The sequence below is a fragment of the Stegostoma tigrinum genome, chromosome 24 (genome assembly GCF_030684315.1).
Source record: "Stegostoma tigrinum isolate sSteTig4 chromosome 24, sSteTig4.hap1, whole genome shotgun sequence".
Classification (NCBI taxonomy): domain Eukaryota; kingdom Metazoa; phylum Chordata; class Chondrichthyes; order Orectolobiformes; family Stegostomatidae; genus Stegostoma; species Stegostoma tigrinum.
Genome location: NC_081377.1, coordinates 20,705,751 through 20,968,755, shown reverse-complemented (window position 1 = coordinate 20,968,755; position 263,005 = coordinate 20,705,751). Strand labels below are relative to the sequence as shown.

The following is a 263,005-nucleotide window of genomic DNA, read 5'->3' as shown; positions in this document are numbered from 1 at the left end:
GCCTTCTGTTTAGGCATATCAAGTTTGTGAAGCAATTTGATGATGTTTGTCTTCCTTTCTACAACAGCATTCTCACGAACTCAAGATGGGCAAGGAAAAGACACACATCAATATTGTTGTCATTGGACATGTCGATTCTGGCAAATCAACAACCACTGGCCATCTCATTTATAAATGTGGTGGAATTGATAAAAGAACCATTGAGAAATTTGAAAAGGAAGCTGCTGAGGTTTGTGAAATGCATTTTCTCTGTCATTTGACTTTAATGGTTGCTTTTGTTTTATGGATATAAAGGGGGAATTGTTAGTAATCCTGTTAATGAATCAAGTTTGTTCAGTGTTGAAAAGTTTTTAATTAGTATTCCTGGGCTTATTTTTTGCTGTACACTAATTTTTTTTATTCCTTTAGATGGGCAAAGGATCTTTCAAATATGCCTGGGTCTTGGACAAGCTGAAGGCTGAACGTGAACGTGGTATTACCATTGACATTGCTCTCTGGAAGTTTGAAACATCCAAGTACTACATTACCATCATTGATGCCCCAGGACATAGGGACTTTATCAAGAATATGATTACTGGAACATCACAGGTATGCAATCTGTAAGGTAGCAGGTATTTGGTATCTTTGCTTTTTATATGTCTAGGAACATCCTGGTTTGTGTTAACAGCATCTATGCATTCATAAGATGACTATTTCCCAACCTAGTTTTCATTCCTGAGCTATATCTTTAATACAAGTAATATTGCTTAAGAATATATAGCACATCTTGGGGCAAATTGGTACCTTAATGCAGTGTAATTGATACACACTTGCAAATACTTAATCCTAGCACTGCTCCACAACTGGTTCATTTTCAGGTTAGCAAACTGTCATCATCTGAATTGATGTCCAACAAAGCCTGTTTTCAGATTGCAGTTTTGAAGAGATTGACCCCTTTAATTATCAACGGATCTGCTTTCTCCTAGGCTGACTGTGCTGTGTTGATTGTTGCTGCTGGTGTGGGTGAGTTTGAAGCTGGCATATCAAAGAATGGACAAACAAGAGAGCATGCTCTGCTTGCCTACACACTGGGTGTGAAGCAACTCATTATTGGTATCAACAAGATGGACTCCACGGAACCACCATACAGCGAGGATAGATACAAGGAAATCGTAAAAGAAGTCAGCACGTATATCAAGAAGATCGGCTACAATCCAGACAGTGTTCCTTTTGTTCCCATCTCTGGTTGGCATGGTGACAACATGTTGGAAGTCAGTGGGAAAGTAAGCATCTAGTAATTGAGCACAATGCCTCAAATCTGTATTACGTACCCATTGTGTATCACTTGAGTACTTAACATGTAATTACTCTTGTTTCTTGGGTTGGAATAAGTGAATTTAATTTGGATGTCAGTGCAAACGTGCTATATGCTAATTTTTTTTCCTCCTTTTCAAAGATGTCCTGGTTCAAGGGTTGGAAAATTGAGAAGAATAAGGAAACTAAAACAGGCAGTACCCTTCTGGAGGCCCTAGACTGCATTCAGCCTCCAGAACGCCCTACAGCTAAACCCCTCCGTCTCCCCTTGCAGGATGTCTACAAGATTGGTGGTATGTTCTACTGTATTAATGTTTTCTGTGGAAACTGTATCTCGAGCTTGAATTTAAGTACTCATACTGCACTTAAAATTCTTTATAATAGTTTTTTCTCTTTGGTATTTGTGATAGGTATTGGCACAGTACCAGTTGGTCGTGTTGAGACAGGTATTCTTAAACCTGGTATGGTGGTGCAGTTTGCTCCTGCTAACATTATCACTGAAGTGAAATCTGTGGAAATGCATCATGAAGCTCTTTCAGAAGCTGGTCCTGGTGACAATGTTGGTTTCAACATTAAGAACGTTGCTGTGAAGGATATTCGCCGTGGTAACGTTGCTGGTGACAGCAAAAGTGATCCTCCACTGGAAGCAGCTTCCTTTGTTGCACAGGTGGGAAAATATTAGTTTCCCAATTAATTTCAGTACTAATTTTCCTACCCTGCAGCTGACCAGTTATCCTGAGACTTGAGCTTGAATGTCATATGGCTTGAAAGAGGTCATTCCTAATGTATTAATTTTATCGGTGATATTAGGCTGTTTGAAATTGGCCTGTTTTGATCATTGTTCATGATTGGCCTCATCCTGGTTTTTTTAGTGTTTATGCAATAGGCAGCTGTTCCTTTGGTACGTTTTTTGTTTGTCATATTCCTTTAAAACTTTGGGATCTCTTCAGTGTTAGAACCCAAAATAGTTCAACGAGACACTCTGGCTATATACAGGTAGATGCCTGGAATTTGGGGTCTAAATCCAGACAGCCCTAGTTGCCTACTCTTGTAAATTTTATTTGTCAAGTTACTAATCCATGTTCTTGGGTTTTTAAAGGTTATTATCCTGAACCACCCTGGACAAATCAATGCTGGTTATGCCCCAGTACTTGATTGTCATACTGCCCACGTTGCCTGCAAGTTTAGTGAGCTGAGGGAGAAAATTGATCGTCGTTCTGGCAAAAAGTTGGAAGATGGCCCTAAATTTGTGAAGTCTGGAGATGCAGCCATTGTAGATATGACTCCAAGCAAGCCCATGTGTGTGGAAAGCTTCTCTGCATATCCACCTCTTGGTATGTTTGCACTTCTGACAAATGATTTGTTCTCAAATTGCACATATTCACTTCTTGTAGATTGGACTGATGTGATTTTTTTTTTGGTCCAGGTCGTTTTGCTGTCCGTGACATGAGACAGACTGTGGCTGTTGGTGTGATCAAGAGTGTTACTAAGAAAGAGTCGGCTATGAGAACTACCAAGGCTGCAACTAAATGTTTAAAGAAGTGAATATCACTATCAGTCACTCTAGTTCAGCAGGCCCTGTCAAGACTGACGCCACCAAAATGTTTGTTCGTTACCAGCCAAATATGTGTGTTGATGAGAGACTGGATATTGATTAAGATGCATCGCAAAAAATTCAGAAGGAAAGGAGGAATGAAGGAATCAGTGTCATTACAAATGCCCTTTTCCTTTTCATTTGAGTGATTATAACTATTATGGTTGTGTAACAATTAAAACTAATGAACATCTAGAATGTGTTGAATGACTTCTTCCCAAAAGTGATGAGTGCATTAATCTCCAGTACAGCAGTCCAGTCTTAATAAGGACATTCAGTTTAAAAGATTTTGTTAATCTTGATTTCTGTTCATGAAACAGTACACTTGAAGGAAACAAGAATTCTAATAGGCCTTCTATAAGGTACCACATCACAGGTTTCTACACAAATTCAATAGAGGTAACATGAACACGTTCACTAACAAAGTCTTTAAAATCAGTGAAGTGTGATCATAAGATTACATTGCCAAATTGGGAATTGTCTTTGGAAGCTACAAATTTGAAGGGTTGCATCCCTTTTGATAAATGGCAAAGAAGTTGCTGTACCTGTTTGACATGCAGATGAATATTGGAACTCAGCAATTTTTATTGCTGATAGCCCCATTGTTGTCAGTGCCTGTAACCGATAGTACCATTTCTGCCAAAAAACATTTGGCTGTTTCGCATTTGGCTGCGTAGGATCAAGCTGTGCTGCAAACTTGAGTTAAGCAGTTTGCTGTGCTCTAGGTTGATTTTGGTTTAAGTGACCTATCACTTCAATGGTTTTAATAGCTTGATAGGTGAAGTTGACCATAGTAGTCATTTTGGGGCCCAGGAATGCCAATTGTTTAAAAGTTCAGGGACAGCACACTATTTGGCTCAAGATTGGACAGGTGCTTTTTGTAGAATCAAGGACATGGGTAGCTGGTAGGAAAGTTGGGTCTGGACCACAACTGGAATATTTATGATCTCATTGGAATAGTGAAGATTTAAAGGATTATTATTTTTAAGTGTAAGACTAAAAATATTGCATTACTGTATACACTCCCTCAGCCAGTTGACACTTAGAAAAGTTTTTGCCAATTTGATCAATTAAAATTCCTATGTACTTCTAGCATAGTTGGTTAGATTTTAGTTAGTAGTGGCATTGCTGTGAAGAATGCACCATTAAATGCTGGTCAGAAATATTGAAAAACGCCTTGTGTTGGAACCATTGAAGACATTTGACTGATGGGCCAATTGGGATTCTTTGGTGGCAGCAAGTACCCATTTCTAATCGATCTGTTCAGACATGTTATTACACATTTCTGGAGCAGGTGGAACTTGAACCCACATCTCTGGCAGCATCATTTATTCAGACATAGTTCAATTGGAACAATTTTAGTCATGTAGTGGTGACAGGACTATGTTGTCATAGTAGTGCTGCTTGGTCTATTGTTTCATGGATAGAGTAGCAACATCAAATGAGGGGGAGGAGCTGGCATAGTGATAATATTGCTGGGCTATGAATCCAGAGACCCAGGTAACATTCTAGGGACCTGAGTTAAGGTCCTACCATGGTACATAGTGGAATATGGATTTAACTTTCTAAGTGGGCAGCATGGTGGCTCAGTGGTTAGCACTGCAGCCTCGCAGTGCCAGGGACCTGGGTTCGATTCCACTTTCAGGTGACTGGAGTTTGCACATTCTCTGTGTCTGTGTGGGTTTCCTCCCACAGTCCAAAGATGAGCAGACTCGGTGGATCAGCCATGCTAAATTGCCCATAGTGTTCAGGTGTCTGTGGGTTATAGGGGAATGGGTCTGGGTGGGATGCTTCAAGGGGCAGTGTGGACTTGTTGGGCCAAAGGGCCTGTTTCCACACTGTAGGGAATCTAATGAATTCTGTCAATACTGAATACATATAACCTTCACAAAAACAAAGGACTTCCTTTTTCTTTATGTCTTGATGATTCCATCCTATGTTCATATTTGAAATGACACTTGTCAAATACGTATCTCCTCAAGTGTCCTTGAGAGATTGGTAGGGGGTGATTTGCAAACTTGCATTTATTGATATTAGCCATTTGATAACCATGTAACCTGATGCTGAAACAAAGTGTATCATACACATCTCTGGATAATGGCTACCCTGGACAGATTTTCATTGCCATGTATCACTCAACATGTAAAAGTGCTTGGCCTGCTGTGTTCATCCAGCTCTACACTTACATGTATAAGGCTGTTTGGCTGTCACAAATGCTAATTAACAGACAACCTAACTACCACCACTTAACATTTAGTTGCATTACCATTGATAAGTCCTGTACTATCAACATACCGGGGGTTAATATTTACCAGAAACTGAACTGAGATACCCACACTTAGTGCAGTATCTATTCCATTTAATGTGCTCAGGAGCAAATTTTGCACACAAATGCTGTAATTGCAATGGCTACAAAAGCAGGTTGGAGGCTGCAGTAAGTCACTTCCTGTCTCCAAAACATGTCCACTATCTATTAGGCACAAGTCAGGAGTGATGATGATGACGACTAACATGATCCAGGACAAAATAGCCTTGAATAACACTACATTCACTCCTGACACCATGCAGGAGCAGCAGTGTGTACTGTCTACGTGATGCATTGCAGAAATTTACAAAAGATCAAATCCATGACCACGTTTATCTAGGTCAAGAGCAGCAGATACATTGGAGCATCACCACCTGGAAGTTACACCTTCAAGCAGCTCAGCATGCTGACTTTGAAATATATTGCTGCATCTTCACTGCCAATGGGTCAAAATCCTGAAACTACTTTTCCGAACAGCATTGTTGGTCAATCTACAGCAAGAGGACAGCAGCAGTTCAAGATGGCAGCTCACCACTACCCTCTCAAGGCCTATAAGGGACAGGCAATAAACGCTGGCCAGGGAGTAATCCCCACATGTCAAGTCAATTTACAAAAAAAAACTTCAAAGAATGCAAAGAAAGCATCTTCCCCTTGTTAAATTTTTTAAAAATGTTCATTGATTCTGATTGATTTCATTGATTAGATTAGATTTGGTTCCCTACAGTGTCCAACAAGTCCACACCACCCCTTGAAGCATCCCACCCAGACCCATCCCCCCCATAACCCACACCCCGATGAACACTACAGGCAACTTAGCATGGCCAATCCACCTAGCCTGCACATCTTTGGACTGTGGGAGGAAACTGGAGCACCTGGAGGAAACTCATGCAGACACAGGGAGAATGTGCAAACTCCACACAGACAGTCACCTGAGGCTGGAATTGAACACAGGTCCCTGGTGCTCTGAATCTGCAGTGCTAACCACTGAGCCAGCATGCATGGATTGCAGTATACAATGTAATTCTTTCCATTTTAAATATCCTTTGCAGTGTTGGATTTTAGGGGATGTCTCTGAAAATTATAGCAGTGATCTTTGACAATCGCTGTCAATGTGAGGTCAAAGCTATTTTAAGGTTTGGATCCCATTATAGTATCGTTCACAAACTGAGACCACTTAAGGGATGCCCATTGTTAGGAATGGGAAATCAGTCAGTCCCTGAGAACTGCTTGCAGGGCCAAGCTTCACTAGGGCAGTAGAAGAGAAATTTTAGGCAGGAAGATAAGCATCAAGCTTGTTGACAATGTATGTGCATTCTTGACAGAGATCCAGTTCCATCGTTACCATCCTAGATCAAAAGTCTTGGGCTGTGTTTTCTTGAGTGGCCACCAAAGTATATATACTTTTGGATGTGGATTTCAAAATAAAGGCAGAGGGATGTGGGTCAGATCAGTACAGTCTCCAATGAAGCACTGTTGTGTTTTCCCATGTGGTATTTAACTCTGGGGTCCATTGGAGTTGATTAACTCATTTCCAGTTTTTCTTCTTAGTGCTGTATATATAGGATCTAATTCGATGTTTATTGATGACCTTCTTGGTGGAGAACCAGGCCTCTAGAAATTCCCGTGATTGTCTCTATTAGTCCTGCCCAAGGATCTTGACGTTGTCCCAATTGAACTGGTGGTTCTCCTTATCCATGCAAATGGATGTGAGTGAATGTTAGTTTTGCCTGTTTGTTCCTACTTGGTGTTCGTGTATTCTTGTAGCCAGTTTCATTCCTCTCTGTCCAAATGTCACATTTGTTGCAGTCCTTGCATGGAATCTTGCATATCACATTGGATCCTGTTGCAGGATTGGAGGGTAGGTGTGCTGGGGTGGGTGATAATGGCATTGTGCCAAGGTTAGCTTTGAAAGGATGAATACATTGTGGAGTGGTACTTTCCCTAACCTCATGCTCGATGGCTTGCAAAGGCAATATTCTGCAAATGATGGATATTAAGAGGCTTGGGCAAGAGAATGAGTATGCACCATATCTGCAAGGAGAAAATAGTTACCATGAATACTGCATGACATGGGAACAGATGCAGAAGATGTCCACATCTTAAGAAACCTGGCAAGGTGAAATTAACCCAAAGAACTATTGACTGTAACTGTAACCCAGCCACTGAACAATATGGCCATTTGGTGAGAAAGTTGTAAGAATTGCATGAGATTGGCAGTGAGAAGTTTCCAACTGTTGTGAGCAAAATGTCCCATTTTCTAACCAAGTGTTCAATAGCAAGGTGAGATTCGCTCTAATAAGCAGCAAAGCTTATTCACATTCATTTGCATGCCTTAACATCTTATTATAACACCATTTCACTTCATTGATATCAGAGATAATGGGAACTGCAGATGCTGGAGAATCGAGATAACAAAGTGCTAGGCCCGAAACGTCAGCTTTTGTGCTCCTAACATGTTGCTTGGCCTGTTGTGTTCATCCAGCTCCGCACTTTGTTATCTCACCTCATTGAATGCAGTTTGTCATTCTCCCACTAGATGGTGACAATTGCCAACATGAAAATGGTGACACCAGGTCACCATTTGTTCTTTGGGACCTCCATCTTTCCTACCATTTCTCATCAGTCACTAAAATCTCAGGATGCTCTCCGTGGATGAAGATCACATTGCACACCCTATCAGCAGAACATCCAGATCCCTGTTGGCAAAGCGAGATGCCAATTATCCACTGTCTAACATATCCCTGGCAAATGAAACAAACCATCTAGAGCAGCTGCAGACTACCAGCATTTGAGTGGGTGCACGATTGGACTTTAAAATTGACTAAGGATCAAGGAATCTCAGGCTGTCCCAACAGTGCAGTATTTTGGCTCATGGTGAATGAGAGAGTATGATGAGTGGGCCAACATTGTGGGTATGGCAAGTTTGGGATGATACTGTAAGAAACTGCCCTGTGCTCACAGACAGAAATCCTCCATGAAACTTGCCAAATTTGACACTTAGCCAATTTAAGATTCCACCCTTACTTTGCTTTTTGAGTCCTCAGAGGGATATTTTACGTAATTTGTACAGATATAAAAATACTAGATATGCTATTTGTCCTGTATGTTTTCCTGTCCTAAAGCGACAGCACTCTTAGGAGTGACTTAAGCTCAATCCCCATCCTTTCAAGGATTCAGATCTGAAGGTGACAGAAGAATTAAGGTGGACAAATGCTTTTTCCAATTTCCCAATTTATTGAACATGTAGAAAAAGCAATCTAAAACACTTCTTTGTAGCCACCTGTGATTTAATTGACTCAATGGAACGCGCACCTAAAAATTAAAAATTTCTTTTGAAAATGCTAGAAGAGTAAAAGGCAAATCAAAGTCCTGCATTTATACTTTCAGAGAAGTTCCATCAGGAAACACTGGTACGTCAGAGTTGGAACATATTGGTTAAGCTAGCAACATTATCTGACATCTTATTCATCATATCCATCATTGCACTCTTTTTGTCAGATCCACAGATGGTTTTTCTGTGATGTATGTAATGATACTCCAGGGATTTCAGCGCAGCTATCAGACGTGTGTTGTTATTTTTACAAATGTGAATAGTTTCCAGAAAATCCTTTCCTATTCCTCTTTTCCAAATTTTCCCTTTTCCAAGTTAGCAATTTCTGGTGGTTTTTTTTTGTCCAATCTTTTAATTAATATTTCTTTATGATTATGGAAAGAAGGAGTGATAGGTTGAGCAAAAATGAAATATAGAAAGAATTTTATAAATCATTTAAAACAACCCTCATCATATTTTTCAGAAATGCTTAAAAGCATTTCACAATCAATGGAATATAATTGCCATTTTGCAAATAAATCCAGCTAAATAATAAGTTGACTACCTTTTCTTCTTAATTTGAAGATCTTCCATTGTTTCCCTGATCTTTTTTCCCATTTCCGAACTGCCACTGAAGTACGCTTCCATAGGTACTGAAACAGTGCTCATGTTGGGAAAACGCTAGCATAAATGATAGTATTATTGAATTAGCAGTCCTGTCTATTTGTTTGGGACACAGGTTCAAATCCCATCATACCTGTTCATGAAATTTAAATTTGATAAATACTTCTGGAACTGAAAAGCTGGTCTCTATTATAATGACTATGAAGTTATTGTGAATTGTTGTTAAAAACACACCTGCTTTACTAATGTCCTTTTGGGAAGCATATTTGCAGTCCTTAACCAGTTACCTGTGACTTCAGACCCACAGTAACGTGGTTTACAATCAATCTTGTGGCAGCTTAACAAAAGACAATTTTATACTGTGATGTAATTCTTTGTTTCACATCATACATTTCTCAGACATTTTCCAGGCTTGTTTAATAATGTGCTGTACAAAGTGTAGCTAAAGTAATATGGTTTTATGCACCCTCAGTAATACCCTCAGATTCAAGTTGACAATCTGATATAGTCATACTTGGGAATGTCAGAAAAAAATCAGTGTTTAGTACCTTCACTTCAGCAAAAAATATAATAAAGTAGGCTGTAGTGGTTCAAGAGGCGGGGAGACTAGGACCCGTGGGCACAGCCTTAAAATTAGAGGGGGTAAATTTAACACTGAAATGAGATGACATTTCTTCAGCCAAAGAGTGGTGGGCTTGTGGAATTCATTGCCACAGAGTGCAGTGGAGGCCGGGACGTTGGATGCCTTCAAGGCAGAGATTGACAAATTCTTGATCTCAGGTGGAATCAAGGGCTACGGGGAGAGTGCAGGGAAGTGGAGTTGAAATGCCCATCAGCCATGATTTAAATGGCAGACTGGACTTGATGGGCCGAATGGCCTTACTTCCACTCCTATGTCTTACGGTCTTATGGTCTAAGAGTTACTCGCAGGAGGAAGCAGACATAACAGAGACTAAACTCAGATGTATGTATTGCTGGGGAGGTATTAAAGTTATTAAGATATTAAATAGAACTAGATGGAAGTCAATGCATTGCCTTTTCAGTGATACTTACTGCTCAAATATATAATTAAAATAAAGAATAATTTGTGATACCAATGGTGACTGGTACGGCCCACTGTCTTTACAGGTATAACAACAGCATTTCTACTTTAATATTGTATTGCCTGTCTAAACACCATAATGAGGAAAAGCCAAACAAGCAGCACACTTTTTTCCTAAGTGGTACGGAATTCAGAGAGAAAGAAATGGAATTCTAGCATGGAATTGAAATTTTACCTCATATGGAGGCTGTGCAGTTTTAGTTGTCCACTGGAGCTTGCAGACAGGATCTAGCAGAAGGACTGTTCAAGTGTCAATTGCATTTCCATCTACACCCAATTTAAGTGCTTTAGGGGTGAACAAAAGTCCCTCAAGAGCAGCTGGTATAATTTTCTCACTTGCAGCACCAGCCTCTACAGCCACTTCCTATGCTCTGCGAGCTCAACCAACTGAATAGGAGGAGGGGACAACAAGGTGTAGAGCTGGACAAACACAGCAGGTCAAGCAGCATCAGAGGAGCAGGAAAGCTAACGTTTCGGATCTAGACACTTCTTCAGAAATGGGGTTGCGGGAGGGGATTCTGAAATAAATAGGGAGAAAGCGGGAGGCAGATTAAAGATGGATAAAGGAGAAGATAGTTGGAGAGGAGACAGACAGGTCAAGGAGGTGGGGTTGGAGCCAGTAAAGGTGATTATAAATGGCGATTTAGGGAGGGATAGGTTGGTCCAGGGAGGATGGACAGGTCAAGGAGGCAGAATGAGGCTAAGATGGTAGGAGATGGGGGTGGGGCTTGAGGTGGGGGGAGTGAATAGTTGAGTGGACAGGTTAGGGAGGCGGGTACGATCTGGGCTGTTTTTGGGATGCAGTCGGGGAGGGGAGATTTTGAAGCTTGTGAAGTCCACATTGATACCATTGGGCTGCAGGGTTCCCAAGCGAAATGAGTTGCTGTTCCTGCAACCTTCAGGTGGCATTGCTGTGGCACTGCAGGAGGCCCAGGATATAGACAAGTCGTCCAAGGAGTAGGAGGGCAAGTTGAAATGATTCGCGACTGGGAGGTTCAATTGTTTGGTGCGAACTGAGCGTAGATGTTCTGCAAAGTGGTCCCCAAGCCTCCGCTGGGTTTCCCCGATGTAGAGGAGGCCACCTGGAACAGTGGATACAGTATACCACATTAGCAGATGTGCAGGTGAACATCTGTTTGATGTGGAAGGTCTTCTTAGGGCCTGGGATGGGGGTGAGGTGTAGGGGCAGGTGTTGCAGGGCAAAGTGCCAGGGATGGTGGGGCGTGTGGAGAGGACAAGGGAGTCACGGAAAGAATGGTCCTTCCGGAAAGCAGATATGGGTGGGGAGGGAAAAATGTCTTCGGTGGTGGGGTTGGACTGCAGATGCCGAAAGTGTCGGAGGATGATGTGTTGGATCCAGAGGTTGGTGGGGTGGTACGTGAGGATGAGGGGGATTCTGTTTTGGTTATTATTGCGGGGAGGGGTTTGAGGGATGAGTTGCTGGAAATGTGAGAGACACAGTCGAGGGCGTTTTTGACCACTGTGGAGGGGAAATTGCGGTCCTTGAAAGACGAGGATGTCTGGGATGTCCGGGTGTAGGATGTCTCATCACGGCAGCAGATACAGCGGAGGCAAAGGAATTGGGAATAGGGGTCGCCTTTTTGCAGGAAGGTGGGTGAAAGGTGGTGTATTCTAGGTGTACTCCTACTATCTCTGAAAAGGAGGAGGGTTACTTAGGCTTGACCAACTCACTGTACTGTTAGCATAAATGTACAATTTCAATTCATACAGGTAACGGGGCTGATTTTCTTATCCTTTACACTTTACATTTTAAAAAATCACAATTGCTTTTCTTCTTGACTTTATAATTACACCGATAAAATAGATTTACCTTTTGTCAAATTATAATTATAAAGTCAAATAAAAACACAGAAAATGAAAAAAAAGCAGCTACCCCATTTGTAAATCTCTCGAGCTTGAAAGATGGTAAAAGTTGCAGGCAGGAGCTTCCTGATATAACTGGTTTCTCAAAATCATTGCCCACAGGTAGCTGGCTGGTCTTTTGAAGAATATCATGTTATTATATCAGTATCCCAAGTTTCTCCTTGTTCTAGTGGTTACTTAGTCTTTTGTATTCTGTAATTTAAACTGGAAATTGAGCAAATGGTCACAACACAAAAAGCAAAATTTAAGAAAATACAAGTACACATTGATGATAAAACTGTCTAATTACCCATTTATTAAAATTGTGTCCTTGTGAAGTTGTAAACTCAATTTCCTACATCAATATTGCTTTGCTTTAGTCAACAGCAGCAGGACTTAAAATAGTCTCTACATATACCTTTTGCTTTCTCCTGCCTTCTCTAAAAGGAATCAACAATTTTATACATGCCAATAGACCTTCAATATTTAGCCTAAGTGACAATTCTTCACACGTAAACATAGTTATTGTTAGCAGATGATTTATCTCCATTTGTGGTGAATATTGTGAGGCTGGGGGTGGGGTGAAGGGAGAAATAGCTTATAATCTAAAAGCATTTGCTTTCAATATTCTTCTACCTGTCTGTTCCCAAAGATTTGATTTGATTTGATTATTTTCAATACTCATGTATAATTAGCGGTCACTTGAGTAAGGTAACAGTAACTCTGCTTATTCAACTCTATAGCCTGTTCCCACTTTTCCCCCGGTATCGTTTGATCCTATTAGACCCAAGGGTCACATCCAACTCCTTCTTGGGAGTGTTTTAATCTTGACTGCTTTCTGTGGTAGAAAATTTTGCAGGCTCATCACTATCTAGGTGAAGAAATTTCTCCTTATCTCAGTCCTATAAGTGGTTTATGCCATATCCTTAGACTGTGAACCTGGATGCCTCCAGTCTAATTTTATAAAATTTTATACTTTTCTATAAGATCTCTCCTCATTCTTTTGAACTCCAGCAAAAATAATCTTACGCGATTCAACCTCTCTTCATACGTCAGTACTATCATCCCAGGAATCAGTCTGGCAAATCGTTATTGCACTGCTGGATGTGAGTTTGCTCGCTGAGCTGGAAGGTTCATTTTCAGATGTTTCGTCACCTTTTTTTTTATTTGAAAAAATATACTTTATTCATAGAATGTACAAAAAATAAAACATATTTATACACCTACCCAGTCATGCAAGCCGCTCCGGGTTACCCAGGGGGTACATACACCAACTAAAGGAAAAAACAAAACAAAGAAAACAAAAACAAAGCAAAGAAAATACCCCGGCAGTCGTCTCCCCGCACAGTCCCTGTTGGCCCCCTGACCAGTTGGGGAAGGCACCAGCTGGGCCCAGTTACCAGATAGGGCCCTTGTTTCTATTCTGGACGAGGGGTTTTATATGGTGGTCTTTCCCCACCGCGCCTTGGCGGCAGCTGCCCCAACTTTTAGCGTGTCCCTCAGCACGTAGTCCTGGACCTTGGAGTGCAACAGTCTGCAACACTCGGGCGGGGTCAGTTCTTTCAGCTGGCAGGCCAGCAAGTTGCGGGCAGACCAAAGAGCATCTTTCACCACATTGATGGTCCTCCAGGAGCAGTTGATGTTGGTCTCGGTGTGCGTCCCGGGAAACAGCCCATAGAGCACTGAGTCCCGTGTGACGGATCTGCTCGGGGCGAACCTCGACAAATACCACTGCATCCCTCTCCAGACCTCCTGCGCACAGGCACATTCCAGAGAGAGGTGATCAACAGTCTCGTTCCCCCCCCCGCAGCCGCCTCAAGGGCAGCGTGCGGTGGTGCAGAGATTCCGGGCGTGCATAAAGGATCTCACTGGCAGAGCCCCTCTCACCGCCAGCCAAGCAATGTCCTTGTGCTTGTTTGAAAGTTCTGGCGATGAGGCATTCTGCCAAACGACTTTGGCAGTGTGCGTGGGGAACCACACGATGGGCTCCACCCTCTCCTTTTCCCGAAGGGGCTCGAGGATACTACGTGCTGACCACTGCCTGGACGGCCTTGTGGTCAAAGGTGTTTCCTTTCGAAAATTTCTCCACGAGGGACAGGTGGTACGGGACGGTCCAACTACTCGGAGCATTGTGCGGCAACGAGGCCAGGCCCATCCTTCGCAACACCGGGGACAGGTAGAACCTCAGTAAGTAGTGACGCTTGGTGTTTGCGTACTGAGGATCTACGCACAGCTTGATGCAGCCGCACACAAAGGTAGCCATCAGGGCAAGGGTGGCGTTCGGTACGCCCTTTTCCCCTTTTTCCAGGTCTTTATACATGGTGTCCCTGCGGACCTGGTCCATCCTCGATGCCTAAATGAAGTGGAAGATGGCCCGGGTGACCGCAGCGGCGCAGGTCCAGGGAATAGGCCAGGCCTGCGCCACATACAACAGTAGCGAAAGCTCCTCGCACCTGACAACCAGGTTCTTACCCATGATGGAGAGGGACTGGAGCGTCCACCTGCCCAGTCTCTGCTTCAGTGTGGTGATACGCTCCTCCCAAGGCTTAGTGCATGGCCCAGCTCCACCGAACCAAACATCCAGCACCTTGAGGTGTCTGTCCTGACGGTGAAGGGGTTGAAGGAGCGGTCGTCCCAGTTCCCGAAGAACATGACCTCACTCTTAACCCTATTGACTGGCACCTGAACCAGTTAAAACTGGCTGCAGATGTCCAACAACCTACTCACCGACCAACGATCGGTGCAGAAGACGGCGACATTGTCCATGTACAGGGAGGTCTTGACCTGAAGGCCTCCGCTGCCTGGGATAGTCACGTCCTTCAGGCTCACGTCCTTCCTGATGGATGCGGCAAAGGGCTCCACACAGCACACAAACAAGGCAGGAGAGAGCGGGCAGCCCTGCCTGACTCCAGATCTGAGGAAAAACTGTCCGATTCCCACACGTTGATCGAGGCTGCGCTAACGGTGTTGGTGTAGAGCAGCCGGATCCAATTGCGGATGGCCTCCCCGAACCCCAATTTGGAGAGGACGTCCCTTATGTAAGCATGAGAGACTTTGCCAAAGGTATTCTCCTGGTCCAGGCTGACAAGGCAGGTGTCCACCCGCCTGTCCTGCACGTAGGTGATCGTATCCCTGATGAGCACGAGGCTCTCAGCGATCTTCCTGCCTGACACAGCACAGGTTTGGTCAGGGTGAATCACCGACTCCAGGACCGACTCCGGTTGGCTATGACTTTGGCCAGGATTTTGTAGCCCACGTTCAATAGTGAAATGGGACGCCAATTCTTAATTTCTTCCCTCTCCCCCTTCCTCTTGTGGATGAGGGTGATGATGCCCTTCCTCATGGACTTGCACATTTCCCCTGCCCGAAGCATACTATCGTACACCTCCAGCAGGTCCTGGCTGACCAGGTCGCACAGAGCGGAATATAGCTCGACCGGTAAGCCGTCGATCCCGGGAGTCTTATTCCTCTCCAAGGACTTGAGGGCTCTGGTCAGCTCGTCCAGGGATATCGGCCGGTCCAGCACTCCCTCGTGCCGTCACCTCCGCGATAGACGACAGGAATGAGTCGGGGGCCGTGCTGTCCGTGGTCTTCATGTCGTACAGTCCGGCATAGAAGGATCTGCTGATCCTCAAAATGTCAGGCCGAGACGACGTCACCGAGCCATCGTCCTCCTTCAGCTGGCTAAGCACAGAGCTGTCTTCGTGCACCTTCTGAAAGAAGAAACGCGAGCACGTCTCGTCCTGCTCCACGGAGCGGACCCTGGACCGGAAGATTATCCTGGAGGCCTCCGTGGCGAAGAGCGAGGCTTGCTGGCTCCTCACCTCGTGGAGGTCCTCTGTGACATTGACCCCAATAGACTGCAGAAGGAGCAGGGTCTGTATATTTTTCTGGAGTCGCAACAGCTTTCCCCGCCTCTTCTCTCGCCTTCCAAACACCCTTAAGGACAAAGAACCACTTGATGTTCTCCTTCACCATCTCCCACCAGTCGCCCGGAGGCTCAAAGAGGGGTTTCACGGTTCTCCAACTGGCGTATTCCCTCTTAAGCTCCTCGATGTTGTCTAGGGTCAACAGAGTCGTGTTGAGCTTCCACGTCCCCTTGCCGGCCTGCTGGTTGTCCAGTAAATGACAGTCGGCCAGCAGGAGGCAGTGGTCAGAGAAGAACACCGGCTCAACGCCGGTGGACCTGACCGAGAACACCCGTGACATAAACAGGAAGCCTATCCTTGAGCGGATAGACCTGTCTGGCCGCGACCAGGTGTATCTCCGCTGCGCTCCGTCTACAGGGATGCTGAAGACGTTGAGCAGCTTGGCGTCCTTCACTGTGCCCATCAGGAATCTGGACGTGACGTCCAGTTGACTCCCCCCACCCGCTGTCCCAACGCCGGATCTTCCATCTGCATCGATGATGCAGTTGAAGTCTCCGCCTAGGATGACTGGCCTGGACGTAGCCAGCAGGGGTGGAAACCGCTGCAGGACGGCCAACCGCTCACTCCGTACCGCTGGGGCGTACACGTTGATCAGCCTCAGGGGAGCGTTCCTGTAGGTGACATCAGCCACTAGGAGGCACCCCCCCCCACCACCTCCAGACCTTGAGAGATGGTGAAGTCGCGCCCTCGCAGCAGAATAGCCAGGCCCGAGGAGCGACAGTCGTTACCCTCCGACCAGATTGAAGGCCCACAGGTCCAGGCGCCCGACCATTTCCCATACCTGCCGAGGTGCGGTGTCCCGCACTCCTGCAGAAACAGGAGGTCTGCCTTGACGGTGGTCAGGTAGGCCAACGTGGACACACATCTTGCGGTGGACTTGACACTGCGCACATTAATGCTCACAACCGTACCCCCATTTTGGGCAGTGCCCGCTGTACCCTCCCCGAGTCCAAGGTCCAGCCTCTCCATCTGTCCCTTCCTGCCCATTGCCCGGGTGAACTGCTGGACGCTCTCCGGCTCAGGAAACCATCCATGCTGCCTTCCGGGTGGCATCCCCCCATCGGGGGTACAGAGGCAGGAGAGTCCGGCTCTGGGTCAGGCTGGGAACACGCTGTTTCCTGCTTCCCGCCTGAAGGTTCCAGGGTCCCTCTGGGCCCCACGGCGCATGGCTGGGTGTCGGAGGGAGCCTCAGGACGCCTCCCGTCACCTGGAATCGGGGTGCTGCTTTCCTTCTCCCTTGAGATCTTTAGCTTCTGCTTTGGGTGGGCCTCCTCCGAATCCCCCTCGTCAGAGGAGCTCTTATAGCCCCCCTGTAGCTGCCTCTTCCCACCTGATGGTTGCGGTGCTGGGGCCCGCTGGCGCACCTTCCTCCTCGCCTTCCGGACCATCGTCCACTCCCCTGGGTCACCTGTCACCTCCTCCATTGACTCCGGGTTGTCGGGGTGGGGGGGGGGGGGGGGGGGGGGAGCGGAGCCTGCAGAGCTGATTTGCTGGCCTCGGGTCTCCGTCAAAGCAACAAAGAAACCTACAGCACAGGAACAGGCCCTTCGGCCCTCCAAGACTGCGCCGATCAAGATCCTCTGTCTAACCTGTCATCTATTTTCTAACCGTCTGTGTCCATTTGCTCCCTGCCCATCCATGTACCTGTCCAAATATATCTTAAAAGATGCTAACGTGTCTGCATCTACCACCTCTGCTGGCAACGCGTTCCAGGCACCCACCACCCTCTGTGTAAAGAATTTTCCACGTATAGCTCCCTTAAACTTTCCTCCTCTCACTTTGAACTCATGACCCCTAGTAATTGAGTCCCCCAATCTGGGAAAAAGCTTCTTGCTATCCACCCTATCTACACCCCTCATGATTTTGTAGACCTCAATCAGGTCCCCCCTCAATCTTCGTCTTTCTAATGAAAATAATCCTAATCTATTCAACCTCTCCTCATAGCTAGCACCCTCCATACCAGGCAACATCCTGGTGAACCTCCTCTGCACCATCTCCAAAGCATCCACATCCTTTTGGTAATGTGGCGACCAGAACTGAAACAGTACTCCAAATGTGGCCGAACCAAAGTCCTATACAACTGCAACATGACCTGCCAACTCTTATACTCAATACCCGGCCCAATGAAGGAAAGCATGCCATATGCCTTCTTGACCACCCTAAAGACCTGCGTTGTCACCTTCAGGGAACAATGGACCTGAACACCCAGATCTCTCTGTTCATCAATTTTCCCTGGGACTTTTCCATTTACTGTATAGTTCGCCCTTGAATTTGATCTTCCAAAATGCATCACCTCGCATTTGCCTGGATTGAACTCCATCTGCCATTTATCTACCCAACTCTCCAGTCTATCTATATTCTGCTGTAATCTCTGACAGTCCCCTTCACTATCAGCTACTCCACCAATCTTAGTGTCATCAGCAAACTTGCTGATCAGACCACCTGTACCTTCCTCCAGATCATTTACATATATCACAAACAACAGTGGTCCCAGCACAGATCCCTGTGGAACACCACTGGTTACAGGTCTCCAATTTGAGAAACTCCCTTCTACTACTACCCTCTGTCTCCTGTTGCCCAGCCAGTTTTTTATCCATCTAGCTAGCACACCCTGGACCCCATGTGACTTCACTTTCTCCATTAGCCTGCCATGGGGAACCTTATCAAATGCCTTACTGAAGTCCATGTATATGACATCTACAGCCTTTCCCTCATCAATCAACTTTGTCACGTCCCCAAAGAATTCTATTAAGTTGGTAAGACATGACCTTCCCTGTACAAAACCATGTTGCCTATCACTGATAAGACCATTTTCTTCCAAATGGAAATAGATCCTATCCCTCGGTATCTTCTCCAGTAGCTTCCCTACCACTGACGTCAGGCTCACGGGTCGATAATTACCTGGATTATCCTTGCTGCCCTTTTTAAACATGGGGACAACATTAGCAAGTCTCCAGTCGTCTGGGCCCTCACCCGTGGCTAAGGACACTGCAAAGATATCTGTTAGGGCCCCGGCTATTTCCTCTCTCGCTTCCATCAGTAACCTGGGACAGATCCCATCTGGACCTGGGGACTTGTCCACCTTAATGTCTTTTAGGATACCTAACACTTCCTCCTGCCTTATGTCAACTTGACCTAGACTAAGCAAACATCTATCCCTAACCTCAACATCCGTCATGTCCCTCTCCTTGGTGAATACCGATGCAAAGTACTCATTAAAAATGTCACCCATTTTCTCTGACTCAGCGTATAACTTTCCTTCTTTGTCCTTAAGTGGGCCAATCCTTTCTCTAGTTACCCTCTTGCTCTTTATATATGAATAAAAGGCTTTGGGATTTTCCTTAACCATGTTTGCTAGCAATATCTCATGTCTTCTCTTAGCCCTCTTAATCCCCTTTTTCAGATGCACTCTACATTCCCGATATTCTTGCAAAGCTTCGTTTGCCTTCAGTCGCCTAGACCTCATGTATGCTTCCTTTTTTCTCTTGGCTCATCTCACAATTTCACCTGTCATCCATGGCTCCCTAATCTTGCCTTTTCTATCCCTCATTTTCACAGGAACATGTCTCTCCTGCATGCTAATCAACCTCTCCTTAAAACCCTCCCACATATCAAATGTGGATTTACCTTCAAACAGTTTCTCCCAATCTACATTCCTCAGATCCTGCCGAATCTTGGTGTAGTCGGCCTTCCCCCAGTTTAGTACTCTTCCTTTAGGACCACTCCTATCCTTGTCCATGAGTATTGTAAAACTCACGGAATTGTGGTCGCTAATTCCAAAGTAGTCCCCTACTGTAATATCACCCACCTGGCCGGGTTCATTCCCCAGCACCAGGTCCAGTATGGCCCCTTCCCGAGTTGGATTACATACATACAGCCCTAGAAAACCCTCCTGGACACACCTTACAAATTCTGTCCTCACCCCTAACACTGAGTGAATCCCAGTCAATGTTGGGAAAATTAAAATCTCCCATCACCACCACCCTGTTTCTCCTACACTTTTCCATTATCTGTCCTGCGGGGCTGGGCCCTCCTGCACGACCTGGCCCTCTTGCACATTAGGGGGGTCCTTGCAGGGGCCTGGTGCCTTCCTCTCCTCCGGGTGGGCTTGCCCCGCATTGCCCCTGCCGGTGACCTGGGCGTAGGTGGTCCCCCGCTGCGGGCATGCCCTATAGAGGTGGCCCGCTTCCCCGCAAAGGTTGCAGCTTTTTTCTTGTGGGCAATCCTTTGCAACGTGCCCCTCCTCCCTGCAGTTCCTGCAGATGGTGGCTTTGCAGTCGGCCACCACGTGTCCTGACCTACCACAGGCATGGCAGACTTTAGGTTGCCCTCCATAGGTCAGATAGCCCTTGCTCCCACCGATTGTGAAGCTGGACAGTGGGTGTACGATGTTCGAGTCCGCGGCCATCCTCAGCGTCACCTTGACCTGCCTCTTACTAGTCCAGATCCCGAAGGGGTCCATGATGTCAGTTAGGTCCCCTTCCACCTTCACATACCTTCCGAGGAAGGTCAAGACATCAACTGCTGGCACATGCGGGTTGTACATGTGCACAGTCACCATACGGCTCCTCTGCGCTGGCATCACAAACAGTGGGACAGCGGTCAATACAGAGAGGGGGCCCTCACTTCCTTTCTCCTTGAATACCTCCAGGAAGCGCTCGCAAAGCTTGGCACTCCTGAAGGTTACATCATAAAAACCTCCTCCAGGGAAATCCTGCAGACAGTAAATGTCTGCAGCAGTGAACCCACAACAGTCCAACAGGACCCTTTTCACGAAGAAGGTGAGGTCCACAGGTGCACCTTTATTCACCTTCTTTACAGAAACGCGGATGGTGTTCTGGACCCCCTGACCTGGGGCACGAGCACTCGGCGCAGCCATCGTTGCAGGTTGGCTGCTCCCCTGAACCAGCGTTAGGCCGAAGCCAGCATTAACATCCACCAGTTGCAAAGGTGCACAGCCAACCCGACATCTTCCTTCCACCCCCAACACAGTCACGCTCTCCTCTGCTCAGTCCACAAAAGAGTGTGTCTTTATATTGTTCCAGATGTAAGCTGGTTCACTGAGCTGGAAGGTTTGTTCCCAGACAATCCGTCACCATTCTAGGTAACATCATCAGTGAGCCTCCGGTGAAGCGCTGGTGTTATGTCCCGCTTTCTGTTTATCTGTTTAGGATTCCTTGAGTTGGTGATGTCATTTCCTGCATTGGTGATGTCATTTCCTGTTTTTTTCTCAGGGGATGGTAGATTGGCTCCACATCAATGTGTTTGTTGATGGAGTTCCGGTTGGAATGCCATGCTTCTAGGAATTCTCGTGCGTGCCTCTGTTTGGCTTGTCCTAGGATGGATGTGTTGTCCCAATCAAAGTGGTGTCCTTCCTCATCTGTATGTAAGGATACTAGCGATAGTGGGTCATGTTGTTTTGTGGCTAGTTGATGTTCATGTATCCTGGTGGCTAGCTTTCTGCCTGTTTGTCCAATGTACTGCTAATGAACAGCTAATGAACTTAAAAGACCCTATACAGACAAAAAGCAAAATGAACATCATCTACAAAATACCTTGCAAGAACTGTGACAAACACTACATTGGATAAACAGGCAGAAAGCTGGCCACCAGGATACATGAACATCAACTAGCCACAAAAAGACATGACCCACTATCACTAGTATCCTTACATATAGATTAGGAAGGACACCACTTTAATTCGGACAACACGTCCATCCTAGGACAAGCCAAACAGAGGCACGCACAAGAATTCCTAGAAGCATGGCATTCCAACCGGAACTCCATCAACAAACACATTGATGTGGAGCCAATCTACCATCCCCTGAGAAAAAGAACAGGAAATGACATCACCAACCCAAGGAATCCTAAACAGATAAACAGAAAGCGGGACATAACACCAGCGCTTCACCGGAGGCTCACTGATGATGTTACCTAGAATAGTGATGGATTGTCTGGGAACAAACCTTCCAGCTCAGTGAACCAGCTTACATCCGGAACAATATAAAGACACACTCTTTTGTGGACTGAGCAGAGGAAAGCGTGACTGTGTTGGAGTTAGAAGGAAGATGTCGGGTTGGCTGTGCACCCTTGCAACTGGTGGATGTTAATGCTGGCTTCGGCCTAACACTGGTTCAGGGGAGCAGCCAACCTGCAACGATGGCTGCGCCGAGTGCTTGTGCCCCAGGTCAGGGGGTCTGGAACACCATCCGCGTTTCTGTGAAGGTGGATGAAGGTGCACCTGTGGACTGCACCTTCTTCGTGAAAAGGGTCCTATTGGACTGTTGTGTGTTCACTGCTGCAGACATTTACTGCCTGCAGGATTTCCCTGGAGGAGGTTTTTACGACGTAACCTTCAGGAGTGCCAAGCTTTGCGAGCGCTTCCTGGAGGTTTTCAAGGAGAAAGGAGGTGAGGGTCCCCTCTTTGTACTGACCGTTGTCCCGCTGTTTGTGATGCCGGAACAGAGGAGCCGTATGGTGACTGTACATATGTACAACCCGCATGTGCCAGCAGTTGATGTCCTGACCTTCCTTGGAAGGTACGTGAAGGTGGAAGGGGACCTAACCAACATCATGGACCCCTTCGGGATCTGGGCCAGTAAGAGGCAGGTCAGGGTGACGCTGAGGACGGGCGTGGACAGAAACAGCATACACCCACTGTCCAGCTTCGCAATCGGTGGGAGCAAGGGCTACCTGACCTATGGAGGGCAACCTAAAGTCTGCCATGCCTGTGGGAGGTCAGGACACGTGGTGGCCGACTGCAAAGCCACCATCTGCAGGAACTGCAGGGAGGAGGGACATGTTGCAAAGGATTGCCCACAAGAAAAAAGCTGCAACCTTTGTGGGAAGCACATCGCTGAGGCCAAATGCCAACTCTCCAACACCACCTCCTACCGCCCCCTCAATCATGACCCCACCCCCGAGCACCAAACCATCATCTCCAACACCATTCATGACCTCATCACCTCAGGAGACCTCCCACCCACAGCCTCCAACCTCATTGTTCCCCAACCCCGCATGGCCCGTTTCTATCTCCTTCCCAAAATCCACAAACCTGCCTGCCCTGGTCGACCCATTGTCTCAGCCTGTTCCTGTCCCACCAAACTCACCTCCACCTATCTGGATTCCATTTTCTCTCCTTTGGTCCAGGAACTCCCTACCTACGTCCGTGACACCACCCACGCCCTCCACCTCCTCCAGGACTTCCAATTCCCTGGCCCCCAACACCTCATTTTCACCATAGACGTCCAGTCCCTATACACCTGTATTCCGCATGCAGATGGCCTCAAGGCCCTCCACTTCTTCCTGTCCCGCAGGCCCGACCAGTCCCCCTCCACCGACACCCTCAACCGCCTAGCCGAACTCGTCCTCACCCTCAACAACTTCTCTTTCGATTCCTCCCACTTCCTACAATCAAGGGGGGTGGCCATGGGCACCTGCATGGGCCCCAGCTATGCCTGCCTCTTTGTAGGTTACGTGGAACAGTCCCTCTTCTGCACCTACACAGGCCCCAAACCCCGCCTCTTCCTCCGTTACATTGATGACTGTATCGGCGCCGCCTCTTGCTCCCCAGAGGAGCTCGAACAGTTCATCCACTTCACCAACACCTTCCACCCCAATCTTCAGTTCACCTGGGCCATCTCCAGCACATCCCTCACCTTCCTGGACCTCTCAGTCTCCATCTCAGGCAACCAGCTTGTAACTGATGTCCATTTCAAGCCCACCACCTCCCACAGCTACCTAGAATACACCTCCTCCCACCCACCCTCCCGCAAAAATTCCATCCCCTATTCACAATTCCTCCACCTCCGCCGCATCTGCTCCCATGATGAGGCATTCCACTCCCACACATCCCAAATGTCCAAGTTCTTCAAGAACCGCAACTAACCCCCCACGGTGGTCGAGAACGCCCTTGACGGCGTCTCCCGCAACACATCCCTCATACCCCGCCCCCGCCACAACCGCCCAAAGAGGATCCCCCTCGTTCTCACACACCACCCCACCAACCTCCGGATACAACACATCATCCTCCGACACTTCCGCCATCTACAATCCGACCCCACCACCCAAGACATTTTTCCATCCCCACCCTTGTCTGCTTTCCGGAGAGACCACCCTCTCCATGACTCCCTTGTTCGCTCCACACTGCCCTCCAACCCCACCACGCCCGGCACCTTCCCCTGCAACCGCAGGAAATGCTACACTTGCCCCCACACCTCCTCCCTCACCCCTTTCCCAGGCCCCAAGATGACTGTCCATATTAAGCAGATGTTCACCTGCACATCTGCCAATGTGGTATACTGCATCCATTGTACCCGGTGTGGCTTCCTCTACATTGGGGAAACCAAGCGGAGGCCTGGGTACTGCTTTGCAGAACACCTCCACTCGGTTCGCAATAAACAACTGCACCTCACAGTCGCAAACCATTTCCATTCCCTCTCCCATTCTTTAGATGACATGTCCATCATGGGCCTCCTGCAGTGCAACAATGATGCCACCCGAAGGTTGCAGGAACAGCAACTCATATTCCGCTTGGGAACCCTGCAGCCCAATGGTATCAATGTGGACTTCACCAGCTTCAAAATCTCCCCTTCCCCCACCGCATCCCAAAACCAGCCCAGTTCGTCCCCTCCCACCACTGCACCACACAACCAGCCCAGCTCTTCCCCTCCACCCGCTGCATCCCAAAGCCAGTCCAACCTGTCTCTGCTTCCCTAACCTGTTCTTTCTCTCACCCACCCCTTCCTCCCACCCCAAGCCGCACCTCCATCTCCTATCTACTAACTTCATCCCACGTCCTTGACCTGTCCATCTTCCTTGGGCTGACCTATCCCCTCCCTACCTCCCCACCTATACTCTCCTCTCCACCTATCTTCTTTTCTCTCCATCTTCGGTCCGCCTCCCCCTCTCTCCCTATTTATTCCAGAACCCTCACCCCATCCCCATCTCTGATGAAGGGTCTAGGCCTGAAACGTCAGCTTTTGTGCTCCTGAGATGCTGCTGGGCCTGCTGTGTTCATCCAGCCTCACATTTTATTATCTTGGATTCTCCAGCATCTGCAGTTCCCATTATCACCTCTATAGGGCATGCCCATGGCGGGGGACCACCTACGCCCAGGTTGCCGGCAGGGGCAATGTGGGGCAAGCCCCCCCGGAGGAGAGGAAGGCACCAGACCCCTGCAAGGACACCCCTAATGTGCAGGAGGGCCAGGTTGTGCAGGGGGGCCCAGCCCCGCAGGACGGACCTGAGGCCAACAAAGCCCCCTGCAGTCTCTGCTCCCCCCCGACAACCCGGAGTCGATGGAGGAGGCGACAGGTGACTCAGGGGAGTGGACGACGGTGTGGAAAGCGAGGAGCAAGGCGCGCCGGCGGGCCCCGGCACCTCAACCATCAGGTGGGAAGAGACAGCTACAGGGGGGCTATAAGAGCTCCTCTGACGAGGGGGATTTGGAGGAGGCCCACCCAAAGCAGAAGCTAAAGATCTCAAGGGAGAAGTAATTCAGCACCCCAATTCCAGGTGATGGGAGGCGTCCTGAGGCTCCCTCCGACACCCAGCCACGCGCCGCTGGAACCTTCAGGCGGGAAGCAGGAAACAGCGTGTCCCCAGCCTGACCCAGAGCCGGACTCTCCTGCCTCCGTACCCCCGACGGGGGGATGCCACCCGGAAGGCAGCACGGACGGTTTCCTGAGCCCGGAGAGCGTCCAGCAGTTCGCCGGGGCAATGGGCATGAAGGGACAGATGGAGGGGCTGGACCTTGGACTCGGGGAGGGTACTGCGGTCACTGCCCAAAATGGGGGTGCGAGTTGCGAGCATTAATGTGCGCAGCGTCAAGTCCACCGCAAGATGTGTATCCACGTTGGCCTACCTGACCACCGTCAGGGCAGACCTCCTGCTTCTGCAGGAGTGCGGGATACCGCACCTCAGCTGATACAGGAAATGGTCGGGCGCCTGGGCCTGTGGGCCTTCGATCTGGTTGGGGGGTAACGACTGTCACTCCTCAGGCCTGGCTATTCTGCTGCGGGGGCGTGACTTCACCATCTCTCAAGTTCAGGAGGTGGTGGGGGGGGCGCCTCCTAGTGGCTGACATCACCCACAGGAACGCTCCCCTGAGGCTGATCAACTTGTACGCCCCAGTGGTACGGAGTGAGCGGTTGGCCGTCCTGCAGCAGCTTCCACCCCTGCTGGCTACGTCCAGGCCGGTCATCCTAGGCGGAGACTTCAACTGCATCATTGATGCAGATGGAAGATCCGGCGTGGGGACAGCGGGTGGGGGGAGTTAACTGGACGTCACGTCCAGATTCCTGATTGGCACGGTGAAGGACGCCAAGCTGCTCGACGTCTTCAGCACCCCTGCAGACGGAGCGCAGTGGACATACACCTGGTCGCGGCCAGACGTTCAAGGTCAGACTTCCTGTTTGTGTCACGGGTGTTCTCGGTCAGGTCCACCGGCGTTGAGCCGGTGTTCTTCTCTGACCACTGCCTCCTGCTGGCCGACTGTCACTTACTGGACGACCAGCAGGCCGGCAAGGGGACATGGAAGCTCAACACGACACACGACTCTGTTGACCCCAGAGAACGTCGAGGAGCTTAAGAGGGAGTATGCTGGTTAGAGAACTGTGAAACCCCTCTTTGAGTCTCCGGGCGACTGGTGGGAGACGGTGAAGGAGAACATCAAGAGGTTCTTTGTCCTCAAGGGTGTTCAGAAGGCAAGAGTGAGGCGGGGAAAGCTGTTGTGACTCCAGAAAAGGATGCAGAACCTGCTCCTTCTGCAGTCTATTGGGGTCGATGTCACGGAGGACCTCCGCGAGGTGAGGGGCCAGCAAGCCTCGCTCTTCACCGCGGAGGCCTCCAGGATAATCTTCCGGTCCAGGGTCCACTCCGTGGAGCAGGACGAGACGTGCTCGCAGTTCTTCTTTCAGAAGGTGCACAAAGAGAGCTCTGTGCTTAGCCAGCTGAAGGAGGACGATGGCTTGGTGACGTCGTCTCGGCCTGATATTTTAAGGATCAGCAGATCCTTCTATGCCGGACTGTACGACGCGAAGCCCACGGACAGCACGGCCTCCGAGTCGTTCCTGTTGTCTATCACGGAGGTCTTAGACGATGGCACGGGGGAGTGCTGGACCGGCCAATATCCCTGAACGAGCTGACCAGAGCCCTCAAGTCCTTGGAGAGGAATAAGACTCCCGGGAGCGATGGCTTACCGGTCGAGCTGTATTCTGTTCTGTGGGACCTGGTCGGCCAGGACCTGCTGGAGGTGTACGATAGTGTGCTTCGGGCAGGGGAAATGTGCAAGTCCATGAGGAAGGGCATCATCACCCTCATCCACAAGAGGAAGGGGGAGAGGGAAGAAATTAAGAATTGGCGTCCCATTTCACTATTGAACATGGACTACAAAATCTTGGCCAAGGTCACAGCCAACCGGAGTCGGTGATTCACCCTGACCAAACCTGTGCTGTGCTGGGCAGGAAGATCGTTGAGAGCCTCGCACTCATCAGGGATACGATCGCCTACTTGCAGGACAGGAGGGTGGACACCTGCCTCATCAGCCTGGACCAGGAGAAGGCCTTCAACAGGGTCTCTCATGCTTACATGAGGGACGTCCTCTCAAAATTGGGGTTCGGGGAGGGCATCCGCAATTGGATCTGTCTGCTTTACACCAACATCGTTAGCGCAGTCTCAATCAATGGGTGGGAATTGGACAGTTTTCCCGTCAGATCTGGAGTCAGGCAGGGCTGCCCGCTCTCTCCTGCCTTGTTCGTGTGCTGTGTGGAGCCCTTCGCCTCCTCCATCAGGAAGGACGTGAGCCTGAAGGGCGTGACTATCCCAGGCAGCGGAGGCCTTCAGGTCAAGACCTCCCTGTACATGGACGATGTCACCGTCTTCTGCACCGATCGTCGGTCGGTGAGTGGGCTGTTGGATATCTGCAGCCAGTTTGAACTGGCCTCGGATGCCAAAGTCAATAGGGTTAAGAGCGAGGTCATGTTCTTCGGGAACTGGGACGACCGCTCCTTCAACCCCTTCACTGTCAGGACAGACACCTGAAAGTGCTGGGTGTTTGGTTCGGTGGAGCTGGGCCATGCACTAAGACTTGGGAGGAGCGTATCACCAAACTGAAGCAGAAGCTGGGCAGGTGGACGCTCCGGCCCCTCTCCATCGCGGGTAAGAACCTGGTTGTCAGGTGCGAGGTGCTTTCGGTACTGTTGTATGTGGCGCAGGCCTTCCCTACACCCTGGACCTGCGCCACTGTGGTCACCCGGGCCATCTTTCACTTCATTTGGGGGTTGAGGATGGACCCGGTCCGTGGGGACACCATGTACAAAGACCTGCAAAATGGGGGAAAGGACGTACTGAACGCCACCCTCGCCCTGATGGCGACCTTTGTGTGCGGCTGCATCAAGCAGTGCGTCGATCCTCAGTACGCAAACACCAAGTGTCACTACTTACTGAGGTTCTACCTGTCCCCGGTGTTGCGAAGGATGGGCCTGGCCTCGTTGCCGCACAATGCTCCGAGTAGTTGGACCGTCCCGTACCACCTGTCGCTCGTGGAGAATTTTTGAAGGGAAACACCTTTGACCACAAGGCCGTCAGGCAGTGGTCAGCACGTAGTATCCTCGAGACCCTTCGGGAAAAGGAGAGGGTGGATCCCGTCGTGTGGTTCCCCACGCAGACTGCCAATGTCGTTTGGCAGAATGCCTCATCGCCAGAACTTTCAAACAAGCACAAGGACATTGCTTGGCTGGCGTGAGAGGGGCTCTGCCAGTGAGATCCTTTATGCACGCCCGGAATCTCTGTGCCACCGTACGCTGCCCTCGAAGCGGCTGCGGGGGGGACGAGACTGTCGATCACCTCCTTCTGGAGTGTGCCTATGCGCAGGAGGTCTGGAGGGGGATGCAGTGGTATTTGTCGAGGTTCGTCCCAAGCAGATCCGTGACACGGGACTCCGTGCTCTACGGGCTGTTTCCCGGGACGCACACCGAGACCAACATCAACTGTGCCTGGAGGACCATCAATGAGGTGCAAGACGCTCTTTGGTCTGCCCGCAACCTGCTGGTCTGACAGCTGAACGAACTGACCCCGACCGAGTGTTGCAGACTGGTGCACTCCAAGGTCCAGGACTACATGCTGAGGGACGCCCTAAAGCTTGGGGCAGCCGCCGCCAAGGGACGGTGGGGAAAGACCACCGTATGAAACCCCTTGTCCAGAATAGAAAAAAAGGGCCTTATCCGGTAACTGGGCCCAGCTGGTGCCTTCCCCAACTGGTCAGGGGGCCAACTGGGACTGTGCGGGGAGACGACTGCTGGGGTATTTTCTTTGCTTTGTTTTTTTTTCTTCTTTGTTTTGTTTTTTTCCTTTAGTTGGCCTACGTACACCCTGGGTAACCCAGAGCGGCTTGCATGACTGGGTAGGTGTATAAATATGTTTTATTTTTTGTACTTCTTATGAATAAAGTATATTTTTTCAAATTTAAAAAAAGGTGACGAAACGTCTGAAAACGAACCTTCCAGCTCAGCGAGCAAACTCACATCCTGAACCTCAACCTGAGCTACAAATCTTCTCAAAACTCATTATTGCACTGCCTCTATATCAATAACATCTGTCCTTAGGTAAGGAAAACAAAACTGCACACGATATTCTCGGTGAGGTCTCACCAAGGTCTATATAATGGCAAAAAGACATCCCTATTACTGTACTCAAATCTTTTTACTATGAAGGCCAAGTCAGTTTGCCTTCTTGGCAGCCTGCTGCACCTGTCTGCTTACTTTAAGTGACTGGTGTACAAGGACATCCATGTCTTGTTGCACACGCCCTTTTCTCAATTTATGGAGATTCAAATAACAATCTGCCTTCTGTTTTTGCTCCCAAAGTGGATAACATCACACTTACCCACATTATAGTGCATCTGCCTTACATTTTCCCATTCATTCAGACTATCTAAATCACACTGAAGCATCTCTGCATCCTTCTCACAGCTCACCCTCCCACTCAGTTTTGTATCATTTGCAGATTTGGAGATATTACATCTAGCTCTCTCATTCAAATCATTAATATATGTTGTGAATAGTTGGGGTCTAAGCACTGATCCCTGTGGTACCCCATAAGTCACAGAGTGACAATAGGAAAAATGACATGTTTATTCCTACTCTTTGCTTCCTGTCTGCCAACCAGTCTTCTATCTATTTCAATATATTAGCCCCAATTCCAACTGCTTTAATTTTACATAGCAACCTCCTACACAGGATTTTATTAAAAGCTTTCTGAAAGTCCAAATTAACCACATCAATTGGCTTCCCCCTCATTATCTTTACTAGTTACCTCACTGAAGAATTCCAGTAAATTTGTCAAGCATAATTTTCTTTTCATAAATCCGTGCTATGTTTGATCTTGCCACTTTTTCCCAAGTGTTTAAGTATTTCATAATGGACTCTAACATTGGCATGTTATTTGTGTCCTCCCTGGTGAATATTGAAGCAACATTCCTACTTTGCCAGTCCACCATTTCTTTGTTCTCCATTATAAATTACCCTGTTTTTGATTGTAAGGGATCTACAGTTATGTTCACCAACCTTTTTCTCCTATAGAAAATTTCACAATCAGTTTTTATGTTCCTCACAAGCTTACCATTCTACTCTATTTTCTCATGCTTCGCACCATTGTACCTTACCCTATTTAGATTCAGGACCCTAGTCTAAGAATATGTTACTCTCCATCTTGATGAGGAATTCCCCAAAGGGCCTCACAGCAAGAATGCCAATTATTCCTTTCTCATTATTCAATACCCAATCTAGGATAGCCTGTTCTCTCATTGGTTTGTCAATATATTGAATAAGAAAACGATCACATTCACAGTATTGTTACTCACTTGATTTGCCCAATCTATGTGCAGATTAAAATCACTCATAATTACAGTCATTCGCTCATTACCTGCTTCGCTGATTTTCTGTTTAATGTCATTCCCAAGTGTGAGAGTCTATATACAATTCCCACTAATGTATTTTGCCTCTTGATGTTTCTCAGCTCTGCACATGCAGATTTCCCATTGTTGGAGCTATGCTTCCTGAATATTACATTAAATTCCTATTTAACCAGCAATACAATCCATTATCTTTTTCTTTAGGTCTAGATATTCAGTTTCCATCCCAGGTCACCCTGCAGAAATAGAACATAGAACATTACAGACCAGTACAGGCCCTTCGACCCTCGATGTTGTGCCGACCTGTCATACCGAACTCAAGCCCATCTAACCTACACTATTCCATGTACGTCCATATGCTTGTCCAATGACGACTCAAATGTACCTAAAGTTGGCGAATTTACTACCGTTGCAGGCAAAGCGTTCCATTCCCTTACTACTCTCTGAGTAAAGAAACTACCTCTGACATCTGTCCTATATCTTTCACCCCTCAATTTAAAGCTATGCCCCCTCGTGTTCGCCGTAACCATCCTAGGAAAAAGGCGCTTCCTATCTACCCTATCTAACCCTCTGATTATTTTATATGTTTCAATTAAGTCACCTCTCAACCTCCTTCTCTCTAACGAAAACAGCCTCAAGTCCCTCAGCCTTTCCTCGTAAGACCTTCCCTCCATACCAGGCAACATCCTAGTAAATCTCCTCTGCACCCTTTCCAAAGCTTCCACATCCTTCTCATAATGCAGTGACCAGAACTGTACACAATACTCCAAGTGCGGCCGCACCAGAGTTTTGTACAGCTTCACCATAACCTCTTGGTTCCGGAACTGGATCCCTCTATTAATAATAGCTAAAACACTGTATGCCTTCTTAACAGCCCTGTCAACCTGGGTGGCAACTTTCAAGGATCTGTGTACATGGACACCGAGATCTCTCTGCTCATCTGTACTGCTAAGAATCTTACCATTAGCCCTGTACTTTGCCTTCCGGTTACTCCTACCAAAGTGCATCACCTCACACTTGTCTGCATTAAACTCCATTTGCCACCTCTCAGCCCAGCTCTGCAGTTTATCTATGTCTCTCTGCAACCTACAGCATCCTTCGTCACTATCCACAACTCCACCGACCTTAGTGTCGTCTGCAAATTTACTAACCCATCCTTCTACGCCCTCATCCAGGTCATTTATAAAAATGACAAAAGGCAGTGGACCCAACACCAACCCATGCGGTACACCACTAGTAACTGGTGTCCAGGATGAACATTTCCCATCAATTACCACCCTCTGTCTTCTTTCAGCAAACCAATTTCTGATCCAAGCTGCTATATCTCCCACAATCCCATTCCTTCGCATTTTGTACAATAGCCTATTGTGGGGAACGTTATCGAACGCCTTGCTGAAATCCATATAAACCACATCAACCGGTTTACTCTCATCTACCTGTTTGGTCACCTTCTCAAAGAAATCAATAAGGTTTGTGAGGCACGACCTTCCCTTCACAAAACCATGCTGACTATCCCTAATCAATTTATTCTTTTCTAGATGATTATAAATCCTATCCCTTATAACCTTTTCCAACACTTTACCAACAACTGAGGTAAGGTTCACTGGTCTCTAATTACCAGTGTTGTCTCTACTCCCCTTCTTGAACAGGGGAACCACATTTGCTATCCTCCAGTCATCTGGCACTATTCCTGTAGGCAATGACGAGTTAAAGATCAATGCCAAAGGCTCGGCAATCTCCTCCCTGGCTTCCCAGAGGATCTGAGGATAAATCCCATCCGGCCCAGGGGACTTATCTATCTTCACCTTCTGAAGGATTTCTAATACCTCTTCCGTGTGAACCTCAATCCCACCTAGTCTAGTAGCCTGTATCTCAGTATTCTCCTCAACAACATTGTCGTTTTCTAGAGTGAATACTGTTGAAAAATATTCATTTAGCGCTTCCCTGATCTCATCTGACTCCACACACAACTTACCACTACTATCCTTGATTGGGCCTAATTTTACTTGCGTCATTCTTTTATTCCTTAAATACCTATAGAAAGCCTTAGGGTTTACCCTGATCCTATCCGCCAACAACTTCTCATGTCTCCTCCTGGCTCTTCTGAGCTCTCTCTTTAGGTCTTTCCTGGCTACTTCGTAGCCCTCAAGTGCCCTAACCGTGCCTTCACATCTCATCCTAACATAAGCCTTCTTCTTCCTCTTGACCAGAGATTCCACCTCCTTCGTAAACCACGGTTCCCGCACTCTACAGCTTCCTCCCTGCCTGACAGGTACATATTTATCTAGAACACACAGGCGCTTTTCCTTGAATAAGCTCCACATTTCTATTGTGCCCATCCCCTGCAGTTTCCTTCCCCATTCTATGCTCCCTAAATCTTGCCTAATCTCATCGTAATTGCCTTTCCCCCAGCTATAACTCTTGCCCAGTGGTATACACCTATCCCTTTCCATCACTAAAGTAAACATAACAGAATTGTGATCGCTATCACCAAAGTGCTCACCTACTTCCAAATCTAACACCTGGCCGGGCTCATTACCCAGTACCAAATCTAATGTGGCTATATCTCTGGTAAATATCTCTATAATTCCAATTACCCTCTCCCTGTTTTCATCTATTTGTGCGATTCCTTCATCCACTTTATTGCAAATAGAATTAAGGCACAAAGCCTTACGGCTTCTCTTTTCAGTTTTGTCTGATGCCATTATTGTTCACTGTGTCCCTGTTCGATCCTGGCCCTTGACTTCTCAGCCTATCACTACTGGGAAATAGATCTGTAAACATCATTTGCTTTCTGACACTGTGGCAAATGGGACTAGATCAATTTAGGATATCTGGTCAGCATGGACGAATTGGACTGAAAGGTATGTTTCCGGTCTGTACACCTCTATGATTCTAAGTGACTATATTTCATGTGTGAACCTGAGAAGTGAGTATCTGAAGCAATTTCACAATGCATGTTACTAATGGAGCCATGATAAGAGTTACAAGTATGCCGTTCTTCAGGAAAGAAGGTACTGAAACCTAAAATACAGTACGGTAATACACCATAACGTCTTACATTTGAAGACCACTTATTTTTACATTGGTGTCAGCTGTATCTCAGGTGATAGCACTCTTGCCTTCCGGTTTCAAGACTTTTAATTGATATTCCACTCCAGGTCCAGCACAGGAATGTCTAGGCTGAAACTCTAATAGAATCATTAGGCAATGCTTTTAGATATTAAACTGGGGCCTGGTCTACCCTCTCCAGTGGACATACAAGATCCCATTGAAGCATTTCTGAACAAGGGTCTAGGCCCGAAACGTCAGTTTTCCTGCTCTTAAGTTGCTGCTTTGGCTGCTGTGTTCATCCAGTTCCTCACCCTGTTAGCCTACGCCAGGTTTTTGATTTTCTTCTTCCAACGCAAGTTTCTATTCCGCCTCCAGTTGCACTGATAGTTTTTTGAGTTAGTTTCTGAGGAAATGGATCAGCATTTTCTGGTGATTTTTTTTTGGCGTGGGGGTGGGGGTTTCGAGGAGGATGTATTCTTTCGGAGGTGGAAAGGGGGCGCTAATCGTTAAGAATGTGAATCTCTGGCGATGCGGGCCCCGGGTTTGAATCATTTCCTTGTCTCCAGCACCAACATGGCGGTAAGCGAAAGGGTGGGGGTAGGATTAAGGAGAAATTATTTACTTTAAAACTCACCGAGGGCTTTAGTTTGAGGCGACACAGTGCTCACATTGACTCTTAGGTATGAGTCGAGATGAAATCCGCTCAGCCTGAAGCTTGCGGAGGCAACAAATAAATAACACACAATAGCTGCCTGTGACTGAAAGCTGAGGTCGTTGGTCTGTGCGCTTTCCCGAATAACTTCTGTCCTTTTCAAAATTTTGAATGACAATTTATTTTGATGGAAAAGTTTGAGATGTTTTTAATTGCACCATAGGCGCTATATAAATCCAAATTGCTGTGAACTGTATAAGAAGTTGGTTCAAAAGTGGAAAATGGAATACTTATTTAGGAAGATGTTGGTTGGAGTTTTCCAGTTTCAGGCTTGAACGTTTATTTTTAATGTGCAGGCAATTGAGTTGGATGTTATTTGTATAATTATGGGGGATACTAAAACAAGATCGATCAGTATGCAGGAGAGAAACAGACTATTCCGCCCATGCAGCTTTCTGTTTTACCTGAGCTTCCTCCGATATTTTCTCATGGAAATCGACGATCACAGCTAGTTCCCTTGTTGGTCTGGCTACCCCTTAAATTCATGTGAACTATGCACTTTGATCACTCTCTGGTGGGTAATTAAGTTTCCTGGTGAATATCTTTAATTGATGCCCTCTAGTTATACAGATCCTCATGAGGAATCATTGTCTGTGTATCTGTGTACCTATGTACCAAAACTTCTCATAATTTTAAACACCTCCATTTAGTCACTCCTCAGTCATCTTATTCAAGAGAAAAGTGAATCAGACTGACAATATTCCTGATATATTTCTCCAAGTATTAGTGAGATTTGAGAAGATTCTCCAAGTATTTCTGGTTTTAATCTTCTCCGCATCCTCTCTAGTGCCTCAACAAGCTTTCATTTAGTTTGGTGATCAGAACTATGTATGGTAGTCTAACCAAATTTCAGCATAATTTCCCTACCTTTTACTCCTGACATAGAAACAGAGTTTGTGCTTTTTTTGTGGCTTCAGTAACGTGGCACAACTGTTACTGATTTGTACTCTAACCTTCCTTCGTTTGTCTACCGTACCTAGATTTGTACTTCAAGCAACCTCTCTATTCTTCCAACCAATACCTATTTGTGTTAAACTTTATTAACCAATTATTTCCCTGTTATGGGATTTTAATAACACAAAAGAATTGCAAAGCCTCCACCACCACCATTTGGTAAGAATATGGTACATATCATTGTGGCCTCAACTTCTCATTCCTTTCTGTCCCCTATAATCTTGTATACCCTCGTCAGACAACAATCCATGTAACTCAACCTTATAGATATTAATGATCCTAGCTCCAATGCTGAATGGAGAAGTGAATTTCACATATGACTGACCGTCTGACAGAAAGAAAATCTCATACCCATTTTGAATAGGGACCCTGCAGTTTTAAACTCTGTACCTTTCCCATAAGGGGAAAGAATTATCTCGACATCCACAAAATCCAATCAAGGGTCTTGTACATCGTATTCTTTTAAACTCCAGTGGATACACACCCAAGCTTTCCTTGCCCTCTAACATAATCCCTCCATCTCAACTATCAGATGAATGAACCTTCTCTGAATTATTCTGATGCAACATAGACAAAACTCTACATAGTACTCCAAGTGTAAGCTTTGATTTCTGCTCCTGAGGTCGGAATGCAGAGATGAGATTTTTCCGATCTGGAAGAAAATGACACAGAAGCTAACATTTTAAGTATGGAGTGGACTAAGTGGTCCTAAAAAATTTAACTGACCAACTGAATTCTAAAATAACAGCTTCCTTAGTGTGGACAGTATATTCAATAAACACACTTCAGACTGCCGGGGTCTATAGCTGTGATCAATTACTTTATTACAGGAATCTGAAAATGCCTTTTATTCACATAGGATAATCTTCCAGCTTTGCAAAGGACTGCAATTAGTTCGGTATGTGAAGACATTTGAATGTCATACCATTTGACAGGATTAATTGACGACCTTGACTAAAGGCACCCTTATGTAGTAGTGACCACAATATAATTTAATTTAACATGCACTTTAAGAGGCAGAAATTTGCGTTCAAGACTAGAATTTTAAATCTAAATAAGGACAAGCATGACTGCACAAAAGCCGAACTTTCTGAAGCACACTGACATATTGGGCTAGAGGAAGAAGGTAGCTAGGAATCTAAAAATGGATAGTAAGAGCTTCTACAAGAATTGAAAAAGGAAAATTAGTAAATAAAATGAGTGCTGATCTTCTAGACAATGTGAATGAAGAACTAATAATAGATATCACTGAAATGGTGGATAAAATGAAAAAAGTCATTTGCTGCTACCTTCACTATAGAGGATACAGTCACCATTCCAGTAATAGCTGTAAATCAGGTTGTTGAAAAGAGAGAAGAACTTAAAATTATGATCGTGAAGGAAATGATACTAAGCAAAAAAATGCATTCTGTTGCATCTTGGGGTTCAGGTTTTCATTCTAGAGCCTTAAAAGAGATTGCTAATGAGCAAGTAGACATGTCAATGTTAATTTTCCAAAAATGCGTTTGATTCGTTGTAGGTTCAATTAGAATGGAAAGTAGCAAATGTAACTCCTGCCTTCAAAAAGGGAGAATGAAGGAAGAAAAGAGGAAATTGTAGGCCAGCTGGCTTGACATTTGTTGTGAGGTAGATTTTAGAATCAATCATGCAAGAGATTATAGCAGTGCACTTAGGAAACCTCAAAGTAATCAGAAAGAGTTAGCTTGGTTTCATCAAAGGGATATCATGTTTAACCAACCTATTGGAATTCTTAAAGGAGTAATATGTGCTGTGGTTAAAGGGGAGCCTGTAGATGTATTGTGCTTGGATTTCCAAAAGGTGTTTAATAAGATACTGCATCAAAGCTTATTGCAGAAACTAAAAACTCATATAGTGGGGTACCATATCAGCATGCATAGAAGATTGGCTGCTGGTGGAAAACAACTTGCACAAATGAGTCTTTGTCTGATTGGCAGGATGTGATGTTTGGAGTTCTGCACAGGGTTGTGCTAAGGCTTCAATTATTTAAGATTTATACCAATAACTTGTTTAAGAAGAGTGGTTACTAAACTTACAGGCAACACCAGGATAGGTAGAAAGGTATGTCATGAATGAGACATGAGGTTGCAAAAATGTGTATGTAGGTTGAGCAAGCTGGCAAAATATGTCTGGCAAATGTAGCGTCATGTAGAAAAATTGAAATTGTTCACCTTGGTAGGAAATAAAGTTTGAGAGTAAACTGGCAAGTTATACTAAAATTGACAAAATATAAAAAAGAGGACAGAAACCAAAGTGAACATAGGTGCTTTAAAGAATGACGTTTCGGGCTGCTGCTGGGCCTGCTGTGTTCATCCAGCCTCACATTTTATTACCTTGGATTTTCCAGCATCTGCAGTTCCCATTATCACTGCTTTAAAGAATGATGCTGGCAGAGAAGTTGAATATTCACATTGAATCTGTCTTTATGGTAGAGGGTACTGATGTCATTCCAAAAATGGTAAATAATCAAAGGGCTATAGAGGAGAGCAAATAAATACAATGGAGAGAAGTGGTACTCAGGAAACTAATGGGGCTAAAGGCTGATAAGTTCCCTGGACCTGATGGGGTGCATCTTAGGATTTTAAAGAAGCAGCTGCAGAGATAAACGGGGCACCTGTAGTAATCTTCTAAAAAATCTTGGATTTGGGAAACATCCCAGAAGATTACAAAATTGCCATTATTTAAAAAGGTGGTGGGTGGTTGCGGGGAGGCACAAAACAGCTACCAATGAGCCAGTTAGCTGGGAAAGTGTCTGTTGGAAAAATGCTTGTGTTATAAAAGATGTAACAGAATGTTTAGAAATACATCATAAAGTCAAGCAGAGTCATCATAGTTTCATGAAGGGGAAATTGTACCTGACAAATATATTATTGTTCTTTTGAAGAAGTAACAAGCAGGTTAGATAAAGAGGGGCCATGAGGTTCTTGAGAAGTTGACTAGGTTAGACCTGTGCTCATCGGAGTTTGGAAGAATGAGAGGTAACCTGATTGAGACCCTAACAGTAGATGTGGAGAGCCTTTTTGTGGAAGAGTCTAGAGTAAGTGATCTCAGAGTAAGGAGTCATCTGGTTAGGACAGAGATGGGAAGAATTTTTTTCTGAGGGTAGTGACTTTGGCGAATTCTTTAGACCAGACGGCTGGAGAGGTTGGTTCATCAAATATATTCAAGACTGAGATAGACAGATTTTTAATCAGTAAAAGAATCAGGGTTATGATGGACAAGGAAATCTAAGTTTACGGAGGGTAAATTGAACCAATCAGCCATGATGTTATTGAATGATAGGATAGATTCAAGCAGCTGAATGGCCTCCTTCAGCTCTAATTTTGTATCTTTGCATGCATGCATGTGGGGCTTTCAGAAAATGTTGGGAGAGCGTTATGGTATTGTGTCAGGAAAAGAATTGTAATCCCGGGGATATGGTGTATTGCAAGAGAAGAGAGGCAAAAAGGAATGGAAAGGCCCAGGAAGAGTTCTAGGCAATGATGGCAAAATTATAATCTTGCAACATGATAGCCAGATCAAGAGGATGCCAACCATACAGTTTGTTGGCACTTATTACACATCGACCAAACATGAACAGATCATGTCTGACCTTTACGGACAGTAGATTGTGACACATAATGGGCTACCAGAGAGTGGACCAGCTGTTGGTGAAGATCTAGATAAAGTCATTTATCACAACAAAATAACAAAAATAACAAAATGAAAATTGAGACTTGGCTGGCATATATGCAAGAAGGAATGAGTGAGTAGAGGGAAGCTTTCCATTGTCTGAAAAGCCACAAATATCTTAAACCTACCGGTGTTGGATACAACGACTGTAGTGTGAGTATTCTGCGCATGATTTTTGTTTTGGTAAGATATAATTAGGAAGGGTCAATAAATTCTTCTCCTACTCAGTGATGCCCGCAACCTGTAAAAGAATTTTTAAAACTTTGCCATGATACCTCATCAATGTCAACAAAAAAAGTGCATAATAAATTTAGAATTTGAGCGCAGAGCACTGATATCATCAATACTAATGTTCTGAATACATGCTGATTCTGTGATCCAGGCAAATTGCTCAGTTGTGAAACTAGGAAACTACAGTTATAGTGCTGTTTGTAAGATTTATTCATCATTCTAGCGCCAGGGTTAAACACGGAAATAGGCATGCAAAGTTCCTCCTATCAGAAACTTCTTTAGTAACCATACTCAATTCTCTATTATTGGATAATTCAAAATCACATCCCTGATTTGAGAAAAGATATTTCCAGTTGGAATGCGAGGTTAAATTGAATGTGTGTGGAGAATTCACGAATCAACTGGAACATTAACTGAAATTCTAGTAACTGCATTACTATAGTTACTTTATGTGGAGGTGTTAGAGGATCAAAATTAGCAGGCAGATGATAATATATAAGGGGAATGTGTGGAGAGAAAAAGGAAGTCATCAAGGTCACAGTGGCCAGCTGTAAACTTAATACTGCCAGAAAAATATTTCTTGATTTCTAAAGTAATCCCTTAATTTAGGACCAGGGTGAGAAGAAAGAAAACCCAATGCGTGAGCTCCGTATCAGAAAGCTCTGTATGAACATATGTGTTGGCGAAAGTGGTGATCGACTTACTCGAGCTGCCAAAGTGCTTGAGCAGCTCACTGGTCAAACACCTGTCTTCTCCAAAGGTGAGTTTACTTGCAGTCCTTGAACTTTGTAAAATGTGGCTTAAATGCTTATGAAAATGTGGCATGATCAAATATTTTTCCTCCATCAGCTCGATACACCGTAAGATCTTTTGGTATCAGGAGAAATGAAAAGATTGCTGTTCACTGCACAGTCCGTGGTGCCAAAGCTGAGGAGATCCTGGAAAAAGGCCTTAAAGTAAGTAGGACTTAATTCTGGAGTAGCGTGTGAAAATAATTTAGGTTTTCTGTTTAATGGTAAGGGTGAACCATGTTTTTAAAAGGTGCTATTGTCTTTTTGCACACTCTTTGCTTCAGCTCATACGCATAATTTTAAAGCAGTTAGAGTGGGTTTGGGGGAAAGCGGAGAACAGAAATTGCTCTGTGTGATAAAGCTGCAATGTTGTAGTGAGGGGACAGTGCCATGTTTGGAGGAGCTATCTTTTGAATAAGGGTTAAACAGAATGTTGACAGAAATAGCTTGTACAGGAGGTGTCGAGCACCACTACAAGGGGTAAAAGACAATAATTTATCAAAGCATGTAATTTTTACAGCTTCAGGAGAAATTTAACTATATGTTTCTCGGAATTGACCTTTCTTGATCAAGTATTTGTTGTAAAAAGAGGCGGGCGTGAAGCTCATTGTTGATTTTATTCCTTCCATCTACAGGTTCGTGAATATGAACTGAGAAAAAACAACTTCTCAGACACTGGCAACTTTGGCTTTGGTATTCAGGAGCACATTGATTTGGGCATTAAGTATGACCCAAGCATTGGTATCTATGGTTTAGACTTCTATGTGGTACGTACCATATATTACATGCTGCCTGTGGGATTAAAAGAATGAGGTGAATATGCATTTAAATACATTGCTCAAAAACATTTTTCTCCTTGTTAGAAATCTTTCTGACACCAGCTATTTTCTATGTACATTGATCCCAGACTAAAAATGTCTATTCCCAGGTCTCTCAGTACTACTATAAGTAGACTTAAAAATATCATAAAAAATACATTCCTAGTGGCTGTCATTCTGCTTTCATAAAATGGTTGTTAGTTATTTAGGTATTCTGGTGTCCTGGTTTTATGTTAATTGTACACAAGCCCCTTATGGTGGGAAAAAGACTCTATTCACATTAATTTATCCCAACCCTATAACACATCGTAACTCTTAGTCACTGATACTTGTGCTTGCATTTTATTAATTGTGTGTGATCTCAGGTTCTGAAATGAAACTATTATGCTAGCCTTTGGACTTGTGTGGTGATGTTGCTTATTGAGATTGTAGTATGGCTGACATTTCAAAACTAGAATTCCATAACAGCATTCTCGTGCAGTTTTCCTTTCTTCAATGTGCTAACTCATACTCTGTGGTTCTTGAAGCACTGACAAGCTTCTACTATATTGCCTCAGCCCATTCATGTTTTTCCCATGTCTGATTGTTGGCAGGCTTTTGAAAGCAGTGTGGTAGCTGATTTGAGTTTTATTCCCGTTGAATGTGCAGTTTCTGGAGCTAGATATTTTCTAATCAACCTATTCAGAGATTTGTTACAGATCTCCGGATCAAGTGGAACATGAACATGGGCCTCCTGGCCCAGAGGCCCAACAAAACCACTTTGCCTGAAGAGCCATTGTTTCCAGTGGTAGGCACTGGATAGTGTTAGGAAACAGGTTCTTTTAAGAAAAGAAATTTCCTGTTGTTCGTTATAGAAAAGAGCATAATGTTTCTTTGTTTCAGAGATAGCAGGAACTGCAGATGCTGGAGTATCTGAGATAACAAGGTGCAGAGCTGGATGAACACAGCAGGCCAAGCAGCATCAGAGGAGCAGGAAGGCTGACGTTTCGAGCCTAGACCCTTCTTCGGAATCTAGGCCCGAAACATCAGCCTTCCTGCTCCTCTGATGCTGCTTGGCCTGCTGTGTTCACCCAACTCTGCACCTTGTCATCTCTAGTGTATCTTTGTTTCTACTTTAAGCTAACTCAACATAAAAGAAAAATTCTGAATTAGTTTCCCCTGAAAACCTAGGATTCCTGCTATCATTTCTTGTGATTCTAGTGGAAAAAAGTGTACGATAGATGTCGTAGGAGATCTTAGATTGTGAGGTCTCTGATGATTACTACTTGTCTTTGAAATCACAGGCTTTTGGAGCACAGCCCCTTTCAGCAGGTGCAGTGAGAGAGAAGAGCACAAAGACCCAGAGTTTGTAGGCAGAGAGATCAAAAGATCATACAACTGATGTGAGTGGAGTGTTGAATTATAAATCTCTGCAGGTGACCAAGAGTGTTAGATGTTGTGAGTAAAGTGCCAACAGCAGAATAACAAGTGAAGGGATGACCTAAAATCTGATTAAATGTGACAGAGCGATTAATTACAAAAATTAATAAGGTAGTGTGGAAGGTGGTGGCCGTCAAACATGTAGGGATGCTGTTATGAAGAAGTGGTTGGGTGATGTCTGGGACAAACACTGGGCAAGCTATAGCTGCCAGGCACCTGCTCTAATTTACAAGTCCTAAAATTTGTGCATCTAGTGTCTTGAAAGAGGTGAACATTGGAACTGATACATAAAAAAGGCGAGTTGGATCTTCATTGAGATGAAAATGTATGGAAATAAGGCTTGCCCAGTGTTTGTCCCAGACATCACCCAACCACTTCTTCATAACAGCATCCCTACATGTTCGATGGCCACCATCTTCCACAACCTCTCGTCCATGCAAGTTGGCATCAAACCACCACATTCACCACACCATGTCTACTTTTGGCTCACTCTCATACCACTTCAGCCCTTCGGCATCTTGGAGTTTGAGGACAATGATGACTTTGTGCTCCTGTCAAGTAACTTTGTGAACAGGGATTACACACACCTCACTAGTGGTGAGTCTCTGAAGTCTTTGTTCAAGGTTTGAGGAGAAAATTGGACCATTTTTTCTCTACTCTGAGGTTCTAAATCTTTTTTTCATTCTCAGCTATTTCTTCACCTTTCTTGCTATTGCTTACACATGACGGAGGGGAAGATTCTGCCCCGTGTCTCTCCTAATGACCTCAAACTCTTAATTCATGGGAGTTTAGTGGGCTTTTGGACCATTAGCATAGATCCTTTCTATTGATAAAGATCGATGAATCTGTGTTGCTAAATCTGTCTGAATTGAACTAAACAGCCGGCTAACTATTCCATCCTCTGGAATTGTTTTACTTTATTTTATCTAAAATGTGCACATAATTGATTTCAGATAAATTTTATTTGAGAATCATTAATCAAAGACTTACTGGTTGTCATGTTTTTCTTAATTAATAGGTCTCAGACCTTCACTTTCCTTTCTACTGTCCTTTCTTGCGTGTTTTCATTCCCTCCCCTATTCCAATCATAGGACTATTTTGTCTTTGTAGTAAAATATCATATATGCAATGATTTACCCATCTTTTTTCTTGGTAGCTTTGAATTTCCCTCACTTCTATGTTTACCATCCAAAGGTATTGATGTTTTTTCAGTATATGTAAAGCCCAGTCTGCTGCTGCTGACCTTCCATTGCCAAGAAGTTTGAAATTGTTAGCATTGCAAATGAGAACTTTTCCTTTGCCCACCCCCTGCATTTGTTGTGACTCCTTTCCTCCGGTTTTCAATTTGACAGGTTCTGGGAAGACCAGGCTTCAGCATTGCTGACAAGAAGCGCAAACGTGGTCGCATTGGAGCCAAACACAGGATCAACAAGGAGGAGGCCATGCGCTGGTTTCAACAGAAGGTACTTTTGTATTCATGGTGGTAGTAAGAATCTCAGTGACAAGATAAATACAAACTGAAATTTGTTTCAAGACATTTCACTTTCTAATGATTTTGTTTTTCTGTTTTTTGCAGTATGATGGTATCATTCTCCCAGGAAAATAAAAATGTTTTGTAATTGTCATTAGTACAAGAATCTGATACTTATTCAGTTTTTGTTTAGTGGTAGTTACCTCATCATTGTAACTTGGATTAGGCAGAAAGATAACTATCAATCGTATTGCCGGTTCACCCTGTTTTCTGACTCCACTATAATATGACAAAGTTCATGTCTTTGATGAGTTTACCATTATTTAGTGAATATAGCCTTCTCTTGAAGCTGCTATTTGATACATGCTCTGGCTATCTGTGAACTCAAGAACCACACTTCCATGAAAGCAATAAGAGCTATTTGGTGTGAATCATTCTGTTGTAGATCCAAATTTTCTTACAATAGCCCTAAAATTTTCTAATTCCTTTTTAAAATCATTCCAGTTTTCCTTGTGTGAAAATCCCAAGGCATGGCTCAATGTCAACCAAATGCTGATTGTTCTGGTGTAAACCTGACTAATAAACTAAATCTTCCAACTGTGCATTCTCAACAAAGTTTCACCCACTGTAAGCAGGGACTCTTGGGCTTTGTATATGTGATTTCCTGTTTGTGCTGTTGTTGGTGGAAAGCTGTGCACCGTGAACTCACTACCAGGAAACATCTATTATTAAGTAGCAGTTCTGCAGAGAAGAGCATTGTATTCAAATCCTATCACCTAGTGACTCCAGATGATACATTGTTTTGGACTCGGTGGTCTTCCCCTATGTTTAGTTGTAATGTCCCACTCTGATCGCTATCTTAGTTGAAGATGTTCAGCATTCAAGAAGGAACTGAACAAGGTAATGAAGAAGGAGGAAAATATCACACAGAGCATGTGGTGAGAAAGGATACCAATGATGCAGATTTCCTTGTCAGTTAACCTTTATTCCAAGGGTGGCTGTTTCTGTGAATGAGAAGAAGCCAGTTTACGTGTGGGTGGAGACTCTGTATCAGATTTGTTTGTCCAGGTATTCTGTGTTCTTGATGTCAAGCTGATTTTTTTTCCCTCCCACCCCCTCCTCTACTGACCATAAGACTCCACTGAGAACTAGCCCTATTTTGCCGGATTTCAGTGTTTCCACTTGTGTGTTTTGTGTCTGTAATTTCTTTGGGTTACTCGTGATGTCTCCTGTTGTCTCATTGCTGTCTTTCATTTAAGCACTTTAGAGTTCATTCCCATTTTTCTGACACTTTGTTATTTTTTCCCATTTCTATTTTTTAAGTAAAAATCAGTATTTTCTTCCAGAGGAAATCTTCTGTTGACAGATATTTCTAGATCTACTGAAGGCTTCTTGTATTTTCTTTTTGTTGTTGTTTATATAACCACTGTGATTCTTTTTAACATCTAAAACTTCAGAGATTGAAAAAGAATGCTTTCAATGCACTGCTTGGCTGAATAACTACTTTCAGAATATAGTGTAAAACATTACAACTGTCAAGTAGTGACAAACACAATAAATACACCATATTTACTGTTTATACATTTTTATTCCACACATAAATAGTAATTCAAATCTTTTCATGACAGTGAATAGGCAAAGAACTTGACACATTTCAGTATTAGATGAATGCAGTTTTCTTTGAAAAACACTTCTTGCTACTTTCTGTAGTGTTCAAACATTATTCCATTTACTTTTAGCCACCAGCCTGTCTGTGTTACACAGAGAGCAGTATTAACTTTTTCTGTTTTTTCTCCCCTCCCCCACCATCACTTCTACCCCTTCCTTAACCTCAGTTTCGCCCTCGCTTTCCCTTCCCCTCTTTCTCTGGGCATATGAAGTTTAAATGAATGCAAACTTGATGTGAATATATTGTACCATTTCATTCAACCTTGTTTGAGAATTCCTGGGAGAGAAAGATTCTCAGTGTTGTTATTCTGTTACATAGAAACTTTGGTTGGTTCAGATGTAACCTGGTCATCATAAAATTGAGAAATCAGTTCTACATTGACCAGGGCTCAGTTATGTTGGCTTGTGCTTATTAGCTCATATTAGTTATCTTTCACTTCTGGATACAATGTATGTCTTGTATCCAGTGAGCTATGGTGGTAATAATTAATTGCAAATTCATTATAACATTATAGTCTGTATGTTTAGCACCAGTTTCAACCCCTTTTTGCTGATAATGATCATTTATTCAGTATTCCAAGTAGAAAGTTTACAGTAGTATTTTTTCTTAAAAAGCTATCCTTCAATTCCTTTGCAAACCATGTTGAATGAACTGTTTTTCAGATTTATTTTTGATGCTTGTGTGCATTTTCTCATTCTGCTGTTTATTTTCTAAAAGTCAAAATACTCAACTGTACTTTGTGTTGAGCTGTGTTTGCACCTGAATGTCTTAAATTGTTGATTTAAAGAGGAGTGCTCCGTAACATTATTCACCATCACCTTCCACCAACCCATATCTCATGTATGGCCATTTTTCCCAGTTTAATTCCAAATAAATATGTTCTCTGGGCATTTTTCCAGAATATAAATTTGGCAGTTCTGTGCTTGATTGAAAATTTGCACAGTTGGAGAAGCGATTGCTTGATTTAGTCAGATACAGTTTCAATGATACTGATATTCAGGAATCACTATTATTTCAATTGTGCTCACAACAGATAATGTAAGGTTGTTTTGAAATATTTACAGCTTCTTTGTTTTTTGGGCCAATAGTTTCATTTAAAAAGTGTCATTAAATACTGGAAGTTAGTTTTGTTCAATAAGCAATCAATTTTTAAACTTTCCAGGACATTTTTTTTTACATTAGCCTAAACACTTTAACTGCAACAACTTAAAATTACTCAAGATTCCATTGCTTTCACTGTCACCTTGGTAAAGTCCCTCATCTTTTCTTAAAATCTATATAAGGTTTTCCTACCAGAAACACAATTTTGATCATTGGAAATAGTATTTCCCTTATTAATTAAACTTGAAATGGAGTTCTGTTCCAAGTTTTGAGTAAAATGATACAATTTGTATCTTTTTTTGTTTCATACTGTTTGCTGTGCCATCAGGTCACGTTTAAAGTGGGCTACGTTAAAAGACTTTTGTACTTAAAAGTTTCTGTCCACACTTATGCCATTAGGAAGGTGAAGAACGTCAGTCCCTGCGCCACTTCTAATTCAAGACAACTGTTGGGATGCCAGTAGTGCCTCTTACCAATTTGTGCCCCTTCTCTACATTGCTAGGCCCTCTGTCTAATAGTTTAGCTGTGAGCTATTTAACTTGATCCTGCGGTCTGAAGTGTCATATTTAAACAATTGCTTTGGACAGGTTCATGTGTGGGCTTAACAGTCGCGTGCCTCACTTTGTGATTTGTCACAATCTTGGTCAGATATTTTACAGCTAGAGGACTATTAAAAGCATTAATTTGCCTCTCGTCCTTCTCAACCTCTTTTTCCATTCTTGTGCTTAGTAATCCAATCTACCCTTATACTTTGCTGCATTGCCCTGTAGCTACATTTTCATTTTAATTCTGCCATGGGACTAAACCTCCAGAACTACACCCCAATTCTTATTGCAATGTGATAAACTGGAAATTAAGGGAAGGTTGAGTTAAATCTCAAGTCTGTAGCCTTTCCATCTTGTTCCATCATTTTACTTGCTGACTTGTTTCTTTTTCATTTGGTAAGTTGGTTTAGTTTTTAAATGAAGAGAACTTTGATTTGGTTTGTGATGACAACTTGAAGCATCAGATTGTTTTAAAATTAAAACAAGGTATAAAGTGAAAACACAAATCCTCACAAAATGTGGAAAGAAAATTTCTGATTACAGAATTTTAGTTGAGCTTTGAGGTTCATCTACTACAACTTGTTGTTTTCCTTATACTGAAAAGCTACAAAATTCCATCATTGTCATTATCTAATTTTTTTTAACTAACAACTTCCTTCAGTTTTGCTTTTTTTTTAAAAATTACTAGTTGCTTTCATAATGCAAACCTTAGCTCTCATTACTGTAATAATCACTGCATTATACTGAAAATTTTGCTTTCACTTTCATGCAGCTAATATTAAAATGTCAAAACTTTATTTTATTGTTTGCTTTTTAAAATCTTGATAACTTTGAATCTTAATTTTGACAACTCATTGCTAAATCTGTTGGCATTTCACTTCCTACTTTGGTCAATTAACAAATCAAAATAAATCATCCTGTGGAACCTCAAAGGATTTTGGTTGCTTTTTGGTGAGGTTGTCAAAAGTGCTGTGTCAAATGTTTAGCAAACCACTTAAGCTTTTAGATGAGGCATGGCCACCTTTTAATCAACAAAACATTTCCTTACCATTTCTGTACAATATTCACTTTATCTCAAGATGTGATAGTTAAGGGGAAGAGAATTGACAAATTTCTTATTTTTCAATTTGGAAATGTAATAAATTTGGTGTTTTTAAAGAAAGCTGTCTCCATTTTGTTCCTCTCAGGCTTCTTAACATTGATGCAACTTTTATTGAGTCTAACTTACGGAAATATAATCGATTTCATTCTTCAGAGCGTGTCAGATCATAACAAATCAATAACATGACGGATAGAAAGTGACCAATAACTGGTTGGATCTTGCAGAATACTGCATCCCATGAACGATTTTTTGATTGATTTAAGATATATGTGTATCTTGGCCACTTGTATTGACATTTAAGAAGCAGTATCTTCATGGAAAACATTTGACAATTTTTATTTTTTGGAAAATAAAACATTTTCATGCACCAGGTTAGAGTTTTTAGGGCATTGTGAAAAGATTTGTCAAACCCTTCTGTAAAGATATCCACTTGGAAAACGCTAGGAGACAAAGTTACCCAGCTGCTGCCCGCTCTGCCATGAAACCAATAATGCAAGTTTTTCTAGACACTGTCAGGTAAAATGTTGGGTAAGGCCATATGGATGAAAGAACTGGGTGATAATACTGGGGTTTACATTTGAAATCTGGCTGTTTAAGAGTTTCTTAAAATTTAAGATATGCTGCTCATTAGATACTGATTGCTGCTGATGCTACAGAACTAGCTCTGGACTCTCGAAGTTTGTTGTTGGGCAACATAATGGTGCAACAAGAGACACCCACTGTGGCTTCTGGTAGCTCATCCTCCTCAGTCCATTCATTCAGATCTGGATTGTAGACTTGGATGCAGCTCTTGTATTTCTTTGCACTTTCATTCCAACCTCCAACTAGATAAATTCTGTCATTCAGGGTTGTTACACCAGCTGTGCTTACACCAATGGATAGGGGAGCCACGTAGCTCCATTGCCCATTATAAGCATTGTAGCGTTCAACTGTTATCACATCAACCCGCTCACCTTGCGCCCCAAGCTGACTACCCCCTGTCACGTAGCTATAATCACCAAGAGTGACTGCACAGTGCCATCCTCTGGGTGTACTCAAACTAGCATAGTCTTTCCAAGTGTCTATTGTTGGATCATAGGCGCACACTGTACGAGAGTAACCGTTGTTGATATAGCCGCCAGTTATCAGGATCTTGCCATCACTAAGAGCAGAAGCATGACAGCAGCGGGCAACGTCCATCCGAGCCTTCATCTGCCACTGATTAGTGGAAGGGATGTAACATTCCATGGACAAAAGAGGACCATCTGAATTCCGACCACCAATTGCAAAAAGCAGGCCATTGTAGGCACACATACTGAAATGGGTTCGCCTCTGAAGCATGCTGGCCAAATGAAACCACGTATTGAAACGAGGGTCATATCTGAAAAACATGATTTTTTTAAAAATATACCTTTTGGAAGTGAAAAGATTACATCAAGGAGATGATTTCATAAGGTTTGCCATTTAATATGAATAACTTGTTGAAAAGCTGAGGATTCATCTGTTCTACCATCCTAGGAGTTGGATTATAAAGTGGAGTTATTCTGCTATTATTCAGCTATACAGCAGAATATAGATAGATAGACTGGAGAGTTGGGCAGATAAATGGCAGATGGAGTTCAATCTGGGCGAATGCGAGGTGATGCATTTTGGAAGATCTAATTCAAGGGCGAACTATACAGTAAATGGAAAAGTCCCAGGGAAAATTGATGAACAGAGAGATCTGGGTGTTCAGGTCCATTGTTCCCTGAAGGTGGCAACACAGGTCAATAGGGTGGTCAAGAAGGCACACAGCATGCTTTCCTTCATTGGACAGGGTATTGAGTACAAGAGTTGGCAGGTCATGTTGCAGTTGTATAGGACTTTGGTTCGGCCACATTTGGAATACTCTGTACAGTTCTAGTTGCCACATTACCAAAAGGATGTGGATGCTTTGGAGAGGGTGCAGAGGAGGTTCACTAGGATGTTGCCTGGTATGGAGGGTGCTAGCTATGAGGAGAGGTTGAATAGATTAGGATTATGTTCATTAGAAAGATGGAGATTGAGGGGGGACCTGATTGAGGTCTACAAAATGATGAGGGGTATAGACAGGGTGGATAGCAAGAAGCTTTTTCCCAGATTGGGGGGCTCAATTACTAGGGGTCATGAGTTCAAAGTGAGAGGAGGAAAGTTTAAGGGAGCTATACGTGGAAAATTCTTTACACAGAGGGTGGTGGGCGCCTGGAACGCGTTGCCGGTGGAGGTGGTAGACGTAGACGCAGTTAGCATCTTTTAAGATATATCTGGACAGGTACATGGATGGGTGGGGAGCAAATGGACAAACACCCTTAGAAAATAGATGACAGGTTAGACAGAGGATCTCGATTGGTGCAGGCTTGGAGGGCTGTGCTGTAATTTTCTTTGTTCTTTAATCATAGCAGTTGATCTCAGTTAGTCAAAATATGACAGCAGCGCAACAATCAAGGAAATTTTGTAACACATCAAATTGCCACTCAATAACTTCGGTCATGTTTCCTTTCCTACATTATAACAATGACTACACATCAGAGAAGTACTGAATTGGTCATAAAACACTTTGGCATACACCTAAATGGAAGGTGCTGTACAAATGTAGGTCTTACTACCTATTTTATTACTCTAACTACTTCAGTAGTACCTCATTCTGTAGGACTTGCCTCTTCACTTTTCTATTTGACAAAAAGGTTGCTTTTGAAAACATCATTGGATTCAAGGCAAGAATTGCAAATGAAAATGATTTTTTTAGTGACTAAGAAGGAACGCGTATTATGCAACACTTTCTCAGGAGAGAAAGTATTCGGCTTTACATAGTGCCTTTATTATCTCAAGATGTCCCAATGTTAAATAAAGCTAAAGTGAAAAAACACAGCAACTAAATTGTGCACAAAGAAACAGCAATTTGGTAATAAGTCCTTTTTTAAAAATGTTGGTTGATGATTAATGTTGGCCATGATTTTGTAGAGAATTTCTTTCCCTGAATAATGGCAGAGGATCTTTTACATATACCTGAAAGGACAGGTGGAGTCTTGATTTTACATCTCACTGAACAATGTTCCCTCAGTCTGCAATGGAATAGACACCCAGTTTAAGTGCTTAAAAACCAGGAGTGTAGTTCACCTGATGAAACATGATCCAGAGAGAGAATCAAGATTTGTATTAGTTCACAAATGGTTGCTTTCATCTCCTTAATTTCAACTTTTGCAGTCAAACCCATTTCAAATGTCAAAGCTAAAACTGAAAGCTATTATCCTGCCAGAGCCCACAGCTAATGAATTTTAGGTTGAAGTTCATAATTTTGTAAAATAATCCGGTCCATATTAACACCTGACTAAAACAAAAAACAACTAATTGATTCCAATTTCTGCAAATGGGAATGGTTCCGCTGACTGTAAAAGGACAGCAGGAAATTTCTGGGATTAATTGGGAATCACTTAAAAAATTCCACAAAGAGCTGGAAGGTTGGTGTTTGTTTCAGTCAGCAGTGAAATTCTCTGGCACATTCTGAGGATGTGAAAACCACAGGTAAACCCTAATTCATACTTTTCATCTAAAATACAATGTCAATGTAATGTGACGGACACTGCTATACTTAGCATCATAACTGTAATGAATTGGTATCAGGCCTGTGGAGGTATGCTAGATTTAAAAGAAACATGAGTTATTAAGGCATCTCTTGCAAATGAACAAATCTATGTACGGAATTATAAAATAATAACAGTTGAATATTCTTGAGGATCAGTCATGAACACAGTGTGTCAATACTACCATCTTTTTAGAATCTTTTAAAAGACTTAAAGATGTGAAAAGGCAGTTTTAAATAACCAATTTTGATTTGTGTTTTAAATGTCAAATCTTTAGCATCATTCTGCCCCGTTACATAAAAATCCTTTTCAAGCCAGATTTTATTTTTGCCATTCCCATAAATCAGTTTAAGAAGAAGGAGATTTATTAGGTAACACTAAGAGAAAGCTCCCTCTCTCATTCACAGTCAACAGTTTCACACAACCACAGTATGGTTATTTAAATGATACTAGATACATACTATTGCCTCAGTCTGAATGATGCATAGATTAATTTTGTTTTGGCTCCAGCTACACCTGAGGTTCTTTTGTGATGTAAGAACAACTAAGTGTTAAAACTTAAACTGGTCATATGATGTCAAATAGATTTGCTTTCAGTTGTTGAATGTTCATTTTTTAAAAAAAAAACATTCAGTAATAAAATATATGATTACTTTTCTGCTCATGAGTAATAGGTTTTCCTATAACCTGAAATGGATTATATCCATTGGAAGCTGTTTCCTATATGTGCTGTTAAGATTCTAAAGTTGTCTCAGTTCCTTCTAAGGAAAATTAGTCAGGTTTCATGCTTCTAATCCTATCTAGATATCAAATAACAATAAGATACCCTTATGGTCGAATTTCTGCTAACACTCACTGACTAAACTGCCAGGAAGAATGGTCGATTGAAAAAGTAAATGGAAGATTATGAGCATGTCTAGTTACATTCACTATAAGAGTCACCAGCTCTGAGGAATGAAAAAGACACCACTTGGAGAAAGATTACATGCATCAATTTTTTGCCACTTCTCTTCATTGCATACCATCTTTCAGCTAGTAAATAGGATGTTCTGCATTGTTAATAATTCAATAATGGCATTGTCTATAATTGCCGGTAAGCATAAAGATATAGTTTGTCAGGACAGAGTCAACTGCGAATGCCATCAATCCTTCATCAGGCCACTATAGGGGACGTTTATAGGTGTGTGGCTCTAAGTAAAGAAAGCTTTCACAGCCAAGATAGTTTGAGAAGCAACATGCAAACGAGGGGAACTATCAATTGAAGACTTTATAATAGTTAAAGTATTTATTAAATTGTGGGTGTTTTCTTGCTGTTTGATTGAGGAATCTTGATTTCATTTGAAACAGTTTTTATGAAAATAAATCCTATCATTTTGCCTGCAATAAAATCCAGGTTCGCAAGATGATGTATTGTCACAAAGTGCTAGAAATCCTCAAACAGAAAATGGGACCGTGTTTACAATCTGAATTGTAGATTAATAGGTTTTAGCGACCTTCTAAAAAAAACAGTATTTGTATGTATTTTTAAACTGATTTCTCCCTCCTTAGGGTTGATATTAAAACCTGACGTGATTTAACCAACAGGGGTAGATTATCTGATCATTTATCTCATTGCTGTTGGTGAGATCTTAACATGGATAAGTTCTGCTGTAACATTTGACTGAACAGTATCAAAACAGTGACAGTGCTTCCAAAGTATCATAATAGCTTTGAAGGGTTTTTGGGGGTCCCATTGAAATTAAAGGCACTAAATTGCACAAGTTATCTTATTGTAAAAATTAGGATATATCCCTAGTTAAAAAAAAACTTAAATAGTTCAGAATTTTTTCTGAGTTTGAAGTCATTAAATACTTAGCATGTACCACAGAACAATTGGTTTATGTTACCTGTTTAAACTGCTGACAGCATGTTTAGCTTGGTTTCTGGCATCATTCTGATCCTCACCACCAGCCACGTATAAAAAGCCATCCATCACAACTACACATTGATTGAAGCTTTTAGCTGGCATTTCTGCAAGTTTGTTCCATCCATTTTCTGGATCTCTGTATAAGATTTCTCTACTCAAAGCCTTCTCAGTCAAAGCTGGTCGACCACCTACAGTTAGCAGAACCTTTTGTCCTCCCCTGAGCTTTGTTCTTCTTGATTGCATTGAGTTCTGTTGATGAGGCAGAAGGTGATAGTTCATGGCATTTACTAGTAGTCGATGGCAATCTGGATCTTGCATCATACATGGGATAGGTTGAACATAACTGACTAGATCATGCGCTGAAATGGTACCAAATCTGATATTACTCAACAGGTCAGCTGCATGCTTCACCCTTTTGGAATCAAATTGCAACCATTTCATAGCAATTTGAAATGCAGTGAGCTCAGAGGGCAATTGCAGGCTGTCATCCATCAACAAATCACTTATTTGATCATAAGTCAGCTTCATGAATTGATCATTTTCTGAAAACTCCAAGAAATTTTCACGGATGAATTTCTTTGCTGACTCTTTAACCTGATTTAATCCATATGTCCCAGCAATATTTGAAATGTACATGCAGTTTTCCACATTAATTTCTTGGATGAGGAAGTCAGTGCACATATTGATCAAGGTACACATTTGAAATTGGGTGGCAGTGGCAATGGTGCATCCAATAGTATAAAGAGACAAGCTGAGTGTCCCTGTATAGGCATAGGTTATCACAGTAGTTAAACCCAAAGGTGAAACATCATTAACATCGACACATTTAATCGAAGGATCTTTTTTCAATATGTTACGGAAATAATCACTACAAGCAGCCATCACCACTTTATGGACATCAAAGGATTTATTTTTAGTGGATAGTGTGAGATCAGAGAACAGTCTCTCCTGGCGCATCCTGCTGATTTCCTCCAAAAGGATGTTGCCATGATTGGGATTGGAGACTTCTGTGGCTGTGCATCGAAACCCATTTGATCCACTATCATAGAGTGTGTTAAGATGGTTCAGCTGATCGATGTCAATGGTAGTGTCCTCAACAATGCTTATTTTTGGTAAATCATTCTTTTCAGTCTTGTTTTTCTTAGTGCTTTTCTTCTTTGGTGCCATTGTGTGTTTTACAAACACAACTCAATCTAAAAAGTAGAAATTCAATAATGTTAATTATTTCATAAATTCTATCACCCCCTAACAAAAGCTTAAATAACAAACTAATTTTTTCTGAATGGAAATCCATCCTAATTAAAATTATGATTTTATCATATACTGGAGTTTCACACTTGGATATTGAGAGATAAAACTAAACTCTACTGTTCCGCAAATTTCCATGCATACAAAAAAAATTACAATGTTTTAACAGTGAATTCTGAAAAAAGTGTAGATGCATAACTTGTATATCAATACATTTTGTCTACCTTTACCACTAAATAGTACAACCAATTGCTGCAGACAGATCAAATCAACATTTGCCTTTTGATTTGCTGACAAGATGTTTAGCATGATATTATTAACATGGAATTAGCTACAACCTTCATTTTTATTGGCCAACCAGAAGTCACCAAATGTTTAATCAAGAAAAGCAAAAATGTATTCACAAATTACCCATCTTTAAATGTTCACAGAGGCAGAAGTCAAATTCAACTTTGTACCTCCCTTCACACAAAGAAGCATACTTAGAGAGAGATCAGGACCACAAATTCATGGATAGAAAATTACCAGTTGCAGATGAGTAATTTCCCTATCTGCATTCTTAGTGGCAGCTAAAGTAAACATACGTTCAAGCTGGAACTATGCTACATTCAGTTGGGGCGTATGATACAACATGGACAAACTGAACAAGTAGGTAGAATAATAGGTTAATTTGTTTATAAATCTGAAAAGTACTGCACAATATAAGAAGATTAATTACATATTCTCAATGCATGTTGTGAAGATAGCCAAGGAGGATGTTAAAGGTAACGTCTAGTAGATTTACTCCTCAACTGCTACAGAACAGGATCAATACAACAAACAGAATGCCAATCTATAAAGTCAAAAACAGTAGAGTGTAACATAGTGGAAGTGATACTGAAATTGTACAGTGCTTTGAAATATCACATCCTAAATATTGCGTACAATCTGGCCATTGAGGCAGCTAGAAACAATGCTGAAGGCATAATGCAAATCCTTAGTGTTAAATGTATGAGTAGTGAGGAAAAGCGAGAAGGTGGGCTTTAGCATCTTTAAAGATGCAACTCTGATGATCCTTTACAAATATATTAGGTAGGAAGAGGTACAGAAAAATGTTGAATCTCTGAAATAATTTTAATTGATTTCAAATGTGGGGCAAAATTGAAACAGCTGAAGCAACAACATATCGTAAGTACTGAAGAAGCAATTGGCAGCAGAAGGACCATTGGAATACTCTGCTGGGATGATAGAAATGGGGTGAATGGACTTTCTGGCCTGTATTTAATTTGTAAAAATTAGCAAAATTGTGTTTATAAAAAAAGCTGAATGTAAAATATTCCAACATTTATACCAAACGTTTCAGATTTCTTTTAATCACTATTGAGAATTTGATGTCATGGGCCTGGCAGGCTCAGCTGCTGTTTCCTCTATTAAAAGATTGCTATTTTGAGATTAACTACTCCAGCACCTGTGAACTCTCATGAGAAAGCAACGTGAGAGTTTTGACTTGCAACTTTTTGGGTGTCACTGATTGCTGATATTTGGGTGGGAAAATTTGTTGATGATCTCATTTTTTAATATTTGTTCATAGGAAGGGGTGTCATTGGTTGGGTCAGCATTTATTGCCCATTGCTAATTGCCCTTGAGAAGGGAGTGGTGAGCCGCCTTCTTAAATGGCTGTAGTCTATGTAGTTACACCCAGTGTTTTGAGGAAAGGAGTTACCAGGGTTTTGACCCAAGGGATATGCAGGAATGGTGCTGTATTTGCAAGTCCCGATGGTATATGGTTTGGAAGAAAATGTACAGTGGGGATTCTCGTGTATCTGCTGCCCTGGTCTTTCTAGATAGTTGAGGTAATGTGTTTGGAAGGTGCAGTCAGTCAGTTGAGCCTTGGTGAGTTAATACCATATAAATCTCTACAGTGCGGAAAGAGGCCATTTGGTCCATCATGTCAACACTCATCTTCCGAAGAATGTCGCACCCAGACCCAACTCCCCCACCTTATCCCAAAACCCTGCATTTTACCATGGCTAATCCACTTAGTTTGCACATTTCTGGACATTACAGGGGAATTTAGCATTGTCGATCTATGTAACCTGTACATCTTTGGAGATGCTGCATGTTCTTTCTTGTAGATGGTACTGCACATTGATGCTGGAGCAGCTAATGTTAAAGATGGTGAATGGGTGTCAGTCAAGTATGATGCGTTGCCCTGGATGGGGTTGAGCTCAAGCATTACTGGACCTGCATTCACCTATTCAAGGGGAAAATATTCCATTATACCTCTGTCTTGTATCTTGTTGATGGTTGAGAGAATTCGGGGAACCAGGAGGTAACTTATTCACTTCAGAATTCTTGGCTTGTGACCTGACATTGTAACCAATATGTTTATGTGAGTGGTCCAGTTCAGTTCCTGGTCAATGATAGCTCACAGGATGTTGATAATGGATGATTCAGTGATAATTGTCAAGGGGAGATGGTTAGATTCTCTCCTTTTAGAGATGGTCATTGTTTGATAACTTTATTTTCCACTCACAGTTGAAGCCTACCTATTGTCAATATCTTCCTGCTGATCGATGTTTGACTACTTCAATAAATGCAAAGTTGTGAATCATGCTGAATGTTGTGCCATCAGCAGCAGTGATCCCCACTTCTGACCTTATGATGGAAGGATAGTCAGTCATTGAGGAAGCAGCTGAATATGGTTTGACCAAGGTCATTAATCCAAGAGTTGTTCAGGTTAATGCCCTGAAGCTGAAATGAATGATCTCCAACAACCTTGTGCAAGGTCTGACTCCAACAAGCGAGTTTTCTCCTGATGCCCATCGAGTCCAGTTGTGCTCGGGCTCCTAGATGCTATATTTAGTCAAATGTTGTCTTGATGTCAAGAGCTGTCACTTTCATCTCAACTCTGGAGTTCAGCCCTTTCATCGTTGTTTGGAGTAAGGCTGTAATGAGATCAAGAGATGACTGGCCCTCATGGAAGCAAACTCAGCATTACGGAGCAAATGCTCAGTAGTTGTACCGGGTTGTGGCTAATTCTGGCACACTTATTCGGAGTACTATTGCTGGTATATTGTCAAGTGACATGGACTTTGAAGTATCAAATACCATAAATCCAATTTTGGTATTGTGTGAAGTGTATCAAATCAGCTGAAAACTGGCATCTATGATGCCGAGAACCTCAGCAAGAAGCTGACTTAGGTCATCTACTGGCCACCTCTTACTGAAGATGCTTCAGTCTTTTGTGCTGATGCTTCCCCCATCATTAAGAACATGTATAATTCTGGAGCCTCTTCCTCCTGGTTAGCTGTTTAATTGTCTATGACTATTTGTGGCTGGATGTAGCAGGACTGCAGAGCTTGGATCTGATCCATGCTCTGTCTATCACATGCTATTTACTGTGCTCAGCATGCAAGTTTTCCTGTGTTGTAACTTCACATGATTCACATTATCTTTTGGTGTTCCTGATGCTGCTGGCATGCTGTCTTGCACTTTACAGTGAACAAGAGTGCCCCATCGCATATTAATGGTAAAGGGTGGGATATGCAAGACATTGAGGTTGCAGATCATAGTTAAATACAATTCTGCTTATCGTCATGGCCAAAAGCATCTCATGGATGCTCAGTTTTGAGCTGTTTAATCTGTTCAAAATCTATTTCATTTAGGGCAGTGATAGTGTATTTGCAACAAAATAGCTGTAAGTCTTGCCCAGACTTCAGATCTATTCACTCACATTTTCTCCTCGAGTGGAGAATTTTGATAATTAATGTTGACAGGAAAAATGAACTTCTTGGATCACAGCCTCCATTGTACCTTGGTGTCTGCTGAACTGGGACCCTTTGTACATTTTGCTTTGCTTGACTAGAATTGGCCTTTGTCTGCTAAATTTCATGGCAAGCCAAACCAAATTGATGAGCCATCTTCTGAAAAGATCCAAATAGTTTGCGGTTAGATTCCCATTCTTGGGAGTTTCTCTGTTGGAATGTTTGAAAGAATCAACACCTCCCTTTCCCCCTGATTTTTAGCCCTTCCTCCTTTTAAAAATATAGTTGATATATATGAATACTGAAGCCAAAGACTGATTTTGTTACTGCAACAATGTTACAACATAGTGTAATGCGGTGGGCAAAATCCAGAGCACCACAAACTCCTTCAAAAGCACATGCTGAGCCCCAAACTCTGCCACCTAGAGGAATAAGGGCAGCAGGTACACACGGGAACACCATCAACCGCAAATTCCTGTCCAAGTCTCTCAATCCTGATTTGGAACTATATTGTGGTTCCTTCACTGTAGTGCCGTCAAAATCCTGGTATTCCCACCCTAACAGCCCAGTGGGCCTCCCTACACCCTACGGATTCCAGCAGATCAAAAAATGCAGGGCTGGCCATAAATGCTGGTCTTGCCCATAATTTCCCTTTGAAATATATTAGATCGGAAATGGCACAGAAAGTGTTAAATATTGAGCACTATTTCAATATACACCAATTCCAAAACACAGGGAATATTCAAACAAACAATACTCGCAAGTTGTGATGGAATTCTACATTAAACAGTAGAAGTGAAATATTGGAAATACTGATTAGAGAGACCATAGGAACCATCTTAGATGGTAGAAATGGAGTGCGTTGACTTTCTGGTTGGTTTTTAATTTGTAATTAATTTACAAAACTGCTGTTAAAAATCCAATTGTAAATTATTTCAATATTCACAGTAAGTAAATCCTACATCCCATGGACGACTAAAAAAAGCGATCCTGAAGACTGAAAATGCACGATCCCTTCAAGAGATCCCGAAGCCTGATCCCCTCCAGATTTTCAAAATCCGCAATATTTTGCTTTTATTTTAAAAAGCTGGAGGTTAATGAAAAGATAGTCACGCCACACTGTACCACAAAGCAGAGGGTGTTTTGTTTTATTTTAAAAAAGACATATCGGTAATATTTGTATATTAAAAATCGCTCCACTTCAGCATCCTAAATGTATTTAAACTTTAAACTCACTCCTAATCACTTCTGTCCACAAGGTTAGCTCGCGCATATACTATCGCAGTTTCTGAATCTGAGATTCCCTCAAAAGAGAGATTTATTTTTGAGGTTGGAAACCCCAAATTCCAACCTGGGCGAGTTAGCCGAGTCTCAAAAATGTGCATCAGACAGTCTGAGAGCGGAATTAAACAGAGCGACCTTACGTGGTATTAAAGAGGTAATAAAACTCCTATCGTCTTTAGCAGTTGGAAATTTCTGCCGTAAAACAAGACGCTAGCACAGTGCCATGACAAACCACCAGAAACCTTTGATGTACATCATTCCTGCTCCTAGGTTGGTTAACAAAATACTATAAACACGCGATTGGAAAAGTACAAGTTAAGATTTGCTCGTGGATTTTTTTGTCTAGAATGCTACCTTTCAGGTTTTTGAGAATGGCCGGATCTTTATAAAGCTGACTACGCTGCTTTTCGTCGGCTCCTGATTAAAATAGAAGGGTAAAAATACCAACAGGGCGCATTTCATTCCAGCCAACCCTATAAATATTCACATGTCGTCAAGCGAAATGCGCGAATACGGAGAAGAACTGCCAGGGGACAACTACCAAAACAGACTCTTCCCAGGAACCGCACCGAGTTCCAATCAGATCAGAGCACTTTCCATGTTTAGTTCGAATTCTTAAAACAAACACACACCAGTCCAAACCTTAAACGCATTTCAATCATTTTCCACATTTTAAACAAAACAAAAAATTCACAAGATCTTGCTAGCATCCTACGTGAATAATGCCGGTGTTGCATTTGTATTTGTCACCCCGTTTAGCACATTACAGTGTTGTGAACTGGTATGTGTCGGTCATACACAATCTTGTGAATCGAACATCAGGTAGACTGGCATCTGTCGGCCCCTGTAATAGTGATATTTCTCAGCAACCTGTTCAGAGGTGTTAATGTACGCTTCCGAAACAGGTGGGATTCAGGGGTAGGGACACGATCCCACAAGAGCCCACCTTCGGGATATACACATACATACGCAAATAGGTAGGTGGGTCAAGGAATCAATTACTACCAGTCAAATGGAAAATGACTGGAATCAAAAGGGAAATAAAATACACCTCAAAAGAAAACCGGAAGAAGAACTGCAGATACTGAAAATCTGACAAAAAAGAAATTGCTAGAAAAGCTCAGCAGGGCTGGCAGCATCTGCGGAGAGAAATCAAAGTTAACATTGGAAGCCTAGTGACCCTTTTTCAGAAAAGAATTCACATCCTTCTTCAGAACAGAATACACCTCATTCTTGGTGAGAACCAAATGCTATAGATTGCTCTCTAATGGACAATGGGAGGTTCTACTTTTCCCTTGAAAAGGTTGTCCTTACCACCACGCCTTGATCTGCAGTTCAGGATTCTCAGCGCTTCAACACAGACCATTACCCCAGTGAGCGCCAGTTACGTTAACCCTGAGCTGAACAAAACGGGCTGTTCTTAGCCAAGGAAATGTCACGTTTAAAAATGTTCGAACAAACACAGAATGCTAGAGGAGGAACTCAGCAGGTCTGGCTGCATTTATGGAGACAGACAGAGTTTAGATTTCAATTTCGCGTCCAGAACTATTGAGAAGGAATCATATTGGACTCGAAATTCTGTTTCTCCGTCCAAAGTTGCTGCCAGAACTGCTGAGCTTCTTCAGAGTTCTTAAAAAGTTGAAGGTCGGTGAAGACACATTCATGCTACACTGCACCCACAGCTTTAAAAGTCTAATGCTGGAAATGTTTCTATACTAAAAGTTGCTCCACTTCACCACTCCAAACACATTTGAACTTGCTCCTTAATCACATCTGTCTGTAGGTGAGCAATGAATATTTATTAGCTTAACTTCTGAATTTGCAACACGGTAATGTTAGTCCTGGCTAGCTGAAGGTGAAACAAGGGTATGTCACTTCAATGAGCTCTCATTTCTGGGAGGCTATCCATCCGTCATGTGGAGGCTCCCAGCTGCTCGGGTAGTTACTAAGGTATTCTAGGACAGAAATAGTAGCACAGAGCCTGTCATAGCCCGACTTGTTTATCGAACGTTGAGCCATTTTTAAAGTGGTTATTTTGCAGTCGACAACAGAATAAAGATCTCAAACGAACGGACGAAGCGGAATCGACCAATTGTTATAATAAATAAAGCCAGCACAGCTGCAGTTGGAAATCAATTATTTCAATTTTTGACAGCTTTAACCGAGCGGTGTCATTTACCCCAATTCAAGAGCACACTCTCGCCGCGTTATGACTGGAAATAATATTCTGAACGAGCAGCAGGCACTGAGTTGCTGGACAGTCTCGTGTCCGAATCCAGATTCTAACGGCGAGGAATCGGAGTCCAAAGTAAAACTTTTCAGAGAACAATAACGAAAACAATTTGCTGGAAAAGCTCAGCTGATCTGGCAGCATCTGTGAAGAAAAATCAGAGTTAACGTTTCGGGTCCGGTGACCCTTAGAGAAAGCAAACCCCTCACCGATTATTTTTATTAAATAACATTTCGAAACAATTGGTACCGTCTCAGGAATTCGTTCGACGGACTGTTCCGCTTTGATTTAAAGTGAGTATTTCCACCACCAACCCCACAATGTTAAATTTGAACATTCAACTGAAACCCCCGGTTATATTTTTACTCAGCTTTAATCAACATTTTGAACAGAAACCACGGCACCCCTCCGCCGACAAACAAGAGGGAACTTGGTGACTTCTCATCAAGTGAACAGCAGCATAGTTCAGTGTAGAGATTCCACCTCCCCCCTACTCATTTCCCTTTTCTAGTCTCCTGGTTGTTGTACCTTATTTGATGGAACTCGCTGAGTTGGTTTCAGGAGAGAACTGCGGCTTCGTGCGGAGGTGTTAGATCAGCAGCTAGCTTCTAAGAGCTGGAGAACAAGACTGTCTGAAACCACACGCAGGAACTGACGTCTCTAGCTCAAACTGATACCGGGTGGTTGGGGGGTGGGGAGAAAGGTTCTGGTAGCCTGGCGAGCCAATTTCCAGTACGGGACACAGGCCATTCAGCCCCCAAGGATCCATGCTGGGACCCAATGCACCACATGTCTTGTCTCCACCCAGCCCAGAATCCTCCTAACACCTTTCACCCTCATGTCACGCAGGGAATGTCTTCAGGAGAGGAAAGGAACGTTTATCAGTCCAAGAATATTCCTTTTATTTTGAACTTGCAATGTCTCGGGCTAGGGATTGCATTGAAGCCTTTGTTCAAACTAATGTCTCATATTAGAAAGAAATGGAGAAACTCAGCAGGTCTGGCAGCATACGTAGTGAGATAAACGGAGCTAATATTTTCAGCCCAATATAACTGGATGAACAGTTTCTCTAGCGCTGTTTTCATTTCAGAATTCTAGCATCTGTAGTACTTTGTGTTTAACAGTCTAATTTTGTTGTTCAAAGATTTTGTTTTGCCTGTCACCCGAAACTTTTCATGTTTTACCAGCAACTAGCTTATTTAGAGCTGTTATGTGCAAAGAATAATGGTTTATTTACCCCTTTGAAACAATAACAAATAGTTTGTACCATTTAAGGCAATTCACCTGGTTGACTGATTTACTATTATCTGTTAGAAGGTACAACGTATTCATTTCCTGCAAAGTAGATCTATGGCTCACAATACAAGACCTAATTTCTGCTGAGTAAAACGGGTGTCTGTTAGGATGGTGATTATATTCCTGGTCTGGTAAGGACTCTGTTCCAGAAGATGCGCCCAGGGTTGCACACCAAGAAAAACAACAACTGAGCCTGGAGGACTGTCAAGTTGCTCTTGGATCTATCCAAATCTTGCTGGTCTTTCATTGCATAATGTTGTCCTTGGTCAAGGACACGTGCAAACTGGTACATTCCAAAGTACAAGATAATGTGCTGAGGGCTGCACGAAAATTTGGACAGTCAATGCAGATATAGAATGGGGATAGGTCATTGTACGTCAAGAGCGGGAAACTGTAGACTCTTTGAGCTATGTGCTTTACAAAGAATGCACTTTGTAAAATAAAAGGATTGAAAATGCATTGAAGTGCAAAAATGTGTTGAGATTTGCAGGGGAAAGATGGGGACAAGTTGAGTATTATTACAAATTCTTCAAGGTTCCAGTTGTCATGTTTTCATATCAATTTTACAAATGTTAGGAATAAAGTGTATTTTTTGGGGGAAAAATGTGATTCCAGCCTGTGTAATGGCACTGGCTTCTGAACTAGTCTAGAAAATCTCAGTTGTTAAGAGTGGGCCATCATAATCTTCTCAATGACAATTTGGAATGGGAAATATATGTTTACTTTACCAGTGGCTCTTACATCCTGTGAATAAATTATTAAAAAAAGACCACAGATCAATCAATATTAACTGTTGTTCGATGAACATGCCAATAGTGTTACAGGCCAAGCCAACCCTATCTTCCTTTTCTTTAAAATTTGTTTTTGTTCGGTAATGAAGTTTAAAATCTAGTGAGATGTCTGAAGTGTAACACATATACTCACACACACACAAACAGTAAAAAGGGAGATATATTCAGCTTGTAAAAGTATAATCATTAATGCAGGTCAATCAGTAAAGTTGTCATCACAATTCATTTTATGATCCCAGACCAGACCATCACACTCAAGTCACAATCCTGAATGCAATCATCACAGTTATGTTATGATCCTGTTGGGTAACTTTTTTGTTTTCTTTACATAAATTTTGGAATCCCAGTTACTTATGAATAAAATTAAGCCATAGGATTCCATGGTTTTCAACAAACAGATTAAACTTTGAGTCAAGGTTAGCCAAAAGTAAAACAATCTATTATGTATACAACTTAGACTCTAACATTCAGGCCTGACATGTGGAAAATACAAGCTGACAGTTAAATTGTGGTTGATCACCCCATTGGCTGTACTTTTTAATACTCAATGTGTACAAGACAGATCCCACCCAGGTTTCAGTGTCACTGTGAGTCAGCAAACTGCTTTACAAAACTGTTTCCGTTGCATTTCCAATTTTTTTTCAAAGATTCTGCCTTGAAAGTCATTCTATCACATACTCCCTCAACAACTGCTCACATTCTAGTAGTTAAATCTCTTCACCTAAGACTGAATTTTTCAGTATCCCTGAGGCTGTACTCCAGTACCCACTCATAGCTCTGTCGCAGGCGGTCAGTTTCAGTAAGTTGGCACTGCCTTGGAGTTTGTTGAACCTCCAATATTTCCAAGCTGCTCAAGGCAAATACTGCTTATTGGCTTCCTTTATTGCCCACTCTCAACTGCAGTTAACTATTAATGGTTTCCAGGGACTTCCCATTACTTAAGTGGCTGGATTCTGAAAACAGCAGCATTGCTTTGAATCAGCACTCTCCCAGATGCAACTGCATAGACAAATTGAAGTCAGAGCCTTAAGAACCACACATCCATGAAGACATAACTTGCCCTGGACGGTCTTTCAGTGATAATGGGAACTGCAGATGCTGGAGAATCCAAGATAATGAAATGTGAGGATGGATGAACACAGCAGGCCCAGCAGCATCTCAGGAGCACAAAAGCTGACGTTTCAGGCCTAGACCCTTCATCAGAGAGGGGGATGGAGTGAGGGTTCTGGAATAAATAGGGAGAGAGAGGGAGGTGAACAGAAGATGGAGAGAAAAGAAGATAGGTGGGGAGGTCAGTCCAGGGAAGACGGACAGGATGGAACGGCTGGATAGTCTTTCATCTAACTTTTATGGTTTAGCATCTCCAATCTACAGTTGCTGTTATGATCTCTTGAAATAAATGCATTTTACAGCATTTCAAAGTCAACCGAATGCTTGAAATTTTAGTATAGGTCAAATTCAAAAATAAACATCTCTCTGGAGTGTCATTATTGCAGGCAGTGTATAGACAGCATGGCTTCAGTTTTCAACTCAGCAAACCCACCTACTGTTTTATTTTTCTGATCCTATCCACCTAGCAATGAATCCCTTAAAGCTACACAGCCATAACTTACCAACTGTAATAGACTTCCATTTGAGGATTGTTGAGAGAGATGTTATTCAATTCTTCAGACATTCTTGATGTTATTCTGCTTCTGTAATAATCAGATATTTTTCTCATATTCATTGTTCTTTGGCAGTGTTTTAAACGTTGAGAGCTGGCTATTGGCACACCATGCAAATAATCCATATTAACAAAGATATTTTGATCTCCCATTAGAAAAATTAAGGTGCCATCATAACAGAAGTCTCCCTGAGCAACCTGTAGGGTCTTCAAAGCCAGAAGCAAGCTGAAGTTGCCATGTTCCTGCTCTAACTTCCATGTCACATATTCTCAGTGTCTAGTTAGTAAGATAGGAAACTGCATACTAATAAGACAAGATCTGTGGTTAATAAGTTCATGAAAAGCAATAATCCTCATCAATGTGCAATTTGCTGCTGCCTGGTGTAAACTTGCCTCAAAGCTCAAAGCTGTCATACAATGCAGTGAGCTGCTCCTAAAGTCAAGACAGGTTTTTCTGAACTTTTCAGTGATTCTGCAAAAAAAACTGCCATCTCCCACATTCAGGACCCAGTAAGATTCTGCTCAGCGTCCTGGCTCAGTTAAGATTCTTTCTCTCAAATAGAAGTCCCACCACTTGTTGGAATTGAAGATTAATTACCCAAATTTTATACCTTCATGGTATATTAAAACAGGCGATTAAATATTTGGCCACAGAATTATGTTTAATGAGTCCCTAAAAAAGTGGAGAGACAAACATTTGAGAGACAGGGGACAATCAATGATGACTGAATGGAGTTTGAGCTGGGCCAATAAACAATGACTTCAGCTTTCATGTTGTTTAATTGTAGAAATTTCAGCTCTTGTATAGCTGGATATATGATAGGGAATGCAATGGCCTGTCACTGGTCTGTTAATCGTTCTGGAGATCCAGGTTCGAATCCTGTCAAATGGTGAAATTTGAATTCAATAAACCTCTGGAATCAGGAGTCTATTGATGACCATGAAACCGCTGTTGATTATCAGGAAAACCCATCTGGGGTTTCTTTTAGGGAAGGAAACTGCCATCCTTACCAAATCTGGCCTAACTGTGCATGCAGACACACAGCAATTGTGATTCACTCCTAATGTCCTATGGTAATTAGGGATGGGCAATAAGTGCTGACCTAGCCAGTGATGCCATTATTGGTGAATGAATTTTTAAAAAATTGACAACCAGACTGACAACACAGAGGCAGTGGAGGGGGCCAAGAGAAAGGGTGGTGAAAAAGTGCTGGAGTACTGTCAATGTATTTGTGCACCCTGCCTGTGCATGATATTGTTAAAGGGCAGTTTGTAGATGAAAATCTATGGAAGTTGAGGATACATTTTTGGGAAAATGGGCTCATGTAGGACTACAAATAGAAGCCATTGCAGAAAATGCACTGGTTATTTCCTAACTAACCTGCTTAGACATTTTGTCACACACCTCTGGAGCAGGTGGGGCTTGAACCTGGGTCTCCTGGCACATTGGTAGAGGCATAACCATTGCATCACAACAGTCTTTGTGCACCAGTTATAACTGAATAAAAAAGAATGGAAGCACAGTGCCTAGTTCAGGGACCACCTGCTCCAGAGGTGGCTGGACAGGTTGATTAAAAATATCTCCCTACATCCAGTCCAGGATCAAGTTCCACCTGCTCCAGATGTGTGTAATAACATCTCTGAACAGGTTGATTAGAAAATATCTAGAATGGCAATTGAAACCCTTATTTTCCTTGTCTGCACAGATTAAACACTTACTGGATTAATGAGTTCATTGGACAATGGAAGAAGTGGTAAAATTGTTCCAACTTCTGAGTGCAGCAACATCTATTATTTAAAGAAGTGTTTTTTTTGGGAGTGTTATCATATGGATGTGATGCTACAAATTAAACAGTATAGATAGTATCTGAATTGCTAATATCACCAGTTGTTGTTATTCACTGATATACATCAATAAAACAAACAATCTATTAGAAGTGACATGCAGTGGAATATATTATTTTGGCTAATTCTTTGGTAAATTGATCACATACTATAATAAGAAAGCAAACTTAATTTAATTTAGTGCATCATCAATACCTTGCATTTATGTAATGGCTTTAATGTAATCAGACTGCTCAAGGTGTTTCATTGATCACTGTCTAACTTGCACCCATATAACATTCCATGAAAATGTACTTCCTATAATCTGTGCCACAACTATTAAAGGTAATCATCCCACATGCCTTTTTAACCACCCCATTAACCTGTCCTGTCACCTTCAGGGATCTATGGACAAGCATCCCAAGGTCCATCTGTTCCTCTTATATAAGTATATCTACATCTCCTAATACAGATATTGCTGCACTGAAAAAGTTGGAACAACTTGATCACTCTTTCCATTGTCCATTGAATTTTTAAATCCAGTATGTACCTAAAATGAATATGACAGTGAACCACATAAAAAGAGATTAGGTCAGATAACAAAAAGCTTGGTCAAAGAGGTAGGTTTTAAGGAGTCCCTTAGAAGATGAAAATAAGGTAGAGAGACAGATGGGTGGAAGAAGGGAATTCTGAAGTTCAGGACCCAGGAAGCTGACCATAAATAGTGAAGTAATTAAAATTAGAGATATGCAAAAGGCCAGAATTGGACGAGCACATCATCCCATTCTAATGTCAGAAATTTCAAAGGATTGTGCAACTGGAAGAGATTACATCGATAGGGTGGAGTTAGGTGGTTGAGAAATTTGAGGACAAGGATGAAAATTTAAGTATCAATTAATAGCTTGACCAGGAGCCAATGTTAAGCAGTGTGCACAGTGGTGATAGTTGAATGCTACTTGCTACAATTTAAGATAAAGACAGCAGAGTTTACAATGCCTTCAAGTTTATACAGGACAGAGGTAGTCAAGTCTAGAGGTAATAAAAGCAAGAATGAGGGTTTTAACTTCATGAAAAGAGAGACAGGTGAATTTTGATGCTGATACGGAAGAGGAATGTTGTAAAAATGTGATCAGAACTTCATCTCTGGGTCAAATATGACACCAATGTTGTGAATGGACTTGAGGCATTATGGATATCAGAGGCAAACTAACATTTTAACTTTTGTTTCTATTCTTGTTGAATTATACACTTTGCAAGATGATTGATACCTGTGTTCGGTAAAGGAACATTTTCGCACATTTAGTATTATCATGGAGCACTCCTGGGACAAGCACAATTCACATCATATGAAGGTTAAAGCATGCTGTTCAGCCCCCACAATATTCACCAATGTCATCAGAAAAGGATCATATCCTTTTGTAAAAATTTTTAAAATTGTTTTTATTATTCTCAACACACAACCATTGACAATTACTGCTAAGTTATTTGAAGTCTTATGTTATGAATTTATGCCTACAAGCAACTGGGTTGTTTAAATCCACTTCTCTTGAGATTCCTTAAAGACAGCAGAGAGCTCATGGAGGGACACAGAACATAGAACATAGAAAAGTACAGCACAGTACAGGCCCTGCGGTGAGTGAAGATTTCAGACAGATCCCTTGCTTCTGATGTCCATCCAAGGACAACTAATGGAGAATTGTGGGGATTATATAGAAAAACAATTATAAAGCAACTTACCATAACTCTCAAAAACTTTGCAAAACCTGCAATAGATTACTTTGAACTGGAGAGCCCTTGGCTATATTGCCAATTCAGTAGGCATATTGTCAAAACAACTGCTCAATGGATTTAATCTATTATTGAGCAAGTTGATTTGCGTTGAGGGTAGACTGTTGGCTTGGACACAAGGACACCTCTCTATTCTTTATCATAGAGTGTCATGGTTCTTTTATTTAGCATCATTCCAATCAGTGGAGCAATTAGGTGGGACCTCAGTTGAACATTTCATTTGAAGGATGAGGCCATTGGCTAATTGCTCAAGACTTAGCGACACTGTTAATTGCTAAATCAAGATTGCATTTAACATCAAGTTACATTGGATTCTGACTGGAAAATAAGTTTTATTTACCCTCAAGATTACACTAGATTCTAACCATTTTATTTCAGGTTTATCTAAATGGACATGCTTTCTATCACAATTTAGAACAATTGCTTCAACTTTTGGGTACATGAATATTTTGTAATCAATTTTTAATTTAATCAAAATGTTTAGAAAATTACCTCTTGGGCAGAGAATTGGTTGTAACTTTGTTAGCACAGCGAGTTTTGAGAACATTTGTAGCTCAGGTTGAGGTTCTGGATGTGAGTTTGCTCGCTGAGCTGGAAGGTTAGTTTGTTAGCACAGCTATGAAGATCAGTAAGATCCCAGGTTTAATTTCCCAATCTATGCTTAGTTGCTATAATCAGCTCAGTAATAGGAATACTACAACTGGTGTTAATGTACTTAGATTGAATAAGGGGCAAGCATTTAAGATTCCTGCTTTTCATTGCTTTCCATTCTGACCGTGTGAACATTTACAGATGCTGATGCCCAATTAAGGGATGCAACTATAATTCTGTGCAATAAATTGCCTTTGTAATTAGGCTGTCACATGGAGGACGGTCATTTGAGGAAAGTGTTGCAGTGCAACGGTAGTCTAGGAACTCTACTCCCACAGTAACCAAACCCCTTTAGAATGAGAGTGAGTAAAACGGAATGAACCTGGGGCAGGGGGAATATGTGGGGAAAATGTAATTATTTTCATATGAAAATATGTAATGATTCTACATGCACTTTTCAATAGCAAATTCTCAACAGAACATTGGTCAAGTTATGAAGCTCCTGTTAGACTCTGTCAAAATTTCTGTTAATAGCTTTCTTTATTAGGTTTTTCTTTCTCTTTTATGCAGACTACACCCCAATAGATTTAAGACATGTACTGTGGATAAATTTGCTTTTTATCTACCAAATGCAGATTTTTTCAAATCCTATAATCAAATAATAATCACAACAGTGAGATGACTGAATGCCTCATACTTCTTCAGCTCACTCTTACCCTGAAGCAATATAGAATAGTCAGAGCATACATCTTAACCCTAGAAGCAATGGATGAGGCCAAAGAAAAATTCTACTTCCGTGTTAATCATTTATTATCCCAAGTCCCAAAGGCAGACAAGTTGATTTTATTCAACACCAGAGTTGAAAGGAACGCAATCCTCTGGAAAAGTGATTGGCAAGAAAGCTGTAGAGAAGGGAAATTCTAATGGAGTTCTCCTCCTAATGAAATGTCTAAAGTATGGTCTGATCATAATGAACATACTGTATTGTCAGACGGGCCAATACAAGAGCTTATGCGACACTCTCACACAGAACAATGCACATGTTTGCCTATATCATCACCAGATTGCTGAACTGTATGGTTGCCTGCATCATCCACACTGTGACTGGAGCATGACTGCTGCAGGAAATTTAATGTCAAACTCAAGGACACTGCAAAGAAAGTTATTCAGTCAACACCTGTCTGCCAATTTGGCATAACAAAGTGTGGAGCTGGATGAACACAGCAGGCCAAGCAGCATCTTAGGAGCACAAAAGCTGACCTTTCGGGCCTAGATCCTTCATCAGAAATTGGGGAGGGGGAGAGGGTTCTGAAATAAATAGGGAGAAAGGGGGAAGCGGATCGAAGATGGCAAGAGGCGAAGATAGGTGGAGAGGAGACAGACAAGTTAAAGGGGTGGGCATGGAGCCAGTAGAGGAGAGTGTATGGGGAGGTAGGGAGGGGATAGGACAGTTCAGGGAGGACGGACTGGTCAAGGGTTTGGGATGAGGTTAGTAGGTAGGAAATGGAGGTGCAGCTTGAGGTGGGAGGAGGGGATAGGTGAGAGGAAGAACAGGTTAGGGAGGCGGGGACGAGTTGGACTGGTTTTGGGATGCAGTGGGGGGAGGGGAGATTTTGAAGCTTGTGAAATCCACATTGATACCATTGGGCTGCAGGGTTCCCAAGTGGAATTTTGAGTTGCTGTTCCTGCAACTTTCAGGTGGCATCATTGTGGCACTGCAGGAGGCCCAGGATGGACATGTCGTCTAAGGAATGGGAGGGGCAGTTGAAATGGTTTGCGACTGGGAGGTGCAGTTGTTTATTGCGAACCGAGCGGAGGTGTTCTGCAAAGCGGTCCCCAAGCCTCCGCTTGGTTTCCCCAATGTAGAGGAGGCCACAACGGATACAGCAGACGTAGCATACAACCTCACCTCCCAGTTGCGAACCATTTCAACTCCCCCTCCCATTCTGCAGACGACATGTCCATCCTGGGCCTCCTGCAGTGTCACAATGCCACCTGAAGGTTGCAGGAACAGCAACTCATATTCCGCATGGGAACCCTGCAGCCCAATGGTATCAATCTGGATTTCACAAGCATCAAAATCTCCCCTCCCACCACTGCATCCCAAAACCAGTCGAGATCGTCCCCCCTCCCTAACCTGTTCTTCCTCTCACCTATTCCCTCCTCCCACGTCAAGCCGCACCTCCATTTCCTACCTACTAACCTCATCCCACCCCCTTGACCTGTCCGTCCTCCCCAGACTGACCTATCCCCTCCCTACCTCCCCACCGACACTCACCTCTACTGGCTCCATCCCCACCCCTTTAACTTGTCTGTCTCCTCTCCACCTATCTTCTCCTCTATCGATCTTCCATCCACCTTGTGCTCTCTCCCTACTTATTTCAGAACCCTCTCCCCCTTCCCCTTTTCTGATGAAGGGTCTCGGCCCGAAACATCTGGTTTTGTGCTTCTAAGATGCTGTTTGGCCTGCTGTGTTCATCTAGCTCCACACTTTGTTATCTCAGATTCTCCAGCATCTGCAGTTCCCATTATCTCTGAGCCAATTTAGCATTGCTCAGTAAAGTGGAACTGTTGAATATTCAATGTGCCTGTTCTGCTCTGAAAACAATTGCAAGAAGCACCTGTGGGGAGATTCTAGGTTTCTCCAACAGAAAACAGAAAGACTGATTTCACGAGAATGACCATGAAAATGAGGAGGTGCTAAAAGGTATTCCTGAGCTGGAAACACTACGGATACCTAAAGGAAAGAGATGGGTCTATAGCTGAAAGAAGGCCGAGACTCAACAAAACACACAGCACTGAACGAACAGCTAGTGTGTAGGAAGAGCGCAAGAAATCCAGAAATTTTTGGCAGTCATGAAGTGTATGAGTTCTTCAGTGCAGTCAAGACCATTTATGGCCCTAGCATCTCAGGACCTCCTGTTGTTGTTCTGAACTTCTGTTTCTGCAATGCAGGACATTTATTTCTCTTTCTTCTAAGATCTTGTAACTGCAGAGGCTGTGCCTGGGTACCTTTGTACCTAAATTAGCACTATAAGTAGCATCATTTAAACTTTTCATCATTTAAACTTTTCACTGTACTCATTTGAATATATGTGACAATAAAGTTAATTCAATTCAATACGCCACTAAAAGCTATAGATGGAGAGATGTTCATCAAGGACATAGTGACAGTTCACACTTTTTGGAAGGAGGACTTTGAGGATTTCCTGAATAAAGATTCGGTCTGGACATAAATTGATTGCTTCACATGGCATTCTACTCCCCATGACGTTACCACAGCCCTAGCCTGACATGACATTGAAAATTTCATACAAAAACTGAGAACAAATAGGCTACCAGAGTAGCCAATCACTGCCAAAATATTGAAATACAGCAGCAAAGCACTTTTGGCACAAGAAGATAACCTCATTTCCCTCATCTGGTAGGGGGACAGCATATCAGGGATCTTTGAGATGCCATATTATAAAAATTTCAAGAAAGAAAAAATGTCAACTGCAGTAACTGCAGAGGGGTTTCCCTGCTTAACATCATGGGAAGGTATCTGCAAGAATTCTCTTCAACCAGCTCTTCCCAATAGCCATATAACTTCTCCAGCTGTGATAATGTAGTTTTTATTCAAGACGAAAAGATTCAGGCGGACATGATCTTCACAGCGCGATAAATACAAGAAAAGTGCAGACAGCAGCAACAATTTTTATACGTGTTCTTCTTCCAATTCAGAAAGGCCTTCACCTCTGTCCGCAGAGATAGATTACAGAAGATCCTCATTAAATTTTGTTCTTGCATAAATTCATCAACATCCTCCACCTGCTGCACAATGACATGCAAGTCATGATCCTCCGCAAAAGACTCTCCACAGACCGAATATGAATGTAAGCTACTGTCAAGTGATGCTGCGTCATTATGCCAATACTCTTCTCTATTTTGCTCCCTGCAACACTCCACTCCATATTCCAAAAAGCTTCTTGCTGGTCTGGAACTAATCTATAAGATGAGTGGGGACTGTTAACTTGCATCCCTCCAGTCTAAAATCAAAACCTCTGTCATTGAGGTGCGGTATTCAGAAGATGCCTGCATGTGTGCACCATACTCTGAAGCTGAGATCCTAACCATCATCAATGTATTCATGGAGGCTTGAGAGAATGGTCCTTAAGCTAAACTTCAAGAAAACAAAGGTCCTTTACCAGTCTGTAGAAGATTATCCCCACAACTATCAAAATCCATGGTAAATCATGGGACAATGTGAATCAATTTTCATATCTGAGAGCCTCTTCTCAGTGAGGGCAGATATAGACGATGAAATTCAATATTGTCTCTAATGTCCCAGGACTGGAACAGAGTATTTGATGATGAATATCTCAATCACAACACCAAGCTCATAGGTTACACAACAACAGTATTTCCAGTCCTCATGCATGTATTGGAGATGTGGACAATGTACGGCAGATATTGCAAATGCCTTGAGAAATATCATCAGTGAAACCTCCAAAAAAATCCTGCAAAATTAATTGTGTCTTTTCTTAGGCCAAAATCTCTGTCACTGCTTATAATGCACAGTTGTGCTAGGTAGGTCATGTTGTTTACACATGTAACACAAGATTCTAGAAAAAAATGACTTATTCTGAACTTTATATGGCAAGTTGATGCAGATACAATAGCAACATTTAAAAAGCATTTGGATAGGTACATGGATGGCAAGGGTTTAGGGGGATATGGACCAAGTGCGGCAATTGGAACTAGCTGAGTGGGCACCATGGTCAGCATGGACCAGTTTGAGCCAAAGGGCCTGTTTCCATGCTGTATTACTCTGTGACTCCAAGACTAAATGATTACCAGGAAGGCAGGCGAAATGCTTAAAGGATGTCCTCAAATTATCCCTGAAAAACTGTGACATCCCCACTGATACTTGGGAATCTCTCTCCCATAATCACACGAAGAGAAGAAACACCCATGAAGGTGTCATTCTGTTTGAATTTCCTTTGAACAGAGGATACAGCATGCAGAAATTTCAACATACCAAACAGCCTATCCTCAAATACCACCTGCCTATCCGTGGCAGGCTGTATGGACCTAGCAGCAAACTGTTTAGTGGCCTCAAGATCCCCAGCTTCATAGTGGAAGACAGTCATCCTCAGTCTCCAGGGACTGCCTAAGGGGAGATGCAGAGTCACAACAGTAATCTAATTCTTGTTCTTCTTAAAATCAAACTGTTTAACAACAACTTACTACATGGAGAGGTTTTTGTTAGTTATTAATAAAAAAAATTATAGTAATAATTTCTATATAGGAATAAATCTAGCTTTCATGTATCATTAATATGTTTAATCAAATGTACTTATTTCTATTATTATCAGCTGCAACAACAACTTGTATCTATACAGCACCTTTAAAAATGTCACAGGCGGATTTAAAGTAAAATTGGACATCCTACCGAATTTTCTATAATTCCACACGATATTAGGGCATGTCGTCAGAGGTCAGAAATCACACGACACTAGGTTACAGTCCAACAGGTTTATTTGAAATGGGAATTAGCAATTTAATACTTTCGTGTACATGGATATTTTTGGATTGGCCGATGGTAAACTCAATGATAAACACAAAGTGGAAGTTGCTGAGCCACACGTCAAATTAAGATGGAGGTTGTGAATAAGGTCTATCAACTACAACGGGCAGCTATTCAATTCCAGGTTGAATGTGTGGAAGCACTTCCGGGTGGTTGCTGGGCCAGAGACGGTGGGATCATGGCTGCTGACGGGTTGCAGGAGCAGGTTTTAAAGCTGCAGACTCGCTTGTCAGAGACTCAGGAACCGAAGAAGGTAAAGAATCGCCAGTTACAGGATTTCTAAACTATCTCAGAGATTCACGGTGGAGGCACAACTCGAGAAACAGAGTAACGAATCTTACCACGAAGACATTTGACTAAACACCTGGAAAGCCAATGCTTGACCCATTGAATAACACACAGTGCGAGCGTTGGGGAATCCGGGGTCAGGCCATTGCCTGGATGTTTATCTTTTATCTGAGGTGTTAATCAACTTGTTTTAATAAATTTATGTCTTTAATTTCTATCCGTAGAAAGCAAAAATACGCCCGTGTCTTCACTCTGTTGTGAGTGAAAGTGATGACATTGCATTCTTTAGAAGTCCCGATTTATCTGAATTAAATAGAACTGCTCAGTACATTTAAGAGAACAGAAATGTTTTGCTGCCACGCTGACTTTAAATGTAATACTTGTAATTTTTTTATTTTACAAACCATCAGGAACACTTTTTCGTGAGGTTAATTCAAAGTTATTTTTAAATATTGGTAATGAATAATTAAGTGATGGGCAATGGATAGAGTAAATGTATGAAATGGCGTTAGCAGATAATTTTGATATCCCTCTGCAATTAGTGATCTCAAGAATGTAAGTTATGTATAAGGGAAGTAGTGCGGACAAGTAGTACTTACTTCTGGTGTGGAATTTTCTCTTTTAAGAATGTTGATTGCTTAGTTGAATTCTGATGATTTTTTAAAAAAAAATTTGAATTATTGGATGTTATATCGGTTTTCCAGTTTGTTCGGTGTTTGGTGTTGGGTGCTGAGCAGCAGGCTCTCTGGCCTTGCCTCTCATGTAAATATGAGGTTCATTGAAAAATCTGCTGATGTCGTAACTTGTACCACTTGTATTCAGTTGTCACCTCTTGGCTTGCTAACCAGCTTCTGGTTAAGCAATACCTTAATTTTCAAAATTTCATCGTTGTTTTCAAATCCTTCAGTAGCCGAGACTCTCCCTTTGATACAATGTAATCCAGCTCCACAATCCTCTGGGAAATTTCACGTTTCTTTAATTCATGCCTCTTGAGCCATGCTTTTAGCTGCAAGACATTTAACTTGGGAATTCCTTTCCTAAAACCCTCTGATTTTAATCCATCTGTCTTTGTTTAAGATGCCTTTAAACCAGAGTTCATTGACCAAACATTTGACATTTGTCCCAATTTTTTTTGGTGTAGCTTGGTGTCCTTTTTTTTAAAACACCAAAATACCTCGAAAGTGCCTTAATGTTTTGTTATGTTAAAGGTTCTATATAAATGCAAATTGGCTTTGTAAAGGGCAATTATTTCCAGCTTTCTCTAATCAAAGGACAATGTGATGTTATAACAACAGCTTGCCACAGTTGGATCTCTCTAAGATGTGGCAGAATGGGAAGCTTCTGTATAAAGGTAAAAGTTTTAACTCTTAAAATCTGTGCTGTTGCAACTGGATTTCAATTTGCCTTTATTTTGGAGTTTCTGGTTGGTTCTCTGCTTATTTCTGTGGTTTCTGTTTGTCAGAAATTGCAGATTAGACCCGCCACCCCTTTGAAGTTGATTTCTTTGATTCAAGTCTGGCCTATCTAGATGTAGTACGCTTATAGCTGTATGTTCTAATTTACAACCAGATTGCATCCTGATGCAGATTGGCGTTAGAAACCATACAATGCTACAATATGTTGTAAATAGGGGATAAAAATCGATTTAATCCTAAACTAAATTTAATCTGCCATTGAAAGGGTAATGTTTTAATCGACTGTATGGATGCTTCTGCTCAGTCCTAGTCCGAATCCTCACTCCTCAGCAGGACAGCTGGCAATGTGGGAGCCAAAGTGTATTGTAACAATTTCAAATATGTCTGCATCTATGCTTAAAATAATATAGCCATTTTGGGGATGTACCAGTAGTCCCTAATGGACATTGAATCATTACAGTTTCAACAAGAAAATTCAATGGTCACTTAAGTGGTTCTATGTGCCCTGGGGGTAATCTTGTAATTTCAATATATCTCTGATTTGTGAGGTCATTTTGATTACTATAGCAGACCCTTTGGTCGATCTCGTCCATGCTAACCAGATATCCTAAATAAATCCAGTCCCATTTACCGGCATTTGGCCCAAGCCCGCTAAACCTTTTCTATTCATATACCTATCTAGATGCCTTTTTGAGAGTTTTGCAAAGCTAGTATTGGTAGTCGTCCTGTAGTTGTAGTGATAAAATAGTGGTGGACTTCCATTCAGCTGTTAAACTGCTAAAGAAGACTTATTAGGCTGCTTCAAAAAACATTTAATATTCTTACATTTCTGTGCGACTGGAATTGCAAATGGGCTGGCCTAGTCAAGGGCAGTAGAATTATCTCTTTCAAAGAATATCAATGATCAGTTAGATATTTTATGGTGATCTGACCACTTTGAATTTTAATACAGTATGTTGTTTCACTGATTTCAGACTTTTAAAATTGAATTATTTGTGAACTTGCATTGTAAGGATTAATAATCCAGTGTTATAAACATTACACCAGGTAACCTATGATGAATATTGTAGGTTTTACTTCCAAACTTAGTGTGTAGCCTTGGCTCAGCTAGAATGGAGACTAAATGTTTTCCACGAGAGTGGGCAGTTATTTAATTTGGGACTGATGAACATCGTAACCAGATCCTGGAGTAGAAGAAATGGGTGTATTTGTAAATTCCTTGTAACATGAAAATATTTTAACTCATTGTTCTGATACTGACTTTAACTTCTCACTACAAAGTAGTCAGTCAAAAGTTTTGAAGTTTTGTTTAATGAAAAGTCGTTGGCCTCAAACATTAACTTTAGGCAGCATCCATTCAGTCAGAATAGTGTGCTGAGTATTTCCAGCATTCTGTTTTTAGTAAATGGATTTTAGCATTGTTTAGTTCTATCTTTATTATTGGATACTTTCTAAATATAGATGAACAAAAGTTATCCACGTGTGAATACTTGTCCACAAGGGATCCCTTCAGCAGCTGTATTTGTGAGATTGCTTTATTGAAAAATTATGGTTGCCAATTTAGACTGAATAGGTGAAATCCTGGTAAATATCTGTCTGGTTGAAGTGTAAAATGGCTTTATATTATCCCAATTACTCCAGTTTTTATAGAGAATTTATTCCTAGAAAATGGATTATTTTTCCAAAATTGAGCAGCAGAATAATGTAAAAAGGCAACTAGATAGCTAGGAAGAAATTGCAAGTTAGTATTCTGTCTGGGATACAGCCGGGATTCTGATGCCATTGGCACCTTTGATCCCAGGTCACATTATTATCTTTCACTTCTACTGCGGTTATTTTTGTACAGTCACTGGAAAGAACGTTTTTTGAAGTGCAAGATTGCTATTATTTCCAATTGACAATCAGTTTAAAAAAAACTTTCTTAATTAATTTGCAGGGCATACACTCTCTATTTATTATCACTTTAAGTATAATAAAAGAGAACTTCCCAGATGACCCAAATAAGTAAGATAATGACAAGATTTGTTCTGACAGACTCAAGAAAAATGTGGTAGGGTTAACGCCCTAAGATTCAACTGTTTCTGAACCAGTTGATATGAATAGTTACGAATTAAATTTCATAACCCTGGTAAGCTGGGAAAGGGAAACTCGCTGTCTTTCTGCCCTGCTTTGTTATCCTGGGACGTCTCCTGGATGTACATGTAGATATCAAGTAATGTTTTGGCTGTGTGTGTTCCCTCGTTAAGTCACCTGTTGACAACTCTCGCTCTCTGAGCATATGTGGAAGTCATGTTTTCTAAGAAATGCGTCATCTGCTTGTTATTCTAAGTAAAATGCACTGCTTCACACTTACTGATATTGAAAATAGTTTGACAATTAAATTACCATTCTGTAAGTTCGTTAATATCGACTTGTACTTTTTCACTGTCTCCTTCATTACTAATGATATTCCCCAATTTGGAGTTTTCCATAAGTTATGAATCCAAGTCATTTTTAAACCTACTAAACAAGAGTTGTCCTGCATGGATCTTCATGGAGCACCACATCCACTTTTAGCCCATCTGACTGACAGACTTCTATTTTCTGTTTTGACTGACATGGAAAGAGTCCAGAGATAATGGGAACTGCAGATGCTGGAGAATCCGAGATAACAAAGTGTGAAGCTGGATGAACACAGCAGGCCAAGCAGCATCTCAGGAGCACAAAAGCTGACGTTTCGGGCCTAGACCCTTCATCAGAGAGGAAAGAGTCCTGATTGAGTTATCTTCCAGTGCTTCAGTTTTGTTCCTTGTTTACTTGTGCATTATCTGAGTTCCATGGCTGACACACCGGGGTTCATGGGAAGGATGGTTTATCTCACCCTGCAAGTCAATGTGCTCACATCCGTGCTTCCTTTTTCGAGCCTTTTAAATTATAACTGTGTCTTCCTGCTTAAATTTGAAGTGCCTGTAGGCTTTTCCATTTGAAATAGGAACTACTTTGAACATTCATGTGGAAAGATAATCTCTACCATATAAATCTAGTTGGTTTGTTTATTCTGATGAGATTTTTGGATGTTCAAGCGGTGAGGGTGCCAGGAATGGTCGAGACCTGGCGTTGCACCATTTGTTGAGTGGCCCTTGTTTCCTTTGGGGTACTCCAGCAAAACAATGAACAGCTGCTTGGATTGAGTGATCAAATCCTCTTGCCAAGCTTTCAAGGCAACAATTTCTACACAATTGGTCAATAAAACTATTTACACCATTGTATTGGAAGCTCTATCATGCTGTAGCATTACTTGTATATACTTGGAGAGAAGAGGTAGTCAAGAGAGCTGGTCTTCAACTGCTCTTCTTGGCTAGCTGGAAGATTCAGACATACTTTTCTCTTGATTTTGAAATGGGGCACAAGGACTCCTAAGAAAAGCTAGTTTTGAACTTGTAGTGGCGTCGAGTTTACTGGTATGAACTGGACTGTAAGTTTTTATTGAAATAATTTTCTGTGTTTTATTGGAATATTTTTAAATATGTTGGAAATATTTTATAAACAGAAGCTGATCAGTACTGTGTTTCCTGCTATTGTAGTTGCCTTGACATTCTTTAATGGAGAAAAGTTCCTGAAAGCTAGAGTCAGGAAATATAACCTGGCTTCCGTTTTCTCAGTATTGTAAACAAATTTAAAAATCTCTTGCAGAACAGGTGGATATTAGAACATTCCAAAGACATTTGGACAGGTACACAAATGGGAAAGGTTTGGAGGGATATGGGCTAAGTGCAGGCAAATGGGACAAGTTAAATTTGGGATACCTTCTCGGTATGGATGGGTTGGACTGAAGCATCCGTTTCTGTGCTGTGTGACACTATGACTCTATGATTCTGTAAGTATTAGGTGATCTTTTTTTTAGAAAGTAGTACAGAGTTGCAGTTCTCTAGCTGCTTTCATGACCTCAGGTGGCCATAAGCATTTTACAGCCAGTGCAGTACTTTTAGAAGTATAGGTACTGTTGCAATTTGGGAAATGTGGCTGTCTATTTGTATCCAGCAAACACCCATAAACAGTAATGTGATGATCAGATAATCTATTTTTTAAATAATTGTTGACTTGAGGAAAAAGCAGTGGCTAGATTAATTTAAAATCAATTTGGGAAGACAAGTGATGTACCAAACCTGAAGTATCAGTATCGATGAGTCCCTGTCGTACTCTGCTTACAGAGATTAATGCTATGGGGATATTTTCATTACCTGGATTTGATTGTGAAGATAGTTACTTCTATCTAGTTTCTTACTAAAAATCTGTGATACTCAGACTCATTTGAAGCAATGCTATGTTGTTTAAACAGCTGATTTTTAAATGGTGTACAGTATGTTAAAGGACAGGAAACATTGATTAAGAAGCAAGTTTTAAAGCTGTAATTCTGTTTGTGTTTTGTGCATAGCACTGTTACTGTTCTTAAAAGCCAAATTTTTGTGCATTTTAAAAATTAATATTGTCACAGCTGTGGTATCAGAAATGATTTATTGCTGAAATATAAACAATTATTAATAAAGATTCATTAATCACTTGATATTAAATGCCACCATTTCAGAAGAGGCAATTATGCCTTTGACTTTTTGATTTTGTGTAGTATTAATCGAGAAACATTTTTAAAATTCTGTTTAATGTTTCCAGATTTTTGACAATTTAATTTGCTTTTTGCACTGTTGAGGTGTTGGATGTGGATACAGTTACAATGTTTAAAAAACATTTGATGCATGAATAGGAAAGGTTTGGACGGATATGGGCCAGGAGCAGGCAGGTGGGACTAGATTAGTTTGGATTATATTTGGAGTGGACGGGTCGGACCGAATGGTCTGTTTCTGTGCTGTGAGACTATGACTTTCCATTGTTCACCAGGCCCTTTTCTTGTATTCACTTGTGGGATGTGGGCATTGCTGGCTGGCTACCATTTATTACTGATCCCTAGTTTCCCTTGAGAAGGTGGTAGTGAACTGCCTTCTTGAGCTGCTGCAGTTCATGTGCTGTAGGTAGATCCGCACTACCCTTGGGGAGGGAATTCCAGGATTTTGACCCAGTGACAGTGGAGGAACAGTGAAAGATTTTCAAATCGGGAAGGTGAATGGCTTGGAGGGGAACTTGCAGCTTGTGGTCCCATTTAACTGCTGCCCTTGACCTTCTGGATGGAAGTAGTCATGGATTTGGAAGATGCAGTATTAAAGATCTTTGGTGAATTCCTGAAGTGCATCTTGCAGACAGTAGTAGCAGTGTGTACTGAGCATCAGTAGTGGAGAGATTGGATGCTTGTGCATGTAGTGCCAGTGAAGCAGGCTTTTTTGTTCTAGATAGTGTCAAGCCTCTTGTCATTGGAGCTGCACCCATCCAGGCAAGTGGAAAATATTCCATCACAGCCCTGACTTTTTCCTTGTGTATGACAGGCTTTGGGGAGTCAGGAAGTGAGTTATTCGTGGCATTATTCCTAGTCTTTGACATGCTCTTGTAGCCACTGTGTTTATGTGGTGATTCCAGTTAAGTTTCTGCTCAATAGAGGAAACCAACACTGCCCCCCCCCCTCCCCGGCCAATGTTGATAGTGGGGTTTCAGTGATAGTAACCCCATAATGTCAAGAGGCGATGGTTAGATTGTCTCTGTCTCTGTCTCTGTCTCTTACTGAAGATGGTTGTTTCCTGGCATTTGTGTGGCATGAATGTTATTTGCCACTTGTCAGCCCAGTCCTTGACTTTGGTCTGATCTTGTTGTTGTATTTGAACATGAACTGCTTCACCATCTGAGGAACATTGTGCAATCATTGGTGAACATGCTCACATTTTAACCTTATGATGGAGAAAAGGTCACTGATGAAGAAGCCTAGGACACTGCCCTGAGGAACTCCTACAGAGATGCCCTGGACTTCAGGTGGCTGACCTCCAACAGTCAAACCCATCTTCCAATGTGCGAGGTATGATTCAAACCTCTGGAGAGTTTGCCTTCTGATGTCCAATGATTCCAGTTTTCCTACGGTTCCTTAATGCCATTTTTGGTTGAATGCAGCCTTGATGTCAAGAACTTTGACTCTCACCTCACCTCTGGCATTCTACACTTTTGTCCATGTTTGAACCAAAGCTGTAATAACGGCAGGAGATGAGTGGCTCTGTGGAACCCAACTGGGCCACACTGAACAGCATCTACTGAGTAGAGGCTGCTTGATAGCACTGTTATGACACCTTCCTTCTCTTTACTGATCATTGAAAATAGGCTGATAGGGTGGTAATTGACCACATTTAGATTTATCGTGCTTTTTGTGTACAGGACATACCTGGGTAACTTTCCACATTGCCACATAGATACTAGTATTGTATCTATACTGGAAGAACTTGACTCGGGGAGTGGCAAGCTCTGGAACACAAGTCTTCAGTACTATTGCCAGAATGTTGTCAGGGCTCATAGCCTTTACAGATATCCCACTGCCTCTAACTGTTTCTTGATATTATGCAGAGTGAATTGAATTGGCAGAAGACTGGCATCTGTGATTCTGGGTCCACTAGAGGACATCAAGATGGATCATCCACCTAGCACTTCTGACTGAAGATTGCTACAAGAGCTTCAGCTTTATCTTTTGCACTGATATTGGAACCCTTCAATCATTGATAATGGGGATATTTATGGAGCCTCATCCTCCAACGAATTGTTTATAATTGTCCACAACCTTTTACAACTAAATGTGGCTGGACTGTACAGTTTAGATCTGATCTGTTGATTGTGGGATTACTCAGCTTTGTCTATCACTTGCTGCTTGGTAAACAAGTACTCCTGTTTGGGAGCTTCACCAAACAGACACACCACATTTTTAGGTAAGCCTGGTACTGCTCCTGGCATGCCTTCCTGCACTCTCCGTTGAAACAGGGTTGATTGCCTGGTTTGATGCAATGGTTGAGTACGGAATATGCCAGGCCATGAGATTACAGGTTATGCTGGAGTACAATTCTGCTGTTGTTGATGGCCCATAGCACCTCATGGTTCCCAGTCTTGAGCCACTAGAGCTGATCAAAGTCTGTCCCATTTGACATGTTGATAGTACCACACAACACAATGGCGAGTCTTCTCAATCAGAAGGTGGGATTTTGTTTCCACAAGGACTTGACTCAGTCTAGCAACTAATTCCTTTAGGATCTCACCAGCTGAAGCAGAGCCACCCTGGGTAGTGGGCATTGAAATTCCCCACCCATAGTACATTCAGTGCCCTTACCACCCTCGGTGCTTCCTCCAGGTATTGTTCAGCATGCACAAATACTGACTCATCAGTCAAGGGAGGATGGTACATGGTAATTAATTGGAGATTTCCTCGCCTATACGTAATTTGAAGGTGAGACTTCATGGGATGGACTCCCAGGGCAACATCCTACTGACTGTATACCACTGTGCTGCCATCTTTTTTGAGCCTGTCCTGCTGGTGGAATGGAACATATCAAGGGATGGTGATGGTGGTGTCTGGGACATTGTCTGTAAGATATATAACTATACTTGACTACTGTGAGACAGCGCTCCCAATTTTGGCACTATCCCCAAAGTTAATGAGGAATTTGCAGGGTTAACAGGGCTGTTTTTGCTGTTGTCTTTTCTGGTACCTAGGTTGATGCCAGGTGATCCATACAGTTTTATTTTTGTTGAAAGTTTGTAGCGATTGCTACAACTGAGTGGCTTGCTAGGCCATGTCAGAGGGCAGTTGAGAGTCAACCATTTTGCTTTGGGTTTGAAATCACATGTCATAGAATTGTAGAATCCCTCCAGTGTGGAAGCAGGCCATTCAGCCCATTGAATTTATACCAAAACTCCGAAGATCATTCCACCTAGACCCATAACCCCTTCCCTAGCCCTGTAAACCTGCATTTCCCACAGCTAATCCACCAACCCTGCACATCTTCAGACTGTGGGAGGAAACTGGGGAACCCACCTGAATATGGGGAGAATGTGCAAACTCCACACGACTGCCTTTGGGGGATGGGGAGTGGGGCGCTGGGAATCGAACCCAGGTCCCTGGCACTGTGAGGTAGCAATGCTAACCACTGAGCCCCTGTACCACCCGTACAGTTTAGGCCAGACCAGGTGAGGATGGCAGATTTCCTTCTCTGAAGGACATTAGTTAGCTGGATAGATGTTTCTGACAATAGCTTCATGGTTAACAGTAGATTCTCATTTCAGGATTTTTAAAATATTGAATTTAAAATTCCACCATTCACTCATTTTGGGATTTGATTCTGGGACCTCAGAGTATTAGCTAAGTTTCTGTATTAACAATGATAAAACCACTAGGCCATCAGCACCTCTCTGAAGCTCAGGAGCTTCCTTTAGCTAAAAGAGTAAGATAATTCATGTTGACTTTTTTTTTTACAAACCTGTCAAGGTGTGTGCTAACTGACTACAAAACTTTGAACTTATTCGCTCCCTTTCTGTACCTTAGCACAACCATTTCCCCTTGATGTTCACCATTGATTGAATTCTGCTTTAATGAAAAAGATGACTGTGTGAACTAAGATAAATCTAGCACATTGAAATGCATATGAGCCTGAGGAGCTGTTCATTCTGTTGTGATAAATTTAGAACATAGAACATAGAACAGTACAGCACAGAACAGGCCCTTCAGCCCACAATGTTGTGCCGACCATTGATCCTCATGTATGCACCCTCAAATTTCTGTGACCATATACATGTCCAGCAGTCTCTTAAATGACCCCAATGACCTTGCTTCCACAACTGCTGCTGGCAACGCATTCCATGCTCTCACAACTCTCTGTGTAAAGAACCTGCCTCTGACATCCCCTCTATACTTTCCACCAACCAGCTTAAAACTATGACCCCTCGTGCTAGCCATTTCTGCCCTGGGAAATAGTCTCTGGCTATCAACTCTATCTATGCCTCTCATTATCTTGTATACCTCGAATATACAGATCATGAATAAGAAACAGACCGTAACTGTGTTTTGATGTTTGAATTATTGGACATGATGTTTGTTCGGACTACACAGTTTTCCTGTTTATTCAGCAAGGGATGGTGTTGTATTCTCAATAGCTGTCTCATCTGCAGTATCACGTAATTGATTTGTTTGTATTCCTTTTGGAGGTAATATTATGTGGAAAATGTTTTAATTACTGGCACATGGTCAAAAATCTTATTTGTTTAGAGATTGGTAGTATGATTGAGCATTTTATGTTCAATGACTTAGCCTGTGAATAGTTGCTGTTTAAGTTTCAAGAATGGTAAACTTACACAATGTAGCATTAAAAACTTCTGCTTTTAGGGAGGAGAAGGGAGAACAGTTGGGGGAGAAGCAAGATGTTGCCATCATACCATTATGATCTAATTACAACTGCTAAGGTTGACAATGAAAATCTTCTATGAACCATGTGAAATTATTTTAAATAGTTTCAGCCTACCTCACATTGGGATTATGCCTTGTTTTCCATTGCTTGCTCACCAGTCAGTTGCTTTTATAGAATTATTCTTTACTCAATAGATCCCAGATCTAATGACAGAGTACAAGGCAATATAAATGGAAATCTCGATGATATCTTATTACATTTTTCCTCTCCTGGGTCGGTGCCTTCAATTACAAATCAGTTGCATTCAGAAATTTTAGGATAAGGGAATCTCAATTCTGACTGACTTTCTTTGGGATAACAAACAAATATACTGCAAGTACTCACAAGCTGTAGTAACATCTGTGGAGAAAAACAGAGTTAAAGTATGTGACATGTGACCTTTCCATCAGAACGTCCTTTTTTATGTTCTGTTTGTTACTGATACTGGAGGTCCCAAATTTAGGATCCTGTGGTTTTTTTTTTGTTAAATTTCTCCATCATCCTTAAAATACTCACTTGTTGAAACCAAGCCAATGTGTAACCACATTCCCATGCTCTGCTGGGAAGGTGTGTATGTCCGCAGACTGAGTACTGTTCATTAATTAACTCTCTATTTTCCGCAGTCATTTTCCCCTCCAATCACTAAGTTGCAACTAGCCATCGTGATACCTGGAAATTGTTGAACGTGAATGTTATTTGTTAATGCATTCTAAATTTGAATTTTGCAGTTTACTCTTTTTACTATATTTACTGGGATATCTTACATTGTTAACATTTAATACCTAGTTAATTATTAAATTAGCTTAAAATTTTCAAACCTTTTAACCATAATGCATTGAATCTCCTGTTCATTCGTGTTTAGCAGTTTTGTGCCAGTATATGTTGTTGTTGTTAGGTTTTTTTTGTCTTTTCACTCCCGTGCCATTTTGGAGGCATTGTCTCCTGCTTAAATTCCACTGTCCATGTGCATGTCCGTGCCTAGGCGCTTGACTCTGGATTATTACTATTGACGCTTCTTGCACAAAGGTTTCTGGTGGAAAATTACATGTTTTTTCTGAGACAGTAGGACCTGCAGATGCTGGAGAATCTGAGAAAACAAGGTGTAGAGCTGGATGAACACAGCAGGCTGAGCAGCATCACAGGAGCAGGAAAGCTTGACGTTTTGGGCCTAGATCCTTCAGAAATGGGGGAGGGGAAGGGAGTTCTGAAATAAAAAGGGAGAGGCGGGGAGAAGATGGATGGAGGAGAAGGGGATGGAGCCAGTAAAGGTGAGTGTAGGTGGGGAGGTAAGGAGGAGATCGGCCATTCCAGGGAGGATGGACAGATCGAGTGGCGGAATGAGGTTAGTAGGTAGGAGGTGGGGGTGTGGCTTGAAGTGGGAGGAGGTGGTAGGTGGGAGGAAGGACAGGTTAGGGAGCCAGAGACGAGCTGGGCTGGTTTTGGGACGCGGTGGAGGAGGGGAGATTTTGAAGCTTGTGAAGGCCACATTGATACCATCGGGTTCCCAAGCGGAATATGAGTTGCTGTTCCTGCACCCTTCGAGTAGCATCATTGTGGCACTGCAGGAGGCCCAGGATGGACTTGTCATCTGCGGAATGGTGGGGGGTGGGGGGGAGTTGAAATGGTTCGCGACTGGGAGTTGCAGTTGTTTAGTGCAAACCGAAGGTGGGTGTTCAGCAAAGCGGTCCCCAAGCCTCCACTTGGTTTCACCGATGTAGAGGAGGCCACATCGGGAACAATGGATGCAGTATACCACACTGGCAGATGTGCAGGTGAACATCTGCTTGATGTGGAAAGTCGACTTGGGGCCTGGGATGAGGGTGAGGGGGGAGGTGTAGGGGTAGGTGTAGCACTTCCTGCTGAGTGTGGTGGGGCTGGAGGACAGTGTGGAGCGGACAATGGAGTCATGGAGAGAGTGTTCCCTCCGGAAGGCAGATAAGGGTAGGGAGGGAAAAATGTCTTTGGTGGGATTGGATCGCAGATGGCAGAAGTGTCAGAGGGTGCTGCCTTGGATCTGGAGGTTGATGGGTGGTACGTGAGGATGAGGGGGATTCGGTTTTGGTTTTTATTGCGGGGATGGGGTGTGAGGGATAAGATGCGGGAGACACGGTTGAGGGTATTCTTGACCACTGAGAGGGGGAAGTTGCGGTCCTTGAAAAATGAGGACATCTGAGATGTGTGGGAGTGGAATGCCTCATCCTGGGAGCAGATGCGGTGGAGGTGAAGGAATTGGGAATGGGGGATGCCATTTTTGCAGGAAGGTGGGTGGGAGGAGGAGTATTCTAGGTAGCTGTGGGAGTCGGTGGGCTTGAAATGGTTATCGCTTTCTAGGTGGTTGCCGGAGATGGAGACAGAGGGGTCCAGGAAGGAGAGAGAGATATTAGAGATGGTCCAGGTGAACTTAAGGTTGGGGTGGAAGGTGTTGGTGAAGTGCATGAACTGTTCAAGCTCCTCGTGGGAGCATGAGGCGGCGGCAATACAGTCATTAATGATATGGAGGAAGAGGTGGGGTTCAGGGCCAGTGTAGGTGCGGAAGAGGGATTGTTTCGCGTATGCCATCCCCTATTCCCAAAAGCTTCGCCTCTGCCACATCTGCTCCCAGGATGAGGCATTTCATGCTGTACATCCCAGAACACCTACGCTCGGTTCACACTAAACAACCGCACCTCCCAGTCGCGAACCATTTGGAATGTAGGAGGTTGAGAATGACATTATAGAAGTTTATAAGATAACAAGGGGTATAGACAGAGTTAATGGTGGTTGCCTTTTCCCTAGAGTGGGGGATTTCAAGACCCAGGGGCATATTTTTAACGTGAGTAGAGAGAGATGTAAAAAAGACATGAAGGACATTTTTTTATGCAGAGGGTGGTTTGTGGGTACAGTTACATTTTAAAAAGACATTTGGATAAGTATATGAATGGGAAAGGTTTGGAGGGAGATGGGCCGGGAGCAGGCAGGTGGGACTAGCTTAGTTTGGGATTATGGGCAGCACGGACTGGTTGGACCGAAGGGTCTGTTTCCATGCTGTGTGGCTGTATGATTTCAACTCCCCCTACCATTCCGCAGATAACATGTCCATCCTGGGCCTCCTGCAGTGCCACAACGATGCTACCCAAAGGTTGCAGGAACAGCAACTTATATTCTGCTTGGGAACCTTGATACCATTGGGTTGCAATGTGGACTTCACAAGCTTCAAAATCTCCCCTCCCCCTACCGCAAGTCAAAACCAGCCCAGCTCGTCCCTGTCTCCTAACCTATTCGTCTTCTCACCTGTCCCTCCTCCCACCTCAAGCCTCACCCCCATCTCCTTCCTACTAACCTCATCCTGCTCCCTTGACCTGTCCGCCCTCGCTGGACTGACCTATCTCCTCCCTACCTCCCCACCTACACCCACCTTTACTGGCTGCATCCCTGCCTGCTTGACCGGTCTATCTCCTCTATCCATCTTCTATCTGCACTCCCCCTGCCCCCACCACCCTGTTTATTTCAGAACCCCCCCTTCCCCTCCCCCATTTCTGAAGAAGGGTCTAGGCCTGAAACGTCAAGCTTTCTTGCTCCTGTGATGCTGCTTGGCCTGCTGCGTTCATCCAGCTCTACTCCTTGTTCTTGCATATTTTTTCTATTTTGTTTTCATGTAAAATCATTTTTATGATTTTAAATTTGTGTTTTTCATTATTGTTCTTGTTGATCTGTGAAAACAATATATCCCCATGGCATCTTTTCATTACCTAGCATAACTCCATTAACCTAATCAATTATGGTGTAAAATCCTCTGTTTTAATCCTCATGTCTTCTTTCATAACTGTAGCTTCCCTCCTGCTAGCTTAATTGTAGAATTTCAGAGATCTGCTATTTTGGGTTGCAACAGAGCTATTGTCATTTTATGTTTCTTTTTGGCTGTCTTCACTCATTTCACACACACTTCCTGTCTGCTGTTGATGCCTTATTGATAAAAGGTTTATTATGTTTGAGGTGAATGTCTTTGAATTATGGACTTGGTATGCTTAACCTGCAACGGACAACTTTGAAACTTGCATGTCTATGTACCTAAACAGTTTTTCATGCTGTCCAAAGCTAGCAAAGATACTTCTTTTCATGTATTGCCATGTAGACTGAACATAATTATAAATTACTAACATGGATGTGGCTGTTCATCTATATTAATAACACCATTACTAGCATATGAGTACTGGGAGTAATGTGAAGTAGTGTTTTGCTAAGCATTACGTAGCTAGTTTCAACTGGTTCAGTTTTTTTGAAGAGAAATTTTCTTGAGTAGGTTGTGAAAAGTGATATGACACCATATGTTGTGAAAACGTAAATTAGAACGGTTTCCTTTCAACACTACACTAGAGTACCTTACTCCTTGTTGAACAATACTGGGAGTGTATACTGCACGGTAGATTCCGAAAAAAAAAGTACAAATGCAAAGTGACTAGGAAATTGGGCATAGGACATCCTATTGCAGACCAGAATTTTCCAACTCCTTTGTTTCATGTGACTGGCACGATGACAGTTTCTGTAAGTAGACCTTCTCAATTGCAAGCCAAAATGTCAGATTATGAAATCTTGATGTAGTGAATTATTTATTTATTGATAAACATCTAAACTGCTCAATCAGTACAACAATCAAATGTAAATCTAGGTGATGAAAAACAAATGTTAATGTTATGTTATGCATAGTTATGATGAAGATTGTGAAATATTTTTTGTCAAAGCAAAGAGACAAAATATTGTATGAGTCAGCAGTTCATACCACCTATTGTGACAACCCTTTTTTTTAAAAGTCTGCAGTTTTGTCAGCGGGTGACAGTAAATAAACATTTGTTTTTCTGTGCATTACCTTTCTTGGTCTGGACGAACTGAAATTGAAGATTACTCTACAGTATTTTGCAAGAATATTTCCCTTTGAAATACAATTAGAAAGAAAATCACATTACCAAACTGTTAGCAGTCTTAGAACCTTCAGTTGGTCTAGGTGTTTGTTATAGCCAGTCAACCCATATAACTACCTGCCTTTTTTATTATCTCCCTAAGTTATATTTATTACATTTTGCTTTGGTAAAGATGAAAAACATTCTACATTGGCTAGCTATTGATCTTGACAAATGGCCGATAAACTTGAGTTCCCGTCTCTGCTCCAAAACTTCATTGTCATTCTCCCAGCCTTTGGTAGAGGGTTAGTATGTGAATTATGGAAGAGTCCATCATTCCAATCCTCCACTGGAATGTTTTGCTCCTGATGAAGATGTATGTGTAAGCGTAAAATATCTGTCTCCTCTTTCTCATGCACTTGTTCACTCTCATTTGTGTTGCTTTTCCTTTACCCCAGCAACAGCAACAAAAGCACGTCAGTAGCACATTGCGTTTGTATCTGTTGTGTTGCAGAGGAATGTAAATACTGGATTCCATAGATCAAAGTATATTTGCTGGCTAACAGCCAAAGTGCCACTGAACAGGCTCTTCAGTTTCTTATCAATTGGTAAATTCCATTTTAAATCTGGAATGTGTTGCTGTGATCAAGATGGCTGGCAAAGATGGCCACTTGCTCAAATATTGGCAATAACATGACACCACCACAGTAGACCCTTCTGACTCCTGGCTGTATCTTTCATGTCAGACCCTTCTGGCCACTGCCCTGCCTTGTCCGGCTGGATGTTGCCTACCTGCTGTTGACCACATAACTCATTGCATGGCTTGCCACTTTGGAATATTTCTGAATGCGCCAGTTTTCTCATTCATTTTAGGGGCGCTTCTGGCAGCGGTGCTTTATTATTTTAATGGTGCAGGTCTAATAAAGTCACACACTCCTAAAATCAATTCTGAAATAATGCAATGTCCGCTGGTTTCAGTGTGCTGCTACTTTGGAGATTGACTGACTGCAAGCTGTGCTTTTTATTGATTGACTTGTGGGAAGTGGACATCATTGGCTGGCCATCATTATTACCTGTCTCTTGTGGCCCTTGAGCAGGCTGTGGTGAGTTGCCTTTTTGAACCACTGCAGTCAATGTGCTGTAGGTAGACCTGTAATACCCTTAAGGGCAGGGAATTTCAGGATTTTGACCCAGTGACAGTGAAGGAACAACATTATATTTTCAAGTGACTTGAAAGGCAGATTGCAGGTCTTCCCATGTGTCTGCTGCCCTTGTCCTTTTTAGATGGAAGTGGTCATGGGTTTGGAAGGTGCTGTCTAAGAATCTTTGGCGAATTTTTGCAGTGCAATTGTAGATAATACACATTACTGCTATTGAGTGTCAGTGGTAGAGCGAGTGGACGCTTGTGGATATGGTGCCAGTTAAGCTGCTTGAGTGTTTGTTGGAGCTGCACTCATCCAGGCAACTGGGGAGTACACTCCTGACGTGGCCTTCTAGATGGTGGACAGGCTTCTGGGGAGTCAGGAGGTGAGTTACTCGCTGCACTATTCCTATCCTCTGATCTCTTGTAGCCAATGTATTTATATGGTGAGGCCAGTTGAATTTCTGGTCAATGGTAACCTCAGGATATTTGATAGTGGGGAATTCATTGGTAACACCATTGAATGTTAAAGTGTGATGGTCAGACCTCCAATAAGAGACAATGCCTGGCATTTGTGTGGCATGAATGTTACTTGCCACATGTCAGCCCAAGCATAGATATTGTCCAGATCTTGTTGCATTTGAACATGGGCTGCTTCAGTATTTCTGGAGTCATGAATTGTGCTGAACATTGTGCAGTCATTGGCAAATATTCCTACTTCTGGCATTACGATGGAGGAAAGGTCATTTTTGAAGCAGTGAAGATCAGAGTCATAGAATCCCAATAGTGTAGAAGCAGGTCACATGGCTAATCAAGTCCACACTGAGCCTTGGAGCATCCCACCCATTAAAATGAGTATTTTTACGAGTAGAATGACTCACCCACCCAATAGTTTGTTGTGGCCTTTACTTTCCTTTCCTTGCATTCGTATCCAGACTGTCCTATCAGTGGGTTGTATGAAACGAAGATCATCTGAGGTAAGATTAACCAAGCTAGTCAGTCTGTTTGTCTCAAACAAAAAAAATTACTGGAAAAACTCAGCAATCCTGGCAGTATTTGTGGACAGAAAAAAAGTTAACATTTCAAGCCCAGTAACTCCTCTTCAGAACAGCCAGTCAGTCTGTTTACCTGCCAAGATGTATGTTGGATGTAAATTTAATCATGGCCTTGGGGAAGAGAACACAGACAAATAAAATCATGCTGCTTTTGTTTGAAGTTTGGCTTTGGTATGTTCTTTGATCATAATGGTATAATATTGATTAGATCACTGAGTAATAGGGCAGCAACAAAAGGTTACCGTGATTTCACAAGGACCAACAGCAATGACTTCTCATAATATTAAAAAAAAGCCTGATTAAAAAACTTCTTTACAATTAATACTATTTTCAGCATTTCAGAGTTCAAAATGATATTGATTATTGAGGCATAGCTGCTTCTTGACATAAGTACAGATGTTTTTCTATCTTAAAGTTGCTACGTAATTTCAAAATTTAGTTTGTGGAATAGCATTTGCAGTCATAAAGGTGTACAACAAGGGAACAGACCCTTATTTGTTTGTTTTTAAATTTTAATTTGAATTCCAGGACTCTTGGCTGTTGTATTTATTCACATTGCATTCGATGCTGCAACTTTTTTTGCAAATAAAGGGAATTAATAGGAAGTATTTTTGGACATACCGATAGATGTATCAGTATTTTAATATTCTAATTATCTGATATGGTTTTAGTTGTAACTTGATTTTTTTTTAAAAAAAGAAAACCAACACTATGGAAGGATGGATGAATTGTGCTGTTTGTCACCCTTAAGATGATAGGAGCGTCAGGTGGTTGCTATTTTTGTCATTTGTGCAACTGTGCCTTGTCAAAGTGACTGTTTATAATTGGCAACAGCAACCACTGAGGATGAGATTCCCATAGATGGAAGCTGATGTCAGTGCAGGTTCAGCCATTCCAAAGTTCACTGCAGGAACATCAGCAACTTGCTGTATATAGTACCAGAGCAGCTGTGCTTTTGCCCTGTTCTTTCTATGCAATCTTTTTGTGACAGTGTGTCTAACCTGCAGCAAGACATGTAGACAGCTGTTGAAGCATTTGGACTTGAGCACCTGTCCTGGTTAAGTCAAATTACTTGTGATTTGTCTGGGCCTTGGCTCATCGGTGACATTCCCATCTCTTAAGTCACAATCTTGTTGATTCAAGTTACGCCTGACTTGAATATACAATCCATGCTAACACATTAGTGCAATACAAAGGGAGATAAAATATACCATGGCACCATGTGAAGAAGAATAGGGGAGCACCTCCACATTTAGCCTTTCAATCATTTATTACTGAAAAGTAGATTTCAATTTTTAAATCAAATAATCAACTTCTTATCTCATTGTTATTAGTAAAGCCTTGCTGTGTGCAAATTGGCTGTGGTTTCTTTATTACAACAGAGACTATAGTTAACTTCCTTGGTTGTGAAAGTACTTCAGGACATGATGAGGATATGAAAGCTGTGACATAAATACAAGCTTTTCCTGTTGTTTTCATTCTCTGACAAAGGCTACTTTTACAAGGTGTTGCTTTTAATTCTTTGAGCAGAGAGGTCGCAATTTTTTCTCTGTACAAAAATTAACAGTCTAAATTAGAAATCTACATGGATCTGTCAGCCACATTGAGAATGAATATATTCCCCAGTGTGGAATGGCAACACAAACTGGAAAGGACTAAGGTTCCTGGAAACAGATCTGCGACTGAGAGGGTTGGTTCTGTGTAATTCCGTGATACTGGGCTCAGGAGGGAAGATCACCCACAACTTGTGTCTGAGCACTGTTTCTAATGACTTACTAAACAGTGCAATTATATGGCTATCTGGTGAGGATACGTGGTTTCTCCTGCCTTTCTGTGCTGTCTCACATGCCTGTGACACAAGAGGATAGCTGGCACTCATCGAATTGGGCACAAATTAGCTCGCATCTGTGATGGTTCAGGAAGATTGTTAACCACAACTTCTCAAAGATAATTATGCATTGTGGGCAAATGTTGAACTTGTTCTTCAGTTGTTGAAGGTTTTGTGCCACGTTTTAACTGTTGCATAACTTCTCTCCTGTTATGCTTTTTTGATACTATTTAATCACCAGCCTATTTTGTATGGATAGCACCTATCCAGCTATACCATCTGTAAGATGCACTCCAGCAATTCACCGACGCTGATTTCAACAGCATCTTCCAACATTTCCTAAACTCCTGATATCGACCATCTAGAACGGCATGGGAACACCATTAACTACAATTTTTTCTGCAAGCCACACCTCAGTTACTTCACCATTGCTCAGTCAAAGTCATGGAACTTTTTTTTTCATGACATCACTGCAAGTCCATGTGTACTAAATTATTTCTGACAGTTCACTGTCACCTCCTTTTAAGGGCAATGAGTGGATAACGTAGAAGCGTAGGATTTATGTGCAGGCGCAGGTCATTTGATCCTTTTTGAGCCTGCTGTACCATTCAATAAGATCATGGTTGATCTGGTTGTGGTCTGAGCTCCACTTTCCCATTCAAACCTAAAATGCCATGTCTGGTAAAAATCTATTTAATGCACCCTCCGCTATGTTCTGGGGAAAGAATTTTGAGAGACGGCATTCTAAACAGTGTTCCTTAGTTTCAGTCGTTCTCTCGCTCTTGCGTGCACATGGAAACATCCTGTTGGTGTTCACCCTATTCAGTCCCATTGGATCTTGTGTGTTTCAATGTGATCACCTCTCACTCTTCTAAAAATGGATATAGGCCTAACCTTCTAAATACTCTTCTATGAATGAAGCCCCTTGGCCTATAAATGAGTCAAGAGAATCTCCTTTGTACGGCTTCTGAAGCAATTACGTTTTATTTAGAGAAAACAACCAAAATTCCACAAAGTACTCAAGATGTGGTGTCATTAACACCCTGTATAGCCACAATAAAAGTCCAGATTTTTATATTCCATACCCTGTGCAGTAAACAACATTCCATTTGCTTCCTAATCACTTGCTGTACCTGCTCATATTTAATAGAAGTTGTTTGACATTAATTTAGATCATGGTGCTACAAGGTACTTGCATTGGAATGGACTATATCATACATTTCGGATGAGTACAGCTCATATTTAACAGGTAAATACAGCAACGTTTTACTTTTTTAATGTTGAGTCTCTTGGAATTTTTGGAATACATTTTTAGAGGAACAGGGCGCCTTGAAAAGGGGCGTCTTAATTTTCTTGTTTATCTGTCCATATGTGGTCATTGGATTTCTGCATAATTAGTTTTATGGCTATTACTAGTGTAAAATCTGGCCCAGCGGCTTGAGTCCATTTACATGTTGATATTACAGCACTTTTAAACACTGCTGTGAATGAAAGTAACTCCTTACAGGTGTTTTCTTTTCCAGCTCTTTAAAACCTCAGTAGGCCAAAAACCTGTTCAAACGGGCAAATTATCTATTCTCCGTGGAATTCTTAAAAAGGCTGATAGGCATAATAATGCCTCATTCTATCTTCTGGTTCAATGCTTCTCTTCTCAGCAGCAAGGCTGAAGGTGATAACTTAGTTAAGTGGAGGACACAGCCTGTTCCTACCTCCTATCTATGCTCTACAGTGCAGCAGCATCATTTTAGCTTTTTTTCCCCCTAAAAAAAAGTCTGTATGAGAATAAATGTTATTCAACAGCATTTACAGTCACCAAGAGTGCTGTAAATAAAGATTAAAGAACTTGCAATTAATATGCACCTTTTGACCTCTTGATGTTCCAATTCAATTTTTTTGAAGTGTAGTTACTGTTGCTATGTAGGAAATGAAGCATCCAATTAGCACACAGCAAGGTTCTACTAACAGCAAGAAGATTAACTTTATTTTATGCTGTTGATTGAAGAATAAATATTTGTAAGATGCTGGGGAAAACACCTGGGTGCATGGAATCTTTCACCTGAACAGGCTGATGGACCTTTATCTTACTAACCCATCTGAAAGGTAATTCCTCTATCAGTGTAGCACACTGTCTGAATGCTTCAGAAATATCACCCTGCAGTCCATACTCCAGATTGAGTCAATGCTTTCAAGCCTTATTCTACAGAGGTGAGAATTCTATAAGTGAGTCTCAGCTGGTGCCTAAGGAAATATGTTTTTGTTTTGACACTCCATAAATACGTTTGCAGACACAAGTACTATTACAGGTATGAATAATGCATCCAGAAATAATAGCATGAATTTTATGTAACCTTTTAATGCCCTATGATTGAGAAATATTTCATCTGTCATGGGTGTTTGTTCAGTTTTGATATTAATGTTTTGCATTGTCAAAGGTGTACTTTGCAAACAAAGGGAGTATTTCAAAAAAACTGCGGCAAAGCTTTTACTTTTGCACTAAAATGACTTGCTTCAGAAACAGCAGAAATATTTTTGTCTTCCTGTCAAATGTATTTTTTAAATTCAGATTTGTAAGTTATTTTACATTCCATGTACCTGTAACACGTAAAATTCAAAAGCAAGTTGGCAAGTCATCCCTTTATGGAATGGTCACCGTCCAGGCTGGTGTATATAGAATGGACATTTGTGAAATGTCAGAAGGCTGCATCTCCTTGTTGAAAATTGGAGAAACAGACAAATTCAACAATAGAAGTCAACAGTTCTACATTTTGGCTGTCCTTAGTTGGATTGTTTTCAAACTTCACTGTCTCATTTGTACTGTGCTACGATGGAGGATTTTGCTTTATTTTGTGGTATAAATTGATAGCATGAAAATCAGAAAATTGGTGTGTGTGAAAAGTAGAAAACTTTGAGGGCTAATATTTTCAGTTTCTTTTTCACTAGATCCTGAAGACCTTGAAGCGCTTGAATGAACTTCCTATCACTGTGGATATTTTAGCTGTAAGTTTACAGCCTTCTGAATTATCAAGTTTTGGGAGTGGAAGACTATGTTCATCATAAACTAGCTGCTAATCCAATTTTGCATTGAACAATTAGAGTTTATAAAATAGAAAGAAAGTTGCTGTTCAGTCCTTTGCTCTCCAGCTTTGATTAATGGATCTTTTTGTTTTTTTTTCAATCATTTATTTAAACAAATATGAAATATAAATTCGCTGAAATTCTGCAAATAATTGAGAGTGCACTGGTAGGTTAAAAATAATGGCCTGAATTTTGTGGTGATAGAATAGTATTTGCTATTCAGTTTGTTGTCAGCCATTTAAAAAGTTCATCTCGGTTTTTTGAACAGATTTTCTTCAGTGAGGAGCTACTGGACAAATACTCTAACATTGTGCCTAGCATTAATTTTAGTGCTGAGTCTATCAGAGAGGTCATCTTATTGGCCTGTGAAGGGACTTTGTATCTGATAGCAACATCAAGATTTCTGCATTCCACCTATGTGTGACAGTGCTAGAAGTTGTTGCCCTGTTTACTTGATGATAACGAGTGCTATCAGCCTCTGTTTCTAATACTGCAAAATCAAGTTGTCCGATTTAGGGTTCATTTGAAATCTAGAGGAAGAATGTGACTGGTTAAATGTGCTGAGGGAGAAAACCTACTTCATGTGAAGACTTGGCACTTTTGTGAAAAGCAACAAAGATGTTTGTTGAGAAAAATATGTTTTTGTTTTACTTTACCAGTGAAATTAGAAATCACATTCTGCCTTTACTATTCAATAAGAAGGCAATGACAGGGTAGGGTTACTTGTTGTCTGACCCAATGCATCGTGACCTGTATTGTGTACATTTTGTAAAAACAAAAGATTTTTGTTGCAGTACATTAAGTGCAAGTAACGAGGTGCAATTGTCACTTAGAATAATATTTGAATATAAGTTTTTTTTGTGTTGGTATTAATAACATCTTTATTGTGTACGTATAGAGTTTGTGAAATATTTAACTGTGGACGTCACAATCAGGTTGCTTTTACTTTCCAGTTTTCTGGATGTTTTTCCCTTCATCCCTTTGCTTTTCAAAATTTTTAATGACTTGTTAGAGCAAGGTGCCATGTATATTGATTGCCCCGATTCCTGGGACCACCTTCAAGTGTCTACTGATGTACGAACACTGATATGGACAGAATATTCAATTACAGGAGCACGTGGTGGATAAGAATAGTTCTGTTGTCACCTGATATTTCCAACTTAAATTGCCTAGATTGATTTATTGATTTTTTTTTAACTAGATCTAAGAATAAGCAGTAAGAATTATGGCTTATTTACCTTTCCAAAAAGCAGTGCACCTAGGCCAATTGTAGTGCTCCATTACTGTCCCCACCTGAGAGGTTAACCTGGGAAAGTTATCCCTGGTTTGTACAGTTCAGCTTGGCACTGTGATTTATCATCTTACCTGAAAATAATCACGGCCTTGATGATGCAACTAAATCAATTAATATCTATGCACTTTTACAACATCAAGGAATCAAAAGTAGGCTTCTGATTGAAGGTTAAGAATATTCTGACAACATAATCTGTGACAAAAAGCATAGCTGAAAACAATGGACATGCTGAGCTTTTCATGTCAGATTATTTACATAATTTTGTGGCTAAACCCACTATCAAAGCTGTACCTATAATGTGCTATCAGAAGTTATGACTAATCTTAGACTGTCAAAGAACACTAATGCAATATAGTGCTTCTGCTTTATCACCAAGATCATTTGACATCTAACCCAACTAAATCTATTGCAGACTTTGATAAGCAATTTTTCAAACTTGTACTTGATACCTTTTTTGCATCCTACTAGTCAATCCATTGAGATAAGAGATAAGATAAACCTTAAGAGAAGAATTAAGGACTAATCCATTGACCAGTCCTTAATTCTTCTCTTGAGGTTTATCTTATGTCTACATATATGAACATAAAGAATGTGCAAGGCTATGAGAAGTAGGGGTGACACAACATAAATTGCTAATTTCTGTATTGTAACAATTTGATTAAGGTGGGAAAGTAGAAGTTATTACTCCTAATTTGGATTATTTTGTTTTTAAAATGCAACTTGTAGATATCTTGTTCCCATCTCTCTAGTCAGCCTTCTGATCATCAGTGAATAGATGATTAATGTTCAAGATTTTTTACATAGAACCTCTGAGTGTCTTGTCCTGGGCAAGCTTCAGTTTCCTCCAGTTAAACGTGGGGCAACTGAAACCATTGTCGTCTTCATCATTAGTTCTCCATTCCCCTTCCCTCTCTCGACGCCAACAAATCCTATTTTCTCCTCAGCAGTTCTGTATGCCTCCGTGATCACTGTCTCAGGCTGAACCAGTCCATTTGCAAGTGAATCTTTTGGATCTCGTATCCTGTTCACCTCCATAAAATTGTCCATCTCTACCCTCGCCTCAGCCCAACTACGACTGAAGTTTGCATTCATGTTTTTGCATTTCGTCCACCCAGACTAGATTATGCCCAATAGTTTATTGAGCAGTCTCCCATCCTTCATCTTCCCAAATCATCCAATACTTTGCTCTCTGCGTGTAACTTGTGCCAAGTCTTCTTCACCCATCAGTCATCTCCTTGCTGTCCTTCATCTAATCCCACTAAACCACACTTCAGATTTAAGTTGTTTCTCCTGTGATCACGTCCTTTTGTAGTCTTGTGTCTCCCATCTTCATAACCTCTTTTGGCCCTACAATCCTCGTAGAACTTTACTTTCCTCAAATTCTGTTCTTCTACACATCTCCAGCTCCCTTCATCTCGTTGCTAACTGCGTAAGTTCCAAAGTCTGAAATTCTTTCCCTAAACCTTCCTGCTGCTGCCGCCTCCTCCTTTTTAAATGCTACCTCTTTGCAAGACAACTAATGGATAAGAGGTAACTTGGTAGTTTCAGAATTATTAACTGATATTCCTATCATCTTGTCTTACACATACAAGATCCAATGGGCTAAATGTTGTTTTAACAAGAATGGATTTTTTGCTGCAACATTACAAAAGAAAATGTACTCCAGAATTCTTTCAAAGGCAGTTTGCCAAGGAATCAACTACTATTAAATGCACCATTAACACATGCTTCTTAAAAATGTTATTCAGTGTTGGAGTATAGTTGAATCACTGTTTTAGTTTTCAAATTGATTGGAAGAGTGAAGTGAGGATTTGAGATTATAGTGAGTGTACAAGCTGAAGACATTTATTTTAATGCTGTTTCTGTTCTTTTTGTAAACAGGATACAGGAATTGGGAAAACTGTGAATGGATTCAGGAAGCATGATGTGGTTGGAGATTATGCCAAGAACTTAGTCTCTAAGTGGAAGAAGCTGGTACCCCAGGAAGTGGAACGGTATTGTTTTAACAGCACTCTCGGCTTAAATAGTGAAGGTTTCTACGTTCGCTGTACATGCACATTTTCCCGAATTTTTGTTATATATTAAACACAATTTCTGAACTTGGAGGAGAAAGAATTATTTATCTTGTGTCATGAGACATAGAAAGCTAAAACCGACACCTGATCCCTCAATGTGGTAGTTTTAACTCTGAAGGTTGTCATTTTTAATTGACCCCAAACTCGAGCTCATTAGTAATTTATTGTCACCAGTTTTGTAATTGGAAATCCAGTTTTTATATTAATCTAAAAATAGAGGGATTAGAACTCCAAATTAAAGTGATCAGGAATCTGAAGTTCCAAGTAACAACTTTTTTTTGTCTTCATGTCCTAATGTCCTAGTCTTTAATGGTATGAAAATCAAACAAGTGTAATTCAGTATCTCTCATTCCATGGGATGTGTCCATACCTCTGAGTTCAAAAATCCAGGATCAAGTCCCATCTGCTCCAGTTATGGAAATAACTTCTCTGAACAGGTTGATTAGAAAATATCTAAGAAATATAATAATATAAAAAAGCACTTTCGTAATGCCAAAGGGATGATTAGAGTTTGCAGTTGAAAAAGTAACTTCCTTTGCTTATCTGCTATCTGCCCCACAAAAAAGGTCCCTGATATTTGATTAACAGGAACATGGCACCAACTTCAGTACTTTTCAGGATTATAAGTTTGAACTGTTGACTTGTCTGTTTCAGGCAAGTTTATTTAAAATATTCTGTTGCTTTATACAGATATAATAATTGTAACTTAAGTTAACATGCATGAATTGGATCTAAAAGCTGTCTTTGTTCAACCGTACTGTTACATAATTCAGTCATCTGTATGGCTCCTTGCCTTCCCTTCCCTGCATTTAGTTCTGGTCACCTCATTACAGGAAAGATATGGAAGTTTTAGAGAGGGTGCAGAGGAGATTTACCAGGATGCTGCCTAGACTGGAGGGCAAGCTTTGAGGAAAGGTTGAGGCTTTTCTTACTTGAGTGAAGAAGGATGAGCGGTGACTTGATAGAGGTATATAAGACAATGAGAGGCATTGAAAGAGTGCATAGTCAGAGCCTTTTTCCCAGGACAGAAATGACTATTATGAGGGGGCATAATTTTAAGGGGATTGGAGACAGGTATAGAGGAGATGTCAGAGGTAGGTTCTTTGCACAGTGGGGTGGGTGTGTGGAATGTGCTGCAGGCAGTGGTAGTGGAGTCACATGCTTTAGAGAATTCTAAGTGACTCTTGCTAGGCACATGGAGGATAGTAAATTGTAGGGTGTGCAGGGTAGATTGATCTTAGTAGGATAATAGGTCGGCACAACATCGTGGGCTGAAGGGCCTGTACTATGCGTACTGTTCTATGTTCTGTATTCTGTGTTCCAAGTTCACTCCAAAGCAATTATCTTTAACAGCAGCATTCTTAGAAGGGCCAGTCGCTTACTTGGGGATCAGTGTCCTGATTGCCCTACAACTGATGTATGAGCCTTCAGTCATTCTGCTACAACATGTAAACATCTTGTTGATACACATTTTGCTTTTATTCGCGGAGTTTGGATGAGAAGTAGTTTGTTTTCTCTCCAAGCTAATTGAAGATTAGTGTTTTGAATTATGTTTCTCTGGCTTCTGTTTTATTTTACTACTGACCCAGTGGTGATTTATCTTGCCTCTCTGCCATTGAAGCATAGACTTTTACCACAGGAGAAAACAATTTGACATTGTGTGCCTGTGCTGACCTTCAAATGACTATTCATGGGTCCCTCATATGCGAACATTTACCGTTTGTCAGCCGATTTGATTAGAAGAGCTCAGGGCTGATTCTGATATTGACACTTAACATGAGTAAATGGATACTTTTTAATAAATATTAGATGTCAGTGATTGAGAGTTCAGCTTGACTTTGTTCAATGTTCCCTCAATTAAACATGTGATCCAATTGTTAACCCTTCTGCCTGGCAGAGATCTGAGACTGAAACTAGGACCACCGTAAACTGTGTGGCTCGGTTTCACATTATCCGTGTTCCTGCCAGCGGTGCAGTGTTCTTTTAAAAATAGAGTCCTTTCTTATTGTGTAAATACTGCTGCAATGCCAATGGGAATCATCTTCTGGCCTATCATTAATTATATGTTTATTTTGTTCAGATCCACCAATACATTGGATGAGCGAGAATTTAGTTATAATAAAGGGGTATCTAGAAAGAGACACCGGGACCTTTCTTCAGAAGATGATTATGGACAAACATTCCAGACCCTTCCTAAAGAGTCTAGTGAACCGAACTATGAACATATTCAAGGGAAAAGGAGACACTTATTGGAGAGTGAGAAATCTTTCAGGTCTGGTAGCTATAGCTACCAGTCTTCAAGATCCAATTTTAAAGAGGAGGCAGAGAGATGGACTAAATCTCCTCCTGTGGAGGACTACGATGAGGAGAATGACTATTCTGAGGAAGATGTTGAACAGCCTATGCAGCCATCAAAAAGCTTCCATAAAGCTCCGCGGGACCACCACAGCTCACAGGTGGAAGTGAACACAGGACGTGACAGGGAACATAAGTCTTTGCACAAGGAAAAGCATCAATCAGCTACAAAAGATGAAGAAAAATATAAATTTTCCTCACTCCAAATGCAAGATAAAATAAGACCTTCCTTAAAGGAACAGCATAATCATAGGGATCGAGGAGAGTTTGCTTCAATAAGTTCCAGTCATAAGAAAATTCACCAGCAAACTGAGGAAACTTTAGAATGTAAAAAATACAAGCACAGAGACTCAGACAAACGAAAACCTGCTCATGAAGAGCCAAGGAATACATCGGAAAAACCCAAAGAGAAACCTACATCAAGTAAACAGCGAGAACAGTCAGATTCAAAAAAATCAAAACCTACAGAAAAGCATCAGTCTGTTTCTTTCCCTAAGGACTCTACTAAACCCGAAGTAGCTGATGACTTTGAAGAACCGACAATGTCATTTGAGTCTTACCTAATCTATGACCAGCCACAGAAAAAAAAGAAAAAGGCTAACAGACCTGTTGAGAAAGTTAAAGAGACTCGGCCAGATAAATCCAAAGGGTCAGATAAACGTGTGTCAAAATCAGGTTCTAAAAGCTCAGACTCCTCTTGTAGAGAGAAGAATGTTGAGGAAAAGAAGAAATCCAAACGGCACATTGAGGAAGTGCCTAGTGTTAAACCCAGAAAGGTAAAATTAAGATTAAATAAAATTGTATGAGGTGACATAATTAATACTGGAACATTAAGCTCCTTTACAGAAGTTTAACAGCCATCTTGTTTGAGATCTGGGTGACATGGATTAAAATTCAGCCCTTTAAGTCTGGTGTATATGTATTTATATTGTTGTTTGCACTTTTGAGTGAGACCACATGGGATTAATGACCACAGTTCTCCTGTGTATATTATAGTGGGTGATCAAGGAGAGGAAGAGATAACGACTACTTTATTGCTTATAATAACTCAGTCTGAAGACACTGTGTTCTTAGAATTGTTTATAAAAGTTGGTTCATCTGGTATTGTGTTTTTGACTCCCATAGAATCACATTTACCAAGAATTAGATAGTTTGTAGGGGTGTAGCCATTGGAACAGCAGAGAATAGAAAAAGGAGCAAGTGCACATTTGAGCCTCAAGAACCTATGATGTCATTCTGTGAATGACATAAGTATGTTTGTTTCAAACTGTACATCTGTAACAATTCTTGGGCTAATAGTATTTTTTTGCTTTACAAACAATTGTGTTGCCTGTTAGGTAGAAACCTACCCACAGACTGGATTTCACATGCAAATTAAGTATCAGCTATTTTGTCCCATATATTATTATTGATAACTGTGTTTGGACAAGGAACAATATGCATTTACTGTTTTAATTTGACAATGAAATTCTTAAGCCTCAGCAATGAGTCAAAAATATGAACCAACATATGAGGAACTAAACCAGTGTCACCATTAATTTAGCCCTGTCAAACACTTGCTCTGCAATCCATTATTAAAGTTAGAAATTAGTCTCAAGATGTGTGAAAATGGCAAGAATGTTGATGAATTTGAATTCTGTGTTAAAATACAAAGTCCTGTTACTTCAGGCTTTGTTATTGACTGCCCTGAGATGCTAAGTACAGATTTGTCAGGTTCAAGAAACGTGGAGAACAAATATACTGACTTGTGCTTGTCCAGCATCATTGTAGGAAGTAGCTATCTATGCATCCAGAATATTTCAGAGTAAATGATTTTACTTCATTTTCCATTAATAATGAAAAGCATCTATGACTACTATGAACCAATGCTACAATTTCCCTCTGACTGAACCTGAAAATTTTATTTGCTACGGTCAAGTATGTCAGTGGACTGCCCAGCCACTGACTGACATTGGAAACAGGTTAGCTATCAGACTCCTGGCCACGGAATTAAATTTGGCGTTGTGTTGAAATGTGGAGTCATTGAACAGATTTTTTATTTTTTGACTATGACACTAATTCCCACTAGGTAAGTATTAAAATAAATAGTGGTATTGTCAGTGTCTTCAGCAACGCTTTATTAATCGAAGGCTATGTATCTTTAAAAGTAGAGTCAATCGCAAAAGAAAAAGAAGTGGAGATGTATTAGCAACTATGTATGTATTTTTACTGTGGTCTGTATCTCTCATTTTTGGCATTCCAATATCAGATGCCACTGCACGGATCTTCAATTACTATTTGCAGTTTGCCACTCAAAGACTGAAATTTTAACATTGCTTTTCCTTTCCTCTTTCTCAATAGATGATGATTGATGTAGTACCTGTATTACCGGATATCCCATTGCCACTCATCCAGCCCAACTACAGACCCCTTCCTTCAATGGACATGACACCATTATCACCGCCAAAAAGGAAAGGTGAGTCATTCTGTTGTAAGTTGGAATTGTGAATACAGTCACAGTGTGAGTAAATGGGATTTGGTGTAAATTAAGATAAATATTGCAGATTTTTGGTATGATTTAAGGATGCAGAGGTTGCAGTTAGAAGGCTGGCCAGGAGAATGCTGGAATGTTGAAACTGAGGTTGAAAAAGCATGAATGTGAGTTTTAGCAGAGATGAGCTGAGGCAGAAATGGGGCAGGCAGTTTCATAGAGGAAGAAGTAGATATGGGAGATGAGAGGTTGGAAGCTCAGCTCTGAGTGAAGTAGGGAAGCTAGCTCCTGAACAGTTTGAGTAGAATTTTGCCAACTGATGGGAGGTTTTGCTGCCGACATCAAATTTGACTGAACACTTTTCTATCTTAGCCAATCAATGCCAAACAGGTGGGAAGCCAACCAATAACTGATGTAAGTTCAGTGGTAGTTTCAGCATGTTAAAGATAGGTGCTATATTTAAATACAATCTGCAGTCTTCACACACCATCCATAATATGCTGTGTTTTCTCATGGTGATGAGGCCCCAATGAAGGGTCAGAAAACCAGGCACAACCCAGTCCAGAACTTGGAGGACCCCTCCAAAAGTAACTTATCAGACTCCCTTTCCCAAAATCTACTTGCCAATTGGAAGATGTAGCAGCTGTTCTGAGAGATAAGAGGATGCAGTGATAGTCACTGTACTGTGATTGGGGTCAGTTTTCTCTGAGGCTAGTTGGGTAGGCTATGATATGTTTATGGTGGGGGATATTGTTACTGAGGCAGTCATTGTCATTGGAGGCTTAGTAGTCAATCGATGGATCACAAATTGGTCCAACTGGAATTGCCCTGCTGAGCTTGCAGAGAGGCCTCCACAGTCTACCAGGCCAACGAGGGCCTAGCTGCTTATGCTCTGTTTAGCCGCAGTCCTGGCAGTGAGACGGCAACTGTTACAAGTATCCTCTGCCTCTGTCTGAATTCTGCATGGGTCTAAAACATATGCCTTTAGGGCACACCTGTTGTTACCTGGTATCTATCACTATACCTTGCCTGAATAGCTGAAGTCCCGAGGACGAATCTGGGATGATTTGAGTTCCCTGCCAGGAACCATATACATGTTTGCAGAATACTTTTATGTTGTCAGAAGCTAATCATTTGTTCAGCAAGAGGGAAGTCTTCACGAAAGCGCATTGCTGCTCTGCAGGGACCTTGATAGCTGCATGCATGCAGTCTGTGGGAAGTGAGCTGTGACTGTGGTATTGACTGGAAAAGAATGGGAAGAAAAGAAGATCACTACTAATTTATCAGCTTCCTTTGATCCAGTTTGTATCATTTAGTCTTTTGACCAGACGTGTGACAGGTGTTCTAGTTGAGATCATGTGATCTCAATTATTTGGGGAAAAGAATAAATGAGGAAAAGAATAGTGAGTGTGGGTTGTGCGTGTTTGTGTGGTGGGTGGATGTCTACGTGGTAGCTGGAAATGCATGTGTATGGGATGACTGTATGTGGATAGGGGCAGGTGGATGCATGTTTGTGTGCATGCATATAGGTTGAAAATGTGAGTGTTTGGTGGATGAAGAGTGTTTTTTCTGAAGTGCTTCGGATATGAAATGCAATTTCCTTTTTGCTGCAGCTGTGTCTGTTCTATCTGAGGAGGATCTGGGATTTACTGGTCGCCGGTTCAACTCCAAGATGCAGGTGTATTCCGGATCCAAGACTGTCTACCTTCCAAAGATGATGTCACTGTATGAACAGTGTATTCGGGTTTTACAAAACAACGTGGATTGTAAGTCACAAATAATCATAAGATTGCAATTGCCCGAGTATGTAAAATTAGGACTGCATGATATATATTCCTAATAAGAAAGTAGTTCTGTATTGGTTCCAGGGTTGCCTACTGCTGTGCTCTCAACGTTTGAATTAAGACATAGGTACTGCTTTTTGGAAGTTTTTAGATTTTTTTGTTTGTCACTTAATCCCCAGTAGAAAGCACCTCCTCTTTGACTCTATTATATGCTTCAGAGAATTGGAAATCTTTTGACTACCCCATGATGCCATGCATTGGTTTTCCAAACTACTTTGTTTGATCTGTCTGTCTCAACAAATACGTGTAAAGATTTTCACTCTACCTTGTTATTGAGGAGATAATTATGTGTAATTGTGAAGTAACACTTAAATGCCAGCATGTATGGGTCTTTTTTTAAGACCAGTGCTATTTTCCAATCTCTCTATAAAAGCTTTAGCCTCTTGATGTGTATGGTTCTGCATGTGCTAAGATTTCTCGTTCCTGACCTAAGTGAACATTATTAATATGTAAACTTTGACTATAGGCAAGATACTTGACACAGAGGCCAACAGATGTCCAGACTTCTTCCAGCAATAGTACATCTCAACACTGTAATTTTGAATTCCAGCCTCAGTTGACTTAGTTCCTTTCTTCCCTCCTATTCTTTCCTTCTACGTATGTGGTGGCTTAATGTGGTTTTCCTCCCTTATCTTGGTTTGAATTTACATGGTGTCGATCAGCAAATATTGCTGGGGATTGCTTAATAAATTACAGTACTGATCATATCCACCATTAGTGGGAAGGGATTTGAAGATCTGCTTCTGTGGTTTCAAACTAGCTGACCCATTGATTTCAACTAAGGCAATGCCTGAGGCTAAATTTTGCTGCATTCCTTGCAAGGACATCTGAGCATTAAATATACTAATTGTATATTTGATGTTGAGGGAAACTGAAAAGTAGAATCATGTTGAGCAATAGGTATAACTTGACAATTCACATGACAGTTAAGTAAAATACCATGATAGTTACACCAGTAACCAGGATTCCATTTACACTTTGTTCCCCTTTAAACTCTCAAATTAAGGACAAGGGCTATATAAAAGTAAAGTCACTGTGGTCCCAGGGGACCATAGAGCCATTCTGTCATTACAGATGACTGGTAACCTGAAGATCACCACATCTTAGGCAAGGGTTGAGATTGAAAAGATGCGACCTTATGGTGGCCTCAGCCAGTACAGGTATTGAACCTGTGCTGTTGGAGTCACTTGACATTGCAAATCAGCTGTCCAGCCAACTGATGTAACCAACCTGTGCTGTAGGGCTGTATATTGGAGCTGAATTAGAAGCACTCCAATGTTAAGACGACATTTATGAGTTTAGAAAGACTTCAAATAGATGTATCACAGGACTGCTTTTCTCAAAGCTTTTACACAATTACATGTTGACTTTTAATCCATTTTCTTCCCTATTACTGAGATAACATTTCACAGGTCATAGTCATTCTCCTGTCTGAATGTGAAAAAACGCTTAATATGAACCTAGATTGTAAGGAGTGGCAGATACCTTAATCGTGGAGCGACATCACATCAGTTGAATTTGAAGTAATCATCTGGGCAAGTGTACATTCTAGCATTGGCCACAGGATAATGGTCTGTAGAAAAGTGTGTTTATTTAGCCCTCTACTTACCTTAAATCTAGAAACTGAGACAGTTTTCAGCTACCAGAGAGAAATGTTTTGTCTAAAACATACACCCCTTTGTGATTCGTCCCATTTGGGAATATTATTGACAAGAAATTCCTCAGATTTGCTCTTCAGGTGATGTTATTTCATGAAGGCCCTGCATGTACTGTTTTATATTTGTGTTGCATATTTTTGTCAGCATCTGTTGTGCTTTCTTGCAGCTATTCATGAAGTTGGAGGAGTGCCATTTGAAATTTTAGAACCTGTGCTGGAACGATGTACCCCTGAACAGCTATATCGGATTGAGGACTGCAATCCGGTAAGCCTGTGTTCTGACTCGTCAAAGGGGAAGTTAACAAAAAAGTACAGGAGCTGCTCATTTGAGGTGGCCTACTTTTCACTAACAGTAAAACAAATTATTGTCTTTTCTACAATCCATCTCTATTTATGGGGGAGACAGGATGGTGAGATGCTGGCACAGTCATCATCTCAGTAATTAGTAATCCATTGGCCCAGTCTTCAGCTTTGGGCACAAGTGTTTAACTGCAGTGATGGGATTTGGTGGAGTTTAAGTTAAGGGAAGGAAATCTGGAATTTAACATTTAATCTCAGAATAGTGAATCATGAAGCTATAATTTTGTTGTAAAACCAATCTGGTTCACTTATGTCCATTAGGGAAGGAAATCTGCCATCCTTACCTGGTCTGTGCTACATGTGACTCTTAAGTGACCTCTGAAATAGCCTGGCAAGTCACTCTGTTCGAGGGCAGTTAGTGATGGAAAACAAATAATGGCCTTTCCAATGATGCCCACATCTTTCAAAAGAATGAAAAAGAACTGGTTTGTAAATAGAAGTACTTGAGGGTGTGAATTAATAAGGTGTAAGCTAAAGTCTCAAAACTATAAATATTGTTCCTAGGCTTTTTAATCTTTTCTTTGCAATTCAAAACGTTTTCAAGTGTTTATGGAAAGGAATAGTTTGAGATACTTTATAAATCTACTAAGAGGTGTGGTGAAACACACTTTTTGGGCCAAAATCAAAACCCCTCAATTTGTTGTGATCTCAGTTGAAATATTTTTTGCTTTGTCTAGTCTTTGCCATGTCATGTCAATGCACACGTTGATAAACAAAAGATGGGACTTGTTTTTCACAACTTTGAATCCCAAAGTACTTTAAAATGATGTAATTGCATTTCAGGTAACATGGTATTCAGTCTGTCCCTGACAATATCACATGAACAGCAATGAAATAAACAACCAGATAATCTGTTTTAATGTTTGTTGTTGAGAGATGAATATTTGCCAGGCACCCGATGAATTACCCTGCTCTTCAGACAGCTAGCCAACAGCATAGGTCAGCTGGTGTATTTTAAGTAAGTTATGGTTATAGACTGGGAACATTTCACACCCTTGGAGCCACATCCTCAATAGACCACGTTATTGATACAATGATAGCTGCATCTTTCCTGTCAGATCTTAGAACCATGCTGAGTTAGCTGATGTCATCCAGGGCAGCCATAGTAATGTGACCTACAGCCTTAGCACCCAATGGCTGTAGAGGTGAACATAAACCCAGGCACCTGATTCTAGATGCTAACCAGTGACCCACTACTGAAGTGGTTCTGAATTCTGCCAGATGTAACCAAGATCAAACTTGGGCATGATGCCTCTAGAGGTCAGACTATTTGCTGGCTTCACAATGAATGCATGAAAAATATTCTCAGTACCTTAGGAATAAAAGGAGGAAATTACAGATGGATTAGCTATAAATGGGGAGATGGCAGAGAAATTTGTGGAAATTGATCTTGATGGGATGCATCCTAGAATGATATGGAGTACTGGGAGGATGTGGCAAATGATCCGAACCCTATAAACCTTAAGTCAGAGACTTGAGTGTTCCTATAATTACACATTTGTTCAAAAAGTACGGAACGATAAATTGGGTAACTGTAGAGCAATCTAGCATGAGGAAGTAAACTTCCAGAGGTCATTATATTGGAGATATCTTAGTTTAGGAATTGTCGGCATTTATTTATACAATACAGTTTGTGCCTAGGAAAGTTAATTTTTGAGGAAATAAGAAAAAATATTGACAAGGAAAGGGAAATTAATCTTTATCCACTTTCAAAAGAATCTTAGTGATACAGGCAAACTAGTTAATAGTATGGTTTGAAATTAGAATATGGTAGCATGGAAAAGAAGTGGATGTATGTATCTATACGATAGCAAACAGGTAAAACTAAACCTGTAGCAACAAATAGATGAGCTGCAGTTAAGATATAGTGTACACTTTGGAGACGGTGCAGAAGAGTCTTCCTGAGATGACAAATGGAGAATTAATTGTTTTAGTATGAGGAATGATCGGGAAAACTGGTATTGTTAGTTTTGCTAACTACTTTTTGTCCCAACGGAAAATGTGCTTTTTCAGGAGCAGATCAAAAATTGCTTAACGTGGTACAAAAGTAAGATCTTTTTAAAAATGTGCAACTAATAAAATTAGGAGAAATGGGGAATGAAAGTTTTCCATCATGTAGGAAAGTACTGTGCTATAATGACATACATTAGGGTAAAAGTCACGCTGGATCCAGATTCAAAACTTTTTCCTAGTCGGTGTCTTGGTCATTAGGTGCAGCATCATCGTCAAGTTAGGTGTTGACTGGGTCCCTAAATATCCTGGTACTCTACTGTGAAAGATAAAGATTTTTGTTAGAAATTGATATTTTTCATTAGTAAAAGAGATGGGTGTACTCTATGCTTGGGGGCGGAAAAAAAGGATGTACCATACACTGGCATCAGTTGAAACAAGCCATATTGTAGTGTAATGGAGAGCTTGATAGTCTGAGAAAAATGAAAATGGAACACAGTGGGCAGCAATAATTCAGATAACATCAGCTGTGATCTGCGAATAATTTATAAACAACAATTATTTCTCAATGTCGTTGGCCAACTGACAAATGTTGGCACTAATGGAAAAAGTTAGCTTTTAATGTGTAAGTGTTAGGCTCTATAAAGTCCAAGATTGGTATGATATATGAATGATACACCTCAGGGCATGTTTAGCAACGCACACCCATTGTGGAAACCAAGTCATTAAGATGTGGGAGCAGAGAATTGTCATTTGTTTCCTGTGGCTATTTTGTCAAACTAGCTGGAAGTTTGGAAACTTTGGGACATGGGTGTCTAGTTGGCTGTTTAATAAACACTAAAATAGTTCATGCTGGTGTAGGTTTCACAACTACATAGTCACATGTAGACATGAGGATGAGGTTACTGTTTTCAAAAGAGCTGCCAGCATGGTCAGATGATCTGAACCTGACTTCATTCAATTTTTTTTTCAGACATTGCATAGAACAAGGTCAGACTAGGTTGGGAAGTGTTGCAGTTGTCTACAACATTTCTAAAACTTTTTGACTAACTATTTTCGCTACTTTAAGAATTTATTTAGTTCTTAACCACTACGTAATATTCACCATCATCTTGAGTTCTCCTCCCAAAAGCAGTTCTAACCCACACCAATGAGGTCTCAACCAAGGATAAGGAAAAGAAGCAGCTCCCAAATACACTCTAGCAGAGAGAGATTGAACCCCATGCTATTGGTATTAATCTGATGCACATTGGTCATGCATCCAACGGAACTAACTGGTCTCCAAAGTTTGTATTTTACTGTATAAATATAAACAACCATGAATTTCAGACGAAAGTTTCCTCCCTTTACCGTCATGCTTTATCAAGATGATTTTACTTGAACAGACTTCTCTCCCTTTTTCCCCCCTTGTCTCTCCCCAACCCTTTCCTGCCCCTCTTTTTTTCCCCTCCTGCTCCTGCCCACCCCTATCCCCTGTCCTCCCCACCCTGCCCCTCCCTCTGCCTTTGCCTTTCCTCCCTCCCTTTCTTTCAAATGGACAAAGAGAGATAATAGGCCATTTGATCTCCAAGTATTTGCAGTCTCGAGTGGAACATGATAACAATCCACTTGCAATATTGGGATTTTCTTGTTCTGTAATTTGCTATTCCAGACCAAGTATTAATCTTTCATGGTTACAAGACTCGGTTACTTAAAATTATAATTTAATATTCAGAGCTCATTTATCTGGTACTGCTGCTGCCTCTAGTGAATCATGAGTGATGTGCATAGAACATAAAACATAGAACAGTACAGGCCCTTCGGCCCATGATGTTGTGCCGACCTGTTATCCTATGTAAGATCAAACTAAGCTGCATATCCTTCATTTTACTATCATCCATGTGCCTATTCAAGAATAGCTTAAATGTCCATAATGTATCTGACTCTACTACCGCTGCTGGCAGTGTATTCCATGCACCCACCACACTCTGTGTAAACAATCTACCTCTGGCATCTCCACTATACCTTCTTCCAATCACCTTAAAATTATGCCCCCTCATGATAGTCATTCTTACCCTGAGACTTTTCCCCCAGGGAATCAACTCCATCTATGCCTCTCATGCTTCTCTCCAAAGAGAAAAAGCCCTAGAACCTTCAACCTTTCCTCATAAGATCTGGCATTCAGGCAGCATCCTGGTAAATCTCCTCTGCACCCTCTCTAAAGCTTCCACATCTTTCCTCTAATGGGGTGATCAGAACTTAACCACAATATTCTAAGTGTGGTCTAACTAGGGTTTTATAGAGCTGCAGCATAACCTCGCGGCAGTCAAACTCAATTCCCCTGCCAATGAAAGCCAACACACCATGTGCTGCCTTAACAACCCTATCAACTTGGGTAGCAAATTTGAGGGATCTATGGATGTGGACCCCAAGATTCTTCTGTTACTCCACACACCCAAGAATCCTGCTATTAACCCTGTATTCTGCATTCAAATTTGATCTTCCAAAATGAATCACTTCACATTTTTTTCCGGGTTGAGTTTCATCTGCCATTTCTTTGCCCAGCTGTGTATCCTGTGTCCCGTTGCATCCTACAACAGCCATCCACAACTCCACCAACCTTCTGTCATCGGCAAACTTACTAATCCACCCTTCCATTTCCTCATCCAAGTCATTTATAAAGATCTCAAAGGTCACATGGTTAAGTAGATTGTCAGTGAAATTTTCAAATTCTTAAAATTGTACAAAGTAATCCACTGGTGGAGTAGAAAGTTTGAGGAAGTTGGCTTTCGTGTTTTGAACTCCGATGATCAGAGGTTATAGTTGAATGTGCATTCAATTTGTAGTTTGTACTTTTGTAAGCCTTAGTTTCACAGGTTTCAATAAGAATACCTAGAATTTTCAAAGTAAAATAATCTATTTTGAGAAGCACTTTTCAATTTTCATGCTTAACTAATCAAAAGTTATCAAAACAGAAGAACTAATTTTATATGTGGCTGCAGTTTTATTAGGCCATGCCTTATTTGCAAGAAAGGAGACTAAGTACACAATTATAAATGATGATCTTATTGAACGACTGAATCCTCACTTCAGCTTCTGTAGAAAATGTAGGTTATGGTATTTAGGCAACAATATAACTGGAAATGGACCTGGAAATGACATTGTATACCCTTTGAAAATGACCAATGGACAGTATGGGATGCCTAATAAATATTGCCACTTCACATAGAAAGGTCTTCTATTTCTGTAATGTTGAGTTTTATAGAGCCGAGTTGTATCAGCTCTGATTCAGCAGCCAATCATGGATTGAAATTCGTCTGGACCAGTGGCACAAAAGGGACAATAGTGATCAGCAATTTGTTTTGTGTCTCATTATCTGCTCCATTGACTGCCACCCAAGACCAGTTTCATCTTCCTCAGTGTTTAGATGTTGATATCCAAAATTATCCTTAGTATTTACACTGATCACTCCTTATAAGAGTTGAGATTAATTATTTTCCAGAACATCTGCTGTCTCTTTCTCTCTTCACTATTAATTCTCTCTAGTTCCTATATATGTACAGATGTTAGATTTTGATCTGTAGATCAGATCTAATTTCTGCTAATTAACCCAGGAGGCCAGTTTTAATAGACAAGCCTAGATGGTGAGCATAAATAGATTAGTTGATTTAGATGGAACTTTTTAGCTGTAACTAATCCTGCCCTTTTAAAATACCCATAAATGTGCACTTTCCAACACCTTACTGATACAAAGCAAAAATTCTGGAAATTTGCTCCTTCCTGTAGGCTCTTGGTATTGTGATTGATTGCATCCCTACTAGTCTGTCTTGACTGCACTAAACTAAAACAACATTGTAAGAATTAATTTGGGGATCAATATGGTTTCATACAAATTGTGTCTGTGTCTACAGTACAAAAATGCAATGTAGCTTCAGTGAAGACTGATTTTTGGAGGATGGTAAATTAGCTGTAGAGGTGCTTTATAAAGTTTAAAGTTTAGGATTATGTTTCATGTGGACTGGTTGGACCAAAGGGTCTGTTTCTGTGCTGTATGACTATGCATGATTATTTTAATTGATTTAGTTTTAATCTCTATCTTTCAGTAAATGGGTAAAGAGGAATTGTAGCCAAAAACAGGTGGCATATGGTTAAAAAAGCTACGTTAGATTTGGTTAAATTGGTAACTACAATCTGTGTCAAAAATGCTGTGCAAGAAAAGAAAATCTAAGCCTTTCCTTTGACCTTTACTTCAACTTTTTCCATCAGTATCTAATTGTGCATTTCTGCTGCCAAACAGACTTTTGTTGAAGAAACTGATCACCTGTGGCTGAGACATTGTAAACGAGATTTTAAGAACCAGGACCGACAAGAGTTTGAGTCATGGCGTGAAATGTATCTACGTCTTCACGATGAGCGAGAGCAGAAACTGCGAGCTATAACACAAAGCATTAGTTCAGCACATGCCAGCAAGCCAAAGGGTAAAGAGCTATTTTAGTGAATGCAATAGTTCAACTAATTGGCAGATATTTTACTTTGAGTTGTAATAATACAATGAGAAAACACCTGATATTTTCATTTGTTTCAGAAGATTTGCTGCTAGCACTTTCACTTAGAGGTATCCATAATCCATAATTCAATGTTCAGCTGTTTTTATAGTTTAGCATGTTGTTATGAACTGTAACTATAACTGATATTTGAATATATTGTAAAAGCAGATTCAAAGTGACTTTCAAAGTGATGCTGGATATATACCTGAAAAATAAATACACGCAGGGCTATGGGATATATACCTGAAAAATAAATACACGCAGGGCTATGGGATATATACCTGAAAAATAAATACACGCAGGGCTATGGGAAATAATTGACTAATCCTTTCAAACCAGGGGGCAGAATAAGTGGTAGGGCCAGTTAGGATTGAGAGGAGTAATTTTTTGCACTTGGAGGATGTTAAATCTTTGGAATTCTGTAGCCCAGAAGGCTGTGGAGGCTCAGGGTATGGTCAAGACCGAGATGGATATATTTATGGATATTAAAGACTTCAAGGTGTGTGGGGAAAATAGTGCTAAGTTAGAAGGTCAACCATGATCTAGTTGCTTGGAGGAGCAGGCTCAAAGGGCCGAATGGCCTAGTCTTGCTTTTGTTGATTATGTTCCTAAAGTGAGGTGCAGAATAACTTTCAGTTCTTTGTGTATCTTTAAAACTTGCTGATGAACACACTTTTTACCACAGCAGCAATACATTTGGTTTTTGCATGTTCTTTAAATATAGCTTCTCTGTGAATTGACCATTTCCGATTTCGTAACATTTCTTGATTTTACTCAGTGTTGCCGAGCAAACATAGAACATAGAACATAGAACATAGAACATAGAACAGTACAGCACAGAACAGGCCCTTCAGCCCACAATGTTGTGCCGACCATTGATCCTCATGTATGCACCCTCAAATTTCTGTGACCATATACATGTCCAGCAGTCTCTTAAATGACCCCAATGACCTTGCTTCCACAACTGCTGCTGGCAACGCATTCCATGCTCTCACAACTCTCTGCGTAAAGAACCTGCCTCTGACATCCCCTCTATACTTTCCACCAACCAGCTTAAAACTATGACCCCTCGTCCTAGCCATTTCTGCCCTGGGAAATAGTCTCTGGCTATCAACTCTATCTATGCCTCTCATTATCTTGTATACCTCAATTAGGTCCCCTCTCCTCCTCCTTTTCTCCAATGAAAAGAGACCGAGCTCAGTCAACCTCTCTTCATAAGATAAGCCCTCCAGTCCAGGCAGCATCCTGGTAAACCTCCTCTGAACCCTCTCCAAAGCATCCACATCTTTCCTATAATAGGGCGCCCAGAACTGGACGCAGTATTCCAAGTGCGGTCTAACCAAAGTTTTATAGAGCTGCAACAAGATCTCACGACTCTTAAACTCAATCCCCCTGTTAATGAAAGCCAAAACACCATATGCTTTCTTAACAACCCTGTCCACTTGGGTGGCCATTTTAAGGGATCTGTGTATCTGCACACCAAGATCCCTCTGTTCCTCCACGCTGCCAAGAATCCTATCCTTAATCCTGTACTCAGCTTTCAAATTCGACCTTCCAAAATGCATCACCTCGCATTTATCCAGGTTGAACTCCATCTGCCACCTCTCAGCCCATCTCTGCATCCTGTCAATGTCCCGCTGCAGCCTACAACAGCCCTCTACACTGTCAACGACACCTCTGACCTTTGTGTCGTCTGCAAACTTGCTGACCCATCCTTCAATTCCCTCGTCCAAGTCATTAATAAAAATTACAAACAGTAGAGGCCCAAGGACAGAGCCCTGTGGAACTCCACTCACCACTGACTTCCAGGCAGAATATTTTCCTTCTACTACCACTCGCTGTCTTCTGTTGGCCAGCCAATTCTGTATCCAAGCAGCTAAGTTCCCCTGTATCCCATTCCTCCTGACCTTCTGAATGAGCCTACCATGGGGAACCTTATCAAATGCCTTACTGAAGTCCATATACACCACATCCACAGCTCGACCCTCATCAACCTTTCTAGTCACATCCTCAAAAAACTCGATAAGCTTTGTAAGGCATGACCTACCCCTCACAAAGCCGTGTTGACTGTATTTGATCAAGCCATGCTCTTCCAGATGGTCATAAATCTTATCCCTCAGAATCCTTTCTAACACCTTGCAGACGACAGACGTGAGACTTACCGGTCGATAATTGCCGGGGATTTCCCTATTTCCTTTCTTGAAGAGAGGAATTACATTTGCCTCTCTCCAGTCCTCAGGTACGACTCCAGTGGAGAGCGAGGATGCAAAGATCTTCGCAAGTGGCGAAGCAATTGCATTTCTCGCTTCCCAAAGCAGCCAAGGACAAATCTGATCCGGGCCTGGCGACTTGTCAATCTTAATGTTTGACAAAATTTTCAGCACATCAGCTTCGTCTATCTCTATCCATTCCAGCATGCACACCTGCTCTTCAAAGGTTTCATTCACTACAAAGTTCGTTTCTTTCGTAAAGACAGAAGCAAAAAACTCATTTAGGGCTTCCCCTACCTCCTCAGGTTCCACACACAAGTTCCCTATGCTATCCCTGTTCAGCCCTACTCTTTCTTTGACCATTCTCTTATTCCTCACATAAGTGTAAAATGCCTTTGTGTTTTCCCGGATTCCTTCTGCCAAGCCTTTCTCGTGCCCCCTCCTGGCTCTCCTCAGACCATTTTTGAGCTCCTTCCTTGCCTGCATGTAATCCTCTCTGGCTGAACTTGACCCTAGCTTCCTCCACCTTATGTAAGCTACCTTCTTCCTTTTCACTAGAAGCTCCACCGCTCTTGTCATCCAAGGTTCCTTTATCTTACCCCTTCTTGCCTGTCTCTGAGGGACATATTTACTCATCACTCCCAACAACTGTTCCTTAAACCATCTCCACATGTCGATAGTTCCCTTACCATGGAACAACTGCTCCCAGTCCATGCTTCCTAACTCATGTCTAATCGCATCATAGTTTCCTCTTCCCCAATTAAATATCCTCCCATTCTGCCTAATCCTCTCCTTCTCCATAGCTATGTAGAATGTGAGGCAGTTATGGTCACTATCACCAAAATGCTCTCCCACCACAAGATCTGATACCTGCCCCGGCTCGTTTCCGAGCACCAAGTCTAGAATGGCCTCTCCCCTCGTCGGCCTGTCAACGTACTGCGTTAGGAAAGAGACCTTGGAGTGTAGGTTCATAGTTCCTTTGAAAGTAGAATCACCGGTAAACTGTGTAGTGAAGAAGGCGTTTGGTATGCATGCCTTTATAGGTTAGTGCATTGAATATAGAAGTTGGGGAGGTCATGTTGCGGCTGTACAGGACATTGGTTGTGCCTCTTTTGGAATACTGCATTCAATTCTGGCCTCCCTGCTATAAGAAAGGCGTTATGAAACTTGAAAGGATTCAGGAAAGATTTACAAGGATGTTGCCAGATTTTGTGGGTTTGTGCTATAGGGAGAGGCTGAATAGACTGCCACTATTTTCCCTGGAGCATCGGAATCTGAAGAGTGACCTTTATTGAAGTTTTTAAGCTTGGTGTATGGATAGGGTGAATAGCTAAGATCTTCTCCCCAGATTAGGGGAGTCCAAAACTAGAAGGCATAGGTTTAAGGTGAGAAGGGAAAGATATATAAAAGGGACCAAAAGCGCAACTTTTTCTCGTGGAAGGTGGTGCATGTAGGCAATGAACTGCACGAGGAGGTCGTGGATGCGGATACAATTACAACATTTAAGAGATGTTTGGATGGATTTATGAATAAAGGGGGTTAAGGTGGATATGGGCCAAATGCTGGCAAATGGGGCCACATTACTTTAGGATATCTGCTCAGCATGGAACAAGTTAGATCAAAGGGCCTGTTTCCATGCTGTACATCTCTATGACTCTATCTCGGGTCATCTGCCGCTGAAGCTATCATTTATGCCTTCATTGCCTCTAGACTTGATGAGTCAATGCACTCCACGTTCTACCCACCATGTACTTGAAGTCATCTAAAACTCTTCTGTCTGTGTCTTAACTCGCACAAGTCCTGTTTCCCTTTACCCTGAACTTTGTGCTCATTCACCTACATTGGCACCTGGTCAAGTCATGTCGGGTGGGGTGATGCACTGGTAATGTCACTGGATTTGTAATCTGGAATTCTAGGCTAATGTTCTGGGGATATGGGTTCAAATCCCACTATGGCAGATGGTTGAATATGATGAAAAGCTGACCTAATGGTGATCCTATAACCATCATTATAAAATCTCATCTGGTTCCCTAAAGTATGTAGAGAAGGGAAATCTGCCATACTCAACTGCTACAAGCCTGCATGTAACTCTGGATCCACAGAAATGTGGTTGATTCATCTGTAAAGTTCTCCAGCACTCCAAGAAATCTATTGTATAATTCTGGCCTCTTGTGCATATTTTTGACTATTTGACCATTTGTGACTGCACCTTCAGTTGCCTAGGTCCTAAATTTTGCAGTGCTCTCCCCATACCCCTCTGCCTTTCTACATTGTTTTCTTCCTTAAAACCTATCTTCTTGATATAGTTATTGTCCATCAGTTAATATCTCGTTATGTGACTTGGTGTTATAGTTTGTTTTATAATGCTCCTGTAAAATGCCTTGGGATTTCTTATGACACTCAATGTTATATTAATGCATATAGTGATCAAATGTAGGATTGGAATGATCTGGTGCGGAAATTTCAGACAATTTCAGTTTTAATTTTTGATGATTCACACTGACATTAGTTTAACATACTGCTTCTTTTCCCTCAGCCTTGAGGTTTTCATTCATCCAGATCTGTTAACTACACTTTAGAACAGGGGTGGGAAACCTGCGGCGTTCTGTCTTTGTTCACAAATACTAAATCCGTCTTTTTAAATCTGTACACCATTTTTAAAAGTTTTTACTGGTAACCCAATCATGTCAAAAACTAAGAAAAGAACGTTAAAGGAAGAGAACAATATTCAATGAAGAATAGGAATTGCAGGATTGTGGTTGCTGTGAAAGATAAAATGATGTGTTTGCTCTGTGATGCCATAATTGCAACAATGAAGAAATACAATGCATATCAGTATTATGCAACTCATAAGGACCACAAATATGCTAAACTGGAAGGAGAACCCTGAAAGTCTGCACTTAAGGAAGTGAAAGACCAAAAGCAGCAGCAACAGCAAGTATTTAAAACCACGAGGGACTGACATCACTGAAGCAGCTTATAAAGTAGCATATATACTTGGAAGAAGAGGTAAGCCATTTAGCGATGTAGAAATCATAAAAGAATGCATTGTTGAAATTGTAGAATGTTTTGTTTATATTCAGATAAGGTTAATAAGTACAAGCAACTGCCCCTTTCAAGAAGGACCATAACTGATTGGCAACATGAATTTGCCTTCAATGTAACAGAACAGCTTCATAGAATATGCCAAGGTGAAGACATTTATTAGTCAACTGCCATGGATGAATCCAGTGACATTCCAGACTCCAATGCAGGTGTTTCTTTTTTAATTTGTGTTATAACTGTGGATTTTCATTGCCTCAGAGTTAACCCTTACTGTGAGGACACGTGGAACTGACATCTTCACTGTCAAAGAAAAATGCCATGAAGCGAAACTGAATTTATGTAATTTAGCAAGCATATCCACAGGTGGTGCACCTTCCATGAGAGGAAAATGTGCAGGATTTATTGTGTTACTACAAAAAGAATTACCTGATCCAGATCCTTTGATTTCCTCTCATTGTCTTTTGCATCAACAGAATCTCTATGCCAAATCTACAGTTTTAAGTGACACATTAAATAAAGTTTTATAGGTATTGTAAACTGCATTCAAGAAAATGTATCACAGCATCCCCAATTTCGCAACATGCTTCAGCTTGATGAAACATTCAGTGTGGATTAGCCATATCATTCTGAAGTGCGTTGTTGTCATAAGGACAAATACTTGTAAAACTTTTATCTTTGTGAACACAAATCACAAGATTTTTTGAGGAACTGAATGAACCAGGTGAATTGTCAAAAGAGTATTTCTGCAGAAATGCTGCATTTTTATATATAATGTCAAAGCAAAATGATCTAAATTTTTTTTTTGCAAGGTAAAACTAAATCTAAAAATGATACATGGCTAAAATCCAGGCATTTTTGAAAAAGGTCAGCTTTTTCCAAACTCTTACCCAATTGCAACTTTCAGCTTGAACACTTTCCTGAACTGGCAAAGGTAATTAATGAACAGGGTACAGGCAAGTCATTAAAGAAAGGTGACGTGAAAGAATACACAACTGTTCTAGACTCCCTGTTGAAGAATACAATGAAAAGTTTGCAGATTTTGAGAAATATGATCTCACACTGAAATTAGCTTTTCAACAACACCTGGTTGACGTCTCCAAAGCACCTGTTGACTTACAGATGGAATTGATTGAGCCATCAGAAGATAATATTCTGAAGTCTCTATTTGACACTAGGAAGGATCCCATTGAAATATGGAAAAATGCTGTCGAATACCCATATCTACGTCAACATGCTCGTCGAATGCTGTCTTGTTTTGGCACAACCTACTGTTGTGAATCAACATTTTCATATGTGACACAAACTAAAATGCGCTTGAGACCTCGGATGAAACACATTCACCTGGAGGACCAATTAAAGCTATAGTCAATGATGTTGGAATCTAATATTTGATTCCTATCTCAAAATAAGCAATCACAAAAAAGTAATTAAATAGTTTGTTGTCCATGTTTTTCACTTATTAGTTCTGTTGTCAACTTTGCCAAACAAATGTGATTTTGCTGAATTTTTATATGGTTTAAAATCCTCACATAATAGCATGCATTAATTAAAATTAGTAAAGTTGACAAAAATATGGCATTTTATTGTATCTGTTAAATTCTCAGTATGCAGCCTAATAGGATATCGGTTAAATAAAATGTGGCCTTCCAATGTAAAAAGGTATCCCACCCCAGTTTTAGAACCTGACTTGGGAAAAGCAACTATTTTTGATAATTATAATTTTGTCACAATTTAGAATGGGTAAATTTCCAAATTCTACTGTCAAGATTGCATTATGAAAATCTAGCAATTTGCGCGAGCCACAATGCTTGTTTTTCGACAGTTAGAATTAAATGACAGAAAAGTGAGTGTTGCATTCTTGATTTCCTGTAATGCATTCCTGATGGGCAAGGTTGTGTGTCTCAAGTATCAACTATTGTAATAAACTTTGGGATGCTTCACAGTAACTGAGAAATGTACAACATGTATCTTTTTCTACATCTAAATACTGACTGGCTTGCGTTTTAAAAACAGGCCGACAAGCAAAGCTGGCCTTTTTAAATACTGAAGTAAAGCCACCCAGAGATGTAAGGCGCAGACAGGAGAAGCATGGAACTGGAGTATCGATTTCAGCGCCTCCGAGGTAATGTCCTGTGTTAATTTTAGATATGGTACGATAGACCTGTAATCTGCAAGTCAGAGTTCGGTTTTCGTCTTTTGACAGGCTAATGAAGGCTTTTCTAGACTTAATTGACTTTATATGATTCTTGGTCTCGGAAAGCTAGTGAAAAGAATCACTTGTTGAAAAATCATACCATCTAAAACCTCAAATGCCATAGTAGGATAAGTGTGTAGAATTATATTTAGAGCTCTTGAACTCATTTTGTTTTATTCCTTACTATCCTTTCTGTAGGATAAAGGTGCAAAGTCAAGTAGGAAGCAGTGGCAGTGGAGGAGGCAACCAGTCTTTTGATGGTCCTAGCACTAGCCATGGCTCCACATCATCCAGTCTGACACCCCCCAATAGTGGAGGAGGACTCCACGAATCCAAGAAACCCCAGGTCAAAAGTAAGTTTTAAATATGTATTTTTTTTGTTGTCCCAAGACTCCCAGTTCTTTTTTTAAATAGTGAATCTGTGCTTATTGAGTGAAATATGACTGCAGAGGAACGGGAACCTCACAGCTCAGTAACCGCATCTAGTAATTTCAGTGATATATTGTGCTAGGCAATAAAGATCTGCCACCTGACTCTTGTGATATCTCAACTGGTGGATGCTTTGCATAGTGTAGCTCAGCTATTCAAACCTGCAAGCACCTAAGTTTGATTCCTCGTGTATGGCTTAATTGGAGCAGCAATGATACGTCGTAGGAAAAAATATCATTCAGAGTTACAGTTCATAGTTGCTGACTTGAATGCCTATGTATGTGGATGCTGATCAGAGGTAAGATTGACCTTGGATATCATCTCTGTTCCTCCTGTTTGCTGACTTGGATTAACACATGGAAAAATATGATTTGGCTAAGGCATGTATGCCTACTGGGACCTTTGAACTGTTTTAGAGCAGAAGTGGCTACCTTCAGAAAAGCACGATTAACAAACTTGTGGGAGTTCCCTTTCATGAGGAATCTTTAAATTAGCAGTTCTTTAGAGCACTTGCAGTTTGCCAGTTTGAGGAACTCAGTCTTTGTCCAGTGTGATGACATTAGTGAAAATAATTTGGAGTATTTCTTCAAGTGAAACTATTGATTGCTTGGGCTCCTTTAAAAGGAATTGCGTGCACTATCACAGGCAAAAATGTACGTGTGTCTGGCAAGAGAAGAAAATTAGTGACTTTAAAAAGTGACAATAAAAATGGGAACTATAATGAAAGTTAACCATGAGGCTCCATTTCTTTAAAAAAAAATTGGATTGGAAAAACCATGAATGAACAACTCAATTTTGTTCATTGTACTGCTTATTTTTATTTGAGTGTTTAATAGTTACACAGTGAGTTGTGGATCTTTGCTTGGAGCAGGATTGACAGGAAGAAGCATCTGAAGTAATGGCTGCAAATATGCAGTATTCAGTTTCTTCAACAACTTTCATGTCCTACAGCACCTTTTTAAGTCTGCTAGCACCAGTAACTTGTACAATCCAGCTGACTAGCTGCAGTCCTTAGCAGTTACTGTTTAAGCAAGGATGTTGACCATATGTATCCATAATAAAATGTTTAATGTTCCTCCCTGTGAGCTATAAAAAGTGCTAAAATTTGTTTCGCTCCCAATTCTCAGATTTTTAATGAGTGGCGGAGAGCATACTGTCAGTTGTAGCAGTTGGAGGTAGAAGCCACTGACCATAGATCAACCTTTGGCTGCTTCAGGAGGGAAAGTCAACTTGCATTTTGGTGTATTTCCTCTATAACCACTCTAAGACCTGCAGTTGAAAGAAGTCTAGATGAGTCTTTGCTGGTTCCACCAAAGAGTGATGCTTGAACAGTGAAAAGCAGGAAGAAAATGACGAATGAACAAAAGCTGAAAGATGTTGAGCACCAGTTATGTGAATAGGGTTGTTTCTCCTCCATAGAAGTTGCTGCTGTTACTATAAAACTTTTATATTCCTGTTTTGCAGAAATTGCACCAATGATGGCAAAAACAATAAAGTTTTTCAAGAACCGTTTTAGTCGAAGATAAAATGTGTCTTAAAGACGGAAGGAACAGTAACATCACCCCCACGCTTTGAATAGTGATGCATCTACTGGTCCTATTCTGAGCCATTTTGCGTGCTCAAGAACATAAGGGTACAAATTGCAATACCAAGAACTTAAAGACAGTTTGTGTGCTTGAAATGATGTCTATGGATTACATCTTATTTTTAAAAATATTTTATTATTTTACATTTAGAAGCGAAAATGTAAGCTCTTGTTACTGGGCACTGAGTGTTTTATTTCCCCTCTAGAATATTCATGTGTAAATAACACTTGGGCCAGTCTTGTTGCACAAAATTTAATCATTATATTTTCCAAATCCTTTTACATTTTTTAAATTGTCATCATAAAGACATGTTGATTTTACTGATGATGAATTTGAGGCCTAGACAATATTAATGTTGCAGTATTGGTTTTAATGTTCTTTCCCGTTGTTCTCTTTCTATCTCTTACTATTGTGCCAATCTTTTCGCATCTCATGCTCTACAGCGGTTTTACATTGGTTGCCTCATTTGGGTAGGATTCATGGATCGTAAATTACATTAACATTGTAGGAAAAGAAATGCAGTCACAGAAATAATTAGTGCCATCTTGACTTCTGTTTTGTGGTAATATTATTTCTCCTAATAAAGTCCTGGTGCTAAAAGTAAACATGTGACACTGACATGTATGTTGGCTGGTTTTTGAAGCTGTCAAGAATGAGATTGTAGATTGATTTGAATTGTCCTTTTTTTTTGTAGCATCTGCATTGCTAGGACAGCATATCAAATAATCAACTTAAAAGATTGACAACCTTTGGTTGATAGTTGCACTTCAGAATTTTGCCAGTTATATCAACAAATGTTAATTATGGCATAGGGCAGCGATATTTCTGTGGTTTTATTGGGATTATTTATTCTGTAAGCATGATTAGATCAATCATTTCACTAACTGCAGGATTGTTACATTTCATGTGAAAATTAGTTATGATAAATTATACAATAATCATCTTATTTGAGAGTTAGAAGTTACTTGAGATCCTGCTGGCAGATAGCTATATATTACAGTAAGATGAATTTCTCATGTGTAAATTCTGTATTTTCCTTTCTTGGGAAAGACCTACCCCAGCTCAATTGGTATGATTCATATACATTAAAGAACAGAACATTGTCTGTTCATAAAATTTGCATGGATTTGATTTTTTTTTGTCATCTACAAGAGTGTTGCCATGATGGCTTTGCTGTGCAATACAATCTAAACTGATTCATTTAAATTGGAATTTCAGGCCATGAAATACTGGGTTATTATTATGAATGTTTTAGAAACTGGGATTTCTTTGTTCATACATCACAATGGTGCTATTTCAATGGTGTGATATATGATGCAGTAAACTATATAGTGGCTCTCTATTGAGGTGCACATAAGCAAATAGATATATTATTGACAAAAACAATGCACACTGAAAAAGGTGTTGACATTAATACGAACAGACTTATTTTAAGGGGACATGACCAAATAGTTAACTATGTAATAAAGAACCATTAATGTACAAGATATGAATGTATTTATCATATATCATATGTAGAATTTCAGTCAATTAGCTATGGATTATTATGCAATTAGGTTTATAGGAATTATACTAATGGTTAGATATCTCCTGTGAACCTTGTCGCGCATCCTTCCTTGGCAGCTCCTAAAAATCAGACCTGAGGCCTGAACTGTATAGATAACCTTCAGATAACATAAACAGTAAGTTTGTTTATTTTACATGAATACCAGGAGTGTTTTTCTGTGCTGAATTCAGATAATTGCTATAAATGCTTTGAGTTCATTTCACGGAATTACGACATATTACAAAACTATGAGCAAGTTATAGTTTTATCAAATCAAGTGTCGGTCATTCTACACAGTGAAATGCTACACCATATAACTTCATTTGTAAAGCTTTCTGCCTTCAATCCCTTGATAATGTCCTGACCAGGAGAGTAGCCAGGTTTTAAAAGCTGAAAACGCTGCTGTACAATTGGCATCAAGTGGTATTCATAGAATGGTCTCCTTCTATACCATAACCAATCAGCCCATCGTTTCCATGCCAGCAGTCTGCGGGTGCAACTCGCCTAGTTGCAGTTCTCAACCTTTTCATCCTGTCTCTGCAATTTTCTTTCTTAATTAATTATCCAATTCCATAACGAAAGCCATAATTTGAATTTGTTTGAATCGGCCTCCTCCACGTTCTCACATAGTGAATTCCAGATCCTAACAACTCACTGCGTAAAAATGTTTTTCGCCATCTTGTTGTTACTACTTTTGCCAATTGCGCAGGTGTCCTCTGGTTTTCTATCCTGTTGACAGGGGGACTACTTTCTCCTGATCCTTCATGATTTTGAACACCTCTATCAAACACAAACACTTTCTGACTTCTATTTTTACTTATTCTTCTCTGAGAAGCCTTTTAAGTTCCCCCTGACATCTTCCCCCAATTAACTTAGCGAAGATTAGCGTTTTACTGTGTAGAAATTCAGGCAAGGAAAAATCTTTAGAATAATGGCTCTTTTGATACCTCTCCAATTATGAGATTTATACACTTCATCTGTCCTATGCAATTTTAGAGGTATAGAGCTAAGTTTTAAATGGAGGACTAAAGGGACACCATAAGGTGAATTTTTTTTCAATCCTCCAGATCCACGGTGCATGCATAGCAATAATAGTAGCCATTTGTAGTATCTTTTGAGTAGAATGAAAATTGACTGCTAACTTATGACATTTTATAAATCCTAAGGTACACCCATGGAATCCCTATGACGTTCAAATCCTACTGAAGAAATTTATTGCCAGTCCATGTGTCTCAAGTGTGATTTAGCAGTATTTGCACTTCAACTGAAAATCCATTTTATCATCATTTTATAATTCTGCTGCCGAAGCTTATTTTGCACTTAGGAATTAAGATATTTGATGGCACAATACTCCAGGTAACGCGGTCCATTGTTTTGAAGAAAGTCAATTTTTTTCTAATAACACAATAAAGAGTTGGAAGAAAATTGAGGTCTGACACCCAGTTTGTCATTATGGTTAACTTAGCATAACCTTAGAAGAAACCGCAAGATCCCTATAAATGTTAATCAAACATTAAAATGAAGTTACAGCATTGTAATTACATTTCTTGTATCAAATATATTTATGTTTTTGCCAGAAAGTAGCCTTGTTAATGTGTTTATGGTTATTCTTGTCCCCTTTGAATAAAATGCTGAAAAATAGGATATTTGGTAAATTATATTTCCTGCTTCAAGGGAAAATGATTCTGCAGTAATTAATCGCTACCCCTCCAACCCATGTACTATTCTTCTCCTTTTCTAAATTACTTTTTCCATTTCCTGCCTTTTAGACAACCCAGTGCAACCTTTCATTTTACCCTGGCTAAGTGTACAGGGAACCAGTTTATTCCTAGGTTTTTGTTACTCTTACATTAATGTGCAACACTAATCCAGAAAGATTTTTCCCCTTATGTTCTCCCCATCTTTTACTGCTGACCCAAGTCAAGAGATGAATAATCTTCAATGTTGAAGCTGTGACCTGTTTATGAAGCAAGAGCTGCATTGCTTGTGCTGTATCATCCATCAAATATTTACACAAAGGATTCCAAAGCACCTGCACTCGGATAGTTTGGGGGAAGGGTAAAGAAAGAGATTTCACGTTTTTTTTGTATGTAGCTGCTTGATTAACTGTTACTGCTTTTAACTAGTGGTATTGAATGTTTGATGTAACCTGTATTGAAATTTTGGACCGTAAAACCAAATTTTAAAAAAATAGCTACATTTCACTTTTTTAAAGGAAGTTAGAGCCACTTTTAAAGTTGGAATCTATGATGGTCATGCATGAGATCTGTACTAATATCCACCATGTGAGTCTTAAATGAACTTTTGGGATGCAAAGATGGACTGATGAAATAATTTCCAACATTCTTTTTCTTGTTAATTTAGCAGCACATGCTGTATACGTGAAATCTGATTTCCAAGCATAGTAAAAATAAATTGCAATCCCATTGCCAGAGGCCAGGTTTTAAAATCATGATAGTTAATTCTTGAGCACTGAAAAATGTTGATGTTTAGTAGCTGATGTTGTGTAGAATCAGTGTTTTGATCCTGAGTTGTGAATTCCTCCTCCACTTTTTGTTAATATGATGAAAACTTATTTGGAGGGGAAGTTGTTTCTAACCTTCTATGGATGAAAATCATTCTTTGATCTAGAACTGTTTGTAAAAGGGGACGTTCAATGAGATGAGTTTTATAAACTGGATTTGTCCCTTCTGAACTTGTGAATACTGAACTAAATGAAATTGGTAATATGTGGGATATTTAAACAAAACTAATGACATCTCAGTCAAATGTTTTAATGCATATTGTCAAGGGCAGTCATGGACAGCAAGACACCACCTGGGTTAATGTCTGTGTCCATTTTTAAGCAAAATGCAAATTATTGAAACTTCACTATGTTACATTAATTAGTGCTGGAAATTTATTGTGAATAATTAATTGTCGATTAAAATTTTGATAATACAAGTTGAATATTGCAACACAATACTATACAAATTACTTCCATTAGTGTCTCAAACTTTTTGTTGACTTTTTTTCCCCCTTGCCTCATTCCTCCCCATTCCAAGTTTTAGGATTGGTGTCAAAAGACTCATGGTGTTAGTTTTAATTTAGAAACTGATATGGGATTAACCCTCACCCCAGTCCAAAAATGCACATACTTTGTGTCGCCAAATGAGTCATTACAGCCCAACATAGATCGATAATTGTTTTGTACTCTTCATTCTTGACTATATTCTTCTTTCCAACCTCTCAAAAATGAGAAGCTACGTGCTACTATTGTTCAACAGCTGACTGCTATGAATGATAAGGATAGAATGCTTTCCCAACACAATAGACAGTCAACAGTTTACATTTCACCCGATGCCAGAGTCAGTATTAGGAATTTGACACTTGGAGACCTGCAGACCTGATTCCACATTCTATTCTAAGGCCAAGTGTATGAAAGGTATTTGATAATGTTTGGAAGAGTTGATGCAACCTCTTTTCACAGTATTGAAATTGGGTATATTGAAATTCGTATATTTTTCTCTTAGGGCAAAAGGAGGAGAAAAGTATTGGATAATTGCTTCTGCAGATTTGATGACATTTAGCAATTTTGATTTAAGATATGGAATCTTGTTGCAACCTTTGGTACAGTAAAAGATTTCTTAGTTGGATATGTACAGACTTCCTTTCAATTTAACTCCTGTTCAATACCCACTTGCTGTGCTTCGATTAGTCCTCCAACGAAGTGATCCATTCATTACTGAAATTATTTTTGTTTGCTTTTATGGAATTATCAATGTAGGTGAAAATGTGATCATTATTAATCAAAGAATATTTCTTCTTTAATAGTTTTCTTTAAAGAAAATACTTATAGCTTGTTATAGTTATTTGTGACCAGATGTAGTTGATTTCGCAAAATAATTGTGAGCAGTTTAAATTTGAAAGACCTCACCATGTATATAGAAAATGTATTTGATTTTAAATTAGACTGTCAAGCTCCATAAGTCATTGTGCTCATCTTGTTTATGCCAAATCGTCAAATGAAACAAAAACTTCCTAACATTACAGCAGTGTGTGCAGTTGATAATTAAAATATTGGAAAATGTATTTTGGCTATCTGTTGTCAAAGATTGAATGCTTTGTTCAATGCAAGAAACAACATTTAAACTTTTGTACTTATTTTCACCATACAACTTTTTGAATGTGTCCCTGAAATAACACTGTATGACAATTAATTGGAAATGCTGAATTGTCTGAAATTTGTAACTTGTAACCCAATCTGAACATTGTTCAGGGAAATGTTAACTGGTTGATTTGTGGTTTTGGTAATGTTATAAAGTGGAGTTTGACCCCCCCCACCGAACTAAAACCAAAACACCCAAAGAGGAGCACCTCACCCCCATAAGCTGTAAAAGTAGTGAAAAATGGTAGGACCTGTCCTTCAGCAACTGCTAGTAGTTTAAATAAAATTAAACCCCTGACACTCAAGTAACAACTTACTGTAACATTGTTAATAGTTTAGTTAATTTCTTCAATTCAAACTGAAAAATCCCTTCTAACTACCAACTATGCCCAAATAAATAAAACAAAATTCTAATACTATGCTGTTCTAATAAATACAAGTTGCACATATAAAATAATTTTTTTTAAAAAGTAGGATTTAGACTGTTGAAATTACAGATCTGCCAGAATGCTCTGTGCCTTTGCTGGTGAATGTTCTGTCAGGAACACTGCCTCCATTGATTCTTATGTCACAAATATTAACTAGTTGTGCTGTTGGTATGTTTTGATATTTTAGATGGTGCTTTCTGTAAGACTTATTGGAGTCAGTGAGAGCCAGCAATTCTCTCTTGAGAGCTGTTAACTCTGGCAGATGGCACTTAGTTCTCCGTCTTTGTCCAAACGCCCTTTTATGCCCCTGATGACATATCAATTTCTTACAGTAAAATTGGTCCTAGGTTGTCAAAACCATCAGATTCAAATTTGATGGGTTTTTGGTATCTAAATGCCTGGATCAGATTGCTTGGTTAAATTCAAAAACCTGTTGTCTCGGTAAAAATGCTGCTTGGCCTGCTAACAGTATAGCCTTTTGGTACAAATGTTTCAATCTGAGTGTTCTTTGTACTTGTAAACTTGCAAGCATTTCAAAAAAAAGCGTGATCTTTTAAAGGGACCATGCAGTGCTTTCTCCCCCACCCCCACCGGCACATTTCAAACACTAAAATTTTGTGTTCGTAAGATATTAATGTCCTACCCCCATCCACAAATACTCTCCCCAACTTTGCAACAGACAGTCTTGTGCTTCCATCTATGTGGAGTTTTTTTTTGTTCCAATTTTGAGTCTTTACCATCATATTTTAGTGATTTGTCTCTGGAGTATGCTGCACAATCAGCCTTTTGTTGGGTAAATCAGTACCAGAAAACCACACTTTTGGATGGGAAAGTGAAGTTCAGTCGCGAGCGTAATGGCTGGGATACTCCATGGCATCGGCACAATGGGTCAAAATGGTGGTTGTCTGGGGCAGGGATTGGGGTTACTAGTTGCGTAGGATTCTCGTGGTTGATTGCTATTGATTTGGAAACATTTGGGTTATTACATCCAGGATTGGTTTAAATCTTCCCTGTGGCTGACTTGAGTAATTTACCAAAACACTGGAATTGTGCCCTGTTAAATAAATCAATAGCGTTAAGAGAGAGATTTAATAGTTTTTTTTACTATTTTGAATGCTCGCTATATTGTTGGGGATATTATTACATTTTTTGTCAATACACTTTAAACGTGTGTCCTTATTTGTTTCAATTGTATACATTTGGAACCTTTTGCATGCTAGGCGAGCAAAAACTGCCCACGTACAGAACATCCCCTTGATGTTTGATAACTCCAGGTTAAAGCGTCAACTTGCGTTCAGTGTCGCACGGTGCGCGCATGGGCAATGAGATAGAATGGCTGCTATCCAATAGTGCGCATGCGTCAAGTGGACGGAGCGCTGGTTCCGGGTGGTGATTTGCGCACGCGTGGTTGTGGCGGGACGCCCAAGGTGAGAGGGGCTTTGCTGGCGCTGCGGAGGATACGGTAACTGAGGGGCGCGAAGTATAGCGTCGGCCAGTGGCGGGGCATCCTCCAGTGTGGGACGCGCATGTGGTTTTGTTAGTCTGGGAAACGGGGTGAAGGTATCCCGAGAGAGGAGTCTCCGTGCAGGGATGGGAAGAATGCAGTTTCGGGTCCGCTGTCCCGGTACCGGAGCTCACTGCAGGTTAATTCTTTCGCTCGGTCCGGGAACCCGGCTGCTGGCCGCTGGTTCCGGCCACGTCAGGATTCCAGTATCAGGCAGGTTGTTTCCTGGTGCCGGAACTACACAACGAGCCCATTCATTCCCATCCCTGCTGGACAGACGGGCGGCGCTGGCTGGAGACTGCATCCCATTCAAACTAAATTCATAGCGTTAGGAAGCTCGGTTCTCTCAGTCTGAAAGCATCGCCGATAAGTTTATAAATCAGAAACTGCAAATGCTCTAAATTTCAAAGTGTTGCTCGGGAAATAAGCAGGTATGACGCTTCACAAGAATCTGGACGTTGTAAACTTACGAAACTTTCAATGTCTGAGATTCCTTTCAGCTCGAATCCAGCGCGATCTTCTAGGCCATTTATTGATTGTCTAACCTCTTTTATACGTTGTTCACATACTTGCCCTGTGAGGTCAAGTGGAAGGAATGTCTTGCGTGGCTATTCGATTAGCATCGTTGAAAAGCCGGTCAGGTCGCATGAGAATCCTTCATTGGTCGTTGTAGAAATGCTTTGTGTCAATACAGTTCGTTATTTCTGACTGGTAGGAATGCGAGTCAAGGTTTATGTCCACCATCTATGAAAGTTTTTAATTTCAGATCCTACGATTATTGTTATCCAGTGTGTGTGTAGTGGATGGTCTTTAATTATGCAATTGCAGTATTGCAAAATGGTCAGTTTTGCAAAGATAAATCATTGTATCAATTAAGACGAATGTATGCCCAAATACGATGAAAGTAGATTTAATGGGCTCGACTAGTGATAGAAAAAGATCGCACCCAGTTGATAGGCTGGCAAAGTGAGTTATTTTTACCTTTTAAGAGAAGTAGTCATATAAAGAAATCTGAAGTTCTATATCCTAAATAATGTGAAAGCAATCTTGTATTATGATTGATGTATAACCATAAGAAAACTAAAGTTGTAATGAGTTGCGAGAATGTGCTTATAAATGCAGCATATTTGAATCTTTAATGTGGCTATATAATCTTAAGCATGTGGCACTTTTATTGTTTCAGAACTTGTAGGTTTGAGGACCAGGCCGTAAATAAGAACTTGTTCTTCAACGTGAACCTTTTTTGGTATTAAGTGGTAAGTAGACATCGGTAATCCTGGAGAAACTTGATTGCGCTTCTGAAGCAATTACTGTTACAGTTGAAGATTGACAAAATGTAATTAATTCTGAACCACTTTGATATTTTATAGAAAATGACGACAGGAGGGAAGATCCTAGTGACAGGTGGAGCTGGTTACATTGGTAGCCATTGTGTAATTGAACTGGTCAAAGCTGGATATATTCCGGTTGTGATAGACAACTTTCATAATGTGATCAGAGGTATAAAATGTTTTAGATTTCTTTTGTTTTGTATGCAACTTGTTTGTGAATCTGTATGATGGATTGCTATATTCTGAACATTTCTCTGGCATTGACCTAGGTGCCAGAAAAGATGACGGCAGGAAAAGCCCTGTAAAGTGCTCCTTCCTATCATCTGAGGCTAGTGCCAAAATTGGGAGAAATGTCTCTCACATGTAGTCAAGCAAGAGCCTGATACAGTTATACTCCGAATCATACCTTACAGGCAATGTCCCAGACATCACAATCACCATTCCTGGCTAATGATCTGTTCCACCAGGAGGTGACCCAGCAAAGGTGGCAGAACTGCAGTGTACAGTTGTGAGGGAATTACCTTTGGAATCCTCATCATTGACTTCAGACCCCTTGAAGTCTCATGGCTTCAGGTTAAACATGGGCAATAAAACTTCCTGCTGATTACCATGAACCGCCCTCCCTCAGCCAATGAAACTGAATTCCTCCATGTTGAACAACACTTGGAAGAAGCATTTAAGATGGCAAGGGTGCAAAATATACTCTGGGTGGGGAATTTCAATGTCCACCACCAGGAGTGGCTAGACAGCTACCCTACCGATGATTGGCTGGGTCTTAAAGGGCATAACTGCTAGGCTAGATCTGCAGCAGGTGCTGAGGGAACCAACAAGAGGGAAAAACATACTTAACCTTATTCTTGCTAACCTTGTTGCATGCAGTTGCATCTGTCAATGACAGTATTGGTAAGAGAGACCAATGTGCAATCCTTGTGGAGACAAGTCCTGTCTTCACAATGAGAATAACTGCCATCATGTTGTGTGGTACTATCACTGTGCTAAATGGACAGACTTCAAACAGATCTAGCAACTCAAGACTGGGCATCCATGAGACCCTGTGGGTCACCAGCAGCAGAATTGTACTCCAGCACAACATGTAAGCACATGGCCCAGCATATCCCCCCCTCCAGCATTGCCGTCAAACCAGGGCATCAACCCTGGTTCAATGGAGAGTGCAGGAGGGCATTTCAGGTGCAGCATCAGGCATACCTAATAAAGAGGTTTGGTGGAGCAATTTTCCCAGCAGTTTTTGTTCCTAAAAATGAGGTGTCAGTTTGGTGAAGCTACCAAACAGGACTACTTGTGTCGAACAGCAAAGGCAGCAAGTGATAGAACTTAGCAATTCCACAGTGAATGATTCAGATCCAAGGACATTGTGATGGAAGAGTCCAATACATGCGAAAGATAAGGCTCAAGCATTTAAAGCAATCTTCAGTCAGAAGTATTGAATCGTTGATCCACGCGGCCTCCTCCAGAGGGTCCCCAGCATCACAAATATCAGTCTTCTGCCACTCTGATTCTCTCCACATGATATCAAGAAACTGGATACTGAGAAGACCATGGGGCCTGACAACAATCTGGCAATAGTCCTGAAGACTTGTGCTTCAGAACTTGTGCCTCACTTAGCCAAGCTGTTTCATTATAATTACAACACTGGTATCTACCTGACAAAGTGGAAAATCACCCAGGTATGTCCTGTACATAGAAAGCAGGGCTATTACAACCTGGTCATTACTGCTAACCATACTGTCAACCTTCAGTAAATGATAGATGATGGAAGGTGTCATCAACAGCTCTATCAAGCAGCACCTGCTCAGCAGTAACTTGCACAGTACACAGTGACGCCCAGTTTGGATTCTGTCAGGGCCATTCAGCTCCTGATCTTATTACACCCTTGGTTCAAACATGACCAAAAGAGCCTAATTCCAGAGCTGAGATGAGAGTGACAGCCTATGATACCAAGGCTGCATTTGATTGAATGTGGCATTAAGGAACTCTAACAAAACTGGAATCAGTGGGATTTGGGTTAAGCTGTCTGCTGGTTGGAGTCATACGTAGTTGTCGTTGTTGGAGGTCTGTCATCTCAGCTCCAGAAAATCGCTGCTGGAGTTCCTCTGGGTAGTGTCCCATGCCCAGCCATCTTCAGCTGCTTCATCAATGACCTTCCCTCCATCTCAAGGTCAGAAGTGGGTATAATTGTGCAATAATCAACAATGTTCAGCACCAGTTGCAACTCCTCAGATATTGAAGCAGTCCCTGTTCAAGTAAAACAAGACCTGGGCAGTATTCAGCTTGGCTGATGTGGCAAGTAACATATCATGTCACAGAAATGACAAAGACCATCTCCAATAAGAGACAATCTAACCAGTGTCCTTGACATTCAGTAGGGTTACTATCACTGAATCCCCCACTGTCAACACCCTTGAGATTACTATTGACCAAACACTCGGCTGGACTTGCCACATAAGTACAGTAAGTACAAGAGCAAATCTGAGGCTAGAAATACTGTGTTGAATAACTCTCCTTCTGACTACTCACAGCCTGTCCACGATCTACAAAGAAAAGTCAGGAGTGTGATTCGCCACTTGCCTAGATGGGCATAGCTCCAACAGCGCTTGGGATGCTTGACACCATCTAGGACAAAGCGGCTCACATCTTCAAACGTCCATTTCTTAAAGCACTGATACTCAGCAATGTGTAGTATCTAGAAGATGCTATGCAGAAATTCATCAAAAATCTTCAGACAGCACCTTCCAAACCCATGACCACTCACCATCCTACTTGGAAATATATCACTATTCCTTCACAAACACTGGTTCAAAATCTTGGAATTTCTTCCCTAAGGACGTGTGGGTCAACCCACGGCATGTGGTTTGCAGTGGTTTAAGAAGGCAGCTCATGACCACCTTTTAAGGGATACTTGATACCCAGTAAATGCTGGCCAGCCAGCACTACACATGATCCATACATGAATAATAATAATTATTCAATATGATACTGCTTTAATCATGGCTCAGCATGACCTGATGGTGGTTACCAGACGCCAAGCAGGTCCTGGGTTGGATTAGTGTTCAGCGCTGATTTTGTATTGAAAACCACTTAGTTTGCGGATTTAGCCCCAGGCTAAATGTGAGCTAGTAATGGGAGACAGATGAGCATTCAGACTGAGAACTATCTAGTGATTGCAAATACAACCTGATGGACAGATCAACTAGAGACAGTATGAGGCTGTGACAGGTACCTTGGATGAGCAGTTAATTGCTGAGTTTTGCATGTGAAGAATTGGGTGTATTAGCAGAGGACCTTGAACTCATGTCAGATCCAGACTTCCACTTCCCAACGGAATTGATGTCAGCTGGGATGAAATTGGGCAACAGTTGTGAAAGACACTTGGATGGTCATTCCTTAAAACTAGACGTTACCATTGCAAGGAATTGATTTGCAGGTAACAATTTATTTCAGCTTGGAATATACTGAATTGTAATATCAATAATAAAGTTCCAAACAACTTTTCCTAGTTTTTGCAATGTTCAGGACCACATTGCTGATGAGGAATTTTTTGGGGTCACATGGCTAGTTGAGTATTTTTCAAGTTTTGTATGTTCCTCTTTTCATATGACAAATAGAAGCTGACAGAAATACTAAACCGTTCTGGTAGGATGTGTGCAGTTAACATTTCTGGTCTTGTGTCTAAACACTGTACAGTATTTTCACTTGTGTTCTTAAAATGAGATTGGCTGCAAAATTAGAGTTTTGCTATTTGTATTGAAGTATTGTAATTTAGATCGTTAGTGAGTTTCAAAATTGAACTCATCTTTTCTTCAGAACATCCTAACCCTCAACCAAGTTAACTCCATTTATATGCCATGTTAAGACTGTTACATAAATTCCTTCATAGACCATTCACTTTGGAAAACCAAGGCATCTACAGGAAATATTTCCAGTTAACCTCTAAATTAGTTATAAACAAAGTGGAACATGAACTTGTATTGTGCCCTTAACCACCTTCAAGCAAACTAAAAGGTTATAGGCAATGGATTTCTTTTAAAATTTGTTGCTTCTTGTGTACGAAATGTGCCAAAAGGTAACCTGCCAGGACACTACCTGTTTTTCAAAATGGTTCCATTGATCTTTGATCTATCTGAGGGAGATGACAGGATCACTGTTTCATATTTTTATCCAAAATGCATCTTTTGAGAATGCAGCATCTGCTTAATATTTTGTGAAAATGACAGTATGGAATTTTGTGCGTGGGTGTTTAAATTAAACCCACAGCAATAGTTGTACTGTAACTGTAGACACCTAATTGAAGGACTACTCTTGTGCTAAGGAATGTCAGTAGTCTGATACATCTGTTTAACGATGAAAATAAGATGGTGATTTTTGTCTAACCAGAGTAGTTGAGGGCTTCTATAAACATAACTCCCTCTTCTGCCCCAATACATTTGCAAGTGCAAACGTATTGAATTATGATTAATCAAGTTTTATACAAGTTAAATAAAGTGGCATATACAATCTGGGCTAAATGTCTTGTGGTTGGGTACAACATCAAATGATCAGATGTACACCCCAACAGCGATTTAAAAAATTATTAGCTTGCTAAATTGCTTGCTCCGCCCAAAGAGTGACTCAGTTTTTGCTGAGGATGATTGTATTGTTTAACTGGGAAAACTCACTTTTTTTTTCTAATCCAGGTGAAGATGGAACTCCTGAAAGTATTCGTCGTGTGAATCAGATCACAGGGACTGACATAATCTTCCAAGAAATTGATATACTTGATGAATCTGCTCTAAGCAATCTGTTCAAAGAGGTACCATTTGGAATCTAGGTGCTCATAATCAGCCTTAAGTTTTAGTTTGGGTTTAGCGACACATACTTTATTTATTTATTATTTGCTTCATCATTCAGATTGCTGCTGTTTTCCATTACCAGGCTCATCTGTTGCTGAAAACCTAATTCATGCCTTTGTTACATCTAGATTTAACTACAGGTAGTTCTCCTATAAGGTGATAGTTATGTTCTTGCGTGACCTCACACTACAGAAGATCACCATAGAAAATTGCATTACATGGAAATCGCTATAGAAAACTGCTATACCTGTACAGCAGAAAGTTTGTGTTATTACAACAGCATCCACTTGTGTTACAGCCAATTTGTGTCAATGAAACATGTGTTATAGCAGAACTGCTAGTATTCCAGTGCACTCCCAAGTGGTCCTCCAATTTTTTTTGTTGTTGATGTGATGTTTGTCTCTGACTAGGGCAATTAAGAATGATCTTGTGTCTGGAGTTACATGTTACAGACCCAGGTAAGGATGGCAGATTTCTTTCTATAAAGGAATTCTTCTATAAATTCCCCTTCCAAAGATTTCCTTTTACAAAAACAGTGTTTTTTATGACAATTGACAGTCTCCTCATGGCTGCCACTATGTAAACTTTTTGTTTGTTCCAGATTTTTTGAATTTAAATACAACCACCTGCCAGATTGGGATTTGAACCCATGTCCCTGGAACATAGGAATATAGGAGCAGGAATTGCCCATTTGGTCCGTCAAGCCTGATTCATCATTTGTTACAACCATCCAACTTCTGCGTGAAGATGTTTCTGCTCATCTCAGTCTAAAATGGTTTACCCCGTGTCCTTAGGCTGTGTTCCAGCGAAGCCCAATGCAAACTGAAGGAACAACATCTCATTTTCCGCCTGGGGCAGTACAGCCCTCCGGACTCGATGTTGAGTTCAATCACTTTAGGGCCTAAACTCTCCCATGCCCCAGCCCCCTACCCCATATGCCAGGCCTTATTACCATATAGCCTGCCATTACACGCCCCCTCTTGTTACTCTGTACCAGTCCCCACTAACAACTATTCACCCTCTCTGCCTGATCGTTAGCAACTCCTTTGTCTGTCCAACTGTCTTTCACTCTCTTTGTGCTCTATTCTATCGTTTGCTCCCTACCCCTCCCACCTCCCTATTTTCTGCATATAAACTGACTTTTTCCCCAACCACCATCAGTTCTGAGGAAGAGTCACCGGACCCTAAAATGTTAACTGTTTTTTCCTTCACAGATGCTGCCAAACCTGCTGGGCTTTTCCAGTGACTGTTCCTTAGATTGTGACCCCTGGTTCTGAACTTCATTTTGTTCATTGCAAAGTCAAGCATTGCACCATAGACGTAGATACGTCAAAATAGGAATGAGTGGAGGCCATTCAGCCTTCAAACCTGCAGTGCCATTTGGATGATCAGCCATAACTAATCATGGTTGTACACTTTATTTTTAATTCCTGCCACTGCCGTAGAAGTCTCAAAAAGATTTTGTCCTCTTATCACTAGTTTGAGATTTGAAGCTTGCCAAGCTGGAAACTAGGCATAAATCTTATTGTTATTACAAGAGTGAATATGTATAAGTATTTCATTGGCAGCAAGTACTTTGGAAATCTGGTGCTACGTAAGTGCAAGCTTGTTCTTAAAATATTTTGAAATATTTGCATGGTCATTTCCAAGCATTTAACAATGAGACAGCATTTCACAGTCATCAGACGATTATTTCATTATAGTATTGAAACTAATGGTTTTATTTTGTTGTTTGAAATGTTTGGGACTAAAGGTGTAGTGAGTTACTGTGCTATCGTTTCTGTTCATCAATTTAAGTCTGTAAGCATTTACATTTATTGAAAATAAATGCATGATAGCTATATGGTTCTTAACCATGTGATTATGATTACATTTTATTTGCAGAGGACATTCTGGGCCTAGTCTGTAACACAAAAATTGATGATCTGTTTGGTGTTTAAAATCTGTTTATTGCTATTACAGACTAAAATTAATGCCTTCACTTCATTGCAATAAATGTAATTTCCGTTGAGAATTGTTTCTGGGAGAGCTTAATGCCTAAGGAGTACTTCAACAACATGTGAACGTGATGATTAGAATAATGGAATTAAGTCCATTTTAGTAATTAGCATCACTTTCCTTTTCCAGCACAATTTCTCAGCTGTGATCCATTTTGCTGGGTTGAAGGCTGTTGGAGAGTCTGTCCAGAAGCCTCTTCTATATTATAAGGTTAACCTGACAGGAACAATTAAACTTCTGGAGGTAAGTGTGCCAACTTTAGGAAGTTCTTCTGTAAGACAAACTGTGGGACATTTGAGAACATAGTATTCAGGGTTGTTCTGCTTTCTTTACCCATTGACAAAGAAAGTGTCAGTAAGGTATGTGTTAATTCCAGCTACAAGATGAGGCCTAGATTTTGAGTATTGATCAGTTCAAGGAATATGACTTTTTTTTTGTTGTCCTATTGAAAGTAACGGTTTGTGCTTTGGAGTAAAATATTCAAGTTTGCTAGTCATACTGGGAGACTAGGCAAAACAGTAGAGGAGTCGGGCTAGCTTTGTTAATTGTTGTGGTGTGGACAGATGCAGCGGATCATGATGTGGAATCTGGTCCAATGGAAATAGACTAAAACATGGGAAAGAAGACATGGATGGGAGTCATCAAAAGGCTTCCAAAGAGATGCTTTGCTGTTGGACAAAGCATAAATGTGGGAATGTTGGAGGTGTATAGGTAGGGCACGACCACTGTTATGGGTGATTTCAATCTGCATATTAACTGGACAAATAAAATGTGCCATGGTGACAAGGAAGACTGATTTGTAGAGTACATCAGGGATCGTTGCTTAGAGAAGTACTTTGCACAGCCTATCTGGATACAGCCTATTTTAGATCAGTAACATTAAAAAGAGACTTTGCAGTTAAGGGTCGGATCCTCTGTGGAGTAACACTCACAAGTGGTGGAATTTCAGATTCCATTTGGGAAAGCAATTTGAGTCTGAAACCAAGTATCCTCGACTTAAACCAAGGCAATTACAGAGGTATAAAGAAAGTTGTCTGAAGTGAGCTGGGCAAATTACTTGATGGGAGCAGAAATGTTGCAAAGAGTGAAATGACTGGGTGGAACTGTAGCAGACAAGTTCAGTGTGGGGGAAGTGTGAGGTTGTTCACTTGGGATCCAAAAGAACTATTTTTTTAAGGATCTGCGCACAGGTGTCAGTAACATCAAGAGCGAACTGGTACAAAGTTTTTTTAAAAGTTGCTTGCATCTCAAGGAGACAAATGGTAGGACGTGGAAAATTTGCTGTAGTTGTTTATACTGTGGATTGTAACTCAGGAAGGATATATTGGAAGGGTTACAGTGCAATTCCAGAATGATGCTGGGCCTAAAATGGTTAGGATCTGAGCTAAGGTTGCATAGACTTGTATTCCTGAGTACAAAAGATTAAGAAGTGATTTGATTAAAGGGCTTTATTGATTTTGGAAGAAACTGTTTCCTTTCCTGGGCTTTCCAGAATAATAATCTTTTAAATTCAGAGGTGGGCCATCCAAGGGTGAAGTCAGAAGGCGTCCCTTTGTACAAAGGACAGTATAAGTTGAGATAACAAGGTGTAGAGCTGGATGAACACAGCGGGCCAAGCAGCATCAGAGGAGCAGGAAAGCTGACATTTCTGGTCTAGATACTTCTTCAGAAAAATTTCTTGCTACTCTGATGCTGCTTGGCCTGCTGTGTTCATCCAGCTGTACACCTTGTTATCTCAGATTCTCCAGCGTCGAGAGTTCCTACTATCTCTGTAATAGTGTAAGCTGTTGCAGTGAGGTCATTCGAAAAATCTAAATTTATATAGATTTTTATTAGTCCAAGGTATGAGGAATGTGGAACCTAGGTAGTTGAATACAAGATTTTTCTCTAAATCAAGTGTAGGGTGGGAAATGAAAAGATGAATAGTAGATGAGGTTAGAAATCAGATCAAGCATGATCACATTAAATAGGGGAACCGACTCGAGGCAAAATAGCCCTCTCCTGCTCTGAAGTTCCGAGAAGTGCAGGTAGCTCTCTGACACCTTGTTCACGGTCATTATTTTTTGTCTGTGAACCAGATCCCAGATTTCAATGAACTATCGCACGATAGAGTGGGGGGAAAGGATCATTGCAGAATCCAAGCCTTTCTCAGCCAGAATTCAGGCACAAACCACAGCTGATTAATTTTGTTTGTTGCCTTTCTTTCTCTTCTCTCCTCCTCCCATTCTGCCTCCTACCCCCCCTCCCCCCAACCCAATAAGCCTGATTGCTGTCACTAAATATACTGCTATTGGCCTAGCTTTGACCTGTTACTAATGCAGACGGGATTGCGTCTGCCACATTGTTCCTCACTCAGCAGTGAGCGATGAGCTTGTGGAACTTGTTGCCACGGAAAGTGGTTGAGTCCAAAGCATTGAATGTTTTCAAGGTGGAGTTAGATATAATTCTTGGGTCTAAGGGATCAAAAGAGTATGGAGCAAAAACAGGAATAGGGTACCAAGTTGGATCATCAGCCACAGTCAATGTTGAATCGCAGGGCAGGCTTGACAGGCCTATATATTTAGCCTTTTTAATGCAGATATTGAATATAAAATTTTGACGCATTTTACATCTTAAGTTGCTCCCGTACATAACAGGTTTAAGTCTTATATTGTAGTCAGACTGCAAGCAAGCAACATGATTGTCAAACTGTTGGATCGTTAGCCTCACTAAAACAAGGTGAAAAGTTCTTTTGAAGTAGAAATCTGGGGAATTGTGAATCTGCAATTACAAACAGGATTTAGTTAAGTCATAAATATGAAGGCAGAGCCTCAAGTGAGATCGGAGTTAGCATTGCAGCCTTAATTCAGAGTCTTTCAAACCTCTGGGCTTTGTGTGCATTTTTGACCTTTCTCACTACGGATGTCTTTTGAGAATGTTCTGTGAAATTGTATTTGCAAATGGAAAAAGTAAAAGTAATTTTAATCACTACAAGTTGTCTTTGAGAAATGAGAAGCTGTTTGTAAGGACATTACTCAGAAAGATGTTGCAGTTTGTTTTTGATGACAAGTGAACCTTTGAATTTTTGAATGATTTATTCTTTTCTTTTGTTGCTTTAGACAATGAGAACATATGGTGTTAAAGACATTGTTTTCAGCAGTTCAGCCACTGTATATGGAAATCCCAGTTACCTGCCCATAGATGAGGCTCATCCTGTTGGTAGTTGCACTAATTCTTATGGAAAGACAAAATACTTTATTGAAGAAATAATCAAGGATCTCTGCTACGCAGAAAAGGTATTTCTTACCATTGTATGAGATCGGCACCTGTTAAAGTTGTCATACTGAAAGTTGGCTGTGTATAGTGTTAGCTGAAATGCCATCTCCCTTTTGACAAAAAAAATCTCCTGATCTGATCTGGTCCACGTGACTGTAAACCCACAGCAATGTAGTTGATTCTCTACTGCCCAATGAAATGGCCTACCAAGCCATTTAGCTGTGTCAAACAGCTACAAAGCCTAAACAAAGGCAAGTCAACCGATCACCTAGCATTGAACTCAGCACTGGAAATAACATCAGTTAATGTTGCAAAGTTCTAACTTGACCTTGTACCAAGATTAGCAAAGCTGTCCCAGTCTAGTCAAACAACAACATGACGTTGTCTGAGATCTATGATTCTGAGAGTATAACTATGTCCCAGAAACCACATCATCATTTTCAGGTACGTCTCATCCTACCTGCAGCATGGACCCAGCAGAGGGGCTGGCACTGAGGTATACAGTTGGAAAGGAGTTTCTTGAGACTCTGCAGCATTGATTCCAGACCCCAGTGAAATCTCATGGCATAAAGTAGAAATGTGGGCAATTGGCACAGGAATAGGCGATTCTGTCCTGCTATTCAATAAGATCGTGACTGATCTGCCCTAGACTTCAATTCCTTTTTTGTGCCAGCTCTTGCAGCACTCAACTGTCCAATATCTCAAAAACCAGTCAACATTGTCTTTAAATACATTGTGATCTAGCCTCTGCAACTCTAGGATAGAGAACTCTCCGCATTACCATCTGGGAGAAGAAATTCCTTCCCGTCTCTCTTTTAAATGAGTAGCCCTTTATTCTGGCCTTCAAGCTGGCTGGGTCTTCGTGGATATAGCAGTTAGACTCTGGCAGAGGGTGAAGGCAGCAACAAGTGCAAAAAAATCTACTTGACCTCATCCTCACTAATCTACCTTTCTCAGCTGCGTTTGTCCATGAAGTGATCATTAGGAGTGCACATGCAAAGTTCCATCATCACATTGAGGATTCCCTTCTTTGTGTTGTGTGGCACTGCCACTTGGCTAAATGGGACAGATTTTAAATAGACCCATCCATTCTGAATTGAGCACCCATAGGATGCTGTGGGTCATCAGCAGCAGTAGAGTTGTATTGTACTATCTGTAACCTTGTGGCCTGACATTACCTCATTCCACTGTTAACATTAAATTGGGAGATCAGTTAGCATTAGATTGGGAGATTATTGAGGTTGAACACAGCCCTGTCTACTGCATGCTGCTTTTGCTATTTGACGTGCAATTAGTCCTAAGTGATTCCTACACTTAGTAGATCATATATTTAAGCTCTTCATTTCTGCGGTGTCTGGTTGTGAATTATGGTGAACAATGAACAACAAATATCCCTCTCCTCAATGAGCAAGAGCCCAGCATAATAGTACAAAAAGGTTTGCATCTGTCTCCATTACATATGTTGACTACCTTCACCGTTAGAGGAGAGTGGATTTCTTCAGAATTGCAATTGACTTGAAACAGTTTTGTTGGGTTTATCCTATTTGTCAAGTTGTCTGAATTATTTACGAGTTAGTCTGTTTTAAGAAGTGCTATTGCTAACTTGATTGAACATTTTCTTTATAACTCTAGAATATGAATGTCTAGCAACAGGATTATTTAAATTCACCAATACTTACAAGTACAGTGGTGTTCTCAGATGATTTTTGAACCTATGGTTTGTGATGATGCTTAATAAATGTATTGACTGTTCAGGATTGGAATGCAGTTCTACTTCGATACTTCAATCCTATTGGGGCACATGAGTCAGGAAAAATAGGTGAAGATCCCCAGGGTATTCCCAACAATCTGATGCCATATATTTCACAGGTATGTAATAATTTTAAAGAGTTTAAAATGGGATGTGAGTACAGTGGAAGAGGGAGAGCAATATTATCTTCAAAACATACTTCAAAAAGGTATCAGAAGTTGTTAATGACTTCCTCCCATTAGAAACTAAAAATGTTGTATAAACTTGACAGCATTAATTTTGTGCAGGGTTCCTGAAAATCCCTACAATACTACTGATGTGTTGGTTGGTTTCATTTTGGATTACATTTTTCATTTGGAGGAGTTGGTATATCATGCAAGTCCCCCTAGAGCTCTCCTGCTGTTTCCATGGTTAGATGTTAGAATATGTGTCCCTGACTACCATCATCCCACTGTTAGTGGCCATGCCTTCGTATGTCTCGGTCTTTGGCTCTGGATTCCAAATCGGTCTGTCTCTATCCACAGATGATAACAGACCTGCTGAGTATTGCCAGCACTTTTTAGTTTACTTTCAGATTTCCAGCATCTACAGTACTTTGTTTTCATGAACACTTGCAACTGTTTTCACAGAAATAGGAAATTTTGTTTTTTGTTTTCAAAATCACAAAAGATTTTGAGGGTTACATAGAACCTAGAACTTAGAACAGTACAGCACAATACAGGCCCTTGGGCCCACGATGTTGTGCCAACCTACTATCCTACTAAGATCAATCTACCTTGCATACTCTACATTTTACTATCCTCCATGTGCCTATCCAAGAGTTGCTTATAAGTTTCTAAAGTATCTGACTCTACTGCTACTGCCAGCAGTGCATTCCACACACCCAGTACTATGTGTGAAGAACCTACCTCTGACATCTCCCCATACCTTCCTCCAGTCACCTTTAAAATTATGTCCCCTCACAATAGTCATTTCTGCCCTGGGAAAAAGTCTCCCAACTACCCACTCTCTATCTATGCCTTAAATCGTCTTGTACATCTCTATCAAGTCATTTCTCATCCTTCTTCGCTCCAATGATAAAAGCCCTAGCTCCCTCAACCTTTCCTCATAAGACCTACTGTCCAGTCCAGGTAGCATCCTGGTAAATCTCCTCTGCACCCTCTCTAAAGCTTCCACATCTTTCCTGTAATGAGTGACCAGAACTGAACACAATATTCCAAGTGTGGTCTAACCATAGTTTTATAGAGCTGCAGCATAACCTCAGGGTTCTTAAGCTCAATTGCCCTGCCACTGAAAGCCAACACACCATACACCTTCTTTACAACCCTAGCAACTTTGAGGGATCTATAGACATGGACCCTAAGATCACTCTGTTCCTCTACACTGCTGAGAATCCTGCCATTAACCCTGTATTCTGCATTCAAATTCGACCTTCCAAAATGAATCACTTCACACTTTTCGGGGTTGAATTCTATCTGCCACTTCTTTGCCCAGCTCTGCATCCTGTCAATGTCCTGTTGCAACCTACAACAGCCCTGCAGGCTGTCCACAATTCCTCCAACCTTCGTGTCATTGGCAAATTTACTAACCCCCCACCTTTCCACTTCCTCATTCAAGTCATTTATAGAGATCACAAAGAGCAGAGGTCCCAGAACAGATCCCTGCGGAAGACCACTGGTCATCGAGCTCCAGGCTGAATACTTCCCATCTACTGCCATCCTCTGTCTTCTACTGGACAGTCAGTTTTGTATCCAGACAGCCAAATTTCCCTGAATCCCATGCCCCCTTACTTTCTGAATGAGCTTACCATGTGGAACCTTATCTAATGCCTTGCTAAAATCCATATACACCACATCCACTGCTCTACCTTCATCGATGTGTTTGGGCACATCCTCAAAAGTATTCACTAAGGCTTGTGAGGCATGACCTGCTCCTCACAAAGCTATGCTGACTATTTCTAATCAAACTGCTTCTCTAAATAATGATAAATACTTTCTCTCAGAATCCTCTCCAGTAATTTGCCCACCACTGACCGATCTGTAATTTCCAGGATTATTCCTACTCCTTTTCTTGAACAAGGGAATGACATCTGTCATCCTCCAATCTTCTGGCACTACTCCAGTGGATAGTGAGGATGCAAAGATCATTGCCAAAGGGGCAGCAATCTCTTCCTTCACTTCTATCGTTACCTTGGGTATATTCCCATCTGGCCTAGGGGATTTATCTATCCTCATGTTTTTCAAAGTTTCTAGCACATCTGGCTTCCTAACGTCAACCTGTTCGAGTATATCTGCCTGTTTCATGCTGTCCTCACAAACTTCAAGGTTCCTCTCATAGGTGAATACTGAAGCAAAGTATTCATTGAGGACCACCTCTACCTCTGCACACAAGTTCCCTCCACTACCCCTGATTGGCTGTACCCTCATTCTGGCCATCCTAAGTATAGAAAGCCTTGGGGTTTTCCTTGATCCTATCCGCCATGATTTTCTCATACCCCCTTCTCGCTGTCCTAAGTCCATTCTTCAGTTCCTTCCTGGCTACCTTGTAGACCTCTAAAGCCCTGTCCGATCCTTGTTTCCTCAACCTTAAGTAAGCTTCCAACTTGCTCTTGACTGGGTGTTCATCCAAGGTTCTTTTACCTTACCATCCTTCCCTTGCCTCAGTGGGACAAACCTATCCATTGATTGGATTAAAAAAACAGTTTCCATTAGTTGCTGAAATGGTAATGAGGGAACACAGTCTTAGGACTTTAGTACTGGAAGAATTGAGAAAGAAGTTATAAATTTCACTTGCTACTCCCTCAATTTTGGAACACTATACTATAGCAACTGTTGAGATATACACTATAACTTCCACAGAAAAGTAGATCAACATTTTAAGAAATTTGTAAATGAGACAAAGGCAGAGAAATGAAATTTAAGTAGAATGCTAAACTAGAAATTGAATAGGCACAGAAGCAAGGGTTGAATAGTCATTTGTGCTGGAATTTCAATGAATGACTGCGAGTCTGCTAGTAAAATGTTGCATCGTTTTCAATTTTCTGAAAAGTAGGCTTTTTAAAAAAAGTTCTTCGTTCCTACTCTTGCACTTTGCATTTCCCAAGAATGTTTCTTAGGCACAGAATATTGCAACTGAACATGTCAGAAGCTGTATAAATTGCTTAATGACAGTTATGATTGGTATTGCATCCTTGACCTTTTAAATAAGCCCTAGTTTACAAAGGGATTGGGTGTTGCCACCGTTTTAATGACATGTTCTGCCAGCTCAACCTTTGGTTGATGGTTATTTGGCAGTGATTCACAAACCAAATGGAACGCTCCTGTTAATCAAGTCATTATTGTGACAATCTGAATAGTGAGGTAGGATGTGGCCAGCTATTAGCAGAACTGCAAGCTCTAATGCGTTTTCACTCCACTCCACTCCACGACACGACACGACACGACACGAATGTCCTTTGAGCACGTTTGGTATATGAGCCTTTTACTCTGACATACATTGTTACGACGCAGCAGTGCCTGACCCTCTTACCTCATGTAAGGAGTTCAATGAGTCTGTTTACTAGCTTATCTTGCTGATTATAGAACTAAAGAAAAATCAACTGAAAGCAGCCTGGCAATGTATTCATTTGTTAATTTTCTCTTTTAGGCCCTGAACCTTTTCTGCTGGGGGTGGCTTCTAAGTCTGTGCTAATTATCTTCTGAGTGAACATTTACTTAGAATTGAGAGCTGATAGCATCTGCAGGTTATTCTGTGCCTTGAAAAAGGGTGAGATGTTATCCAAGCCCTGTATTGTTCAAATGCTAGGATTCCTGCTGAACCCCTCCTCTTGAATCTAAGCAAATGCAAATCACTATGTTTGGCCTTGGTTTGGGTGCAGGAGTTATTTTAGAGGTGGCATTCATGGACTTCAATGTTTTTGGACTTGAAAATTTTTGTCAGGGTTTTAAACTCTCTCAGTCTTCAGCTTTTCTGATTTATTCTCAAGATAGTGGTGCTAATTGTGCACAGTTGAAAGTTTGGTCTGGGAGTTTTGGAGCATGTCCTCCATTGCTTCTGGGCATTGCATGCTGGGGTGTCAAACATCATCTGAGTTCCTCTGAAGCATTAGCCTAGTGCTCCGAGGAATTCTGTTTCTGTGTGTCACCACAAAGAAGTAAAGCTTAGGATTTCTCACTGGAAAGGTTGTGTACTGACAAAGACTCTCACACCTGGCTGTCTTTCTCACATTATTGTTAAGCTAATGATAAAGGCTGAAAATAATGAATAAAGTAGTAGATGCAGCAGAACTTTCTAATTATCTTCATTTGCACCAGACTCATTACCTGACTGCTGGACCACAAGCATTAATGAGTCAGTTGTAATCTGCCTATGGAGAACCTTTCAATAGTCAAATGTTTGACCTTCTTCTCAGGTTGCTATTGGGCGTCGGCAGTACTTGAATATTTTTGGCGATGACTATGAGACATGTGATGGGACAGGTAAGATCATGCTTCCATGTGGTTCATGATTCAGTTATACACCAATCGGCATTGTGTTAAAAACCTTAGATTCACACCATCACCAAGGAAGTTACCATGAAGACATTGCTGATTAGCAGATTTTCTTTTTTGAAGTTGGATTCACATGCATTTCAACTCTGGCTAAGTTTAGTTCCATCTTTCCTATTTTGTACAGAATTTTTATTTATAATTTCACATGTTTAATACACTAATGCAGATCTGTTTAATTTTGAAGGCTCACAAAAGACTTTGGAAAACTGATTCATTGAATTCTGTACATTGATCTGTGTTTCTCAGTGAGTTGAAAGCTTTTGGAAGGAGTTTCGTGTTCCAAGTGTACTCTTTGTATTCTAATCTCTAATCAGGTTGCTGGAAATGCCATCTGAAGCAATTACATTGAGTTTAATTGACCAAATCGTCACAATGCCTCCATAAGAACTCTACCATTAATTTGCCTAGATCCACACCTGCTTGCCCAAACTTTCTGCATTTATATTAATAGTTTCTAGGGTATGCTTATGTCCAGAGGAACAACAAACAGAATAGGCTCAGAATAAGACGTCATTAGTGGAAGTATTATATTTATATTTGCTTTATGTTAATTGTGTGTGGGAAATGTGTTCTGCAGATAATTTCTGGAAAATGTAGTTGATAGTCAGTCAGGGTCTGTAGCAGCCATTTTGTGCACCAGACCAAACCCCCCCTCAAAATATATTAAGTGTCAGGCGTTGTGTTTTGGATACAGTTTAGTTAAACTACTAGGCTTGAAACAAAACACGCTTTATTCATACACTGTAACTAAAATAATAATATATATTAACTACTACTAATTAACTGTTCCAAAACAGTAACATCCCATGAATGCATCCTTGGTAAAGGCAAATTCAGTAAAATAGCTTGCCTCGCATGTAGTTCTAACAGTAGGTCAAGAACCTCAGCAACTGCTACTAAAAGCTAAAACGGGGGTAAAAATTCCTGGTTCTGAGGGATCCTGACTCCAAGATGGCAGAAAACTGCAGGAAGATATTAATGCACAGGTTGGATAAATTCAACCCAGAAAGCTTTGAAACACTGCATTTGGGAAGGGATTATATTACGAATAGCAGGGCTGTCTTCACTGTAAATAGAAAAACTGCATTTTTGAGTGAAGAAATGTTAAAGTGGAGCTGTGGAGTTCATTTTGGAAAGCTCTAGAAGACACGATCAGTAACTCGATCTTTGACCACAGGTATTTCTAGCATAAGCTAATGAGGACTACTTTCCACAAGTGAAGCTTTTCTGAGCATAAACATGATGCTGGAAATAGACTTTACTTGTTCCTAGGGTAATTTTGTCTATCGAATCAGAAAAACAAGTGTTTTGGAATCGAAATGTAACAATTACAGGCAAATAAGAGCTTTGTTTTGCTGTTTAGGTGTCAGGGATTACATTCATGTTGTGGATCTTGCAAAAGGACACATTGCTGCATTGAAGAAGCTGAAAGAAAGATGTAGCTGCAAGGTTTGATGTTAACATTGTACTCTTAGTCTGTGATTATTGTCTCTAATGCTGTTTACAATTTTACTCCTGTGCTTCAAGTTCTTGATATTTTTCATCCTGTCCTTCCTAAGACAGTTTCAACATTTTAATAATAACAACTTATTTACACTAGGACTCTTGGTATTGTTGCAGTAACCAAATGTATGTCTCTCATTGTTCAGGTATATAATCTTGGTACTGGAACGGGTTACTCTGTTTTACAAATGGTAAAAGCAATGGAGAAGGCTTCTGGGAGAGAGGTTAGTCAGTATCATTTAAGGAGCTCCTGTCATGTCATTTAGATTGACTAATTTAGTTTGTAATCAGCCAATGATGTATGAATTACAAACTAAAATTCCTGGTTTTCTCCTTGTCTTTCAGATTAAATACCAAGTTGTTCAGAGGAGAGAAGGAGACATTGCTTCCTGTTATGCTAATCCAGCTCTTGCAGAGAAGGAACTTGGATGGAAGGCACAGTATGGGATTGACAAAATGTGTAAGCACAATGTGTTTAAAAAGTTGGGGGTTTATTGTTCTGTATTAATGCCACTGTCATTTTTTCTAGTCTGCATTTTAGTGCTGAGTATATTTGTTTTATAAAACTGAATGTATATTCCAGTGATACAAACAATATTTTTCATATTTTAGGTCAAGATTTGTGGAATTGGCAATCCCAGAATCCTTACGGCTTCAGCAAGAATGAAGCATCGAATGCACCATCTAACAGCTGATTTGTCTATTTCAGAAAAAGAACTTAACTCTTTTTTAAAAATGTTTTGGTAGTCAAAGCTGTAGATCACCAGTAATAAAATACCAAGTAGATTTCTATATCTTTTAGCTGTTCTGGTGGAGGATGGTATAAATTTAAACTGCATCTGTACAGATTTGCATTCTATCAGATTTTGAAATTGAAAATCAAACTGATCAAGTAATTGACTTCTTCTTTCACTATCTAGATTTCTGCAACCAGAATTAACTCGTCATTTCTAAATAATTTAAAATATATTATATTTTATATATATATATATACACACACACACACACACACACAGGCTGGATACAGCCCTGGTGCATTTGAAATTTTTGTACTTTAGAGCAATGGCTTAGAAATAAATAACCCTGTTTTGATAAGTGTGCATGTACGAATTTTTTATTTTCACTTTTATTTTAAACAAGAGCAAGCAAAAGTGAACTGCATTTTTAGTTCTGGGGTGGACCTATGGTTTAGTTAAAGAAATAATTGTGCAGAAAGGTACAAGGTCAAAAATTGTATAGAGTATACAAGTATGCATTTACCACCTCCATCATCGCGCATAGAACATCCTAAATAGTGCTGAGCAGAGGCAAACACCATGGGAATTCTCTCTCTTTATTCAATTTCACATTACAAGGAGATTGGAAAACAAAACACCATGGGTAAAATAATCAGAATAAAACTACAGCAATGGAATTAGAAAGCATATATTCACTTGGAAATAGTACTGTTTCAGAAAGCTGCATTGACAAATATAGTTTCTTTCAATGCATTTAATATTAATTCTCCTTTATTTTAAATTGTCACAAGCCAAGTGATTCTCTAGACTGGAACAATCAATTGCAGATTTTAAACAATTTGTGTTATTCATATGGTTCTGACTATTGAGTACACTGGTTTGTTCTCCATATTGTCTGCCAAACACACATTTGTGAATGCATGCAGCAGTATAAATCTTAACTGTAATGACTTGTCAATGCTGCCCAACAGTCACCACTTGGAGCATTTACAAATCAGCAGATACAAATATAAGTTGCATTTAATGATTCTTAAAATGTACAGGTGTAACTTTATCAGAAGGAATGAGAGGTAGAACTAAATCAGTTTTAGTGACTGTGTGATGAGCTCAGTGATTTTCCACCACCTCCCCCTTCCCTTTCGGTTACTGGGAAAAGGTGAGTAAGCTTGCACTGTATTTACTTCTGTGCTAGATTGATAAGTAATGCCTTACTGAAGTTAAGAAACAAAAACAAAAAAGTTCTTTGCATGGTCTCCTTTGTCTCCCAACATCTCAAACCTAGAGAGGCTAAGGCTTGAGTTGAATATGCCTACTTTTCAAATAAAACAAACAATTTTCAAAACTTACATTTCTAGAATTCTGGAGTAAGATGACCGATTTTTACCCTATGGATTTATATCTGGTCCCTTCTTTCCATCGTCCTTCACGGAGTCAGTCTATTTCCTTGGTCTCACTACCCAACCATATTTCTCTTCTCCTGCAATAAAGTGTCTTGCCTATTTTCAGTAGCGCAAACCCACGACCCACAAGACATATAGATGATGCTATTTTAAATTAAAAATCTTAGTGTTTTTGTGACAAATAACAGTACCATATACAACCAACTTGTTACATCAGGAGAGGTAGACAGAAAAGAAGCCAGTGTGATTCAATGTAACTCCATTATCAAAAAATGGCAATAGATATTAAAAACTGGCATTGGATTTTAAAAAATGTTAATCCCATGATTTCTCTTCAGGCATGGAGCGCAAATGAAAATGGCAGTTTAAAGAGGTCATCTTATTAATTCTCCCTCACATCCTCCAGCATCTATTTGTCACACAGATTTAGTGACTTTTTTTTTTAAAAACTGAAGATAGATCTGAAAATGTATCACATGGAGTCTATGTACAGCAACAATTTATTAAATCCAACCTTTAAAAATCTGGTGCAATTGCATATAACATGCTGCTTATCGAAGTGTCACACTAGGATTCTGTTTTGTGGCAAATGGATCCAAGAGTACAGTGTTACAATGTTTCAATGATTTATAACTGCATATCAAAACCCTCATCTAAATTTAGATTCTACTGGAGCAGTTCTTTAAAAGGATTTGAGCTCTAGGAAACTGTCAGCATTCATGAAACAAGGACACTTTTGTCTTTGCAAACTTTTCAGGTACATGATGCACTTCTCAATTTGCATCAAAATTTGTTGTTAATAGTTTGCATAATTTAACATTTTGTATTTCTCATGGTAAAAGTCTAACTTTGTTACCCAAATTTTGTTTGCTGCTTTTAAAAAATGCTTCTGTGAACCACAGTGATCATTTTGGTAAAGCATTTTACATACAGGGAACATCTTGGTTGGAATTAAAATCAACCACTAGTGGTGAAGTGACTTTCCAGCTTCTTAGTTACTGTCCCCTTTCCATATATCTTGAAGACATTTCTACACCTGATAGTGCGCACTGAGTTATGCCAAATGTTTTTAAAATACAGAGGCCAAACAAGAATAATAGTCAATAAGACTGGCTGGATACAAACCTCTGGCTAGAGAACCAGTGCAGCTCATTGGAGGTAATGCATTTTGAAGATGCAGCATTTTAAAAAGTAGAGATACAATATAAACATCAGGGCCAACAGATCCTACACATGTGGCAATCGTAGGAATAGTAGAACAGCAGCCAGTTGGTGGGGGAAATGTTGCCCCTGCAGACTTTTCCTTTCCCTAGCCTAGATGTTGAAGTCAACTGTTCGCTTATTGCTGCAGCTGTGTTGAAATTAGAATAATTTTAAAAGTTTTTAAGCACAATTCCCACACTTTCACTGATTTGGTTCACGGGCCCTGCAGACGTTCTGCTTCCAGCCAGGGCTGTAATTCTTAATGTAACTATTGGAGAATAAACAAGAACTCAGTTTCCATGACTTCAAACACTTTTAGAGCTGTCCTCAGCATGATTCTTCCCACAGTGGCATATTAGTTAAGATGGCTAAGTTAATGTCTTAACTACGCTCATCAATCTGTGTAAGATGAATCTTACACCCTATCCCTTGCTCACTTAAAATCAATAGAATTAGCAAGGTCAGTTTTGTTGTTTTAAACATGTGATTTTGAAAATCTTAAAACAATAGAGGCAAAATGATTTCAGAGATATCCATCTTCTTTTGGCATCCTAACAATTACTGGCCCTCCATCATGCTGCACTCCAGTCAGTGAAAAAATTGTTATGATCCCATAAGTTGAGAGAAACTACAGTATGTCTAGTCAGCATTAGGTGCATTCTCCAGTTAATCTTCCCTTACATTCTGAACAAATGAGATGCTTTATTGCTGTTTCTTGGTTCCATCAGCCAGTGCAGCAGGATTGTCCATCTCTTGCACTTCACAGTTAAACCAATGATTCCACAATTATGCAATAAGAAGTGAATGCATCAATTTGCAGGAAAAGCACAAAGAAATAGAATACACTGATATTACAAAAGCACATTTTGTAGCTTTAACCTTAGTGGAGGAGATTTGAATCCTCAATCTGAAATTACATGATATCCTACTTGCTCAGAGCAACTTTTATGAATTACATTTACCTTGAAATAAAAGCTACATTAGGAAACTTCTGCCAAGTAGTTGAGCTGGAAAGAGTTAAAATTGAGCAGATGCTTCCTGCTAAAGGCAGTAATCACTTTACTGATAAAATTACCTCTGAAGGGACTTTGGATTGTGCCAGTAAAAATCATGGATATATCCAGTCTAACTAATTACAAATCAAATTGGAGGTTGGTGGCACATGGCTTGGTTTCAGTTGTCAGGTGAAAGTTGAAGGGTTGAAGAAAGCTATTACAGGTTTGCTCACTTCAGTCAAATTGGTGGAAGCTGCTTTGAAATGAATTCTTTCACTGCCATCATTTCCTGTGATGAAAAAAAGGTATTAAACTCCAGTTTTAAAATAGAAGAAAAAAAGTTACCAAATTTTGCAATTCACACTTTTATTCCAATAATTACAAGTTGAAACAAAGTAAGTTTCCTTATCATTCATTGCCAGCCTACACCAAAGCTGATATAAGAAGCTTTCTCCCTCATCTCATCTACATTGGTTTTCAAAGCTGCCAACATAATGACCACCCTCAAAAATTCACTTGATCCAACCCTTGGAAACTATGACTATTCCTCAAATCCTTGAACATGTCATTGTCCAGAGCTATGACTATCACTCCAGAAATTCTCTTTCTGAATCTCTCAAATCTGCACATAACAGAATGGATCTAAGTTTCAAACAGCACCCCACATGAGGGTAATTACTGCTGCATTAATCCTCCTTGATCTCTCTCCTGCATTTGACATCATTGACTGCAGTGTATACCCCCTACATCACCTCTTATTCAGCTCAGGGTGACACCACTGCTTGCAGTTCTGGTTTTCAGTCATGGCAAGGGACTGACACCAACCTCACAAACAAACAAACATATTAAACTTGGAGGCCACAAAAACAAAGCTGGTGTTTGCCCTGCATAAAACTACTTACAATGTACTGTTAAGTCAACACTTCCTCAACTAATAAATAAGATCAAGTATTGAAGAGATACAATTATATAATTGTATCAATACCCAAGATAAAGTAATGTGCCATAAGATCTTTCATATGATGCATATTTAAATATTATAAAACAGGTGTAATGAATAAGCTATTGTTGCACTCACCTGTTGACATGAGCAGTGTTGCATTAAATATGTTTTGAACTGAATGTTTGCAGGATTAATGATTGTTTTTAGCTTAGCAGCTGTCAAAGATCCAAATGCTAATGGTATCATTAGATCCTTTTCACCATGACACTGCAGGATGCTGATATCCTTATTGACGTTGCTACCTGCTGCCTAAAATTACAAAAAATTAAAAGATATTTTTGAAATTATATTAGGTTTTCAATATAATTTTCTTCTTACTTGTTTAAACACTGAAATATATCAAGGGCATAAAGTACATAGGAGTAGGAAAGGCCTGTTGAGCTTGATCGACCATTCAATATGATAATGGCTGCTCATTCATTTCATGCTTCTCCCCTCCGCCTCCATGCGCCCATACTCTCCCTACAACCCCTTATGTCTTTGGTATTTGGAAATCTGTCAACCTCTAAAGATGCTCCATGATTAAGCCTCCATGCTTCTGGGGCAGAGAATTCCAAAGATTCACCACCCTCTGAGTAAAAACAAATTCTCCACATCCTCATTCTTAAGCAGCTTCCCCATCATTTTGAAATTGTATCCTCCTGGATCTAGACTTTCCAACCTGGCAAAGATTTGAATCTATAGCTTTCAATGACAATACCTCTCATGCTTCAAAATTCTAGAAAGAAAACTGACTAATTTTCTCCAATCCCTCCTCACAGGACAGTCCTGCCATGCTAGGAATAAGTTTGGTGAACCTTTGTTGCACCCTCTCAGTGATAGTAATATCTTTCTCAAGATAAAACTGTAGATAGCTCTTCAGACATGGTCTAACCATGATTGTACAAGTACTTTAAATCAAACTGCTCAGGACTTAATGAAACACCTCTGGAGAGTGGGACTTGAACCTAGGCCTCCTGGCTCAGGAGTAGAAACATTACCACTGTACCGCAAGAGACTTCTAACAATTCCATACAATTGAAACAAAAGTTTGCTTCGCCTGCACTCAAATCCTCTTGCAATAAAGGTCAACATATTATTATTAGCCATCCTAACTGCTTACCGCATGTGCACGTAAGCTTTCAGTGACTTACTGAAGACAACACACAGGTGCTTTAGTGTAGCTCCTCTTTCCAGTACCTGGAAATACTGTGCAGACCTGCTCTTCCTATAACATTGCTGGGTCACCAAAGTTATGGAAAAATATACATGTTCGGAATGGAGAACAGCACAATTTTACTAGAATAGAAGGGCTTAGAGAGACAAATTATTGAAATCAGGTTGCGTAAATACAGCTTCTATTCCCTTTAGTTTAGGAGCACAAGGGATGATCTAATCAAAGTATTTATAGAGAAATTAATTCCTTTGGTGTAGGAATCCAACCATTCAAGAAAAAATTGTTTTCTAGACAAAAGGAAATCTGAATCCTGTCCCCAGTCAGGCTCTGGGTGCTGGGTCAATTGAAATTTGCAAGTTGGAAATTTATATTTTTTCTATGATCCAACTGAATGCAAGAACAGGCCAGTCTTGTTTCTGGTTTTCTAAATTTGGCTTCTGGTTTACACAGTAAGGCTTTGCTACTTAGAAAGAAAATGGAATTAAGTGACACGAGCGGCATAAAGTTGTTCTTTGAACTGCTACTGAAAATATTTGACCAAAAGAAAATACCTATTTCAACAGCAATTGAAATATAGTGAAGTAGGCATATGGCAGTAACCGAAGCTTGCTTAAAAAACAAAGAGAAAGAGCAATTGAATGCATCTCCCATCAATAAGGAGGTTTTTTGAACCTCCTGGTCCCCTCAGAAATATACTGATGTTTCACAGGCACCAGTTTCCTATTAGTATCTTGACCAAGTCATCTTTTAGATAGAACATGATGATAGACCTTGTGACTGTAACTGCCAAACCAATCTTGTCCAAATTTGCTCATTCCACGTAGACAGGGTTTAGGAATCAAGAGCAAGAACACTAGTTTACTAATATACAAATGCTGTTTCACAATCCCACTGGTAGACGTAACAAGCAGTGACTGAACATGTTAACTAACAGCCAGAACACCTAGAAAGCTTAGCATGTTTAACAAGCAATTATTTCCACATACAAAAACTGTGCCAGAGTGAAATTCTGAAAGTCCAGATAAACATATTTGCCTTTTCTATGGCACAACATACTATTAATCACAGGGAAAATGTAAATTAGAGATACCTGTGGGAAAGTTTTGTGAAGAGGAAGCCAGCAACTTAGAGCTATAACTCCAGCCAGTTTGTAATGGCACGTCAGAGCAGTGTACAAAGACAATGCACCACCCTGCATTGGGAAGACGTTCATTACTTTCTTTGAACATTTAAAGAAAAAGTACAAACATATTTTGAAAATAATCTTGAAAGGTCACCTGTGAAAATCCACCTAGTATGATCCTGTGAGAAGGAATTCCATTTTTGATCTCATGTTCAATTACTGCTTTTACTTTGGGAAATAAAAATAGACTATTATAACAAGTCACATTTGCCTAATCACTACAGTATAAATCTCTGAATAAAAATATTAGCATGCATTACAAAACACATCTTTTTTAAAAAGTACCTTCCTTGTCCTTTATAATAAAAAAATTGATTGACCTGTTCAGGCATGTTTGACGCACCTCCCTGTCAGATGGAAGTTTGAACCAGGACCTCTGGTTCAGAGGTAAGAACGTGACAATGCACAAGATTTAAAGGGTTGCCATGCATTAGTCAGGAAATGAACATGAGCCTGTGTAGCAGGCAAGAATTCTATCACTGAGCCACCGATGCAACCATTCGATATGAAACACTTTTTGAATTTGCAATCTTCAACCAGGGTCTGTATACGCTTGTCATTCTAATGAAGACTGCGTGTAGCTGAAGACAGCACTTCCTGCTCTTAACTTGAATACTACACCTGTTATTTAATCATTGCTACACCTGTATAATCTTCTTTGTATCCATTCACGTGTGCATTGTAGCTGCTGTTTCAGATCAAAGCACTCAATGATGGTATCTTACTTTCATAGCTGTCACTGTTCTATAAATGCTGTCAGGCAACCAAGCTTTCAACTCTTGCTCTTCAGCTAAATGTTTTCCCACCTTGCTCCAGCTATATTCATTACCAGTCTTTGCTGATAGGGGACTATCACAACACCCATGATGGAATTAAGAACAGATGCTTCATTTCCATTCTCGTTGAACTTTATACCCAGGATGCCGAATGAAAGTCAACTGTCTTCCAGTTTACTCATCGCTACTCTTCCCTGGACCCTGCTGGCAAGCTCCATCTCCCTCTAGATTCCCAGATCACAATCTAGGGTGTCTGTAACCTTTGGTATCCCCAGGCTCCCCAGCTCCTACCTTAATATTTAATTGAACAATTCTGTACCAATGTCGTCATAGTGAGTTTGACAACCTCCTCAAAACCTAATCTTTCATTAAGCATTTGGTGACCCTCCTTAATCTTGGTCTTGTACGTTATTTTTCACATACTTCTGAAGTGCAGGAAATGTGTCAAAATATCCCATACAAAAACAAGATTTATGTTTAAAGTACTCAACTGGTCCTGATTAACTGTGCTGCAAGAACAGAGACTTACTGCATTCAGAAGCTTTCTTTATACCAACTTCATCTTCTTTATCTTCTGGACTTAATCCAGCCAAATCAAACCTTTTAAACAGAGGACAGTTGTACTGTTGTGATTATTATACATGGTTAACTAGAACAATGGCATAGCTTAACCAAATATTCTAATTTGAAAAGAATAATTTGTGCCCTGCTTTAATAGTTTGAATTACAAATGGGAAAACACCATCTCCAAGACTGATGTGATTAGGAGTGGCATTAAATTAGGGGTGATTGCCTCAAGGAAAATACCGAATCAATATACGTGAAAGTTCAGTCTTTTCACGTCTTGCTGTAACAGTGGATTGATCTGCTTTAGTCTTCAACAGATTGTAATTTCAGTTTTCAGAATTTTCAGTTGATTTCCAATTTACACCAAATCATTTTTAATTGCAGACAAAGATGGAGTTATTTGCTCCTGATCACAATACAGTGAGATGATGAGCTGATCAAATGTGGCATCTACATCATCAATACCAAGTGCAGCATTCAAGTGAAGCAAGGTTAAAACCATGGGAGAATCAGGATATTACTCTTAGGAAGGTGGAGAGGAGAGGGCGCAGTGTTAACAAATCATGAAAGCAAAAAGTTTAGAAAACAAAATCTCTCAAACTCACCATGACGGCATTGGTACAGAATTATTCAATTGCACAGGAATCTTTGGCCTGAATAAATAAAGGGCAATAATTAAATTCAAGTATCAAATTTAGCCAATTTAAGTTGAAATTAACATACATTTCAATATAGATCATAGAATCCCTACAGTGTGGAAACAGACCCTTCAGCCCAACAAGTCCTCACCGACCCTCAGAGCATCCCACACAGACCCATCCCCCTATAACCCACCTAAACTATACGTCCCTCAACTACAGGCAATTTAGCATGTCCAATCCATCTAGGCTGCATATCTTGAGACAGTTGGAGGAAACTGGAGCATTGAATTTTTTGCATTTTAAACAAAAACTTCAGTATTCTTTTATGAGCAATGTAGAATTTTTAAACATCCCTTAATCCATCATTGAATGTTTAAGTGAGCTCTATAGGCCATGTTGAATTTGCTAATTTCCAGCAGGTGGCAGCAACTGCTAGGATCTACCCTAGGTAAAGGAAATGCAGGTTTTGTCCAACCAATGCTAGAAATGCAGATATATCTACATCCTGGGAGAAAAGGATCAGGCCTGGCTGTGACGCATCCTGTAAATACAGTGTCATCATTTACTGTCAAGAGTAACAAAGAACAGCAGTCCGCATAGGTCTCATTGATCAAATGGTACTACAGTTCTGTAACTCAAGCAAATTACCAACATGTTCAGCAGATTGTGGGAAAACAATTAAATAAAAACAAGTAATTAGTACCCCAGGGTTGGAGCTGAGAGTAATTCATCTTTCTGTAGAATCACATCCATTGGTTTTGAGCAGATGTGAATCTAGCTTTAAAAACATTCACATCCTATTGCCAACAAGCCAGAGCTGTCACATCAATAGGGTCTGTTCATTCTGATTATGAGAAGGACAAGAGCAAATGTGACAAGGTATTTTGCAATTCTACCAAACTTTTAAAAAAATTAAATAAGCTACTTTGCTCTTCACAAGCGTGATTAACAATTCCATGTTTCAGAGTAATGCCTAAAAACAATAAAAAGCATTCACAGACAATTTTCACACCAAGTTGAACAGTACTTACGCATGTGGGCAGATGTATTTCACATAGGGAAGGCGGATGGAGGACAGTGATTCAGCCCAACCATGTCTGAAAAGACAGTATTGCAAAATGTTCAGTTCCACAATCAATAGTTAACAAAAAAAAATTCTCAACAGCTACATGAACACAGAATAATTCCAGGGGGCAAGGAGCTTTAGCAATAAGGTTGAAAAAAAACTGACATTTTCCTGAGAAAACAGATGACTAAAACCCAATATTAAAGAGGTATACAAGACTGGCAGTTTTAGATAAGGCAGACAAAACGTGCTCCCATTAGTTAACATAAAGAGGCTAGGGGACACAGATTTAAGATTTGGGAAGAGGTGTCATGAGGGAATTGGTATATGAGGAGCAGTGTAGTGAATCTAATGTAGTGAATGTACTGTAGTGAATGGGAATGACCTGGCAATCACTGCTTGAAGTTAGGAGACTAGGTTGGCAAAATAAACTTGTTGTATCCCCAGGGCCCAATAAAGGTAAATGTGCCTCACTGGATTACATTATAGTGAGGTGGCAGACGCTTTATTGGAAGAATAGTTTTTTTTCTTGTGCCAGAATGGCTGCAGTTCTTTGACTACATGAGTTTGAAATGCAATACTCAAGTTCAAATGTTTACAGACATCAGTATTGGCTCCCTCATGCTGCCAACAGGTACAAGTTACTAAAGACTTTTACCCAATGCATGTGACATTTGCAGCAGATATGCATTTCTTCTGCGGTCAATACTGATCTTGCTTTTCCAGCTCCAGTGGAAGTGGAATTTAAGGAAAATGCGTAAAACTACGGGATTATAAATTGGTTCATGATCTGTCATCAGAACATAATGAAAATCTATAATTAAAGATAAATGACTGATCTGGAACATTTTTAGCTGATCACAGCAAACCAGAATTAATTGATAAAGTGTAAACCATGCCTGACAAACCTGATAGAAATTTTTGAAGATTTGGCTAAAGTAGTGGACAGAGGAGTCCCTTACTTATATTTTTGTCCAAAGGACATTTGATAAAATCTGTCCTAAGAGACTGTTAGCTAGAATTGAGACAAAATATATTGTCCTGTTTAGGAAACTGACTCAGCAATTGGAGACAGACAAAAGATACCCTTGTTGGTAGATACTCTACTTGCCTGGCTTTCAAGTGACATCCCAACTATACTGGGATGTCACCTGTTCCCTATTTAAGGATCTGGCAGACAATATAGAAAGTAACACCATCTTAAGTACATTGTTGACAAAGATAGGCAACTGTAGATATTTTAATAAATATAGAACATAGAACAGTACAGCACAGAACAGGCCCTTCAGCCCACAATGTTGTGCCGACCATTGATCCTCATGTATGCACCCTCAAATTTCTGTGACCATATACATGTCCAGCAGTCTCTTAAATGACCCCAATGACCTTGCTTCCACAACTGCTGCTGGCAACGCATTCCATGCTCTCACAACTCTCTGCGTAAAGAACCTGCCTCTGACATCCCCTCTATACTTTCCTCCAACCAGAGGTAGGGGATACTACCATGGAACCAAAACAGCCCCCAAAACACAAAGCCAATTGTACTGAGATCAGCCACTGCAGACATTTTCTAAGTGACCTGTTCAGAGATGTTTATAACAGGTGAGACTTGAAGCCGAGCCTCCTGGATCAGAGTGCCACAACAACACTTAAAAGAATTGACTAGACCAACAAGCACTGAATTCAAATTTCTACCATCCATGTCCTCAGAACATTAACCTGTCATTCTGGATTACTAGTCCAGTGACATTACCACTACACCACTGTCTTTCTATAGGCAGCACCGTAAACTATGCAGAAAAACAGCTTAAGAGACATTAATGAATGAATGGTCCAAACAATGGCAAATATGTAGGTGTGGAGCCATAAACTTTGGATCTGTAAAGGATAGATTAAAGCATTCCAAGTAATAAAAAGTTAGAAACTATGGGAAGTCCAAAGTGTCTTCAGTTGGGGTCAAGTCCACGTATCAGTAAGGTGTTGGGGCAGGTACGAACAAATGCTAATGGGATGCTGGCTTTTATAACCTAAACAGTCAAATATGTGGTCAGAAATTAAGTTTGACCCTGAAAATAAAGCCCTCTTTAGACCAAACGCGGGAGTAATGCATTTAGTTTTGGACACCAGACTTTAGAAACGATATTTATCTTTGAAGGGAGGAAAAAGTATAGGTTTATGCCTATATGAAGCCTGGACTCCAAGAGTTAGATTACAAAGTAAGATTACACAAACCAGGATTGTATTGACTAACATAGAAATTTAAGGATTAACTTGATTAAAGTTTTCAAAATACTAAAGGGAAATGATAGAAACCATTTCCACTGGTGGCGGGGAAATCTAGGCTCTGGGAGGATAACCTAAAAATTACAGATAGGCCTTTCATTAGTGAAGGCACAAATGAAAGTGAGTTACTCACTGAAAGAATCTGAGACTCTGACCTGCTCTTGTAGCCACAGTACTTATATGGCTAGTTCAGTTCAGCTTCTGGCCAATGATAACCCCCAGGATATCAATAGCGGGGGTCGTTGTGTTAAAAAATGCCATTGAACATCAAGAGGTGATGACTAGATTCTTTCTTGGAGGATATAGTCATTGTCTGGCACTTGTGTGGCATGAATGTTACTTGCCACTTGTCAGCCCAAACCTGTGTATTGTTCAAGTCTTGCTGTATTTGGACCTGGACAGCTTCAGTATCTGGGGAATCATGAATGGTGCAAAATATTGCAGGTCATCAAACATCCTCTCATTTGACCCCAAGACAGCTTGTTATTCATGATGTATCTAAAGGTGATTAGGCCAAGGATACTACTCCAAGAAACTCCTACAAGGATGTCTTGGAGCAGAGATGACCTTCAACCACCATAACCATTTTTTTCTGCCAGGTACGTCTTTAAACAGCAGAATGGTCCCAGATTCCCACTTGCTGCCATTGTACTTGAATGGAGAACTATTTAACAGATTATTCAAAAGAATCTGACACACGTCACTGAATGAAGCCATCCCATTCAAGTCAAATACTTAATGTGTCAAATACATCCTGGAGGTGGATCTCATTGATAGTTCTTTATCAGGTGAAGATGAGAGGTCAGAAGAGTTAGGGATCATGAACTGTGTGCTTCTCCTATGACAGACAGCTGTGTGGCCACGTCCTTCAAATAATGGGCTTGTATTTGACTGGTTGCATTCAGATCACTGATCAATCTATGTAGTCACAGCTATGCAGTTATTCAGAGACTGTGTGATACCCTGTTTGTGAACTACTGTTTTATCAGGATTAATTTTATATCAAGAATTACCACAGGAAACATTTGCTGTTTTCACACTGATAATAGGTTGTAATTATTGTAAATATATGTTGGTACCAACTTAAAAAAAAAATCTGCAAGAAACAGCTGGTCTAATGTTAGCCATATAACCACTGTCAACCCCAGTAAAATTCAATCTGTCATACAGGTGACTTTTTTAAAATTCATTCACTGGATGGAGGCATCACTGGCTAGGCCAGCATTTATTGCCCATCCCTAACTGCCCATTTTGTCGTGGGTCTGGAGTCAAATAAGGATGGCGGTTTCCTTCACTAATGGACATTAGTGAACCAAATGGATTTTCCTGACAATCAGCAATGGATTCATGGTAATCGTTAGAATCTTAATTCTAGATATTTACTGAATTCAAATTCCACCATCTGCCATGGCAGGATCCGAATGCAGGTCTCCAGAACAACACCTAGGCCTCTGGATTAGCAGTCCAGCGATAATATCATGAGGCCAATGGCTCTCTGTTAAGACTCCAGACTAAGCAATTTTTTGAAGGGTCTAGGCCCGAAATGTCAACCTTCCTGCTCCTCTGATGCTGCTTGGCCTACATGTGTTCATCCAGCTCCACATCTTGTTATCTTAGCAATGTGGCTGCCTTTTTGGACAATTAGTGATGAATAATAAGTGCTGGCTTGGCCGGCAATGCTCACATCCCATGAATGAAAACAAATTACATATATAATTTAAATGAATCAATCTTTTTATTTAAAGTCAGTGCTGAATGATGCACATGTTCCTGAAATTGAGATCACACGCGTAATTGTACAGTGAAGGCTCTGACCCATTGGTTTTGTTATATTTAGATGTTGCACAGATAAAGCACTCCTAGTATGAGGTATCCTGATGGGAGTGGCTAATGATACTATAATCAAGATGTATATCTAGCGCAAAAATCACCAAAGTGCAGAAGTGAAATCCCTTTATTTAGAGGCAGTCAAACTCATGTGCAGTAGTATTTTTATAATTACTGATTCATGACAAATCTTTTTCCACTCTCCCTCCTGGACATATTGTCAATAAATCAAGCTTCCTGTCCCAATATGCATTATGCATGTTGAATTTATCCACGTTAAAAACCAGCTGCTGCCAGATCTTCCTTCCTTCCTACCAAAATTTCCTCTGTTGCTAATTGCTTATTAAAAGATAATTTCAAACAACCAGAAGCCAAGGTGAACCCCAAAAGCATGGCATCATAAAGCTTGAAAGTAAAAAACCTGTTTCTCAGCTACAATCTACCTCTTGGCTACATCATTTGAAAACACAACCAATTTTCACATGTATGCTAACGACTCACTCCACTTCACTCAGTGTTTCCACTATCTGATTTGTCACACAGCTTATCTGATATCAAGTCGACAAGCAGATTTTCTACAATTAAATATTATAAAGACTAGTACTTTTAGCTTCAGTCTCTAACACAAAATCCATTCCCTAATTATTGAATCCAGCTCTCACTCTGAAAACTGTCTCAGGCTGAATAAGACTGTTCACATTCTTAGTCGTGTATGTGAAAGAGACCAAAATTGCCAAGTTCCACTTTCCAAAATACCAATTATCTTCAGCCATGAAACCTACATCCACAAATTCGTTATCTCTAGACTTGATTATTCCAATCCTGTCCTGGGTACAGTTCTATCATCATCTATGTTATATAAACAAGGTCACCCAAAAGTTTGGTCACCCCTAATACATTTCACATCAAGTCCCATCCACCTATCCTGCCTGACCTCTCTGATCTACATGCTTTTGTTCTAGCAGCACTGATTTTAAAATTCATTCTCGCTTCCCGATTTCTTCGCAGCCTCACCCTCATCTCTGTAACCTTTTCCACTGTTCCTCTAATTCTGGTCTCGTGTACCCTTGCTATCACTCCATAGAGCTTCCAGCTTGCCTACGTTTAAAGCTCTAGAATGCTTTTTTGCAATTTAAAGTTTTTTAAAAATAGAATCCCTGCAACATGGAAACAGGCCCTTCGGCCCAACAAGTCCACACCAACCCTCAGAGCATCCCACCCAGACCTATCCCCCGGTCACCCACCTACTCTACACATCTGGGAACACAACAGGCAATTTAGCACGAACAATCCACCTCACCTCTCTTTGGATTGTGGGAGGAAACCGGAGCACCCAGAGGAAACCCACACAGACAATGGGGAGAATGTGCAAACTCCAGACAGTCGCTTGGCGTGGAATCGAACCTACGTCACTGGTACTGTGAGGCAGCAGTGCTAACCACTGAGCCACTGTGGCACCAAAAGACTGATGCTCTATGGACTGAGCTATTCGGGCTCCCTGATCTCTTCTGCTCTGTTTCAAAGGCACTCTTTATAACATACATCTTGCCTAATACATCTATACGTAGCTCAACATCAAGTGCCTTGGGAATTTTGCAATGGTATGGACACCAATAAATGCAAGTTTTGAAGATGGTAGAAAGCAAGAAATACTGAGGTTGATAAGCAGTTTCAGTACTTTGAGGAAAACACATTAGAAAGCTTCACAAGATTTCATCTGAGTAACACGGGAATTATCAAGAAAGCACTTTGAGTATTGCCATTGTTGTAATTTAGTCTATTGCCAACTTGCACACACATTGGTGTAGAGGGGTGTCAGATTTTGATTTTTGTTACATACAGTTTCCTGCATGCAACTTGAACCCATAACCTCCTGGGTTAGTAAAGGTTCAGAAAATGTACCACTTTTAGAAACAGGACAACAGTGTTAAGAAGCTCCACCACTGAAGTTACATACAAATATAAAGGTGATCGGCAGCTACTCAGTTTGAATATGGGTCTGGGAACAGCATCACTGCCCCTCCCACCTTCAGTCTGGTCAAGTGTTTTTTATTTTACAAACTTATCTTTTGGTGGTAGCCTGTTGCTGTCACTTTATGATTTGCTGGTTAGGTTTCAAATAGTCCTGTTTAGTCTGAATCATGCTTGCAATAGCTGCCTCAGGGAATGTAATATTGCAGAAGCAACTCACAGACACATTAGGTTCACACAAAGACCTGAATCCATTTTAAAATTGGGCTCAGGCAGCTCATTATCTTTTACGTATTAGGTGACATAACCCACTCATGAGCATGCATTTCCTGTTCGCATATTGGAGGCTTAAGTGTTCATTAAACTCCTGAAGAAAAACAGGCACAATGTCACCAAGTTTCTAGGTGAAGTAACTTAACTATTGCAACCACCTGTGACAAAATGGCAAACAAGATAAAATGGTTAAAGTATTCAACAGAGCAGAGTTTTCAAATGGCAAACATTAAACAGCAATAAGAATTCAAAAGTAAGATGACAATTAGGAATTAAACTTCAGTAATGCGAACTGTTTTTAATACATCAATGTTTACTTCACTGCATTCTCTAGACTTCATTTTGTTCTCCACAGTAAAAGCTGACGCAAAACGTTCATTCAGCGTATCTGTCATATCGTGGGGTTTGACACAAAGACAACCTCCTTGATCTTTAAGAGGCCCTACCCTCTCGCTCTTAATGTATTTGTATAATCTCATTGGATTATCCTTAATTTATCCAATGTTCTCTCATATTCCCTCTTGCAATCACAAGAAATTCAATTGAACCAAGTTGTCTATATCTAAAATAAGATTCTCTTTTAGTCCTGACTAGAACCTCAATATCCTTATTGATCCATTGATCTTTAATCTTACCAGCCTGAACTCTTCAACAAGAACGTAATGCCATAACGCCTCCGAACTCTCGTTATCATACTCTTGAAAGCTCCCCACTTGTTGGATGTCCTTTTATCTATAAGCAGTCTACTCCAATCAACTTTTGAAAGTTACCTGCTGCATCACCAAAACAGTCACAGGGTCATACAGCATGAAAACAGACCCTTCAGTCCAACCAGTCCATAATCCCAAACTAAACTAGCCCCAATTGCCTGCTCCTGGACTATATCCCTACAAACCTTTCCAATTCATGTACTGATCCAAATGTCTTTTAAACATTATTATTGTACCCTCATTCACCACCTCCTTAGGACATTCATTCCACATGCAAACCACCCTCTTAAAAATTTGCCTCTCATCTTTTTATAAAATCTCTCTCCTGCTCACCTTAAAAATGTGCCCCCAAGTTTTGAAATCCCCCATCCTAGGGAGAAGACAACCACTATTTATTTGGAGTAAATTTGCCTTATTCAAATTAAAAACTTGAACTTTTATGGGAGGCTTACCATTTTGAAACTAATACAATTATGATCGCGAGACCCAAAGTGTTCCCCTTCTTTTACTTTACCAAAGGAAGGTCTAGTTTTGGTCCTTCTCTGGTAGGAGTATCCATTTGACAAATTCCTCACTACTCAAGCCTTTAACATTCTGGTAGCCCCAAACAATATCTGAAAAATTTAAATCTCCCACTATTACAACCTAATTATGCTTACATATATCTGAAATCTCCCTACATATTTGTTCCTCAATTTTCCTACTACTATTGGAGAGGGGGGGGGGGGGCAATAGTACATTGCCATCAAGGTGATTTTTCCTTTCTTATTTCTAATTTCTATCCATATATTTTCACTGCATTTTTCAGAACTACCTTCTTTATTTACAGCAGTAATGTATTCCTTATTCAAAACACCACCATTCCTCCGCCTCCTTTCCAATCCTCCCTACAGCATCTAAAACCCACAAGACAGAGCTGCCAGTCTTGTCCATCTCTAACAGATAGCAAGAACTGCCGATGCTGGAGTCAGAGATAGCAGTGTGGTGGTAGAAGAACACAGCAGGCCAGGCAGCAGAGGAGCTGGAAAGCTGATGTTTCAGGTTGGGACCCTTCTTCAGAAAAAAATCCATCTCTTAGGCAAGTTTCTGTAATAGAAATGTCATCCCAATCTCATGCTCTTAAATGTGCCTGGAGTTCATCAGCCTTACCTGCAAGACCCCTTGCATTGAAATAAATGCAATTTAGTTCTTCAGAATTACTACATTCTCTGGCTTATTTAGTCACGTCCTAACTCAAGTACATTAAATTGACAGGCAGAGCTTGTTTAACATTGCCCCACTAAAAGTCATTTTAGCATTGTTTGTTCTTTGAGACCTGTTTGTTTTGCATCATTATTTTCATTTTAGCCTTGTTTCCATATATCATTAGTGTCTATCATATTAGATTAGTGCCTTTATCCGCACTGCCTATGGATTAGATACTCTCCCTTTTCTGCTGGCGGGCAAAGGGGCCTTGCTTCCCATGCTTGTCTTGCACCGATTTTGGTCCTGGCCTTCAACCTCCATGTTACTTTGCCCTGGCCTCGCCTCTCATGTGCTATTCTTAACTTCCCGCTCCAGGTCTGCTCTTCGCTTCATTGTTGGTCAGTTCTTGTGTCTCAGCTTCCCTTCTGATTTCAAACTGAGGTCATCCATCTAGTGGTAGACATGGGTCATTGCTGTGAGTAACTTCTACCACTAATGGAGCCTGGCAAAACTAAACACCAAAGAATATTAAATTTAAAATGAAAAGGAAATTGTATATTATAGCAATTAATTTAGATATTTAAAGTAAGGTGCCATGTATTTCAACTTAGAAGGTACTGATATAATTTCTCTCTAAGGCAGGCCTTATGAAACTCAACTCTAGTTTGAATGTTTGATTCTCACAGAAACTTGCCTTAAAATAGTGATTTTCAGGAATGGAACTAGGACTTAATCACCAACACTACTGCAAAGTACAATGTTTGAGGGAAGGGAAAAAGATTGTGTGCCTCGCCCAACATCACGAGCTCCTTCTACTGGTATTAAAAGGGATTATTAGTGATGTTTGAAAAACACTATTTTAATGCGTCAGTTTAAGAAATCTTTGAGGAAGAAATAGCCTGCACCAAGAAGGATAAATGGTAACTAGAGCAGAAGTACAATTTTTAAAATATTTCCATCGTTACAGTTATTGGTATAAGGTGTACGTAATGGGGATGGTTATAAACCCTCAAGACAACAGGGAATATACATTGTTAGATAGCTTATCAAAGCATAATTTCAACAAATTTGCATTTAATTCAGTTTTATGGCAATTGGGATTATGAACTTGGTCACTTTCTCTGTACTACTGATCTAAATCAAACTCACCCAGTGTCTCCAAGTCCATGCAAGAAAATAACCTGTAAAATACAACCCAAACACCAACTTTATACCATCACAAAGTAACATCAGACAATCAGCAGAGCCATGAAAATTCCTGATCTAACAAGAAAGAATCAATTGTAGAATGTTTGATTAAAGTTGTCTCAATGTATCAAATCGTGGGATTTCAAAGTAATTAGAGTCATGAGAAGATAATTGAATATTCACTAGTATGGTATTAACTTCAAAATTGCTGATACAACACCCTGCATATTATTAATTATCCAACTCCAAAATGAAACATAAGAGAGTCAAAACTGGGATCTGGACATCACAATTACTGGCCAAAATACAGAGGGAAACTACAAAGGTTAACCACAAACACAAATTAGAGGGAATTTTTTTTTAACCAACAGTAATATTAAAGCACTATTCTGAGCATTGATGCCCTATCCCTACAATTACTCTGGCATTTAAAGAAACAGAAAAAGAAGTCTCAAGCTCAAAACTGACCACAGATTCAATTTAATATCAGTCTGCAATGTGCAGCGTGACTAGTGATAGTATTACTAATGAACTCTCTCCGGCTGCTGTCAACTTGTGGCAAACGAACACTTCAAAAATATTTTTTCTCAGATGAAAAAACAAAACCAAGCTATTCGTACAAGTTTAGGCATTGAAGTAATGCTTAACATATTAACTGAGATGCTTGCAGTCTTGAGTTTCATTAAAAAAGATTGTTGGTTCAAGTCCAAGTCTAGAGTTAAAAGGACAATTCTTGTGAAAACTAATTAAGCAACAACTAATATAAAATTCACATAAAAACAGTATCACCTAACCACCAATCACCACAACCAGGTATTCAGAAGACATTATTATAGTGAATCTGAAATGTCTCCCAGTTGTCAGAGCATTGTGTTTTCTATGCAGATCAAGAAAACAGGTGGTTTCTTACCACTGCAGTTTCCCGTTCTGTCCCAGACACAGTCGCAGCCTCATCAAGCAACGGCAACGACATGTTGTTACCACACATACAACGTCACACGTGCTGAATGCAAACCTGCAGATATACAAGACTGCAGTAAGAAACAGGGATAATCGTGACCAAGCATACCAGTAGCAGATTTAATTACAATACTGAGAAGACTTGTTTAACAGTGTAACTAATTGCCACATAACCCAAAGAGAGTGCAGGTATCATTTAAACTCTTGAGCTATAACAAATTATGTTAAGCAAAAAATAAAAGCTAGCATTAACTAACAAACTGATAACCTGTTTAAAATATAAGATATGCTTATTAGTACTGAGGCGTTATTTTAATTTCATTAGCAAGTCAGCATTATTTCATTAGCAAGTTAATTGAAACTTCCTACTGCAGCTACTGAGATATCTAGTGTCACACTAAGGCAAACTCTAACTCTGGCTGCCAAGCACACGACACCCAAGCACAAGGGTGAAACTCAGTAGGTGTAGTAGCATCTGTGGGGAGAAAACAGAGTTAGTTCTTCAAGTCTGGTGACTCTTCTGTTCTGTACAATTCCGATTTCTGTTTTTGTTTCAGATTTCCAACATCGGCAATTCCCTGTTTTAATTTAGTCTTTCAAATAGTTACACTCATAATGCAGGTACATTTAACCAGATTACAATAAGCCAAAGAATATATTTCAATCTGACTTGGTAGACTTAGCAAGACATAACTCCACAACACACAATGGATATAATGGGGCAGGGGAGTGGAATCTCCAAATCCATGAGCATATGGATATGCTCATATTAAAATAAAAACAAATGCCAAGGATCCTGGCTGTTCACAAGTTTTTTTTAAAAAATGAATATTTGCTATTCTGCATGCAAAGAATTGGTCACAGAATGGTATTAATTAAACTTCATGTCTAAAATACCAAGAATTGGAATGCAAGGGGCCAGGTATTACCAATAGCTTGCTAAAATGCATTGAACACATGATGAATATTGATATAAGCATATCACATATGTTTAAAAGCCCACCGAGTAATGCAATATCAGCAGAATGCATTGTAGCTACGACTATGAACTCATGAGTATAAAAAAATCCCACACTGGCACAAATGAACTATGAAAAAGAGTTAATCCAATGGGAACTAATTCCATCGCATAACAGAACAAGAATTTTAAATAACATTACTTTTACAGTACCAAGGCTATCCAGAGTAACAGCCACTTAAAGATTCAATGCAACCTTGCATATGTTGCTTGTCAGTACAATTAAAGAAAAACAATTCCAACTGATGTTAAAGGTGTTGTACAAGTTGTCCCTTATTACTATTATATGGACATCTATTGTCTTCTGCATTTATCAACACGTGCAGATTGAAAGGCCAGATTCTTCCATAGATAGTTTATCAGTTCTAACTTTACTGCAGAGAGTACCAGGGTTGACAGATGTGAATGTTCTGATACCTTCAGGAACAACCAAATCAGACAACAAACAAAACCTCAGATCATATATTCAGGTTTATATAGGTTTTGTACAGATTTTAATGATGTAAGCTCAGACAATCGAAATGTCAAACTTAAAACTCAGCATTCTACCAGACTGTGCATGAAGTGGTCATCAGGTGAGGACAGAAATAACAAAGTGTGAAGCTGGATGAACACAGCAGGCCAAGCAGCGTCTCAGGAGCACAAAAGCTGATGTTTCGGGCCTAGACCCTTCATCACTGTTATCTTGGATTCTCCAGCATCTGCAGTTCCCATTATCTATAAAGGTGGGGACAGAGCAGGTTTGACTGTGACAGCTGCACACTAACCACTCCCTTTGGAAGTTCATAATTACACAATGGCCAATCAGGTGAGGTATCAGCTTCAAATAACCTCCATGTCACAAGTTAAAGATAAAAATATTTACTTGTTGTAATATACTTCATGTGTAATCTGCAGTAAATACAAAAACTATCAGACAATCTGGTCAATTAGAAACAGTCCTGCATTTTTCAACTGAGTATAAACCAGCACTTAAGCATTCATAAAAATTAATACAAGTATTATCCATTAGCATTTATAATTACAAGTAGTAATGGTAAGTTGGCATGGATAAGTTGGATTGAAGGGTCTGTTTCCATGCTGTATGACTTGACTAAATATATATAAGTTATTTATATACCTTTATGAGTGCTGATCAAAGACCATCAACCTGAAACAGTTTCTCTCTTTCCACAGATGTTGCCAAACCTGAGTATTTTCAGCATCTTCTATTTTTACTCCAGATGTCCAGCATTCAGTATGTCTCTTTGTATTACATTTATTCCAGGTTCTTAAAAATCAGGTATTTACATTTGGTATGTCATGTGAAGCAACTCACGTTTGATAGCATTGGCGCAATCAGACATCTGATAGCACTTTTTAATAGGGCACAATGAAAGAGTAGCCACTAAGCATAGTCAAATACGGGGAGAAAGGATTGAGAGCTAATAACAGATGTTTATGGGTGTTAAGGCAGCATTTGAAAGTAGGACAGAAGTGAGTGAAGCACATCCTGATAGAAGGTGTCTGGTGTGAAGTAGAATACAGATTGCAGGACAAACAAAAGTATCCATGCAGGGACATATGGTTGAGGATACTATGGAAGCAGACAGGGGCAAATTTCCACTTAGCTTAAAACACTAATTAAGAAGTAAAATCTAATTGAGTATTGATAGCAACTTAAGAAAACAGTCAGCACAATACAGTCCAATCCTCCACACCAGTAGCATGGGCGGACACTTCAACTTCAACATCTTCAACTATATCTATTTTTGGAAGAATGTTTCTACGCACACTGTCACCTATCTCAGGTCAATTAGACATGCAGGTAACTTCCTGCTGGCTTCTGGAAATTATGTCACATATTTCAGAAAAATGAATTCATAAACAATGTCTGGTATATGCTGAACTCCCCATGTTGTTGCAACAACTGAAACAAGGAACTTGTGCAGTGAATTATGGATCAAAATTACTTCACAACTTCATTAGAGCATTTGAAGCACTAACTGTCATAATATTTTCTGAACAAAGCAAAGCTCTCAAGAGTTATCAAGTAAATGATTGAGAATTTCCATTCACCATGACAGGATTAGATCATATGACTTTTAGATTCAATTTAGAATATCCCTCGACATCCCTAGACTTGCAATTCATGGAAGTCCATGTACAAGAGAAGCTTTTGGAGTGGTTTCTGCACAAGAGGAACTGACAATACCGCAGAATATCTTCCAGACTGTTTGTCCTCTATTAATCCATGGCCATTTTTCACTTAATTATAGCCTGTAGCCTGGCAAACCTGGCAATAAAACAGTAACAATAACCACATCCTAAGACCAGGTAATTTTCCCCATTCTACTGTAGTAGTACAAACATTTATATTTTAAAAATGCATTATGAACACAAATCTTAAAGCTGTAATCAGGACAAACTGAATTATATATATATATATATATATATATATATGAACATTGAGTAGATTAAGAGCAAAACAAGCAGTTTTTTTTGTTAAAAAAAATTGCTGAAAAGTCTCAGGTCTGACAATATCTATTGAGAGAAATCAGAGTTAATGTTTCGGGTTCAGTGACCATTTTTCAAAAGTTCTTTTAGATTTTTTTGTAAGAGCTTGGCTATTTTTCTTACATTTGTGTATTAGTTTCAAAAATAGTCTGTTTCTGCACCTACGCCTATACATAACGCTTACACATCACTCATAAGACACAGGTTATACTAAATCGATCAGCCAACTAGGATAAAACATTTGCATTTACGTAGTACTGAACATAACTTCAGGGCATACTAAAATGTTCCGCAACCAAAGCGCATTTGAATTACATGATACACAGCAGCCATTTGTGCATTGCAAGCTGATATTGACTAGATAATCTGTTTAAACATGAAACTACTAATAATGAATATTCCTGCCCTTCAACTAAAATAGATGCAAGTTTACCTCCACGGAGGTCAGGAAGTGCCTCGGTTCAACATCTAATCTGACAGACCATCACTCCCTCGCAATATCAGGCTGCAGTTCTTTTGGGAACAGCTCAAGGAACACCTGATCTCCAATTTTTCTGGTCATTACTTTGTTTTGCTGAGTGAAACCACACATCCTTCCCTTATCCCAGTGGATTAGCACAGGATGTTCATTCTCAAACGAGCAGCATCTGTCGTGTTCTTTTCACAAAAATTACAACTGGTGCAGGAGACCATTTGGCCCATCGCGGTCGTATGGGGGGTGCGGTGGGAGATGGAAGAGGAGGGTTTGGGAGGGGAAGTGTATGAGGGGTGGGTGTTGGGGATGAGGTTAGATCTATGTGAGGGGGATGGGGCGAAAGAACGCGGCTCGGACGGAGAAGCGGCTCGTGCGGTGGGAGATGTGGATTCGCCGCGACCAACCCCGCATCTCCGGGTCGGGATCGGAACGCGGAGGCCAAGGACACCTCCAGCTGGGCTCGTCAACGGCGAACCCAATAACCAGAGCACCCACCCCAGCCCGCCAACCCCCGGTTCCGGCTTTTACCTTCAGTCAAGGAACCACCGACAACGAGCAGCCTCCCTCCCCACAACGACAGGCAGGATCACGTGACCACAGACCACTTCCTCCCATCACTGACATCATATGCCCTGCCCTCTAGCGGTAGGATCCTCCTGTCTTGTTTATTTGTGTCTTTCTGTCTGCTTTGATTACCCTGCAACGATACCACGGCACAACCTGAGTGTTGTATCTAATTAGAGATGATGGGAACTGCAGATTGCTGGAGAATCCGAGATAACAAAGTTTGGGGCTGGATGAACACAGCAGGCCAAGCAGCATCTCAGGAGCACAAAAGCTGACATTTCGGGTCTAGACCCTTCATCAGAAAAGGGGGATGGGGAGAGGGTTTATCAATAGATAGGGAGCGGCGGACTGAAGATGGATAGAGGAGAAGATAGGTGCAGAAGAGAGTATGGGTGGGGAGGTAGGGAGGGAATAGGTCAGTCCGGGGAGGACGGACAGGTCAAGGGGGCGGGATGCGGTTAGTAGACCGCTTTGCAGAACACCTCCGCTCAGTTCACAGTAAACAACTGTACCTCCCAGTCGCGAACTATTTCAACTCCCCCTCCCATTCCTTAGACGACTCGTCCATCCTGGGCCTCCTGCAGTGCCACAATGATGCCACCCATAGGTTGCAGGAACAGCAACTCATTCTGCTTGGGAACCCTGCAGCCCAATGGTACCCATGTGGATTTCACCAGCTTCAAAAATCTCCCCTCCTCCCACTGCATCTCAAAACCAGCCCAGCTCGTCCCTGCCTCCCTAACCTGTTCTTCCTCTCACCTGTCCCCTCTACCCACCTCAAGCCGCACCTCCATTTCCTACCTACTAAACTCATCCCGCCTCCTTGACCTGTCCATCCTCCCCAGACTGACCTATCCCCTCCCCACCCATACTCTCCTCTCCACCTATCTTCTCCTCTATCCATCCTCGATCCGCCTCCCCCTCTCTCCCTATTTGTTTCAGAATCCTCTCCCCATCCTCCTTTTCTGATGGTCTAGGCCCGAAATGTCAGCTTTTGTGCTCCTAAAATGCTGCTTGGCCTGCTGTGTTCATTCAGTCCCACACTTTGTTATGTTGTATCTATTTATTCAGCAACTTTATTGCATTGTTCATTATTGTCACTCTTCAGCCCTGCCGACTACACCCTCCCCTATGAATGGAAGCTGGATGTACCAAGTACCACTTGCTCCAGAGCTGTGGCAGAGCATGTCTGATTAAAAGTATCAATTTCTCAAATTGTCTCCATACCCCTAACTCTTCCTATGGATTTTGAATTATCCAAATGATAAACAGGAAGTATTTCATATAATAAAGGAAGAAAATTAAGGAGGATGCATTAATTCACAATTTTTTCTTTCAGATTTCACTCTGAGATGTGGGTCCTGGAGGCAGGGCCAGCATTTTTTGTTGATTCCTAGTTGTCCTTGCGAGCTGCCGTCTTGAACTCCTGTCGTCCATGTGCTGTTGGTGGACCCACAATGCTGTTAGGAAATTCCAAGACTTTGATCCAGCAATATTGAAGGATCGACCAGCTCAGGATGGTGAGTGGCTTGTAGCCTCATCCTTCTCAATGGAAGTGGTCGTGGCTATAGAAGGACCTTCGCTGAACCTTTGCAGTCTCATAGATGGTACACACTCCTGTTACTGAGCACTTGTTAATGTCAACACTAGTGGATGTGGTGCCAATCAAGTGGATGCTTTGTCCTGGATGTTGTATAATTTCTTGAGTGTTGTTAGAACTGCATTCATCAAGCAAGAGGGGAGTATTCCTCACATACCTGACTTGTGCCTTGTAGATGGTGGGCAGTTTATGGCAGTTACTTGTTGCAGTATTTCTAGTCGTTGACCTGCTCTTGAAATCATTGTATTTAGAAGGTTAATCCAGTTGAGCTTCTGGTCAGTGGTAATCCCCAAGAGGTTGATCTGGGGGATTCATGGTGGTAATGCCATTGAATATCCCAACAGTGGTTAGGTTTGTTTTTCATTAGAGATGGTCATTGTCTGGCATTTGTATTGCACGTTACCTACACTTTTCAGCCTGAGCTTGGATATTGTCCAGTTGATGCTGCATTTGAACATGGACTGCCTGAGGAGTTGTGAATGGTGCTGAACATTGTGTAACTTTGGCAAACATCCTACTTCTGACTTCATGGTGCAGGGAAACTGAAGCAGCTGAAGATGGTTAGGCCTAGGACTCTACCTTGAGGAACTCTTAAGAGATTTCCAGGAGCCAAGATGACTAACCATCAACAATCACAATAGTCTTCCCATGTGCCATGTTCCCATATGACTTCAAACAGCAGAGGAATTTCCCAATTCCTATTGACTCCAGTTTTGCTAGGGTTCCATCACGCCACACTTGGTCAAATTCAACCTCGATGATAGGGCATTTTGCCTTCATCTCACCATTTCAACCACTTTATCCTACAGCAGTGGTTAAATTTCTAGGGACGAGAAATCAAGAGCTGTGGCTCAATAATGCAGATAAAATGTCAAGTCCCACTTTTAGAATTTTCAAATAATAATTTAGTATACATATATATGGAGATAAAAAAGTGTAATCAAAACCTGATTGACATTTATTTTGCTTTGTATGGCAGTGAAATAATCAAGCTAGGTGAAAGATCACATCTCAAACAGCATCTTTTTGAGCCATTATTGTATATGTCAGATTTCCAATTTTTTTGCACGTGTGTATTATGTCTAAATATGTCCAATGCTTTGACTAACTTTTATTTTCAGTTAGCATTGGCACTAACGGGCTAAAAAGTCACAGCTAATGTTGATATTATTTCATGAAGTGATTCCAAATGATATATAATAGGAAGGAGTCCAGTGAGGCAAGACTTCAGGGTTGTGAGCTCCCAGTCTGTTTTGGCATCTGTCAAGTGACATCTCTGTCAGCACAATCCTGGGACTGGTTCTGAAGTCCCATGAATTGACAGTCTGATTTTTTTCTTCCCCCAGCTCACAGTTGACAGGAAGAGAACACCTTTAAGTGACTCCACGTGACAGTCACATCAATCAACAAGAATCAAGTGGAATTTCAGCAGGTGGGTGGCTAGGTCATGCTGCATTTGTGCTTCAGAATCCGAGAACTCGAAAGTAGTTAATAGATTGCAGTCTTCCACATTCTGGTCTGGGTTATGTATATCGTAGGTTACCAGGGAACGTAAGGGTAGAAATTGGATGTTCTGACCACAATTTTCCTATCATCCTTGGATATGAGAGTAGTGCCAGATGATTCGGGGGTTGTAAGTGTTACATGCTTGTTTAAGTTAAAGGGAAGAAGGTCAAATTCAGCAACTACTAGTCAATCAGCCTAACATTGATGATGGAACACTGAGACACAATAAGCTGGGACAAAACTGGCATTTTGAAAGGTAACCCCTCATAAATGGAACTCAGTATGGATTTGTTAAAAACCAATCTTACTTGACAAACTTGATCTTTATGGGATTCAATGTCCTCTACTGTGGAAGATTAAATCCTAAATGCAAGAGTCACAAACACAACCAGCATTGTTTTTCACCCAGCCAGAGGACTCGTTCTCAAATGAATCACACTAAATAGCAGATGTTACTTTCCAAATCATCTTAACTCTCTCGTCCCATTTAACATTTATCAATACTGTGCAGCTGGATAAAGAAAATGCAAACTGGTGCCTAAAGGTGAATTTCATCATAGTAAAGCTGAAATGTCGAGGCTGTGAAGAGAGTGGAAATTGTGATAAAAGTTCTGGAAGAATTGAAAAAAATTAATTAGGAAGCACTTCTTGGATGCCAAGTAACAACAACCATCTTTGGAAAGGATTTTCTTTCAAGGATTCAATTTTATTTTCTATCTTGTTCACCACTAACCTTCACTCCTGTAAACTTCCTCATTGTTGTAAATTTTATACCAAATGATCAATTTTGTAACAATTAAAGGGTATCATTTCAAGCTTAGCAAGCAGTATGGAAGACTTCAATTTTTGGACAGTTTAGGTTGACTGTAGGCATGAGGCTAATTTTTAAGAAAAACATACAATAGCTGGAGAGATTCATATTCATTCGTGGTTTACACTTCATTGCCATCACGTTACTGCATACACGAGGCAATGTATACAAGACAGCTCACCTCACAATTATGTATTGTGTTGAAAGTCAACCCTAATACAACTATTTTTAAAGGCATATTTATTAAAAACTGTTTAACAGCAAATATTAGTTAAATAATCTGCAACGTAACTGCCAAGCAGAGGTGAGAGGATCACATATCATCAATCCAAGAACAGCAATAATTTTAAAGATTTATTTTCTCTTCAAAGCAATGGTTGCATTTTCTCGTATCATCACCGTAACTTCCAAATCCAGAGTGTGTAACAGATAAGTTCAAGCAAAGTGGCTATAAGGGCAAAATGTCAATGCAAGTTTTAAACTACAGCACAGTGAACCTCCATTCACCTCACTGATACACAAAGGGCACAATGATCTTCATGGTTACGTAATCTAATACACAAAGGCATTCAGGGAAAAACAGCAACTTGCAGACAAAGATGGAAAAGACTGATAGCAATTTATTTAGGACCAATAAGGATGTTATTGGATTATTTCGTTATGAAATCAATACATTTTGTGTCAATTTCAGAGAGATCATTTGTGTTGTCCCTGCTCTTGATCGTTGATCTCATTTAAGAGTTTTTCTTCATAATTTCAAGATCACTGACATCAGTTTATGCTTCTTATAGCATTTAAACAGCATAGTTATGAATCTACTTGATTCTGATAAAGCTCAATCCCTGAAAATTACAAAATCAATGAGGTTGCCAATCACAGATGCAGACTTTAGGAATCTTGATTAGACATTAGTGTAGCTTTTAAAAAGATGTTTTCCCATTATGTAATTAATGAGAAATACAAGTTTTAAGTGATCATGCTTGCAGACTGCATTATTGCTCAAAGAATTAAATAGCTACAGGAGTAGAAAAACATCACAAGCAACAGATTATTCTGATGTGCAGATTTTGACAGTGGCACATAGAACTCAGATTTTCAACATATATTTTCAAATACATGTGAAACACTATTGATGAAAAATCAAAATCAGGTATTAACTTGGAAACTCTTGCTTTAGGTCTAGAATATCAAATGCTATTTAGCTTCTATTTAGTTGCCAAATCTGTATTTTGAGTCTTATGAATTAAAGCAGCAACTGCAGACTCCAATTAAAGAGTGAATGGTGCCTCCTTATTAATCTTCTGCTTGAACATCTTTGCTGGTTTATAATTTACAAGATAGACACAATTGTTTGGATGTTTTCTATTGTACTGTATTCTATTTCACTGCAAATTTACTGAAGAAGTCCCTGAAATTCTAGAAGTGTTTTCTTCTTGTTAGTGCAGTCTTCATTTTTCCATACATGTTGGAGTATCAGAAGTCATATTTTAAGCAATGAAGTGTGTCTGAGGAGTGATGAGGTCAATTTTATGATCTGTAGGGTTGGCAGAAGCTTCATATGTACAAAGTGTCACTTCATGCCTGTGGCCCTGTCACAAAGGAGAAATTAAAATTTTACAAGCTTCACTTTGCATTAATTATAACAAATTTTCTTGTCCAAAAAAATTTTTACGTCCTTTAACAGGCTGAGGTCAGTGACGTGGAAGATTTTGTTCAAGAAGTGGTGTTGCATTTAAGTATTCTCAGGTCAGGCAAAGCAAACATCAGATTACACAGAGAAAAGACCTAAACTTTTGGTTAATTAAAGTGCATCATATAATATTTTTATTTACATAGATGGTTTGGAGATGGGGACTAAGTGTGGTGTGTCAAAATTTGCAGATGACACTAAGGTGAGTGTTAGACCAAAGTGTCCAGAAGATACTGAAAATCTGCACAGGGATATAGATAGTCTAAGTGAGTGGGCAAAGGTCTGGCAGATGGAGTACAACGTTGATAAGTGTGAGTCATCCATTTTGGTAGGAATAACAGCAAAATAGACTGTTTTAAATGGTAAAAAAAATTGCAGCACGCTGCTGTGCAGAGGGACTTTGGTGTCCTTGTGCATGAATCGCTGAAGGTGGGATTGCAGGTGCAGCAGGTGATTAAAAAGGCAAATGGAATTTTGTCAGCCATTGCTAGAGGGATGGAGTTTAAAAACAGGGAGGCTATGCTGCAGCTGTATAGCGTCTTGGTGAGGCCACACCTGGAGTACTGTGTGCAGTTTTGGTCTCCTTTTTTGAGAAGAGATATACTAACTTTGAAGGGGGTGCAGAGGAGATTCACTCGATTGATTCCAGAGTTGAGAAGATTGGATTATGAGGACAGACTGAAGAGACTGGGATTATACTCATTGGAATTCAGAAGAATGAGGGGAGATCTTATAGAAACATAAGATTATGAAGGGTATAGATAAAAAGTGGAGGCAGGGAGGTTGTTTCTGCTAGCAGGTGAAACTAGGACTAGAGGGCATAGCCTCAAAATGAAAGGAAGCAGATGTAGGACTGAGGTCAGGAGGAACTTCTTCACCTAAGAGGTTGTGATTCTGTGGAATTCCCTGCTCAGTGAAGTGGTTGAAGCTACCTCACTGAATGTTTTTAAGGCAAGGCTAGATAATTCCTTTACCTTTCAAAAATTTAAGGGTTATGGTGAGTGGGTGGGTAAATGGAGGCTCAAAGATCAGCCATGATCTTAGCAAATGGCGGAGCAGGTTCGAGGGGCCAGATGGCCTACTCCTGCTCCTAGTTCTTATGTTCTTATTTCATGTACAAAGATCTGTGCTCTGTTATAGTAAGTGAGGTTTCCAATTTAGTGCAAAGCTATGGCAATGTTGCGTGCTCTGGACACACTAGGAACTCAGTTGAAACTACACTAACAACACCCTTTCATATGTTAGGAGCAAACTTTCAGTCCCATCTTTCTAGTTTAGGCTGAAGCTTATTATCAAAAGATGATTTAAGTCACAAATTTAACATCCCTTTCCCCCAAAAATGTAATTTTTATCCTGATGTTGGAGACAATATGAGGAGGAATACAATTCTCATTCTTGTATTTAATTCCATTCATGACGTGATCTGTCTAACTCTATAACTAACTCCAAACCTCTGGGTACCCAATAAAAACTGAAAAAACTGCAGCTGCTATAAATCAGAAATAAAAACAGAAGTTACTTTAAAAGCTCAGCAGGCAGCAACTGTGAAGAGAAATCAGAGTTAACGTTTCAGGTCTGGTGGCCCTTCCTCAGATGGTAGCTAGGAAAATGTTGGGTTATATGAAGATGATCAGGTTTCGGGGGGATGGTTAAGGAGTAAACAATAGGTGGGGATTGAGCCGAAAGGGAGACAGCAGCTGGACAGACAAAGGAGTGGACCTGGCTAGGAGGGGGAATAGCTGTTATTGGAGACTGTTAGTGACTTTTGATAGCCCTTTTGTGCCCCACCATTTGTGACCACATTTTCAAATGTGTATGCTCACTTTATGGAATTCTCCCTGTAAACCTCCCCAGGTCTCCACCGCTCCTTTTTGTGACTTTCCTTAAAACTATGTTTTACAACTAAAACTTTGCTCAGTAATCCTAAAGAGTCATTTTTTTTGCCTCAGCATTCACTTTGTTGTCATATGCCCAAGACGTTTCCTGGGGTGTTACCGAAATCAAAGTTGTTGAATAATAACGAAGAATAATTTTAAAAACTACACCTTTTTTGCAACCATCTTGTGATTAAATAGTTGGTAGCATCATTGTCAGTTCTGTGTCAGAGTGCTCACGAATGTCACTTAAGAACCCTACTCTGGCATAGCAATTTCTGCTACATTTCCAGCTGATAAACACAGTGGACTGAGAAAGTGCAGGATTCTCTAGCCTCCAGGTTAACTGGGCTATTGGTTAGTTAACAAAAGAAATAAATCTGCAAGTAGGTTTGGTAGCTAAATATACCAAGCCTCACACACCAAGGTGGTTACAGGTCAGATGCCTACTTTGCATTTGAATTTGTGCTGTAATTATTCTTAGCAACTGTAGCTCAGGAAAGGAATGAACCATTCTTTAAAAGAAAGTTAACATTCCTGATTATTACTCAGTGATGTATATGAAGAACACACTTCAGACAAAGGATCTGGTACAGCTATGATGCCCCTTAGGATTAACATAGAACACAACAGCGCAGTACAGGCCCTTCGGCCCTCGATGTTGCACCGGCCTGTGTAGCCGAGCTGAAGCCCATCTAACCTACACTATTCCATTATCATCCATATGTTTATCCAATGACCATTTAAATGCCCTTAAAGTTGGCGAGTCTACTACTGTTGCAGGCAGGGCATTCCACGCCCTTACTACTCTCTGAGTAAAGAACCTACCTCTGACATCTGTCCTATATCTATCAGCCCTCAATTTAAAGCTATGTCCCCTCGTGCTAGCCATCACCATCTGAGGAAAAGGCTCTCACTGTCCACCCTATCTAATCCTCTGATCATCTTGTATGTATCTATTAAGTCGCCTCTAAACCTTCTTCTCTCTAATGAAAACAGCCTCAAGTCCCTCAGCCTTTCCTCATAAGACCTTCCCTCCATACCAGGAAACATCCTGGTAAATCTCCTCTGCAAAACTCAATCCCTCTACCAATAAAATCTAACACACCGTACGCCTTCTTAACAACCCTATCAACCTGGGTAGCAACCAGATTATCAAGCTGCTTGTCATAAATGAAGGATGACTGAGTCAGTGTTGAGTCCACAACTAAACACATTATACATTAACAATCTGGATGAAGGAAGTGAAGTCATTGTTGCCAAGTTTGTAGAAGGCAGAAGGTTAGGTGGCGGGACAGGTAATAAAGAGGAACTGGGGAGGCTGCAAAAGCACTTGGATAGGCTAACAGAATGAGCAAAGAAGTGGCAGAGGGAATACAATACGGGGAAGTCTGGGTTATGCACTTTGGTAGGAAGAATAGAGGCACCGACTATTTTCTAAATACAGAATGGCTTCAGCAATTTAAAGCACAGACTCACGAGTCCTCATTCAGAGTTCTCTTAAGGTTAACAAGCAGGCTCCGTTAGTAGTTGGGAAGGTAAATGTAATGTTAGCATTCAATGAGAGTCCTAGACTACGTGAACAAAAATATATTGCTGAAACTGGATAAGGCTCTGGTCAGACCACATTTAAAATACTGTGAGCAGTTTTGGGTTAAGGAAAGATGTCCCGGCCTTCAGCGAATCTACAAGAGGTTCACAAGAACGAAGCTGGGAATGAGGAGCTTTTCATCTCAGGAACAGTTGAAACTCTGGGACTGTACTTGATAGAGTGGAGAGGATGGGGGGCGCAGAATCTGATTGAAAGTTACAGAATACAGAGTGAACGTGGATAAGATGTTTTCACTAGCAGCAGACCGTAGGACTTCTTTAGCTAGAAGATATTGAATGTGTGAAATTCATTGCTGCAGAAGGCTGTGGAGGCCAAATCATTGAATGTCTTTAAGATCGGAGATAGACAGGTTCTTGATTAGTAGGAGGATCAAAGGTCATGAGGAGAAAGCAGGAGAATGGGGTTGAGAAACATATCAAAATAATCAAATTGAGCAGACCTGATGGGCTGAATGGACTAATTTTGCTGCCAGATCTAATGGTCATAAAGGTACTGGAAGGCCACTGAAACTTGTGGCACTGTATCCAAATACAAATCACAATATCCAGGATAGGAAGGCTAAAAGGAACAAAATAAAAATGGAAAAGAAGTTTCACTAGTAATCATATTTCCAGAAACAGCAGGATTATTGTCTTATATATGGAAAATATCATTCAATTGTGTGCTATTTGATCATAATTATTATATTGTCCAAAAATTGCAGTGAGATAACTTCAAAATATTCAACAGGCACTGTGAAATTCCACACCATCTCACTGAAAATATCTTCCGCTTTTCCAAACTCAAAAGTGATATCAGTATTTGTTGTGCAATATAACTCCAAGAAGAATGTAAGCTCATGGCTGTGCATTATTTGTAACTTTTTCAAAGCTAATTTTAATGTGCTTTCAGACTCACCTCTGACCACTCTCCTCGCAAACCTACATAATAAATTTTTGAAGTTGCTGCACCAAAATTCTTGGTTATGTGAATGGAAAGATGGTGAACATTTGAGAAACGAGCTATCCTAAAAGGGAAACAAAAAACAAAACGAAATGTGATAAAGTGTTGAACACACAGTAATTCCTACTTGGGGTAAGAAGTAATTCAAAGTACCACCTTCTGCAGGTAACGGAGGGTAATTATAAGATGGGCTCCATAAAGGATAGTAGAACTTTAAAACACTGCTGTGATATCTATTAGTTGCTCTTGCAGGTATAAAAGAACAGCTAAGTACATTTTAGCTATTTGGTTAATTAACTATTTTGACTCGACTGCTTAATGCCATTCGGCAAAGTCTGCACAGATCAGCATTGGCAAAATCTTTTGGCTGGCTTGTAAGCAATGAGATAGGAGTACTCTAGGCACCCAGCCTTCTAGGAGTGTGTTTTCGACCACATTCAACAGTAGCTTTGGAAGCACAATTTAAAATCATGTACTTTATAAATGTGTTGCCTCTGTAAGCAGGAACACTTCTTTTTACACTTACTTTTTGTCACTTTGGATTTGGAATTGGTATCGGTATCAAACTGAAAACATAAATTGGCTTTGACTGAATTTCAACTTCGGCTGAATTTTCAGCAAGTGTTTATATTGCAGAAACTGTATTGTGATTATCTAAATTAAGTTCACTTTTGCTGTTTAAGAGGAAAATTCATCCAAGCAATGTCAATCTAAACTCAGTTCCTAAAGGTAAAGGATCAGTGTGTAAACCAATAAAAAAAACACCAAAGTTATAAACATTCAATGTATTGATGAATAATTTTAGAGTTTTTGAGATAGCTGGATGTGAGGCTTACTTTTTTTTAAAAAAAGGGTCTATAGTCAGATGTTAGGCAAAACAAAACTAGATGAATAATTTGTTCTTCCTGGCCACCATTTATTTACTCTGAATAACTTGCATTTAGTTTCAGTTCCACATTAGTACCAATTCAAGAGATTTTAGGGGAGAGGGAACAGTGTAGCAAGGTGAGAATTAGTCTTCACCAATAGTGCAAAACATGCTTCAGTGAATCAGCAGCCAACGTTTACATTGTACTTGATGTTCTTTCTTTTACAAAATGGGCATCACCATAAAATTGGATAGCAATTTGTATGTTTTACATTAGTAGCGACAGCAATTTACTGAAAAAAATATGAAAATGGACATACTTTGTTGCATATTCTACTTCACCGGAGAGATCCCGGCTCAGCTGAAATACCTGATCCGGTTCTCTGCCCGTGTCATCAAATGACATATGTGGGATGTTCTTATACCTGATTGAGAAACAAAATTGGAATGTTTAGCATGTTCTGCATAGCTTGCAAATTTCCTGTAAGTGCATAAGCATCCCAGATCATCAAATTAGCCCTTGTTACTGTCAAAATACAATTTACCCCATTCCACTGTATCACCTGCTGCCCTGCACAGGCCTCTCTCTCCTATTACTGCCACAGCCCTAGCACAGCCTGTCCCACCAAGCTCCAGCTTGTTTCAAATTACGGAAAGTCATGTTCCCAGTCATTACCAGGTAAAGTGTTAATGTGCCCTTTACTTACATGCCTGCTCATAGTTAGAGCTCAGGACAATCTGAAAAGCAAAACGGGGAATTCTATCCTTGACTGAAGGAAATGACATTCCCAGTAATTAATTTTAATTTCAAAGTGTTTTGAAGAAGGTTACATCATTTAACAATTTATACTAATGTTACAATTGCCAAACTCACTGTATTCAGTCAGTATGCACTTTAAAGGTTTTCCAGTTCTGCATTAGGAAAACCTGCTATGTCGTCTGCTAACGCCAAGTAGAGTTAATAAACAGCCTCTATTTCCTTCCCTGTTTTTTGACTATTCTCATTCCTACCTCATGACAGTATCTTCCCATTCGTCACCAGTCCTGACCAGTTTTATTGGTTTTCCCATACGGCCCCATCATGACTACCTTTACTTTCTTTAAAGTTTTTTTAAAATGGTGAATATAATGCAAACATTAAAGGTAACTCATATCCAATTTTCAAGCCTTGAATGTAGTTGTTAGCAGACTGCCCAGTGGTCCCTCACAATCCCCTTGCAATACTCTTTCATTTTAGGATTCCCCCTACTGCAATCCTATAGCTCAAAATCACCCTTGTGTTGGATTCAAATGTCCTTATGAACACATCTCTGCCATCAGCAAAGGATGGTCAGAGTTTTAGTAGGCGGCCTACCATCTCCCCAAAGCAATGAGTGACCAAATAACTGGGATAATTCTAGAGTTGCTAAAAATTCAACAGGGTCAACTGCATTGTGATAGGTCAGGAGTCACATGAAGGCCAAACCAGGTAAGATGGCAGCTTCCCTAAAGAACATTAGTGAATCAGTGGCTCTTTCTCAACAATTGACAAAGGTTTTATGGTCACTATAAGACTCTTCATTCCAGATGTCTTTTATGCCATCAGCACAGGATGGTCAGAGTTCTAGGAAACGTTCTACCACCTCATCCAATAGAACCTTTATTGGAACCTCCCACGAGATTACATAAAATGCATAGAGTACAGAGTAAAATAAATTGTACATGACCTATCGCAGACTTGATGGATTGAAAGGTTTCTGACATATGTATAACTTCAATCATCTGCTAAATTTCAAGACTTTTTCTATTCATCTGGGGAATCTAAGCTTCGCTGGATAGACCAGCATTTATTGTGCCTCCTTACTTGCCCTTGAGATAGAGCACTTATGTGGGGATGTAGAGCACTGGATACATTTTTGTTATTTGGTGGTGTCACAGCTAAATAAACTATTCAGATCTACCATTTCCAATCCCCAAAATAACCCAAGTTAATGTTCTGAAAGTAGTGTGTCTTCTGACAATTTTTTGTAGTACTCAAACAAAATCTAACTCACTGATTCACGCTTATACAGTTTGGAGCCATTTTGCTTAGGCTAGCCATCACTTTTAAAACATTTAACAATTTGGTAATGCAGCTAATGAAACAGTACCTTTAGATTAGAAAAATGTATTCAATGATTAAAAATGCAAAGACATGTATAGAGCTCTCTACTAGAGGCACATGATTGACAATTTCATAGTAAAAGTATAAAGATGCAACTTTTCCAATGCAATTAAATAGAGTTATATATTTTAATAAGTTTTTAAAGTGGTAATGCTAAGTAACTTAAAATAATAAAATTCTTTGGCACTTACAGTCTCATTTCTGAAGGATGGGTATCATCGTCATCCCCTATTATTATTATTCCTTTGAGCTTCACATTGCCAGTGAAACTGAAACAGGATAAAAACTAATTATGCTTTAAACACCTCAGCAGATCGTGACTTATTCTGGTACATGCAGCTGTGCAGCAGGCTCCCTCAGTAAATCACTTTATGCAAATAAGTATAGTTAAAAAAATTGGAATTTGAAACAAGTTTTAGATCAGTCACTTTTCTGCTGGCACGTACGTTCAGTTTTACATCCTTATATGCATCTTTTGATCTTCATACTTGTTTCCTATACTTGAAGCTCCATCCTGCCTTCTGAAACTCACTCCATAAATTACTATCTTCATTGCTTTAAAAAAAAATCTTCTCTATGTCTTTCCCTTCTTTTTTGGCCCCACACACTGATTTCTGATGGGTGCACTGGTGCCAAATATCAGTTCTCACAAGTGACATTTCTTCTGCTGGGAACCTCAATTAAAAGGGAAGCTGCTTAATTCGAACCGGGCTCTCCCATGGAAAATGGCCATATATAAACCAGCTCATGGTGTCACAAGAAACAATTTGTTTAACTACAGATTCTGGATTTATTTTCAGCTGTCTTAAACTTTAGAGGACAATAGGGACATTAAACTTCAGAGGACAATACAACATATGGCAGATAACTTAAAATTCAATAAACAATAGTATTAACAGTTTTTTGGGACTTAGAGATTATAAAATCTAAAAAGAAATAACGAGCCTTTTATTAAACATTATCAAGATCTCAGTTAGGGAATATCATATTGAGTTGCACATTTGCAGGAAGAATATTAAAGCTTTATGAAGAAAAGTGTTCAAATTCATAATAATCCTGCCTAGTAATGAAGAAATACAAATATGAAGGAAGGCTCAGAAATTTGATTTTCTTTCATTTGAACATCGCAGATTATGGGATGATTTGTTAGATATATTATGATGTAATAAGACAAGATAGGTAGAAACTAATTGGCTCTTGACTCCTCAGTAATTGGAACCAGAGGTATAATTAAAATATTAAATGCAAAAGATTTGAACAGAGGCCAGGAGAAACCTCCCATCACAGAGTTACGAAACTGTGAAACCATTTGCTGAAATAACAGCAGCGGCATAAACCAAATCCATGTTCAATATTAGACTGGATAGATGGATGTTCTTGTACAGATAAAGGGTGACAATAACAAATGACCCAATTTCATGTTGTGGTTTTTATATACCAGTACTTGTGCATATTTTCAGGGCAGCAGGAAAAGACCAGAAGGAAAATTGGCCCCATAACACTTTTATAGAAATCCAAAACACTGATTCATAACAGCATTAGTAAAGCTTGCATCAAGTTCACATATTGCCTGCAGCTGGTGTGCTATTCAAGAAACTATGGGAAACGTAGCACCTAGCAAAATGTGTTGGCACAGGCCTGTAGGGCCAAAGGGCCAGTTCATGTGCTGTATTGTCCTTTGGACTCATCACAATGATATGGCCCTCTCAAATTTGATAGCATACAAATGCCTGTCAACGTTTTCAAACTATGTATAATTCAATGGGTTGTCGCAACTATGTGTAATGAGCTTATTTAAAAATGGTACTTACGGAATATTAAACAGTAGCTCCTCATCATCGTCACTTTCTACAAACTGCACGAAAAAAGTTATAAGATGTATTGGATAACAAAAAGTTTTTTCTTCTTTCGGTTATATCTATTAGCGTTGCCGTTTATTCAAAAGTTTCAGGATCCAATATCCCACATATCTAATTGGCCAATTCTAGTATTGCTTAAAACATTAAATTTATGTATAATACATTTGGTACTTTACTAAGTATGGTATTATAATCATCCAATTTTTAATCATACAAACACTAAATACAGTTCTCATGAAATTAAATAAACAGGCATTTTGTCACAATTAAGATAATCAGATGCAGTTCCTCACTGACTTACATAATTACGCTCAGCAAATTTAAGATAGTATTGTTCAATAATAATTTGCAACAACTGAAAATTAGAATCATGTTTTAGTATCTCCCCGTAGTTGCTGAAAATCTTAAGATAAGAGTACAGACCACAATAAGTTCTGCAGAAATTCTGGGCACTTTTTTCTTCTCTGATTGAATTTTCTTCCAATATTCATGTCTGTATACACAACTGAGTAACACTCAACAAGACTGCTAGTGTTACAATAACGACATTCTTAACTACCAAAGGTAATAAAGCGTGAAGCTGGATGAACACAGCAGGCCAAGCAGCATCTCAGGAGCACAAAAGCTGACGTTTCGGGCCTAGACCCTCTGATGAAGGGTCTAGGCCCGAAACGTCAGCTTTTGTGCTCCTGAGATGCTGCTTGGCCTGCTGTGATCATCCAGCTTCACAGTTTATTACCTTGGATTCTCAGGCATCTGCAGTTCCCATTATCTCTCATTCTTAGCTACCATGCCATTGCAACAGAACTGCTAATGTACGATGTACAACCGTTCACTACTGTTTAAGAGATTTGTAGGAGCTTAAAAAATTTTTTTTATTAATTCATGGGATACGCACATCACTGGCTGGGCCAATATTTATTGCCTATCCCTTGTTGCTCTTGACAAGATGGTGGTGAGCTGTGGGGTTGAATTGCTGTAGTCATTTGGTGTAGGTAGATCCACAATGCTGTTCGGGAGGGAGTTCCAGGATCTTGTCCCAGCAAAACTGAAGGAAAAGTAACATATTTCCAAGTCAGGATATTGAGTGACTGGCAGGGAAACACATAAGTGGTGGAGTTCCTACATATCTGGTACAATTGTCATTCTATGTAGTCATGAGTTTGGGAAGATGCTGTTTAAGAAATCTTGGTGAATTTCTGTAGTGCATCTTGTAGTTGGCACACAGTGCTGCTATTCAGCATTGGTGGTAGAGGGAGTGAATGTTTATGACTGTGGTCCCAATCAAGTAGGCTGCTTTGTCGTAATGACTCAAGCTTCTTGAATGTTGTTGACCTGCACTCATTCAGGCAAATGGGAGTATGCCATCAAAGTTCCTAATGTATTTTGCAGATGATGGAATCAGGTGGTGAGTTCCTCATTGCAGAATTCCTGATCCGCTCCTGAACCTGGGCCATCTGGCTCAGATGTAAGGACACAGCCTTTTTACTGTGACACAACAAAGGACCAACGAGCGCCCCTGATTTATATCGCTAGTCCAGTCAGCTTCTGGTCAATGGTAAACCCCAGGATGTTACAAATGCTTCAGCCTTATATTTCACACTGACATGTTGCGCTCTCCCGGATTGAGGATGAGAATGTTTGTGGAGCTCCTCTTCCAGTGAGTTGTTTACTTGTCCACCACCATTCACAACTGATTGTGCGAGAACTGCAGAGCTTAAATCTGATCTGTTGGTTTTACTCTGTCAATCACTTGTCACTTATATCATTTGGCATGCAAGTAGTCATGTTTGTTTTGTAACTTCACCATGTGGAGACCTTATTTTTGGATATACTTGGTACTGCTCATGATATGTCATCCTGCATTCTTCATTGAACCAGGATTAATCCCCTGGCTTCATGGTAAATGGTACAGCAGGTGACATACCAGGCCGAGAGGTTGCAGATTGTCTTGGAGTGGAATTCTGCTGCTGCTGACAGCCTACAGCACCAAATGGATATCAGTCTTGTTACTAGTTCTACTTTAAGTCTGTTTACACCTTACATCTCTACTGCTATAACTTGATTCTACTAAATCTCTGCAAGAACAGAAAAACAAACAGACATTAGTTACAGCCAAGGTACTGCACTCGGGCATTACACTTAGACACCTAGTGCTGTTAACCTGGCAAATTCCTTTTTACTTAACATCAGAGAACTGACACCACAGCCAAGTCAGCTGATCTATAGATCAATCAAGCACTGGCCTGACATCACATATGTTTCTTAAAAAGTATAACTACCAGCCAATTACCTTCAGCAAGTTGAGCAGGAGATACTTTCACCAATCCGGTAACAAAATAAATGCACCAGATGTGGGGGCACAGTATTATATTGATTATTTTTGGCAATTACACTATCCAATTAATTTTTGCTCTCGCGGTTCATGATATGACTGCTATCAGATGGCATCCTCGTGATCGCTTCTGGGCAGTGTTTATTCCGTGAGGTTTTCTACTGAGATTTCTTTTCCATCCCGAATAACGGATTTACCGTAAATCTCTGATCCCAGGCCTGTCTCTCTCCGGTACTGCACTGCAATCAGTAATTTACATTGAACAACATTTGGCTCTGAAACTACGGTGGGATCCGTACTTGTGGCCTGTCTCCCCCACAGTACAAATCCAAGGTAGATCTGAACTAGGACAACTATCTCTTGACACTACTGGTCGCACCTTAGTCCGGTCCTGCCTCTCCTCCCAGGGCTTGAAGACCAGTTTGCCAGAGCCCTCACTCGCCTCATTCAAACACTCCAGCCTCTCCTGGTCGATCTTCCGAAAGAGGCCATATTCCAGGCCTCTTTCGGCGGGGTCCAGCTGCCCCTCGCACTGACACTGGCCATGCCCATGGCTGTGTCCAGACATCGTCAGCCCAGCCGGTTGCTACGCCGCAAAATGAATTTGCGCAACTGTCGTACAGTGAATCGAGTTTGTCCGCGAGACTACGATCACGTGAGGTCACATGACATTGAGACAGTGCGGGAGATAGGGGCCTTGCACATACGCCATCTTTATACCGGAAGTGTAGGGCGGACATGGTATTTCCTGTTTTACACAAGCTGCTTTTCTCTCGCTTGTCTTAAAACAACATGTCTACACTATAACAAAACGTGAGGCTGGATGAACACAGCAGGCCAAGCAGCATCTCAGGACCACAAAAGCTGACGTTTCGGGCCTAGACCCTTCATCAGAGTCTACACTATACATCGGAACACGGACTGAAAAAGAGCAGTTCCAGAGCGGCAACAGATAATAGCTAGCCCGTAGTGATAATTGAAAGTTAGGGAACAACATACACCTCAGGTGAAGTAATGTATGTTGTATTCGATGAAGAATGGTTCAGGTCGATTTCATAGTAAAGAACCAGCTTCGCACCTGATCAGTTGGGAGAGAGCACATCCAGATAGCAGGTGTGCTTGTGAAGACAGCAGGAATTTGGTGCAGAGAGGATGAGGTACTGATTTGATTTATAGTTGGTAAGGATTATACAAATGAGGACTAGGGCCCAAATAACTTATATTCATTGATAGTAAATATTGGTTTAATTTCAAAGGGGTAAGTCATTGGAGAACTCAAAGCAGTGGTGCACTCTCCCTGCTCCATTTTGAAAGCCAGGAATGTTTCCAATGCACGGAGCCAGCATACGGAGGAAGAGTCTCCAGCCTCAGCTCCGTAGCCCGGGTTTTGGAGCTGAACGGCAGCTAGGGATTCCATGAGGCACCCGCGAGGTGGAGACTATCATGGACAGCATATATAGAGATGGTCACACCACAGGCAAGACTCCACAGGCGAAAGGGAATGGGTGACCACCAGGCAGTGCAAGAGTCTCCCCTGCAAAACAGATATACCACTTTAGATACTGTTGAGGGGAATGGCCTAACAAGGGAAAACAACATCAGCCAAATTTTTCATACGACTATTGACACTGCTGCATAGGGGACGAGTCAAATGTATTGGAATGCAATAGTTATTGGGAATTCAATTATGAGGGAAAATAGGCATTCCTGTAGCAGTATTACAATTCCAGGTTGGTATGTTGGCTCCCTCGTACTGTCTAGGATGTATCAGAGGAGCTGCAGGACGTTCTAGAATAAGAGTGCAAACAGTAATGGTTACAATACACGATGATACAAAAAAAGGGGAAAAAAATGAGGGCCTAAAAGGAGAATTTAGGGATTGAGGAAATGAGACGAAAAATAGGACTTCAAAAGGTAGTAATATCAAGATTTCTACCATTGCCATGTGTTGGTCAGTGTGGAAATAGCAAGATATATCAAATGAATATATGACTAAAGAGAGGGTGTGAGGAGTAGGGTTTTCAGATTGAGGCACTGGGATTGGTTTTGCACGAGGTGGGACCAGTGCAAACTGGACCAGTTACACCTGGGCAGGAGCAAGACTGATGTCCTAAGGGGAGTATTTCCCAGAGTGGTTGGGGAAAGCTTGAAACTAAAAAGCCAGGGGTTGGAAACCTATGTAAGGAGTCAAAGGAAGAGGAATCAAGGACAAAAACAAAAGACAGAAAGCAGAATAAAAAAAAAAGTTAGGCAGAGAAATCATGGGCCAGTATCATACAGGGGCACAGTGTAAAATAATGGGAATAGGACAAGTAACGTTATTGCGTCTTAATTCATGGAGCATTCACAATAACTTGGATGAATTAATCATGCAAATAGAAGGAAACATGATATAGCCAGGATTACAGAGACATGGCTGCAGGGTGTCCAAGGATGAGAAAACAGTATTTAGGAAGGACAGACAAAGTAGGGGTAGTTGCATTGACAGTTAAAGAGAAAGTTAATGCAATAGTGAGGAAAGATATTAGCTCAGTGTGGATAAGTGGCACTGAGAAACACAAGGCATTTTATACATAATATTAGGAGCAAGAAGGTAACTAGGGAGAGGTTCACTCAAGAACAAAGGAGGGAATTTACGCATGGAGCCAAAAAGAAGTGGATGAGCTTCCTGATGAGTACTTCACATTGGTATTCACCAACAGAAGGACATGGATGATGGTAAGTTTAGAGAGGGTATGTTGATATTAAGGAGGAGATTGTGTTGGGTGTCTTGAAAAACATTGTTAGATAAATCCCAGAGTCAGATGGGATTTATCCTAGAATGCTGAAGGAGGCAAGGGAGGAGATTGTTGTGACAGAGATCTTTGTAATGTTTTCAGCCACAGGTGAGGTCCCAGGAGACTGAAGAATAATATTGTTCCTTTGTATAAGAGAAACAGGGATAATCCAGGAAATTATAGGTTAGTGAGCTTTAGATCAGTAGCAGGGAAATAATTTTTAGTGACAGACTTACTTGCATTTGGGGAAGAATGGACTTATGGATAGTCAAATGGTTTTAATGTGGGGTGAAGGTCTTGTCTCACCAACTTCATTGAGATTTGAGGAAGTAACAAAGATGATTGATGAGTGTAGGGCAGTGGATGTTGTCTTACTAAAGCATTGACATGGTCCCTCATGGTGGGCTGATCCAGAAGACTAAGTTGCATGGAATCCACAAGGAATTGACAAGTTAGATACAAAACTGACTAGATCATGGAAGACAGAGTTGCAGTGGGGAGGTATTTTTATGAATGGATGTCTATGATCAGTAGTGTTCTACAAGTAGTAGTGCTGGGACCTGTGTTTTGTAACTGTACATATACACATATATAAATGATTTGGATGAAAATGTAGATGGTCTGATTTGTAAGTTTGCAGATGACAGAAAAGTCAGTGGAGTTGTGGATACTGAGGAAGGTTATCAAAGGATACAGAATTTACATCATTCAGAAAGTTGGACAGAGAAATGGCAAATGGAGTTTAATCCAAATGTGTGAGATGATGCATTTTGGGAGATCAAATGCAAATGGCAAGTTTACACTAAATTACAGGACCGTTAGTAGCATTGATGTACAGGGGGATTGTGGTGTCCAACTCCATTGTTCCCTCAAAGTGGCAACACAGGTGGATAAGGTAGTAATGCTTGCCTTCATCAGTTGGTGCATTGAGTATAAAAGTTGGCAAATCACTGTTGCCTATCTCTGAGAGACAACAATACACACATAGACAATGATACGGCAGAGACACTTAGAGCTCGATAAAACCACAATTCATTTGTTAAGTACTTAAACAAATAACACACACTTAACTATCTCAGTCACTGTCTTTCACTACCTTGACTTCTGTAGCTAAACCCAAATGTTATTAGCCAAGAGAATCTTGCAGCCAGCCAGATGTTCGACGTCTTCACCACTCCTCCTAAGGTAGGGTACCACTTTCAAACATTAATCTTCAAAGTGTTGTTGAACAAAAGAATTTTTTCAGGCTGTTTATACACAAGCCTTTGTGCGAAGTATGTGCCTTATTTGGAATTATGCAAGTAATCTGAATGTTTTGTCCAAATGCATGCCTTCTTTCGACTTATCCATGTACATGAGCAATACCAAATGCTTTGCCCAAATGTATGCTTTACTTGATAGAAAGAGCATTCTGGATTTCCTGCAGTTTTAACTGAAAGCAGACTCAGCGTAATTCCATTCACAAAGCAGTCCATTGTTAGGCTTCTTTTCAGTTCCTGTCAGTTCTTGTTATCTTCAGCCTTATCAAACATCATGTTGCAGCTGGGTAAAACTTTAATTAAGCTGCATTTGGAGTATTTCATGCAGATCCATTCCCCAAACTATAGTAAGAAATGTGTAGAATTTGGAGAGGGTGTAAAAGAGGTTGTCAGGATGCCTCCTGCAGTCACAACGATGCCACCTGAAGGTTGCAGGAACAGCAATTCATATTCTGCTTGGGAACCCTGCAGCCCCATGGTATCAATGTGGACTTCACAAGCTTTAAAATCTCCCCCTCCCCCACTGCATCCCAAAACTAGCCCAGCTCGACCCCTCTCCCCACTGCATCACCAAACCAGCCCAGCTTGTCCCTGCCTCTCCAACTTGTTCTTCCTCTCACCTATCCCCTCCTCCCACCTCAAGCTGTACCTTTTGTGCTCCTGAGATGCTGCTTGGCCTGCTGTGTTCATCCAGCTCCACACTTTGTTATCTTGTCAAGATATTGAGTTCTGAGGAAGGGTCACCGGACCTGAAATGTTAAACCCTGATTTTTTTTTTCCTTCATGGATTGCTGCCAGACCTGCAGCAACTTCTGTTTTTGTTCCTGATTTACAGCATCCGCAATTCTTCCGGTTTTTATTTTGTATTTAACTCACAGCCATGTCTCTTCTAGGCATGCCCACCTTGAAGAAATTTTGCTCTCATAGCCAACAGGATTTTCCAAAATGGACAAAAACAAAAGACAGAAAGCAGAATAAAAAAAGAGTTAGGCAGAGAAATCATGGGCCAGTATCATACAGGGGCACAGTGTAAAATAATGGGAATAGGACAAGTAACGTTATTGCGTCTTAATTCATGGAGCATTCACAATAACTTGGATGAATTAATCATGCAAATAGAAGGAAACATGACATAGCCAGGATTACAGAGACATGGCTGCCGACATTAATTTCACTCACTTCCTGGTGTTTGACCAAGTATTTGCAAAAACGTGTTTCTGCAGCCATGTCACATTCCTTAGTGACTGCATCTGACTCAGACTCACCCCACGTGGATTCCAACTTAAGTTTCATCCCTCAGATTTTGAATCCTCTCAGGATCACAGATATCTTGTGACATTCAACATTCCACAGACAGCTGCTCTCATCACATCCTGAGATCCACACTCAATGCTGTGCAGCATTATATGCACACACTCGATCTTTCTCTGCAACAGCATTGCAGCATGTTGGCTCAGGGTTGCACCACTCTGCAGTTCCACTTCATCCTCTGCTTGTTCACCACGCTAATAAACTTTTTCTTTTCTTTTCAGGCCGCAAGGCCCACAAGATACAACAATTCAGAGATATACCTATGGCTGTCTGGAACCTTCCTCTCCTCCCCTTCCCTCTGATTACATCACCACCTCCAATCCCACCACCTGTCAGGTATTCACCTTCCCACCTAACCCTTTCTTTGAAGCTAAATGTTTTCTACTCAGCAAAGGTGGAATTCATTGCCACGGAGCGCAGTGGAGGCTCGGACGTTAAATGTCTTCAAGGCAGATAGTAATAAATTCTTCATCTCACGAGGAATCAAGGGCTATGGGGAGAGTGCAGGGAAGTGGATTTGAAATGCCTATCAGCGATGATTAAATGACAGAGTGGACTCAATGGGCCGAATGGCCTTACCTCCACTCCTATGTCTTATGGCCTAAGGTTTCAGCTTTATTCTGTGTCCCCATCTTAACAATTTATGGGCAAAACATGACTTTAAACTCCTCAGCTATCTTTGTCTCCACGCCCATTTCTTTGGACAAGAGTCCTGTCCCTATCCCACAGACCCCTTTGCCCAGTTCCAGCACTCTCCCTCCACCTGGGCCCATCCCTCTGGGCTTTTACCTAGACTCAATTTGTTCATTGAAAATTGTCAATGTGATGTAAGGTTGCCTCAATTTCTCTACCCCCACCCCTCACCAAATTCCACCTATCCCCCTCTGAACTTACTGCATTCCGTGCACTTTGATCTAACCCTGAATGTGTTATTAAGCCTGCTGATAAGGATGGTGCTGCTGTAGTCTGGTGTAATGACCTCTACATTGCAAAGGCTGAGTGCCAGCTCTCAGATACCTCCTCCTATCTTCCCCTGGACCATCACCCCACCATGACACATCAGACTATTATATCAATTATGGTAACTAACTTCCATTCATCTGGTGATCTCCCCACCGACTGCCTCCAACTTGATGGTCCCCAGCCCTGCACCATTACTTCCATCACTTTTCAAGAATCTACAAATGGGACTGGTCTGGGCAGATCCATTGTTTGAGCCTGCTCCTGCTCTGCAGAACTCGACTCTTCCTACCTTGACTCACTCTTCTCTCCCCTCGTCTAGTACCAGCCCCATGAATCCACAATTCTTCTGATGCTTTATGCCAGTTTCAAAATTTCCAGTTTGCAAGTTCCAGCTGCCTCCTATTTACCATGGATGTGCAATCCCTTTACACACCCATCCCCCATCAGGATGGTCTTAGGGCTCTCTGCTTCTTCATCAAGCAAAGGCCTGAACTGTCCCCACCCACCTCTGAGGTCATCCTCACCCCCAACAATTGTGTTTTAACTCCTCTCATTTTCTTCAGATCAGAGGGGTGACCATGGGTATCTGTCTTTTCATGGAGTATGTAAAACATTCCTTCCAGTCCTATTCAAGTCCCCACGCACAACTCTTTCTCTGATATATCGATGATATCATTGGTGCTGCTTCCTTTTCTCATCCAGAATTGGAAAACTTCATCGTTTTTGCTTCCAATTTCCACCCTGCCCTCACTTTCACCTGGTATCTTTCTGACTACTCCCTTCCTTTATTCGACATCTGTTTCCATTTCTGGGGATAGTCTGGTCACTAATATCCACTATAAACCCACTAATTCACACAGCTACCTGGACTGTACATCCTTGGATCCTGCTTCCTGTAAAGACTCCATTCCATTCTCTCAGTTCCTCTTGTACCGATCACATGGCCAATTCAGGTCAACTTCAACAAGGGAGCCTCCGAAACGTCCACCTTCTTCCTCATCTGACGATACCCCAGCACCATTGTTGACAGGGCCCTCAACCAGGTCTGACCCATCTCCCAGGCTTCCACACTCACCCCTCTCCAACCCCACATGAGAGCGATAGGGTTCACTTTTTCCTTATGTGCCATCCCACCAGCATCCACATCCAGAAGAAGCCATTTCTGCCACCTCCAGCAAGATGCCGCCACCACCAGACGCATATTCCCCTCCCCTCCCTTGTCCGCCTTCCACAGGGACTGTTCCCTCTGGAACACCCTGGTCCATTCTTCCTTCACCCCCGACCAGAGCCCTGCAGCACCTTCTCCTGCAAGGAGTTAAAGGTACAACACCTGCCCATTTACCTCCTCCCTCCCCAGTATCCCAGGGCCCAAACATACCTTCCAGATGAAGCAACACTTTACCTGCACTTCCCAGAATTTGTCTGCTGCTCACAAATGTGGTCTCCTCTACATTGGTGAAAATGAAGCACAGACTGGGTGAGCATTTCACAGAACATCTACATTCTGCTCACAAAAAAAACCCCTCCGCTCCATTTGCCTGCTACTTTAACACACTACCCTGTTCTCTGGCTAACATCTGTCTCGAGCTTGCTGCAGTGTTCAGCGCAAGCTAGAATACCTCATTGGGGAGCGGACCCTGTACCCCTCCAGACTCAATATCAAGTTTGATAACTTTAGAGCCTAAACTCTCCCATGTCCTACCCCACACACCAGGCCTTGTTATCACATAGCCTACCGTTACACACTACTTATTGTTAATCACTAACTCCCTATTAAGCTATTTAGCCTCCTAAATCTTCCATCAACTTGTTTGTCTATCCAACTGCGCTTTTCTCTTTGAGCTCTATTCTTTATCCTATTGTTTACTCTCTACCCCATCCCCATCTTCTGCACATAAACTGATGCTTTCCTAGGTACCATCAGTTCTGAAGAAGGGTCACCGGACCTGCAACATTAACTTTGACTTTTTTCTTCACAGATGCTGTCAGACCTGCTGAGCACTTCCAGCAACTTCTGTTTTTGTTACTTGGATTGGAATGTATTAGCTATGAAGAGTAGTTGGATAAACTTGGATTGTTTTTGCTAGAGTGTCAGAGGCTGAGAGCTGATCTAATGAAAATATATAAAATTATGAGGGACATGGATAAGGTGAATGAGTCTTTTTCTCTTCCACCGGGGGGGGGGGGGGGGGGGGGGGGAGGGAGACGCCAAATACTAAAGGGGGAATGGGGAAGAACACTCTGTTTAAGGAGAGGGGGGAAAAGTTTAAAAGAAGATGTGACAGACAAGCTTTTAAAAAAAAGTGGTAGATGCCAGGAATGCACCACCACAGTAGGTGGTAGAAGCAGATATACTCGTTCAAGAGGCATTTAGGCAGACACCTGAACAGACAGGGAATAGAAGTATACAATCAGTAAACAGATGTGATTAGTTTAGAATGCCATCACGGTTGGTACCTTGAAGAGCCTGTTACTCTGCTGTACGACTCTATATTTCATATTTTATATGTTAAATTTATGTACATCACTATCAAAACAGTACACATTGAAATACATGTTCAAAAGGTCAAAATTATAATCTCACTAACCTGTTTACAGAGTTACAGGCAACTGTAATTAAGAATCTGACATGTAAAAACATTATTCCTCATTTTTGTTGTGTAAGTGTTATGATTCCAACTAATGGTACTACTGGACAAGTCAGATCCTAGAATTAAAGGTTAACAAAACAGGAGGCTGGAAGGTCTACAAGCAGCATCTGAGAAAGAGCATGAAATTTGGTTTGATAGATCATATTTTACATTTTTTTTGCTGTTAGTTAACATGTTGGTTAGTCACAAATTTTAAAATGAGGCTGCAAATGTTTTTTAAACACGAATTTATTACACAAAAAGAAAACAAATAAAATAAAATAAAAGCTCTCTAATAAATACATTACACATTTGGAAAGATCTTAATACAAACATAGGTTGTAATTTTTTCCAATTTCCCAACACCACTAAATTAGAGTCTCAAGTCCAGAGAAATTAACACTCCTATTGCAACACTTTAGGTTTCGACTGACTGCTTTCCAGATCATCTCATCGCACTGCAGAGAATATTTGATGATCTCCCTTCAGTTTTGGCTAAAATTAATTCTTTACAAATCTGAGATCTTAAACTGTTTTATTTCTAATCACTTACAGATTGCTGTCCAAACTCTTCTGGTCTGAAAGCTGCACATTTAAGACCCTTCTGCCAAGAGCAACTGGCTTCCCAGAAGTGAACCCTACTCTTGCTAGGAGAGACAGTAAAAACTTGCCTCTGATCTTCATTTTAATTGTCAATCACTGAAGTGAAAACAGTCTTGGCTTGATCTGTCCGTCATAAACTCAGAAGTACAAACATATTTCCATTAACACCACAGAGGTTTGCAGTCACTTGCTTGGAGCAGTTTCTGGATTTAGGTCACTCCAGAATGATTCTGCTGGCTTGAAACAATCTCACAACAGTAACCGACATCCATTGGCATCTCTTTAAAACAATTCAATCTTGAATGATGATAATATGTATTACACAACTTTCATCACAAAGCAATTTAAAAATATAGCTAAGGCAAGCCATTAACAGTCTACTGAATTAAAGTGCAACAAATATTTTTGCATAAGAAATTTAAATGTTTTCGTCAATTTATTCAAATAAATGCTGTTTTACTGATTGGAGGTTCAGACATTAGTTGTACTTCATTTTCTTGAATCTTTTAAAATGTTAATTTAAACTGTTTTTAATCAGTTCTAAAATATTCCAAAGATAAAAACGTATTGGAGTACTCAATTGTTGGGTCAATGTTTGAAGTCACAATTAGTGCTCTTAATTTTTCACTAAGTTTTCATTTTAAAACAGTACAATCCTTTCCAAGTTCATTCTTCAAAAGGGAGGTGGTGACCTAGATAACATTCTGGGCACCTTTGAATTCAATAAAATATTTGGAATTAAGAATTTAATGATGACCATGAATCCATTGCCAAATGTCAGAAAACCCATATGGTTCACTAATATCCTTTAAGAAGGGAAACTGCCATCTTCACCTGGTCTGGCTGACATGTGACTCCAGATTCACAACAATGTGGTTGACTCTGAACTGCCCTCTGGGCAATTAAGGATGGGCAATAAATGCTGCCTGATCAGTGAAGCCCTCATCCCGTTAAAAATAAAGAAAATATTTTTTAGGATATCGTATCAATAAAGTGTCAAGGGCCAATTAACAACCATCTCTATTGCCCTGAGAAGGTAGCAGTGTTACTCAAACTTCAAACTCCAACTTGATCGGCAATGAAAGGGCTTTGCGACATCCAATGACCGTGAAAGAGCTAAATAACTGCATGTAATATATTTCTTTGTAAGGGTTTGACAGAGTCAAATGGCTTGTCAAGTCCCTTCCAAATGCGTGCAAAATTTGATGCAGGATAAGTCATCAATTGAGCACCAGACTGGGCAAGGATTGCTGGTTTTCTTCCCTAACAGATAATTCTTTTTAACAACAAGTCAGCTCCATGATCATTTAAAATAACAAATGGTAGCTCTATTTTCAGAGAAAGATTATTTTAATTGAATTCAAATTCAAAAACTGCATGATGAGATTGGAAATTACTTTGTCTCGATTCTTAGACAAGGCCTCTGGTTTACTAGTACAGTCACATATTATGCTACCATCTCTAAGATTATATTATGCTACCATTATCTGTATTACTAACATTTGGACGCTTGTGTCAAAATTGAGGAGTGTCTCTCAGATTGTGTCAGGCTACTGCATGACTAGTCATATCCATACCCGTCAATATTCCAGCACAACATCACCATTTGTGGTTATGTCCTGCCCCAAAGGCACAGGTGGTGGCACAGTACTGCACAGTTAAGACAGTGTTGCCCTGACAATCCACAATATTGACTTTGAACCCCATTAAATCTCATTGTATCAGGTCAAACATAGGCAAGGAAGCCTCCTGCTTATTGTCATGCTGTCTCACAACTCAGCTGAAGAATCATCATCCATGTTGAACGCTACTGTGTGGAATCATGGAAGTGGCAAGGAAACAGAATGTACTCGGAGTGGGGGACTTTAAATGTGCATCACCAGTAATGGCTCAGCAGCACAGTTTTTGACCAAAATCCAAGAGTATATAGTTGCTAGATTGTGTCTGGAGCAGGTGGTGAAACAGCTAACCAGAGGGAAAAGCATACATAATCTAATTCTCACCAATCCGCCTGCCACAAATGTATTGTCCAAGACAGCATCAGTAGGAACAACCATTATGTAATCTTTGTGGAGTCAAAGTTCTATCTTCAGACCACAAAGAATCCAGCCATCATACTGTGTTGCACTACTGCTGTATTAAAAGCGAGGCGTCAAACTGGTGGAGATAAAGCACAAAACTACTCACATAACAAATAAAGATAAATCACCAAGAGAGAGGCAAGGCAAAGTGATTCTACAATGAACAGATCAGATCCAAGGTCTGCAGTCCTGCCACATCCATGAAATCAGGACAGTAAGACAGCTCATTGGAAGAGAAAGTTCCACAAATATTCCCATCCTGCATAATGGGGGCGCACAACACATCAGTGTAAAAGATAAGCCTGAAGCATTCGCAACAATCTGCAACCAGACAGATTAATCAGATGATTCAACTGGGCCTCCACCACGATCCTGTGTCACAGATCAGACTTTAGCCAATTTAACTTGCTCCATGTGATATTAAGAAATGACAAAGCAATGGATCCTGACAACATTCCAGTAACAGTACTGAATACCTTTGCTTCAGAACTTGCTGCATTCCGACTCAATCTGTTCCACTGCAGCTACAACACTGGCATCTACCCAGCACAGAAAGGATTACCCACGTCTGGCCCTATATAGAGATGAGAAAAAAAAAAGGACAAATCCAACCCAACCAATTACTGCCCCATCAACGTCCTCAATTATCAGAAAGCTGGTGGAACGTGTCATCAACAATACTATCAAGCAGTACTTGCTTAGAATAATCTGCCCAAACTGAACATGAGTGAGTTCTGCTAGGGCCACTCATCTCCTGCCTTATGACACCACTAACTGCAAGATCCTCTTGAAGCTATTCCATCGTTCTGACTTGGAAATTTATTACTATTCTTGTGGCATCATTGGGTCAAAACCCCAAAACTACATTCCTAATGGTATTGCGAGTGTACCTACATCAAATGGGTTGCAATGGTTCAAAGCAGCAGCTCATCTTTATCTTTCCAAAATCAAATAGGAACTGGAAATAAATGCTGGCCTAGCCAAAGTCCACATCGCATGAACGCAAAAAAAATTCAAAATAAATTAGAATGAATGCACTAAATAGAACGCGTAAAATCAAAACATCATTGTGATAACTGCATTCATCAGTTCAAAACATTTAAGTTCTACCTTTTTAAGACAGTTGGCACCGCTGTGGCACATGAACACTATTAAAGGACCAAAGAGAGTGCACTTCTAGTAAAATATCATTGAGGGATTGGAAGTTCTTTCATTACTTGCATTATAAACTGAGTCATACTTGAGCCCGAAACGTCAGCTTTCCTGCTCCTCTGATGCTGCTTGTCCTGCCGAGTTCATCCAGCTCTACACCTTGTTATCTCTATACTTGAGATGTTGTGGGTTGTCTGCCATTTTTCCAACTGCTGGCTAAATGAAAGTGGTAAAATGTACACCATCCACAATTAGTAGGTGCTTTTTAAACTGGAAACTGTTGTGTGGAAATTTCAAAATGTGCTAACATTTTTGACAACATTTTGGTTGTCTCAGTGCAAAAAGATAGCTGGTTTCTGTGACTGAATCATGTGATATCAATTAGGGTTACTGATTCAATTTCCACTTCAGACTAAAGTAGTACAGCAATTTCTGTATGAATCACAAAAATATCCAAAAGCTTTGCATCAGAATTCCATGAATACATAGTTTTAAAAAATTCCAGTAATATTTTTTGTAATTTGAAATTTTTTTTTTGTAAGGCTAAATCAGTTAAACAAACTAACGTTCATTTTAACACATTAAAATATAACAATATTTGTTTAATTTTCTTCAGTTTCCTCATTCATTTATAACTTCAGAAAAATTACTACAGTGAACTCTGAAAATACAGAAATGCTTTGAGAATTTTATTTTTGGATAAGAGGTAAATTGTGGAGAATTGGATCGATGAAAATATCTATACTTTCAGAATCTAAAAGACATGTGAAAATTTTCTGATAACTTTACACATTTGGCATAGAATCACTGAATCCTTAGTGCAGAAAAAGGCCATTCAACCCATCGAGTATGCAATGGCCCTTCAATGAGCATCCCACCCAGGCCCAGCCCCAGCCCCTATCCCCATAACCGCACTTTACCATCGTTAATCCATCTAGCCTGCACATCCCTGGTCACTTTGGGGCAATCTACCTAATCTGCACCATCTTTAGACTGAGAGGGGAACCTGGAGCACACAGCAGAAACCTACACAGACTTGGGGAGGACACAGAAACTCCAGACAGTCACCCAAGGCTGGAATCAAATCCAGATCCCTGGTGCTGAGAGGCAACAGTGTTAATCACTGAGCCACCATGCCATCCAGAAAGGAGTTAGCTCATTACAGCCTTTGGAAAAGCACTTGGTTTTTGAGCTTAAGTGCAAGAGATGAAACATCTTGGAATATGGAAGGAAAATCTTTAGGTAATTATGAGAGGCATTTTGGGAAAACGCACAAATAATGAACATATGATGTTTGAAGCTCTTTAAGAGAAACAAGTGATTAAACAAACATGTTTCCGATTCTAGCCCAATACTACACTCAGGAATTACAACAGGAAAGTGTAGGGTGGAAATGTTTACAGTACTTGTCTATTCTTCCATCCATTCAATTGTATATAACAGTTTACTGATTACTACAATTTGCAAGAAGCCTGAGCAACTTTAGAGCTGGTTTTCCTATTTAGGGCTCTGCAGATGTATCCACCAGCGTCCAATAACTTATGCAGATCCACTCCCTAGAAAATAAGATTAAAAATTGTTGTGTTAAATCATAATATTTGATGACAAAGACCAAAATTAATTTAGTCTGACTTCTACCACTGTGGTGGTTGCACGAAATAAAATACTGCAATTTCTGATTAATCAGGGTAGCCCTAGTGACAGACATCTGTGAATCATAAGGCCAGAATTATCTTTCTCCTCCCATACATGCTATACTTAAAAAGTTATACAAAGAACAAAGAATGATACAGCGCAGGAACAGGCCCTTTGGTCCTCCAAGCCTGCGCTGACACATTTTGCCTCACGTTACACAATGCCAAAAGGTATTTCAGCCAATTAAACCTAAGGTAACTCTGAACGAAGTATGCTGTGGCATCTATTGTACTCAAGCACATGAGTATGGCTAGGGTATGTATGCAGCATTTGTATCAAAACAATAATAATATTTACAACTGATATAGCAAACAAGGTGACTTAACATGTATAAAAAGGGAGAACAAAATTTGAAATTTAATCTTTTGTTTTGTCCCAATTGACATAAGTTCACAAGATTTGACATTTATTGGTTTGTCTGCTGGCTTAAACTAATCTTCCTCATTCAGTGATATCCAATCCAAATCATTTGGTTGGTCAATAGTTGGCTTTGCTTTCTAAGCGAATCCAGTTGGTTAAATCCCACCTAATTAGTTTACAGTTTACTTAAAATATCATCGTTGCTCCCTTTCATCACCTGACGTCCTATCATAGTGTGTAAACCAGAAAATAAATTATGTCTAAAATTTCTGAATATCAGTCAGAAATTTCTAGGCTCTTAATTAAATTGTGTTTGTAAAATACTCCCCTCCATCAAGTTTCAAGTACGTCCTCTGATGAATGCCAGTTTGGCCTCACAGAGTAAAAGATACTAAATTTCTCCATTTCAATATCTAAATGCTACAAAGACAGGCTCAGCCAGGTAGCTTGTGGGAGAACTGGGAAAAATGGGATAGCAGAATTACATCAGGGTACTGTAAGGAATGACATTGCACATGCAAGTGAACAACAGAAGACCCTAGTTAGTGGCAATGGGCTTTCAGACAAAGCTACGTAAAATTAGAAAAATCTTTTTATTACAGTTTGCTGTTACATGGCTGAAGAATTAAATTTCAGTGCGTTAATTCTTCTTTTGACTGTTACAGGCATCAGATAACAACATTAAAGTTAGAACAAAAATAGTTCCTTCAAGTGATACGTACAGTGTGAATTCCAAGCCCATTCAACATGTACACTACATCCTCAGTTGCCACATTTCCAGATGCACCTTGTGCATAAGGACAGCCACCCAAGCCAGCTATTGATGAGTCCACTGTTGAAATTCCCATCTGAAAAACAAATTGAAAACTCCAGATTTAATGAATACTTAAATTACTGTGCAGGCAGCCTTGTATACAAAGGTTATGGAGTCAACTGAATGTCACATGGGAGAAAAAAGAAATAATCAAAAATGTGTTACCCAAACTGCATGTCTTATATTGCTTTCTTAGTCATTATTTGAGGATGTAGGAGATATATAGTTTAATTCACCTTCACTATAGGAAATGTCATAATGGATGGGAACCAAAGCATGGCCTTAGATGGTCAGATTCAGACCAGGAAACGGGAGGTAGAACATTAAAAGATGTAGTCAGCAACTCAAAGCCAAAAGAAACAAAGATTAAAAAGACTTCATCACAGGAAATTTACGGGGTTGAGCTGTTTACACTTCAATGCAAAAAGAGTATTATAAATCAGGCAGATTAACATGTTTTGGGGAGACAGGGGAGGAGTTACTCGCCTCAGATTTTCAGCCTTTAACTTATAGTTGTTGCTCCAGTTCAAGACTAGAAGACCATACAAAACAGAAACAGAAGGCCATTTAACCACTGAGCCTGATCCACCATTCAATAGGATCATGGCTAATCCGACAATTCTCATTTTCACTTTCCTACATTTTCCCCCATGACCTTTGATTTTTCCTACAGATCATTAATTCATCTGGCTCAGCCTTAAAATATACGAGAGGACTCCACCCCTTGCTCTCCGTGGCACAGAGCTCCAAAGACTCTCAAACCTCAAGAAATGTCTCCTCTTGTCCATCTTAAATTGGCACCCCCTCAATTCTGAGACCATGTCCTCTGGTCCTAGACTCTCCCATAACCGGAAAGATCTCAGCATTTATCTTTTCAATCCCCTTTCGAATCCTAAGTTTCAATTAGATCACTTCTCATTCTTCTAAATTCCAACGGACACGGTCCCAAACTGTTTAACTGCTCATCAGGCAATCTTCCACACTAGGGATCATCCTGAATCTTCTCTGAACTGCCTCCAAAGAAATGGAACCTTTTCTTAAGCAAAGGGGACCAAAACTGCTCACAGTAGTCCAGATATGGTCTTACCAGCTCCTTGTACAGTTACACTAAGACTTTCCTACTCTTATACTCAGGCCCTTGAAATAACGGCCAATGTTCCCTTAGCTTCCTCATTACCTGCTACACTTCTGTGCTAACTTTATGTTTCATGCACAAATACCCTCAAGTCCCTTTGAGTTGCAACTTTCTGTATTATTAAAATGGAGAAAAAGTGTTCTTTTGTCCTCCCTTTGAAAATGAACAACTTCACATTCTCCCACATTATACTCCATTCGCCAATTTTTTTTGCCCACTTATCCAACCTAACAATATGTCTCTAAACTGTTTGTATTCTTCTTACAACGTTCCTATCCATCTATGTGTGTGTTGTGGCTGATTCAGCAATGTTTGTGGACAATGGTAACCCTCCACGATTTTGATGAGAATGTCACTGAACGTCAAGGGAAGACAGTTGGATTCTCACTTGTTAGAAGTGGTCATTGCTGATGATTGAGACTATGATATACATTTTGTAGACAGGTTATAATGGGCAATGTTCTACCTTGTCAGGCAGATGCTAGTACATCATTTACAGATAAGTGCAGCATGGCCAGTTACATCTCATTCCACTAGGACATTTAGGTTTCAGTTTATGTTTTGAACCTATTAAGCTATTGCTAACATTCAATTTTTGCACACATTCTGCAGTACTGTTAGCAATGGCATAAAGGAATTTCTCAACTTTTTTGTTTGCATTTCCATACTTTGTCCCCACTGTTGTCCAGTCATACGTAGAGTCAAACAGCACAGAAACAGACCCTTTGGTTCAACTCATCCAGACATCCCAATCTGACATGGTCCTATTTGCCAGCATTTGGTCCCTACCCCTCTAAACCCTTCCTATTCATGTACTTATTCAGATGCTATTTAAATGTTTTTGTACTCAGCTTCACCACTTCCTCTGGCAGTTCATTCCATACACACACCACGCACTGCATGAAAAAGTTCCTTTTAAGTCTTTCCCCTCTCATCTTAATCCTATGCCCGCTTGTTTTGGACTCCTCCACCTTAGGAAAAACAGCTTGGATAGATACCCTATCCATGCCCCTTAGAATTCTATAAACCTCTATAACATCACCCCTCAGCCTCCCGCAATCCAGGGAAAACAGCCCTGTCCTATTCAGACTCTCCGTAGAATTCAAACCCTCCAGTTTTTTCTGCACCCTCTCAAGTTTAACAACATCCTTCCTATAGGAGGGCAACTAGAATTATGCGCAGTATTCTAAATGTGGCTTCACCAATGTCCTGTGCAGTCACAAAGTAATGTTCCAATTCCTAAACTCAGTGTCATGAATAACGAAGGCAGGCATGCCAAATGCCTTCTTCACCACCCTATATACCCGTGACCGCACTTTCAAGAACTATGTACCTGTATCCTTCGGTCTCTTAGTTCAGCAACACTCCCTAGAGCCCTACCATCAAATGTGAAAGTCCTGGCCTGGTTTGCCTCACTGAAATGCACCTTACATTCATCTAAATGAAACTATGTATGCTGCTTCTCGGCCCACTGGCCCACCTGCTCAAGGGCCCATTGTACTCTGATGACCTTCTTCACTCTACACCATCTATTTTGGTGTCATCTGCAAACTTACTAACCATTTGCCCAATATTCAGATCCAAATCATTTATATATAAATAACAAAAAGCAGTGGACTTAGTATCAATCCTTGTAGCACAGCATTGGTCACAGGCCTCAAGTCTGAAAAACAACCCTCTACCATCACCGTCTGCTATCTTCAAGCAAATGTTGCATCCAATTGGCTAGCTCCACTTGTTACTGAGTCTACCAAGTGGAATATTGTCAAACTCCTTGCTGAAGTCCACATAGACAGTGTCTATCACACTGCATTCATCAGTCATCCTCAAAAAACTCAATCAAGTTAGTGACATGATTTCCCACCCACAAAGCCATGTTGACTATCCCTAATCAATCCTTATCTTTCCAAATGTATGTAAATCCAGTCCCTCAGAATCCCCTCCAACAACTTAACCACCACTGAGGTAGGGTCATCGGTTTATAGTTCCCTGGCTTTTCCTTCCAGCCCTTCTTAAATAGTGGCACCCCCACAACAGCCAACCTCCAGTCTTCCGGCATCTCATGTATGACTATCGATGATACAAATATCTCAGCAAGGGGCCCAGCAATCTCTTACCGAGTTTCCCACTAATTTCTGGGAGACATCTGGCCAGGTCTCAGACATTTATTTACATTCATTGCTAAAGAATTTTTTAAAAAAACTCCAAAGAGAAGTTTTTTATTAAAAATATTATTGATGCATTCACAAGTTTCTTTTTAAATGTCATTCTCTCAGCTAAAACAAAAACAGTTTTGCCCATCTCAGTTTTCTTTGTAGGGCAACAGTTTGTCAAAATAAACCAGTTCAGACTTTTTGACTTTCGAAATCATTTCAACATCTTAGCAAAAACACATTAAAGATTTCAAAACAATTATCACTACAGATATGAAGTGGTCAGTTTTTATCCCAAGAAAATCAAGCTAACTAAAATGGAGTAGCAGGAAGCAAAAAAGGGCAGGTCAATGTTGCACCGATTAAAATCAATACTTAGTGCATATATGATTAATGTTGCATATAGGACACTATCAGAAGTATTTGCCAAGTCAGAAAAGGCTCAAATAATTATGGTACTGACACTGCAACCCAGATATCTAATTGAATCAATGTAAACCTGTGGACAGGTAACTGCATGCAGAAGCTGACAAAGCCACAGGTATTGTAGCTCAAAGCATATGAAATATAACTGCTATTCAGATAGTATTAGAACTGTGAAATTCACCACATGTAATCTGCTGAAACTCAGTTTATCAAAGCAATTTTACTAAAACTCAAGCCTCAATCAAAAACAAAATCCATGAAAAGATGTCTTAATTTGAAAAAAAAACTTGCCTGTAGTGCTGCAAAAATGTTGACAAGAGCCTGGCCATATGTATCATGACAATGTACAGCTAATGCACTGACTGGAATCTCCCTGATTACAGCTGTCAGCATTTCTCGCATGCTGCCTGGTGTTCCTACACCAATGGTATCCCCCAGGGATATCTCATAACAACCCATGGAATAGAGTTTCTTGGCCACCTGTAAAACAAAAAGTAGTCAGCTGCAAGGCTAAATGTTTAATTCTACATGCATCTTAACATTTAGTGACGTACATACAACTTTAATGTAGAAAATCATTAAATTATGGAGGAACATTAGCACATCTACTTTTACATTTAGTTAGTTTTCATGGCTCAATGTCTATTTCATACATTGATTGATTACTAAAATGTTGACTAGTTTTACAGTATAAGAAAAAATGTTTCTGTAAATTTCAATGTGCTCATTCTTTTCCCCAACTCCCATCACACATGCCTCTGCAACTTTAGTTGGGGAAACATTTCCTTCATAAGGGCAGCCAAGGACACAGGAGACATACCTGGAAAAGTAGAAAAGACCAAGTTAATGCAACAGATTCAGTGTAAAAATGAATTTAACAGCATTGTGGACAGCATACGTGCTTCCTTTACTACCCCCAGACCAAGTATCATAATTAAATAAATTTGTCAGCAAACTGGAGTTTAAAGACAAAAAAGGTTATTCTCACACGACTACCCCAAAAATGATGCAGTTTCACTCATTTGTCTCACATGTACATAAAGATTTGACACGTGCAACCAAATAATGTTACAGCATGTAATGATCCTAGTGTCTTTTGTGGCAGGACTGTAGTCTTAGGTGGTTTTAGTATTTTAAATTAGAAGTGAGGGTAGTGAAGGATTCTCAATAGACTTTCAGGCTCCTTAAATTTCTAGACTGGTTCATCGATGAGCCAGAGTTGGAACAGGTTCAGGGAGGTGGCGTCTCCTATTAGGATGTCTTGCTGTTGTGATGACTTGCAGCTAGTTCAATGGCTTCCCATTAGAACTTCTCACTGACTTTAAACCAGTTAGCAACATCATTTAGTCATCATATAACTTGTATAAATTCAAAGTTTTTTTTCCCCTCTTTCTCCCCCACCTGCTAAACAAAGCAGTGGCCTGTGGTGTACTCTAAAATCCTATGTTGCTATTTAATACCTTTTCATCCAGTCTAGTTTGTGTGACGAAAATATCATAATACAACAGAAGGTTGATACGATCCCTTCATATCCTTCTTGTACACATCTTCACTGTAAGCTTTGATGTTCTAATTCATCCTGTCCAAAAAGGGAAGGATGAAACTTGCTGCAATTTTGTGGTAGATCAATACCTAAACAGAGTAGTTTGTTCACATGCTGAATGTCCAAATTTAATTAGGTACTTACTTTGGACTTGGGACTGCCTTAAGCTTAAATGTCAATGGTCACATGATTTGCAGCGGCCATTTTAATACTCCGGTGGTGACTTGTTTTAAAAAAAAGTACTGACTGCAAGATCATACTATACTGCAGCATAACAATAGTCTCTATGCAAAGCAATATTGATAAATTAATAACAATGAAACAAACTAAAATGCAAGGAGTTGGAACACAGCTGAACATTTCAATTTGCTACCTAAAATGCATTTACTGCTTTAATTTACGAGCATGCTTGTTTCACCTCATGAAGATTTTCTTAATCATTAGGTACAACTTGATCAGTAACAGTTTCTCTCTCTTATATGTGTCATGTTATGTGGAAATGTACTTCTCTTATCCAAACAGAATTTGCATGATTGCGTGATACTTAGATGTTACAACTGCCCTCCTGTGGCTGGAAACAGGAAGTACAATACAAAGAAGCGCAGTTGATTACAATAAAAATTGTTACAGGCACAAATAAAAGAGATCTTATTCATTTCCTTCAAATTTTCCAAGCACTCCTTTTCGTTATTCTTCAAAGATCTTCTGTTGTAGTACTACAGAGTACAGTTTCTGTTTTAAGACTGTTAATTTAGAAACTTTCACTTACAGTTAAAACAATCTGTAATGACAAGCTGAAGTTCGAAACAAAAAGCTCTCAACAGTGCAATGACCCCATCACCTACCGCTAGAAAACTAGACGCCCCCAAGACAGAGCAGGTTAAAATCTTAAAATTGATAAATTTAATAAAGGAAAATGAATATTATTTGCAAGATTTTTCCGAAGAGTAATTTGCAAGTTTCAAAAATAAAGCCAATGCTTTCAGCTGACAACTCAATATATTGAAAAAAAATGCTACAAAGAGAAATTGGTGTTGCATTCTCCATACAGACCTGAAAAAAAAATCCTCAACTAACACCTGAAGAAAGGAACTGAAGTATAAAATTTTGATTAGAATAGTTAAAATCCAAAATAAATACGAAATTAAGTATGCACCAACACACCAATGGCGTTTGCCTGGGCGGGGGCGGGGAAATAAAAGAAAAAAAAAATCAACTTAACTTTAAATACTCCATTCGACAAAGATATGTTTTACAAAACTACAACTACTTGCACTACGTGCAATCTCAGATCACGGTGCAGGATTCCACACTTTTCCCAACAATGGGTTTGGCCCTAGAGTTATTTTCACTGGAGTTATTGTTTATCTAAAAGTTCCTTGATATGGTTAATATCCATACGGCACTCCTGTGCAATTCCCTTATATAGGCTCACAATAGTTTTGATAGTTCAGAGTCCTCCCTTTAGCCCTGTTAAATGGTTTAATCTCACAGAACTAAAGCAGTAGCAGCAGACTTGTCCAGTTCACAATCCCTACTTCCCCCACCTTCAACCTTCTGTCCTTTTTAAAAAGCTTTAAACACATGCTGCTCCTTGTAAAGTTGCAGGACAAAACTTCCACTGAGGGTTCAACCTATGTGTACTCAACACAAATTGTAACTTAATATCTCTGTTGACTTTGTTTTTTTTTTACAGCTTTAATTTCCATAGCATCCTCAGCCAGACTTAATTTCTCAAATATCATATTCAAGAATTACAATTATCCTTCCTTTCCAGATGTACTTTAGTGTGACAGTGGATTTAGATAGATGTCTCACAGGTTCTAGTCAAGTACCAGGCTTGCCAGACTAGGAAGACACTTCTTGTTTTGAATTTATTTAGTTAATTGAATTCTGATCATGTGTGTTATTCACAAAACCAAAATTCACTCAAGGAAAATAGACAACCTCAATTTTAAACAACCCTTATAATACAACGTAGGCACATTCTCAAACACTGATTTAAATCTTCATCTAATTCAGCTCAGAAAGTTGGTCTAACAAATTCATCAGCTGTTTGAGAAGATTACTGAATCTGCAGTTTCTGTGTTGTTGTGCATTGTTTTAACCTTAATATTTTTAAGTAGGGCCTGTAACAAAGCAAATTTTCCAAGTACTTCACAAATACAGACATCAAGTCAGAAAGAATGAAGCTTGGCTGCAAAAGTTAATTTTAGAGGATTTTTGAAGTTGTACAGGGGAGTGGAGGGAGTTTAGGAATGTCAAGAATTAAATTAAAGGCTCTCCAGGCAGAATTGTGGGTAAATAAAGGATATGTCAAAAGCAAAAATCAAAGTAACTTGGCAATGAATACAGGGCTGAACAAAATTGCAGAAGATGAGGTGAGATTATGATGATGTTTAAAATGACTTTAAAATTTATAGCATGGGAACAGGAACCAAGGTCTGGAACCGATTTCTAGGAGTGGCCTATTGCGGGATGAGTGACAGCAGAGTTGCTCATGGTACAGTTAATGATTTGTGCTTTAGGAAGGTTCAAGTTAAGCCTATGACAGGAGATTTGAGCAGCAAATGGAGAAAAATTGGCTCGTCTCCTTGCTTTAGGAGGCTGAGAATGGCAGAGGTCAGCCACAGTTTATTCATATTGCTATTCTATACCTTGTGCTGAACAAACTTTATACATGGATATCTGGTTGGCATGGATGATTTGGACTGAAGGGCCTGTTTTCATACTTTATAACTATGTACCCTTATATGCATTTTGGAATTGACACAGTTGCAATGTAATACTAGTCAAATAGTCTGCCAACACTCTGTTGGCACACAATTTAGGAAGAGGATAAAAGGGAATAAAATTGTTTTAATCATTACCCATTGAATTAATTACAGTACAGTAGAGAGGAGTTATCAAGCACTTAATGTGCCATAAATGTTTGCTTTCTAATAAAAAAATCTCATAATAAGGTTGTTGCAATTTAGCTGACAGCAGACAAGTGTTTCTTTAAATTGCAATACAGGCAATTTCTTTGATTACTCCCAAAGCAAGTGATCCAAGAACTATTTTAATTTTGAAGGTTAACATATATTTGATTGCATTACTGAGAGGTTTTAAAAAAGTTAAACTTGTCTTCAAAAATGCAAAACAAATGTTTCACAACACAAAGGCATGTAGATTTGCAATCATACCCTCGGACTGGAATGCTTGAATCCTTTGCTGCTTTCATCACCTCTTCAAACCGTTGTAGGCTCTCATCAATGGAACAGTTAATGTTTCTTTTGCTGAACATTTCTGAGGCAGCTCCAAAGATGGCTACTTCTTTTGCACCTGCTTTGATCTGTGAAAAAGTTCATTATGCTATACATTACACAGACTAAAGTAGGACACTGCAGATCAAACACTCCTAGATTAAGCCACTGGGATGACTGCAAGTGACATTAGAATTCAGAGAGTTCAATAATAAAGACACTTACGACAATCTAATCATAAAAAGTACTGGGAGAGGGGTGGTGTACTGGATTTATACCAATACTAAAGTCAATAATTAGAATATCAGGAAACTGTGTAGTCAGGTTTACTTTATTTCCTGCTTTTCACTTAATTTCCAGTTTCCAAACTTAAGGGGTCTACTATATCCTTTGTAGCATTTTCTGGTTTATAGTTGCTCTTGAACTTGCCAACATTTGAAACGTTTTATTACTGTAACCCGAGTAAATTCACTTTCACAGATATTTTATTTCAGGAATTATCCAGAATAATGTTTCTCAAATTACATCACAGCTGAACATCATGTTTGTGTGTAGTGGTCTGTGTAGCAGCCACTGAATAGAGAACTGCACCAGCTCAATAATCTATCCTTAGAATAAAAAAAGTACAGTAGTTGTAGTCCTACCAGACCATTGAGATGCTGTCTCATTAGAGAGTTAGACAGGTGGTGCTTTAACCTGAGGGTCACCATGCCTCAGGTGAGGGGAAAGGTTGAGAAGGAGAATCTTTAGAATACTTGGGAGGTTCAAACATAATATCATTTACATTAAATCAATTATTGAATACAGTACAGTGCTGTACTGCGTTACCAAATTTTCTGAATACCAAAATAACGAATGGTTTCATTTATAAACTAACAAGAAGTGATTAAGTGACAGAAAATGTCCTAAGGTATTATAAATGCAATTGAAATTTGATTGGTTAACTATTGTTAGTAAATACAGCTTCTGAATAGCTCGAATGCCCAGGAACTAGTTACTGTACAGCAATACAGCCAATATTTGGTTTAAATGAGATTTTAACTAAAGTTTCCAAAACACAACCTCAAGGAACTCTCAGATTATATCCTTCATTGGTAAAGCAGTCAATACGTTTATGCATGGATCTATTAAATTGTAGAGAATTTCACAAATGCTTTTTAATTAACAGGACAATGAAGAAAAGAATGATAATTCAAAGCATGAAGACTTGGTATGCCTACACATCTTGACAACTGGTTCAAGAGAACTCAGGAATTATCAGCCTTTTAAATAAATGAACCAATCTGCATTGAGAAAAAAATGAAAAGTAAAAAAAGAAAATCGAAGTAAACTGATTTTAAAAACAAATGCAGGTGAATTTTACACAAACCACAGCACACTATACTTACCGAGGCACATCGCACGTTTACATTGGACAATGAGACATTATTTCAGCACTGAAAGCATTAATTTCTGAGAAGATTGAATGAATCAAAGAATGACCCATCAGTTACAATTCTTTAAGGAAGCATGTGCTGTAGGTAAAGAATAACCAGTAGATATACTGTACTTAGACTTCCAGAAGGCATTTGATAAAAGTACCAGAGATTTTTGTAACGCTGGAAATTAAAAGCTCATATCATGGGGAAGTGGCATAATGGCACTGACAGAAGATTGGCTGGCTAACACGAAGCAGAGAGTAGGCATAAATGGATCATGTCAGTGTAGACAAACTGTAACAAGTGGTGCACCACATAAATTGGTGCATGCATCTCTACTATTTTCATTTTATATAAATGACTTGGGTAGAGGGGAAAGAAAGTATGATTGCCAATTTTGCGGATGACACAAAGACAGGTAAAAAATAAGCAGTGAAGAAGACAACAAGGATTTAAAAAAGAAAGATATAGAAAGGTGAACTAAGTGGCCAAAGATGTGACAAATGGAGTAAAATGTAAAATTGGCCACTTTGGCAGGAAGAATTTAAAAAGAGTATATTATCGAAATGATAGGAGATAGCATGGTTGTGAGATGCAAAGTGATCTGCGTGTTCTCATATTTGAATCATGAAAGGTTGGAATGCAGGTTCAAGAAATTAAGAAAGTTAACAGGACACTATCATTTATTGCAAGGGGAACTGAATACAAAAGGATAAAGGTTATCTTCAAATATACAGGACTGATGAGACCACATACAGAGTATTGCGCACTATACGTGTCACCTTATTTAAGGAAGGATGTGAATGCGTTGGAAGCAATTCAGAGCTTTACAAGACTAATACCTAAATGGGAAGGGTATCTTATGGAGGGAAGGTTGGACACAGTAGACTTGGGAGTTTGGAAGAGTAAAAGGTGATCTGATTGAAACATACAAGATCCTGGGGAGCTTAGATAGGGTAGATGTCCATTAAAATCACCAAAGAGGGCCAGGAATCGTTGGAAGTCTCTTCCTGAAAATAAGGTAGAAGTAGTGTCCTTGAATATTTTAAGGCAGAAGTAGACAGATTCTTATTAAGTGTGTGTGGAGGTGAGAAGTAGATTGAAGTTACAAATCAGATCAGCCATAATCTTACTGAATGACTTATTGATATGGATGTTTGGATCTAATCAACCACAATGTCGCAACATGCTAAATGCAAAAATACTTGTGCTTTACATAAAGACTTGAGAATACTTTGCAAAATTAGGTTTACTGCTAGAAGTCAGCAAAATAAAAGTGTCAGACCACATTTATGGCATAGAATTCTCTTTTAAAAAGTGTCAGTGGGGATTATTTCATCCTTTTAAGTAGCCAATCAGAAATGCAGGTCTTGGAATAGACACTTACTGCACTTTCAAACCCCTTTAGGTTGGGAGTCAGCACTGGGTAGCTCACATTTGGATACTTTCGGATTCCTTGCATCACTTCCTTCTGATCAGCCATCTACACAGAAAAAGCATTACGTACAATCCAGTACATAGAATACAATCCAAGTACAAGATTAGTAACTGAAAGGGATCATGATTAAGGGCTTCAGTTCAACATTAACTGCTAACATCATGAAATGCCACTTCCACAGGGAAATGGTGTAACAATAATCACAATGAATCTGTACAGCAGTTTGTGCTTATCTAGCACTTTAAATGCAGTGAAACATCCCAAAGCACTTCACTTGCAGTATCAACCCCGAAATTTGAGAACAAACTACAGAAGGAGATATCAATACGGTGAACAATTATTAGTCAAGAAGTAGGCTTTAAAAGGAGCATCTTAAAAAGAAAGAGAGACCCGAGTTTCACCAGGATGAAGAGTGTCTCCTGGGGCAAAAACACTCGAATTTGTCAGGAGTTACAAGTTCCATCCTTAAACCTGGCAACTAGTCCTGGTTTGTGTGTGTATTTCCAGGACAAATGAACAGCTGCCTCCACTGACATCAGATTTGGGAGTCCCAGGATGTTCATGTCAGGTAAGAGCAGGTCAGTCCTGCTTGGACAACTCAGGGAGCATAAGGATATGGTCCCACGACAGCTTTGGTGGGGGATAAAATGCCCTTTGGTAATTATAGGGGGAAAAAAAAACATACTTATGCAAAAGAAAACTGCATATATTTGTTGGAATTTGCAAAGTTGTCAAGAACCTGTCTAAAAAATATTGTGCAGCTTGAAAAATATACTGTATATTTGAGACCAGGCAGAACTTCTATAGTTAACGGTAGGGCCCTGGACAGTGTTGCCAAACAAAGAGACTTAGGGAGGGGTACATGTGCATAGTTCCTTGAAAGTGGAGTCACAGGCAGACAGAGTGGTGAATAATATGTTTAGCACGTTTGTCTTCATTGGTCAGAACAACGAGGATAGGAGTTGGGATGTCATGTTGCAGCTGTACAGGACATTGGAGAGGCCACTTTTGGAATAGCACAGACAATTCTGATAGTTAAACATCAAAGAGTGCAGAAAACATCTACAAGAATGTTGCTGGGACTGGAGGTTGGAGCTATAGGGAGAGGCTGAATAGGCTGGGGCATTTTTCCCCCTAAAACATCAGAGACTGAGGGGTGACCTTACATGAGGCTTATCAAACCATGAGAGGATAGATGCAGTGAATTGCCAAAGAAAGATGAAGTCTAGAGGATGAAAGGTTTAAGGTGAGAGGATAAAGTATTAAAAAAGAACCTGAGAGGTAACTTTTTCACAGAGGGTGGTGCATATATGGGACAAGTTGCCAAAGGAAGTGGAGGAGTCGAGTACAATTACAATACTTAAAATGCATCTGGATGTGGATACGAATATGGAGAGTTTAACAGGGATATGGGTCAAATGCTAGCAAATGAGACTAGGTTACATTGTCATGTCTGGTTGGTTTGGATGAGTTGGACTGAAGAGTCTACTTCCATGCAGTATGACTATGATTGAACTTGAGCCGGATGTTTGTTGACACAAGGTATTAACCAATTAAGTGAAGCATTCTTTGAGGGATCTGTTGAAGCATTTTTACTGTATTGGATATCTGGTTTGCATCAGTGACAGCGTGCTTTTTTCTCTCCCAATAGTTTATTTGCAGTCATGTTTCTTCCTGATTAATGCCCATGAGTGGATAATAAGTGAGTTGGCATTGAGGGGTTATGGGAAATGTTGGCAGATGAGAAGGATGTGTTAGCATAGGGGCTGCAAACAGCCATGTTGACCAGGGGTACATGGGATGTGAAGGGCCATGGAAGTTGGGCATAGATTACTGTAAGTGTGCATGAAGGGCATGAGAGTGGCTGCAGGGGCATATTTTAGCATGACGGGGCATAGACAGCAATGGAAAATGAGGGTTTTTTTCCTATTTTAATCTTAGTTTTTGAACTTTTTAAATTCAGTGCCAAAATCCCCATGCAGGTTTTCCACCCAGGCCAATTCAGGAATTGGGCTGCCTCTTTGGCTCTTCCTAGATCAGTTGCCTTACTCACAAACAAAGACCAGTCCCTAGACCAAAAATGTGAAGTATGAGTGGCCATTTTTTAAAAGGTTGGGTTCAGAGAACCAGAGTTTCTGCCCATGTTGCTCTCCCAAGTCAGGAATGAAAAACATGGCCAGAGTTAAAAACATGGAGGGCTCTGGAACAGAATTCCAGAATTTAAGATTGAAAGTACTGAAGACAGGGATCCTTTCTATAAAATATGTGATCAACAGGTGATATATTTTCTCTTAACTTTTAACTGGCAGAGCTCAATGTACATGAAAGATGGGAAAAAAAATCAATTACATATTTACACAAACATTAATAATTCCAGTTGCACAGCAAATCACCTTTAAAACAGCACAGCAATTTTTTAATCCACATGGCTAGAGAAGCAGTTATAATTTAATACTGAAGTCATAGAAAGCAATCAGTGTTTTAGTACAGCCTGCATGAGATTTTAGAATGTTTGGTGAGTGGTAGACTTTTGTGCACTAATGTGCTTATTGCACAAAAATAAGCATTTTAAAGCTATCAGCATGAATGCTTAAGACTTTCAGTGAACGTTGAATTTTAATGTTGCAAAGTGCTCATCTCACTGAAATCAGGATTTTAGCACAACCTCCACCTAACTTTCAGCTGTTTGTTAAAGGTGAGCTTTTGACGTTCCAATGCACTTACCTCACTGAAATAAGTGCGTTACTGTAATAAGTATCAGATTTGAAGATATTTAATGACTGTGAGAGTTTGATGTTGCAATGTGCTTATCTCATGGAATTAAGCATTTCAGGGGAACTTAGCTGCTTGGATACAGAATTGGCTGGCCAACAGAAGACAGCGAGTGGTAGTAGAAGGAAAATATTCTGCCTGGAAGTCAGTGGTGAGTGGAGTTCCACAGGGCTCTGTCCTTGGGCCTCTACTGTTTGTAATTTTTATTAATGACTTGGACGAGGGAATTGAAGGATGGGTCAGCAAGTTTGCAGACGACACAAAGGTCAGAGGTGTCGTTGACAGTGTAGAGGGCTGTTGTAGGCTGCAGCGGGACATTGACAGGATGCAGAGATGGGCTGAGAGGTGGCAGATGGAGTTCAACCTGGATAAATGCGAGGTGATGCATTTTGGAAGGTCGAATTTGAAAGCTGAGTACAGGATTAAGGATAGGATTCTTGGCAGCGTGGAGGAACAGAGGGATCTTGGTGTGCAGATACATAGATCCCTTAAAATGGCCACCCAAGTGGACAGGGTTGTTAAGAAAGCATATGGTGTTTTGGCTTTCATTAACAGGGGGATTGAGTTTAAGAGTCGTGAGATCTTGTTGCAGCTCTATAAAACTTTGGTTAGACCGCACTTGGAATACTGCGTCCAGTTCTGGGCGCCCTATTATAGGAAAGATGTGGATGCTTTGGAGAGGGTTCAGAGGAGGTTTACCAGGATGCTGCCTGGACTGGAGGGCTTATCTTATGAAGAGAGGTTGACTGAGCTCGGTCTCTTTTCATTGGAGAAAAGGAGGAGGAGAGGGGACCTAATTGAGGTATACAAGATAATGAGAGGCATAGATAGAGTTGATAGCCAGAGACTATTTCCCAGGGCAGAAATGGCTAGGACGAGGGGTCATAGTTTTAAGCTGGTTGGTGGAAAGTATAGAGGGGATGTCAGAGGCAGGTTCTTTACGCAGAGAGTTGTGAGAGCATGGAATGCGTTGCCAGCAGCAGTTGTGGAAGCAAGGTCATTGGGGTCATTTAAGAGACTGCTGGACATGTATATGGTCACAGAAATTTGAGGGTGCATACACGAGGATCAATGGTCGGCACAACATTGTGGGCTGAAGGGCCTGTTCTGTGCTGTACTGTTCTATGTTCTATGTTCTATGTTCTATGTTCAACAATCCATTTAATAACTTCAGCTGAAGCAATCTGAATCAATGTGACGGTACCAGGAATGGATCTCTCAAAAATATTTGTGCTACAGTCTGACTTGAATCGCTACAATCACAGTCTGAGCTGTTCCTCCTGCCCTACTTGTGAAGCAAGTGGCTACATCTTCCCTGACCTGTCCTCAAATGGTTGACAGTTATTCAAATTTTCCAAGGAAGATCGAAACCTGGAACTTTACTATTTGGGTCCATTACTTGGTTTCTGTTCGTGATGTCTGCAGGAGCTGCACCATCATATGGGATAGGAAATCGTGACAATTTATAGAGTGTGGATTGTGTTCAAGCTGACACTGCAAGATTTCAGACAAGTGAATGGGGATTTTGAGAATTCCTGTGTCAATGCGAGTAATTGTCAGAGTAGATACAGAGATCTATTATGGCTGTTCATGTTCAGAATCTGGGTCCATAAATCACTTAACTTTCAAGTCCGACAAATGGATAAGCAAAAGCTGTTCAAGTTATCTCGAATTTCTCACCCTGCTTACCTGAGGAACCCATTTTGGAGAAACAAAGCTTGTTGCTTCCACAACAGACAACCCAGCCTCCGAGAGAAGGTTAATTAAATGAATTTTAACATCAGATGGAACAATGACCTGCAATCGGAAGAATGTAAAGTAGGAAACCTCACAGGATAAAATGAAAATAGCAGACAAAAGTTCCAAAAAACAAATTTCAATAAAGATTGAACATCTAAACCAAAAGCAGCGATTTTTCTCTTGCTTGTTTGCTCGAATCAATTTAATTTCAACATATGGTCTCCAGAATTGACAAGGCACATATTTACAAAATTACTTATCCTCAATCCAATGATATTAGACACTATTTTTCCCCAAAAGCTTGCCTTTGTTCACTTGAGTGATGACACTCAACTGTGGATTAAGACTCAAAAAACTTTAATTAATAAAACGCCTTTAAAGTAATGAAATATTCAAACCATTAAAAACTTAAGCAATTGTCTTTTAGTTAGTCAATTGTCTCATGATTTTAGTCAACTATTTCATTGATAAAAAACAACCAAAGATTTATTGCATGTTTCAAATCATTGCAGTTTATTTTTATTGAGCTAATTGCTTTTAATATTTCCAGTGCTAGAAGAAAATATACACATTCCCAAAAATATTATTCTTGGTAAATTTTGAGAAATCAGCTTCATCAAGCATTTACTCTATTATTTTACGGCCATAAGCATTATGGTTGAATCTAACTTTGTCTCCCACTTCCAGTAAAGCAGGGCAAGAAAGTACAAAGAGGGTCCCATGGAGAGAAACCATGGACAGGTTCCTCCTACCAAAAGGATACCAGGCCAACTATTGTCTGTCCATTACCACCCTGTTCTAGTCTGAATTGCCCAACCATTAGGGGAGGCAATGGCCTAAATGGTATTATCACTGGACTGTTACTCCAGAGAACCAGATAATGTCTGGGGACCCAGGTTCAAATCTGCCACAGCAGACAGTGGAATTTGAATTCAATAAACATCTGGAACTAAGAGTCTAATGATGACTGTGAATCCATTATCGACTTTTGGAAAAACTCAGCTGGTTCACTAACATCCTTTAGGCAAGGAAACCGCCATCCCTACCTGGTCTGGCCTATATGTCACTCCAGACCAAGGGCAATATGGTTGACTCTTAACCAGCCTCTGGACTATTAGGGATAGGCAATAAATGCTGCCTTGCCAGTGACACCTGCATCCCATGTGTGATTAAAGAGAAAACAAAATTCCTAAGCTGTTGCATATGTTGGTAATCGTGGAAATACTACGTACTGATAACATGCAACAAATAACTTGGGTATTTCTTCTCACTGCATTATCTCAGCGTCAGAGACATTGAGACTGACATTTTAGCAGTTGCTACAAAGCACCGCAATCCCATCCTATATCATCTTTACACAAGTTATTGTCATACTGAATTAACTTTGCCCACTAGGAACTTTTCTCCATTACCCTGATTAGCTCCTTAGCTGAAGGAAAGAAACTGAACTTGAACCTTTTCAAAGATTTATTACCCAAGTTGCTAAAGTTCAAAAAAGCAATTTATTTGAAACTTAAAAGTTGGAATAAGCAAGTTTTGTAAAGCAAACTCACCACATTAAGGGGCAAGTTAAGGAAAGTTGGCAAGGATGGAAAAACTGTGTTTAACCAAATCGCTGAAGTTTTTTTGAAGAACCAAAAAGGGGGCTGATGACGGTAATGCTGTTTATGTGGTGTACATAGACATCCAAAAGGTATTTGACATATCATACTGCACAAGACCTTTGAGCAAAGTTATAGCTCATGGGATAAAAAGGACAGTAACATGTATATGATATTGGCTCAGTGACATCAGTTAATGGACATTTTTCAGACTGGAGGAAGGTTGCAGTGGACTTCCTTGGGGTCACTGTTAGGAGACATGCCCTTCCTGATTTATGTTAATGACTTAGCCTTTGGTGTACAGAACACAATTTCAAAATTTGCACAAAATGCAAAACTTGGAATCATAGTGAACAAAGAATAGTACAGAACTTCAAAAAGACAGTGGTGAAATGTGCAAATAAGTAACAAATGAAATTCAATACAAAGAAACTTGAAATAATTTGTTTTGATCACACCGGATAAATGGAAAATTCCACAGGGATGCAGGACCAGAAGGACTGGAGTCTTTATATGCATGGGACACTGAAGTTGGGAGGTCGGGTTGAGAGAGTTGTTCATAAAGTACATGGTAACCTAGGCTTTATTAATGGGGCATTGTGTATAAGAGCTAGGAAAATGTTAAACATGTATAAAATACAGGTTCTGCCTCAAATGGAGTATGGTATCCACGTTAGGAATGAATGGTATTATCGGTAAAGATCTGTAGGGATGACTCCCAAGGCTGAGGAATTCAGTTATGTACGTATATGGGAGAAACTGGGGCTGTTTGCCAGGGAAAAGAGAAGGTTTGGAAGAGGAGATTTAATAGAGATAATGAAAATCAAGAGGGGTGTGGACAAAGAAATTAGAGATAAACTATTCCCACTGGTGGAAGGATCGAGAACGTGAAATTAATTGGTTAAAGAAGCAATGTAGACACAATGAGAAATTTTTTCAGGCAATAAGTGGTTAAGATCTGGAATAGGCTACCCACGAGCATGAGACAGCAGGCTCAATTGAGACTTTCAAGACGCAATTAAATTATCCAAAAAGGAAGAACAGTACAGATAACAGGGAGAAACAGGAGAATGGCATTAGGCGTTCATTTGGAGAGCCAGAGCAGACACAACAAGCAATAGAGTTCCTTATATGTAGTAATAAGTCTCTAAATCTGTGATAATATTTTCCTGGTTCGATGGGTTTCTCAAAAATGACACATAATGAGGTTAAAAATTCTCCATAAATTGAGAATAAGGTTGGTGTGCAGAAAACAAAATTGAAATCAACCAAACAACTGTATTAACATTAAAACTGTACGATTGTTAACTGGACAATACCTTTCGTTGGCATTATGGCAATGCAATTAAATTCCACTTTGCCATCAGTAAACCCATTCTTGGGAGATGTCAACAAAATAACTGCTTCCATTTTCAAATGTACAAAGTAAATTTTCTGCCTAATATCGATTACCTTCTCATTCTGTAGACCATCTCGGGGTCCAACTTCCACAATCTTTACTTGCTCAGGGAGAGATTGTGCCACAGCTGCGCAAGTCTATATAACAATAAGAAGAAATTGTTAATATCTTCCAGATATCTGAAATTTACTTTTTCCATCTTGCATTCATCAGGATAGAAACAAACTTGAAAAAGGAAATATCAATTTATAAAGCAATAAAGAGTGTGCTAATTGCTTGGCTTATGGTTGGCAGGAAGCTGACCTGCTCAGTTTGCATTTCAGTTAATAAATACAGTTAACATTTCCTACTGCATCTGCATGCTAAGAGACTTTTAAAAAAAAATGTTTAAAGTCTATACTTCCAAGCAATTAGTCATGTTATTTGCTACTTAAAGTTTTAATACTGCTTCTGGACCCTTTCGCCAATTGGAACAGTTTCCCCACGCCATCTGATCTACTTTGCAATTTTGAATATCTCTATCAAATCTGTTCTTCAAAGACAGCCTTCTTATCCATTACAATTTTGTTAGCCAACATTTGACTTAACTTTACTTGAGCCACATCTATTCCCAACCCCTTGAAATTTTTCTCTCTTTCCCCCCCCCCCCCACCCTTCTGGATCATTCCTGGTCTCTTTCTTTGGCTAACTTAAACTTAATGACACCACGTTCACTGTTCATTAAGCGTTCACATCCTAACAAGTCTGCCTGGCTGGCCTCATTTTCCAAAACGAGATTCAGCAATGCTTCCTTTCTCATTGGAGCAGAAACATACTTCTTTACAAAATTCCTCATGAACTCAATGGTCATTGGGGTCATTTAAGAGACTGCTGGACATGCATATGGTCACAGAAATTTGAGGGTGCATCCATGAGGATCAATGGTCGGCCCAACATTGTGGGCTGAAGGGCCTGTTCTGTGCTGTACTGTTCTATGTTCTATGTTCTATGTTCTAACTCACCAGAAACTCTTTCCACTTTCTTGCTCTTTACATTAATTATCCAAATACACAGATGGTAATAAAATCCCTCATTATAACTAGAATTTTTAACCATGCGACATTTCCTTGCACATTTGTCCCTCTTATCCTTTCCCAATGTTGGTGGCCCAAAGAGTGTGCATAACAATTTAATTGTGCCTCTTTGGCTATTGACTCTAACTAAATTGATTCAAGATATAATTAATGTTTTCTGTTTTTTTTTCTGTTCTGTGGTCCACATGTAGTATTACTGACATGCCAATCAGGTGTGCAACATCCCAGTTAATCATGCAGCTTAGAGGAAATGTTGTTAAATCCATCAGGTTGTCTTCTTTCTCCAGCACTGTAATGTTCTGTTAATCAATACTTCCATTCCTTTTTTCTTCTGAATACCCTGCATCCAGCAATACACAGTACCCATTCTAGCTTTGCTTCCATCCAGATTGCCATGACCACTGTAACATCATATTCCCAATGCTCCAAAGAAGTGTTATATTGGACTTGAGGCATTAATTCTGTTTCTCTCTCTGCAGACGCTGCCAGAGCTCAGTTCCTTCAGAAATGCTTTCATTTCATGTCTCCAAAGCCATAGTAATTTGCTTCTCTTATATCAGATTCCATATGTTCACTTATATGCATGGTAAATCTAATTTAGCAGGTTTGCATTTTTCTTATTCTGACTCTATCTTGTCTTGTTCTAGTACAGTCTTTCCAAATTCTCTGTGCATGTTATTTTTCCATTTTAAAAGTAATCTCCTGGTTCTCATTCTTCTGCCACATTTATTTAAGCCTTCTCCAAGGTCATTATAAAACCTCACCATATTTACTGATGTCCTGGGGTAAACACAATTGTCCTTGTACTTAATTCAAAATCAATACTGGCCAGCTAGCAATTTCTATTCTATACAAAAACAAGGAAATTAGTTGATAAACAAATGCAATTTCACTCAAAGGTTGGCAAATGTGTAACTGTGTGTACACAAGGGCACAAAAAAAATCAAAATAGTGAGGCTCTAGAGAACAGTTGAAATGTCTTCAATGTAATAAAGTGGGATAACAACTTCATGCTACCTATTGAATTACTAAAAATTACCAAATACAAAGCAAACATAGTTAAAGTAAGTTATTCTTTAACATAATCTAGCAATGGGGTGTGCCAAATAGAGCATGTACTTTGTACCAATGAGTCTTTTTGAGAAAAGAAAACAATATTGTATACTGTTACACCACCAACTGAACTTCATAACAGACCCATGTTTGTTAACAGGGTCAAAGTCACAGTTGATACATTTTCTTCCCTGATGTCTTGGATCAGCTGCTTCTCTATTTTAGGATTTGCACTGCACATCTTGTAAAAACATAAAAAGAACATTTTTTAAAAATGCAACACAGTTAAAAATAAACAGAAACGACTAAATATTGTTTAAAATGTGGAAACTAAATGATCGCAGTGTTAGGCCACATTTGGAGTACTGTGTATATTTCTGGTCACCTTCCTATACGAAAGATGTTATTAAACTAGTAAAGGGTTCAATAAAGATGTTACCAAGACTGAAAGGTTTGAGTTATAAGGTGAGGTTAGATAGCCTGGATCTTTCTTCCAGAGCATAGGAGGCTGAAGGGTGACCTTAGAGGTTTATAAAATCATGAGGGACATGGATAAGGTAAATAACCAGTGTCTTTTTCCCCAGGGTAGGTGACTCCAAAACTAGACGACATAGGTTTAAGGCGAGAGGGGAAAGACTTAAAAAGGGACTGAGGAACAACTTTTTCCACACAGAGGGTGGTGTAAATATGGAACGAGCTGCTGGAGGAAGTGGTAGAGCAAGTACAATTACAACATTTAAGAGACATTTAGTTAGTTACACAGATAGGAAGGGTTTAGAGGGATATGGACCAAACATCAATCAGTTCAGTTTAGGAAACCTCATTGGCATGGATGAGTTGGGCTGAAGGGCCTATTTCTATGCCACATGACTCTTAAAAAAAAAGCAGCTGAATCAAGTCATTTTAATTCATTCTTCGTTACCCCAGCTGCCACATAAGTCCACAACAAACTGGCTCACAAAAAAAAATGTTGAGCAGTAGAACTATTCTTATAAGGAGCACAGAGTCATACAGCATGGAAAGACACCCTTTGGTCCAACCAATCCATGCCAAACATGTTTGAATTTCACAAAAATGACAGACAAGTATTTAATGTAGGATCTTTTAACATTCTGAGAAGTGTTTAAAATTGCAACAAATGACTTTAAGTGCTTTGGATACAACAAATTCTATAATGAAATGAAATACTTAGCAAGCTTCCACAAATAACATGATTAACAATTACTTTAATGATGCTTACTGAAATACTAGAATGAAAGAAGGACAAATGCTTTATTAACGTGTATCACAAAGGGATTAGAATATGGAAATAAAGAAGTCCTATGACTACTACTACTACTACACCTATACAGAACTTTGGTAAAACTAAAGCTGTTATAATCTATGCATTGTTCATTCCCATTTTTAAGAGGAGATGCACTAGCACGGGATGTAATTCACTATGTTGATCCCCAGAATGACAGATGATCTCACGTTAAAAGGATGAGTAAATTGGGATTATATTCTCTGATGTCGAGAAAACTGTCTCACTAGGTCACTTCCTCAGTCTGAAGAGGTTTGAGAGGATTGACGCCTACACTGTTTCCATCGGCAGTGAATATAAAACAAAGGGAAACAATTTTAGGATAAAGAAAAAAATACTTGGAGGAAAAACGTGTCCAGTTAAAAGGTTGTAATTCTCAGGATTTCTCTGCCCCAGAGAACTCCATAGTTGAATATATTTAAAGCCGAGCTCCACAAACTGTTGTTCGCCCAAAGGACTGGAAATATTGGGAGCAGGAAAGAAGGCAGAATTGAAGTTCAAGATCAGCTATGATTTTATTGAGAAGTCGTATAAATTTTCCCAGCCCCCATTCTGTGCATGCCTGCACGGAAATGCTTTTATATCCTTCGACATGACACTTGCACAGGTAAATCACTAATTCCGCCCTCACCACACGAGCCAAAACATTAAAGGACACCAACAAAACTACCCGTCTCCCTTTAAAAACATATTACTCCACGACCACTCACAGTTGTAGCCAGCGTACGGTGAAATGCAGCCGCTGCAGCATGTAACCGGGGCAGCAACAACGTCGCTGTTACCAGCGCCGGCATTTTAACTCAGTCTGTGCTCGGCTTGAACGGAGCCTGTCGCCCTGACACCCACCAAATCCCGCCGCCCCTCCAGCCAACTCTCGCGAGATTCAAGGTCACTGTTGGTTCTTCCGAAGCTGCGTCGCTCGGACTTGTAACATTTCTGGAAAATGTAACTTGTTGTGATGTGGATGGGGCGCGTTAGCAATGAGTTTTATGTTATTTCTTTCCATGACTTGACGTTAAATTTGAATGAATAAAATTCCCGCGAAGTGGCTGAGAATATTTTACAACCTTAGATGCACCTTTACATAAAATCAGAGATAGTAAGAACTGCCGATGCTGGAGTCAGAGATGACACAGTGTGGAGCTGGAGGAGCAGGAAAGTTGACGTTTCGGGTCGGGACCCTTCTTCAGAAATGGGGGGAGGGTGGAAGTGAGTTAAGAAATAACCCTGCATTTCTGAAGAAGGGTCGAGGCCCGAAACGTCAGCTTTCCTGCTCTTCTGATGCTGCTTGGCCTGCTGTGTTCATCCAGCTTCACACTTTATTATCTTGGATTAAGTCGTGTAGTTGATTTTGTCTTTACAGCACAAGGAAAGCGAGCCGTTTAAGAACTTAGTATTTCTTTGGGGAAAAAAGTAAAATCACAGTTTCAAAATACTGACGCCCAAGACAACTTATGGTCCTATTTATTCACAGCTTAAAATCTCAAAACGAAATTATAACGTTGAAATTTAAGGTAGCCGCTGGAGAGTTGCATAAACTATTGAGACAATGGATTCGGAATTCGCAGGTTGTACCAAAAAATTGGGTTCGAGAGCTTAACATGAACTGAGCCATTTCAGAATGTTGCTTGTCGCATGCTTGCATCAATGGGGAGGCTACAACCATCGTTTGCACTGCAATCCCCTGATATAACCAAACCATAGATCACAATGATAAGAGACATCGTTAAGTCCCTCTACAATGGACTGTCCGTTGGCCAAGATTTCCTTGGGCTTTGCCTCCATCAAAAATGCTTTGAAAGATTACTTGGGGATTTGACCTTCACCAGTTTGCCATACTGCATGAAATCAGGTTGTGCTATTTTTAGAAACATAAACAAAGTTGCTGGAAAAGCTCAGCAGTCTGGCAGCATCTGTGAAGGAAAAAAACAGAATTAACGTTTTGGGTCCAGTAACGCTTCCTCAGAACCGCCATTGTTAGGACTGGGTGAGGAGGGGTGAATCAGGTCCCCCTTTTTAAACCTCTCAGTTGGCATAGCAACAATTTTTAATTCCTTTGAGCATGTAGTTATATCACAGTACTTTAAAATGTAGTTGACTAATTGTTCAGAATCAGATAGGGAGTCAACTAAATTACAAGATTTTCTTGAGTGAAAGAATAGTTTTATTACTAACCTTGAGAAGAAGTAAAGGTGACATCAAACATACATGTAAACACTGGTATAAACTTTTAACAAAGGGGAGTCATCTAATAAGGAAGATTAAGAAAATGCAACCAACAGCCAAGTGTTTCACATGAGATGCAGTTCTGCAATTGATTAGCATTCACTGGATAATCCAGAATGTGTGAAGATTCATGCAGACAATCAAATGAGGATTGTCAGTTGTGCTCAAAGCACTCTATCATGTACTGGAAGTTACAGTAAGACATTGGACAGTAAAGAAAACATTCACACACTGCGCTTGCATCAATTCAACAAAGTAGATGATAGCTGTTTTATGTCTCAGGGTAAAGTCTTGATGAATCAGAATCCGACCTGCCACATTTTAAATGTACACAACGCCTGGCTGTTAACTCTCAATCAGAATTAACACATGTATTCTTCATGGTGCAGTCCCTACCGATAAAAGGTTGCTTTTCAACCAATAAGCATTCTTTTCTTGTGCAATACAAATGTTGGTTTTCCCCTTGAATTTGGATTTGTGTGAAATATTTTGATGAATGCAAGATTAAAAGCTTCCACAAAATGCGTCTCTTTCAGCAACAGGCAGTTTAAAAAATCATTAAGAGTGTTTTATGTGTTAGGTTGTAACCCAAGGGCACAGTTGTTTAATTTATGTCTTGTATTCTCAGCTGTGGGAAAAATCTGTAGATGTTCTTAAGTTGTTCGTAAATGGATGTTCTTCCAATTCACTTTATCACTGACACCAAGTCTTATTTCTGAGACTAAGAGGAATAGGGAGGGAGAGTGTGCTTACTAGTTCCAGTGTTACAAATCCACTATCTTTTCTCTATGCCCAGCCCTCAAAAGCAATTGCCTGAAATATAGGATAACAAGGTGTAGAGCTGGATGAACACAACAGGCCAATTTCTGATTTCTGAAGAAGGTTCTAGGCCCAAAAGCCTTCCTGCTCCTCTGATGCTGCCTGGCCTGCTGTGTTCATCCAGCTCTACACCTTGTTATCTCAGATTCTCCAGCATTTGCAGTTCCTGCTATGTCTCCCTGAAATATAGGTCCTTTATTTATTTGTGTCTGATTTTATTGTCTTTCCCAAACTGGATAATCTGCAGATGGCTTTTTTTTCTTTCTGCATTCACAGAATGAGGGTGTTGCTGAGTAGGCAGTATTTATTGCCCATCCCTAATTACCCACAGGGCAGTTTAGAGTCAACGACTTTGCTGTTGGTCTGGAATCGCATGTAGGCCAGACCAGGTAAGGATGGCAGTTTCCTTCCCTTAAGAGCATTAGTGAACCAGATTGGTTTTTCCGACAATCCTCAAGGGGTTCATGGTTATCATTAGATTCTTAATTCCAGGTATTTTGTTGAATTCAAATTCCACCATCTGCCATAGTGAGATTCGAACCAAGATTCCCAGAACATTATCTGGATCTCTGGATTAACAGTCCAGCGATAATATCACTAGGCCATTGCCTCCCCAACACATAAAATCATCCCAATACATAAAGTTTCAAATATAAGACAGATCTGAATGTCTTGCTTCGGTCACTTTGATCCCAGGATCAGTTCAATTTGGGCCGTGTTTATTGATGGCTTCATGAGCTTGGCTCAACCTATTAAGGTAACCACAGTGGCCATCTTAAGTTGGTGTTTTCCCTTTACTAAAACTATTTTCTTGGTGACTGAATCATCTGGTGTGAATCAAACATGTTTCAGCAGCATTGGGATTGATAAAAATTCATTCATGGGATGAGGACATCACTGGCTAGACCAACCCTTGCTCATCTCAGGAGGTGGTTAAGAGTTAACCACATTGATGCGTGTCTGGAGACACATGTAGGCCAGACCAGGTAAAAAAAAATCACAGTTTTCTTCCCAAAAGGACCATTAGTGAACTTTCCTGACAATTAACAATGGTTTCACTGTCATCATTAGACACTTAATTCCAGATTTTTATTGGCTACAATTTCCACCATCTGAGTGGCAGTATTCAAACCTAAATCTCCAGAACATTACCCCAGGATTAACACTCCAGTGACAACACCTGAGGCCACCTGTGAACCCTAATTCCACTGGGGTCTCTTGGGCCCTGTGCATGGCGAAGGTCACAATGCTCTTTGTCAGATTTGCCTTCAGCCAGAGCCAAAGAAGCAATTCCGACAAAGTTGGAAATTCAACCCTCTATCCTCCCTCCCTCCCCCCATCCTCAAGCCCTGCAGCCACCCAGTGAGTGAAGATCGAATGTCAGGAGGGGAATCTGTCGATCAGAATTCTGATTTGACATCCAGTGGCATGCTTGTGCTGGGTACAAGGACAATCCTGTTCTCTCGACTATAGGGCGTATTGACATAAAGATTTATATAATCAAGCAAAAGAACTCATGTGGTGGCTTCTCAGACAATTAATCGACCTGCAGATTCTTCCATGACTGTTATTCAAAGGAAGTAGGTGAAGATAGGTAATTAGCAATTGCAGAAGGACTCCACGCGGAAAATATAGATTTATTTTTTTTCCTCTGCCCCATCCCATCAAATAAGAACTGGAATAAAACAAATGCTGTATCGTATATTCTATAGCATAACTTCCGTTAGTCCCTTGCTCCTACAACATTATACGTAACGCGGTTTTTAATAGCAGAGCGGAACACTTGATGCAGAACATTCCTTCACAGTGAAATGGATAAACTAGTCCAACCGCTTTGGGTTATTAAATAATTCAAAATCAACACAACTGCACGTACCGCGACAACAAATTACTAGCCGCTCCTGAAAATGGACTAAATCTCCAGTTTATTTTAATCAAAATGAAAAGAAAACACATTCGAAATAACACAAATTTAAAAAGTGGCGGTGAAAATAGTTTGGAGGGAATGAGGAACGATACACTTAGCACCATATTAAATCGCCGAAGTAACCTAAAGCAATTCTAGTAATTGTCCAAAGTAACAATATAACATCGCCCAGCAGCCCCATCCAGCTAGTGTTCGCTTGAATTCAATATGCGTCATTTACGCTCTAAGTGCCAATTCAGTGTAATCATCTCCGAATAGTTTTCCTTCACGGGGTTTTCTCACCTGTGTACAGATCGCTCCCATTCTTGCCACCACATTATTCTGATGGAAAAGTAAACACCATACAAGACCACCCCCTAAAAATAACTAAACAAGTAAATAGAGCTCCAGTCTGCCCTGACGTCAGAGAACTGAAAACGAGCACTTCCGATTTTAAAATTTCAGCCATTAGCTTCTTTCTTAATTATCCTGTATTTTCCCCACTCATCTAATCAAAAGTAACATGATAGTTAGTGGAAGACACCGGCACTTGGAAATATTTTCCGGCTTTCCAGCAAATCGAAAGGATGCAAATTCAAATTAAGGCAAGTAGTAAAATCCGAAAGAATTTCGGCTGCAGTAAATTGGAAACGAAAACAGAAGTTGATGGAAATGCTCTGCAGGTCTGGCAGTATCTGTGAAGAGAAATCAGAGTTAAAGTTTCGGGTCCAGTGACCCTTCCTCAATTAAGTTAACGAAACGTTAACTCAGATCCTGTCAGACCTGCTGAACGTTTCCAGGTACTTCTGTTTTAGTCGTTAAGGAAAGTATTGTTGACATCAGCAGACGAGGAAGCAGAAATCGACATAACTCGTAAAGAAAACACTTAACGTATTAGAATAGGATGCCAAGTGAAACTTTCATTGTTATTGAGAAGTATTTCTTTTTTGCAAAGTTTTCTGTCATTTTTAAATGGTCTGGAATTAAAGTCACATCCAATAACACATCTGGAATAGGAGTTTCCCACTGAAATTTCAATTGCCCTCTGAGATGGCCTAACAAGCTATTCAGTTGTACCACTCACTACAAAGTCTAAAAGAAACCGGATGGATCACCAGGCATCAAACTAGGCACCAGAAAAGACAACAGCCAAAACAGCCCTGTCAACCCTGCAAGGTAGTCCTTACTAACATCTGGGAGCTAGTGTCAAAATTTGGAGAGCTGTCTCACAGACTATTCAAGAAAGGGCCTGACATAGTCATACTCATGGAATCATACCCTACAATGTACCAGATACTGCAATCACCATCCCTGGATATATCCTGAGCCATTGGCAGGACAGACCCAGCAGCAGTGGCGGCACAGGGGTATACAGTTGACAGGGACTTAGCTTGGGAGTCCTTAGCATTGACTCTGGATTAAATGGTGTCTTGTGGCTTCAGGTTAAACTTGGGTGAGGCAACCTCTTGCTGATTCCGACATACTGTCCCCCCTCAGCTAATGAATCAGTACTCCACCATGTTGAACAACACCTAGAAGAAGCACTGAGGATGGCAAGGGCACAAAATATACTCTGAGTGAGGGATTTCAATGTCCACCACCAAGAGTACTTGGCAGCAGTACGACTGATCAAGCCGGCCACAGCTGCAAGACTGTGTCTGCGGCAGGTGATGAGGGAACCAACAAGAGGGATAAATATATTTGACGTCATCCTGACTAATCTGCCAGCTGCAGATGCATTTGCCCAATACAGTATCAGTAACAGTAACCACTGCACAGAACTTGTGGAGACGAAGTCCTGCCTTCACATTAAGAATAACCACAATCATGTTGTGTGGCACTGTCACCATTCTACAGACTTTGAACAGATTTAGCAACTCAAGACTAGGCATTCATTAGGCACTGTGCATCATCAACAGCAGCAGAAGTGTAGTCCAGCATATCCTGTAACCTCATGGCTCAGCCTATCCCCACCCAACCACTACCATCAAACCAGGGGATCAACCCTGGTTGAAAGGAGAATGCAGGAATGTATACCAGGAACAGCACCAGGCATACCTAATGATGAGGTGTCAACTTAGTGAAGCCACCAAACAGGACTACTTGCACGCCAAACAGCATAAGCAGCAAGTGATAGACAGAGCTAAGCAATCTCACAACCAATGGATCAGATCTAAGGCCTGCACAAAAAAAACCTAAAAGCACCGCTGATGCTGTAAATCAGGAACAAAAACAAAGTTGCTGGAAAAGCTCAGCAGGTCAGGCAGATCTGTGAAGGAGAAAACAGTTATCTTTTCGGGTCCAGTGACCCTTCCTCAGAACAGGTCTGAGTACCAGCTCAGTTTTCTCCTTCACAGATGCTGCCAGACCTGTTGAGCTTTTCAAGCAATTTGGTTTTTGTTTCTAAGGTCTGCATTCCTGCCGCATCCAGTCATGAATGGTGGTGGATGATTAAACAACTCTCTGGAGGAGGAGGCTCCACAAATATTGCCATCCCCAATGATCGAAGACCCCAGCACAAAAATGCAAAAGATAAGACTGAAGCTTTTGCAGATATCGTCAGGTGGCTTGTGGATGTTCCATCTCAGCCTCCACCTTCAGATACCAGTCTTCAGGCTATTTGATTCACTCCACGTGGTATCAAGAAACAGTTGGAGATTGGATACTGCAAAGGCTGTGGGCCTTGACGACATTCTAGCAATAGTCCTGAACACTTGTGCTTCAGAACTTGCCACACCCTGAGCCAAACTGTTCCAGTACAGGAACAACACTGGTTCTATCAGGTATATCCTACACATAAAAGGCATGATATATCCAATCCAGCCAATTATTGCCCAATCAGTCTATGCTTGATCATCAGTAAAGTGATGGAAGGTGTCATCAATAGTGTTATCAAACAGCACCTGCTCAGCAATAACCTGCTACCTGATGCCCAGTTTGGGTTCTGCCAAAGCCACTCAGTTCTCGATTTCATTACAGCCTTGGTTCAAACATGGGCAGAAGAGCTGAATTCCAGAGGTGAGGTGAGAGTGACAGCCCTTGACATCAAGGCTACACTCAATTGAGTGTGGTATCAAGGAGCCCTAGCAAAACTGGAATCAATGCGTATTGGGGGGAAACTCTCCAGTGGTTGGAATCGTACCTGACACATCAGAAGATCGTTGTATTTGTTGGAGGTCAGTCATCGTAGCTCCAGAACATCTCTGTAGGAGTTCCTCAGGGTAGCTTCCGAGGCCCAACCATATTCAGATGCTTCATCGATAATGTTCCCTCCATCAAATTGTTGGAAGTAGGGATGTTTGCTGATGTCATCACAATATTCAGCACCATTTGCAACTCCTCAGATACTGAAGAAGTCCACATTCAAATGCAACAAGATCTGGACAATACCCAGTGTTTGGCTGAGAAGTGGCAAATAATATTCACACCACATAAATGTCAGGCTATGACCATCACCAGTAAGTGACAATCTAACCACCACCTCTTGATATTCAACAGTGTTACCAACACTGAACCCCCACTATCAATATCCTGGCTGTTATCATTAACCAGAAATTCAACTGGACTCACCACATAAACACAGTGGTTACAAGAGCAGATCAGAAGCTGGGAATACAGCGGCGAGTAACTCACTTCCTGACTCCCCAAAGCCGGTCCACCATCTACAAGGCTCAAGTCAGCAGTGTGATGGAACACTCCCTACTTGCCTGCATGAGTGCAGCCCCAACAATATTCAAGAAGCTTGACACTATTCTGAACAAAGCAGCCCACTTCTTTGGCACTACATCCACAAGCATCCACTCCCTCCACCACTGACACTCAGTAGCAGTAGTGTGTACTATCTACAAGAAACACTGCAGAAATACACCAAAGCTCCTCAGATAGCACCTTCCAAGCCCACAACAACTTCCCTCTAGAAGGACAAGGGCAGCTCCAGCTCCAAGTTCCCTTCCAAGCCACTCACTATCTTGACTTGGAAATGTATTGCCAGCCTTCACTGCCACTGAGTCAAAATCCTGGAATTCCCTCTCTACTGGCATTGTGGGTCAATCCACAGTAGGTGGGCTGCAACAGTTCAAGAAGGCAGCTAACAATCACCTTCTCAAGGACAAGTAGGGATTGGCAATAAATGCTGGCCAGCCAGCGACACCCACATCCCACAAAATGAATAAATAACAAAAGAGGAAAATAGCTCTTTAAAAATCCTTCAATGGAACTTGGGTGTCACTGGTAGGCCAGCATTTGTTACCATTTCTAAATCTCAGATGCCAGTCTTCAATCAATTTGATCTTTTCCATATGAGATCTAGTAACAGCTGAAGGCGATGGATCCTACAAAGGTCTCAACAACATTTCAGCAGAAGATGCGTGATCCAGAACTTGGCTCCCCTCCAAGCCAGGTTGTTCCAGTACAGCTACAATACTGTCACCAACAGTAGAAAATTGTCCAGCTATTTCCTGTTCACAAAAGGCAAGATGAATCCAACCTGCACAATTACTATTCCATCAGTCTACTCTTGATCATTAGAAAAGTGAAGGAAGGCGTCATTAACTAAACTATCGGGCAGCACAATTTTGCAATGGCCAATTTGTTGATGCTCACTCTGGGTCCTGCCAGGCCTCTCACCTCCTGACCTTGTTACAGCTTTGGTTTAATCGTGGAGATGAGAGTGACTGCTCTTTACATTAAGGTTCCATTTAACTGAAAGCCATATTTAAAGAGTCCTAGCAAATTCAATGTCAATGGGGTGGTTCAGGGTAAAATTTTCCACTAGTTGAAGCCATATGTGGTACAAGGAAGATGGGTATGATTCTTGGAAGGCAGTCATCTAAGCTGCAGGACATCTGTGCAGGAGTTCCCAGGACAGTGTCCTAGGCTCAACCATTTTCCATCAATAACCTTCCCTCTATCATAAAGTCAGAAGTGAAAACATTCACTGACAACTGCACAATGTTCAGCACCATTTGCAACTCCTCAGATACTGAACCAATCCATAGAACATAGAACATAGAACATAGAACATTACAGCACAGCACAGGCCCTTCGGCCCTCGATGTTGTGCCGACCTGCCATACCGATCTGAAGCCCATCTAACCTTCACTATTCCATGTACGTCCATATGATTGTCCAATGACGACTTAAACGCACTTGAAGTTGGCAAATCTACTACCGTTGCAGGCAAAGCGTTCCATACCCTTACTACTCCCTGAGTAAAGAAACTACTTCTGACATCTGTCCTATATCCTTTACCCCTCAATTTAAAGCTATGCCCCCTCGTGCTCGTCGTCACCATCCTAGGAAAAAGGCTCTTCCTATCCACCCTATCTAACCCTCTGATTATCTTATATGTCTCAATTAAGTCACCTCTCAACCTTCTTCTCTCTAACGAAAACAGCCTCAAGTCCCTCAGCCTTTCCTCGTAAGACCTTCCTTCCAAACCAGGCAACATCCTAGTAAATCTCCTCTGCACCCTTTCCAAAGCTTTCACATCCTCCTTATAATGCGGTGACCAGAACTGTACGCAATACTCCAAGTGCAGCCGCACCAGAGTTTTGTACAGCTGCAGCATAACCTCTTGGTTCCGGAACTCGATCCCTCTATTAATAAAAGCTAAAACACTGTATGCCTTCTTAACAACCCGGTCAACCTGGGTGGCAACTTTCAAGGATCTGTGTACATGGACACCGAGATCTCTCTGCTCATCTACACTACCAAGAATCTTACCATTAGCCCAGTACTTTGCATTCTGGTTACTCCTACCTAAGTGCATCACCTCATACTTGTCCGCGTTAAACTCCATTTGCCACCTCTCAGCCCAGCTCTGCAGCTTACCTATGTCTCTCTGTAACCTACAACATCCTTCGTCACTGTCCACAACTCCACCGACCTTAGTGACGTCTGCAAATTTACTAATTCATCCTTCTACGCCCTCATCCAGGTCGTTTATAAAAATGACAAACAGCAGTGGACTCAACATCGACCCTTGCGGTACACCACTAGTAACTGAACTCCAGGATGAACATTTCCCATCAACCACCACTTTCTTTCAGCAAGCCAATTTCTGATCCAAGCTGCTATATCTCCCACAATCCCATTCCTCCGCATTTTGTACAATAGCCTACTGTGGGGAGCCCTATCGAACGCCTTGCTGAAATCCATATACACCACATTAACCGGTTAACTGTCATCTACCTGTTTGGGCACCTTCTCAAAGAACTCAATAAGGTTTGTGAGGCACGACCTACCCTTCACAAAACCGTGCTGACTATCCCTAATCAATTTATTCTTTTCTAGATGATTATAAATCCTATCTCTTATAACCTTTTCCAACACTTTACCAACAACTGAAGTAAGGCTCACTGGTCTATAATTACCAGGGTTGTCTCTACTCCCCTTCTTGAACAGGAGAACCACATTTGCGATCCTCCAGTCTTCTGGCACTATTCCTGTAGACAATGACGAGATAAAGATCAACGCCAAAGGCTCGGCAATCTCCTCCCTGGCTTCCCAGAGGATCCTAGGTTAAATCCCACCCGGCCCAGGGGACTTATCTATTTTCACACTCTGTAGGATTTCTAATACCTCTTCCTTGTGAACCTCAATCCCACCTAGTCTAGTAGCCCGTATCTCAGTATTCTCCTCGACAACATTGTCATTTTCTAGAGTGAATACTGTCGAAAAATATTCATTTAGTGCTTCCCCTATCTCCTCTGACTCCACACACAACTTCCCACTACTATCCATGATTGGCCCTAATCTTACTCTTGTCATTCTTTTATTCCTTAAATACCTATAGAAAGCCTTAGGGTTTACCCTGATCCTATCCATCAACAACTTCTCATGTCTCCTCCTGGCTCTTCTGAGCTCTCTCTTTAGAGCTTTCCTGGCTACCTTGTAACCCTCAAGCGCCCTAATTGAGCCTTCACATCTCATCCTAGCATAAGCCTTCTTCTTCCTCTTGACCAGAGATTCCACTTCCTTCGTAAACCACGGCTCCCGCACTCTACAGCTTCCTCCCTGCCTGACAGGTACATACTTATCTAGGACACACAGGAACTTTTCCTTGAATAAGATCCACATTTCTAATGTGCCCATCCCCTGCAGTTTCCTTCCCCATTCTATGCTCCCTAAATCTTGCCTAATCTCATCGTAATTGCCTTTCCCCCAGCTATAACTTTTGCCCAGTGGTATACACCTATCCCTTTCCATCACTAAAGCAAACATAACAGAATTGTGATCCTATCACCAAAGTGCTCACCTACTTCCAAATCTAACACCTGGCCGGGCTCATTACCCAGTACCAAATCTAATGTGGCTTCGCCCCTTGTTGGCCTGTCTACATACTGTGTCAGGAAGCCCTCCTGCACACACTGGACAAAAACTGACCTATCTATAGTACTTGAACTACAGTGCTCCCAGTCAATATTTGGAAAGTTGAAGTCCCCTATGACAACTACCCTGTCTCTCTCACTCCTATCGAGAATCATCTTTGCTATCCTTTCCTCTACCTCTCTGGAACTATTCAGAGGCCTATAGAAAACTCCCATGTTCAATATATGAGGACCTGAATAATACCCAAGTTTTGTCTGAAATGGGAAGTAACATTTGCACCACACAAGCACCAAGCAATGACCATTTCCAAGAACAGACAATCTAACGATCATCCCCTAACATTCAACTGCATTACCATTGCTGAACCCCCTTTATCAACATTCTGACGATTACCATTGACCAGAAATTGAACTGGAGAAATTCATCAAGGCTCTTCTGACAACAGCTTCCAAACAAGGGCAGTAGATACATGAGAACACAACCATTTGCATGGCTCCTCCAACAGATTTACCATCTTGATTTGAAAATATATTGCTGTGTCACTTGGTGAAAAGTTTGACACTACCTCCTTAATGGCTTTGAGGGTCTACCTGTACCAAATAGACTGGAGTGGTTCAAGAAGGCAGCTCATCATCACTTTCTCAAGGGTAATTGGGAATAGCAATAAATTTGACCCAACCAACACTGCTGAAATCCCATGAATAAATATTTTAATAAAACAGTCTGGGGAAAACAGGATAGATCACTGACCTATGGGGTTGAAAACTAGAACAATGTGAAGAAAACCAAGAATGTTGAAAATGTGTTGAGGCACTTCAGGGTAGAACCTGTTGTATAGAACATGTTGCAATTTCAATTAACTCTAATCTGAAATGCTTTGTCCTTGGGCTATGTACGTAATGTGGAATCTATTTTGTAAATATCGAGTATTATAATCAAATTATGTGAATGTGCCTTGGGACATGTTGAATATCCTTGAAAGTTGTGATAATGTTCAGGTTGAAACAACTTTATATACAAATGTTATGAATCAAGTATGCTTTTGAAAAGACAACTCTAATTGTGTCTGGCTCGCTTGACTATTTAAGAAAGTGGTTACGTATTGCTATGGTTTCTTGGGTCAAACACCCACTTCCATTATGATATGCTCTGAGTGCTTTCCTATTTATTAGCCCATGTTATATTTACTAGGAAGACTTGGTTCTTGTTGAGACAGATATCTTGAAGTTTTTTAACAATACTAAATTGTTAAATGGCCTGAGACTTTTACATAGTCTGGGTTTTCTGCCCTCTAATTGTTATGGCTACATTACTTAACACTACACATTGCTGAATTACTATTGCACTGTGACTACTGAAGGTGAGATGGTGACTTTTATAATGGAATGTCACGTATTGTGATATCTTTTTTATTCTCAAAGGTACACTGCCTTTCTGTGATCTATGTAATCATTCAATAAGAGCAAACCACATTGCTGTAGACTTGCAGTCACACATGTTAGGGGGAAATTTGTGTATGATGTGAGTAAACCTGTAAATCTACATGAATCTCCAGCCAGGATTAACATGAGGAGAAAGTTTTAGTTAACTTCATATGTAATAATCATAAAAAACATTTAAGTTAATTATCATTTATTCTTGTTCAAGAAAGTAGACAAGTTAAAAGTGACTTAAACTGCATAAACAAGCTGACGCAGCAGACAGATACAGTTTCTGTGAAAATGCAGTGTGCTGAACCAGCAGTAAGCCTGAGGCCTTGTTTGGAAATGGAATGTAAGGATGGCTGTGTACAAATGCTGAGAAATACAAAGCAATGGGGTTTAATCCAGGATGGCAATGAAACACAGGCTTTGGAGAGGAGCTAAGATGGCACTTGTGAAGATAGGAAGTGGTAATAGACACTGTATCACTTTTGAAATGTGTGAAAACCAAGATGCTGGTCTAAACCGAACAGACAATTTCAGAATTCATGCAAGTTACTGTCTACATGACTTACAATGTATACATTTCTGATGAATCCTCATTTAGTTAGAATGCTACCTGTGAATCTTTTCTTGGGTGCACTCTCCCAATGTTGACTCAATAAACAATCATTTAGCAGTATCTCAAGTCTCCTACCACAAGACATGTATGCCACATCAAGTACGATTTCCTATCTTAGGTAAAGGACATCAGTGAACCAGCTGAGTTTTGATGAAAATGGTTGAAAGATTCATAGAGTAAAATCTTGTTTTTTTGAGACTAAGCATGGAGGTGAGCCTAAAGGCAAGAAGTACCCCTATTCAAGAGTGGTTGGATTTTCTGGCATGATCGTATTCTTCTGAGGTCATTACATATGCATTTATAGGTAAAACCCCAAATTTTATGGGCAGGATGTCAGAGGTTCTACCTTTCGCCAGAATATTCAACCCAGGGGCATCGTTCAACATCTAATCGTCACCTCCATATGCCCCTGGTCATGTCAGAGCCTTTCTAGAGATCTCAACTATAGTCTGTTAGGAAAGAAGGGAAGTTCTTGTCCCTTGAGATGACAACAAGAGGCTTTTAATGTTTCAACATTTAAGCAGGTCATTTTTACAATGAATGTTTGTCAATGTTAGTAAATACATACTCAATGCATTTCTGAAACATGCAAATTATTGATTAAAAAACGAAGATGGTACTCCATCATAAAACACGTGCATCCAGAACACAATGTTAATTCAACATTATTACAATTACACTTTTCCTCGAGGCTTTGCTTTGCCTGTAAATTCAAAGCTAAAACAAAACTTGTTAAGACCCCACTGAGGAAGTTTCATGCCAAGTAATATCCCACCATCTGCTTTGTAAGCTCTGCTCAGATTTTCACAGTTCTGCCAAACTGTACTACAGCAGCTGAGACAATCTACAACATTCTAAAAAAGAGTCAATTATCTCCCAATGTTAATGAATGGATCCCCTAAAAAAATGCATAACCCGGATCTGGATTCACATCATTGCTTAAAAATAATCAGTTCTTCATTGGGTCATACACTATCTGTGGATCATGTTTAGCTGAAATCTATTCCTTCTTTTATGAGATATATTGTTGACAAACAAACAGACTAATGGGTGAATACATTGCCTCTTGCCATCTTAAGTAACTGTGAGCAGAAAATTGCTGCTATTTGGAACAATTCAATCAGGTTTGTACAGGAGATGAAGGCCATTGAGGATGTGAAACAGGAGCATGGATGTGTGTATGGATACCTATAAGTTAAACTGAATACATTGTACATGATGATCTCACACTCAAATTAAAACAGCAGGAACATTATTTTTTCATGATGTATCAGTCATTTTCTCAATCTCTGTTTCAGCTTGTAGAAAAGGTAAAGCTCAGGAACTTTAGTATCACTGCAGTATCCTGCTTTAGCCACTTGGTGTTCCTCTTCATACATGTAAATCAGCCAGTGACAAAAGTGGGCAACTATAGTGAAAGCAGAGTTAATGTTTCAAGTTCAATGTGTTTTCTTCACAACAGTGGACTCAAAACTCTGCTTTCTCTCCACTAATGCTGCCAGATCTGCTGAGTTTCTCCAGCAATTTCTGTTTCTGTTCCAGATTTCCAGCATTCACAGTTCCATGTTTTAAGTATGGGTAACTACAGTATTCAAATACAGCAACTGTGTATTATTATGAGGGTTTGAACTACTTGGGAAATAGCAAGAAAAATGGCAGAATTGCGTGATAACTCCAGTGAGGCCTGTGACCAACTTAATGTACCTTTTATGCAATTGGCTGGTATCAGGGTGAGTTTCTCATTTGGCAGTAGTGAGTTGCCTTTTAAGGGGGATTATTGCTTGAATTAACTGGACAACACACCTCATTAACATGCAGCTTCCTATTTTAGCAAACTCACCAAATAAACCAAATGCTGGGACTTCTCAATGTGGTATTCAGAGTGGGTTCCTGCTGACTTCAGCTCACCACTTACTCCAGAGGACCCCCATGTTAGACAGCAGACTCAGGGCATGCTCCATGGGCACCAGCCACAGACACCCAATGTTTCAGACGTTGGCATTCTTTATGCGCCAGCCTCTAACAATCCTCATAGCCCCATGTCTGAATCACTTACAGTATACATCTGCACTTCAATGCAGCAACCTGGAGCACAATGGGAGCTATCACTATAATGTTGCAGCAAGGACACTTTGCTCTCAGGGACACACACCCAATTCATAAGCTTGACTCAGCTGCATCTCTGCACAGTTTGCAAGCTTTCCTAGTGCCCTGTCACTTTGAGCCTGCCTGAATGCTTGCAGAATTTCTGTCTTGCCTTGATGATTTGCACCTTGACCCTCTGCCAGAGATATCAGGCTCATAATACTTCTATTTTGTTATGTTGTTTAGCATAGATATAAAACCAGGTTGCTTGCCATGGTTATCCACAGTCCTCAGGCAAGTCAAGGGAGATAGCCTGTGGTCAGGGACATCCTACTACTATAAGTAAAGGGAAGCATCTGCTTGATAGCAGTCCAGGGACTTAGGCACGGTTAGTCAACCATTCGGGTAGGTCAGAGTTAGGATCCCCTCCTTATAAGGAGTGAGGAGCTAAATGTCAGGCATCCTCCCATCACTCTTGACTCTTTCTCCTCTAATGTGCATTTTTTTTTGGAATGAGAGAAAATTAAGTATTAAGACAGATTAAAGTGAGTGGCACAGGTATTGCTATTACTGCAGATGCGGGGGTATTCTGAGTGAGTGAGAAAGTAGCACAGATGGATGCAGGGTTAGTGGTGTCAGGGGTTGAGGTGGGTGACAGTGAGCGAGGGAAGATGTTGCAGGCAATAGCGAGAGTGTTACAGCATGAGCCTTGGTATGAGTTGGGTACAGTAGCAGAGATACAGTGAATGTGAGGCATTGGAGAAAGAATAGTGGTATTGCACTGTTGGAGTGGAGAAGATAATTGATCTTCAGACACAACCCAAGGTACAAATCTACTCTATAACCTTAGAGATCTTCAGACCAGACTGGTATGGTTCGGTTTTATAGTCTTACTCTGCTGGTCCTTGAGGAAGAGGACATCCTGTATCTGTGCCATCCAGCTAACAAGATCTCTAGATCTCAGACTAGAAAGCTGCAATAATTCTACAAAGGCCAGTTTCCCATCACCAAGTCACCCTTTTAGTTACATATGGCGAGTCCTTCACACTGATCCAGATCTCAGAGTGAACAGGATGTCTGACACTCCTGTTCTTATCTGAGAGCCAGGGTTCCTTGATTGGACCAGGTTAACAGCCCCAATCAGGGAACACATACTCTATGAGGTCCAGAGATAATGGGAACTGCAGATGCTGGAGATTCCAAGATAATAAAATGTGAGGCTGGATGAACACAGCAGGCCAAGCAGCATCCCAGGAGCACAAAAGCTGACGTTTCGAGCCTAGACCCTTCATCAGAGAGGGGGATGGGGGGAGGGAACTGGAATAAATAGGGAGAGAGGGGGAGGCAGACCAAAGATGGAGAGTAAAGAAGATAGGTGGAGAGGGTGTAGGTGGGGAGGTAGGGAGGGGATAGGTCAGTCCAGGGAAGACGGACAGGTCAAGGAGTTGGGATGAGGTTAGTAGGTAGATGGGGGTGCGGCTTGGGGTGGGAGGAAGGGATGAGTGAGAGGAAGAACCGGTTAGGGAGGCAGAGACAGGTTGGACTGGTTTTGGGATGCAGTGGGTGGGGGGGAAGAGCTGGGCTGGTTGTGTGGTGCAGTGGGGGGAGGGGATGAACTGGGCTGGTTTAGGGATGCAGTAGGGGAAGGGGAGATTTTGAAACTGGTGAAGTCCACATTGATACCATATGGCTGCAGGGTTCCCAGGCGGAATATGAGTTGCTGTTCCTGCAACCTTCGGGTGGCATCATTGTGGCAGTGCAGGAGGCCCATGATGGACATGTCATCAAGAGAATGGGAGGGGGAGTGGAAATGGTTTGCGACTGGGAGGTGCAGTTGTTTGTTGCGAACTGAGTGGAGGTGTTCTGCAAAGCGGTTCCCAAGCCTCTTGGAATCTCCAGCATCTGCAGTTCCCATTATCTCTGGTTCCCAAGCCTCCGCTTGGTTTCCCCAATGTAGAGGAAGCCGCACCGGGTACAGTGGATGCAGTATACCACATTGGCAGATGTGCAGGTGAACCTCTGCTTGATGTGGAATGTCATCTTGGGGCCTGGGATGGGGGTGAGGGAGGAGGTGTGGGGACAAGTGTAGCATTTCCTGCGGTTGCAGGGGAAGGTGCCGGGTGTGGTGGGGTTGGAGGGCAGTGTGGAGCGAACAAGGGAGTCACGGAGAGAGTGGTCTCTCCGGAAAGCAGACAGGGGAGGGGATGGAAAAATGTCTTGGGTGGTGGGGTCGGATTGTAAATGGCGGAAGTGTCGGAGGATAATGCGTTGTATCCGGAGGTTGGTAGGGTGGTGTGTGAGAACGAGGGGGATCCTCTTGGGGCGGTTGTGGCGGGGGCGGGGTGTGAGGGATGTGTCGCGGGAAATGCGGGAGACGCGGTCAAGGGCGTTCTCGATCACCGTGGGGGGAAAGTTGCGGTCCTTAAAGAACTTGGGCATCTGGGATGTGCGGGAGTGGAATGTCTTATCGTGGGAGCAGATGCGGCGGAGGCGGAGGAATTGGGAATAGGGGATGGAATTTTTGCAGGAGGGTGGGTGGGAGGAGGTGTATTCTAGGTAGCTGTGGGAGTCGGTGGGCTTGAAATGGACATCAGTTACAAGCTGGTTGCCTGAGATGGAGACTGAGAGGTCCAGGAAGGTGAGGGATGTGCTGGAGATGGCCCAGGTGAACTGAAGGTTGGGGTGGAAGGTGTTGGTGAAGTGGATGAACTGTTCGAGCTCCTCTGGGGAGCAAGAGGCGGCGCCGATACAGTCATCAATGTACCGGAGGAAGAGGTGGGGTTTGGGGCCTGTGTAGGTGCGGAAGAGGGACTGTTCCACGTAACCTACAAAGAGGCAGGCATAGCTGGGGCCCATGCGGGTGCCCAAGGCCACCCCCTTAGTCTGTAGGAAGTGGGAGGAGTCAAAAGAGAAGTTGTTGAGTGTGAGGACGAGTTCAGCTAGGCGGATGAGAGTGTCGGTGGAGGGGGCCTGGTCGGGCCTGCGGGACAGGAAGAAGCGGAGGGCCTTGAGGCCATCTCCATGCGGAATGCAGGTGTACAGGGACTGGACGTCCATGGTGAATATGAGGTGTTGGGGGCCAGGGAATTGGAAGTCCTGGAGGAGGTGGAGGGCGTGGGTGGTGTCACGGACGTAGGTGGGGAGTTCCTGGACCAAAGGGGAGAAAATGGAGTCCAGATAGGTGGAGATGAGTTCGGTGGGGCAGGAGCAGGCTGAGACGATGGGTCGACCAGGGCAGGCAGGTTTGTGGATTTTGGGAAGGAGATAGAAACGGGCCGTGCGGGGTTGGGGAACAATGAGGTTGGAGGCTGTGGGTGGGAGGTCCCCTGAGGTGATGAGGTCGTGAATGGTGTTGGAGATGATGGTTTGGTGCTCGGGTGTGGGGTCATGATCGAGGAGGCGGTAGGAGGTGGTGTCGGAGAGTTGGCGTCTGGCCTCGGCGATATAGAGGTCAGTGCGCCATACTACCACTGCGCCACCCTTGTCTGCGGGTTTGATGGTGAGGTTGGGGTTGGAGCGGAGGGAGCGGAGGGCTGCCCGTTCTGCGGGGGAGAGGTTGGAGTGGGTGAGAGGGGTGGAGAGGTTGAGGCGGTTAATGTCTCGACGGCAGTTGGAGATGAAGAGGTCGAGGGAGGGTAGGAGGCCTGGGGGTGGTGTCCAGGAGGAGGACTTGTGTTGGAAGCGGGTGAAGGGGTCAGTGGAAGGAGGGTTAGGTTCCCGGTTGAAGAAGTAGGCATGCAGGCGAAGACGGCGGAAAAACTGCTCTATGTCCGACCGTGACTGGTATTCGTTGATGTGTGGTTGGAGGGGGACAAAGGTGAGCCCCTTGCTAAGGACTGACCATTCGTCCTCAGTCAGTGGGAGGTCTGGGGGGATGGTGAAGATGCGGCAGGGCTCAGTGTGGCTGTCTCCTCTGGGGTTGCAGGCTGTGGAGGTTGTGGGCGGAGCGATGAGGTCGTCGGCCGTGGGCGGGGTTCCGTCGGCCGTGGGCGGGGTTCCGTCGGCCGTGGGCGGGGTTCCGTCGGCCGTGGGCGGGGTTCCGTCGGCGTCGGCCGTGGGCGGGGTTCCGTCGGCGTCGACCGTGGGCGGGGTTCCGTCGGCATCGTCCGTGGGCGGGGTTCCGTCGGCGTCGACCGTGGGCGGGGTTCCGTCGGCGTCGACCGTGGGCGGGGTTCCGTCGGCGTCGACCGTGGGCGGGGTTGCGTCGGCGGTGGGAGGATCGGGGTGGGCGGCAGCAGCTGAGGTGAGGGTTGTGTGTGGGCTGTGGTACCTGGACGTGGAGGTGGTGACTGCAGCAGCGGTTCCGGAAGTTGTGTGGCCGGCGGAGGCGGATGTGACGTCATCGGTGGGGTCTCCGGCCGTGTCCTCATGGTCAATGGCGGCGGGTGCATGGTGGGGGAGGGGTAGGGACAGAGTCGGGATTTGGGAGGCGCAGGAATCCTCTTGTGGGTGGCAGGGGCCAGTGAGTTTGTTGTACTTACGATTTTTGGTGAGGTCCACCTGGCTGCCCTTGTTACAATCACTACAAAAGCAATGTGCAATTTTTCCTTCTTTGCCATGACTGGGACAAATGTCAGGAGCTGGGCAGAGAAGTTCTGGGCGTTCTATGACCATTTAAATATGGTGCTAATGTTGGTCAATTCTGGGATCTTCGCTGAGTGGTGAATTGTTCCTGCAATGATAGTGGTAGGATGGGTCAGAATTGTGTGAAAGAGGTGCCTTAAGGCAGGAGGAGAGTTTGGTAGAGTAGAGCATGAAAACTCACTGGGGGACCAATTGGAGAGACACAATCTGAAACCTAATCCATTTTTGACAGTAAGTGAAGGAGGACTAATGAATGTCACACAAGACTTTCTGAACTCTTGTCACTCGACAAGATTTGACTCAAGGCTTTAATAGCGATGTGTATGGACAATGTGCTTGATATTGGTAGGGGTAAAATTAAAAATCTTGATAGCCTTAAATACAACTCTGTTCAATTTCAGTTGTAACAATTCTTCATTGCTACTCGGAGCAGGGTGATAAAGGGACTGAAAGCCATACAGGACAAGTGGGTTACCATGGAAACTAGTAGACCTAAAGCTGTAGGCTTTAGGTAGTAGATTCGCCAACTTTAGGTACATTTAAGTCGTCATTGGACAAGCATATGGATGTACATGGAATAGTGTAGGTTAGATGGGCTTGAGATCAGTATGACAGGTTGGCACAATATCGAGGGCCGAAGGGCCTGTACTGTGCTGTAATGTTCTATGTTCTATATAAAGGGGCCTGCTTGAAGTTGAAGGATTATAAATGTGTGATGCAGATATAATATGATTGAGAGTTCTTTGGATAATTGAGATGAACTTCTTCTTTACATATGGTTGAATAAAATCTCTGCTTGCTTGAACAATGCAGACTTGAGAATGGCCTTACAGTAGCTAAAAATTAAAGTATGTAGATTTGGAGGCTAATTGACCAATAAGTAGGAAGCAGATATGCAGATATGAAAGAGATATTTGTGGATTGACAGGCATTGACAAAAGATGACCTCAGGGTTAATACTGAGGTCTTAACCTTTTGCTCTGTAAATACATTACTAGAAATTGGTAAAAGAATGGAGCATATTCCAATTTGTATGTCATTGTAAGCTAGGAGGTCTAGCAAAATTTAAAAAGTATGAACATATGCCTATACATGAGTGCCTATGTACCTATATATATATATAAATAGATTAGATTAAACTGAGTGGGTGGAACAGTGATGGATGGAGCTTTCAGGAATAAGTGTTGGTTCAATGTGGGTAATATGAAGTGGATGAATTTAGGAATTTAGAGTAGAGATAGGGTTTGATAAATATGCTGATGGCTTCAGAGCATGCTACAATGTAACTGCCATCTCAGTAGTCATGTGATAAAGACTCTTGGAGAGGGTTGGAACATGAGCAGTTTCAGGCATCGATTGCCTACTCTTAAATTATCATGACTATCTTGTTAGTAATAATATTTAAAGAAACACCTGGAAGTCTGGCCTGAGTTTATCTGAATAAACATACTAAACAATTGAGGGATACTATTCAAATCTGCTTTATATCTCTTTATTTTCAAAGGCATCAATTACCCCATAGCAATCGATCAAATATTGGATAAGATTTGACATACATTGCTCCTACATCTACTTGCCTGATTATAATCATATGCAGTACAACACTACTACATCTTGAGATCTGAAATGATTAGTTGTGCATTTCACATTTGTAGTGTTTCAATAACTCTAAGTCAGATGGATTGCACATTTGGTGAGTGAAGGCCTGATAAAAGTTGGATTTTTAGAAATAAAACATACTGTGCAAAAGCTGAGAATTTGAGTGGAACCTATTTCCCAGCTGGAGCAGTGAATTTAATTTTGGTGATCACATTTTAGGAATGACATGAAACTTTTAGAGAGAGTAAGGAAGAGATTTATTAGGATGCTTTCATGAATGAAGAAATACACTTATATGGACAGAAGCTAAGGTTCTCTTCAGAGAAAGCTAAGAGGTGATCTGATGGAAGTTTAAAATCATGAAGGATTGAAAAAGAACAGATAGAGAAAATTTGCTTCCAAACCAGTAACGGACAGAATGACAATGAGAGAGTGATTGGCAAAACAGCCACAGGCAATGTAAGGAAAAGCTGTATTTTGCATGAATGTTTTACTATTTGGAATGCAATTGTTCAGTGGATCTGAATCAATGATAACCTTCAAAAGATAATTAGAAAACATTTTTGAATAAGAAACAAAAATACAATACCATGGGATTAGAGTAAGTGTGGGCTACTTGGATTGCACTGTAAAACAACAATGTAGACTCAAAAGATGAAATAAAAACCTCAAGGACTGTGTATTTTATGTTTGTGTAGAATCAGTAAGCTGCTCTATTTCAAAACAAGGTGAACAAACAGAAGGATAGGTCAGAATGCTTGATTGAATTCAAACATTACTTCTTCTCGTGATACAAAATAAAGAATATGCCACAGTTTCCTGCATTAGCAAGTTAGCTGACTTCATTTAAACAAATGTCTTCCAACAATTCTTCCAATGTGTCAAACACAGTCTTTGAAAAGTCAGTGTAATGTTCTCCTGAAAACCTTGCTGCCTACATTTCATACCATTTTAAAATAAAACAGCCAATGGTCTGGTTTTCGTCTTGTGCAAATTCTGGCAAATACATGCCTTACTTAGCTACTCAATAAATAACAGTTGAATGTTTTACATCTAGTTTTGGGTCTAGGAATTAATAATACTTAATAATTCAACAAACTATCTCACATTAACTAGTCCAGGCTAAACTTGAGTCATTTTCCTAAATTGATTTATCATGATAAGAATGCCTAAAAGCCATTGATTGCAAGTAATCTTCCTTGCCGAATTAGCGAGGAAGAAATCAGACAAGACATACACTGAAAACTATTTATTGGCAACAAATTCACCATTTAAATACAGGCTATATGACTGAGTATAGATATAAATAGAAGCAGTAAACTAGAGTTACATGCAGTATGAATTTTAACAATTAGTGGACAAGGTGACTTAACAAATTGAAAAGCAGAGATTATAAAGCCAAACCAGCAATTTCTTCACTGCTTATCATTAATGACACCAATAACTATCAAGTTAAGACTGAGACCAGCAGATGAAACTATTCAAAATTGATGAAATTAGGTTAGGAGTAACTCCTTAGATAGTCAGCAAGTTAACAGCCTTAGAAGATTTATTGGCAGTTAGATGAATGTTTTGGTAAATGCAAATGGTTGGCAATATTGGAGAGCTTACATAGCCATGTCCATATTTGAGACGGTTTCTTGCCTTCCCTGGAACAATAGCATTAACTTCTGGAACAGTCTCAACAGCACTGGTGTTGTATTTCCCATTTGAATCCTTGGGTCTGACTAAACTCACTTTACTTATGACCAGTGATATTGCCTAATTCTTATTTTTCCTGACCTTGGATATTAGTATAGATAGCCCTGAAACTGGCAGATGTACCCAATATTTAACTTATTTCTAAGTTTCTGTTGAAAGTACCTAGCTGAATAAAGATGACTACAAAGAAAATCTTCCTCTGACTCAAGAAAAAGATGAGGGAATTTAAAAATGTCACATAAAGAATGTTTCTTCTTTTCTCACAAATACTATCGGCTACTTATTAGAGAATCACTGGGTATTTCTGTAAAAACTTAAGAATTCCCTTTTGTGACAATACTAGGGCTTTAGGAGGTGTACTTTGTTCTGGTTTTTCTTGAAGAGAGGTTTTGAGCCATAGATGACAAGTTGTTTCCTCCAAGTCATTTCTTCCAAGCTAATAAAGTAAGTAGCTTGTGAGGCCTTGGGTCCTAGTTAAATACTGTAACAATAGAAGCAGCATGAATGGGTTGAGCCAGACTCCACAGAAGTAGGCTTTTAGTTTAGCCTTCAGTAGTTGTTGGGGTTTTGAAGTTGTTTGTGAAAGCTGTGTACCTATCTCTGTACCAGAATTTTCTCTTGGTGTTTTTTCCTCCTGGACTGGAGAAACATTGCATGTGTAAGACATCTATTTTACTGAATTTGCCTTTGCCAAGGGTGTGTTTATGGGACGTTACTGTATTGGAACAGTTACTATTTAGTAGTTAAATAATCTATTATTCTGTTATGTTTTCCAGTAGAATTAAGGTTATACCAATTATTCTTTTTTGTATTTGTATTTTAACTGTTGGGTAAGAACAAAATGTCTTTTTCTTGGAACATAGCACCTTCCACTTGCCTTTAAACAAGATAAAAGTTAGGGTCTAGGCTATCTCCTTGATATATTTGAAGGGTATTTGCTCTAGTCCATATATTTTCCTGATAACCAGCCAAACTGTAGTGACACGTTAGAATGGTTTCCCAATCTCAAATCTCAAATCTCACTTTTTCTGGCAAAGGGCCTACGCCCGAAACATCAGCTTTCTTGCTCCTCAGATGCTGCTTAGCCTGCTGTGTTCATCCAGCTCCACACCTTGTTATCTTGGATTCTCCAGCATCTGCAGTTCCTATTAGCTCTCCAACAATCAGAATGTTTTCTGAGAAATATCAACATAATTAGGCTTGAACATTTTGAAACTAACTATTTCTGTGAAGCCATAACTGAAACAAATAGGATTCTCAGTTGCAATCACAGGATAAACTAAAGCATATCATTCTTCCCTTGTACCAGACCTTGGTTAGGTTTCAGTTATAGCACTGCGTCTAGTTTGGTGCTGCCTAATAGTGGGGAATATCGAGAAATATGCAAATATGGGTTTGAATTTTGATTTCCAGTTTAAAAACATGTGGTTACTCAAATAGAGTCAAAGAGCAGAGGAGGTAAAATTCAGGTAAGGTGAGTTTTGGATGATTTAATTGATGTTTATTGAATGATGACAGAAGTAATTTGTGTCTTAGAGAAAGATTAGTTAAACTGGATTAGTTAGGAAGGACTCAGAGTCGCACTTATGTAAGAGTAATTCTGGTTTGCATTTCCATTTTTACCAGAACAGGTTACTGACACTTATAGTGTACACTAATCCATAACATTCCTTCGAAAGAGAACTGGACTTGCTTCTGTCTGAGATGGAGTTTAACTTGTAACTCATCATGGAATCTACTCTAAATCAGGATCAGTGTGATCTCTTTGATTAGCTTTAATTGCCTCAAGAGTTTGGAAATGAATTTCTTAGAATATTCTTTAAGCCTAATTTCACCGAGGCTTTTTTGTTTTATCAGGAATTCTGGTGTCTCCAGCATGAGTTTAAATAGCTCCTGGTAGGTAGGACACTAGGCATTGTAACAACCTAGATAGACATGTTGGTCTTTTCCTGTCTGACATTGTCATATATTGTACACTCAGGCGATTCCACTTTACTAGTTACCTTCTCTACCTATCAAAAAGTCTCTTTCAAATATGAGAGGATACGACATTGTCTCAATGTCACTCAGGGCTACTTCCAGGTTTGACTCCTTCCAAACATTTTTGTAACACAAGTGAGGAATGCTTCATTTATAAGCATAATTCTTCATTGTGTAACTAACTCAGGGTATTTTTAATGTATTTAAATCATGGGATTTAGAGTCGTTGGTTAAGTCAGTATTTATTGCCCATCCTTACTTGCCCAGAGGCCAGTTAAGCCTGAACTATGTTGTTGTGGGTTTCGAACCACACATAGAACATAGAACATGGAACAATACAGCGCAGAACAGGCCCTTCGGCCCTCGATGTTGCGCCGACCTGTGAACTAATCTAAGCCTCTTCCCCGACACTATCCTATCATTATCCATATGCTTATCCAAGGACATGGGCCAGACTAGGTAAGGGTGGCAGATTTCCTTCCCTGAAAGACTTCAGAACCAGGTGAGTTTTTGCAACAATCAAAAATGGTTACATAATCACCACCAGGCCAGTATGTTTTTATTTCAAATTGCTTCATTCCTGGATGGACGGGGGGTCATTTGAACCCATATCATTAAGAATGTAAGCTTACAGACCATTGACTAGTAGTTCAGCAATATTACCATGATACCACCACCTTCTCTAACCTCAATTAGCTACAGCAACATGTTCTGAACTGTTGCAGCAAATCTAACCATGCACTGTCAACACCAATGAAATTCTCGGTGGAAGATTTTCAGTTGTTGCTAAAAATGGAAGATAGCATTCATTAGGTCTTTACATTCAACAAGTCAATTAATTGCCTGTAGAAAATGGATGAATGATTATTAGCCATTGTCTAAAGATAAAGCTTTGTTAGGAAAGAGTAAACACGAAATGTGAAGTAAACTGTTGGCATTTCATGCTCAGGTTACCATCTTAAATATTGAAAGAAGTTGATTATCTTGTAGGGTCTTTCAATCCATAAAACTGTTCATAAAAAATGGAATGAGGGAAGTCTGCATCCTCACTTCAGACTCTACTATCCCTTCTATGAGCAAGAATTATTTTCCTTGAAAATTGCTTTCTTGTTGGTTTGTTTATAATTTATCTTCCAGAATAACTAAAACTGCAAACTATAGCATCAAGAATTTCATTTCGTATGCTCGCACAGATTTGAAGTCCCTGACAGAAGCATATTTTGGCAGGTGCACCAAAATGCAGATCCAATTTATTTTGATTTCCACTTTATGTTTTCCCTTGTTCACATGGTCAACATTGGGAATTTGTGGCAGGGAGAATTGCAAGTATTGGGGAAAGGCTTAAGAAATCTGGTATTTTTCCTCACTAACAATGCTGTAAGTGGATCAGACATGATTTTGGCACAGCAAATAGAATCTAATGAGGCAACAAAGTTCATTAAAAAAAAGAACAATCTGATTTTTAACATGTGAAATTTGTAAAACTGGAAACACTACAGTCTCCGGAAATGAAGTAATAGTAACATCAGTTATTGAGAAATTTACATTGCCATTATTTCAAGGAGCTTGCATTATCAAGCTGGACAATTCTATGAAATATTGAGCTGAATATTATAAGAAGTTGGATAAGTGTCAATATGATGAATTCCATGAAGGGCTTCTGTCTGTGAGCATGTGCAAGATTTCTCACACCATTTTCCAATTATCCATGCCTCATTACCCATGCAACATGCTTCCATGTCACTCTGGTCATCTTGTCTTCCCTCTTGCCACAGGCAGAATTACTCTCTACTGGGATTCCTGGTACCAATACCATTTTTAACATGCAGCCATGGACCAGGTAAAGCATTAGCAGTTAGGAGCTGCAGTTCATTGTGCATGCAGTGCAAGGAAAGCAAAAACAAATGCTTCTCTGGGCACATTGGTTGCATGGCTGACATTTAATTGCAAGTACAAGTGCACATTCAGAAATATATTGTCCTTTAAAGACCAAGCTCCACAGGCT

General features: G+C 40.7%; 8 protein-coding genes and 1 long non-coding RNA gene across 18 annotated transcripts in view; 5 read left to right on the top strand and 4 right to left on the bottom strand.

The window, feature by feature from the left end:
- Positions 1–3,085, top strand: part of LOC125464941 (elongation factor 1-alpha 1-like) — a 4,459-nt gene extending 1,374 nt beyond the window's left edge. The window contains exons 2-8 of the mRNA XM_048557886.2: positions 68–229; positions 409–588; positions 966–1,262; positions 1,436–1,586; positions 1,704–1,960; positions 2,393–2,627; positions 2,720–3,085. Of these exons, the coding sequence (XP_048413843.1) occupies positions 86–229; positions 409–588; positions 966–1,262; positions 1,436–1,586; positions 1,704–1,960; positions 2,393–2,627; positions 2,720–2,838 (1,383 nt within the window). The 5' untranslated portion in view covers positions 68–85 and the 3' untranslated portion in view covers positions 2,839–3,085. The remainder of the gene's footprint in view (positions 1–67; positions 230–408; positions 589–965; positions 1,263–1,435; positions 1,587–1,703; positions 1,961–2,392; positions 2,628–2,719) is intronic.
- A 31,396-nt stretch (positions 3,086–34,481) lies between these two features.
- Positions 34,482–48,548, top strand: rpl11 (ribosomal protein L11). Its single transcript, XM_048558017.2, has 6 exons — positions 34,482–34,564; positions 40,182–40,332; positions 40,422–40,528; positions 40,999–41,130; positions 43,953–44,063; positions 44,177–48,548. The coding sequence occupies exons 1-6, from the start codon at positions 34,514–34,516 to the stop codon at positions 44,204–44,206; spliced, it is 582 nt and encodes a 193-aa protein (XP_048413974.1). The 5' UTR covers positions 34,482–34,513; the 3' UTR covers positions 44,207–48,548.
- LOC125464997 (kelch-like protein 31) lies at positions 45,640–63,135 on the bottom strand. 2 transcript variants are annotated; one of them, XM_048558015.2, is made up of 4 exons: positions 63,009–63,113; positions 62,430–62,624; positions 53,953–55,165; positions 45,640–49,848 (listed from the first exon to the last, which is right to left on the bottom strand). In XM_048558015.2, exons 3-4 carry the CDS (start codon positions 55,137–55,139, stop codon positions 49,116–49,118), a joined length of 1,920 nt encoding a protein of 639 aa, XP_048413972.1. In that variant the 5' UTR covers positions 55,140–55,165; positions 62,430–62,624; positions 63,009–63,113; the 3' UTR covers positions 45,640–49,115. The 2 variants fall into 2 exon arrangements, with proteins under 2 accessions (XP_048413972.1, XP_048413971.1); XM_048558014.2 differs by lacking the exon at positions 62,430–62,624 and having other exon boundaries at positions 63,009–63,135.
- A 13,027-nt stretch (positions 63,136–76,162) lies between these two features.
- eloa (elongin A) lies at positions 76,163–127,607 on the top strand. Of its 2 annotated transcripts, none has more exons than XM_048558032.2 (11): positions 76,163–76,255; positions 98,873–98,929; positions 102,183–102,295; positions 104,457–105,507; positions 107,072–107,186; positions 108,815–108,967; positions 110,870–110,967; positions 117,289–117,469; positions 124,807–124,915; positions 125,186–125,340; positions 126,881–127,607. In XM_048558032.2, the coding sequence occupies exons 1-11, from the start codon at positions 76,181–76,183 to the stop codon at positions 126,940–126,942; spliced, it is 2,169 nt and encodes a 722-aa protein (XP_048413989.1). In that variant the 5' UTR covers positions 76,163–76,180; the 3' UTR covers positions 126,943–127,607. The 2 variants fall into 2 exon arrangements, with proteins under 2 accessions (XP_048413989.1, XP_048413990.1); XM_048558033.2 differs by lacking the exon at positions 76,163–76,255 and adding an exon at positions 91,404–91,555.
- Positions 127,608–127,716: 109 nt separating this feature from the next.
- On the top strand, positions 127,717–154,939 carry gale (UDP-galactose-4-epimerase). 4 transcript variants are annotated; one of them, XM_048558035.2, is made up of 12 exons: positions 127,717–129,904; positions 135,811–135,883; positions 135,998–136,127; positions 140,650–140,765; positions 142,933–143,046; positions 145,902–146,078; positions 147,814–147,927; positions 152,220–152,286; positions 153,722–153,807; positions 154,008–154,085; positions 154,207–154,321; positions 154,474–154,939. In XM_048558035.2, the coding sequence occupies exons 3-12, from the start codon at positions 136,001–136,003 to the stop codon at positions 154,554–154,556; spliced, it is 1,077 nt and encodes a 358-aa protein (XP_048413992.1). In that variant the 5' UTR covers positions 127,717–129,904; positions 135,811–135,883; positions 135,998–136,000; the 3' UTR covers positions 154,557–154,939. The 4 variants fall into 4 exon arrangements, with proteins under 4 accessions (XP_048413992.1, XP_048413991.1, XP_048413993.1 ...); XM_048558034.2 differs by lacking the exon at positions 127,717–129,904 and adding an exon at positions 134,488–134,550; XM_048558036.2 differs by lacking the exon at positions 127,717–129,904 and adding an exon at positions 134,509–134,585.
- Positions 154,940–155,006: 67 nt separating this feature from the next.
- On the bottom strand, positions 155,007–179,657 carry lypla2 (lysophospholipase 2). The gene is made up of 10 exons (XM_048558041.2): positions 179,503–179,657; positions 174,936–175,040; positions 173,987–174,018; positions 164,554–164,619; positions 163,487–163,534; positions 162,844–162,914; positions 161,633–161,706; positions 161,446–161,547; positions 159,275–159,448; positions 155,007–158,485 (listed from the first exon to the last, which is right to left on the bottom strand). Exons 2-10 carry the CDS (start codon positions 175,011–175,013, stop codon positions 158,435–158,437), a joined length of 696 nt encoding a protein of 231 aa, XP_048413998.1. The 5' UTR covers positions 175,014–175,040; positions 179,503–179,657; the 3' UTR covers positions 155,007–158,434.
- Positions 179,658–183,799: 4,142 nt separating this feature from the next.
- pithd1 (PITH (C-terminal proteasome-interacting domain of thioredoxin-like) domain containing 1) lies at positions 183,800–197,493 on the bottom strand. 3 transcript variants are annotated; one of them, XM_048558043.2, is made up of 7 exons: positions 197,161–197,493; positions 194,399–194,442; positions 192,779–192,856; positions 190,765–190,869; positions 189,532–189,640; positions 189,074–189,192; positions 184,938–185,047 (listed from the first exon to the last, which is right to left on the bottom strand). In XM_048558043.2, the coding sequence occupies exons 1-6, from the start codon at positions 197,347–197,349 to the stop codon at positions 189,109–189,111; spliced, it is 609 nt and encodes a 202-aa protein (XP_048414000.1). In that variant the 5' UTR covers positions 197,350–197,493; the 3' UTR covers positions 184,938–185,047; positions 189,074–189,108. The 3 variants fall into 3 exon arrangements, with proteins under 3 accessions (XP_048413999.1, XP_048414001.1, XP_048414000.1); XM_048558042.2 differs by lacking the exon at positions 189,074–189,192 and having other exon boundaries at positions 183,800–185,047; positions 197,161–197,489; XM_048558044.2 differs by lacking the exons at positions 189,074–189,192; positions 192,779–192,856 and having other exon boundaries at positions 183,800–185,047.
- A 453-nt stretch (positions 197,494–197,946) lies between these two features.
- LOC132210928 (uncharacterized) lies at positions 197,947–210,122 on the top strand. Of its 2 annotated transcripts, XR_009447171.1 has the most exons (4): positions 197,947–199,499; positions 200,669–200,743; positions 202,350–202,464; positions 206,277–210,122. It is a non-coding gene; the product is annotated as an uncharacterized LOC132210928 (long non-coding RNA). The 2 variants fall into 2 exon arrangements; XR_009447170.1 differs by lacking the exon at positions 202,350–202,464.
- hmgcl (3-hydroxy-3-methylglutaryl-CoA lyase) lies at positions 205,953–240,079 on the bottom strand. 2 transcript variants are annotated; one of them, XM_048558040.2, is made up of 9 exons: positions 239,980–240,079; positions 231,350–231,433; positions 228,246–228,353; positions 223,734–223,829; positions 220,869–221,017; positions 216,897–216,960; positions 216,432–216,620; positions 212,335–212,460; positions 205,953–211,113 (listed from the first exon to the last, which is right to left on the bottom strand). In XM_048558040.2, exons 1-9 carry the CDS (start codon positions 239,998–240,000, stop codon positions 211,012–211,014), a joined length of 939 nt encoding a protein of 312 aa, XP_048413997.1. In that variant the 5' UTR covers positions 240,001–240,079; the 3' UTR covers positions 205,953–211,011. The 2 variants fall into 2 exon arrangements, with proteins under 2 accessions (XP_048413997.1, XP_048413995.1); XM_048558038.2 differs by lacking the exon at positions 239,980–240,079 and adding an exon at positions 235,436–235,591.
- Positions 240,080–263,005: the final 22,926 nt, after the last annotated feature.

Excerpts from the sequence above, each read along its gene's own strand:
- lypla2 (XM_048558041.2), bottom strand. The coding sequence starts at position 175,013 with ATGTGTGGTAACAACATGTCGTTGCCGTTGCTTGATGAGGCTGCGACT. Across the intron at positions 164,620-173,986 it reads CATGGACTTGGAGACACTGG|ACATGGTTGGGCTGAATCAC; the intron begins GTGAGTTTGATT and ends CTGTCTTTTCAG. Across the intron at positions 162,915-163,486 it reads TCTGTACCAATGCCGTCATG|GTTTGATTTGGCTGGATTAA; the intron begins GTGAGTTTGAGA and ends TCTGTTTAAAAG.
- LOC125464997 (XM_048558014.2), bottom strand. The coding sequence starts at position 55,139 with ATGGCACCAAAGAAGAAAAGCACTAAGAAAAACAAGACTGAAAAGAAT. Across the intron at positions 49,849-53,952 it reads GCTGTCAGCAGTTTAAACAG|ATATGACCCTCGTTTCAATA; the intron begins GTAACATAAACC and ends CATGTTTTTCAG.
- gale (XM_048558035.2), top strand. The coding sequence starts at position 136,001 with ATGACGACAGGAGGGAAGATCCTAGTGACAGGTGGAGCTGGTTACATT. Across the intron at positions 136,128-140,649 it reads CTTTCATAATGTGATCAGAG|GTGAAGATGGAACTCCTGAA; the intron begins GTATAAAATGTT and ends TTTCTAATCCAG. Across the intron at positions 146,079-147,813 it reads ATCTCTGCTACGCAGAAAAG|GATTGGAATGCAGTTCTACT; the intron begins GTATTTCTTACC and ends TTGACTGTTCAG.
- eloa (XM_048558032.2), top strand. The coding sequence starts at position 76,181 with ATGGCTGCTGACGGGTTGCAGGAGCAGGTTTTAAAGCTGCAGACTCGC. Across the intron at positions 117,470-124,806 it reads ACATGCCAGCAAGCCAAAGG|GCCGACAAGCAAAGCTGGCC; the intron begins GTAAAGAGCTAT and ends TTTTAAAAACAG. Across the intron at positions 125,341-126,880 it reads CAAGAAACCCCAGGTCAAAA|AAATTGCACCAATGATGGCA; the intron begins GTAAGTTTTAAA and ends CCTGTTTTGCAG.
- rpl11 (XM_048558017.2), top strand. The coding sequence starts at position 34,514 with ATGCGGGCCCCGGGTTTGAATCATTTCCTTGTCTCCAGCACCAACATG. Across the intron at positions 40,333-40,421 it reads AACACCTGTCTTCTCCAAAG|CTCGATACACCGTAAGATCT; the intron begins GTGAGTTTACTT and ends TTCCTCCATCAG. Across the intron at positions 40,529-40,998 it reads TCCTGGAAAAAGGCCTTAAA|GTTCGTGAATATGAACTGAG; the intron begins GTAAGTAGGACT and ends TTCCATCTACAG.
- hmgcl (XM_048558038.2), bottom strand. The coding sequence starts at position 235,519 with ATGCCGGCGCTGGTAACAGCGACGTTGTTGCTGCCCCGGTTACATGCT. Across the intron at positions 231,434-235,435 it reads ACCGTACGCTGGCTACAACT|ACTTGCGCAGCTGTGGCACA; the intron begins GTGAGTGGTCGT and ends ATTGTTATATAG. Across the intron at positions 221,018-223,733 it reads TAAAGGGGTTTGAAAGTGCA|ATCAAAGCAGGTGCAAAAGA; the intron begins GTAAGTGTCTAT and ends ACTTTTTCACAG.
- pithd1 (XM_048558042.2), bottom strand. The coding sequence starts at position 197,349 with ATGTCTGGACACAGCCATGGGCATGGCCAGTGTCAGTGCGAGGGGCAG. Across the intron at positions 192,857-194,398 it reads GAGCTACTGTTTAATATTCC|TTTCACTGGCAATGTGAAGC; the intron begins GTAAGTACCATT and ends ATCCTGTTTCAG. Across the intron at positions 185,048-189,531 it reads TGCGAGGAGAGTGGTCAGAG|GGCCACAGGCATGAAGTGAC; the intron begins GTGAGTCTGAAA and ends CCTTTGTGACAG.